This window comes from Equus asinus, chromosome 12 (genome assembly GCF_041296235.1).
Source record: "Equus asinus isolate D_3611 breed Donkey chromosome 12, EquAss-T2T_v2, whole genome shotgun sequence".
Taxonomy (NCBI): domain Eukaryota; kingdom Metazoa; phylum Chordata; class Mammalia; order Perissodactyla; family Equidae; genus Equus; species Equus asinus.
The window spans coordinates 22,816,875-23,029,599 of record NC_091801.1 but is presented as its reverse complement, the minus strand read 5'-3'; the positions used below and the strand labels follow the sequence as shown (position 1 = coordinate 23,029,599).

Below are 212,725 nucleotides of genomic sequence, written 5' to 3'. Positions count from 1 at the left end.
TTTCTTTGAGGCATCACACAGAGACCCCCTCTAGTTTTTGCAGTTTAAGATTAAGTGCATTTCCAAGTAGATACATCAGAATTAAATCATGCAGACCCAACTGTCAAGTTTAAGGTAGTACAAAGCCCTGAGACAACAGTATCTCCACTAATTTCCATTCTTATTGAATTATTTTCTTTGACCTCATCACCAGCATTGAATTGTTCAGTCTAAGAGCATGTTCTTGTAGGTCTGGCTACTGGCAGAGTTTTCTTACTTTGACATCCTGCATAAATGATTTTGATGTCACATCTTTTGTCAGGCCACCAGCTGATTATCATGAGCTGACTTTAAAAGAAGACACATAATTTGAAATATGATTATTTCTCTTAGCAATGTGACTTCCCACAGGCAGTGTGTGTCTGCAGATGGGGGGGGGGTCCCTTTGAAGACACATGTCATTGATTAATGAATCCATTCAAGTTGCCTCACTTAGGTCACTACAGCAAAGAAAAGTGCTACTAAAGCATTTAACCCCCCGCCCTCCTGCAAGCAGTAAAGGTGAGGAGCAAGGGCCTGGCTGTTGCTGAGAGGATAGGTATCCAATCACTGAGGAAGACCTTTACGGATGGCTAAATATGCAAGTACTGAAAATAAGAGAATACTAGGAATGCAGGATGAAATGCCAAAGATCATTTTATTTCTTTGTCTATTCTCCTTAGAAATGGAGTCCCCAACTATCCATTCAAAGGAAATTAGATAAAAATAAACAGATATCATAGGATATGATATCTTTACTTGTGCCATGTTTCCCAAAACCAGTTTTATGTTTTCAGATATCTTTTATTCTTCCAGTCACCTGCATGACATGGGCATTCATGTATGACGAGTTGGTGCTCAATGTCAAATAAAAAATATTTTAGTTGATAATGGGCAGTAAAATATGATTTCACACTTTAAGCATTTGGGAGGGTTAATTTGTTAGCAAAAAAATTCAAAGGAAAGAGGTGATTAAGCTGGCCATATTCACCCTCAACAGATATTACTAATCTTAACCATTTATTACATCTCTCTCAATGGATCTAGTGTTTTAATTTTTTTTCTACTGGTAGAGAATAATACAGAAGTAATTTTTGTATTCCACTCTTGAAATAAAATTGAAATTAAAAATATTTCTCAACCAATTGCATTACAGTATAAATACAACCTATTCATTTTGTATAGACATTTCAAACAACAAAATAATAACATTGAAATAATTCTACCAATGCAGTGAGTGAAACACTTTTCTTATATACCATGACATAGGGAAGTGAGATGAAGAATTAAAATGAATTAGAAAGTCCATTTTATTACTTGGGTTTATAAAATAGTTGTGGGATCCAAGTATTTAAAATGCTATTGGAGTCAGTTCTTGCCAATACTTTGCAACAGTAATAACAATTCTGGCTTTTCAATTGGAGATATTTAGAATCTTACTGTAGTGACCTGATTTCAAATACCATATCGTAATTACTAAGTTAAGAGCTAGTTTTCACTCTATTCCATGATTTTATTAAATGAATGTAAAAGGATGGTTCAACAATGACAATTTATACTTTGAACTTCTTTATGTGTATGCAATATACATACAAAAACCAAATTCAGTAAGTGACATGAATGTTACTACATGAGCATTGGATTGTATTGTCCTTTGTCAGTCATTTCCTCTGTTCAATAAATACTGAAGGACACAAATACTTTTTTATTTTTCAAGAGTTTGCTTTTTCTTCTGGACTTTGGTAATTAATTTTGATATTTTTCCTCACATGCTGCTTCACCTATTTTAGTGAGATTTTTGAACATTGGCAAGATAGAAGGCAATAAGACAAATATTTTGCAAACTCTTCTACTGGAAGCTAATATCCTTAAGGACAGGCGAAAAGGGTTCATCTCAATTTTAAAGAACTGTTTTTTAAATGAGATAAAGAAAGTATCCTCCTTTGTCCTTAGATGGAAAAGAAAGCACAAGTGTTTTTCTACCTGTGAATGAAATTTGGTAACCTGTGTGTCGTTTCTTCAGCATTTTTGTTCATATTGGCTTAAAATTCAGTGCACGAATATTGTTACATTCTTCAAGCTAAAGTTTCTAGTTAGCTTTGATTTAAAAAACAAAAAAATTCATGCATTAATACTCTACTAAATTAATGACGATCATCTTTGGAATGAGAGGGCAAGATCATTTTTCAGCTGTTATTTCTATACTGTGGGTGATATTAAAGCAAAGCTATGGGTAACAATTACTATTTCAAAGTGATGTTTAAGTGGTAGAAGTTTCTCAAACCAGGGAGCCAGAAAAGTCTTCTGAACTCAAAGAGGAATGCAACCTTGACATCCTACACCCACGACAAAGATCCTGTCATTCTTGCTCTTCCACTCTGCCAACCTGCATGTTTTTACAAAACTGTGATGGGAATCCTCTCAAGGACTTCGTCACTCACATAGATCTACAACAGGCAAAGACGCTCTGGATTCCAGCCCCATCTCACGGACGGCAAAGAGGCCAGGAGCCAGATGGTCCTAGCACCCACCTATCTACCTGATCCCGAGAAAAAAATTTTTACCTGGAGAAATTTTACTTTTTTCTTTTCAAGCCCTAATACTTGGCATTTAAAAAATTTACATGTGGCATTTTTATAACTCAATATAAAATGATTCCATGTCCTTTTTCAGTGTGAAAAGTTCCTCTTAGAAAGAAATAACGATTTTGATAGCTCCATCATTCACACAGCCGGGAAAGAAATTAAGACACCAGCTCTCAAGGAAGATAAACAAGCAAGCAGACTCACTGGGCAGGGGCCAGTACAGTTCACAGACATTGGCATGATTACATCTTTCTCCTTTGTATTAGGAAAGTCAAACTTCTCTTTTCATATGAGTGTCTTTTACTAAAAAGAATCAGAAGAAGGAATATGAGCTCACCAGGAAAGTTCTCATTAAACAGCCTGAAGTAAACCATTTACACAGCTTGCCATTAAAATCAACAAAAAAGTAGTGGTATGCGATGACAAAATCATCTAGCCACCCTAGAAAAATATAACTGTATAGAAAAATTACAAATGAAAGCAATCCATTTACAGTTTCTACAAATATTCTCATTGTACACTGATGTAGGCCTATTCTAAGTGGAAAAAACTCTTTGGCTGGCAAGGTAGAAGCTATCCTGTATTCACCTGAAATACAGGCATCAGATCGGTGTTGTCATGGGACGAAATATAGCAGGGTACTTTCTAAATGAATTGCAGTGAGGCAAATCTTCCCTTTTGTGTCTTCTAACCCTACGAAGAGGTTTAGAATTTTTCAGGCTGCAAATCAAGGGAATTAAAGGCCTTGGTGTTCAAACTTCTATCCCCGCACCCAAGGAGACAGACCCAGAAAGGCAGCCTCTCTCCAGTGTGTTCCAAGCCTGCAGACATACTAAATTGCAGGTAGGCTGCGTCTCTGATGGGGCGTCAGCTCTGGGTGCCACACATCCACGATGAAGATCAGCCGGAAAGACGCGGCGTCCTGCCAGACCTCATGCTCAAAGGAGTCATCAAAGATGAGCACCTTGCCTTCTTCCCACGTCCTGGAACAGAAAGACACAGATTCTGTGATTCAGATGCCCGACATCGATTCACGTCCATGTCCAGGAAGGCACTTTCATGACCACCTTTGCAATATGACCAGATAACTGGAACACCAAGTCAGGATTTATGCTTTTCCTGGGTGATGAAGAAAGAATTACAAGATTCTCACCACGAACATCAATTTTCAACACTCAGCACTGACAGTGTACAAAGGGCAGGGGATTGGTGATCAGGGCACACTTATTCTTGGTACAAACCTAGGCAAGGCTTGTTTAGTCAGGCACGCATTTGAACGTGTGCCCCAGCGGCTCATGCCCAGGGTCACGTGCCAGTCAATGACTCCGTGGTATTCTCCCTGGTGCTTCAGAGACTGGTTTAGACCTACAGACAGCGACTTGCTCTCGGGCGTCTCTATGCCCCATAGGATATGTGGCATGGTGTTGCAGCACCTCCACGTGATTCTCTTTTCAACTCATTCCATTTGTTAAAGTTCCATTTTATGGAAGAACGTTCCATAAAGAAAGTCCCTTTATGGAAGGGTAAATTGTTTATACTTCTAAGGTCATCTGCTATGCAAGAGGGTCATCCATGGAATATTTTAAATCAATGGTGCACAATATCCTTTAGGGCTAATAGCACTACTTCATAAGATATTTGTATAGGAGCTGAGATCTAAATATAGTGTTAGTCTAAACACAGCAGTTCAGAGAGAAATATGCAGGGGCAATTACACAATGCTTTTCAAATCCAAAGAAAGTTTATTAACTATGCTAATGGTCTCTTTCTTTTTTTCAAATAGGTATTAATTGCCAATATACCAAATGCTAAGCTATGTTTTTAAAATGAAATTTTTACTAGGAAATTTTCTTTAGATATTAAAATTCCACTCAAACATTTGAAATTTTATATCCTGGATTAGCAAATAATTAAAATTATAGGATGGAAAATGCTAGCTTGATTTCAAGTTACTGTATTTTCATAAGGAAATTTTCCTTAGGAAAATGATTTATGTCTTTTTAGCAGTGTGGTTAACAATATTAAATTAAGTAATATGACATACTGCAGGGTTTCTCAACCTTGGCACTACTGACATTTTGGGCAAGACAATTCTTTGTTGTAGGGGACTGTCCTGTGCTCTGTAAGATGTTTAGCAGCATCTCTGGCCTCCACCCACAAGATGCTAGAAGCATCTGCCACCAGTTATGACAACCGAAAATATCTCCAGTCATTGTTAATGTCTGGGAGGGGTGGGAAAAACTTGTCCCAGATATACAGAATGAATCTAACAATAACGTTTCCAAATTATTTAACGTAACTGATAAAGGAAATGAAAACTTGCAAGTTAAGAGCTACTTGAAGTTGGGAACCAAACATCAATTCTGCTGCGCCCCCCAACCTTGTGTGCTTTCTCACACACTTAGCCTAATGCCTTGCATTCAGTAAGTGTGTGTTGCTTGGCTGTTTGACACAATTCCCTGAAGGTTCAAAGAGTTCTAGTCAAGTGTAACACAGGACAGAAATATATACACTCAGGAGCAAATGACAGAATATGTATTCATTACCATGCAAAACCACACTTGAAAAGAAAGGCAAAGCCAAGAAAAGAAAGAAAAAATGACATACGGTCCATAGCTTATACAGATAGGTGGTTATTTTCCAGATCATAGTGTTATGTGTGGGACTAAGCAATGTGAATGGGTATCACTGACAAGCCTACAATATAGGCAGAAGATAACGGGTGGGGCGAAGTGCACTCAAAGGGGAAAAGCAGGATAGCCATGTTCACAGCATGATTCACAACAGCCAAAAGTTGGAAGCAACCCAGTGTCCACTGATAGATGACTGAATAAACAAAATGTTATATATACATACAATGGAGTATTACTCAGTCTTAAAGAAGAAGGAAATTCTGACACATGCTACAACATGGATAAACCTTTAGGACATTATGTTAAGTGAAATAAGCCAAGTCACGAAAGGACAAGGATTATATGATTTCACGTATATGGGGTATACATATAGTAGTCAAATTCATAGAGATAGAAAGTAGAATGATGGGGAGTTGTTCAGTGGGTACAGATTTTCAGTTTTACAAGATGAAAAGCGTTCTGTGGATGGAATGTGGTGATGATAGCACAATATGAATATACTTAATGCCACTAAATTGTATGCACATTTAAAAATAGTTAGGATGGTAAATTTATGTTATGTGTACCTTACCACAACTAAATATGAAAACGAGAGAGGCAAAGGGGAGCATGTGGTGGAAGAGAAAGGGTGAGAGAAGGCCACAGCGAGACAGAAAAGTCACGGTCTCTCAAGAGAAGCAGATTTAACCCTCTTGGCTCTGCCACTGACTACGTAACTGAGAATGAGTTTCTTAGCATATTTCAACTTTTGTATCTACATCTGCATAGCTGATGTGAGGATTAGCATATGGTCGGCACATAGTAGATATTCAATTAATGGCAGAGAATTTAAACCCAGGAGGAAAGAAAATGCCAAAAAAATAGGAAAAATGTCAAAGAGGACATAAGGTTGGGAAGTGGTATAATGTTACCAAAAATTGCCTTGGCATCACTCCCTATGAATTTGTCTTCATTTGAGAAAATTACAAACTTCCCAGGGAGTGAGATATCAAAAATCTTTAAGAGAATCTGAAATATTTTGTGCTGCATTGACAAGTGATTCTCAATGTTTTTTGAGTGGCAGGGAACCTGGGACCTATTTAAAATACAAGAAGTAATTCAAATAACTAAACAGAACATTCTAGATTGCACAAAATGACATTTTTCACTAGATTTTGGTAGGCATCAGAAAGCCAAAGATTTAGGAAGTGCTTTATGGGAGGAAAATCTTGAGCCTTCCATTCATTAACTTAAATTTACTGTAAACTGGAAAACGCTTTGAGTGCTGGAACACACTGGCTCATTCATGGACACCAGTGCCCGGAAGACCGAAACTTGTTACCGCTGCTTTGTAGCTTTTTAGATATTTTAAGTCAAATATGGTCCATTGATTAAACAATTTTTTTAACAAACAACCTAGGAGGTATTCCAAAGGGTTCACTTTCTTTAGGGCAATAAAAATCACGGAGAAGTATGTCCTCTTAGACTTATGTCTGCCCTTCCATACTCTTTCATACGTTTTCCCAGAAAACAGCAAAGACACTCAGTTACTTAATATAGATTCTCAAATGTAGATTCCTTCTGAATATTTAAAAAATGCTGTCTTTCAATCACTTATCAGAGCTAGAATGACTAAAAATGCAGCCCTCATTAACTACAAAGGGGAAAAGGGAAGGACAATAAAACCCTATCCAAGAGATGTGCAGAATGAAGTGACGTGGGGTTAAACTAGAGATATATGGCCTGCCTGGGAAACGACAAGGGTTTTACACAACAAAAAGAGACAGAGCATAAAGATGTCAAAGGTCTTTAGCTCTCTTCCGAAGGAAAAACAAAGACTCATCGTAATGCAAGGAAATAGCTTTCAGGCCACTTGCTTTGGGAACAGAGCTCCACCAAATATGATTAAGTTATGCTCAAGTATTGACATGGGAATAGCTCTCTGGAGAAAAGATTTTCAAGGCAACCTTTAAAAGAAGCTTCCTGAAGGTTCTCACACAGTCTTTCTCTGTGGGTTTAGAAAAGCAGGATTGGAGGTCCATCCCTGGATAGCCACCTCCACTGAATTTTAGAATTTTCTACCATAATGAGAAGAACACCTCTCTCTGGTTTGCCAACAGATACAAGAATATCTGGTCACAAGATAAAGCAATACTATATAATTCCTCAAATTATTATAACTGTAATTAGCGATAATGATATAATGGTGGCAGCACATACCTAGTAGCTATAATTTTGTCATAGAATTACCGTCAATACTAAGAATGCTAAGTAATGATATTAGGTGCTTATAGTTTTCCACCTCAAAACTTTACAGATCATATCTCAGTGATCTTTGCTAAAACGTTCTGAGGTAGGCAAATGACACGGTTCTAACTTTCCAGGAAAGGAACCCCGTGGAAGCAAGTTCAGATGTCTGCACTGACAGTGTGATTCTGTGGAAGAAGCAGAAAGTCACGAGACTTGCTTCATCACAGCCCAAACTTTTGGCTCAAGATCACTCTTCTAGCGGCTGTTCTTGGCGCCTGTAGCTGCCATGCTGAGGTGGCCTGTAGGGCATTAAACAGCCTGAGTTGAATGCAGACGAGGGTCAAAGAGTTTGGAAGACGGCTACTTAACACAGTTCTTACTAATTCTGATCTATTGAGATCCCTCAGTTCTAACTGCCTTAGAAATCCTGGCAAGTACGTGAATTGCAATGTAAAACTGCGTTATTACCACTTCCTCTGCTCTCTCTCCTCCTAACACACACAGACAGAAATATAAACACACACACACATTCTCTCCCTCTCTCACACTGTATATCCATCAATCTGGAAAAAGCATTTTTCTTGAAGCTAGGATACCTGTGTTCTCATTCTTCCCATTTTACTGATGAGGAAATCAAGGCTTAGTGAGGTTATGCAAGCTGTCTAAAGTTACACAGCCAGTATTCAAGTTATAAAGCTGGGATTTGAACCCAGGTCACGTGACTTCAGTGCTCCTAATTTGCTTTTATGAAGAGACATAACGTTAAAATCTAAAGTAAAAACTGGGGATGCATTTTCCCATAGAAACATTATTATAAATAGTCACTGGTTCTAGAGGCCTATTAAGAAGGATCACGAGTTAAGAAGCTTTTGGGGGCTGGTCCAGGAACTCCACATCATTTATTACTGCCATAGGAAGAAAATGGATCCTACCTTTCCAAATTCACAAGAATCAGTTCAACAAACAAACGTTTGGACACAGTCGCTTTTCCATGTGGGAAGTGCCATTCCCTGTAGCAATGTAGATATGTATCTGTGTTTACGAACAGCCATGAGCACACCATGCTAACCAGAACAGGGGTTAAGAAACTTTACTGATGTTTTTAATTCACCAAATTGCTTAAGTGAAAGACGAAACAGGATAAAATGTTACTACTCAATAACGAACCTTCAAAAACACATTCCATCCAGTTAAAAATGCCATTTTTGTCCTACAGACACAGATGGGCAGGCTTGAATGGTGACTCGTGAATAAGGTCACATTACAATTTGGATGGAAGATGGGTAGATTTTGTGAAACAGAAGATCTATGATTTCAGGGAAACTAGCAAAAAATGATGGAAGAAGGGATGAAAACATTTGGTTCTAAGTGATTTGGTAATTCACAGCTTTCACGATGTGATTAGAAAATTTTAAAATTTACCTTATCTTCTTGGGCACTTTAAGGAAAGAAAAATATTCGCTATGAACAATTCATGGTGGATTTAAAAAACTAAGTCTCTCTCTGACTGTTAATATTTTATCACGCCTTCCGCACAATCTTCCTAATTGGAAACTTAAGAGATTAATGAAAAAAAAAAGTTAAAATACTTGAGGTATGTGGGAAAAGGCCATTATTTCTAGAGCAACATAGAGAGGAATTAAATGACACTGCCAGGTCATCTCTTCAGCCTGATGCTGACATTAAAGCCAATGCACACTTTCCTGGCTACGTGCTGGTCTTGTCCAACAGTTCAGGCTGGCAATTCGCAGGCAATAATGCTGGGTCTCCAGGAGAGCACATGGTCACCCTTCTTTCCCTGAGCCCGGTTCCAGGATATCTCAGAGGACGTCTTAGAGAATGGAAGAAAGAATTCCTCTCTGGGATCATCCAAAGCTCACACAAGTCGGCCACTCCATGTAACAACTAATTCCTACTTGCCAGTGGCATGTTTATCCACTGACTCAAGTGCTCTCAGCTCTGGATCAAGATTGTTAAGGAGCTCATCTTACAGACCACATAGCATGGCCTGTCAGGGGTGACACAAACGGCCCAGGGATGGACACTCCCCAGTTGCTTTCTCTACTTGATACCCTGTTGTCTGGAAATGAAAGCTAGCCTTTAAAGTGATCACCTTATAAGTACTGTATAGCAAATCCTAATTTTGGTAACAACAACAAAACTCCAAAAGCCCAAAACCCTATACATAGCAGGGCTATGGGATTGAGACTAGGAGCACAGACTTTCAAGCCAGACTGCCTGGGACCAAAGCTTGGTTCCAATATTTCAGTGGATTGAATGGTGGCCCCCCCCAAAAATATGTCCACTTTGAACCTGTGGGTGTAACTTTATTTGGAAAAAGGGTCTTCACAGTTGTAATTAATCTAAAGATCTTGAGATGAGATCATCCTGGATTAGGTTGGGCCCTAAATCCAGTGATAAGTACCCTTATAAAAGAGAAGGGAGAAGACACAGGGAAAAGGGGATGTGATGACAGAGGCAGAGATTGAGTGATGCATCTAGCAGCCAAGAAAGCCAAGGAATGCCGGCAGCCACCAGAAGCCAGGAGAGAGCCAGGGACGGATTTTCCCTCAGAGCGCTAGAAGAAACCCATGCTCCTGATGCCTGATTCAGACTTCTGGCCTCCAAAGCTACAAGAGAATACATTTCTGGTGTTTCAAGTCATCCCGTTTGTAGTAATTTGGCAGCCCTAGGAAACATACAAACATCCAACACTTACTAAGCTGAGTGACCTTGGGGAAGTTACTTAGCATCTTTATACCTCAGTCTCCTCGGCTATAAAATAAAGATTTTAATAATCCCATACCACTGGTGTGAGGGTTAATGAGTTAATGTATGTAGAGTGCTGACAACTGTGCTTTGCACATAGTAAGCACAATATATATTATCACTGTGTTCTTCTTCACCATCATCATCACCATCATCACCATCATCATCATCATCATCATCATGAACATACATATATAGGCACTGAGAAGCATCTGGGCAACATCCGAGTACTGAGATCAAAAATAATACTTACTTTTTCATTGCATTTCTCTGTGTTTTACAAATTATGTATAAGGAACATGCATCAGTTTTGTAATCGGAAAGCATATATTAATTTCAAATGCCCATTTTCTTTATAGTGATGGAAGGCTGCATATCCGCAAGCTCATCTTCAGATAAAAAGAGCTGTGCTATGTTTGCAGTGATGGAATATTTAACAATATGCACGCTAGTGGGAATCGCACAGCGCTGGAGAAACAGCAACGTGATTGTTATTACCTGAGAACTACAACGCACAAATTGCTACAAGTAACCTACTCTTTTGGAAGTTGAGCAGCTCTGGAAAATTGCTTCCTGTTGCCTAGCACAGGAAGCCGGATTTCTTGGTGTATGTGCCTCTCTTTCCACACTAACAGTACTTCCACAATAACAGCATGAAACTTCCAGACTTCATATTACAGCCTTTCTGTCCTTAGAGTTTATGAACAGACTGCTATTCAGATATCTAGCTATTTTCACTATAAGCATTACATAGTACTTTGACCCATTTCTTTTATGAAAAACACTAGTTTTGTAATGAAGTGCTTAGCCTGACACAATCAGCCTTGAGTTAAGGATTACTAAGGATAAGAATGTGACGCAACATAAAGCAGGTGCAATAGGAGGGCCATGGAGAAGGATGCTGACCAGCAATCACGATGAGGCGGAAAGGCACTGACGCTTACCTGCTCTTCAGGGATGAGGGAACTTGAAGCAGTTCATCCTCTACAAAATTGCCTCCCTGCCTCAACAACAGGTAGGTGAGTGGCAAGTACTTTTTAATAATCCCTGCGCAAAATACACCATCTGAAAATTACTGTCATCAGCAGGTATTGACTGTCAGGTGACGTAGGTTGCATCCAGCACAGTGGAAACTGAGGGGCTGCCAAGTTAATGTTCTTATCCAAGATCACTCTCCAAGTGAGCTGCAAAACTGAGGCTTAAACCCTTCCCTACTTCAGCAGGTGAAGACGTTAACCTCATCATGTTTTAAACTTGAGGGCAGAGGCTGGCAGTCACCATTTCCATTGTCAAGCACGGGCACCAGCTGTTTGCTGGGAGCCCAGGGTGGGGATGCACCTCTGGATGTGCTACTGGGGCAGGTCTCCCTGCAACACTTCTGCCTTGTGAGCCCTCCCTGGCTTCTGGTTTAAGCTCTGGCACCATCCACCTGCTCTCCTTCTTGACTGCCTCACCCATTCTGTCACCCTGCGCTTCTCATCGCCTCAGGCCTCTGATGACTGGGATCAGTTCCATAGGTTTTCCTCTCCCTGCCTGTCCCTAAGTGAATTTTTATCTAGAGATTCTTTCCAAGTATCTACAAGCAGAACAGATAAGAGATTTAAAAAAATAAATAAATAGAGAGTGGGAGGGAGAGAGGGAAGGGAGACAGAGACAGAGAGAAGAAACAAGTTTAAAACCCTAAGGTTACAGCACTCAGGAATGAGGCTTGTGCTCTTCTCCATCTTTGCTGCCCCATGCTTCTTACTTGATCTTCCAGGAATTGGCCTTGTCCATCTTTGCCTTCCCCAGCATGCCCCTACCTCCTCTGTGAGTCCCCTGGGTCCCCCGCCATGTTCCTGCTCATCTTCCCCTTAACAGAGAGACCCTGCAGACCAAAACTGAGTTCCCAAAGGCTTGGCAAGATCCATTCCATTTTGGAAGAAAGCTCTCCCTGTGCAGCCGTCTCTGATTCCTCCCCATGGTCCTCCCAACTCTGCCCTCTGCTGCCTCATCTCCTTCTTGGTTCTCCTTTCTCTTCTGCCTCCTAAATGTAGATGTGTCCATGGATTCTCAAGCTTCTTCTAGAACCTCCTGCTAAGTCTGCCTCTCACACCTTTATGTCTAGACTTGACTTCTCTCCTGAGCTCCACATATTTCTAGCCAAAACCAGTATTTCCACTACTGAGTTCCAATAGCACCTAAAATAAAATATACACAAACACTGAACTCATTGTCCATTCCCCTGAACTTGCCTCATGCTTCCCTAGTTCTCAATATTTGCTAAAGCATCAACACCCTCCTACTGACCAAAATGGAAACCGCCCAGTCATCTTGGACTTCCCCTCCCTCATACCACCCACACTTAAGACGCACTTCGGTCAGTCTTCATAATCTCTCTTGCCTCTGCTCTTCACTCTCCCTTTCTTTCCAGCATCCCAATTCTAGCTCTCCATGGGTGGGCCACTGTGACAATCTATTAACTCTTCTTCCCATCTGCCCTCATAGGATTTACCCATGGCTTCCAGAACAACTTTCTAAAAAAAGTCTGATCCCATTAGTTTGGTATGATTTAGCTTCTTATCCACTCTTTTACTTTCCAACCTTATTCTATATGCACTGTTAAAGTATTTAAACAAGGAGGCCATTAGACTGAGGTGGCTCCAATACCTTGGGAGCCTACATAAACAAACCAAAATCTGAGCCAGAATCAATGCACTCAAATCTGAGAAACGGAAACTTAAGAATAATGAATCACAAAGAGCCGACCAGGCTTTCCCAAATAAGGCAACCACTGATGCTATAACCAGTCAAATAATTTTTTTGCTTTGCTTCAGCATCTTCTCTATAAAAACCTTGCCCCTAGCTCCTGTTGTGCTCCTAATTGTCTTTGGTTTGACGCTGCCTGATTCGAACTGGTGTGGCTCACAAAAACTCTTGAAAATTTTAATGTGCATAAGTTTACCTTTTAACAGTATCCTACAGTCTTGGTTGCTGAAATCATTCAATAGTCCTCATATGTGGCCTGTAATTTTGGCCACATTTGTGCCTTTGCAGATGCTGTTTCTTCAGCCTAGAATGCCCTTCTCTCCCAGCTTTCAATGTCCAAATCCTTCCTATCTTTAAAAATCACTACTGTCAAGATTCCTAAACCTCAGTGGCAAATGAGCTCCCTGCTTATTGCCCCACTGTAGCCTTTTTTCTCTGTCTCTCTCTTATGATTCATGACATTCGAGCTTGTGTTCTCTCTCTGATTGGGCGTGTCCAGTAGGGGAAGGCTCCTGCTGGTTCATCTCTGACTCTCCCACAGCACTCTGTGCTGCTGCTCCACACCCAGGGCAGGCAGGTGTTTGCAACAACCACATGAACAACTGCACGGTCCTCTGAACACTCCCTTCCATCAGACCTCTACTAAGGACCATGAGAAATATATGAGAACACAACAACTTGGGTTCTGCTCTCTAGGAGCTTACAGCTCAGTCAAATTAAGCTCACATATACTAATTAATAAAAAGCAATGGAAGATAAAGAACAGGATTACTGAGAATATATACTGTACACACTCTGAGAAGTCAGAAGAGAGGTTCCTTTTTATGAAACTAAACTGGATCATAGTAATAGGTTTATTCTGGTTGGGTGAAAAGAAGGGCACTCCAGGTGAAGGGAATAATAGGATTAGGACAGGAAAAGGCAGGGGGAGAAGGGGCCCTAACATTCACCACGTCCCGACTCATGCTAGGACTGGGCTAAGAGCCTGGTATGCATTATTTCATCTAATCCGTACAACAATCCTGCAAAGTAGATAGTATCACTGCCAATTCTTTAAGTAAGGAGGCTGAGGCCTAAGGGATTAGTAACTGGCCAAGGTTACACAGGATTACCCGGCAGAGCTGGGATTTGAAAAAGGCAGCCAGCTTCCACTGCACCATGCTCTCTTCTAGAGCAAAACATGTAAATCTCAGCAGGTGTTTCCTTCAGGAGGGGGATTCTTGGTATTGATGAATAATTCAAGTTGTAAAGCAATAAGCACAATGTGTAATACTTGCATGGCTCAGTGTAAGCTAGCTGACTCTGCATGCAAGTCTGTCCATCTAGAAGGAGAAGCAAGAAGGCCCACCGCTAGCTGAGATTGCTCAGGGGAAATGGCCAAGGAGGGCGGCCCAAGAACTGGGGAGGATCTCCTGACTAACAGAAAGCAGGAAGAAGGGACACAGGTGAAAGAGTCTGGATCAATATCACCCACCCCAGGCTACTTCAGTTACAAAGGAAGAGAGAAAATCTAACTGAACATAGTTTGTTGTAACAAGCATCCATCCTCAGAGGTGAGGAATAAGAGGGCAAACAATGGAAGCAAACATACTTGGTCTCATTGGCGCATCGGATCTTGCAGCCTTCCTTGGGAATCACCAAGCCCAGGTGCATTCGGAGCCTGCAGTTGGTGGGCCCCGTGTGTGGCCACACGTGAGTTCCTGGGTGCATGACAGAATATTTGATCTGCGCAGAAAATACAACACACCGTTCATCCATTTATCAAGGTGTGGGGGAATTGCTTCATTAAAGTGACAGTACAAAATTACTGTCAATCTGGATTAGAGGCTTTGTAAGACTCAGAATTTATATTCTTGCCTTATTTCTTTGTGAAGGAACTAAAAATAAGGACTCCCATTTTTCACAAAGTGATAAACACTGAACATTTTCCACCCTCAATTCTGACATCAACCACACGAAATTATGTTTCATTAAAAAGGGAGTTCAAAAAGAGGTATTTGTTGGGCCAAAGGGAATAACTGTTTCTTTGTAAACATCAGCATTCCCTTATTCCTAATAACTAAGTGTGCCCATCCCAGCACTGAAACACTCTTGGTACCTGTCCTCTTCTGCATCCTGTTGTCTCAGGGAATTTATCTAGTAAAGAACACGTTATAGGAGCTCCTTTACAGGCATTTTCATTTTTTCTTCCTAGAACAATAAATGATAAACCATGTTAGAAACAAATCACAGTAAAGCTTTAACTCCTCCTGTTTTGACCACATGTGATCTCTATTGTCATCCTCTCTGCAGGAATGAGAAGGCTGAGTAAACACAAGATAAAGTGTCTTGCTCCAATAGACAGTGACTGGCAGAGCAAGGACCAGAATTCTCCACTCAGTGCTGGACTATTTGACTAAGGATGTCTAACGGACAAGGCACATGTTGAATACTCATTTTCACCCCTGTGGCAGGCAGAATAAAGGCCTGCTCCCAAGGACATCTATATCATAAGCCCAGGAACCTATGAATATGTTATGTGACATGGCAAGAGGAAATAAAGCTTGTAGATGACATTGAGATTTCTAATCAGCTGACCTTAAAGTAAGGAGATTATCCCGGATTAACTAGCTGGGCCCAACGTAATCACAGGGTCTTTAAATGTGGAAGAGGGAGGGGAACAGTCAGCATCAGAGTGATACAGAATGAGACAGACTTGACTGGCCACTGCTGGCTTTGAAGATGGAAAGGGGCTGGGAAAAGCTAAGGAATGTGGACAGATTCTAGAAGCTGGAGCCTCCAGGAGGAATGCAGCTTGATGACACTCTGATTTTAGCCCAGTGAGAACCACTGTAGACTTCTGACCTCCAGAACTGTAAACGTGATAAATCTGTGTCATTTTAAGCCACTAAGTTTGCAGTAATTTGTTACAGCAGCCACAGTAAACTAACACACGCATAAAGGAGGGAAAATAGCTTATATTTCTAACCAAAAAATGCATTTGTAAGACTATATTAAAGAGTTACCTAAACGGTCTTTTTAATTGGAATTTAGTGTATTTTTCAATGTACAGATTACTCTTTATATGTTGATAAAGAACAGGATTTAAATGAAGAGACAACGTCTCAGAGAGATGTCGTTTTCTGAGTGACTGAGTCAGGAACACAGATTTTAGGACACAGTCTTAGCATCTTAGACCATGCAAATTTCTTCACCATCTACAAAATCACTGTTTCTTAGGGAAGATGTGCTAAGGACTATACACAGCATCATCTGCTCTCATGAAGGAGTAAAACAACGCATGTTTTAAAAGACAGAAACATTTTGGGGCCGGCTCCGTGGCCAAATGGTTAAGTTCACATGCTCCGCTTCAGTGGCCCAGGGTTTCGCTGGTTTGGATCCTGGGCGTGGACACGGCACTACTCATCAAGCCATGCTGAGGTGGTGTCCCACATAGCACAACCAGAGGCACTCACAACTAGAATATACAACTATGTACTGGGGGGCTTTGGGTGGGGGAGGAGGTGGAGGAGGAGGAGAAAAAGATTGGCAACAGATGTTAGATCAGGTGCCAACCTTAAAAAAAAAAAAACAAAAGACAGAAACATTTTAATTCCCTATTCCAGATTCCTACAAGGGACTGCTACAACTAAAGCTGAGTTTAATTTTACTTAACTGATGTTAGTTCTGTCCTAAGATAATCATATACTGAGAATAAAATGAGAGTTACAAAGAATGTAATTTAAAGGTATTCTCCTCAGTCAAACGGACCTCAATATTTTAAAAACAACTTTTATATCTACGTTAGCTTTTCCTAAGTAATCTTTTTGCCTCTTGAGTAAAATGTTAGTGGCTGTTTTTAGCTATTAATGGAATATCCTAAATGAGTTGAATTATAAATGTCAATTTGACCAAACAGATTCCTGTATAGGCCATCATAAAGCATTTTTAAGACCTAGCTTATGCAGGATCTGGGGATGGCCTGGCAGGAGCCCCCACTTCCGGGTTCTGTGCTGTGCAGGCAGCAGTTAAGCGAAGCCTGGTGGCCTGAGGAGCAACCAAGCTCCTATGGACACAGTGGTAAGAGCTGAGCACATGCCCCATGGAGAAGAGGTGTGTCTTACCTAAATGATAGGTAATGAATGGGTAACCGAATGGATTGTGACACTAGGACTGCTACATGAACAAGACTGATTTAGAGAGCACCTCTAGCTATTCAGACACATAAATCCCTTCTAGGCTGCAGATACAGATTGTCTGTAAGGGAAAAAGCTGTGTAGTAGATGCTTGACATTTGCAAATTGCCATTGGTAGTTTTAAGTATTCATGTGATCGTGAGGGTTTAAGAATCCAATGAGAGTTCCATGGTGCTCAACACTGGCCAGCAACCACTCAACATGCTTAGAGTGACTCATCTGATGCTCACAACACCTGGTGAGGGAGGTGCTATTAGTGTTCTATTTTCTAGAAGAGAAACTGAGGCACAGAGAGGTCACACAGGAAGTGGCAGAGTAGGATTTCCAGCCCAACTAAACACAGAGTCTGCGTTCTTAACCATGATCTAAGACCGCCTCTCCATTAGTGTCATTATTACATAATGGATGATTATTATGTAATAAAAATAAACAAAAATATTGTTGGCAAAAAGCTGATGGAGTCATTTGAAATCATGTGATCTCTCTTCTGATGGATGTATCCTTGAAAATATTACTTCTGTCTCTTACGTGTAAACCATTCTGAAAGCATACTGAGATAAACGGCACTGCTTATCTGTCCTTTAACGTAAAACGGCTGCTTATCATCCTCTCAATTTATTTTGTGTAGCTGAAGAAGTGCAGCACACGCTGTTCAGTCTTCAAAATGGATTTACTTTTGTTTAACTATGGTTAACCCAGGTTAACTCAAGTTTTCAAGAAGAGACATAAAGAGCCTTAAAGATAAAATTCGATGCTTCTGATTTTAAGGATAGATTGATATATTAATTCATTGAACACACACATATTGGAACACTGTCTATGTGCTTGGCCTGGGGTCAGCTCAAGGAATATCAGCTTGAATATGAACCACTTTCTATTCTTGATGAGCTCCAACACTAGTTATTATTGTCTTGTCATTCTGGTGTCTCATCTCCACAACTCTCACCCTTGGTGACATCATTTTGGCATGCAACATCATTTCCATTTTCCAGGAGCAAATGAGGCTCAGGGAATCTCCTTTCTAAGGTATTGATAAGCACATGGTGGACTTTTCAGTTATGCCTATACAGTAGGGTTACTCTTCGTAACACGCTGTTTAACAGAAAAGACCAGCAAATCAAAATACTATTTACATATATTTATCCAAATATACACGTGAGTATACACACACATACACACATATATTTACATAAGTGTGCAAACACTCATACACAAATAACTGTTCAAATGTAGTTTAAAAAATAATGAATAGATTTTGATAACGTAGGTTTTCCAAGCAGTTTTCTTTAAGCCAGGGAATCCTGGCTCTGCGAAATATCACCAGAAGTTTTGTGCCCACTTCCCAGCAGGCTACAGAGAACAATCTAGAAGTCAGGAGCTCACCTTGCTGCCACAGGGTAAACTGGCTCCAGTCACCCTTCTCCCTCAAGTTTTCATCTTCAGGCAGGAAGAGACCTTTGGTTTCATCCATCACGGCAAGGCCTTCATCTCGGATTAACTTCCAGTTTCTTTCTAAGGACTAGAGGGAAAATTCTGGTTTTACTGGACTGAAAATATGCCTCGTAGAACACGTTATAATGACTCTCAGCTTTCTGTTTGTTTGTCTGATTAATAAAGTAATGAAATTTTTATTTTCATTGAGATTGCTTATTTCAATTTCCTCTGGGACCTCTTGTCAAGGGTGTAAAAAAAACACAACCTAGTATTATTTTTCAGAACCAAATACCTCTGCAGCATAAAAATTTCAATAATTTTTAGAAATCTCAGAGAATAATTCCCTCTATAATTTGTGTTTAGGTTTGCCTAACGGTTTGTTTTTTTAAGACCACAACCTAACAAGAATATTGATCTTGTTGATCATATTACACCAGTACACTACAATACACTCCATGTGACAGGCCAGCATCCAAAATGGAATACAAATCCCAGACTTAATAATTTCTCCTTTCAATAGAGGTCCTCGTAAAGGTGCCATTCAACATGGTAAATATTAATTAAATTTCAAAGACACAGGAAAAATGTCCACTGGAGCATCCGATGTATTATAAAACTAAGAAAAACAAAGCAAATAAATGCCCTAATGTTTAGAATTCAGTCAAACAAAAATATTTCCTTGACTTCTCATTTCTGAGGGTGCTTCAGGCCCTGTCAGAAAGTAGGCATATGATCAGGAGAGCGGTGGAGTGGCCGGGCTGGTCCCGGTAGATCAAGTGGACGAGGGAGCGAGTGGAAGCTCTCCCTGCCTGGTAACCCCCACTATCACACTGTGATGTTGATTACGGGCGGGGATGGCACCCAGTGGGAGCAGAGGGGCAAAGCAGACCAGGGCGAGCATCCCAAGTGGGATGGAAACTGAGAGGAACTATTATCAGGAGAAAAGATCAAAAACTGCTCTCCTACTGTATGAAAGAGACTAAGGTGCACTGAAAAACCAGGATTTTGAAATGTTAATAATTTCCAACATTTCTGTGTTAAATGAGCAGTGGATGGAAGAGTTGAGCACATGGGTACACGGATAGGATAGGGAGGAACACAATAGCTGATTGCAACAAGACTCAGGGCTCAAGAACACGGAAGTAGAATTAACAAGTTACAAACAGAGAAAGAGTTTGACAGAAAAAATGAGAACGACAATTAACATTCTCTGAAAATGGATGGCGTTGCCTTGTAAAACATGGTTCTCTATTTTATGAATTTGTCAAGTGAAGCCTGGATGACCAATTATTGCATGGAGCAGAGCACGAGACAATGTGTAAAGTGTTTTTACCAACCCACGCTTTATGAATTTGACTCAAGGTGGGAAAAGTGATAAGGAGCCAGGAAGACTCCACAGGCACAGAGACCCTCAGAGACTTGTGTGAAAACGCAGTGCCAACTGCAGCCAGATCCAGGGAACACTTTATATTGTGTGACAACATTAGGTTTATTAAAATATCCTAGGATAAGAGATAGATTTGAAGATTAGATACTGATTTTAAAATTACTTCTTTTTTCTGCTTATTTCTTTGAATCTATTGGTCCATTTCTTTTTTAAATTTCAGCTTTATTGACATATAACTGACATATAAAATTAAAAGATATTTGAAGTGTATATTGTAGTGATTTGATACATATATACATTATGAAAGGACTCTCCTCATCTGTTTAACATATTAATCACCTCACATATTTATCTTTTTTTTTTTTTGGGTGGGAACATTTAAGTTCTACTCTTTTAGCAAATTTCAATTACATAATACAGAGTTATCAACTATAGTCATCAAGTTATCCATTAGACCCTCAGACTTTAATCTTGTAGCTCCAAGTTTGTACCCTTTACCAACTTCTCGCTAATTCCCTCACCGCCCTCTTCCCACCCCCCTAGTTCCTGGCAACCACTTTTCTACTCTGTTCCTGAGTTTGATTTTCTCTCTCTTTCTCTTTTTTTAATGTAGACTCACATGTAAGTGATAACACACAGTGTTTGTCTTTCTGTGTCTGGCTCATTTCACTTAGCATAATGCCCTCAAGGTCCATCCATGTTGTCACAAATGGCAGGATTTCCTTTCTCGTGGCTGAATAATATTCCAGTGTGTGTCTGTGTATCTCATATCTTCTTTATCCATTCAGCCATTGATGGACACTTAGGTTGTTTCCCTTTCTTAGTTACTGTGAATAATGGTGCAATGAATATGAAAGTACAGATATCTCTTCAATATTTTATTTTGGATCTTGTCATTTTTTTTGGTTATGTACTCAGAAGTGGGATTGCTGGACCATATGGCAGTTCTATTTTTAGTTTTTTGAGGAACCTCCGTATTGTTTTCCATTGTGGCTGTACCAATTTACAGATCTTATACTTCTATTTCTGTGAAACCCACCCAGTGATTTACGTCAAAATCTGCAGCTGCTCCTGTCATCACCCTGTTTTATGCTGGTGCTGGTCATCTGTCCACAAACAGCCTCAACATTATTTCATGCCAAGTAGGTAATTTGTAAATGGTAAGTCAAAGATTGAATTTCACTAAACAGATACTTGAAAGCCCTCACACTGGCAGGTTTCCAAAGTGAGAGAATACCATGGTTTTCTCAAGAATGCCAAGAAAAAATGCACCCCAAATATTCACATCTTCTCAAATGCACCTAAATTGCCAACACTCCCCATGGCTATTGTAAGCTGTTTGAGTTGTTGATAAATCTGTTAGATTCTTGTTAAACTGTCACACAGACAAAGGGAGAATTATCTCCCTAACACATGAAATTACTTTTCAAATGAGGTTCCTAGCACCTTATATGGCAGGCTCTTCTCCTCTTCCCTCCTGGTGTTTTACAAGCTTCTTTCATTTCTTTTGAAAGCTGATTTTAGGGGCATCTTTGGAAAGAGCTGATCTTTTGTTACTAAAATAGGACACAAAGCCCTAGGGAAAATGTTAAAGCGATTGTATCACTAAACAAAATTTAAAAAATTTTACTTAAGAGCAGGCTGTCATCTATTTTAAATGTGAAACGCAGTCATTCCCTCCCCCTCTCCTCCCCTCTCGACAGTGGCCTCCAGGGAAGTGTAGTTGAGGTTCTTTTTCATGAGCAGTAATGAATTTTTTAAAACTTTTTTGTGTTCGCTTGTTAAACATGGCACACAGGCATTGGATGCCGGACTCGTGCTCAAAGGAGCAAACTGGTACAGAAGGTTTTCTCTCCCCAGTCATAACCTGAAATGCTCGTGCTACAGCGCCAAAACCCACTCAATACTAAGCAAGCACTGTGCAGGTCCTTAGTTTATTTTCATTATGAAACATCCACTCATCATTTTCTCTTTTGAGTTCAATACTGTGTCATAGAATTTTACAATTGGAAGGATCTGTACGGTTAATCTAACGGAAACTTTTTCACTTTAGGGATGACAGAATGACTTTGGAGTGGTTAATGAGCTTAACCTCTCAGTCTGGTGGTGAGCAGAGCTAGAGCCAGAAACTGCCTCTGCCACGCCGCCTTGATTATTCCTAAGGCATCTGTGAGAGGAGTGAGGGTCAGGCTGTGGTGGGCTCTGGGGGTCCTGCCCCCGTCTGGACCACAAGAGTGGTTGTGGGCTCCCATAGTCTCCTGTGCTGTGATCGATGGGGCACCTGCTGGGCATGGGGACTTGCAGAGCACTGGGCGCCCCACTGGGCACCGTGCACACCTATGAGTTCACATTCAGTGACAACTGGGGAAGCTGGGCTAACCAAAAGATCATGCTGGTTAAACCCAGTGACATAATGAAAAACACAAAGATGACAACAATCATGATCGCCTACATGTTCATGTAAACATTTTTTCCACCAAAGTAATGAATGCGCTTGGGGAGTTTTTCAACTTTGGAAAGACACTGCAAGGTAGGGTCACTTTTATGGGCATTAGGGAGAAATCTGGGATTGTGATTTTTTTAAACACAAACCAAGGAACTTCATTATATAAAATTCACATGGCTATGATGTGGATCAAGGTTGCCCCAGAGACCCAGAGAGAGAAGTCCAAGGTATCCTGGCCTACATGCTGATCTATATGACCTGATGCATATCAAAGTTATACGGCCACACAATAACCAGACCCCACCTGCACTGATACCATTTTAATGACTTTTTACATCATCATTCCTTTGTCTAGTAAAAATAAGTCACGTACCCAGGCCTTATAAATTTATCCCTAACCCTCAACACACTGCAGCTCTTACTGCCCATGGGTCCTGTCCCCATGCTGCAGCTCTTACTGCCCATGGGTTCTGTCCCCATGCTGCAGCTCTTACTGCCCATGGGTCCTGTCCCCATGCCTGTAGCTCTTACTGCCCATGGGTCCTGACCTCATGCTGCAGCTCTTCACTGCCCATGGGTCCTGTCCCCATGCGTGCAGCTCTTACTGACCATGGGTCCTGTCCCCATGCCTGCAGCTCTTACTGCCCATGGGTTCTGTCCCCATGCCTGCAGCTCTTCACTGCCCATGGGTCCTGTCCCCATGCCTACAGCTCTTACCGCCCATGGGTCCTGTCCCCATGCTGGCAGCTCTTCACTGCCCATGGGTTGTGTCCCCATGCCTGCAGCTCTTTACTGCCCATGGGTCCTGTCCCCATGCCTGCAGCTCTTACTGCCCATGGGTCCTGTCCCCATGCTGCAGCTCTTCACTGCCCATGGGTCCTGTCCCCATGCGTGCAGCTCTTACTGCCCATGGGTTCTGTCCCCATGCTGGCAGCTCTTCACTGCCCATGGGTCCTGTCCCCATGCCTGCAGCTCTTTACTGCCCATGGGTCCTGTCCCCATACTATTCTCTGAATAAAGGAGCACTACCACCAGACCTTGAGAGTCCAAGAAATCTTTCTTTCAACTCCTTGGCTCGCCGAGCCCACATCAGTTACAGGGGATTAAAGACCAAACCTAATTACATATGTGTGTGTGCATGTGTGAGAGAGAAAAGAGAGATGAATTTTCTCTACAGTAATATTACTCAGTTGTCTGAGATGGCAAAGAATTCCATTTATTAGGAAATTCCAATAGGCACTTGAAGGCTCACACAGAACAGGCCATGCCTACATTTTTAAAGGTCTCATCTGAAATATTACTTCCTTGACCCTAAATTCATCCATTTCATAAGACTGAAAAGAGAAACTTCTGCTTGTCCAGAAAACAGCTTCAAATTCACATTTCTTCTTCTGACTACACAGACTTTAGAAAACAGAGATTTGATTATTATTTTTTTTAAAGATTTTGTTTTTCCTTTTTCTCCCAAAACCCCCCGGCACATAGTTGTGTATTTCTAGTTGTGGGTCCTTCTAGTTGTGGCATGTGGCATGCTGCCTCAGCATGGCTTGATGAGCAGTGCCATGTCCGCCCCCAGGATTCGAACCAGTGAAACCCTGGGCTGCCGAAGCAGAGCTCTCGAACTTAACCACTGGGCCACGGGGCCAGCCCAAGATTTGATTATTTTTAGCGTGCCACATGGCTTCAGAAACCCATCAGCAGCACCTGCCTTTTGAGTTAAACCTCGGCTATATTTGGCACTCCAGTCATCTATAAGCAGACTTCCCAGGTTCAAGCTTCATGAATCCCACAGTCCACTCGAGCTCTCTTTAACCCAAATCCTCATCCAGTTCAGGGCACTCTCTTCACTTCCCAGGGGGTCTCATCATCCCACTTGGATGGCGCACTTTTCTCTTCAACCTCAAATACCACTAAGTACTATTGTTAAAGTCTTCTCAAACCGATTAGTTGCAGAAAGTCTTTAGAGAGGCAAAGTCAAATTAATTCTTATTTAATGATTTCCTGTATTATTTTCATTCAATTAAAAAATACACATTTTTTTACTCCTGCCTTTATTTTTTTATATTTATTTATTTTTTAATTTGTTGTTGTTGTTTTTGAGGAAGATTAGCCCTGAGCTAACATCCATGCCCATCTTCCTCCACTTTATATGTGGGACGCCTGCCACAGCATGGCGTGCCAAGTGGTGCCATGTCCACACCCAGGATCCGAACCGACGAACCCTGGGCCACTGAAGCGCAACGTGTGCACTTAACCGCTGCACCACCAGGCCAGCCCAAAAATACATTTTTTAAAGTTAAGTATTACTACAGGTTTTATAATGGAAGCAGCAATCTCTTACTCATCCACCCTGCTCCGGAGTTCAACTCCCAGCTAATGCCTTTAAATAGTTCTTCCGACATTTACCTGCTTACATATAAATAATATGCTAATATTGCTATTTCTTGATTTATTAATTCTAGACATTATCACTCATCTTTCTATTAGGGAAGACAACAAGTTAACAATTTGATGTCTTCTTTCTGCTCTTCTCCAACTTGCAATACAGTTAATTTCACAAATCTTTCATACCTCTGGGTGAATTCACATTCAGGTTTTAGAATATTATGACAGTGAGGTATTTTCACACTTGAGTTGTATTGTAATGATTACACTTCATTTCATACGCAGCATTTTTCTATTCTGCCGCCTTTTCCTTGCCTTAATTTTCTAATGCACTTATCACTGTCTCTTCTCGATAGCACTGACAGAGTGCTATAAAATCTCTTGATACTATTCCACCCTTGGCCAAAAACATCATATAAGCTATTTCTTTCTTTCTCTCTTTCACTGAAGATGACCCTTCAGTAGCCATCTGTCTTGCCTTCACCTGGACCAGCTGTCTGGGCTTGTGGGACACCCGTCACCAGGGAACTTCCCTTGGCCTCTGCTGGGGTTCGGGCTCCTTAATTATTGGCTTCTAGTTGTTCCTGAGAAAGGACACACCACAGGTAAAATTGAAGTTTTGAAAATATCTGAAGCTATTCTTACACTTGATTGAAGGCTTGGCTATCTACAGAATTTTAGGTAGTAAATAATTTCTCCTTAGAACGTTGAAAGCATTGCTCCATTGCATTATAACTTTAAGTGTTTTATATATATATATATAACTTTAAGTGTTTCCAACAACAACAACAAATCTGATGGCTTTTGGATTCCTTTTCTTTTCTTTGTTCCCTCTAGAAGGTTTATAAAAGTCAGTATAGTGTAGTGGTTAGGGGTATAAAATCTGGAGCCAGACTGCTTGGTTTGGAAATCTGACTGTGCCACTTAGTTGTGTTATAGGAAGCAAGTTACTTAACCACTCTGTGCCTCAAGTTCCTCATTTATAAAGAGGATAAAATACTGCCACTTCCCTCAAGAGTCTCTAAGAAAATTAAATGTGCTAAAAAGACCTGTGATACATATAAATACAGCTATGATGATAATGAAGATTTTAAGATCTTCTCTTTATTTCTGGTTTCCTGAAATTTTATGGAAATGTGCCTTAGTGTACATGCTGGATACTTAGTGGTCTCTTTAGTGTGGAAACTCACATTTTTCAATTCTGGGCTATCTAGCATTATTTCTTTAATAATTTCCTCTCCATTTTGCCCCTATTCTTTCTGGAACTTCTTTTGTTTGTATGTTGGACATGTTAAATTGAGCCTCCAATTTTCCTAACTTTTCTATTTTCCATCCTTGTCTTCTGTTTTTCCCTCTGGGAGATTTCCTTGACTTAGCTTCCAATACTGTTACTAAATTCTTTTTTGCAAGTCACACTGTTTTCATCTCTGAGAGCCTGTTTGAGCCTTTGATTGTTCCTCTGTGTAGTATCCTATTCTTTTTTCAGGGATGCACTACCTTCTCTTACTGCCCTGAGGATCTTAGAGATATTACTTCAAGTTGGCATTTGCTCCCTGCATTTTCCATTTCCCCTGAGCTACAGCACTCTTGGTTTGTTGTGTTCTGTGTCTTCTTTCATGTTGAAGCGTCTCTCCAGGGTTTGGTGATCCCTGACTGTTAGTCCAATAAAACTGAGATAGAGATGGGAAGTTCCATGTGAAAGGGCGAGGCCTATGATGGACGGGCCTCACTGGTGGGTGCAGCGTCAAGTCAGTTTTTTCACTGGGCACCATAAAGCATCAGTATGGGCGGGCCTATTCTTGGAGGCCGTGAGGCTCCTTGAGTTGCTGTGATACCAGGTGCCTGAAATTCCTTCTCTTTGGAAGCCCCTCTGCAGTCACGTGCTTCGGTTTCAGATTTCATCGCTCTGCCGTCAGATATTTGTCTTTTCCATTTTCAAAAAAACATGCTGACGCTGTTCATCTGTTATTGTCTCCCTCCACCTTCCTCTTTCTTTTTTTGGTAGGTTTATACCATTTTTGTCTTTTCATTGTCACTTAAGTGAGGTTTCACATGGGAGGTGTTAAATGTATGTGTTCAATTTTACTTGATCCTTCCTCACTCATATTTTCTATACATCTCTAACAGTTGATTATTTTTAACTATTTACCTTCTTTTCTCTTAGACTAGAATGACCATGTAATGTGTAATCCAACCTTCTAGGGAAGTCTAGAAACAAAATCCTATTAGCCCGCAAAGCTCTTTATTAGCCCCTCAAATGTGTCTTCAAAAGATCACCAAACTCAAGGTAATGTCTCATGTGATGGAGTTAGATAGCAGAGAGAGAAGAAAGAAAAAATTCTCAGCATCATACATTTTAAATCAAACTCTGCTAATCCATACATTGATTTATTGTTAACAATGTCTTTTCACCTCTTGGCCTATACTCTTGCCTTGCATCACTTGGTTGGTATACCCCCGATTCCATGACGTGCTCAGATGATGATGAAATTGATTATGATGCTTGAAGCTTGACATAAAATCACTTTAGTTTTGTCCTAATGAAACAAAATTCATCTAACTGAGCTTTAAATATTTTCCTCTATGTAGGAAAACAGGACTATCCAGAGGAATATGTTTACTGAGGCAGTTAGTAAACCTTGCAGATCGCTAAGTAAAGGGAGTTTCTTCATGATGGTTATTTGCTTGCCAGGGCTGCCATCACACAATACCACAGACCAGGTGACTTAACAACAGAAATTTATTGTCTCACAGTTCCAGAGGTTGGAAGTCTGAGATCAAAGTGTTGGCAGGTTTGGTTTCTTTTGAGCCTTCTCTCCTTGGCTTGCAAGATGGCCACCTTCTCTTTATGCTCTCACATGGTCCTTCCTCTGTGTGTGCACAAACCCTTCTGTGTGTCCCAATTTCCTTTTCTCATAAGGACACCAGTCATATTGGATTAGGGCCCATCCTTATTGCCTCACTTAACTTTACCCCTTTAAAAGTCTATCTCCAAATACAGTCACATTCTGAGTTACTGGTGGGAAGGGGTTAGGGCTTCAACGTAGGAATTTTGGGGAGACACAATCAACCCGTAACACTAATGCAGATTCAAGTTAGAACTAGCTTCAGCTAACAAAGCAAATAGCAGATGGAAGGACATCAGGAATAAATTCATATCAACAGGGGAATCAATAAATTTATAGGAGCAAAATAAAACAGCCATGGAAAAAGGCAAGAAGAGCTACGCTTGTAACATGTGGAAAAAACATAATAGAAGGACTCCTAGAGCTCAGATGAACACAAACAAGATGAGGTAAGGAACTGTGTTTGATTAGCTATTAAAAAAAAGGGCACTGAGAAAACACAGGCTTTGGCAGTTAAGGATTCCCAGAGATGTGTATGTACCTTGAAAGGTTCTGAGTCTAAATTCAGACAAGGCATGAGGTCAAAGACTGTTCTAGGTAAAGTTTATGCACTGAATTGGAGTTAGAATGAATTGATAACAATGGTGCATTAGCACAATGTATACTAAATTTTATTTAATTGGCTATGAATATGCTTGCTATAGTTAATTATTTTAGGAATTACGTAGCTGATTTTTTTTAAGGAAGACTGGCCCTGAGTTAACATCTGTGCCCATCTTCCTCTAATTTATAAGTGGGACACGTGCCACAGCATGGCTTGACAAGTGGTATGTAGGTCCACACCTGAGATCCGAACTGGTGAACCCCAGGCCGCTGAAGTGGAACGAAAGTCTGAACTTAACTGCTGCGCCACCAGCCCGGCCCCACATATCTGATTTTTTCAGAGATAAAATCAGCTTAAATCTTAGCCAAAGCATGCCTATACTTTACACCATGATGCTAAGACATGAGTAGCAGTATACTCTGCCCAAGAAAGAATCCCCGAGGGGTGGGATCCCCCTGAATGCTGAGCTGGAGTTATGAAATCAAAGCAAACACCACAGTGAGTGTAATGCTTTCACAGCAAACTCTCTTTGCAATAATTTTAATAAAATCTCTGAGGAAATTAGTAGCATTAAAGGAGCAATCTCTTGCTGGTCCTAATGCAATTTAATCAGATCTCCTGTTTTCCAAGTTTGAATACAAAGAAAGGAAAACATGAGGCTGGCCCAGTGGCGCAGCGGTTAAGTGCACATGTTCCGCTTTGGTGGCCTGGGGTTTGCTGATTTGGATCCAGGTGCAGACGTGGCACCACTTATCAAGCCATGCTGTGGCAGGTGTGCCACATATAAAGTAGAGGAAGATGGGCACGGATGTTAGCTCAGGGCCAGTCTTCCTCAGCAAAAAGAGGAGGATTGGCAGCAGATGTTAGCTCAAGGCTAATCTTCGTCAAAAAAAAAGGAAAACACTTGACATTTCTTATCGTGGAAACACACAAAGACCAACGAAATGGAAGATCAAAGCGTGTTTATTCAGAGCTTGCTGTAGCAAGGGAGTCAGCCACCATCATTTGTATTTTGGCAGAGAAGTGGGCAAGCTTTACAGAGAAAAAAGGGAAGACTTCAGGTGTGCCCTGAGGGAGCTGTCGGCATGGAGAAGCTGTAGGTGGGCTGACTAGAAGTGGGTGTCCTATGTGATCGGTTAGGGGAACATAATGTCTTTCTCTGGTTGGCCCTAAGTATGAAGTGGGGACAAGGAAGCTGTTAGTTATTCATCAAGTCCTGGCCATTTTGGGCTAATTGTTACAAAAGTTATTGGTTAGCTTCCTAGATTGTCACTAGAGACAGCAATCTTCCTGCTATCCTGCAAATCTGACTGACAGTAGGCTGGCTTCCTGGGCCGATTATTGTATGGGTTGGTTTCCCGGGCAGTTTGCTCAGGTTGTAGGTCAAGGTTCTATCTTTATACATGCCCTGGCCATTGTCCAACTGTACATTCAGCCTCTCATTATCCTCACTGAAGGAAAAGGGTAACATTAGGCACTGAGCACTGGGCAAGAGAAGAGTCTTGGGGAACTGAATTTTGCTATTTCTAGAGAGCAGGAGAAAAAGGATGTCTTCTCCTCAGAGAAAGGAGAAAAGATATTCCAGGTTGTCAGGAGAAACATCCAGCCTGAGGGCTTCAAGGACTCTGAGGGCAAAGGAGACCCACATGCCTCATACCCTGGCTCAGAGGGCCAAGGACACTGGCCGACATCCTTAGTCAGAGGAAGGTAAAAGGGGAGACAAGGTACTATCGTCCCTTCCTGGCTCTGCCTACGGGGAATCGCGCACTGAGCTGCGTCCTGAGGGAGCTCCAGCTGCGAGCAAAAGTCCCAGAGTGCCGAATCTCAAGGGGCAGAAAGTCTGATGAGGAGGCTTCTGTGTATATATAATATAAATCACTTGATAAACAAATAACTCATCTGCAATATGTATGTGCATATTTATATTTAAGACATCAATCTGTGCGTATGTAAGACATAGATCATGACCTACAGGATTCAAAATTTTGGAACCACACACAGAGCAGCAACCTACAGGTACAGTTTGTAATTAGTCTGAAACAGCAAACACTGTACTGGGAGTCCCCAAAGGGAGTCACAGATAAAGCCAAGTTTTAGGCTTTTTCTTTTTACATTGACAAATACTGAAAACACACCGATTTCACTTTGAGATAGAAAATAATTTTTTCGTTTGAAATAATTCAAAGACTATCAAATATTTTATTCTCTTGCTATGTTGCCATCATTGGCATCATATGCAGTCCTTTAACCTCAGCAGAGTATTGACTCGTACTAAAGGCTCACATTTAAACACACACAGGAACACCCACAATTGTGGGATTTGGTTGTGTTGCATCCTGCTTTGTTTTTGAGCCTTATTAAAACCTTGTAGGAGAGGAGGAACTGAGGTAATTATTTGTCATTTAAAAATAAAGAAACGGAGGCTCAGATGGAGGAAATGATTTGCCCAAGGTGTCAGAGCTGAGGGCAGAATTAGCCTGCTTCTAATTGTAGGGCCCCTTTTAAAAAGCTTGCCTTTAAATCACATAATCCTCAAATTGTCTGAGTTCTCTGAACTCCCATTGTCATTTTGTTGCCATTTTTAGTGAAAGTATCATTGGAATCCAAAAAGTTTAAAGTTTGGTCTAGAAAAATAGGATTAAACTATTATGTTAATCTTAAGGAATTGCTTTCAGCACTTCTTTATACTATGATACTTTTCCATGTAATTGCTAATCCTCTTAATTTGCAGCTTAATTCCACTATAATCTGACATTTTTGCTTCTTTCTCAATCCCTTTCATTTCAAAAGTAGTTCAGTGAAAACATTCAAATATTTAATCGCACAGATAGAAATGCTGAACCGCTAAAGTATTACTATATAAGTCTTTTGTCCAGGTGACATTATTCATACACAATGGATTTCTTAATTAATAAAAGCCACAGTCTGAAGGAAAATGACAGAGAGAGTATCATTCTAATCAATCATTCTTATGCACTGTGTCACAACATTGGCAAAATATTACTGGGCACTCCTCCAACTGTAATAAAACTACAACACGAAGAAAGGAAGACTTATCTGTGATGCTATTTGTTATATCAGAGCAGCTGCTCTGAAACACTCGGAAAAATGCTGCAATAGTTCCCCCCTTTCCCAGTGATGAATGCAAGTTAGGCAGCAGGAAAAACAAATCCAAAAGGGATATTTTAAACTATAATTCTCAGTTGCTATTGGCTGTTGTGTTTTCAGTGTGACTACAGTAATTTCTGTGCATGCATGTTTACATCTAAATTAGCCATGGAATACTGTGGATGAAAAAGGGAAAAGCAAAATTTTTAGGTATGGTAGCTTTTCTCTGGCTAGAAGAGATCTTTCCTATTTATAACCTAGCAAAGCCTTTAATCCATTTTTGTTTCAATTTCTATGTTAAATACCCCCAAGGCACCCTACGGCTTTGATATTTGTGATTTGGGCAGCAACCTACTCAATTTTAATGAAAACACACCCAACAGAGAAAACTCTACTGGAATATTTTTCTCTAATTGTTTTCATTGAGTTACATAACCTCTTAACAACCCTGGTACACAGAGTTGCAAAATTGCAAACTCCACAAGGAGGAGGAACAATGAGAATTCAACAAAAGAGAAAAACACAGATGATGCATTTTACTGAACACTGTCCCATGCCTTCAAGAAAATTGCACTCTACATGTCACTGGAACACACAATGAGAATAATTTAAATGAAAATGTGCTATCTATTAATTGTCATATAAGGGCCAGAATCTGCGTAATTATCCTAAAAGGATTTTGGCCAAACACAGCAGCTACCAGATCTAGAAGGTTTCCACCTTAAGATGTTAATGCCTGGGTGATGATCCATAATCCATAATATTCCAATCAGCAATTTGAAAATGGAAGAAAATTTTGTGCAAGTGTCAACTGAATGGGCATGGGCCCTGGTTTCCTCACAAAGCAGGCTCTCTCCGCACAGTCATTATAGGCAAGTGGTCACCTTGAAATTATTATTTTTTTAAGTCATAACCGGATATGATATTAACATTTCTGCAAATAAAGGCAGTTAGCAAAGTAAAGCTAACTTTACAATCACAAAGCACTAAGTTTTAAACACAAGATGTTATGAACTCTGAGAATCCATGCTGCTGGGGACCCTGAGATTAACGCTCAGGCCTTGCTCTTCTCAAATAAAGTAGAACTTAAAACAGGCAGGGCTGAAATCAAAAGGTCCAGGGAAATACAATTTGAAATAAAGACTTGATTGGCAAAAAAGAAGGACATGAGACACAGGAGCAGACATCAGTAGCTTTGTGGGCATAGTGGGGTACAGACGGAGGTATGTACTGTGAGGACAAGAAGACCTCATATCAAATCTCTGCCATGTCACCATTAAATACTGGACCTTGGGCAAACTTCTTAACTTCTCTAATCCTTACTTTACTCACCTATAAGTGGGCACAATGATACCCATCTTACAGAGCTGTTGTAAAGATTAGAAGTATTATATACAAAAGTGCTCAGCACACTGATGAAGCTGGTGGCCAGACAGCCATTAATGATTAGGTAGCTAGTCACTAAAGTTGTTTTTCCAGGCAGTTATTAATTGCAGCCTTTAGTTATTTGCCTGCTCAAAGTTAGCTGTGATGCCTATCCTTAAAAGTCATGTAGAGGGGCTGGCCCCGTGGCCGAGTGGTTAAGTTGGCGTGCTCCGCTGCAGGTGGCCCAGTGTTTCGTTGGTTCGAATCCTGGGCGCGGACATGGCACTGCTCAAAAAACCACGCTGAGGCAGCGTCCCACCTGCCACAACTAGAAGGACCCACAACGAAGAATATACAACTATGTACCGGGGGGCTTTGGGGAGAAAAAGGAAAAAAATAAAATCTAAAAAAAAAAAAAAAAAAAAGTCATGTAGATAAGCAATATATTACCAGACTCCACTGGGTTCCTTACAGATAACATCTCTGATGCTTGGGTCACCATGGTAATGGGAGCTCCAGTTGTTTTTCAGGAACTGAGAGTCAACTGCTTGTCTAGTTCCAATCAGTTGAAACCACCGACCCATCAACTAGGCTTGCGTGAGTGTCCAATAGGTGACCCTTTGATATCAGGGGGGCCAAAAACTCTACCCTCAGATCATGCTAACACTACCATTTTGTGAACATGAGTCCTATGAAGAGCCATGAAGCTTCACTACATTTGCGCAGGTCATCGATTATCCCACTTTTCCTTACCTCCAATCATGTATCCCCACCCTTTAGACCACCCTGCCTCTTTATGACATAAATATCCCTAATCCCCATTTTCAGGGAGATTTGCTCTCCTGCCTGCTTGCTTGGCTGCATTGGGAATAAACCCTTTCTCTGCTGCAAAACTCACTGTCTAGGTGACTGACACATCATGTGGCGGGTCAAACGGGCCTGGTTTGGTAGCACTGATTGCAAATAGGAGCCATTTAATACATGATAGCTGTTATATTATTATTTCAGTAACATATAATAATTCAAAATCGGATTTCTAAGTTTTTTTTTTAGAAACTAGAAAATATTTTCCTATGAAAAAAGATAAATTTATAAATTATGATAATAACAGTAACTAGTATTTACTGAGCCTTTCCTACTTATTAAATCTTCTACACAACTATGGAACAAATACTATCTACATAGGCAATTTGCAGATAAAGAAATCAAAACACAAAGAAGTGTTGCTCGATGTCGCATCGCTGGTGAGGAATAGACCAAAAAGTCAAAACCAGGCAATGCGGCTACGGAGCTAATGCTCTAAACTGCTTCACTGCCTTGCCCCACTGGTGAGCAAATTAGATCTTCTTCGTCAATCCCCAGAAACTTGCTTATTTTTAACATACTTAAAGGACAATATACAGTCACAGTTTCCCATTTTTAACAGATTTATTGAAATGTCACTCACACACCATAAAATTTACTCAATTCAGCGGTTTTTAATGTATTCACAGAGTTGTGCAACCATCAACACTACCTAGTTTTACATCATTTTTATCATGCCAAAAAGTAACACCCTACGCATTAGCAGTCTCTTCCCCCAACCTCATCTCCTTAGTCCTTGGCAATCACCAATCTACTTTCTCTCTCTATGGGTTTGCCTAACGTGGACAGTTTGTATAAATGGAATCATGTAATTCATGGTCTTTTGCGACTGGTTTCTTTCACTTGGCATAATGTTTTCAAGGTTTTACCATGTCGTACCATGTATCAGTACTTCTTTGTTCTTCCATTTGGTAGATATACCACATTTTGTTCATTCATTCATTTATCATGTAGATGGCCATTTGTGTTGTTTCCTCTTTTTGTTATTATGAAAAATGCTACTATGAATATTCACATACACAGTTTTGTACGAACATATGCTTTCATTTCTCCTGGGTATATACCTAGGAGCAGAATTGCTGGGCCATATAATTACTCTATGTTTAACTTTTTAAGGAATTGCCAAACTATTTTCCAAAATGGCTGCACCATTTCACATTTTCACCAGCAATGTCTGGGGGTTCCAATCTCTCCACACACTTGCCAATACTTATTAATGTTCATCTTTTTTGTTATAGTCATTCTAATGAGTGTTAAGTGGTATCACATTATGGTTTTGATTTGCATTTCCCTAGTGATGAATGATTTTGAGCATCTTTTCATATGCTTCCTGGCCATTCACATATCTTCTTTGAATAAACATCTATTCAAACCCTTTCCCCATTTTTTAACTGAGTTATTTGTCTCTGTATTACTGAGTTATCAGAGTTCTTTTTATATTCTGGATATAAGTCCCTTGTCAGATATATGACTTATAAATATTACCTCTCATTCTGTGGATTTTATTTTTACTTTATTGATTGTGTCCTCTGAAGAACAAAAGTGTAAGTTTTGATGAAATCCAATTTATCTATTTTGTCTTTTGTCACTTGTGCTTTTGGTGTCATATCTGAAGAAACCATTGTCTAACTCAATGTTATGATGACTTACTCCCATATTTTTCTTCTAAGAGTTTTAGAGCTTTCTCTCTTACAGTTAGGCCTACTTCCATTTTGAGTTCGTTTTTGTTTACAATACGAGGTAACTTCATTCTTTTGCATATAAATATCCTGTTGTTCCAGCCTCAATTCTTTCCTCATTGCATTGTTTTGGCACCTTTGTTAAAAATCAACTAATCATAAATGTAAGGGTTTATTTCTGGACTCTCAATTCTATCCCACTGACCATGCAGACATATCCTTATGGCAGCATCACACTGCCTTGATAACTGTTGATTTGCAGTTAAGTCTTGAAATTGGAAACTGTGAGTTCTCCAACTTTGTTCTTTCTCAAAATTGTTTTGGCTAGTCTGGGTCCCTTGTATTTTTTTATGAATTTCAGGATCAGTTTGTCAATTTTTGCGGGAAAAAAAAAGCATGTGGAATTTTGATAGAGACTGTGTTGAAACTTTGTCAATTTGGGGAGTACTGTCATCTTAACAATATTAAGTTTTCTGATTCATAAACATGGGATGTGCTTCCACTTATTTAGATGTTTTTAAATTTCCTCCAATAAGGCTTTATAGTTTTCAATGTACAAGTCTTGCACTACTTTGCAAAATTTATTCCTAAGTATCTGTTATGGGTCAAATTATGTCCCCCCCAAATTCATATATTAAAGTCCTGACATCCAGTACTTCAGAATGTGACCTTGTTTGGAGATAGGGTCTTCACAAAGGTAATCAAGTAACAATGAAGACATTAAAGTGGGCTCTAATCCAATATGACTAGTGTCCTCATAAAAAGGGAAAATCTGGAGATGGACATATACACAGGGAGAATGCCATGGGAAGACGATGGGCAGAGATCTGTAAGCTATGGCACTCCAAAGACTGCCAGAAAACCCCCAAAGCTAGGAGACAGGGATGGGACAGATTCTCTGACAGCCCTCAGAAGGAACCAACCCAGCTGAAACCTTGATCTTGGACTTCTGGCCTCTAGAACTCTGAGACAATAACTTTCTAATGTTTAAGCCAATCAGTCTGTGGTACTTTGCTGTGGCAATTTCAGCAAACTAAGACAGCATCTTATTCTTTTTTGATGCTATTGCAAATGAAATTGTTTTCTTAATTTCATTTTGTGGAGAATGCTCCATGTGTACTTGAGAAGATGCTTTTGTTCAGTGGAGTGCTCTATAGATGTTTGTGAGTTCTAGTTGGTTTACAGTGTTGTTCAATTCTTTTACTTCCTTGCTGATAAACTGTCTAGTTGTTGTATCTATTCTAAAAAGATAAGTCTTAAAATCTCCAACTATTACTACTGAATTGTTTATTTCTCCCTTCAAGTTTATCTGTTTTTCCTTCATGTATTTTAGTGTTCTGTTTTTAGGTGCATACATGTTTATAATTGTATGTCTTCCTGATGAATTAACCTTTTTATCATTACAAAATGTCCTTCTTTGTCTGCAGTAGCACTTTTTGTCTTAAAGTCTATTTCATCTGATACTCATCTAGTCATTTCAGTTCTCTTTTGGCTATTGTTTGCATCAGATATCTTTTCCCATCTTTTTACTTTCAACTTATTTGTGTCTTTGGCTAAAGTGTGTCTCTTGTAGGTAGAATACAGTTGAATCACTTTTTTTAACCATTCTGTCAATCTCTACCTTTTGATTGGAATATTCAATCCATTTACATTTAATATAATTACTGATAATGTCTGCTATGTTGCTATTTGTTCTTTATATGTCCTATCTTTTTTTATTCCTCTATTCCTCCATTACTGCCTTCTTTTACATCAAATGTTCACTAGGTATCATTTTAATTTCCTTGTTGTTTATTTTACTGTACTTTTTTGAGTTACTTTCTTATTAGCTCCCCTGGGTATTAGAATTAGCAACTTAAATTAAAACAATCTAGTTCAGTTAAATATTAACCTAACTTCAATAGTATAGAGAAATTATGCTCTAATATAGCTCTGTTCCCTCTTCCTCCTTTGTGCTTATTATAGTCATACAAATTATATCTTTATATATTATGAGACCATCAACACATTTTATAATTATTACTTTATGCAGTTGTTTTAAAAATCAGGTATAAGAAAAGAAGAACAAAAAAAATACCTCTGTTCTCTCTTATGTTTACCCACGCAGTTATCTTTAGTAGTACTCTTTATTTCTTCATGTAGATTTGTGTTACTGTCTAATGTCCTTTCATTTCAGCCTCAAGAACTGTCTTTAGTATTTACTGTAGAGCAGGTCTGCTACTAGCATTAAATTCTCTCAGTTTTTATTTATCTAAGAATATCCTAATTTCTCCTTTATTTTCAAAGGAGAGTTTTGCCAGATACAGAATTTGTGGTTGACAGTCTTTTCCTTTCACTATTTGAATGCCATCCCACTGCTTCTGGCCTTCATCATTTCTGATGAGAAGTTAGCTGCTGGACATATTGAACATTCCTTTTCTGCCATGAGTCACCTTCCTCTTTGTGCTTTCATGAATCTCACTTTGTCTTTAGCTCTTGAGAGTTTGACTATGATGTGTCTAGGTATGTTTCTTGAGTTCCTGTTAGGAGTTCAGTGAGTTCTTGGATGTGTAGATTAATGTTATTCATCTAATTTAGGAGGTTTCAGCCATTATTTTTTCAAATAATCTTTCTGCCATCTCGCTTCCTCCTCTCCTTCTAAGGATCCCATTATGCATGTGTTGGTACTCTTGATGGTGCATCACAGGTTGTTTCCTTCATTCTGTTTTCTTTTTGTTCCTCAGCTTGGATGATCTCAAATGACCTATCTTCCAACTTGCTGATTATTTCTTTATTAGTACAAATCTGTTGTAGAGCTTCTCTAGTGAGTTTTTTTTTTCACTTAGAGTTGTACTTCCTGACTCCAGATTTTTCATTTGGTTCTTTTCTATAATTTCTGTCTCTTTGCTATTATTCTCCATTTGGTGATACATCGTCATCCTAATTCCCTTTAATTCTTTGGACATAGTTTCCTTTACTTATTTGAAAATATTTATAATAGCTGATTTAAAGTCTCTGTCCAGTAAGTTCAGCATCTGGGCCCCTCATGAAGTTTCTATTGACTGTATTTTTTCCTATTATGTATATATTTTCCAGTTTCTTTGTGTGTCATGTAATTTTTGTTGAAACTGGATTTTAGATTATATAATGTGGCAACTCTAGAAATCAGATTCACCCCTCCCCCAGCATCTGTAGTTGGTGATTTTTGTTTTTGTTGCTATTTGCTTGTTTGGTGATTCTTTGGATTAACTCAGTGAAGTCCCTATTACTCTATTGTAATATATGATTACTAAAGCCTCTTTTTGGTTAACTTAATGGTCAGCTAATGAATGGTCAGAGATTTGCTTAATTGCTTTGAACCAGTAACTCTTTCTCTCTTGTTGAGGGGCCGTGTGAGTTTGGGGGCTTGCCTGCAATGCTCAGGCAGGTTATAAGTCTGCATTAGCTTTCACGTTTTGCTTGCGCAGAGCCTCAAGGTCAATCAAAGGTGAAAGACTGTGGCCCTCTCAGGTATTTCCGGGCATGCACACCATCCTGCCTACCTGTACATGCATTGGCCTTCTACATCCCCAGGAATATGTCATGGCTTTTCAAAGCCCCTCACGGGCATCCCGTTCACTAGATCATCTTTTTTAAGCCTTTTTTTGGGACAGGTTCTTGCTTGCCCCAATTGGTACTGCTACCTTAGGCAGCTATGATATTAAAAAGAAACTGCCACTGATTGTTTTGACTAACAGCCTGGGATAAAGCTTTACTTATGAGTTAGGTCAAATAAAAACAATGTCCTGAGAATGGGGTTTTCCAAGCAGGACAAGATAAATAAATAGTGACAATGCTTTTGGTATGGAACTTTTTGAAGTGCTCCAAACCTGATCTGCCCCCACTAATGCCTGCAAGGCTGTGGTCTTCACAGCTACTGCTGTGAGATAACCAGTTTTCAAGGCTACCCTGGAGCTGGGGAGGAATGGATGGAAGTAAGTCACATTACTATCCCCCAAATCCTGCTGTTCTTACTGAGGTCTAGCCAGTTTTCTTGAACAAATGCTCCTCAGATTGTTGTAAGTTTTTGGTTAATGTACAGAGTTCTGAAAAAGTTGATTTTGACATTTTTTTCTCTGTGTTTTCAGTATTTTTATGGAGGGAGAGATTTATAAAGATATTTTCTCTGCCATTCTGAAGTCCTACTGATGAGGATCAAGGCTGCCCCAGGGAGAAAAGCCCAAGGCGTCCTGCCCTACATACTGATTTATATCATCCTCCAGGAAGCATAGGATGTCCTGTCCTGATCTGATCTGATTCTTAGCCAATGTTGTAGGACCACCTAATAACCATAACCAGACCCCACCTGCACTGCTACCATTTTAATAACTCTGTTACATGATCTTTCCATTGTCTTGTAAAGAAATAACTCACATACCTATGCCTTATAAATTTTTCCCTGCCCTCAACCCACTCCAGCTCTTCACTGCCCATGGGTCCTGTCCCCATGATATTCTCTGAATAAAGGGGCACTACCACCAGACCTTGAGAGTCCAAGAAATCTTTCTTTCTACTCCTCGGCTTGCCCAGCCTGCATCACTACCCTTATATTATATAAGCAATTAAATGGTTGAAGTTTCAACAGGAACTCTGAACATTCTAAACATCCTTCCCTATTACGCAACAGCAATTTCTAGAAAAGAATGACCTTATCCCTTGCTCCTGAAATAGCAGGGAGAGGGGATCTTTCTCTTCTCTAGGCCTCCTTGTCCCAGTGCAGTGGCAGTAAGAGAGAATTTTCCCCACATTCAGGGAAGGCCAAGAAGGATGCTAATTGTGCCAACTGCTTATATGTAAGAAATGCTAAATAGTAAGATTTTTATATCCCTGAGTCTTCTGACGCATCTATGAAACAACTAGAGAAAAGAAAGTTTATAGGAACTCATACAACAAACCTAATTTCTGAGCACCTATCATGTATTAGATACTGTGCTAGTCCTGGAAAAAGATGGGCATGGGCCCTGCTGGCTTAGAGCATATGATCTCATGGGGCTACAGAGAACTGAAGAGCCATTAAATACTGTGTGTTAAGTGCTTAAAAAGGATGTACAAGGTAATTTGGGTACCAGCAAGGACGAAATCCCTACCTTATCCTCCAAAAAGAAGTGACAATTATCTAACCTCTAAAGGATAAATAGGGATTGGCTGTGAAGGGGATAGGAAAGGTGGAAAAAGGGAAGGGGTAAAGGAGAGGACACTATCATATGAAAAGGTCTAGTGGGAGGAGGAATTGTAGGTGAACTGAAGACAGTAAAGGACAATGGCAAGTCATAAGGACAGAATAATAAACCTGGTATTTTGGGTTAAAAATCATTGACAAGTCTATAAAGTTGGAAAGGAGTATTAACCATGAGATTACAGCGTAAATCAATTTTCACATTGAATATGAATGTCTCTATGCAGCTGGAGACAGAACAGAAACAGTGAAAATTATATTTTGGGAGCACAGCTTTGGTAGAAACTTTAATTGCAGTTGAACCAGAGTGGAAAATTAGAAAATGAATGATAAGAAAGGGACAACTGAAAGCAGAAAACAACATTTGGGTGTGAGTGCACGTCCAGTCAGGAGGGAACTGAACACAGTAGGTCGCCTCCAAACATTCACTGTGCCTCTTCCCCCTTCCTAAGAGACCCCTGATTATGTTTGGGTGTTCACCCTTTTCTAGATAATCCATTCAATTTAGAGGAATCTGACCCTTTTCTGGCTCCAGGTGTTAATCTGGTGTTTTGAGGAAAATCTCATAGCCTCTTGCCAGTAATTCATCCTGAGTGGAAATGTGACTTAAACTGGCTCAGTCAGCCTGAAGGGAGATTTCTGGTCCCTGCTTGATGGAGAGGCACCGGCTTTCTCCTGCTGGACTCAGGAGGAGTCTCAGACTCCCCTGTAACTGTGACTGCCTATGAGACATGACTATGACCAATAGGACAGGGGTCTGCTAGGAGGTTTCTAGAAGGCCATTTAGGGCTGATGTGGTGGCTCAACGATGTTGTGAAGCCCCGAAACACTTTCCAACCCTCCATTCCAGTTGCTGCTGGCAGCCACTGTGCAGTAAGCCAGCACAAGGACAAAGGTGAGCAAGGAGGAAGTGCAGAGCCAAGAACGTCTTCCCCCTGATTCTGTTAGCCCTGAAGCCTGCCCTCCTATAGCTTCCTCTACATGAGTCGATGATCACATTCCTTCTTGCTTAAGCCAGGCTCCAGTTGTATTTCTGTCACTTGAACTTGAAAGCATCCTAAAAGTAGGGATGCTAAAAGTAGAAAAATAAATTCACAAAGAGATCAAGAAAAAAAGATTAGGTGGTAGAGGAAAATCAGAAGAGCTCAGCATGATACCATCTGAGAAGGATGGAATTTTACAAAGGAAAGAATCACTGACGGTACAAAATTTATCAGTGTAGATTTATCAAGCAAGATGTTTTTCCTGTACTGCTTCTGCTTTGGAATAGAGCCTCTTTAAATCAATCTGCATTCATTGTCACCACACTAAGGTTTTCTGATCTATGAAATATTCAAAGGCTAACTGATGACTTTACAAGTGGATTATGGTGATTAGAAAGGGTGCTTTTGCAATGAAATATAGAATAAACATGGTCAAGTAAGACTTATTTAATGTAAATACATTGAAACTTTTCTTTTCCCCCAGTAGGCCAAATTAATCAGTGAGGTCTTATAAGTCTTATAGACACGTTTTATCCAAGACGTTCTTTAATAAAAAAATTACGAAAAATGTAAAACATATACCTAAAGGTAGAGAGAAGAGTATTAAGAAACCTCCATATATCCATTGCCTAGATTCCAAAATGACCAATTTTGTTACTCTTGCTTTTCCCTTCTTGCCTAATGCGTGAAGGTAGCTATATTGCCTGGTGGTAAAAAGAGCCCACTGGATCTGCACTGTGTGACCTTCCTCCATCTGATGGGAGTGGACAGAGGGGGAGGTATTTGCTAGACTAGTATTGCCGCCTGCAATGTAGAGCAGCACAGTGGCTAAACCTGAAGTCCTTTCCCAAGGTGGAAAAGTTAGGGTACAAATGAAGAAAAGGAGGAACAGTAGCTGAGGGTAAGGGAATGAATAAATAAAGCAATGAGGGAAATCCAATATTACAGCAACACCTCAAAAGAGGCTCAGGGCAGGAGACGATATTGTCTAACTCAATAATACCAGCTGTCTGAAAGGGTGAAGCCATATGTTGCTAAGATCACTCCCGCTTTTGGAACCTGACAAGATCTAATGGAGGCCTGCCAACCTCACTGGCCTCACCCTGGGAGACATTTCATATGATAAGATGATAGACGGGACTAATTATTAATGACTGAATGTGACTCCAGTAATGTGGCAGGGTCTATTAACTGCTACGATCCTTTTGTTTTAAGGGATCTGTGGTCAAAAACCAGGGGGTGGCCTGTGGTAACATAAGAAATATATTTGGTCTTTGTCAGTGGTTCCAGCACAAACTCCCTAAAATCCATGAAATTTCCTGAATAACAGGAGTGCCTTTTGTCATTCATAAGGAGCCCTTTTTGAGCACACCTGAATTTATGCTAATGAGGTGACAGGATGGGGCCCCTGGATAACACCAGGATGGGGCTGGTCACCAGAAAGACCAAGTGACCAGAGGGTTGGAACTTTTAGCCCCACCCACCGACCACTTGGAAACGGAAGTGAGTGCTACAGGTTAACCTCTATAAAAACTGTTGACAAGAAGATTTAATGAGCTTCTGGGTTGGTGAATGTGCCCACATGCCAGGAGGGTGGTGCACCCGAGTTCCATGAGGACAGAAGCTCCAGTGCTGGGGATCCTTCCGGAACTCGCCCTATGTGCCTCTTCATGTGACTGCTCATCTGTATCCTTTGCAATATCCTTGATAATAAACTGGTAAATGAAAGTAAATGTTCTGAGTTCTATGAGCTGCTCTAGCAAATTAATCGAACCCGAGGAAAGGGTCGTGGGAAGCTCTGATTCTGTAGTCAGCCAGTCAGAAGCACAGGTGACAATCTGGACCTGCTACTGGCATCTGAAGTTGGGGGCAGTCTTTGGGGCTGAGCCCTTAACCTATGGCATCTGAAGCTATCTCCAAGCAGTGTCAGAATTGAGTTAAATTTGTAGGACACTCAGTCAGTGTCCACTGAGAATTGCTTGGTGGTGTTAGAAAACACACATGGGAGATATAAAATCAGTTGTTTGAAAACCAGAATGTATTTCCTTACATGAGAATGTATATAAGCAGTTAGATTCTCAGGCCAGACATGTGAAGTCCAGCTAACCCAGACTGATGACATCTTTTACATTTTGAGTAGAAAAGAATCTCACTGAAACTTAATCTACCTCCCGTTTTGTTCACGTGTCTAAAAAGAAGGAGCTCACCAAAGCAATAGTGAATGTCTGACCAGCCTGTACCAAAATCATGAAGGAGACATTCTTATGGTTTGGATTTAATCTACTAATCTTAAAGCTTCCAAGTTTTTGTTTCTTTTTTAAGCCATTAAGTTGTTAGAATCACATAATTTCCTTATCCTACATATCTGACCCAACGTTTTCTAAAACTATATCAAATTCTTTTATAGGCTCAGGACTGGTGGTTCTCAAAGTGTGGTCCAGGGACACCTGGGGTTCCCTAGAGGGGGTCTGCATAATCAATACTATTCTCTTAATAATACAAGAATGTTACTTGCTCCTTTCATGCTCATTTTCTCACAGGCACACAGTGGAGTTTTCCAGAGGCTACATGACAAGTGATATCCCTGCTGTAATGGGTGTATGTGAAAAGTAGCAGTGAGAATGCCATCATTTATTAAGCCAGATATCAAAGAGTTTTGTAAAAATAGAAAACAATTACCATCTTCTCACTTCATTTTTTTGTTATGAAAATATAATTATTTTTAAAAAGTTATTTATATTAACATATAATGGAATTATTTTACTTTTAAAGAATTCATAAATAAATATTATATTTTCTTCAGTTTTAATTTCTAAGAGTTACATTGATAGACATAACCCCCCCACACACACACACACACAAACTCTTCGGGGTGTCAGTAAGTTTACATAAGGGCATAATGGGGTCCTGAAGCCAACATGTTTGAGAACTGCTCTTCAAGACAAATTCCTTTCTTCACCATCTCAACAACTTTGGCCAGTGAGAAAAAAAGACTCTTTTTGCAATATTTTTTGCAAATTTCACTGGAAATAAAATCTATGTCTTCCCTGGCATTCCTTTCCATGAGAAGCATTCTCTGGTTTTGAGAAGGAAACAGATAACGATTAGGGGACAATGAAGTCTAGGTTGACACTCACCTTCACTAACTCGGTGTAGCCTGTCTCCTTTGGGGTCCACCACGGCTGGGCCTTCAGTCCGTTCACGTTGTACAGGGAGCGCTGCCAAACAGACGCAAAATGTCCCCTCTTGTGCCCAAGCTCGTACCACTTATACGCCTGAAAGAATTCAGAAAGATTGAACTCCCAATGAAACTTTTATTAATTTTAATATTAAAGTCACTAAAAATAAGGTATTACTTTGTGACATTTAAATAAAGACCTTGCTAGACAGGTGATCAAATCTGTTACACTGTGAAAATACTGTTGACTGGGTATCTGATTATGATCTATTATTATAAATAAATGTATGTATTTTATTTTCACTCTTAGGCTGTAAGGTCTCTGAATACAAGATTCACGCTGTGCTCATTTCGGTCTCCCCCCGAGTGTCCAGCACAGAGTCTAGGACTTATTTGTTGAATGGATAAATAATTTAAGACACTAATGTAGACTATATTTATATTTTAGGTTTCATTTCTTAAGTTCTATTTTTATGTTTCCTTTAAAAGGAAAGGATTCTGATTCTAATAATTTCTTCAAAGATAGTTGCATTTACTGAAGTGGAGTGGTAAAATGGAGAGCAACATCATTTCACATGTACATTCTTGCCATGCCCACATTTAAGAAGGCTACCTCAAAGTGCCAGAGTGTAAACCCTCCATTAAATTAAGTAGACAGAAAGGAAATATTATTCTGAGCTGGCAATAAATATAGTGATAAACAATATTAGATTTTTTAAAAGGGAACTTTTGTTCCCTTTTGTTTTTCTCCTGCCATAAGGGATAACATTTGTGGCTTTAGGCTGGCTGTAACATGATACAACTTGCCTCCAAGAAGACTAGCCTTTTCAGAGACAGCTGGCTGCAGAGTCTGCTGCTCCATATGTCTCCTTCAAATGATGCCCTAACCATATGCTCTCCTAGTGGCCTGTCCCACATGCTTCGTGCCCCATGCACGCTCCACTGTCTTTAGAATGGGAGCCGAGTCTAGCGGTGGACTTCACAGTATGCGCCTATTATTATAACTCTGATCTAATGATTACTTAGTGATTTTGAACACACATTTTGATCAATTAAACACAGGCAGTTAATATCAAGCGGATTAAGAAGATATCCAAGAAGAAAATCTTCATAAAACTCTAGATATAACTGAAATGTAAAAAATAACTTTCAAAAGTCTTTTAAAATTCCTATGTCAAAATTTCCTTCATTAGAAAATCGAGGGTGACAGCAGCACCACCTCATACTCTCAGCAACACTTCCGGTTTACCGCTCACTTTTACATGTGTAATCTCATTTCATTTTTCCAAGAACCCCAAATATCTCCACTCAGAAAACGCTGAAACTGAGGTTTAAAAAGGCTAAATATGTTGAACTGTAACTCAGGCTCCAGGCAACTTGGTCTACTCTCCTTTCATCTTTGTAGCATTAAAAAAAAATTTACCAAAAGTGATCTTCTTATTTATCCTTCTCAATATCTCAAATTAAGAACACATATGCTAATTACTGTTATATGGTTTTCTTGAAATATTTGTAAGTAGTAGCCATAAAGTAGTTTCTTTAAAAACCAGAAACTTCAAATGGCTAATAATTGTCTGATTTTAAAGACATAGCATTCTACCTTTGAAATTAATTTGACTTTTAGGTATTTTTGTCCAATTTACATTTAGGATTTTATCTCCTATACTTTTCAGTATTAAAGTGAACAACAATATTAATTACAACAGATGATTTTTTGAAACTCTTGCAGTCCATTAATTTTTGAATCATCAGCAATTCATTTTAAGGACTAGGCATATTGTTAGAATAGTGAGGAAAAAAATTATTACTATAAGAAAATCAAAACAGCAAACCTCATAGCTCTAGTTCAGGACTTAGAAGTCTTAGATTTTAGTCCTGGCCTTAACGCTCACCACGCTGGATGCCTGGGCAAGTGACTTCGCTTATAATGGTGTGTTCAAATAATCTATAAGATTTTTTCTGACACTCAAAGTTAGTATTAGTCTATCAAACAGGACCCTTGATTTTATACTCCTCTGCCATTTGACTTTTAGGGAAACAAAACTGTGACAATGATATATCAGGAATTTTAAAAAAATCATCTTCAATGATATCTTCAATTATATAGAGGACGCAACGAATTCAGCCAGATTGCCTTTTTTTATTTTACATCTAAACTACCTGACAATAAAAATTGCTAGAAAAATCAATGATCAAGTTAGAATCATCCAAAAATTTCCTCTTTACTCTTACCTTTGTATATTTCTAATCAGGAATACTAAAATAGACAGAAAGGACACCTGGGGCACCTTCTTAAATATATTTTATATCAATGTCTACTATATTTCACATTATTGCCAGGATAGTTCACACACACTTACATTCATTACACAGAAATAGTGTGCCAAAAGATTCCAACTCAGAAAGCCAGGCCCCAGCCTGGGAACACGCCCACCACACACGGCCCCAGCTGGAGTCTGTTCCGGCTGGAATGCAGCACACAGTGGTGCATGGGAGACGCGCTTGTGAGAAGGGTTGGCTGCAAATGATCTGCGGAGGATCGTGAATGCCACTGCTTGGAAATGGCCTTTATTTTATTCTGCACTGAGGGGTTTTTGAGCATAGGATGGCCTGGAAGAAAGTAAGACTAAAGCAAGAAGCAACAATAAGGTTCTTACAGCCATTGCTGAAGTGGAAGGTAACAAATGACAACACTGACCAAGCAAGAGGGAAGATGAGATGGATGCCAAAGACAGGAGGAAGCTGACGTCCCAGAATGTGGCCTGACTAGACTGGAGTGAGGAGTGGGGCCTGCTGAAGGACAGGCAAGAGCCAAAGCTGATTCAAGTCCTCATCTTGGAAAGTTGGCAACACCATCAAATGAGAGACAGAAGCCAGGAAGAAAAATGGTTTAGAGGAAGACAAATGAGTTGTCTCTGTGACATCATGTGGTGACACTAAGCAGGCAGTAGACATATGAATCTGATCTTTGAGTAGGAGACGTAAGCTAGAATGTGGATTTGCGAGTTACAGAATTACTGGGACCAGCTCAGGCTGAATTCCTGCAGGACTACGCTGGTTTGTCTTCCTTTCTCTTCCTGTCCATACAAAACAAACCTGTTGGAAAAATCTTCCTCAAAAACAATTTTCCCATCAGCTTCAGTGCCTGGAGCAGAGCTTCATGCATAAGAACATGAAGGATGCTTGCTTCCCAATATGCAAACTGAGAGCATGAGAGTCATCAAATCACACATTGAACACCTAACATTGGGAATATACTAACATGGGGTTTCGACAAGCTTGTTTTTGTACTCCTATAACGATGAATCCTCGTGAAATTTTAAAATTCAAGAACTGCACTGTTCTTTGTATATTAAAGGTAATTAAGCTGATAGAACAGTCCCATAGGTTCAAATCCCAAGTTCTTAACAAATGTTTAATAGTGCATTCTTTGCCCTTGAAGTAAGGGCTGTTTTCATCTAAGATGTGAGAATAAATCAGACTGCTTTTATCTCTCTTCGCCCCAGACCCTGAGATGTTCAAAGATAAATTAATTAGTGACAATTACATTTATAGCAATCAGATATGAACATTTATCCAGTGTTAGATACTGTAGCAAAATCTTTCTTATCCCTCTCATTCAAAAGAGATACCGACATTTACATCTAAAAGAATGAAGGAACACAAAAGAGATCCTGATCAGCACTTTTTTCTCCCTTCTTTCTCTTCACCTCTCATATTTCATTCTATTTCAGTTGACTCACTGGTAGATTAGAGGGGGAAAGGTAGGGACATAGAGAAACATATAAAGAAAACAGTGTCGATCATCCAAATCTCTATTACTCCAAATTGGCTTATGTCTCTAGCCGGCAATTACCCCGTCACAAAACCCCTTGCTCCGATGAATCCTCAATTGTCCAAATGGTCCCATGTTCTTATTAATTTTAGAAACCTGAAGCTGTGTTATCCTTAGAGGTCACTTTATTACGTTTACGGAAGGCAGTGCTTACAAAGATTCAATGTCTCACTTCATCCTTTTATCCCTGACTCCAAGGAGAGCCCAGCACAGAGCCCTGAGATGTGTAGGACAGGAAAGGCAGGCTTTGCTGCCCAGCAACGTCATGTAAATCATGGTGGATTAGGAGCGTTGGGGAATTTACGGTATATGATGTCATGATTAATGATCTAATGTTACGTTTAAAGAAGCTGACATTGTACTCAGAAAAAAGTAATAATCACAAAGAAAACATGTATCTTATTTTAGCTACTACATTTTCTGTGCCAGTACCTGTCATTACTATAGCTACACGTGTTTACCTTAAACTTGGTATTAAATATTTCAGAAGGTAATTTATGCAATTAGCCATTGGATTCAGTGTGCTTAGGAACCAGGTGAATAAAGACTTCATTCTAAATATAACTACTTTTTAAATTCCAAAATAAAATAAAAATAACTCTAGGCAAACTGTTAAAAAAAATATTTAAACAATTTCAGAGATGTCTTTTCATTTCATAATTTTAAAAATATTTTTCCAAGGCAATGTTTCTCTCTCTCTCTGTACAGAGACATGCGTACATACATCCACACACACAGACACATACATACATATATGTACACAGACTAATTTAGAGGCAGTTTCTATGAATATTCAGGTACTTTCTTGAAAGAAGCCATAAAAGTCAAATCCTAAAAATTCTTTATAGGATTAAGTAGGAGTTGTTGGATTGTTTCAAAAAACAATTTAAGCAGCTAAACAGTTTCAGTTCCCACCTTCAAAAGTTTATGCTCAAAGAAATTTTTCAAATGTAAATTTCTCCTAGAATTAAATCCCCCCCATTTTATCCTCTGTTAAAGAGCACAAAAGTCCACAAACTCATTACCTCTTTGTTCCCAACCCTCTGCATGGCATCCCCCAGGTGGAAATAAAATCGCCCATCATCAGTGCCAGGATCCCCAGATTCTATTCCTTCCTGTAGAAAAGACAGTGTTAGCATTTATGAAAGAATTAAATAGCAGATTTAGTTCATGGGTTTACTTAATCTTTATATACCATACGAAAATCCAAGAACCAGAAAAATTAATCTCAATATTAAAGTTCGACAATTAGGTTACTGGTCAACATTTACAATGCAAAACCAAAAGGAGGTGAAGAAGCTAAATTTAACAATATATTCATCATTAATTAACATTAATTAACAGCCCATAAATTTGGTAGGATGCTTTGTGAATTGTCTCTGCGGGAGCAATCATATTTCAATATCCCAAAGAATTTCTTTGTCTGCGTCTCTATCATATTCCTTTTGCTCTCCAAATCTGACCATATGTCATCAAGAGGCGTTTTTATCCCTGAACCACAATGTTCAGTTGCTCACAGATGTTTGAAGTGATAGAGACCCAACTGCAAGAAATATTTTTTCCCACTCAAAACAAGTGTCCCCAACATTTTAATAAAATCTTTTACAAAATGTACAATAGGATTAAAGCCAAACGGAATCTTTCAAAATGTAACTGGTATTTAAAAAATCCTACTCTAAAACACTTAGCTGATTTCTACCCCATCTTCCACATAAAGACTGAAATGGAGATTTATGTAAAAAAAAAAATAGAGAAAATATGAAAGAGAATGAGTTTAGAAAAGTAAAAGGTCAAAGGTAAAAAATATTTAAACGTCAAGGAATTCTTTCTAAAAATCTGCATCCTTGAGGCCTCTTCATAAGAAGCCCATTACCGTTTACTGGGAAGCAATATTATTTGCATAATGTTGGGAAGTATGAAAGGTGAGGAACAGGAGAAGCATGGCTCAAGGAGGACAGGTTCCATCAGGCCTCCTTAGGGATACTCTTTGGCCCTCATAATGTCAAAGGAATCTAAGGCGAATACTTTAAATCAGAGGAACCCACATGCCCTCAGCGTCCTGGCGGGGAATGTAAAGGACAACAGAGGCCCACTGACAGCCAAGACAGAAGGGGGTGCACGCCCACCTCACGGGGACACCCCTGCTGGTCTTCTGTGCTGGGATGTGGGCCAGATATGACCTTTTGTGTGAAACAGGAAATCTGCATGATGATCTAAAATGTTCATATCCTCAACTAAGGCAAGCAATTAAAATTGCTTTTAATAGAATTATCTTGGCTAAATAAAACATGCAAGCTATTTGTAATCAGTGGGTTGCTATTTGGGATCTCTGATTTAAGTCATGTGAAAGAAAGAGATCATAAAAGCATAATATACTGCTACTTAAAAAAAATGTTCACAGGTATTCAATCAGCTACCCATCTAATAAGGTAGCTGCTAGCTAATGTTACTATTTAAATTAAAATCAACTGAAATGAAAAATTCAGCTCCTCACTCACACTAGCCACATTTCAGGTACTCAATAGCCACAGGTGGCTAGTGGCTACCACACTGGAGAGTACAAATAAAGAACATTTCCACTGTTGCAGAAGGTTCTGTCGGACAGCCCTGACCAAGACCAAAAGTGATGCTGGTGAACTGACAATGATTCAACTAGATACGTGAGAAAAAAAGGGCAGCATGGTTTAATCTGAATATTTTGAGCTATCAGGCTTTTGGGGGTTTCACTTATTCAGTCTGCAATTTTCACCTCACTTTGTAGAGGGTGCCATGAGCCCTGTTCAAACGAGTCTCAGCATATAATTAAATTGTAGAAGGAACATTTAATGCATTGCCATATTTTAAAATACCATATCAATAATTTTTCTCTACTTCTGACATTTAAATAAAGGCCAGTAACAACTGCGGTTTTAGGAATTTCTTCATACAGTCTTTTCCAAATAGTATCTGCTCACAAAGTCGGTATTTCTATATCTGACACTGTCAATTATGGTTACGGTCCACACTGCTGAGAATGTCATGGTCACAGGGTGTACATTTTGGTGATGAAAAGATTCAGCAGTTCATGCCAATCAATCTACAGTGTACCATCAAGGGTGTCCAACTGACTCAAAGGAATGGGAAGAAGGAAAAAGGAAGAGCAGGGACAGTTACCTTTAAATAGGGAATGCTCTCAGCGATCCTGTTCTGTGCCTTCAGGATAAAGCCGTAATGTACTTTAGCAAAGCCATCATTAGGGGTCACATTCAGAACCTAAACTCAAAGGAAACAAAAAGCTATTGTGATGGACTACAAATTTCATAAATGACTGTCACAGCAAATGTTAATTAGCCCCGCTGTCCTTGGACTGGATTACGATGTCACAGCTTACAACACTATGGTGTTTTATTTCATTGCAATAGATTAGGCTTAAAATAATGGCCCCATTTTCCCTCAACTCGAAATGTTCTCACATCTACACATTAGCTCCTCAAGAATGAAGAACTAAATGTAAAGGCAATGATTGCTAAAGCATTGCTTGAACACTGCAAATCAGCTAAATATCTGTCAATTGATAGGACTTCACCATTTTTTTAGTGATCAGGAAAAAACTGCTTTATATTTGCTACACTTGAAGTCAACTCTGAATGCTTATAATACATTTCTTTATATACGTACTTTATACGTTGCCTTAATTAAGAGAAAATTTAGGGCCAGCTCTGATGGCCATGCAGTGAAGGTTTGGTGTACTGTGCTTTGGTGGCCCGGGTTCAGTTCCCGGGCATGAAAGCACACCACTCATCTGTCAATAGCCATGTTGTGGTGGTGGCTCACATAGAAGGACTTACAACCAGAATATACAACTGTGCACTGGGGCTTTGGGGAGAAGACAAAAGAGAGAGGAAGGCTGGCAACAGATGTGAGCTCAGAGCAAATCTTTCCCAGCCAAAAAAACCTTAGATTTGCATTTGTAATACATCATGAGCCATTCATTCAACATAAATTTCCCAAATGCCCAGACCATTTTAAGGACTGAGGATAAAGTGGTGAGCAAGTCCAATAATCTGTGATAAAACCCAGGTAAATATTTAATATAAACCAATCATTGTTTACTATCATATGGATTTATTTTGATTAAAGATAAATTATGCAAAAAGCCTATAAACTAAATACAGCACTGAGAAATCCAAACAACAACATTCAACTTGTGAAGCTGCTTAAACTCGTTTATGGAACAAAAGTGAAAGATGAAGGTTAGCATTGGGTGCATGTAGAGAAAAGATGAATATCCTGTAACTGCTCTTCATCCCTGAGCCTGAGTAGGGAGCGAGTCAGAGCCACCATGGGTTCCTTACACAGAAGGAGTAAGTGCGCCAGGAGGGGGCCCCCATGCCCTCTGTGAGCTCACAGCACACAGTGCCAGTACTTGAGTGTTTTCCGTCTTGTAGTTGATCTTGCACCTCATCCATTAGCGAATCCAGCCAACACCACCTTCGAAATACATTCAGAATCGTACTCCTTGTGACTTCCCTCACCGCTGCCACCCTGGTCCCTGTCTGGTCTCTCCCCCAGCTTCTTATAGGAGCCTTCTGACTACTGACCCTCTGCCTTCCAGCCCCTCTCTCCTGTAGCCCATTCCCCAGCTGGGGTCCTAAATGGACTCACTAAATCCTATGTCAGACTTCAACCGTCCTCTGTCCAAAACCCAAATGGGTTCCATTTCACTAAAAGACTAAGTTCTAGGAACAGCCTCCATGGCCCCCCTTCAGTTGGGCCTCTCTACTTCTCTGGCCTCCTCTACTACTGGCCTCGTACCAGCCACTGTGAGGTACCCTGGACTCCCTGCTGCTGGTAGCAAGCCAAAGGCACCCCCGCCTCAGGACCTTTGCATGTGCAGTACTCCTTTGTCTCACTCTTCTCTCAGACATCCAAATGGCTCACTCTCTTCCTTGATGAAGCCCTTGCTCAAAGGCTACTATCTCAGCGAAGCCGAAGCCCAACCACCCCCATCACTAGTCTTTATCCTGACTCCTTTTTCTTCATAGTACACATCACCATCTGACTTAATAATTTTTTATTTCTCCCAGTAAGATGAAAGCTCTACAGAGATTTTGTCCATTGCACTCACTGCTGATCGCCAGTACTTAGAACAGTGTTGGGTATGTGGCAGGTGGTCGAGAAATCTGCACTAACTGAACAGATGGGTGCATGCCGGGTTTTCCTCCCTAACTAGATCTCTGAAAGCACAGACTCTGTTGCTTCTGCACCTTCCACGGCACCTGTTCCTGAGCTAGATGCTGAGCAAGAGCTCACTAAACACCTCTGGAATTGAACTGAATTGAGGCTGGTCATGTTTCTGGCAGCATAACTATGAAGGGATTATTAAAACTAGTGCAGCTCCACAGATGCCATTTTTGCCTACTGTAGACACACAGCCATCATCTCAAGTAATTAGAAAATGTATTCACTTATGATATTTTAGAACACACAGAACTCTTCTAGGCTCTGGACATATAAATGAGATACACTGTCTATTCTCAGGAAGCTTTCACTCAAGGGAGGAAGAGAGACTCCCAAGCAGGCAACGGTAATACAATGTGGCAAGTGTAACCACAGAGACAGACATGAGGCATGTACGGGGTAGGGGGAGGGGCACTTGCTTAATCTGGGGTGGGTGTGGCAGGGGCAAGGTCTGAAAGGTGTTTAGGGATGAATAGGAGTTCACCAGGGACAGGGAAGGTGGGGAATAGGCATTCAAGGCACAAGAGAACATGAGTAAAAAAGAATACTGGGCCAGGAGCAGTAAAAGGGAATGAGATTGGATACGAGGGCAGGAGACAAATCACAAACGGTCCTGTTTAGTATCACGTGCAAGATAATCCTCCGGGGAATGGAAATAAATTACAAATGCTTCTCCTCGTATCTGTCTTTGAAATATAATGTTTAGTATGTGACAGGCTCCAGGGCCCTCCTCTCATCTGCCTGGTGGACAGTCACACATCTCACTCACACCCATGCTAGGCGAGGGGAGGGTGGGCGATCAGGCACCCAGAGCAACCAACAGTGCTGCCCTCCCTGCTTGATTCTTATGATCACCTTCTGTGCTGGCTACAGCTCACGTGGATGCAGAAGAGGAGTGCGTGCGTTACCTAGTTGTAATCAACAAACCCTCAGAAAATGACAACTGGCTTCATAGGATTTCTAAGAAACCGAGACTGAGATCAATACTAATAATATTACACAGATTCTTTCTCTCTTTGTTTACACCCACACCCACCCACCCACACACAGAGCAGAAAACAAAAAACTGGTACAGCTCACATTTTTAGTTCAGCACAAGCTCTTTGCATGACATATTACCATGGTAAAAAAATCATATCATATAATCATAAATAGTATTGCACATTGATATTACTAAAACATTAATTTTTCAGTGAGAATTAACAGTTTTGGGGCAATTAAAAGAAATTTAAAAAGTATTTGAAATCTTTCATTTCATCCTAAAACTTATTTGGGGGTGTGTACCTTTTATAATGTACTTCACATATTAGTACATACACATATATACATAATACGTAAATATTTAAACATACTTATTGCAGATATTTGCTTGGACATGTTTTACTGGAAGGGTTTGCAAGCAGACATGTTTGAAGAACTCTCCTGTGGACAATGGGAACCACTGAAGATTTCGAGCCGAGCGTGGGATGGTCAGATTTGTGTTTGGTGTTGATGAAGGTTGGAAGAGAGAAGGCCTGGGCGGGATAAAGCTGTCCTAATCCAGAATAGAGATGATGAGTGCCTGGGTTACAAAGGGAGGGGACTTGAAAGATATTCAGAAGGTAAAATGAAGAGAAATCAGTGATTTGGTACCAGATTGTAAACTCCATGAGGGCACACTCAGTGTTTGTTTCATTAACTACCATTTCCCAAGGTAGCGTGTGTGGGTGTCAATAAACACGTGCTGACTAAGTGAATGGATATAGGTGAGGAGTGAGGGGTGGGAAGAATCAGGAACGATGCTCAACTTTGGACCGTGGGTGGCCTGGGCAACTGGTGGTGTTGCTAACGTGGAGGGAACACAGGAGAGCCCTCCAAAGCTACAGATGTGAGTAATCTACATCAAACCACTTTAAAGTCAGTCTTTGTTGAAACTAAAAGCAGCAAAAACCCAGAAAGGGAACTATCAATGATTTTTATAAAATAAAAATCAACATGAAGAAAAATATAAAATAACAATATCAGTTTTCTGAAAATGATCTTTGATTGAGACGTAAACATAACCAGGATAAACTCTGGTTACAGAAAGAGAACCCATTAGATACAGCTTATTAACTTAGCGGTGAGAAGGAGGGAGTAAAAGGCAAACCACACATTTTCAATCTATCAATGCTTCTTTACAAAGAAGCCCACTCAGCTGTATAATATGGCTATATTTCATACTTTCTGTGTTCTGTTATGCTTATTCAGATGAGATTATGATTTCAAATGTATAAATAACAGGACGTAAATTTTATTTTTCAAGATGAAGTAAAATGTTTCACACAGCCAAGATTTAGTATCAGGTTAAAAGGATGAATATATTCTTTTTATTTATTTATTTATTTATTTAGAGGAAGATTAGCCCTGAGCTAACTGCTGCCAATCCTCCTCTTTTTTTTTGCTGAGGAAGGCTGGCCCTGAACTAACATCCAGGCCCATCTTCCTCTACTTTATATGTGCGATGCCTACCACAGCATGGCATGCCAAGTGGTGCCATGTCCGCACCCAGGATCTGAACCAGTGAACCTGGGGCCGCCAGAAGCGGAACGTGCACACTCAACCGCTGAGTCACTGGGCTGGCCCCAGGATGAACATATTCAAGGAAGGTTTTGAAAAGGTGAAGAAGGGCAAAGTCAGAGTGGGTGAGAGGAACTAGCATGCTTTCAGATCCTGCCCTAACCTCAAATGAGCTTGGGACCCAGTCAACACTTGATCATTTTTTTTTGGAAGGAAGGAATTCTATAATTCCATCTTTGTGGTTTCTGACAGTGACAGAATAATGAGCATGTCTGATATAGTTTGACAATTCATACATTCATATGATCCTGAATCACTAAGATACACGATGTTTCCCTTAACCAAACTTTGCAAGCCAGGGCACTCAGTGTAATGTTTTAGCCATTAGCAAATACAGTGCCCCACATGGACTTCTTTTATGACCTGGAACAGGTACTTTAGTACATGGCACACATTTCCAATATTGTAAGTTCAATCCACTCTGTGTAGATATTAGAGATGCCATAAACAGCACAGGTCTGATTTCTGCTCTCTCAGAAAATATAAAAACTATGACAAGGATGAAAAGACAACTGCTCCAAAATTGAATGATTTTCAATCAAGTATCAAAAACAATAAAAGGAGGAAAGCACCACTTTGTGAGTGGACCAGTCCCTAGTCTGAGTAGGAAATCACTACACTTGACAGCATTTTTAAAACAGAAGGAATCATGCTGGATATTAGTGAGTAGTAGTATTTTGATGTAAAGTGTACCAGCTTGAAACCAGTGACCAAAAGGCCTAGATTAAAGAATAACAAGGAAATGTGTTCATCTTTCTTTTATAGAGGCATTAACTTTCTCCAGCTTCAAAGTTCATTTGGTATCCTGTTTATTTTATTCTGTACCAAATGAATTCCCTCAGGGCACAAAGGAGTCACAGTTTTCTAGATTTTATAGTTACTTGCGACTTAGAGGTCATTTATTAAAACATCCATTATAAGGTAGAAATCCTTTTGAAGGCATCCTTGCTAGAGGATTGAAGAGTTAATGCCCTCTGAAAGGTGAGTAATTTACTCCATATGCCCCAAAGATTATGTCCTGTAGTCTTTCTCTAGATCAGACTTTTACCTAAAAAAGGAAAAGATTGTGTTTTTACGTTCACGGAAAACGTGAGTTCCTCTTTCTATCGTAAACAACACTTTTAGAAAGGCTGTTTGTGGACTGATAAAGAGTGAGCTTTAAAAATATCACAATTATAGGTTGAAGGTTTTGATGCACCATGTGTTGACTAAAATTTAAAATCTTCTGATCAAGGGGAAAAAAAGTGATGAAAACAAAATTTAGAAGATACCCACTATAATAATACTTACATTCTATTTGAGTTAACTTAAAGAGAGTGAGAGATTGGGTGTATTAAACGCAATTTATAACTAACATTAGAACTTGATGTTTAAAATAATTTGATGTAGGGGCCAGCCCAGTGGTGCAGTGGTTAAGTTCGCACATTCCGCTTCAGCAGCTTGGGTTTGCTGGTTCGGATCCCAGGTGTGGACGTGGCACTCCTTGGCAAGCCATGCTGTGGCAGGCGTCCCACATATAAAGTAGAGGAAGATGGGCACAGATGTTAACTCAGGGCCAGTCTTCCTCAGCAAAAAGAGGATTGGTGGCAGATGTTAGCTCAGGGCTAAATCTTCCTCAAAAAAAAAAATAATTTGACGTAGCTCATAGAAGACTGTTGCTTGCTTACCTCTTCATAAACCTTCTTGGCATTGTCATTATCTCCGATCAAGAGGTATCCCACTCCAAGGTCATTCTTTAAGGAAGTATCATCCGGGAATAGTTGAGCTAGTTTCTGCAGGGTAAGCAGGGAACCTCGCATGTGACCTGATTTGGTGGTAAGAAAAAAAAACTTCAATGAAAATAACAACAGATTATGTACATCTTTATATCGAGACTATACATCATGAGAGACTATTCAAACAGAGCCTGAAGACCAGCTGAAATCTGACTCTCTATTCTGATAGCTAAGTACCGATTAGGATTTATTTCTGCAGTTACAACAGCATCAGTAACTCCTGTAAGTAGATACTGAATATAATACTGGTTATAAACATTTTAAAGACATTCTCATTTTCCAAATTCATCAACATTTACCTTCTTATGTCAAATTCCCTCTTAAGAAAGTTTTAGCTACAAATTCCTTGTAAAAAAATATTTTGCTGAGATATTTTTGGTTTATTATAATTAACTTTAAAATTATGACTAGAGAACAGACAAATAAAAAGTCTAATAGACTTCAGGGTGTAGCACCCCGTATGAAACTTGACGGGGCACTGAGGTACACTGCTGACACCGTTTCCAATTAAGTGTCCTCGTCTCTAGGTAATGACCTAATCATGGAGCAAAGGAGACATCATCCAGTGTTATGGGACCCTCTGGTGGACAACAGGATACTATGCACAACATGAATCTTGAAAACGTCAGCTTCAATTCATTTTTAAGGCTGTCTGATGGAAATTTACAATTTCTGGAGCCAATTGTCATTAGTCCTTGTCAGAGCTGGAAACACAAATTGAATAAGGGAAAACGTGCAACCTAAGACTAGTATACATGACAAAATTAATTACCTAAAGGGCTCAGTTGCCCACAAACTGAATATTAGCCAAGAGTGTGGCAGGACCATCAGTAAGCTAAAGCACTTGGACGCTCCACTAACGGATAAACTATTTGCCATAAAACATCACTGACTTACCCCTGGCCTGCTCTCTGTTACTGGTCAATCTAGGATGGGTTTGCTCAGGCATTCATTCTCTCACTAACAGATCAGGCTACTTTTCTCAACCCTCTTTCCCCCATCTGCTCACCTTAGGTCCACACTTTTCTTCTGCTTCTAAACTTCCCTTGTTAACCACTACAGAGGCCCAGGTGAAAATCCTGCCTGATGTCATGCCCTCCCTGTCCCTTCCACTCTGCACGATGGAGCCCTGCTCTGCTGGGGGAACTTCATCACCTGGCCCCTTCGCTGACACCTTCTGCACACAATTCCCTCTGCACGGAGCCTCCTCTTGCAAACTTGCCTCATTCTCATTCCGAGGAAAAGACTATATTCAAATATTAAAAGACTGTTGTGGAAGAGGGTTAGATTAATCCATGGGCAGTCTTTTCCCGAGGGCTGGGAATAGGGTGAGACAAGTGAGACACGTGGTGCAAAGTTTAGGAGGGTCCAAAATTCAGCAATCAGGACCAAAATTAATATAAAAAACCCATGACGGACAAAATATCAAATTTTAAAGACAGAATCAGTAAACAGTGTTTCCCAGAGCCATAGTGGAGCCTGAGGCAAGAAGACAACTGGTAACACGGATTTTGTGCCCACTTGAGGCCCAGCCTGGCCTTTTCCACCCTGCATGTGGGCTGCATGTTTTGCTTCCCTTAGATGGGCCCTGATGAATACCAGTCTGACAGGCCATTTCTTCCAGTTTCTAATCATCACTTGGGTTCTACTCCTATCACAGATTTTGATCATTTACCAAAGTGACACAACTACCTTTAATTCCATCCCTCAGAAAACTGAGACAAGGGTCATTTGGCCTTGAATATTTCTTATATGAGCTTCTCCTAGCGACACCGATAATTTGTTCACATAATATGTTATCCAGCCAACTGGGCACCCATCTTGAGCAGTTTCACGTGGCTTAGATTCTTCCCTCCTGGTTTACTGATGACGTGTTAGGTGGGAGAGAAATACAGGCCTGGTTATAATGAAGTTAGGTTACAGCCAGTCTCACTTGCCTTTGGCACTGGGAACCTGGGTCAGTCAGAGAGGATGCTTTATGCTGCTCTTTTCAAAGCATTTGCAAATTTACTTAGCGATTAAAAATTGTTTTTCTATCATTTTCCTTGGTATAGAATCAAACCTTACAGGTAAGATTTTCAGTACCTGAAACTCCTAATATTCCTCTATAAAACTGTTCCACTGATAATTTTAACGTCCAGGAATCAGTTCCTTGTAGTTAAGAGAGAAATGAATTTGGCACGACAGGACGAGTTTTTGATTCTAGACCTATTAATTTATTAGCTATGATTCCTTAGGCAAATTATCCAAGCTCTCCACATCCTATTTGCCTCATCTTTAAAATGGGAGGTAGTGGGGGAAGGCAGTAAAACTCTACATCTTTGTAATTATTAAGGTTATGATTGCTATTTTAGTGTAAAACACACTTGGGAAAGTTACCTGAAATTAATTACAAACTCAGGTTTCCTTCCATGTAACTAAACTCTCCTAAGAGTATACACAGCCTTCAGCCTCTTTAAGATGAAAAGATAGTATTTGCTGTTGAATTAACTCTTATTCCATTTTACCTAGAAACTGCTGTCTTTCTGACCTCCGCTTCAGACTCAGCTTCATCAGGTCTGCGGGGACGTCAGGCAGGGCGGCCACCTCCTGGTAGGTCTCAATGGCCCTGCGCAACACCTCATTGCTCCTCCTCTTCTCAGCCAAGTCATCTTCACACTGGAGGAAGCCCCACACTGGATAAATGTCCCATGACAAGCTCCATTTGTAATCAACCAACATATTCATGAAGAGTTAACTTTTGGCCATGCTTTAAAAGTAATTCAAGACAGATTCAAATTTTCTCTTTATTAAGAGATAAAAAAATAAACAAAGGAAGCAACACAAATGCTATTTTGATAATATGAACACAAGTTAGCTACTCAACTATAGATGAGAAAGACTGTCATAAAGCAATACTAATATATGCTAAGGCTAATGGAAATTTATATCATGTTATACAAAACATTATACAGACAGGACTCCAGTCCATAGTTCCTGTTCTTTCATTAGTTTATTCCTGTGTTCATTCATTCATTCAACAACTATTTTCTGGGAGTCAGGCACTGTTCTACACATGTGGCAGACAAATTAAACAAAACAGACAAATCCGCTTTCCCATTTTGCTTCATTTTTGGAAGGAGAGAAAGTCTGGTGATCATAAGTGCTATGGATAACAACAAAGCAAGCTTAGTGATGCTGGGAGTGGGGAGGTGGAGAGGGTGCCAGTTTAATCAGGATGATTGGGGAGGGCCCAAGAGAAGTGAGGGAGTGAGGCATGAGGATATCTGGGGGAAGAATGTTCCAAGGAGAGAGAATAGCAAGAATAAGGGCCCTGGAGGATAGTGAGGAATAGAGAAAAGACTGATACAGGAGGGGAGCAAGGAGGAGACTGATGGGGGGGTGTCAGCGAATGAAGAACCTAGTAAGTTATTGCCAATTCTGCCACGCTAATTCCACACGAGATGGCAAGAACCCTGGTTTTTCATTTTATTTTTTTTGAGGAAGATTAGCCCTGAGCTAACATCTGCCACCAATCCTCCTCTTTTTGCTGAGGAAGACTGGCTCTGAGTTAACATCCATGCCCATCTTCCTCTACTTTATATGTGGGATGCCTACCACAGCATGGCGTGCCAAGCAGTGCCACGTCCGCACCTGGGATCTGAACTGGCGAACCCTGGACCGCCAAAGCGGAATGTGAGAACTTAACCACTGCGCCACCGGGCCGGCCCCCAACAACTAGGGTTTTTAACATGATCTGCTATCTGTCAAAAGGATCACACTGGCAGTGGTATGGAGAACAGCCTGAGGGCCTGAGGGGAGACGCAGAGAGCCCAGTTAGGATGTTCCAGCAGGAATCCGCACACGCGGTGATGATGGTTTGGACTAGGGTAGTAGTAATGGAGGTGTTAAGAAGTGGTTGGATTCTAGCTATATTTTGAAGGTCGGAGCCAACAGATTTGCAGATGGTCTGAATGTAGGGTATGAGAAAAAGGGAGAGAGAGAAGTCAAGGATGAATTGAAGGTTTTTGGCTTAACAATTACCAGGTGGAACTGTCATTCCCTGAGAATGGGAAGTAAGGGCAGAGGCAGATTTGCAGGCATATGGAATCAGGACTTCAGTTCTGGCCATATTAAACCCCAATGCCTATTAGGTACCCAAGTGGAGATACCGGCCAGGAAGGTGCATATATGAATCTGAGGTTCAGAGAGACTGAGATTTAGAGATATACATTGGGGAGTTGTCAAGGATAGAGATGGTATTTAAAGCTAGGAAGCTAGAAGCAGTTGTGAGTGTAGACAGAGAAAAGAAGAGGGTCCAAGAACAGAATTCAAAGGAACTTCAATGTTTCAAGGCCATTAGAGGTCAGAAAGGGGAGAACCAGCAAAAAGGGACAGAGAAGGAGGGAGGAGAGAAGAAAAATCACAAAAAAGTGGTGTTCTGGAGGCCAAGTGACAAAAGGTAGCAAGAGGGAGTAATCAACCATGTTAGAGGTGGCCGTCAGGTTAGGCAAGATGAGAACTGAGAGCACATCCCACTGGATTGGGCAACGTGGCCCCTCTGATGTTCCTGGCAAGATCATTTCTTTGGACTACAGGGGGCCTATAATGGAATGGAGCAGGTTCAAAAGAAAACAGGAGGGAAGGAGGTGCAGACAACTCTGTCAAGGAGCTTCACCGTAGAGGGAAGCAGAGAAATGGGCCAGTACGTGGAGAGGAATGTGGAGACAAGGGAGAGAGTTTTTAACAATGGGAAACCTAAAGCATGTCTCTAAGCTGATGCAAAAGACTCAGCAGAGAGGGGAAATCTGATGATGCAGAAGAGGACAAAAAATTAGAAGGATGTCCTTCAGCAGGTGAGAGGGGATGGGAAAGGGGACCAGAACCGCTCATGTGAGCCAACGGGAGGGAAGGTGCAGCATATGGCAGCAGGTGCAGGGAGATTATCAGAGCAGTCGAGGGATCACGTGGAAGCTCTTTGAATACTTCTCTTTACTTAGTGAAATAAGCAAGACTCTTAGCTGGAGAATGAGAATGGGGAGTGAAATACCAGAGACAGGAAGAGAGAGGAGAATGCGTGAAATGGTCATCAAAATCTCATCAGATTTAGTAGACTACAATTTGGAGATTACCATTGGAGGAAAAATAATGCCACTTAGATGCTAAAAGTAGTATATAAGATTTTTTTCTCAGAATATCCTATTTAACATGTTTACCTTTTTCAAATAAAGTGTGTGTTGCAGTCAATATATAGATGCCTGCAGAACCAAAATAAAGCATAACTCTACAATTTGAGGACAGGGTAAGAAAATGATCCATCCCTCCCACACCCCAAAAACTACTAAGAATCAGTCCAAATTGATAAAATATCTATGGGGAGCTTTCAGAAAATAACACCTCCAAGAAATAACTCGATAATACCTACTGAATAGGTAAGTTTCTCAGGATGATGAGGGCTAGAATCAAAGCAGTGGTGATAGAGAGAAGTGGACAGATTTATGAGAAAGGAAAACTGAAAAAATCTCTAGATTTGCAAAGGCTAATTCACCCTTGCTTGACAGAAAAAAGCTTCAGAACACACAACTATCTGTTCAAATCTGTAAATGTTCTCCAGAACAGATTTATCTACCAGAAGAGGAAGTCCAAGTCAATGACCCATACTGGTCATCCTGTCCCTGTCGCCTTCTCTATATTCACATGCTGGCTTTTCTGGTTAGGCATCAGTGTCTTGTGAGTTTGGCTATGGTGAGTTAATTCCCCAGAACATGATCATTCATAGATGACTTCAAAGAATGATGGAGTCCTGGAGTGGAGAGAGGCCTTTTGAACCATCTAGTTCAGCCTCTTCATTTGGTAGCCTCTTCAGGCTAAGAATTAGACCCTGGAACTGGAGGGTCTCTTCAAGGTTACCGCAAGGACAAATGCCCACCATGGTAATCCTTCTTTATAGAGCTAGGAATAAATATCTAACTAAATTCAACCTGAAAAGAGAGAAGGATGATACAATCTACACGCCTTGTGCCCTCCTCTCTTTCCAGCCCAAGGTCTTCCATTTTAATGAAGTATAAACATTTTATAACTTCTAGAATTGGAAAAACATTGGTATTAAAATGGCACATAATTCTTTAAAATCTCTTGAATGAAACTGATAGGGTTTGCTTTGAAAATCAAAACTGTACACATTGATTTTTATCAGCTTAGCATCTGTAGATAAAATGATTGCAGCTGAAAGTGGACATTTGCTACAGGATGTTAACATCGCACAGCCTTTTGTTGACTCAAACTAATTCACTCATCCAACCTTCCTAGGAGATATGTCATTTTCTGCCTCAGAGGCATTAATGGTTTATGTAGTTGTGTGAATTGAGTTTATAATTCAAGATTTTGTGTCTGACATTGGGGGAACTTTGTCAAAATTGATTTTCACAATGATCCAAAGAATAAGATAGTGTCGGTGCTACTTTAGAAATGATAGATACTGTAGTTTATATTTAACTAGATGTTGCTAAATTGTTTCAATTTGTGGGATATTCCAAAGTAATTATTTAATCTGCTAACCAAGAATGAAAAAGCCATCACTTATTCCTCCCTATAAAATCCATCTTCTGGTGAATTTTTATTTTTAAAACTCTTATGAATTTAAAATTTCCTTTAAATGACTCTATTAAAATTTAATTTAGCATGCCTAAAGTTTGCTTTATGCCACATTAATATCAATAATACCTTGAAGCATAACAGTTTAGAGATAAAAAAATATTGCCTGAGGCCTAAATCTCAAATTCCTACTGTTAAACCAGGACAGAACTACAGCAATCACCATGTGCCAAAAGTACTGCATTTCCTTAGACTTTGGTACCCAAATTAACATCACATATAAAGAAAAATTCTAAGGCACAAAACATTTTGCCATAATTAAGTTAGTATTTGCATCAGTCACTATTCTCTCCAGTTACTATGTTTTCCTTAATCAAATGACTGTCAATACTAGTGACAAAGTACATCACTTATGGGAACAGGCATGGTCTTTTGGTAACAAGTACATTCTCCCTTGCTTACTAACAATACAATTTAGCAATTTTGGAGGATTACTGACCAAATTAATTTACAAAAATGATACAGTGGTTGTCTGCTAAACCTGTTCTGTATGATGGATAAGAGGAACTTATTTGCATTAATTTTTCACAAACTTAATTTATTAAAATTTAATTAATAACAATTTATTAAGTTTTTAATGGGGAGATAGGAAGAATTTGAACATCTGGATCTTGAATGGTGGCCAACTTTAGTTCAGAGCAAAACATACCTGTTTTATCTAAAGATGTGTTAGTTCCTGTGTGTCATACACAAGTGATGGCATTGACTCCCTCCCAAGGGGTGTTGTCAGTTTCTTCTTGGTCTAGGAAATTTTTGTAGCTCTGAATCTATTGTTCCCAGCAAGGCTGACCATCTCTCCCCCAAGGTGGGGCTGTAGGAGCTTGACTGCTGACAACTTTGTCAGCCCTGGCTTTTTGCCTGAGCTCCAGACTCCATAAATCCAATGGTCTACTTGACACGTTCACCTGAGTGTCTACTAGGTATCACAAACTTAAAAGGACTAGAAGCTTCCTGATTCTGCACCTCCCCAAACCTGTTCCTCTGCCAGTCTTCCTGGTCAGTAACTAGACTCATCCTCTCCTCAGCAGGCCTCACTAAAACCCAGGAGTCCCCTGGAGTCCTCTCTTTCTCTAACCCTTCCATCTCATCCATCAGCGAGTCCTTTAAGCTCCGCCCTCTGCCCACTTCCTCACCTCCACAGCCATGACCAGCGTCTGAGCCACTGCATCTCGAGTACACTTGCAACAGCCTCCTTTGTTCTTGTTTCTACTTTTGCCCCCTAATCAATTCTCCAGCCAGCAACCAAAGCAATCTTTATAAAAAACAAACAGACAGTCACGCCCATGCCTAACCCTCCACCGGCTTCCCACAGCCTGGAGAATATAACCTGTGAGGCCATGGCCTCACTTGTCCCACTTCACCCTCCCTTGCATGCCCTTCTTTCTGTCCCTGAGCTTATCATGCCACGATTGTCTCCCGGCATCACGGCCTTTGCCTCTGTTGTTACCTCTGCCTGGACAGCTCCTTCCACAACCTTGTCACCCCTAGAGAGGCCTCTCCTGATCACCTTATCTAAAACATTGTCTGCTGTGCGCTCTCCATCACGTTACCTGCAGCCAAAAATCTTACTGCGATGCTCTTTATTCCATCACCTTCTTTCTTTATGGCAAACACTATTACATAAGATGATCTCATATAGTTAACACTTTATAATATTCTTTAAATATATATTTATTTATAAAGATATATATTTATATTACATTTATATTATTATTACATTTGTTTATATTATAAATATACATTTATTTATAAAGACGCTCAGGGCTTTACTCAAATGTTACCATGTTGGTGAGGCCTCTCCCTGCCACCCCATCCAACATCTCACTCCCTCACCCGTCCTGTGGCTGCACTCTGCTTTGCCTTTGTTCTCCTGAGCACTCATCACTACAAGCGTGTATATTTTACTTCTTTGTCTCACGTGTTGTCTTCGCCACTACAATGAAAATTCCACATTTTGTAAATGGCTGCATCTGCAGCGCCTAGAACAGAGCCTGGCATACAGTGGCTTTCCATCAAACAATTTTTGAGGAAGTAACTTTACAATACCTTCCACTGTAATATAAGATCCACAAGGACAGAGACCTCTAGAGTGCTCATCAGGATAATCCCGGGGCCTAAAACACTATGTGGCACATGGGGGGTTTACGCAGCCATCAATGAATGTGGAAAAGCTTCATGAAATGAGGAGCCGGAAGATGGAGGAAGGCAGATAAGAAAGGAGATGGTGGGAGTGGGAGACGGGGAGAAGGTAGCTGGTAAGAAATAAGTCAGTCGAATGAAACTATAGAGAAAACAAAGTACATTCCACTTTATATTTTTAAAAAGTCTTTCCAAAGCATACTTGCAACCTCTAGTTATAAAGCTGAGGTTCTTAAAGCACTGAGAAGCCTAAAGTGAAAACTACGTAACGGGTCTAACTGGACTGAGACGTGAGGGTGATGGGAAACCAATGAGAAAAGCATCATTTCTTATTTTCTTTTTGAAACTAGAGAGAAGGTATATGGAGGGGGAGCAGAAAAATGTTACTGAGTTCACCAGTACACAATAGCAATAATTAATTTTCTTATTTAAAACAGTATTTCTTGCTTGAGTTTATGCATATGCATGAAAAATTGATTCTGTTTATAAGTTAGAAAGGAAAAAGAAAACGCAAATTGTGGGAGGTGAAAAATCCAATTACACAGAACACAAGGACATCACAAACAGTTTCCTAAGTAGAAGGAGTTTAGAATACCTGTGCCTTCCCGTATCTTGCCCGTGGACTCTGCGGGTATTTGCGAACTAGTTCTTCAAATGCATTCACTGCTTCCTCAATTTTTCCCTGTTAGGAAGAGGCATTCACATAAATACAACAAATTCGAATATATAACGTTATTTAACATGGTTGTTTAATATTCACCAAGTAATTTTGTCAAAATTTCCTGGACTCCATTCTGAATTTAAAGACAGTTTTAACTAAGATTTTTAAAAAATTAACTGTATTATGCCAAATATAAAACTAGAAATGAACATAAATATACTTTAGTTTTTAAAAGACAGAACCTGACAAATGGTATAGTATGAGACTTTGTTATAGAAACTGTATTTTCCCTCTATATGTACAGTTCCTTCACGCATTCTTAAAGAAAATATTCAGGTTTTAAGTTGGGGAAAAATACTGCTGGCAGCCAGAATGTCTTGGGGTCTGCAGTGAGAAGTCTGAAGTTAAAACAGTAGGGAATAAACACGCAGGATGAGAGGGCCACCTGGCCACGGTACCCGTCACCCTCTGAACCTCAGAGTTGATTTGACTAATCTAGTTGATGGGAGCCTCACTGCCTCTGTGTCATGTGACTCCTCGCAAAGCTCACATGGGCTCTTGAGAAGATGGGCCGAGTACCTTTGATAGGTCTTTGACCTCCACTGCATGAAAAGAAATGGAGGACACACAACAGGTAAGCTTGGTGAGGGTCTTGGCATGTGGGTGAGGAAACCTCTCCTCACCTCACTCCATCCAACGCCATTCCACAGGGTGAAACAAATGCCTCCTGATTTCTATGGATGGCGGCAGGTCAAGGATATTGGGAAGAATGGGATAGAGACAGATTTTCTGAGTTGAACTTTCCCAGACACTTCAGCTCCCCATAAACTGGTAAATCCCTTCCTTCTACATGTAAATGCAAGCTCGCTGTGGTTTATATGTTTTGACCTTCACTGAGTGAGTTTTCATACAACAAAGTTTACCTCACAAATGTGGCCGTGCAAAGCAAACAGTACAGCAGTACCCAACTGTTATTTACACCTACTTCTGAAAGACTTGACTAAACAGAGAGGAGTCAGGCAGTATCCATATGAAAGTTCCTTGTAATCATTCCTATAGGTGCCCTCTCACATGCTCATAAGTGGTGCTGAGGGGCTGGTGGAAGATATATGCAGCATGCAGTGGTTACGAGTGCAGGCTCTGGAGCCATGGACTGGTCAGAGTCTGGGCTCCGCCACTTGGGAGGTGTAGGACTTCTGGAAAGTTACTTAGGACTCTGCCTTAGGTGTCTTATCTATAAAATGCGGATAATGAGGGTACTTGATTACCTTATGGGGTTGCTGTGAAGGTTAAATCTGGTAATATACATACAGTGCTTGTAGACACAGAAAGCACAGAAAGCATCGAACAATGTTAGCTATTATTGTTATTATTATTACTGCGGCGTGTGCATGGGATGTGTGTGCCAGCACAAGATAAGGGCACCCGTCCCAGATAAGTCTCTTATCCGACAGACAGGCAGTTTAATGCAAAAAGAACGGGCACTTGAATCGTGCCAGGAACACATTCTCTAAGTTATATTTATTGTCAGAAATAACTATATTGCTATTTAAAACATGCTGTCCCTCTCATAATGTTAAGATTTTAAAGACTTTATTGTTTTAGAACAGTTTTAGGTTCACAGAAAAATTGAGAGGAAAGTATAGTGATTTCCCATACTCCTACTCCCACAGACGCACAGCCTCTCCTATAATCAACATCCTGCACCCTGGTGGTACATTTGTTATAACTGATGAACCTCCACTGACACATCGTTATCACCCAAAGTCTGTAGTTTATCTGAGAGTTCACTCTTGGTGGTGTACATTCCATGGGTTTTGACAGATGTGTACTGACTGCACCACTGACTGTTATAATATCATACAGAGTAGTTTCACTGCCCTAAAAATCCTCTGTACTATGCCTAGTCATCTCTCCCCGAACCCTACACTCCTTGGCAACCACTGATCTTTTCACTGTCTCCATAGTTTTGCTTTTTCCAGAATGTCATACAGTTGGAATCATATAGTAAGTAGCCTTTTCAGATTGGCTTCTTTTCAGGTAATATGCACTTAAGGTTCCTCCATGTCTTTTCATGGCTTGAGAGCTCATTTCTTTATGGTCCTGAATAACATTTCATTGTCTAGATGAATTAGTTTATTATCCACTCACCTACTGAAGGACACCTTGGTTGCTTCCAAGTTTTGGCAATTATGAATAAAGCTACTATAAACATTCATGCGCAGGTTTTTGTGTGCACATGAATTTTTAACTCCTTTGGGTAAATACCACGGAGCAGGATTTCTGGATTGTATTGTAAGTGTATGTTTAGTTTTATAAGAAACCACCAAACTATCTTCCAAAGTGGCTGGACTATTTTGCCTTCCCACCACCAATGTGTGAGTTCCTGTTGCTCTATATCCTTGTCAGCATTTGGTGTTATCAGTGATCCAGATTTTGGCCATTCAAACAGGTATACAGTGGCACCTCATTGTTGTTTTAATCGCATTTCCCTGATAACAAATGATGTGAGCATCTTTTCATATGCTTATGTGCCAACTGTATATCTTCTTTGGTGAGGTTGCTGTTAAGGTCTTTGACTCATTTTTTAATCAAGTTGCTTGCTTTCTTATTGTTGAATTTTAAGAGTTCTTTGTATACTTTGGATAACAGTTTGTTTTTAAAACCACTATTATATTTCTCCTGCTAAGGATTTTAAGGGATGAAGATTTCATGTTAAATATTCTTCTGTGTGACTTTCTTCTAACTACTCTGTTTTAGTTTCCTGTGGCTGCCGTAACAACTCAACACAAACTTGGTGGCTTAAAGCCAGTGAAATGAATTCTTTCACTGTTCTGGAGATCAGAAGTCCACAGTCAGTTGCACTGGGCTGAAACCAAGGTGTCGGCAGGGCTGCCTTTCCTCTGCAGGCTTTAGGGGAGGATCTCTTCCTTGGCTCTTCCAGCTTCTGATGGCTATTAGCATTCCTTGGCTTGTGGCTGCATCACTCTAATCTCTGCCTCCAACTTCACCTCACCTTCCCCCCTGTGTGTATGTTTCTTCTCTTCTGTCTGTATAAAATCTCCATCTGCCTCTTTCTCACAAGGACACATTTGGGGCCTATGATGGTTAATTTTTGTGTCAAACTCAACTGGGTTACGGGATGCCCAGATGGTTGTTAAAACATTATTTCTAGGTATGTCCCTGAGGATGTCTCCAGAAGAGAGTAGCATTTGAATCAGGAGACCAAATAAACAAGATCATCCTCAACATTGTGAGGGGGCATCATCCAATCCAGAGAGGCCCTGAATAGGACAAAAAGGAGGAGGAAAGGAAAACATGCTCTCTTTGCTTGAGTTGAAACATCCATCTTCTCCTGCCCCCAGACATCAGCACTCCTGGTTCTCAGACTTCCAGACTCAGACAGAGACTTACACCATTGGCCCCAATTCTCAGGTCTGCAGACTCAAACTGAATGACACCACCAGCTTTTCCGGTTCCCCAGCTTGCAGATAGCAGAATGTGGGACTTTTTGGCTTCTATAACCATGTGAGTGAATTACTATAATAAATGTCTTCTAAATATCCTATTTGTTCTGTTTCTCTGGAAAACCTGACTATTACAGGGCCTACCAGGATAATCCAGGAAACTATGTCCTGCATAAGATCCTTCTCTTAATCACATCTGCAAAAGCTCTTTTCCCAAATAAGGTAAAGTTAACAGGTCCCGGGATTAGAACATGGATATCTTCTGGGGAAGCCATTTTCTAGCCTACCAGAGTCTGCCTTCTGCCCCCAATGATTCACATCTGTCTCACATGCAAAATACATTCACCCATTCTAACATTCCCCAAAGTCTGGACACATTACATCATCAGCTCAAGTTTAAAATCTCATCTAAATCTCATCAGCTCCAAAGTGGCAAATCTCATCACCTAATTCAATTCCTCTAAATCACCAGTGGATTAGACTCTGGTTATAATCCATTCTGGGGTAAAATTCCTCTCCCTCTATGGACTTGTAAAACTAGAAAACAAGTTATCTGCTTCTAAAACACAATGGTGAAATAAGCATAGGATAACATTCATAGACATCTCTATTCCAAAAGGGAGAAAATGGAAGGAAGAAAGGAGTCACTGATTCCAAGCAATTTCAAAATGAACGCAGGCAAATTCCATTAGGTTTTAAGGTCTGTGCCCCGAGGCTCTGCCCTCTGGGTCACAGGCTCTGGCTATTGTGTCCTTGTCTCTGGATTCTGGGTCCAAGGCTCTGTGCTTGGAACTGTCTTTCTGTCAAAAGGATAGTGCGGGTTTTCAGTTGATTAGTTTTATCCGCCTGTGTTCTGCCTGTAGAATTTTGGGAGTCTGTCAGCCTTCTTTCAGTTTGTCCTCTGTCTCTTTCAGTCCAAGGTGGCAGTAATTCTGCTGGTGTAATATTCTCAAAAACTTTGTGGGCCTCTCGTGTGTATCACAGGGATTCACACCATTAGACGAGAGTCATGTCCACAGACCCTTCCAGGATAATCTCATCTCTATTCCTGGCTTCTGATGAGATGGTTGAATGGAACCAAGAGTCACATAATCTTTTCAGGAAAAGGATGTCCAGCCCGGTCCTTGGCCTCTTTCCAAAGCACACTTCCCTAACAGTGAATTTCCTAATTTTAGCATCTTTTGCAAACCCAAATAATCATGTTCTGGTCTTTTTTTTCCCTTTACCATTCCTTCCTTATCTCTTTCCCCTCATATTTTACTATAAGCAGCAAAAAGAAACCAGGACACACTTTCATCAAATTGCTTGGAAATCTCCCTGCTGAATATCCAAGTTCATCACTTACAAGTTTTTTTTCCACACGACTGTAAGATACAATTCAGGTAAGTTTTCTGATACTTGCAACAAGGACTGCCTTTCCTCCAGTCTTTAGTAACATGTTCTTCCTTCTGGGCCCTTGCCAGAAGTGCCTTTAATGTCTATATCTCTATCAACATTCCATTCATAATGACATACGCATTCTCTAAGATGACAGAAGCTTTCTCTACTGTGCTGCTCACTCCCCCTGAGTCCTCACCAGAAGCAGACTTAATGTCCATGTTTCTACCAACAGTCTGCTTAAGGCAATCCAGGCTTTTGCTACCATGCACCTCAAAATTCTTCCAGCCTCTACTCCTTACCCAATTCCAAAGTCTTTTCTGAATTTTTCCATATTTGCTAGAGCAGCACCCCACTGCCCAGTACCAAAATCTGCGTTAGTTTCCTATGACTGCTGTAACAAATTACCACAAACTCGGTGGCTTAAACCAACAGAAATCTAGTCTTTCACAGCTCTGGAGAACAAAGTCCGAAATCAGTTTCACCGGGCTGAAATCAAGACGTCAGCAGAGCTGTGCTACCTCCAGTGGCTCTAGGGGCGAATCCTGTTTCTTGCCTCCTGACAGCATTTTTTGACTTGTGGATGCATCACTTCAATCTCCAATTCTATACACACACATTGCCTTCTCCTCTCGCGTGTGCTTTCTCCTATTTTGTCTGTATCAAATTTCCCTTTGTCTCACTCTTCCAAGGAAACACGTTTTTCCATTTAGGGCCCAACTGGATAACCGAGGACAGTCTCACCGTCTCAAGATCTTTAACTTAATCATATCTGCAAAGACCCTTTCTCCAAATACCATAACATTTACAGGCATTAGGACATGGATATTTGGGGGGGGGGGTGGGGGGAGGGACCATTTTCAGCCTACCACATGCCTTATGCAACTTAAATTGTAAATGTTGAGGCTATTTTTGTGAAAATTATGCTAAATGCACCATTACCAGATTTAAAACACAGGAATAGCAGAGTTCATAACAAAATGCCTAAAGTATTTTGTTCCTGCTTGAGACTCCCTACTTAGTTGGCCATCAAGGCTATCAACATCAGGAATATTTTGGCTCCGTCTTAGGCATCCTTTGGATCCCCTTAAGACAGAGGCTGTGTGTCCTTCCTAAGGGACTGTCAGCCCTGTTCTCCCCTCAGCTGTCTGGCAAAGTGAATGTGTTTGCCTTTAGTCTGGAAGAATTTCCCCTTCCCAGGTTATTACTAGAGAATATAGTCCCTAACACCATTGTGCAATTCTTATTAAAAAACCTCAACTGCAAGATACAACGCTGGTGAAGAATTGCCTGAAAATCACCTGTTCTTCCACGTAGCTTATATTTTATTCTAGGACCAAGACAGTTCACTGGACAGACATGGACTTGGGCCCACTGCTTTGGCATGAGGCCAGTGGCTGCACTGAAGGACATTAGGACACAGCCCTGCAGAGGTATTGCAGAATCTGTTGGTGTGACATGAGGGAGGAGGTTCCGCAGTCCATCAGAGTACCCTTTATGAAGACCTACAGTGGGACGTTTCTCTCTGGACTTGGTGCAGAACAGCTATTCTGATGGACACTATTCATCCTACAGTGACACGCTGCTCCCCTGGTGCTGCCTACAGGTTACTTCATGCCTAGCTCCGTTCAGAGTCTGCGTGGTGTGAACCTTCCTGTGCCGACATTACTCTGGCTTTATTAAATTTTCCTTCCTCTCTTTTTTTCACTTATAATAAAATAATAATAAATGATTCCAACAAATAAATGAACATTTCAGTATAAAATTTCAAATCCTTTTTCTGAGGGTAAGAAGGAGTTTTAAATGATAAACATTATTTTTTAAAAATAATGATTGAAATGTGATCTGATCTATATATTTTTGAAGGAAAAATAAAGCAGCCTCAGACTTTCACATAGCATAGTACTTGAAGCTAGGATGTGAACCGAGTCTGCACCTCCTCTGCCAAAGGTGTGCCTCAGCATGGGCCTCAGCTACTCCAGTGCATCCGCTGCATCACTTGAAAATGCCAGCTATAAAAAAACCCTAAAAGACTTAATTATGCTGACGATTCCAGGAATAATTCACATCCCTGTTGTTTCAGAAGCAAGAATTGCCTTTGTGGCCACTTCTTCCTCCATTATTTACCCTGTTATAGATTCAGGGTGCTCCTTGAGGAAAGCATCATAATTTCTCCAAATAAGCAAGAATCAGAGAATACCCCATGGATTGTTCCAGTACTTTTATGTCCCACTAACTTATGTGCCCCTTGATAACTGAGCCCTTCTTTACTATTCATTATAAAATTACATAAAAATTCTATTGTAAAGCTGTTCATTTGTTCTTTATCCCAAAAGTCGCCTGTGAAATAGGCATCCCATACTTTCATATATGGCATTTAGTACTGAGAAAGTAGAGAAGGCCAAACAGGTGATAGAAAAAGAAATCTTGGCTTCGTCTCTATTAAGAAATGCAAATTTCCTACATTAGTAGATGGCTTCATTTTATAGAGCTAAACAAGGCAGACTCAGAAATCATTCCATATGGTTAATTTAGTGAACAACGACTTTGCTGCAATATTCTTTGGGGTTATTACATTTTTATTGGCTGGTAAAGAGCATAAGCCAACTTCGGCTTGGGAACCTGGTCTAATGATAGTTACAGAAGCCTTCATGCTCGCTGGGACATTTCCAATAAATGTGTGGGAAGCACACTCCTGTCCCACTTCAGTTCCTAACGTGGGTGTTCTTACTGTTTTTGCTGATTTACTTACAGTCCCCTCGTCCCTTTCTTTGCAGCCAATGTCTACTGAAAAAAAGCGTCTTACAGGAAAACTAATGAGCACTACACCAAGTATAAATTCAAGGACAGAGTAGAGAAGAAGAAATTTCCAGGAAAAACAAATAGACGACTGAGTGACGATGTCATTAAATACAGTATCATAAGTATTTGGCCTGAAAATTAGAGGGATATGACTGAATTAAGAGAACAAATAACTTCAATTTAGTGTCAATTCACTGTTTTCAAAAACTGTAATATCTAGAAACAAATGACAATATTACTAATGACAAAGCAAAACATAAAACAGTTACTCTGAAAAATGGAGGTGCATGAGGTTAACCCAAGTGAGAAGAATGTTAAACCTAACATCATTTCACCTAACATTAAATATTCTAAGAGTATTGGACTAACTTGTGTTTTCTTTTTGCATCGAGGTGCTATAAAATTAAAACCTCCATTTGCATGGTACTTAACAGTGTTGATGTTTTTTTTAAAAGTCTCATTTGATCTCTAGAAAAACCAAGAAGGAAGCAGGAAGAGTACTTATTAGCCTAATTTTTTCTTTTTTCTTTTTTGTTTTTGAGGAAGATCAGCCCTGAGCTAACTGCTGCCAATCCTCCTCTTTTTGCTGAGGAAGCCTGGCCCTGAGCTAACATCCGTGCCCATCTTCCTCTACTTTACATGTGGGACACCTACCACAGCATGGCTTGCCAAGCGGTGCCATGTCCGCACCCGGGATCCGAACCAGCGAACCCCGGGCGGCCGAAGCAGAACGTGTGTATTTAACCGCCGCACCACTGGGACGGCCCTATTTCTCTCATTTTTTAAATAAGAATACTGAGGCTCAGACTGGCCAAGTGATTTGTCCAAAGCCACACGACTAGAATGTGATGGAAGTGGGCTGACTCCCAAGTCAGCTGGCCTGAAGGTAACTTCTGTTTCCATTTGGCCATTACAGCTGCAATTCTTTTCATTTGATTCATTTCTCGTGGAATGCTGATGTGCCTGGGGAAAAATCCACTCCATTCAAAGGTTGTTTCTCTCACATTTTTTTTTTCAACAAATCAAGAGTAACGCCTGAGTTTAATTAACAACTAAACCATTGCACATTTTCTGCGCAAAACAAAAATATCAACCTACCCTTTTACGGAGTTTTTCTGCAGCATCAAGTTCAGCTTTAATAGTCTTATCAAATTTATTTAATAGTTTAGGCTTCTTTTTCTTAACTGAAAGAAAAAAGAGGTTTTTATTTTTTTATTGAGAAACAGCTATTAAGAATAGTCATTTATGAGTAGTGAGAAACCTAGCGTTGGTCCCAAACCTGTAACTACAGGAGCCAGCACACTCCCAGCTCACCTTCCGACCTCCTTACCCACATCCACTATGACACAGTCAGTAACTGCCAAGCCACAGGGAGACAGTGCAGCCCTCACTTATCCCCAAAAGTGTTCTTGGGAAACTGGATGGATGCTGGTATCCTGAAACTCTCAGAGATACTGGCCCAGTTTCTGGAGTGAAAATGGTAGGTACGATTCTAAACTCTTACGATCAACTTCTCGGCTAAGTCCAAAAGACTGCTTAAAATAGTTTTTGCATATATCTACAATGTTTCTAATCAGATGAAGATAAAAATGGGAAGCTACTCTCAAAAAAGTCAAGTAAACAGAATTTCTTAGCATAGCACTCAAGCCTCTTCCTTTGAATCCTGGACCTGCCATTCCAGCTGTATTCCATACTTTAGCCAAACTGGATTTCCCCATGTTCCCCAATAAGCTTTGTGCCATTTCTGATGCTACTTTCTCCAAACAAAATGGCCTATTCCTTATCTTTGTCAGTTGAAAATATGCCCATCCTTCAACAACTAGCTCAAAACCACACTCCTTATAAAGTCTCCCCACATATCACTCACTCAAGTGCTCCGTTTTCCCTCTTCCTCTTCCCTCCCAACCCCCCACCTGAACTGAAGTCCACAGCACCCTGCATATTTCTCTTTTATGGTTTAGTCCTTCTTCCATATGACTTTTACCATAATCTTTTGTGCACTTATTTTAGTCCCTTTCCAAACCATAAGCTCCTGCAGAGTGGCAGCATGTCTTAGACGCCAACTGACTTGATTCATGCTTACTTAGCATGAAGTCACAGGCAGCAGGTGAGAGGGCGGGTCCTGCTGGTAGACACCCAGCGAAGCCCGTGGAGTGGATGGATATCAAGTGCTCCCTGGAAGCCCAGAGTAAATAACCCCATCTGAGGACTCAGGAGAGCGACAAGGGCAGGCCCCGGAAGGCTAAGTCAGATGTTCCTGATAGAGAAGAGGACTGGTGGTGGACAGGGGGAGGAGTAGGGGGGACAAGAGAAATGAGCACAGTCAGGAGAGAACTTTCTCAATGTTCTGACATTAAACCTACACATTCAGTTACTTTTGCTCTATCCTGTCATGAGCGAAGGAAGAGGGTCTCTCCTTCCCAAGGTTACCCCCCTCCACACGCACACCTGCCCTTTGCCTTCTGCCTCTCCTCTGAACGTCTCCTCATTCTCTCTCTGGCTTTTAGCCCCTATTGGCATTTAATACAGCTGACATCTCTGTGTCTTAAAGCTGATCAACCAACCAACTAAGACCAATCAACTAAGACCAACCTCAGCCTGCCCTCCTCCACTTGCCATCCTCTCTTCCCCTCCCCTCAGCCTGGCTCTCTCTCGACCCACAGAGCCCTGCCTCCCTCACCCCACATATGGGCTAAAGCAAGTGTTCTGGAAGGAAGGGGAGCTCAGTGGTTAAGAGTCACGGCAAGGTCTAAGTCCCAGCTCTGTCATGTCCAGGATCTGTGACCAAAGCTGGTACTAAACTTTTCTGACTCCCACTTCCCTAATCTGTTAAACGAATGTACTGTTTTTGAGAACTAAATTGATATCGTATGTGGGCAAACAGCACAGTGCCTGGCATATACTAACTGGTCTGTACCTGAGAGCTAATAATGCCTACGGCCTCCTCTGCAGGGCCTTTTCTTCCCATCCTCCCTGCCCCCTTTGCAGCAGCTGACACAGCTCACTCCTCCCTGAAATGCTCCTCTCCTTGACTTCCGCATGGCCATCTTTCCTGGTTTTCCTCCTTATTCTCTGGCCTCTCCATTTCCTCCCCATCTCCTTTGTGGCTCCTGTCCTCTGCTGATCCCTGGGATGTTGTGCTCCTTAGTGCCAGTCTTCAGCCCTCTAAAGAGCTTTAACTGTTAATTTTCCAACTGAGCTACAAATTAACTAGTTAATTTTCTATGTGTTACAAAAATCATAAATCTAAAGTGCCTACAATTTATGTCACAGATACCTCAAGCTCAGTAGATAAGATACGGAATTCACTATTGCTCACAGATCTATTCTTTCTCATATTTACCCTATTTTAGAAGATGGAGCCATACTCATCTGGTTGTGCAAATCACAAACTTCGTTGGAAAAGGCCAGTAAAACAGGGCAAAGAAAGAACATGTGGAATTATGCAAATGAAGACCGAGCAGAATCGCTACTATTTTTTTAGCGCTCACTCTGTGCCAGTCTCCTTCTAGTCTCTCAACCTCCTGGATACAGGGAATTTAACCTCACAGATGTGGTGATGAGGTTCCAAAAAGGTCAGTCTCTTGACAAGTCCCCTCTCTTGTCCACACAGGAGGAAGGGGGCACTTATTTCCCACTCATACGGTTTCCAAAAGGAGTGAGGTTTCCTAGAAACCCTTAGCCTCTTGCCTCTCCCCACAGGGGAGGTGGTGTGACTTCTCTGATTACTGAGTTAGGGGAAGGGACAAGGTGCTGTAGCTCACTTGCACTCCTTTTCTTCCTCCGAGGAGCATGCATCCTGCGCTGAGCTGATCACTCATCCTACAGGGAGGGGTTGCACTTGGGAGACCCAGGGCTGTTCCCCGCCACCTAGCGTGGGTGGGAATATCTAATTCTGGAGTTCAGAATTAAGACACCTATTCTTCCTGCTCATCCAAGCCTCACCCTTCAATTCAGCTCTATCAGTAAGCACGTGGGTCCTTTAATCACCTTTCCTTTATTTCATTCCTTGTGCCTCTTTGTTAATTGCTATGCTCCTTTATTTGTTTATTCCACCTTCCTCTTCTCCCCTCTCCAAACCCTCAGGCCCTCTTTGCTTGAAAGAAATAAATGTCTAAAGCAGAGAGTGAAAAAAATTGTAATGGGCATTTTCAACTGTGTGTCATCACGTGTTAGCAGACATGCTGAGGATACGGAAAATGAATTGACATTTGACTGAGTTGTTGATTTACAGTGGTGGGAGCTAGTGTCTTGTCATCTCAGCACTGACTTATGCCTCTCAATTGCTCATTTTGATTTTGGGGAAGTGTCTGTCAGCAGATTGCCAGTGGGACCAGGCAAGCCTGCAGTGTCCTGAGTAGAGGGTTTTACTGCTGGCATCATCAGTTTCCGCAAACATGTCTCCCATGTTATACAGTTAAAGTTAACATGAGATTTATTTAGAAGAAAAAGAAACTATTGGCAGTTCAAGATGTCCACAATAGTCAACAGTAAAATAATGTTGGTTAAACAGCCATACTGTATGTGTCTTAGTGTCAAAATATTTCAATATCATCATGAAAAAGAGACAAAATATTTAAAATCTCATAGCATCCATTACCAAGAAATTACTTGGTTCCATCTTTCACATATCTTCTATTTAATAGCTCCCAACTATTGCTGCTCTCTTTGAAATTCAAGTTTTGGTCTATCATGCCTATTTTTATTTTTAAGTGTAGAAAAAATGTAAAGCAATTTTCCCAATTGTTAGAAAAACAGATCTCTTCCTTCCTGTTCTGGGAGGCACATTGCCTAGCTGCAGAAACAGTGGGCTAATGACTGGACCAGGTTGAATGCTCTCAGGCTCCTTTGGGCCTCAGTTTTTTCAACTACACATGAGTGACATAGGCTGGTTCTCTTAAGGTCTCTTTGAACTCGAGAATCCTGTGCTTCTAATTTTCAGTTGACTTAAATCATGTTAATAATCTTTCAAGGCAAACCTAGAAGGTACTGGAATGAATTCTGAATTTTGTTGAATATGGATTTTTAATAATGGTTTAGGAGGAAGCTGCCTATGCTATATTAAACTTTGTATATATTTTGTAATCACTGCCATTACAAGTATTTTACCCTTTGCCAAAACCACAAAGAAGGAAGAAAAGCGACCAGGTATATTTCAAACCCTTAGTTCTCTTGCTATGCCACGGTTGAAACATTAAGAGCAAATAAAATGGGAAAAAAGGAAAATAAAAGAATAATTAATGGCATAAGCACTAATGATGCACACTTAGATTATATAAAAATAAATGTTGACTCTCTTTCATTTCCACTTAGTCCATCGAAGATGTGTTTATATTGTGCCTTATGGGGAAAAGTTGGACACCAATACAAATAGACACAAAATTTTTGCATCACTCTATGCTCTAGACCCATTCCATTGACAAGTGACAAAAACGGCAGTGTCTGCCACAAGGTAGGAAGGAAAGCACCAATCTCCTAATCAGTCTCCCCACTTCCCGTCTGTCCCCATGCTCTAGACTGTCCTGAGGCTCTTTCTGAAACACCATCTGTCCATGTCTCCCACTGCTTAAAATACACCCATGGATCCCCCCGGCATACAAAATAAAAACTAAATTCCTTAGAATGCCATCCTATCAATCTTGCTCCTAGTTATCTACCCAACAGAAATGAAAACAGACAACCACACAAAGATTTGTATGTGCATATTCACTATAGCACTGATCACAACAGCCAAAAAGTAGAAAAAACCCTAACGCCCATCACCTGGTGAATGGACCCACAATTTGTGGTACAGCAATACAATGGAGCACTACTCAGCCATAGTACGAAGAATGCAACAACACAGATACCTCTCAAATGCATTATGTTAAGTGAAAGAGGCCAAATTCAAAAGGCTACTGACTGGATGGTTCCCTTTATGTGGCATTTTGGAAAAAGAAAAACTGTAGGGAAAGGAAACAGATAAGTGGTTCCAGAGGATGGGGAAGGGAAAGGGGTTGACTACAAAGGGTACAGGAGAATTTTGGGGTTACAAAGTTCTATATATTTATTGTGGTGAATAAACTGTATCTAGATGTCTTTGCATACGTCAAAAGTAACAACTGCACACTACAAAAGGTGAATTTCATCATATGTAAATTATGCTTCAATATCTGAATTAACAAAGTCATAAGGAAGAGAGAAACCACATGATTCTCAGTGAAGACTCTTATTATAGGTATAACAGATGAAAAGCATTTGGGTGTAAAAATGTCATACTTTTAAAGGAAAATTAAATCCGGTTTTGAGCTCCCTTCCCCACTACTGGGAGGTAATTCAAACTCAATCATGCTTAAGAGGCTCCTCCCTGCACAAAAAAAGAAAAAGGAAAAAAAAAACAAGCCTTTCTAAATCTAACTAGGCCCTCGATGACATGTATGTATTTTCCTTATTTAATATCCCAGCTGCCTTTTCTGCTCCTGACTGCCCCTCTGCCTTACCATTCATTCCAAGCACATTATTCTTTCAACTACTCTTACACTACATCAAATCATTGCTGTTCTGCAGTGTGTGACTCCGTACACGGAGGAGAGAGCCTCAGGACTTTGGATTGAGACCAACTTTGTTCACTGGCTCATTCATTCATTCAACTATTTGCTAAAATGGGACTGTGTTCCAAGGATTGTGCTAGGTGCTAGGAATTCAACAGAACCTTCCTCGAGGAGGCTACAGTCTTACTGCCCAGAAAGATGTAAATGGGTAATTAACCCTTAGGGGAATGATATAAGTGTGGACCAGGAATGGTGCTAATCTAATTGAGAGGGGAGGGAAAGTGACAGCTGAAGTACACCCAGGTAGAGACAGAGGGAAGAGTATTTACTTTGTAATTCAATTACAATTGGGAACTTATACTGTCACCTTAGTTATTTTTCTTGGAAGTGAAAGGCTAAAAATCTCCTCCTGTTGGATGCTACAGTTTGGTGCCATCTATGTGAATGTTCTTATTATAGGAATTTTGGAAAGCTGAAGGTGGAGACATTGCTCAGGGATCCCAGGTACTGAGTTGCGTTCTCTCCACATCTGAGGTCATGGCCTTAGTGATGCTGAGCCTGCTTCATGAGCCAGGAGAGGCCCGGAGTGCATGTTCAGGGAGTATAAGTCTTGTTGAGAGACAACATACACCCCGACTATGACAGGGCAGTGGCATAGCAAGAATTGGGCTTTTGAAAACATAACACAAAGTAGACAGCTGGGGCTCCCGCCCCCACCAGACAAGAGATCCTAGATGCCCACGAAACCAGACTGACGGTCATGGCATCTGCTCTTGCCCTGGGCTGTCATTTTGCTTTAGACACAATTTTGTCTGCCTAATTAAGGACATTAATTTAACTTTATTCTGAGAGCGAGGAGCAAGAGAGAACGAGAATTTCTCCCACTAACTCAAAAGCCACCTGAAATGCCTTATTTATTCAAGAAAATAATGTACATCTTCAGCTCTTTCACAGTTGAGTTTCCTTGAATCAGCTTTACTGCCTTTCACAAACGGGCCCCTAGTCTCTATTTTCATCTCCTGTTACCTACCTGTAGAGCATTTTATATCTCCTTTATACAGCCTCTCGATGGCATGAACTTTACACCTTTGTGACTTTCCTCATGGTGTTTCTTTCCTAGAAAACTCTTCCCTCTATTTCTATCAAAGAATACTCTGTATTTCAACTTTTTAAGACCTAATTTTAATGCCATTTCCTCTTTCAAGTCATGTAAGACATCTTCATGCAAAAAAAAAAACCTTTCTCTTCTGTGCTCATATAACATTTTGTTTCTGGAAATAGAAAAGTTGTCAGGCTGTATTTAAGTTGGTTGTATATATAGTGTGCGCTCACTCACCCTCTATCTCTTCCTACTCCCCCTCCACCTCCTGGATTGTTAATTTTTGTGAGGAAAGAACTTTGTCTTACTCATAATTTATTTACAGCATCTAGCACATGGCCTGTCCTATAGATATTCCTCAACAAATGTTTCTGAATGTATGGATGCATGCAAGCATGAATGAATCAAGACATTCTAGAAGGGGAAAGGGCAATGTCAATTTATAACTTGGGCCTATCAGCTGTTTCAACAGAAAATTATAAGCAACCAAGACAGAGAACAAACTGAGAGTAGCTCACTTTATAAAGAAGGTCTAATCCAAAAAACGTCAATGGATGACAATGGAGGAGACAGAGGAGGAAAATAAGAAACAAGGTATGTATGCGACAATTTCCACTGAAGATCTTATAGAGAAGACCGATAGTTATTTCATATGTCTTATTCCACTTAAGTTTTTGTAGTGTATTTAGCAATTTAGAACACAAATGGCAGAACACTACACACAATTAACCAGTAAGTTTTTGGGCTGCAAAGTTCAGGTAATTTTAGTAGAACATCACTAAGCAGCTCACTTTTATGTTCTGAGTCATTGCTTAATACCCTATCAAATTATTTGCTGATAATAACAGTTGACATTTATCAGTCACTTACTCTGCGACACATGTGTGACTCACCCAGTTTGCACAAATTGTAAACAGTAGGAGCCAAGACTGGAGCTTGGGGTTGTCCTGACTCCAATGTCTATGCTTTTGACCATTTTGCATTATCTCTGGCATCTGGCCCAGAAGTTAAGAAACTAGGATGTTCCTAAGGGCTTTGAGAGTGACGACAGAGTGGAATTAAGTGTAAGTATTGTGTTGAATAAAAGAAGTAGTTGAACTTTGCACTACTTGTCTCAAAGGATAAAGGTAGTTAAATAACCACAGTAATTTTCCTTCATTTTATATCTCAAAGACCCAGTGTTTACACATTACACAGAGACACTTGGCCTAGTAGGAAGATCCCAGGATACGGCGTCTGGAGGCCAGGCTGTGAGCCTTGGTTCTGCCCTTCTTGGGCAACTTGCTTAATCTCACTTCCCTGAAATAGGGATAATATCTGACCCCCATCTATCAACCATAAAGGAACATAAAACATCATATCAATGTTAATCATGACTTCCATCTGTAATACCTAATTTTCACTTACTTTAAAACTTCTGCTTTAATTAAATGAGAGATGTGTATGACATCCCCTATTAGTAAATGTTTGGGGAATTATTCTTATTATTTTTTAAAGATACCTCATTTGCTCTACTGTCAAACATTTCCCTGGCAGAGATCTGGGGCAATTAATAACTTTGCCACATGCTACCTGCATCCAGCTCATCCTTCCTGAGTCAACAGAGGCCTAGGGGGCAGAGCAGCCACAGTCTACTCCCCTGCTCCTCAAACCTTTCAAGCAGGACCCTGCTTTTGCTTCTAGGTATCCAAAGGCGGAATTCGATGAAAAATAATCTAAAAAGCAAAACAATTAAAGGGAAGGAAAAGTAAGACTGAAATAAGATGTTGAAGAAAAACGTGCTTTATATCTGAGACACAGCCTAAAGCTCAAATAGTCATGTAATTGCTTTATTGCAATATTATTCACGTTAATTAACAGTTAACCCAAGACAGAGACCCCACTACATATTTTAATTTTCCTGTATTAGAATTGGAAGTTAATTTTACTTTTTAAAAAAAATCAATGATAATTTCAATATAAGGAAAAAAAACCCTAAATTTCTCTGGCAGTGAGGTAAATCTCTAAATTAAGGGAAATGATTAAAAAGAAGGAAACAATAGAGCAAAACATTCAAGACTTCAAGAATCCAGTACTAGGCTTTTTGATGACATTCTATCTGCTGGGTACCAGGAAAGCAAGCCAGCACCTACCAGTGCTCCTCCAAAGCACCAGGAGAAGATGTGGGGAGGAGCTCTCCGGTTCTTTTCTCTTTCATTTAAAAGTGGGAATCATGCAAGGTATTCTACTGCTATGCTTCACATGGGGGTCTGAAATAAATCTGCTATCATATCAAGAGAGAGCCATGTTACTCGCTGTTGAGAAACCCAATCAACTACTGTTGATATTGAAGTGCTACTGGCAGGAGTCTTTGTATTATCACTGTGAGAAAGGAAAATTAATGGGTTTGATGCAAAAAGATCCCTTTCTGAGGCTAATTCCCCTACTACTATCTACCTTGTAGGTACACAGTACTGGGAGAAGAGGTCAATCTGGGCAACTCTGGGGAGATTCTCCTACCTGCCGGCCTTTACTGCAGACTGGCGGGAAGAGGGGTGGTAAGCTCTCTCCTTGCCTCCTACAGCTAAGGAATAATGGACTTTGTTCTCCTCATAATTAAATATCAACTACATACCAGCAGGAGTTCAATATTCAAAGCTTAAACCGAAGAGTTAACATAAATATTTTTCAGCTGAGAGACACTAATAATACAACACAGTAAACATTATATAAAGGGCAATTGTTTTCATCTGCCCCTTCTATTGAAATAATGTGGGATTCAGCTGGGAGCATTCAACGGAGCCAGTAAGTATTCCAGTTTATTAAATGTAGTCCGCTGTGTCCCCATAGGGTTGTTTTAATAAATTATACATCACTCCCCTTCTAGAGTAATAATCCTTTAACAGATGTGACCCCATATGTTAAATTAGAAATTTCAGAGACGCTAAGCGATGTGTTTTCTATACATAACAGAAACCCCTTCACTGCCAGGGCAATCCACAGGCTTACCAACAGCTGCTCCAGACATTATGAATTTCACCTCCATGTGTACTCTTCCATGAGACAATAACCACCTTCCTCAAGTTTTATTTTAGATACAATTCTAACAGTCTTGGTCTTCTGGTTCCCTAGGCCTTATTACAAGTAACAAATTAAAGAGAGTGAGGGTTGCTTGAATCAGACATATACTCAGCAACAAGAAGTCAAAGCTGACAGACTGAAGTAAAAAGATAGAAAAATCACTAGAAATGAACCCAGCTCAAAGAGCACTGCAATATGGGCGAAACTGTGAAGAGGGAAACAATGCTCTGCACTTCAACAGCCCAAAAGGGACCACTGCACAAGAAGTGATATTCATTAAAATGGGCATTACAGCCTCCAGTCACCACGGAAAGTTAAATTATGTATAGCACACAATTTAAAAAGGCGGAGATGAATAAAAAGTTTTTAAGAAAAGTATCTACCAAATTTTGTTAATTTTGTTTAAATGGTGCTTAAGGGTATTTAAAGTCATCTTTAAATGTGTTTCCATAAAATACTGATTCCCCAGTAATGTCAAAGAAAACAATAATTTCCAAGCCTGGCTGTACATCAGTATCACCAGGGGAACCTGAAACAAAACACATCCCCAAGCACCATCAAGAATGTGTCACAGGGATTGGGGGTGCGGGGGAGAGTATGGGGGCAGGGAGACAAGAACCTATACTAAAAAAAATAGGTACAGGTAATTCTGCTCTGCAGCATCTCAGATATATCTAAAGATTAGTATATATTATATGAGTAAATAATTTAGTATTTGTAAGCTTAGCTTCTAATGCTACCTTATTTTTTTAGTTGATTGTTCAGATGTCAACAGGGGTCTGTATGTTTGATTGGTGTTCACTGGCATTGATATTGGCTGGTTTTGATTATTACATCTTTCAAGACAGAAGTTATATCTGATTGATACTTTTTTAGACATCATCTGAGATTTCACCAAACACAAGTGGATATCTTTAAATATAACTTGATCATTGCAACGAGACAAATCCCAAGAGTGCCTTTAGAGTTTCTCCCTGTGTGATGAAAATGAAAATTTCATATTACAGAATTTATTAATCTTGGTTTGTAGGATAAGATGTCCACAAACTTTCAATAAGCCCACTCAACTGTAAAGATCTGGATATCCGGGAGATGAAAAATAGTTGAGTTTACTTGGGCAATAGCAGAATGATAGTGACAGACCTGATATTTTTGTTTGTGTATTTTTGTTTTGTTTTGTTTTTGTGAGGAAGATTGGCCCTGAGCTAATATCTGTTGCCAATTTCCGTCCTTTTTCTTGAGGAAGATTGTCGCTGAGCTAATATCTATGCCAGTCTTCCTCTATTTTATGTGGGATGCCATCACAGTGCGGCTTGATGATCAGTGCTAGGTCCCTGCCTGGGATCCGAACCTGCAAACCTCAGGAACTGAAGTGGAGTGCACAAACTTAACCACTATGCCACCAGGCCAGCCCCCAGATCTGATGTTTTAACAAATAGAAAATACATGTTTAAATGACGAGATTTTCATTACAGACAAACGTAAGTATGGATCAGTAACAGAGAAATAAACCTATAATTCAATAATTGAAAAATAAATCCATTACCTTTCTGAAATAAATGTAGTGGAATTAACAATAGAAAAGGGGATGCTTTCTTCTAATACTAAGGTTGACAGCATACTTTAAAAACAAAGTCAAACTGCTAAATATTTCCATATGATATACAAAACAATGGTTTGCAAGACACTGTACATCAAATAATGAAGGGCAGTGACCCCTGAGAGACAGGAATCAAATTTTTAAAACCAATGATAAAAAGAAAACTCTAAATGTAGACACAGAGAATAGACATGTTACATACAAGGAAATAAAAATAAGGATGATAGATTTCTAGTTAGAAAAAAACAGAAGGGAGAACAGAATGGAGCAATAGCTATAAAGTACTGACAGAAAAAAACGTCAACTGAGAATTCCATACCCAGCAAAAATATCTCTCAAAACAAAAGAGAAATAAAGGCTTTTTCAGACATACAAAAGCTGAAGGAATTCACCACCAACTGGCCTGCACTACAAGATACACTAAATGATATTGTTCAGGCAAAAGGAAATGATAACAGTTGGGAATATCGATCTACCCCAAAAAATGAAAGGACTGGAAATGGTAACTACATAGGTTAACATATGTTTTCTTTCTTACTACTTAAAACTCTTTAAAAGATAATGGTTTTAAATAAAACAATTACTTAAACAGAAATAACAATGTAACATAGGCTTTAAAGCATATGTAAAAGTAAGATGCATGACAACAGCACAGAGTTGGAGGGCAGAAGGGGAAGCATATTATTATAAGGTTGTAATAAATATGACACAAATACAGCAGACGTGAAGTAGTACTGCATCACTTGACGGAAGACTGTAATAAATTAAGGATGTATGCTATCAACTCTAAAGCAATCTCTAAAGTAACACAGCAAAGAATTATAGCTAATAGCCCAACAAAGGAGATAAAATGGAATCATAAAAATTATCCAGTTACTCCAAAAGAAGTCAGAGAAAGAGAAAAAATGGAACAAAGCAGGGATCTGACAATAGAAAACATACAGCAAGATGAGAGGATTAAACCTAATCATATCAATAATCACATTAAATATAAATATCCCAATTAAAAGGCAAAGAATTTCACCTTGGATGAAAAAGCAAGACCCAACTATATGCTGACTACAAAAAATGCACTTCAAATAGAAAGACACAAATAAGTTAAAAGCGAATGGGAGGAAGATGGCATGCCATTCTAGTAATATAAAAAATATCAGAACAAAGCTGGAGTGCCTATATTATTGTCAGAGTAGATTTCAGTCCAAAAAATATCATCAGTGGTAAAAAAAAAAAAAAAAAAAGGTCATTTCATACAACAAAGGTATCAATTCATTAAGAGAAAGGTGCAAAGGTAATTCACTGGGGAAAAAAATCTTTTCAGCAAATTCTGCCGGAATAATTGGATATCCATATTTTTAAAATGAATTGCCATCTATACCTTTACCATATACAAAAATTAACTCAAAATGGAACAGAAACCCAAATATAAAAGCTAAGACCATAATACTTCTAGAAAAATCCTAAGAGAAAATCTTTGTGACATTGGGTTAGACAAAGATCTCTTAGGCATGACTCCAAAAGTACCATCCATAAAATAACAAATTCATAAATTAGACTTCATTAAAATTAAAAATATCTTCAAAAGCTACTCTTAAGGAAATGAAAAGATAAGCCAGAGTCTGGAAGAAAATATTTCCAAGTCATATATCTGATAAAAGTGTTATAAAAATAATATATATAGAACTCTCAAAACTCAAAGAATAAAAAAAAAATCCAATAAAAAAAATGGGCAAAAGATTTGAACACTTCACCAAAGAAGAGATAAGAATGATAACTAAGTTCATGAAAAGAGCTTCAACAGCATTTCTCACTAGGGAAAGGCAAATTAAAACCAAAATGAGCTACCACTACACACTTATTAGAATGGCTAAAATTAAAGATTTACCATACTAAGTATTGGTAAAAATGTGGAAGAATTGAAATTTTTCTACACTGCTGGTGAGAATGTAATATCAAGTTGTAAATCCATTTTGGAAAACAGTTCCAGAATTTCTTAAGTTAAACATACAACTACCATATGATCTAACCACCCCACTTCCAGGTACTTCCTCAAGGGAAATGAAAGCGTGTGTCCACACAATGACTTCAACATAAATCTTACCAGTAGATTTATTTCTAATAGCAGAAAACTGGAAACAACCCAAACTATTACAACAGTAAAATGGATACTATTCATTCATCAATAAAAAGGAATGAACTATATTACATACTACGACATGGATAAATGCCAAAATAATTGGTGAGTGAAAGAAGCCAGACAAAGAAATGGTAGATGTTGCATGATTCCACTTACACTTCTAGGAAATGTACACTAAGGGACAGGGAGGGACCTTAGTGGATGGCTATGGGAGGGGAATGTAGGACAGCGTACAGGAGAGATTACAGACGGGCACAAGGAAACTTCTGGTGTAATTGGATATGGTCATAATCTTGATTGTGGTGGGAGTTTCATGACTGTACACATGTCAAAAATTATCAAACTGTAGGCTTTAGGTGAAGTTTATTGTATGTTAATTGTATCTCAATAAAGCTGTTATAATAAACATAAAAACATAACCACAATACTAGAATCACATTTAAAAAGAACTTAATAATTCCTGAATATCATAATTGATACTTTCACTGGAAAGTCAGTGTTTATATTTCCATCACTGCCTTATTTATATTTTTAGAGTTTGTTATTCTGAAATGAGATTCAAACAAGGTTCAAAGATTACAATTGGTTTTGTCTCAAATTAGTCAGAACTTCTCACAGAATCTTGAGAGATACTAATTGTCCAATAAGAAATACTGAAAAGAAGAGTGCCAAGAATATTTTATAATGTCCGTAGCTACTGCCCAATAATTCTATTAAAAAAAAATCCAACTGTTAAATAAACCATGACTAATTACAAAAAAAAAAAAAAAATCCAACCTAGAATCTGACAATCTGCTCTGATCTGTTACTCTAAACTTCTCCACTACATTAATTTGATTATTATGGATTCCCCAGAGGAATGTGTATATCAGTTTTCAAACCATTTTGACCAACATGTATAGAATACCCCCTAAGGTATTATGCTGGTTAATGTAGGGGACACAAAGATGAACAGGATATAATCCTGCTATAGGTTGAATGTTTGTGTCCCCTCAAAACACGTGTTGAAATCCTAACCCCCACGATAACGCTATTAGGAGCTGGGGTCTCTCGGAGGTCATTAGGTCATGAGGGCTCGGCCCATGAATTGGATTAGTGCTTTATAAAGAGACCCCACAGAGCTCCCTAGTCCGTTCCATCAAGGGAGGACACAGCACGAAGGCGTTATCCATGAACCAGACACCTCACCAGATACCAAATCTGCCGGCCCTTCGACCCTGGACTCCCCAGCCTCCAGAACTGTGAGAAATAAACTTCTGTCAAGTCACCTAGTTTATGGTATATTTGTCATAGCAGCTCGAAGGAACTAAGACAAATCTCTATCCTCAAATAATTTAGACATTAGAAAGTGGGAAAAAAGTAAATGATGAGAATAGAAGGTTGAAAATTATCAGGCAAAATAATTATAAAATACTTTGGGAACACAACGAAGCGAGGCAGTACTTCTAATTGGAACAAGAAGGTAAGAATCAAGGAAGAACCTGGTGTTTGAGCTGAGTCTTGAAGCACAGAGCTAAGGTGGGATGAGGCAGAGGTCAGGGAAAAGTCTCCCACAGAAAGAGGAAGATAACGGAGGTGGAAGGTGCAAGCGGCAAGTTCAGGGGTCTGTGAAGAGTGAGGCGGAAGCGCACAGGGTCCTGGGGCAGGAACCGTGAGGCGCAAGGCTACACAGGCGGCTTAGAGACAGATTATGGAGTTTCTCAAACAATATTCTCAGGAATTTAGACTTTGTTCCACAAGCAGTGTGGTGTTACTGATGGTCATAGTGAACGACTGTAAAGAACCCGTGTTTTAGGAAGTTTCTCTTGTGAGCACGTATAAATGGAAAAGCAAAGAGGGAAGCAGGAAGTGATCGCCAGAGTCAGAGCCCAAGCCGTCCTGGGGCTGAGGGAACAGCAGTGCAGGGAGAGAGTTACATTCTCGGCTAAATTAAACTGTTAAATTAGGGGGAAAAAGATGTGAACATACAACTATCAGAAATAATCAAATTTGAAAATATTAAAACAATTGTAATTTCTCACCAGTAAAACTTACATTCAGACAAATCTATTTTCACTTGAATAAAAATGCATATATGAATTTCGTTATGTTTATAGATTATCATGTTTTTTACCATAATGAACTACTGAGCATACTGTCACTTAGAAGGTGGTGACATTCTGAAACAGCACAGATTATCGTCAGCCCAAAAGATATGATATGTTGTGATTCTTTTTATGAATAGCACACAGTTTATTTTTATGTAACGCCACACCACATGTTTTGGTTTTTAACAGATGGCAAACTCTTTTTACCAGGGTTTTAAACCTGCACACTGGGAATGAAAACTATTTATACAGTAAACACTTTAGCTGATCCTATCTTTGGACAAGTTTAATTAAAGAATGAGATACCAACAGCACAATCAAGTGGACTCACGGGAGGAAGCAAGAACTTGCTTCCTTGCTGAATACATTATTTTACCCCAGCAAATTAAAGCTTACATGGAAATTAATGGCACTATTGAGCTTTATAACAAATCCCTTAAACATTTAGCTTTTTTTGTTAGCTGTTTTCAAACTCAGTGTTAATAAAGCTTTAACACCAAAGGTAGAAGGGAAGCATAACTTACTCTTTAATGAGATGCCACTACAAGCATTGCTCAAATAGCTCTCCAATATTCTCACACCTTATTCAGCTCGTTGATGTTCATTTCCCACATATAAACACTTTCTAGAAGAACACCCCTGCAGAATCAGTATTCTTCTCTTGCACTTAAGACATTAAACATATTGGGATGTTGGGAGGATAAAGTATACCAAATTCATCAAGAGCCTCTTAAAAAAGGAGTATATACAAATAAACAATATCAAACAGCATCCGGATTTGGGGATTATTTACATTTTACATAAAATAACAATAGGAGGGAAAGTAAGGACAATAGTTGCTCCTATCTGTATAGCATGACACCAGTGACAAAGGCAAATGACCACCCGACCTACCCAAAAACTGCAGGAGGGCAGGCAGAATCATCTCCATATTTTACACATGGAAAAAGAAAAGCTCCAAGAAGCTAAGAGACCTATTCAAGATCAAATAGCAAATAAGAAGTTCAAGATCAAATGGCAATTAAGAATTGGTAGAACAGAGACTGAAACTCCTGGTAAAGGACCCCTTTCACCACACTACAACAACTTTCTAGTTTTGACCAAGTGACTTCACACTAGTAAGAGGGATTTAAATGCCTGTGAGGAAAATGTTCATGGATAGAAAGAAAAACAAAAAGATGGCTACCTAAGGTTGATGCAGGCTGAACAATAGTCATATCTCCAAATTTCCTGTCATGTTATGGACCTCAACCTCCAAACACCACATTCACCCACGTACGTTAATCTAAAAACAAAACAGATGAAACCAAAAACTTAGTTGAAGATGAATTGACCAAGAGTGGAAACACCAAGTGGATATTTCCATCACTCCAGTGCCAATGCACTAAGTATGTTTGATACTAATAATCTAAAAGGCAACTTTAAAATATTCTTCACTTTTTCCTTCTTTCTAACAAGCATCTTCATTCATGTTTTATAACCACAGGGAAATACTCTACAAAGTGCATTGTTGAACTATTACCATAGTTCTCAGGGGTACGCAATTCATGGCGCAACAACACGAGCCCTGCTGGGTCTTACACTGCTTGACTCTCGTGACTGTCTGCAAGCGCCACGGAAAAACATACTTGAAGAAATGCACATGGGGTTCAAGGCAGCAGTTATAAAGCAAGATGCAGGATGAATCAAAGTGACAAGGCACAGAAAATAAAAAGCTCACTGGTTCACTGCTTCAAAAAGCTCACAAGTTCACTGGTTTTATGTTGAAGCTATAATTTGCAATTAATCCTACTTCTACCCCATGACTAGCTGAATGACATTAGTAATAACATCACTAATATCGTGCTATAAATGCACAAAGAAGTCAACGATCCTTGAGGGAAAGGAGCCAAATTTCAATGAAGCGTAAACATCAGGGTTATTACCTGAAACACACCTTTTATCAAGCCCTGGCTTTTATGTAAAGGATATCAATTAAAGGCATCATGCTGAATAAACAGATTTCATCCACCTTTATTTCAAGTTGAGTTTTGAGTGTGTTTCACCCAACTTGAGCAGAGCTGGTATTATAATCATGGTAGCTAACTAGCCCTGAAGGCTCCAGATAAATAACATACATATAGTCCTAGAAGCAGGCTTTAATACACCTATTCAACAGGAAACAGGAAAGAACCAAACAGGAGAAGGTGCCATCAATGGTACCGAAGAATCAAAGGAGAGAAAGTGTAAAAATCACTGGATATCAGAAAAAAATGAATTATGACAATCTTTTCCCAAAACGTGTTCAGGAGTTTCAAGACAAGACTCTAATTAGTTTAAACTGTTTTATAGAGGGCATCCCCCGTGATATCCTAGCAGTACTGCTCTTGGAGTAAAGATGAGCCGGCCGTACACAAAAACACCTACGAGCTGTTTTCCGCGTCAATCCATCATCCCTGTCACTAAAAATGATGAAGTATCTGAATTCACAGGTCTAGGCAAAGAGAACTGAAGGATACAACCCGTGCTCACTACCGGAGGACCAGCCCAAATGTCACCCCCCCATGAAGACTTCAGCTGCTCTCCATCTTCCCCAGCAGGCAGTGAACTCTCCTCTGTGCTCCCACAGCATTTTGCTCCTAACCTCCACCTCCTTATAGCGTGGTCTTTTATTTGCTTTGTTTTCAAGGCACTCCACAAAGCATGGCAAACAGAGGAAGGTGAAATGTTTGTTAAATTAGTAAATCATCCTCTTAGCTAGAAGCTGCTGTCTCTTTACTCAGTTCCCATGTTCATTCTTTAAGAACGGTTACTACATGGAGTGGTGGCTGGGGTCCCAGGACCTGGCGAAAGAGACTATGCCTTCACCCAACACAAATGAATCCCCTGGAAAAGAAAATGTGTTAGAATTGATGCAATTCCTTCTCTTACTCCCTTCACCCACACGTGCTGACTTCTTAAAAAATTAACCCAAAGGGAAAAATCACAGTGTTTTCTGACTCTACCCTAACCAAGTGGACAAACGTACTTAAGATTTGAAACGAGTTTAGAATTTGCAATATAAATTGCTGCATATTTGCCTTAAGTGATTAATATCTCTAGTAATGAATAATTTGGAGGCTGTATGAAATAGATGCCTTTAACCACTTCAGTGATGTTTTCTTATTGTTTTAATGATAAGAGTTTTAAAAAAGTTCTCCCTGGCAATCCAAGAATGGATCTAAGGTGCCCATGCCCGTCAGACCCATGCTGAGCATTCTGTGGGCAAGGCACAGCCACCTCGTTGGAGAGGGCAAAAGGTGAACCAACAGAGTGGAATGCATTTGCTTCTCATTATTAGGTTTATATTTTTTCCCAAACTTCTTCATCCCGTGTAGGAACGTATCTTCAATAAATGATATGTCCCAGCTCCCCAGATGTTTTGTAACCCACACATGATGAGGGTTAAACTAGTTGTCTGTAATGGTTAAGTAGCAAAAGTCCCCAAGACAGTTTCTGCCCCTGGCTGCCGCAGGAGGGTGGATAAAGAGGACCACAGTGGCGAGAGGGCCTGAACACTGGTCAGCCCGGAAACGGGTCTCTCCTAGTCAAACGCTGGAGAGACAGTCACTGTCCCTCCCAGGCAGCATATCTGCCACATTGGAAAAGGCTCGTCTTGCTTCTAACATTTGCTGGCATCAATGCAACAGTAACTAACAGTAACAGAAAAAGCTAGAGCTATGAAAATGTCATTGAGAAAAATCACGTTCTTTAATACCTGAAGTTTGAGCGTGTGTGTAGATGGCAATTGAGAATTTGTTAACATTATTCTCTTTGTCCTGACTCAAATTTGGGAGGTTTAGCAAAGGAATGGACCCACATGAGGTGAGAGGAGTGTCTACAGATGAGCCAGAACATGGGCCGTGAAAGAGAAAAAGGCTCCACAGCCAGCCAGACTCAGACCCGGACAGCCCTCAAACCCAGCTCGTATCCCCCCAAGCCCATGATGAGGAGGTAGTCAGTGTTCCCCAGATCCACAACGCAGCAGGGTCTGCCTACCACTTGTGGCTCACATACGTCTCTTTCAGAGAGCTGTTTAACAAACATACAATTGTTCTTCCCATAGTATAGGTTCAGCTTGTCTCACATAATCCTTTTGTTGTCTTTATATTTTATTAAATTAGATTTTATTTTTTCCTTTTTCTCCCCAAAGCCCCCTGGTACATAGTTGTATATTCTTAGTTGTGGGTCCTTCTAGTTGTGGCATGTGGAACACCGCCTCAGCATGGTTTGATGAGTGGTACCACGTCCGCGCCCAGGATTCGAACCAACGAGACACTGGGCCGCCTGCAGTGGAGCGTGCGAACTTAACCACTCGGTCACGGGGCCAGGCCCTGTATTTTATTAAATTAAAGAATCCCTTTAATGGGATTCAAATAATATCAAAGAATGATATCTGAACCAAGTGGATCCAACGAAAAATTTTTAGTAAAGATGATCCTGGTACACAGGCTAGATTGACCAGGTAAGCAGGACACCTACCTAGCACTTCGCAACCATGACTGCACTTTAGAATTACTGTGTCCCAGAGCTAGGACATGAGAACGGTCTGGGGTGGGACCCAAGGCATTTTCTGAAATACCCCACAGCGATTCTAATATGTAGGCAGGGCTAAGAAGAATCTAGTTGTGTTTGGGTGCCTCGCTGGTTTTAGTAGCAGTTAATTATCCACATATTGGCTTCACATATTCTAGATGGATGGAGGGCGAAGGGGAAAGTGCAAGGCTAAATAAAAGCGTTCAGGCAGCTGATAAAAGACGCATGTTGCTGATATCCCTGCACCAACCTCGTGCCCAGCTGTAATCAGCCTGGACCAGCTCCACGGCAGTGGCGATGATGGGGCTCTGCAGTATGCCAGTGCTTCCAGAAAATTCCAGTGCTACTCCTCTATGTGGAAATCCTGCTTCTGTCAGCAAATGTCCTCCTGCTCCCAGCTGTACTTGGGGTCTGTTCCTGAGCCTCTGTGATAATGGCTTCTCCTCATTTCTGAGATATATTTGCTTGCTGCCTACTGCCTGACCTCCTGGGCACCACCTGCTGCTTGTCCCTAATTTTCTGTCCCATCCTTGAGCTCCAGCCACTCCCACCCTACTCTATGTCACTGCTGACCAGGCTCAGAAATAGCAACAGACTGTAGGATCTGAGCAGATGAAGAGGCAGAAGAAAGCACATTCTAGCAAAGGAGAAAAACATGACTGACAGTCCATGGCGTTAGAGATAAGGCTTCCCGGGCAGAATGTAATAAAATCACCCAAACTGAAACATAGAGAGGATCTGATTTATTTTCACCATTACTAATACTTTCTATTGTCAACACATATTTGATTTTTAAGTGAAAAACATATAAACTTATGGCAAGAATTATTGCTGTAAATGGCAGTACCACCCACCATTAATCAGAAAAATGAAAAATGCTGTGGGGAAGAGCTCTGAATCAGACTGAGGTAATTTTCAGTAATGCATTTTTCAAACTAATGCACTCTCCAATTTGAAGTCTTGTTTAAACAAATGAATATATTCAACCACCGACAGCTCTGTCTTTTTATGTCACATTTTTTGAAAGCTTAACTTTAAGTTCGCTTGGGCATATGTGGCTAATACGTTAATTTTTAATTTGCTTCAGTATACAAACAGACTGTGTTAATACACAGTAAAGTAGATTATTCTGATTTGAAGACAGGGTCACACTTCTCATTAATTAAAAGAAAATTTAGATCCTAATGATAATTTGAAAACACACTAATATCTGAAGTTTTTTCCTAAAGAAATCTATTTTGCTTTCCTGCTAATGTCACAATCATTACAGAAATTCATTTTGTAAAATGTTGCGTGCTCAATGGGAAGCATTAGAATGGGATTTTAATGATAACGAAGAATTTGCTATTACCGTCCTGTGGTGTGTTTGACTGAAGAGGCGCTCTGCTGGAAACAGGTGTCCTGAATTATCACTGCTCCCACAGTATGGCCCAAACCATGCAATGAAAAATAAAAACACAGCGAATGCGTATTTCCACACAGCTAAAAACCTCTACTATACTTGCTGAGACTGGTAATAAATGCTGAGCTTATTTAAATCACTAAAATTGCTGTAATTAAACTTCTCTCTAAATCAGACTTGTATAAGAGTCAGAAATCTCCTATAATTAACTTATCTGTAGAAGTAATCAGACAATAACTGCTGGTATATTTTAGGAACCACTAAACCTACTTTAGCTGTTGGATGTAATGACTATAATAAATCTTTACCAGCAGTTATCTCATAACCTCTCTTCACAGCTGCAAGGGTGGGAGGGTAATTGTTTTTTCAAAGCTTTTTCCTGAGTTGGTGTAAGTGTGCTATTTCTACAATATGGGAAAAATACTAAAGCATAGTGGTGTGGCCTGAACAGAACTGGCAGCCTTTGCTCCATCTATGTGGGCTGTTGGTACTACTAACAGGGAATATACAGTGTGTTAGGGACTGCTAAAGCCAGTGAACCAAAGCACCTCCAATGGGTAGCCAAAGGACAGAAGACCCACCCACATGGACCATGCAGTCATTAAGTTCAAGGCAGTGATGACGCGGGTGAACTCACGTGCATCAACAGAAAGGACCCTCAGAGACCAAATGATTGAGGCTTGATGACAGCTGTCTTCACAGTCACGTCCTACAATTCTTATCTCAATAAGGTGAATGAATGAATTCTTTGAAGGAACGATCACACTGTACAGTGCCCAAGCTCCCCACCTAAAACCATCTGAATCAGGGCTGTCTGAGGTTTCTGTACATATTTTATTATTTTATAATAGAAAAATACATGAAAGCCAAGAGATATTGTTGACCTGTTCAAAGTACTGTAACAGGCAAGAGAACACCCTTCTCTCACATACACATTCATAAACTCGTTTATTCCAACCATTATGTATCTGTAAGGCATTGCACATGAAGTTAATAGATAAAGAACCAATTAGAAACTATTTTTGGAATATAAAAACCAACCAGGAGTTAATATCAGTAATATAAATGAAACCACTGAAAATCAACATAAAAAAAGAGACGAATAGTATCATAGTAAGAGAATCCAGAATGGCTTACAAATTTGAGATCCTCAGCTTCTCTTATATTCAGTGTTAATATTTCTATTTCTATTAAATCAATGAAGTATCACTGAAACAATAAAACAACTGTTTGAAGGCACTGAAAAATGACCAAAGACAGGCAGAAACTTATAAACAGAAGAGTTTATTCCTGAAAGACTGTTTCTGCATTGGGTAAGAATGTTGAGTTTGTGGTTTCCTTGTGTGGGGGCGCTCCCCAGCCAGCCCCAGCCAGGCAGTGGAAACCTCTGTCCTTCCCCACTGAGAGGGAAAGATGACAGCATTCAGAGCAGCAGGGCAGAGGGAAATTTAAAGGGGGAATTTTGGAAACAGGAGAGCCATAGAAGGGCTGAGATCCAAAATCTGAGAATAAACTCTACTCAAATCCCTAGTTGCCTGATAACTTTCCATCGTCATGGGTAGCCCCAGGGAGCCTGTGAAAAAGCAGGCAGAAACTCGAGGCGGATGGATTAGTTATATATGACTGCATAACAAACTATCCCCAAAGGTAGCAGCTTACAACAACCATAAACATTTATTATCTTATACAAGTTCCTTGCCACAGAGACTTGTCGAAAGGGCTGCTTGTGTATTCTCACGACATGACAGCTGGTTTCCCCAGAGTGAATGATCCAGAGGACAGCAAGGTAGAAGCTGCAACATCTTTTATGATTGAGGGTTGGAAGTCACATTCTGTCACTTCCGCAATGCCCTATTGGTCACACAGGTCAGCCCTACTCAGCAGAGAGAGTACCACACAGAGGCATGAATGCTAGGAGGCAAGAATCACTTAGGGCCTTCTGGAGGCTAACTGCTACAGAAATCTACCTTTGAAAGACAGGACTACTTCTGGTGAAATTTGCAAGTTTGTTGTGTTTTACCTGAATACGTTTCTCAATACACACACAGTTTGGGTAGCTGAAAACAGAAGTTCTATTGCCTCAAGGTATAAGACAGCAGAACTTGGGGCTGGCAAAGCAACTGGAAATGTAGATAGTGAGTCCTAGATACAAGGAGAAATCCCAGAAGCAAGCTACAAAATCTAAGTGTGAATTCTGCCCAAATCTTCGGTGGACCACTAAACTATGCAGGCACAGGGCATGTCCACCCCCACCCTCCAGAGGGCTTAAAAAAAAAACAGCACCTGGAAGCCAAAAAACCAGAGCAGACAGTACCGCTTCACACCACAGGGGAGACAGAGATTTTTCAATTTGAGTCCAGGCAAGTTAACTGTCTACTAGACACCAGCAAGTCTCAAAAATGAAACAAAATGAAACAAATTCCAGAGTTGCTACAACATAGTATATATACAATCCAGCTTTTGACCAAAAATTACTAGGCATGTAAATAACAGGAATCTCTTGACTCACACTCAGGAAAAAAAGTAGTCAAATGGAACTGCCTCGAGTGTGCCAAGCTATTGGGTTTATTAGAAAAACACTTCAAATAAGTGATTACAAATGAGTACAAACAATTAAAGAAAAACATGGTATTAAGGAGTGAACAGATATGGAATCCCAACAGCGAATTGCAAACTAAGAAAAAAGAAGCAACTCGAAATCTAGAGCTGAAAAGAACTGTAGCTGGAATGAAAACTTTACTAGATGGGTTCAACAGCAGATATGAAATGGCAGAAGAAGGAATCGCTGAACTTGAAGATAGAGCCATAGACATTATGCAATCCAAAAGAAAAAAATGAACAAAGCTTTTCAAAGACCTGTGGTACAGTATCACAAAAGCCAACAGAAGTGGTGGGGAAAGGAAGAAGAAAAAACACTTTAAGAAAATATGGCTGAAAAATACTTAATTCACAAGATTTTTTGGTAAAGATTAAATGAGAGCCTATATGGAAATAATTTGAAATGCAGTACATTGTAGACACAAAGTTCATTCATACTTTGATATTTCTGTTTATAAACTCTTCCTGCCCACCATTTGCATCTCATATTATCACCATCAGATGAAGACACAAGTGAGAGAATGGGATTAACCACATTTTTTCATACTACAACTATCTATTCAGCTCCTACTGTGAAAGGTTAAGTACCACTGGAGGAATGTGATGGTTAATTCTATGTGTCAACTTAGCCAGGTCATGATACCTAGATATTTGATACAACATGTCCGGATGTTGCTGCAAAATTATGTTTTTAGATGAGATTAACATTTAAATTAGTTGACTTTGAGTAAAGCAGATTATCTTACATAATGTGGGTGGGCCTCATCCAAACAGTTGAAGGCCAAAAAAAGACCCCCGCTCCCTTCACAAGGAAGAGCGAATTCTGTCTCTAAACTACCTTTGGCCTTGAGCTGCAACCTCAACTCTTCCCTGGGTCTCCAGCTTGCCTGCCTACCCTGCAGATTTTGGACCTGTTAGCCTCTGCAATCACTTGAGCCAATTCCTTAAAATAAATCTCTGTGTCTGTCTCCCTCTGTGTCTCTCTTTCTATACACACACACATTCCCTATTGGTTCTGTTTCTCTGGAGAATCTTGGCTAATATAAGGGGTGGGGTCATGGTTCCCACCCTTTAGAAGCTTTTTGTCTAAAAATTAAGGGAGAAACTTAAAATACGTGCTAAAAATCTGTAAGCACAGGGTGTCCAGGGAGCACAGAGGAGAGGCACATCTTCTGTTCTGGGGTAGGAGATGGAGTACAGTGAGGGAAGGCTTCCTAGCAGAGACAACCTCTAAGCTCATTTCTCAGGAACAGGAGTTTGCCAGGTGAACGTGAAGTCGGGAGGCAGGGAAGAACATTTAGAACAGAGGAAAGCCATCGGCAGGAGCCAGATCCTGAGATGCTTTATGTGTGTAGCAAGGGATTTGATGTTTATCCTCAGGGCACTGGAGAACAACTTTGTTCAAATATGTTACACACGGTTATAAGAATCACAGGAAAAGCTTCACAGGAGATATTTTTAAAAAATAATAAGAAAACTTCTTAATGAGGCTTGATTACTGCCCGTGTTGGTTCTCGCTCTATTTTCCTCATGATCACAGAAAACCCCATGGGAGGTACTAGTTGCACCAAGCTCATTTACTGCTATTATAGCCACTTCAGCCTTTTCCTTAAGTTGAATTACAAATGTGATGTCTGCTAGTGTAAATGTGACTTGTTTTCTAGTGCCATCTGGTGTCTCATTAGGGCACTGATTATTTTTAAAAGCATACCAACAGTAACAAGGAAATCTTTAAATGCCTTCTTACAAACATTCACAAAATATACTGTTGGAGCATATCCTTAATTATAATGAATAATATAGTGGGATATTAAATACCAGTCTAAATCAAAGAAAAATTTCAGGAAAAGTTTCTGATCCAAATGCAGTTTCATCTAACACACACACACACACACAAACACGCAAAAATACATTTCCTTTTTGCACACATGGAGATTCTGTTGCTCCTTAAATTTCTTTAAAGGCTCACAAATCCTCAACTAATAACTGACATTTGATATATATTAAATCAGTAACACATTGCATACTTTTATTATCGAGGAATTTGTCAAAGCACACCTTTTTAAGGAGGTTAGTGTCACTTTTGACTCCTCTCTCTCATACCCCACATCCTATCCATTAGCAGATCCTACTGACTTCACTTGCGAAGCTGTGCAGAATCTAACCACCACTCGCCACCTCTACCCCACATTCTAACCTCGGCCACCCTCACTGCTTGCCAGGACCCCTTCACCTGTCTTCTACATGGTCTCCCTGCTTCCAGTCTTAGCCCCTAGAGCCAGAATGAGCCTTTAAAATCTAAGGCAGATCATATTAGTCTTCTGCTCAGAATCTCCCACTGGCTTCCCGTCTCACTCCAGATAACATACAAAGCCCTCACTTTGTAAGGTGGGGTGACCTTCAAGGCCCTATGTGACTTGGACCTTGCCACCCCTCTGATCTCACCCTCCTATCACTGTCCCTTCACACACTCCTCCCCAGCCACACTGGCCTCCTCGCTCATGAATCCTTGCACACGCTCCACACACCTCACTATAGGGACTATGAATAGGCTCTGCCACCCAGGAACTCTCTTCTCCCAGGTGGCTGCGCAGCTCACTCCCTCTCATCCTCCAATGTCACTGTCCCAGAGGCCTATCTGCAGGGCAGCGCCCCTCCCCACTGTCGATCTCTGTCCTCTCTTCCCGTTTCATATTCCTTTTCACACCTATCACTGCCTATTATATTCTAATTACAGTCTCCACACACACACACACTCACACACACAAATATAAATACCATGAGAACTGGGGCTTTGTTTATATGGACTGTTTTGGTCCCAGTGCCTAGAACAGGGCCTGGCACACAGTAGGTGCCCAATATGCATTGAATAAATGAATGAATAAAAATAACGCTTTGAACTCCACATCTCATAAGCCACTTTTGCACTGCATTATTTTGTAGTTCACGCTAACATTTTATGGTTGTGGAATACGGAATATGTGGGAAAAGATGACATCCAGTGGGGAAAAACGGATATAGCAATTTTATTTAAAACAGATATAAATAATCAGATTGAATTTAAGACTCTGGCATCTCTAAATGAGGGCCTATCTTGATATAAGCCCTATTGCAAACCCATGAACTCTATCAAAATAAACTAAATCTGAGTCTCTAAAAGAAAGGGATCATGTAATTATTAGTTCTAAGTAAAAACAGAAATTATTATTAGAACTAATAATTATACTATCCCTTTCTTGAGGCTGGCCCCGTAGCTGAGTGTTTAAGTTTGCACACTCCACTGTGGCGATGCAGGATTCACTGGCTCAGATTCTGGGCGCGGACCTACACACTACTCATCAGGCCATACTGTGGCAGCATCCCACATAGAAGAACTAGAATGACTTACCAGTAGGATATACAACTATGCACTAGGGCTTTGGGGAGAAAAAGAAAGACAATTGACAACAGATGTTAGCTTGGACCCAATCTTCCTCACCAAAAAAAAAAAAAAAAAAAACCCAACAAAATCTTCCCACTTTCATCATCAGTATTTCCTCATCAATATACTTGAGGGGACATAATACAAGTAGAAAATTAGGCAATCTAATAATTCATCCTGAGACAAATTTGTAATTACCATTAAAAAAAAAATCTCCATTTCTATTATTATGAAATTAAAATCTGACTTTTAAAACACATTGAATTTTTTCACACATATTCCAAAAATGGAATATTTCCTCCTCCCTCTCCTCTATCAGTTAACGGCATCCTATAAATCTATCTGAGTAAAAAATAAACGTAATTCCAGAAGCTGACAATTTGTTTGAACGGGGTTTTCAATGAATCTGTAGTAATATCGATGCATTTCTCCTTTTAATTCTAAGCCCATTGCTGCATTTTACACTCAATGAGATACTTTAGTCGCAAACATCTTTGGTTGGTACGGACTATTACACGATGGAGAGGGATGAATCGTCAAGCGAAGCTGCTGCACTGGTTCTCTCCACTGTTTCTGGGAGGAAATCGCCAAGAGAGCCCAGCCCCACATCACTGGAAAATTCCCTTTAGGATCAGAACTGCTGGAGCAGAAAGCTGTGCAGTGTATCTGTCGGGCAGGGCGAAGGAAGGCACGATCCCCTAAGGAGGAAATGAAGCCCCTGGAGAGCGAGCAGCACGTGCCTCACAATAACGCTGTGTCCTTCTGTCTGGGACAAGGTTTGCATGTGTTCACCATCTGCAATAAACAACACCCACAATCCACCTTCCCCTTCTCTACCTTAGTAAGAATGCTCTAAGATGGACCTCCCAGACGCACACCAGTCAATGTGTGAACAAGAAAGGCTCTGATTTGCAGACATTTGCACGGGCTGGGTATGGCATCCCACTGCATGAAGAAAAATATCCAGACTCTCTGCCGTGGTCTGGTCCCTGAATTTCTCCCTGCCTGCACTGCACACACTCTCAGCTTATTCAGGATGCTCCACCTTCTCAGATCCTTCATTTCCACCTCAGGACCTTTGCACAGACTGTTCCTCTGCTCAGAGTGCCCTTAGCCAAGCACTCACAGCTGCCTTGATCTCATCATTAGTCTCCTCGGAGACCTTCTCCCCTTATCCCTCCACCACTCTCTCCTGCTGTGTTTCCTCTAGAGAACTGTCACTTTTTCAGTTTCTGTGTGTACTGCTGGGCTTTCTAGTGAGACACGAGGACCCTGGATGCAGGAACTTTCCTGTCTTACTCTCACCTGCATCCACTTGCCTAGAACAGTGTTGGGCATGAGCAGGCATGCAAATATTTAAGTGGATGAATAAGTGAACGAATAAATGAATTTTATGGTGAATGATGAGAAGTTGATAGTTTTTTAATAAACATATCCTGGTGACCTATCAAACTTTCTAGCATAGAACAGAAGCCATTTTCTGAAAATATGATGGTAGAGTATATCCTGGTAACAAAAGGAATGAATTGCTAACTGCTGCTTCCTCTCAATAGTTGGTATTCCCTTTTTCCTTAGAACTAGAACCCTGAATTTCAGTTTGAACAAAAGTCTGTCAGTTAAATTGTAGTTCTTCTAAGAAGCCTACTCCTTCTCCCTCCTTCCTTCCTGTTTTCTGGATGTGGCTACAATGACTGGTGCTTCAACAGCCCTTTTGGAACATGAGGTGATGGACTAAAGATGGCAGAAGGGCAGGAGGAGAGGAGCTGGGGCCCTATTGAGCCACTAAACTGGTCCTAGGTTATTGACCTGGGTAAGAAACTCCTATCTTGTTTAAGCCACTAAAATTTGAGGTTTAAAAAAAATTATACGTAACTGAATTTAATTGTAATGGAAACATGGGGATTTGTAAGAAAGGTCTGAATTTGATATATAACTCACCTCTTGAAGACATGGTGAGGAGGAAGGTAAAAATATGGGGCTGTTAAGAAAACCAGAATTTTCTTAAAAGTGTTTATTCCCCTCACCAATGTAGGACAGGAAAACAAGAATAAAAGACAAAGAGGATTTGTATTATCTCCCTTCTGTTACACTCTAGGTTGGTACCTGGGATCACAGAGTGAGAATTGGATAAAACTGGGCCCAAAGAGCAGCCTCATTTACTTCAGTGGCCTTTGCCTTGAAGCCATGTCATGAAACGTTCATTGGTCCAAGGCAAACTGAGTGATGTGGATCATGTTAGTGAGTTTTTCGTAAAACCAAATTTCTTTAATTTAAAAAACCATCCTTTATTCTTAAATTATGTGTGTCTTACTTTTTGGGCTGAAAACAGCTTTGCTCTTACAACTGATTACAATAGTACACATGGATCTTTTAAAAGTCTTGTTTTAGCAAAATCTAAAGATTGGCACACCTATGTTAGATCTCCAAATCAACCAATTTAATTGCCAATCAAAAGCAATGTGAAATCCAGATATTTGGATAATAACAGTAGGAGACTGAGGTTTGGATAATAATAAGAATAGCAAAACGCATTTATTCTTTAAAGATATTTTCATTTGATCCTTCTGCTCTGAAGTATAACCTGTGAGGCATACGAATCATTATGCTCATTTCTGGATGAAGAAACTGAAGGTTAAAGCATTTTTAAATAAAGTTTTTCTCCTCCTTGTTAGTACTGTGTTCCAAACAGTGTGTGTGTGTGACGATTCTGTGTGTCCACTGAGCTGAGACATTAATTCCCAGAGGCGACCGCCTAACCACTCTGGTTTCTTTAGGGATGACAATAGGAGAGTCTTCTCACTCCACTGTCACCAAAATTTTTGCTCTCTCATAGATTTCCCATGGTTTTTGGGTTCCCCAAGATTCCCATCCTAGGACTTCGATCTGGATCTGCTTCTTATTCCTACAGTTTGGGTCTTATGGAGCCTTCTATGTGTGTTCATATTCATCCTGAGGAATTAAAAAATAATAGAGTCATTTAACAAAATTCAGTGAGTGCCTACTTTGTGCCAAGCACAGGAAATGCAGCAGTGAGCCAAACAAACAAAAATGCGTCCTCATGGAAACTTGATTCCAGTAAGAGGTTCAGACAACAAACATAAAGAATTAAACTATCAAATATAATAACATGGTGAAAGGTGCTACGGAGAAAACAAAGCAAGGAAGCAGGGTGTGGAGCGCACGGGGGCTGCCATCTGAAACAAGATGGGAAGCTCGCTAGGAGGGTAACAGTTGGGCAAAGACTAAAGGAGCAAGCCATGTGGATGTCTGGGGGAGAACATTCAGCCTGGAGGGAATGGCCAGTGCAAAGGCCCTGAGTCCTATGCTTGGCAGGGCAGCCAGTGTAGCTGCAGTTGAGTGAGTCAAGGAGGGAGTCATAAGAAATGAGGTTGGGAAGGAAAGCCGCAGAAGACGGGGAAGGGACGACAGATTGTGTGAGGCCTTGTAAACCACTGCAAAGGACTTTGCTTTACTCCATGGAAGATATGAAGATGCTACAGGCATCTGAGCACCATGATATGACTTAGGTTTTAAAAGGGTCACTCTGGCTACTGTATTGAGAAAGATTATAGACACAAAGGTGGAAGCAGGAAGACTAGTGAGGAGGTAAATGGAGTAACGCAGGAAAGAGATGGTGGTGGCTGGGACCTGACGGGTAGTGGGTGAAGGTGGCAGGAAGCAGCTGAATTCTGGATATATTCTAAAGAGAGAGGACTGACAGGATTTGCTGATGGAACCACAGGCATGCAGGAAAGAGAAGATTCGTAGGAGTGGGTTTTGAAGGGAGAGAGTCGGGAGTTCAGTTTTCCATCTGTTGAATTTGAAGGGATAATCAGGCATCCAATTGAGGTCATCATGGGGACAGCTGGCCATACAAGTCTGGAGTTCAGGGAAGAGACCCAGGCTGCAGGGAAATGTGCTAATCTCTGGCCTGGAGAGAGATTTAAAGCCATGAAATTAGTCAAGATCATCAAGGGAGTGTGTGTAGAGAGAGAAAGGCTCTGAGGACTGACTTATGGGGCCCTCCACTGTTGGACGGTCAGGGAGATGAGGAGCAAAGAGGCTGAGAAAAAACACACAGTAAAGAGTAGGAGAAAAACCAAGAGACGGTGGTATCCAGGAGGCCAAGTGGAGGAAGAGTTTTCAAGAAGAGGAACTGAATCGTTCCCTCAAAAGCTGCTGCCATCCTCCTCTCTGCCCTGTGTTTTCTCCTTGGTCCTCATCATTCTCTAACAGAGCACATCATGAATGCGTTGGAAGAGCGGGGATAAGGCAGCATGGAGAACCTCAGGGAGTCTGATGACGAAGCTAAATCCCAGTCATCTATACATAGAAGCCAACCGGTAGTTTCCAATAGTGAGGGGAAACGTGCAGAATTAACAAGTTACTCAGAAATGCATAGGTAAATACTAGAAGAAACGGCTAAAAGAAAGTTGGGAACAGGACTCATGGACGGGGAGAAGTAGGGTAGAAGACTACTGTTTTTCTTTATAAGTAACACCTTTTAAAATTATATCTCTATATTACTTTGACAAAAAATTGAAAACAACTAGTTAGAAAAAAAATGCATTAGCTAGATGTCTAGTTCCCAGCCTAAGGGCCAGGAAATTACAGCCAGAGGCCAGCAGCTCCAGATGCTCCTGAAGTAGGATTTCCATCCTGAGTAAGATCATGTACATTCTCCGTCCTGTATCTTTTCAATGTAGACACTGCTTTCATCACTACAAGTTAGAGGCATTCCTGAAACTGTAATAACGTTTAATCACTGAAGATTTTATCACTCAACTGATACCAAAAGTATAACCACTATTCTGTGATCATCCATATGATTTTTTAACTTTAAAAATAGTTCCTCACTCTAAGTTTAGGAACCTTTGTGACAGTTGAATTAAAATTCTCCTGGGTTATTAAATGGATTAGAATGCTATTGTAATAAACTCCTGGAAGGTAGAGATGATCCTTCCTATATGGATGTAACTTTGGTTGCATGTCTCTCTTTCCAGCCGAGTTCCTTGAAAAAAGATCCCACATTCTAGTTATCTTTGGATCTCTAGACCTAGCACAGTTGTTGACATAGGTGACAATAAAGAACATTTAAAATTTCCTAAGTGCTTTCCCATGCTCAGCACTGCTTTAAGCACTTTACATATATTTTCACTTAATTACTATTCTGGAATCCACAGTCTGATGGTTTCTGAAGTTGGTACTAATATTATTATTATTCATATTATTATTAAGAGGAAACTGAGGCACAGAGGTTCAGTAATTCTCAAGGACACACATAGAATGAATGGAAAACTAGGATGAGGAGCCAGGCACTCTCTCTCCAGAGCCTTAGATCTTAATGGGTATGTATAACATTAATAAATGTTGGTTGATAAAGTCCTTGAAATAATAAATCCAGTGGCAACTTATTTTACCTAGTGATACAAAATAAAACCATCATGTTATAAAATAAAACCATTCATGGATGGTATGATGGCTTTTTCATATGTATATTTAAAAGGCTATCTATTTGACAATCTCACCTTTTTCTTTTTGTTCTGGATCATCTGTTTTTCTATTTGTTTCTGAAAAGTAAAGACAAAACAGAATAAGTACTGTGAAAGTCACCATTCAATATCTCAAAATATAGGACCATATTTAGATGAATTCAAATAAATATAATTTAAGAAAAATATTTCTGGGAAAACAATTCAATTTTCCCAAGTCCTGAATTCTTTACACATGACATTTGTTGTAAAATATTAAGATTTAGACTCATTTGAGTTACTTATTAAAGTCACCGAGCAGTAACTAGCTATCAGGCACCACATTAAGTGTTACTCATCTATGAGAGAGTTGCCGTGGGTCATCTCCTCAGCTCTAAGTGACTCTGTGGGCACAAAGGCAAACTAGGGAAGGAGAAGCCCTCATCAAAGCTTGTTCAATATTTTTACTGTCCTCTAAAAACATAAGACTACTCTACAATAGGCACTGTGTGCTTTAAAGGAATGGATGTCACACTACTGAGAACTAGTGTCAACCCTCTAAAGACTTCACACATACACAGGTGACCTATGGTAGAGAGGGGAAGTCCTGCACTGAGCCCAGGTGTGCTATAGCTCACTTACTAAGGAGCTAAGATCGGCTCGAGCTCACCCGTGTCAGCCTCTAAGTTAATCACAGTTAGTGTCTCTCCCACCTGGGGCCGTGGAATGCAGTGAAACCCATCAAGAACCTGGACCAGCCGAAGAATATCCACCCCACATGCAAACAACAGCCTATGACCTGACCATGTGTTTATAACCTCACTTCTGCATTTATAACCTCATAGTTGGCCTATTGTTTAATACAGATTAGAATCTAGTTAATTTTCAAGGTAGACCAGTCGATTACGGTCCCCGTAGGTACTTATCTAGTCTTTGGGTATTTCTAGGAACATGTGCGTACGCATATGTGTTGAAGTGGGGATGCGGCAGAGTTTGGGAGATTGATAAAAACCAGACTCTGTCCTTTCCCCCCGCAGACGTGAGAGGGTGTGGGTGCAGTCCAGGGTGGGATCAGGGATGCAATCATGGATCACTTGATTTTTTTGGTCCCTGGTTTCCCACATTCATTCATTAAAAACATTTCACTTTTTGCAGGTGAGAAGCAAATCAGCGACAGGCTTCTGATGCAAGGAAGGAATTTTTATAGGTCAAGCACTTTTTCATTTGAGACCGCGGGTGAGAGGAAGGGAATTAACTTTGACAGCTACAGTGTGCCAGGCTTAGTGCTAAGCGCATCACACGAGTTTCCTGTCCCTCACACCCTATGGGGGAGGTCTTATCTCCCTCTTTGTACAAAGGAGGAAGCTGAGGCTGAGAAAACAGAGTCCCCAGGTTATCAACGTCAGTAGTTGACATCATTCCAGAGCATATGATCTTCCCACTGTGCCATTCTCTTCCTTTCTTGAAAGAGAAACAAAGAATAGAGAAGCGCAGATCTTGACTTTTGCAAAGAGTAGGTTTTATACAATTGACTGCCACACACTTTCAGGCCAGTGCGGCAGGAAGATTTATAGGAGATATGTTAAAATAAAAATAAAAATAAAGACTTTTAGATCTCTGTTGCATGTTTTAGAATTTCTGATCTTATTAACTATAATCTCCTTGTCATAAAGTTAGGCAGTGCATCATTCAATAGAATGCACTTTCACAGGCATCAAGGACACAGGATTGAAGAAAAGCATCAGAAATCTCAAGGAGCTCTCTTTCAAGCAGTATCAGTAATGCCTGAAGGAAGGCTGTGAACTTCGTCCAGTTAACCCTTTACCTGGCACATGGTTAGTGTAATTTGTTTAGGGCTCTCCACAAATATCCCCACCCCCGGGGGTGATATATGGAAGCAGGAGTGGTTTGAACAGATCACATTGTAAAAAGGTGTGGGAGAGCCCCGGCCAGGCATGCTCCCAGGAACGAGGGCCACCATCTTCCTTCCTCCTCCAATGCAGTACCCAGAATGGAGCAGGAGCCTGACCTAAGAAGGCCTAGCCCAACCATTCCCAGGCCTGGGCAAGAGCTCTCTCTAGTGTCCCCTTCTGTCCCTCACCCACACATGCTGAGATCTGAGACTCACGCTTGGGTATGGGAAAATACACAGCAGGCATTATAGCCTCTCTGATTTTCAGGGCTTAAATTTAGCTTAGGTAAAGGAGTTTTCTCTCTCTCTTTTTTTTTTTTGCTTGAGGAAGATCAGCCCTGAGGTAACATTTATGCCAATATTCCTTTACTCTGTATGTGGGATGCCTCCACAGCATAGCTGACGAGTGGAGTATGTCTGCTCCCGGGATCCGAACCCACAAACCCAGGCTGCAGAAGCAGAGCATGTGGATTTTAACCACTTGGCCATAGGGCCAGCCCCAGGAGTTTTCCAAGAGATCCAGTTCACCTCACTAGCATTCTGCACAACTAAGAATGAAGTGTTACTTTGCTCTACTTTACTCTCTGTACATACACTTCCCTGGGAGACCTTACATGGACCTCGATGTGCCATAATGGGAAAACGCCTTACTGAGCACTTACTCTGTGCCAGGCATCGTGCTAAGCACTTAACACAGATTACCCCATTTGACTCTGTCGACCCTAGGAGGTAGTTTTAATTTTACGAATAAGGAAACAAAGGCTTAGAAAGGCTAAGGAATCTTGTCAAGGGTTATAGAATACATAGAACTCATTTAGAAGGCCATACTCTATAACAATACTACTTTAATCTTACTCTGTAAATTCCAATATGGGCACTTCATATACTAAAGGGAGCTATATGCTCAGCCCAACCTTGAAAATTACAAAAGTACAAGGTCACTTGTCACTCCTATTTAGTGTTTAAAAACATATCCAAAAAGAAAAGGATGATACACATTCTCTGTGATAACATTTCTTTTTTTCCCTTTCAACATTATTTTATCAGAATGAGGAAAACCTTACTAAAAAGAACAGGATCTTAATCTTTTAAAAACTGTCATACAACCATTAAAAAAAAAATCACTTTTATGGATTCAAATATCCTGAGCCCCATGATGTTCCAGCTACCGTGCTAATCCACCTACCGGGAAGTGCTTGTTGGACCCACTGCACGTCCAAAGTTCATTTCCACCCAGGCCCAACTGTCCTTCCAAGTTCCTCATCTCACCAGCACCTGTTCACTCCCCCAAATCCAGACCCGGCCTCTGCTTTCTCCCCGATGGCCCATATCGCCCAGTCTTGGAGTCACATCTTGCCCATCTTTCTCTCTACCAGCACTTCCTGAAGTCGGACCCTCTCACCAGCACCTGGACTATTACCAGTCAGTTTCCTAACTGCTCTCCTGCCTGCTCTTTGACCTCCATCCATTGTTTCCACCTTCCACCTGGTGGCCACATGCTCACTCTACAATCCCATGAATGACCTCAGGCAGGCTGGAGTTTCAGCCTCTCGGACCCTCAGTTTCCTTGTCTGCAGGCAGGCATAACACCCATCTGCTGGGAAAACGCAACTTCCTAACACACACGGAGCACTGAGCAGAGTAAGTGCAGTCAGTGAAAGTGAGTTGACTTACCCTTAAAGTCTGTTCTTACTGTTTCTTCTGGGCACGTTGGAGGAGAACACAATACTCTCTAGAACCCCAAAAGCTTCTTCCCTACCTGTCTGGTTCTCCTTTTCTGCCCAGAGAGTGAAGATTGGAAGAAAGAGAACTTTCTGTGCCTTTTTCTGCCCTTCCATCCACTCAGACTCTTGAGTCATCTCAACCAGGATGAAATTAAAATCCTCACAGTATGATGGTCCCGAGGATTAGAAGGGTAGAGGGGGATGGGGGAGGCGTCACCAGGGAATTATCAGAACTTCTAGGTGTTGGACAAAAACCTACAAAGGATGGATGCAGGGGCTATTCATTTTAATCCTGCCCCCAGAAATGCAGCATACTACTAAATGAGAAACAAAATAAACATTACCTGTTAAAAACAGGTTAAGACGGGGTTGAAGGTGCTCCTTTGTGATTTTAGTCACCAAAATGCTACAATATTCTAAAATACTAGTAAGTATAAAGTAAACTGTTTTTTTGCGTAACAAAATATATATACACTTCAAAATAATGACAATATAGAGAAGAATTCTGCATTTTATTGCACTCAAGTAACATTAAACAGAAGACATTTAACATTATTTCTAGAAAATCCATTGATGTTGCCCAGTTTGGCATGTATTTGTAAAGACAAGGCTCATTAAATCAGATATTTGGAATTAAAAAGTACTTGAAGTTGACCACAGCATCCTGAATCCTCAATTTCTAGAGTTCTAGAGATGATTATATACAAAAATCCAGCAAAATCTACTTTACTCATTTATCAGTTCTATGTCACTCCTAAGTTTCCCTAAAAAAATATGGCTTTATAAAAAGTAGTGTTCTGTAATTCACAATATTAAGAGGTGTATTAGAATCTGAGTAGCAACTCTGTATCACCCATATCACAGCTTTAGAAAATTATTGCTTTTCTTACTAACTTCTTATTTTGGTTTCGCTACACATTGAGTCAGCATGCATAATTCACTACATTGTATCTATGATCTATGATGATAAAAATATAAAATCTCTTTGTTTTTAACCCTAAAAGCAGGAAAGACATCACTTTATCTTGAAACAACGTTAACATAATCAAGAGCTACCCCTGATGCATAAATGAAACCACTTCTTATGGCTTTTTTACAGCTCATGGTCCTTTCAAAATATCGTAGCTACCTTCTTTTCTAACAAATGAATATTTCCATCACAGCAACTATTTCTGAGCCACAAATAAGCCACATTAAAAATAGAAGAAACTCTTCAGTGTCGAAAGAAAACGGCTCATGTGTTGTGAAACAGCAGCAGGCATCTTGCTCTGTGAGCGCATCACACATCCTCAATCAACTCGGCCAGAAGCGTTACCGCCTTCACTCAGTAAGAGCTCTGTGCAGCCTTTAGCATAGTGAGGGCATGACTTAATCAGCCAAAGGCAGAACAATCTTTAAGTTATGCACCAGCAATTGATATAGATTTTCTAAAATTGAACCAAATGCCGAGTGGACTACAGCTATCATTTGATCGATCTGAGGCACCAAAAAGCATGTTTGTGTGATATAGCAGGCCATTCCTCTTCCCTGTGTCCTAACACAGGGGAGTTTAGTTTTTCCCCCTATTAACCATGATCATTTAAAACTTTCATTAAACATTAAATTTTTCTAATTAACAAGCTAAAAGCTACAGGAATCTCAAATTTTGAGTTTTACCCTGAATACTCGAAACTCATGTAGAACTGTTTTCTAAGGATCTCAGTGCAGATATATACAACTCAACTCTTCACAGCTATTGACGATCTCTGTTAGTGTTTCTAAGAGCGCCAATGCAAAGCACTCCTAACGGCTTTTAAATCACATTTAACGCAGGTTGCACAAGTCAGTTCAATACACTTAGTGCTAATTACTAATAATATATATTAAAACCCTGCCAAGACAAGTGCTGCTACATCATCAATATAATCATTGTCTGAAAAACACACATAAATGCAAGAGTAAAAGCTGTGTCACAAAAAGAAAAGGAAAAGAAACCCAATGGATCCACTAACGCTATCGAAAAAGGACATGCAGGAATGTAACATTACAGGTAATTTTTGTTTCTAAAAAAAGGAAAATACACTAAAATGCCAGTGGACTATGATTCATTCAAAACATCTTTAGTGTTCATTCCCAAAGATCTTGATCTGCTCAGTAATTGCTTCACAAGATCTATCACAGCCATCTTTTGGAGCGTATGGTTAGGCTGGTCCTCCTGTGGTAGTAGGGGCAGTCTTTTTGATGCTTTAAGTATCTGCAAAAATAAGGGGAAATCTAAATTAAAGGACCAACTAGACATAGTCTGTGAAATTGCTTCATTATCATTCGCCTTTAAAAAACCCACCAACATAAGTAAATGCTTTTCTGTGTGTTGTCATTTTTAAGGGCAACTTGATAACAGAGTGACTAACTACCTAGAGAAGTTCCGGGGGATTACTTGCAAGGCTGCTGATGAAAATGTGAGGTTCTTTAGAGCATCTGAGAATTATACTGAATTTAAGAATTTCAATCTTTTGAGAAATATAAAGCATTAAATGTCTTTCTCCCATCAATGTTTTCACTGTACTGAAAAGAAACGCAAGAGAAAAAAAATCCAGTACGGTATTTGAAAAACAAATATAGGAAGGATTTTCAAGGAGCAACTTGGATACTGTACGTTGCAATTAAAATATACTACTTTAATAATTTTTTGTCAATTTTTAATGTTATTGACAAGATAAATGGTTGGTCAAAAAAGTATACAGTATTTTAAAAGAAGTAAAATTCATTTCAGTCCAACTATTTACAAATACTTTCTCATTCCAAAGTTAGTATCTGATTTATTTCACTATCACAGCATTGGATCTATGTTAGTTAGAGTAGAAAAGAAGCTACTGCACACAAAGGCCCAGCCAAATTTTGATATAATTTCTAAAGCTGGATTGCGACCCTTCCTTCCTTTCATTTCTTTCTTTCTATCTATCTACATCAGTGTGTGTGCATGTGTGTGTGTAACCAGAAATTTTTATATAAGCAGAATTATTTGGTGCTAACGTGAAGTAACTAGAAACTATATGTACACTTTTATATATCCAACAGAAATGAGTTTATGTCCACTAAAAGATATGTGCAAGAATATTCACAGCAGCTTTCTTCATAATAGCCAAAAACTAGAAACATTCACTACAGTCATCAACATAGAATGGAATTTTTTAAATGGAGTATATCTATAGTAAACAGCAATGAATAAGACCAATTACTATACATAACAAGGCGGATGAAACTCACAGACATGATGTTGAGCAACAGAAACCACTCACAAGAAAAGTATATATTTGTGTGTATGTTTTTTATGGTTCTATTTAACCGAATTCAAAAGCAAGCCAACCAATCTATGATGATACAGGTCAGAAGAGTGGTTACTTTTGGTGGGGTCTTACTGAGAGGGGAAGCGGGAGTGATTTCTGGGGTGCTAGAACTCTGAGCAGTGGGTACAAGCTCATCCAACTGTACGTGCAACATGTCAGCACTTCCCTCTGCGTAAATGTCACCTCAACAGAAAAAGTTGTTTAAAATGAGATTGATTTTAGGTTCTCTTAGAATTTAACAATTACTAGACTATAAGAGGAACAAGCATTTCTGTAACCTGTGCAGTCAAAAATACCTTGAGACTATGGGAAGTTGTTCAAACTAAAATGATGAGGAATGATAAAAACGCAAATGAACTAAAAGCTCAGTTAACAGTTTTGAACGACTCACATATATGCTCCTAAATATCTAAAGAAGTCTCCACTCAGTAGTGGTTCACCAAGTTGCAAACCCAACATCTCCAAAATCAGGCCAGTCATCTCTGCTACTCTGCATTTCCTCCTTCCTTCTGTATCTCATTGAGGTTCCATCATTCATTTATTCAAGTCAGAAACAGGAATCATCCTCGACCCTCCCCCTCCATCAGCCCCTTCTCCCATCTAACTATTTCCAACTCCAGTTTCCATAAACTTGATCCCCTCCTCCAATCCTTCTACCGGTTTCCGGCTTAGATGAATACATCTACCCCTTACTAGTCTCTACCTCCGTGCAGGACTGCTCTTTTCAAATCTGGATTTGATTAGGACTCCTCTACTGGGAATTTTTCAGTGGCTTCCTGTCACTTTTAGGCCCAGATTCAAAGTTTTAAACATCATATATGGGACACTCCAGGGAGCGACGCCTGCCCCCTTTTCCACCCTGTCTTCTTACACCTTTATATGGCATGCTGTCTTGGTCTTTGCTCTGTTCCCTGGCTCCCCAGCTCCCGTCACTTCCGTCAGCACCTCAAACCTCAGCTCTAGCACAAGAACAGGTGGGAGACCTCACCTCACTCTCCGCACCCTCGTGCCCCAAAGCTGGCTTAGTTTTCCCTCCTTCTGTGGGTGGCCCTGCACACCACTCTGAGAAGTTAAGGACATCATGCTGGTTGTTTTAGTCAGCTGTACGCTCACAGAACTGTGACCTGCTGTGAGACTGGGGCTAGAGTACTGACTGCGGACCTTCACTGCCCAGGGTAGAGCCTGTACCTCAGCATCTATTTCTTGAATAAATGAATGATCAAATCAGTAACAACAATATGCAAATTAGGCACTTATTAACATAAGCTCAGACCTCTAGTGCTACCAGCCTAAACCTGGTTATGGGCCTTACTGATCATGTCAGAAGATGCTGGGTGACAGGGGAGGCATGAGTGAAAGTTCTGGATAGATGCAACGGGGTGAAATCATCACCACTGCTAAAATATTCAACAGTGGGATGAGTTACAAACGTTATCTCCATTTTCAGAGAGACAAGAGCAGCAGAATCACCCAGAAAGACTGATGCTCACAGATTTCCATTTTGAATAACATGATTATCATTACAAAACATAAAATTGACTTTTTTTTTAGCATAGTATGACAGAAAAATTGTTCATGGAACCAGTTAGCTAAATGGCCTTAAAGTACTATTTGGCAGGGAATTTTACTCTGATGAAGGATTGCATCATAAATCATTTAATTTGTGCCATAGATATTTACACTGTCATAGCGCTAGAAATATGCAGTATGATTTCAAGTGAAAATACGAGTTTGGGGAGAAAGATGAAAACCCACTAAAGGAGCAGAAATTCCGAAATCAATTTTTTAAAAAAACCTAGCATTCAAAATGACTGACTTCTAACATCAGAATGATCAAGTTTTAGGATTGATCTTTTACATCCCTGCCAAGAGCCCACCACCAGAGCATTTATAAATTTACAAATATAAACAAAACATGGCAAAATTTAAACTATTGGACAACTTATTTTTCTACAATGAGTCATAATTAACCTTCAACATTCGGAGTCTTAACTAAGTATTAACGTATATTAAGAGAAAGACACCAAAGAGTGCAATACCCTTGTTTCATCACCTAAAAACAGCTCCCCAAACTCCTCAGCTCTGAGGCTTCATTTATTTAATGTCCTCTAGAGCAGAGCAGCTGAGGGTATGAACTCGGGAGCAAGGACGCAAGGATCGATCCCGGTTCCAGCAATTGTCAGCTCTGTGACCTCGGGCAGGTTACTTTGCCTTGCTGTGTCTCAGTGTCCTCATCTTTACAGAATGTCTACCACTTGGGCCATTGGAAATAAAATGAGTTAATTCATGTCATATGCCTAGAAGAGCACCTACATGACGCTTAATCAAGGTTAGCATTCACCATCCCTGCGCACGGGTGGCTACAACAGTAAATGAAGACAGTTCCTGCCCATGGGGTTATCACACTGATAAATACATTATTATGAATGTTAATAAGCAATATAAAGAGTGTATAACCCAGTCTGAGAATGATCGCAGAAGGCAAAGTATTTATCAATTAGATTCTGAGAGCCAGGAAAATGCGAACTAATATCCAGTATTTTGCAGAGGTCCTCAATTTGAGTATTCCACTGAATAACAGAATTTGAAAGACAGAAAGGTAGTAAGAAGACAGGCCCTAAAATTAGTGTGTCTGCAGTTTCTGGAATCACATACATAATTAAACACTATTATAAAAGCAATCAGCTTAATGTACAAAAAGATCATGAATATAGATTTATGAGCATTATTCTTTTATAAGATTGAAAAATTTTTAAAAAGTAATATAGCAGGCTGGCCTGATGGAGTAAGTGTTAAGTTCGCATGCTCCACTTCAGCGGCCCAGGGTTCGCTGGTTCAGAACATGGGTGCGGACCTATGCACCGCTTACAACAAGCCATGCTGTGGCAGGAATCCCACATATACAATAGAGGAAGATGGGCATGGATATTAGCTCAGGGCCAGTCTTCCTTAGCAAAAAGAGGAGGATTAGCGGTGGATGTTAGCTCAGGGCTAATCATTCTCAAAAAAAAATAAAAGTAAGATGAAGCAAGACTAAGAAGATAATAGTAAATAAGCAAATGAAGTACCATCCTTAAAAATAACCATTGCTAACTCTTGGCCTTTACATTCTCTTTTGGCAAGGTCAAACTACAACTGTGCAGTGGATCAATCAAATTTTTATGATACCAAATTACAGTTTATAACTTCTTGAGCAGGTCTTTCATAATTTAGCTTTTCTTGACCCACTTCAAAGATCAGGGTAATTAATTACTAAACAATAACAGCCATAGCCACCATTTACTGGGAGGTTTTTATGTGTCAGGAAGGATGTATATTAATCAAATCTTCATTTTTATGTGCTTCGGTTGTTAAATACTTCATGTTAAAAAAGCACCTTATTCCAGCACCATTACCAACTGGCATTTTATATTTATGTTCCAAAGAAATTCCTGGGCTTAGTTTATAAAAATGGAAATAAAAGCACAGACCTTTTTGGTCAGAAAATAATATTACCTTTCATACCCTCACTAAAATTAGGTCAATATCTAAAAATATGAACTATAACTAGAAAAAAGTCAATATCATTGAAATGCGTTATTTTTAGGAATACTTATAAACCAATTTTCTTTAAAGGAATGGGTAGTAATCAAAATGCTAATTTAGCCACCTACTCTGCCTCCTCAAGATAGAAGCAAGGCACTCTGTGAAGCACTGCCCAACAATAAAGAGGATACTACAAAAGTAGGACAGAGACATCAATTTTCCTTGCCCTGTGCATCTTTCCTAAACACAAAATATACATTCATGCCCAGCGATCAGCACGTAAAAGATCAATTTTTCCATGGATTTCTTTTCTCATTCATACACTAATACCCATAATTCAGTTTTCTTAAGTATCTGTACATATTATCATAAATATACATGGCATTACAACTATCAAAACCTAAAACATCCCAACCATAAAATAAGCAAAGATGACTGAGGCATAACTAAAAATATTCTTTGATTAAGACGTTATTTTTTTTCCTTAAAATTCAGTATTCAATGAATTATTTCTACCAAAATCAGTAATAGTAATGCACACCACTGCTACAAAATTCATGTTAAGCATAATGTGAAAAATATGAGTAAAAATTGAACCAATAAGTGACCCCAAAAGAAAAAAATATGGAAATAAAACACAGAAACAAGAAAAAATACACCTGGGAAAGAGGTATTGGAAAATTCTCTCTGAACAAAACGTTTTTCCCCCACTATGAAAACAGGAGGTTTTTATGGTAATTTCTGATTGCAGGTATAGTTAATGTTATCTCTTTAGATGCATTTGAAAGCACAGGCTTTGGTTGCAACGCTGTTCTCATTCTTTAAATCACTGATGATGAGAGAGGACGTGTTGGGGAAGGTAGGGAAAAGCAGAGAAATGGGTTGAACACAGTGGGCTGAAAGGAAAAACTGGGGGATACTGACAAGTCCCAGGCAGCCAGGATTGCCAGGGGGCACTAAGGATGCTCTCAAGGAAGACAGGAAATGGGGAGGAAGAGGGGGAATGTCACAAATGTAGGCACTATTAAACTTTCATCTTAAGGCAATTCTGATTCCATATTCTCCATCAAATAGCCTGTCGGTCAAAAAAAGGAGGAAAAAATCCCCTAATTTCTACTACTACTACCATCTATAATGGCAAAAATCATATGGTACTTTGATAATTAATACTCCTCAAATTCTGCTCAACAAATATGTACCAGACTGAATCTGATGCGTATTTTCTATTACTTTGGCTCATCTGATCAAAACAAGAGAAATTTTCTCTTTAAGTTTAGGTATAATTAATCCTTCTCGAGACTTTTATTCTTCACACATCTACTTTATACAGTGAGTATGAATATCGACAGCATATTTTAAATTAAATGAAAAAGGAAAAAGCAATACGTCTAACAAACTCTCCTACCTGGTGGTATCTCCTGTTGTTCTTCTGCAGGGGGCACAGGTACTTCTAAAAGAGACAATAAAGTTACAATCCATTACATACTGCTGACCAGTGTTTGAGATACAGATTGCTGGCATTTAAGTTATGCTGATTATTTTTATACACTTTTTTGCGATTCAACGCAATTATCATAAAAGGATTAGGTTTTTACACCATCACAACAAAGAATTAGCTATAACTTCCTAACATGTTGCAAATTTCTCAAGCGTTCTGCACTTCAGGCTTTACAACGTGATCTGCCTAACAGACTCACCTCACAACTCACCACCCAGCAAAGGAGCTGGGAGCAAAGCCAGAATTTCAAACTTTTGCATCACACTTGATAACAAAGCCGAAGAAAGACATTTAGAGCATCTTGTTTCTTCTTTAAAAAGTTTTTACTTCACAACCCTAGTTTTAATGTGAATGAAACAATATAAAGAAATGAAATTTAAATAGAATCTTAAAAATAAATCACTATCTTTAATAAAGTTGCTTTTGAAAAATAATCTTCAGGGGCCAGCCCTGGTGGCCTAGTGGTTAAGTTGGGCATGCTCCACTTCAGCAGCTTGGGTTCAGTTCCCAGGCATGGACCTACATCACTGTCTATTAGTGGCCCTGCCACTATTAATGGTTATTTTCTATGTGGCAGCAGCTTACATACAAAACAGAGGAAGACTGGCAACAGATGTTAGCTCAGGGCAAATCTTCCTCAGCTAAAAAAAAAAGAGGAAGATTGGCAACAGATGTTAGTTCAGGGTGAATCTTCCTCAGCTAAAAAAATAAATAAATAATAATAATATTCAAGATAACATATTCTAACACTAGCCAAAAATGTGGATATGAATTCTTAACATCTTGTCTTTTTCCCTGGCTCCTTCAACACTTACAATCAAAGACACTGTAGAGCTCAGCAGCCAACGGTGTAACGAAATATTAATCTGATCTGCTTTACAAAATTACATCACGTATTACTATCTTCATATCTAACAACCCATTTGACATTACCTTCATCTAGAGATAAGACTACATCAGCTTTCCTTTTGCTCCTTAAGATTTGTAACAGGCCTTGGTCAAAAGAAAGAATTTTTGACAGCATTTTCTAAAACTCAAAATATTTATGCAGCTGTTTAATCATTTTTCTTCTTGCCTTAATTTGCCTCTAATTATAAGAATGATATATGTTCAAAACAGAAGATTTGGAAATATTTACATAACAGTAAAAAGGAAAGAGAAAAATCTCACACACATTCCCACTAATGACTAGCATTCTGGCCTATTTCCTTCTTTCAGTGGCAGTACTGGCCAGCTGCGTTGCGACGGCCTTGTTAATGGTTTGCCTGTTTATTTGGTTCTTCATCATTTCAGACATATTAGCATTTTACCAAATTTACCAATATTTTTCTCAGAATTTCCTTTACTTTTGTCATTTTAGGTACATTTGAAAAAACTGTGTACATCATAAAGTATTAAGCTCTTGTTATTTCCATCGCTGGTGTGACACTAAGAAAGCCTTTATTATTATCGCAAGATAAACTCAATTTTCATCTGATTTTATTCTGAAACAACGTACACTCAAAAAAATTATCTGAAATTTATTTTGGCAATGATGTAACAAGAGGATTTTTAAAAAGGAAATAGCTAATTAATTATATCAGCACAACCCGAAAGGGCTGCCTGTTGATATAGCCGACTTTTTCTTACTCCAGGACTTTTTAAACCCACTTCGGTCTGGCTTTCACCCCCATCAATTTACTCAGATAGCTTTCTGCCAAGATCACCACCCATCTCCACAGTGGCAAATGCACCTGATACTTTGTCCTGAAATTCCAGTGGCAGTGGCATGGAACATATTCCCTCTTTCCTTGTGCTCTTTCACATTCCTCCCCACTGGTTTTCCTCATGCCTCACCGGTTGTTCACGTTCCACCAAACCTCACAACGCTGGAATCCTTGGAGCTCAGTCCTGCCTACTCTCTGCACTCACCTCCAAAACGATCTTACCTGTTTCCATGGAGTTCATACCATATTCATGGTGATGGCTTCCAAATGCTTATATCCATCTCAGATCTTGCCCATCTAGTTCAGACTGGCATATCCACCTCCCTACTTGATACCTCCACCTTGCTGTATCACAAAATTCCCAAATGTAAAATACCTAATATTGAGCTTTGGGTTTATTTCCCTAAACCAATTTCTTCTAGCATTCTAGTTTTCTTCTCCGCAAATGGCCCCATCATCCACCAGTTACTCAAACCAAACCAAAGGCCCCCTTTATTCTTCTTTACATCACAACCATTAGAAAGTTTCATCAGCTGTAATTCTAAAACGTATGTCAAGTTCAAAACTTTCCCCTCCACTTCCACTGCCATGATCTTACTCCAGGCCACCATGATCATTTCCCTGGATACACAGTAATTTTCCAACAGAGTGGTCCCTGCTTCCATTCTTGCTCCATCCAATCCATTCTCTAACTAGAAGTGAAAGTAATTCTTCAAAACATAAGTCAGATTATGCCATCTCTCATTTAAATATTTCCATAGATTCTCACTGTACTTAGAATATAATCCAAATTCCGTACCAGGTCCTTCAAAGCCCCGACTGAACTATCTCCTGTCTCTTTATTGCTTAAGCCAATTCAAGTTCAGTTTTCTGTTACCTGCAATAGAAAGGAACCTTACTGGCACAGATGGGGAAGAACAGAAGGGTTTAAACACAGGATTGATATAATTAGATCTGAACTTCTGAATAGATTATCCTAACGGCATTGTGAAAGATGGATTTGAAGAGGACAAGTATGGAGTTAAGAAGACTTGATGGAAGGCCACTGCCATTGTCCAGGAAGATGATGGGGGGCTGAACTAGATCACCAGAGCTACAGAGCAAAGACTGGATTTGAGAAATATTCAGGAGGCCTAGTCAACAGGACTTGGGATTAGCTACAGAGGGAGAGGAGGACTCAGTGACGACTCTCACATTTCCGGTTTGGGAATCCGAGTAAGTACTGATGCACCCAGCCAAGATAAGGGAAGGGGGTAAAGAGAAGGCTAGTGGGCATGGGAAGATGACGAGTTCCCTCTCGCTGTCCACTCAGGTGCTGTAGAAGCACAGAAACCGCAGGTTGGGCTGACGGTGCATAGTCCGGACCCCCACAATCCACCAGAAGGAATTCCCTGAGCAGTCTCTGCCACGCCCTCTACTGGCTTATGAAAATGCCTGAAAACTCTTAGGAAAAAACTGTATTTCTAATATAAGAAAGGCAGGGCCAAGTTGCATATTCTGGTGTTTACTTCTTTTATAATAATATATGTGGGGTGGGTTGGATGAAGTTCTTCCTAGGGATTTTGGGTTTCCATTTTCTGATTCCAACTGAATGAAAAAACAGACTCAGCTGTATTCTTCAGAGAACTGAGCAAGAGGAGGTAGGAGAAAATGCGAACTCAGTCCAGCCCACTACATGAAGATGAACCTGCTTGTACACAGTGGTCCCAGAGCACCTGTGTAGGCGTCTCTCCCAGCAGCTAAGTGGACAACGAGGGCAATTCTAGTGGCCCTCATTCCCTCCATGCCCGTCTATGTGCTCCCATTAGTCAACAGTACTATTATCTATTCTGCCTAGCCACGCTCAAGAGCAGTAACATTTAATCTGGAAACTGATAATTAGTGGCTCATAAATGAATTCTGAAAGTAATTCTATGAGCAAAATTCCCCATTACATGTTCCTTGTGGCAACCCACTGCTGTAAAGCACGGGGACCCCAGAGTCAACTGCAGGCCCCAAGCCTGGGTTGAATACCAGCTTAGTCATTGCCAGCTGGTAACCTGGGGCCAGCCCCTTGACTTCACTCCAGTTTCAGTTCTTCATTTGTAAAATAAACACAATGATATTTGCCCTACCTCCTCTTCAGTGTCTTCTGTGAGGAACACCTGAAATCACATATGAGTAAGAACTTTGCAAAGTGTTAACTAGACTAATCTAAGTTGTGTTAAAGTACCACTGTGTAACATATGCCACAATTTTTATTTTTCAGAAACCATCCCTTCACTTTCCAGAAAAGTTTTTTCCAGCTGAATAAACAACATAAATGACCAAATATTTAACCCATCTCTGCCCAAGGCTGACCTCTTCTCACAAGATCATCTCCTCCTACTTAGAGTAGCCCTCCTCACTTTAACCAGTTATTTTCTATCACACTTTTCTGTTTGTATCTCCGTCACTGCACTTTTCATAATCTGTAATTACTTTATCATGTTTGGCCACTAGAATGCCAGCCCTGAAAGCAGGAATTCCATCTTCCTCTTTCACTCTCGTCCTCCCAGCCCCTGGGCACTGCACAGATAGCAAAGAGTAAGTGCCCAACTGTTGAATAAATGAACATAATTTTAAAATGAAAATTAAAACTATTTCTATAAAGTTAACTTACCTTCTAAAATTACGTTTGAATCTTCTACAGCATTATCTAAAAAAAAGGCAAACACATCTTACGTTAGCTCACCTCCACTAGATCTTTAAATTTACTTATATCAACTCAGAGACCTATACTGGGCTCTTTTTAGACTAAGGATTCTTATCAAGTATTTATACTTGTATTTATACTCAAGTATTTATACTAGAATACCAACTTTAATTTCTAAATTATATTCAGAGAATACATTAATAAGTGGATACTAACCCTGCTGACATAACCTTACACCATAAATAGGAAATAAATACACCAATAGTACTTCCTTGGTGACTTGAAAATGTCTTGTATTTCTTACTACAACTATGTTTGTTCTACACATTACACGAGTTTTAACAAGCACAGGGTGGCTGACTTGCAGGAAACGTGTGCTTAGAGAAAAAGCTTACCTGAATTTTCTATCCCTTCATGTTCCAATGGCTCGCGTACTATAAAACACACACACAAAATAATCCTTTAACACTGCACAACTCTCATGATAACACAACACTGGCTGTAGAAGTTAGGAGCAGAGACAATGTCTAATTTATCCTTGAACTTCTGGGGCTTAGTTGCTGGGAAACGCAGGCTACAGAGCAGGGAGGGGATGAGTTTGGTCTGGAGTGAAACAGGCCTGGGTTCAAATTCCACATCAGCCACTTTGTAGCCACTGGAGATGGGCAGCTACATATACTTCCTTCTTGTAAAACGGGGAAAATTAAAGTTCCTCCCCAACCACTTGTTACCAGGATCCAATAATTTGTTTATTCCCAGGTGGCATGAATTTCCTTTTCTCACTTCCTTCATGTCTGCAGTGGACATTCTGAGTTACCCAAGGCTCCACTCTGCTTACCACTCTGGGTCCAGGTTTTCACCAGGCAGATTCTCGCCTTTGTTTAGGGAACAATTCCCAGATCTTTCACCTGGGGGCAAACACCCCTGCTGCCAGGCCCTCAGAATGAGGACTCAGTTGGCAGACCCTTAATTCTGTACCCAAGCCACAGCCCATCACCCATTTCTCCTCTTATCTGCTGGCACAGGGCTTACTGCTGCTCTGCTCCGCTGCGGGGAGGGCTCTTGTCTCTGCCGCAGTCCCCCTGCCCAGTCGGGTCCCAGCTTTCTTAGTCAACTTGATCCCTGCTTTTCCATCTTCCAAAATGCTTCAAATTTTCTGATACACTAGGAGCAAACTTTCTCCTGTGCTTTCTAATTTATAACCAGCACAGTTATAAATTTATTCTTTTTATTCACCTTTAATAAAGAAAAATTTTGGAGCACCTTCTGTCTTTCAGATATTATTCTCTGTGCTGCTGGAGAGCAAGGAACACTTTTTAATGTACTGTTCTCTCTCCTTTGGTGGTTCTCGGAAGACGAAGGAGCAAGGAATATTTGCTGACTGTCACCCTGAACTGTGTCAGCATTTACATTTGCTCAAGTCTCTACCAACCACGCAAAGAAGCCCCTTCTTGGGCCTGCTTCCCCTTGCCCTCTCTTTCCCCCATTTCACAATCTAATTTCTTCAAAGAGTCATTTACATTTGCTGTCTCATCGCACTTCCTCTGCTCAACCTTCTCCAATGTGTCCTCCGGCCCCGACCACATCAGGCTGAGAAGCTCCACTGAGCCCAATGAGCACCTCATTGAATCTAACGCACACTTTCAGCCCCCACCCTAATAACTAATAAATCTCTTAGTAGTTCCTTCCTTTTCAAACACTATTGCCCTGGGACTTAAATGTGAACTTACTGTCTTTTTATTGTTCCATTTCTCCTTCCCAATCTTCTTTCATCAAAGGCCAGCCATAAGACCTCCCCCCCATCCCACTCTATCCTCTCTCCTTAAGTGACCTCAGCCTTTGGCTTCAACTACCACGTACATACTGATGATTCGCAAACTCACAACCACGAATTAGACTTCTCTTCTGAGATCTAAACTCTATCCGTCAGCTTATTTGGTATTTCCCCTTGGATGTCTCAACATGCACTATCAACATGCACAGACTGGACCCATGACCTGTTTCTGCTTTTCTGTCTCGCCTGTCTTAGGAAGAAAGTGCTACCATCCACCAGGTGTATAAGCCAGATCAGTGGACATGGTTCTTGACATCTTGCTCTCTCTTCACAGCTACACCCACACATCAAGCCCTATCAATTTTACCTTCTAAATATTTCTTGGCTTTGTCCACTGCCCTGCACCTTCACTGCCACCACCCTGGTTTAAATCATCTCCGTCCGACTTCTGTCCATTGAAAGCAGTTCTTGCCAAGGTTACCAGTGAGGCCTCTGTTGTACCAGATCGAATGTACGTTTTCAGTGTTCATCCTGCATGGGTCCTGAGCAGCATGGACACTGCTGAACGTCCCTTTCTTGAAACTCATCTCCTTTGACTCCTCATATGGCAGAGATGTGCTTCAGGGCACAATCAGATGTGGGTAACTAGTCTCCCCAGTTTCTCTCCAGTTTATTTCCTACAGGTTAGACCCATTGTTCTTTACAAAATGCAGATCTGAAACTGTGCCTTGAATAGTGCCCTAGGGTGAAGATGAACACCTCTGACCTAGCCTACAGGCAAGCCCTGGACCTGGACCATGTCATAATCTTAGCTCATGTCTGTCTTCTTACTCTCAGCCCTCCAGACACATCTGCCAACCTCAGAGGCTTCATACCACTTTCCAGCCACTTTCCTCCTCCCTCATCAATTGCTCTCATCTTCAGCTCAAGCTTCAGAGCAGCCTTCCCTGGTCCACCAACTAGGTAATATCTCTTTACCATATACTTGTGACACACTGTACTCATTCTCACCAGCACTTAGCACAAGTGTAATTGAATATTATATTAAATTGACGTTACTTGTATAATTTCGACCTCCCTCCTAAAACAGATGGCCCAGGGGAATATGGACCACATGTGCATTCTTCACTAGACCTGTTCCAGTGTCCTATGTTTGAGACACCAGATACTTAATACATATGAAGTGTACGAATAAATGGCTCAATTAGACATAAAATTGTACCATCATTTCCCAGATTTTCCAATGTAGGCTTGATACTTTCTAGGATGTTTTTTATGTAGAAAGCCAGTTCCCTCTATAGCTTTAGTAAGCCTTATGTTTTCCAGGTGCTAGAGCTTGGGGAGTTTCATACAGTATATTCTGTTTTCCCAACCAAAAATGGCTGTTTCTACCTTAATTACAGCTATAATTACATGACAGTCCCTTGGTTTCCCTACTTTGGTTCTTGAATTTCCACAAAAGCATCTTTTTAGCACACAGTGAATAAATCCCCTGTTCTATGAGATCTATTTTATTTGAAAAAGTCTATGTTTTGTAGCAGAGTAATTCAAAGTATCTCACCAAACCTTAATGACCCCTTAGGTCGTATTTATTACTCTTTGTTAACATTTTAAATTATATTTATATGACATTCTGCCTATGAAAATACATTTATTTTTACAACATCTTTTTTAACCTGGTATCTAATTTTATACTTCTTTCAAGTTTAATTTTAAAGTTCTCTAGACGGAGTCTGCAAATTGCATTCCAAACATGTTCTCACCAGCATATTTAGAAAAACACTATAATGACGGGCAGAGATTAGAAAACTATCTCAAATCCTACTTCTTCGTGCAACTTTTAATTCCAAAATTCCCATTTTCTCCTTCAAAATAAAAACTGAAAAGCAAATCTAAATGAAATCAAGTTCTTTAACTTCTTATAAAAAATATTAGTCCCTAAAGATACAATCCAGGATTCAGGATTCTTCCAATGGTGTCATTCATATCCCATTAGAAATAGCCACTGTGGATGTGATCTTGGTAGCGTCTCTCATATCTTGAATACACACGCTTAATAAATTAGCATATTAGGTCTATGCATAGCCATTTCTAATTTTCTTCAATGAGTTTCACCAACTATTATGAGACTACAAATTTCTTAAAAGTAGGGACACTTTATTATCCATATTTGAATACCAATCCCTAAAACCAAAGCACATAGAAAGTCCTCAATATTTGGCTCAGTCTCTACATATTTCTTCATCCTTCTTGCTTCATACACAAAGTTATACTCCACTGACTTCTTTCCTTCTACAGAGTCATCTTTGAAGATTTGGAATAAAAAGGGTACACTATTGGCTCTATCATTTCTTAGTCATATGAACTTACGCAAATTATTTACATTCTATGAGCCTTATTTCTCTCATCTGGGAAGCAGGGGAAATATGACCTACTTAATGGAGTTTAGTAAAACAGCAGAGAAGTGCTTGGGCAACAAAAGGAACTATAATTGCCTAAATTTGAATCTGCTGCTACTCACGCCACAAATTCGCCAGAACTATTTTTTCCATGCTGCCTTTAAACCTGGAATGATTTTTTCTGTACCTTCTCCATGCTGGCCAATCAGTCATCTTTATTCAAGAGTGGGATCAATTTCTAGAAGCAGCTGGAGCAGTTAAACTCTGACTAAAGTAGTTTTTCAAGCACAAGACATAAAGAGAACTATGACTATAAAGTAATAAGATAAGTTTCCTTGAATAATTTTTAACTGCTTCCTAAGCCAACTTGAAAAGAGTTTAAGAAATTATTTAGGCAATGGCAGAACCACTGGAACAGGTAAACAATCTCCCCAAGTAAATTCTTTGAAAACTACCATTCACTTGGATGTTTTAAGTTATGGCATTTGTTGCTTAAAACACCATTCTCTAAACTTTACAATCAAACTATGAGTAGATTTTAAAACAAACAGATGGCTTAAAGTTAAGAAGCATTTTCAAACCTTGTTCATCATCCTCTTGGTATGTTACATCATCTGCAAAAGAGAGAATAAAACCAAAATAAGTATTAAATGAGTCATTCTGTCTAATTGCTTAGCTAAAAAACATAACAATCCGAAATACAGAATTTGATTCTTTTAAATATTAATGTCTGCACAGTCAGTGATAAATGCCTTTGACCAAAGAGGAAAGGGCAGGTAAATTATTTTCATAAAAATTCCTCAATCTGGCATAAAGCAAGATATGCAAAAGTAGCATTAGGAATTAACACCCTGTTTTGTTGTGGAGCCCATGGTAGATGAAAGCCTGATATTTGATTAACAATCTAATTTTGTTACAAAGCAAAGTCTTATATTAGGTGTTAAAATTACTTCTTTGACTCCATCGAAAGAAAAATCACCGTGTTAGCCCAGCTTTGAAACCGTAAAGTCTTAAGTAAAGTTTAAAATCTAATGAAAACGTTCACTAATACCTGCTTCATGGAACATTCTTTCAACCTCATCTACTACTGGTTCAATGGCATCTACAAAGAAAAAATATACACCACTGCCAAACATGAAAAAAACAAACACATTACTAGACACCATTCTAAAAAAGTTATAAATTAATTCTAACCTTCAGAACCATGTAAGATAGATATTATCCTTATCACTTAATATAATTTAAGCTTAATAAAATTTCATAATTTGCTAAGTCACAAAGACAGGCGGGAGCAGAACTAGGATTTGCACTCGGACTGACGCGACCCCATCTACCACCTTATTCATTTCCAGATATTCTTTCCTGTATCCTATCTACAAAGACCGAAGTCCCAAAGGGTGGTTTGAAAAACAAATCTTTTTCCTCACTTATTCATGTAATATTAAACTATATTCAGAAATTTCTATAAACATCTGGCCAACTACAAATGATTCTGAGTATTATAAAGAGTACTCTGTCTTGAATCAGATTGAATCATTAACGCTGGGTTAAAACGGCCTTGGCCACTGCCTCAAAGAGGAACACATATCACAAACCTGGATTTTCCTGTTCATACACTATCTCTTCCATATCCTGATTATAGGCCTGTGAAGCTATAAATTAGAAAATAATTAGGAAATTACAAATACATCTCAAATTAGGATTGCACTTGATTTTAAGACAGGAAAAGAACAATTTTTAGTAATGACTGAAATGTAAAATCAAATCATAGTGATGCTCAAACTTTCATTCATTCACTCATGGAACAAGCAGGCACTAACTGTGCTAAATGCCAAATACAATGATGAATAAGACAGTCTTCACCATCAGTGGGTGTATAATTGAACCACAAAATCATGGAGCTATATTCTCATTTAGCTTATGTGAATTCAACTATATTCAGCACAACAAAAATGAGACAGACAGAGCAGTGTAGGGGAGCCCTCCTCCCATCCACTCAGCAAGCACCTGCCACAGAGGGAGCCTAATTGAAGACACACACATCCCAGACACTCACTTAGACTCAATACCTCAGTACTCCCAGAATGCAATGTAATTCTAGTGTTTACAGACACATATTCTTGAAATGATATAGGTCCTAAAAGCCAGCCAACAATATCACATGGTCCTCCAGCAGAGAAAGAAGGGTCTATTCTAAGACTGGAAGAAAAACTGGCCAACACTCAGGCTTATTGAAAGATGACATGTTCATCTCCAGTGTGGCCATACGTTCTGGGGACACTTGACACGTGACAATACACAATTTGGACCTTTCACTGATTTTGCAATTTTAGACAACAAAAACGCAATTCTACTGTATCTTTTGACCTAGCAATTCCTGTACTGAGAATTCGTCCTTAGGAAGTAGACTTCAAAGGCACAGAAGCTATATTCACAAAGACAGACATATATACATGATATAATATATTAGATATAACCTAATTATTAGATATATTATATATGTTATAGATTATATATTATCTATATATTATCTATGATATTAGATATACTATATATTATATTAGATATATATTATACTGTATATAGTAATATATATTATACTATATATTAAATATATATTATATTAGATATATGTATTTTATACATATGATATATCCTATACAATATATTACTATTAATAATTATAGTATTATCTCTCTCATGATGCTCTTTTATAGGAAAAGACTCAATCTAATTAAAAAATAGTATTAAAATCTTACCAGTCTCTTCTACATAGTTACTATCTTCAGTTTCTGAAAAAAATAACATTAAATCGGTATTACTACTTTCATAAAACAGTATATATATATATATATATATACACACACACACACATACATACACACACCATATATGTATATTCTGAATTTATGCTTATCATTGATTTTATTTTGAAAGCAAATAACTATTAAAATAAAACATGAAAATATCAATTAAATGTCTGCTAAACACTTTATCTTTTACTAGAACTACATTTAGAAATCTCTCAGCGTTCTCTTACTTGATTCACTCAACAACCCCACAAGGTTGACACACACCATAACCTGGGCTAAAGGGAGAGGATGATTTAGACAGAGTAAAACAGTGACGAAGGCTGGACCCAGGAAAGGGGCTCATTTCTGGTTTACTTCCCATTCCAGTATGGTGTTCTCTCTTCTAGAGCAAGAGCACCTTGACTGTACATGGGAACACAAAGGAAGAACAGGGAGACTTTCTAAGTGTGGGGAGCTGGGAGGTGAACGTGTTGACAAGCTTAACCACATGCCCCTGATGGCAAAGTGCTGCCATTGAATGATCCTCTCCACTAGTGCGACCTTTGGTAATTTTATCTAACAGCTATTTGAAGCGTAAATATTTTTAATTTCTGAAGACTTTTAATAAGTAATTTTTAGGTTCAAACTGAATCTATGTCCCAATTAAAGATTAGGTCAGAAAATAAGGTTTCTTCAGTTCATGAACTTCTTAGAAATGTTTCTTCCTACCCTCAATCTGTAACTCCCAACCTCAAAAATATCTAATTCCTTATGTTTTGATTGAGTTTCTTAACTGAAATCTGTTGTATAAACAGCATCTAAGGTATCAAAATTCTGAGCAAGTATCAACCTTTCTGAGCCATCTTGGTGAAGACAGGAGGCAGCAGGAGGTACCAGGGAAATGTGGAAATCATTTTGTCAGCATTTCTACTCAGAAACTAGAAACATGTTCCCCACAGAAACTAAAGATAACTAACAGACAGCTAGATAACACAGATAACTAAAGGCCTAAAATTCTAAAGCTAGTCTATAAATGCCTATTTTAAAAGCACAATGCAGCTGAAATCATATACATATTCAAAACCATTTTGAGTTTACGTTTTTCACAGAAAATTATGCATCATATACAAATTTGTAGGTTAGTATGGAAATCAAACTATCACTTACAACATTATTTCTAAGAAAAAGTGCATTTCCTGCTCTCAACAACAGGCATGAATATAAACTTCTGGAAATACATTCATTCATAAATTAGGAGCTGCTTGCTTCTAAAGTAGTTTCCCAATATATTAAATACTGTGGGAAGTAGATATACCCCTTTTTCATAACTTTTATGCTTTAAAATAGTCCTTGCAGCCATTTGCCAACCACATTGTGTGCAGGCTCCCTCTCCACTCAATCCTTAGCTTGGACGAGTCCTGTGGCGCTCACCCTGATGCCCACGGCTATGAGCACAGATGTTCAAGTCTTAACAGCAGAGTAGGATGTGAGGTAAGGCACAGAAAAAATAAATAGCCCAGCCGCACTTTTGCTCAATCCTGGCTGCAATTGAATTTAATCACCCAAAGAGCTTTTACCATTTTCCGTTTAGGGGGCCCCACACCCCAAACATTCAGATTCACTTTGACTAGGGTGGGTCACAGGTATTCTTTTAAAAGCTCTCTAGGTGACCTTAACTGCATCCAAGATTGAAAACTATTTGTAGGGAAATCAGTCCATCTTTGTGGATCTTGTTCACAAGAGGTTCTGCCTCTGAATCCATGACCCTATGGCTCTAGACGTCCCACCTTGACTAGTGCTGTGGACCTTGTCTACTGCTTATTTCTCACCATTCTGTCTACCGCTCTGAATTCCATTTAGGCTTAGCTAATCCTTGAACCCTGCCAGGCACTTCTGGTCTCGATCCTTTGTGGCTTGTGGTGCTGTGTTATCGCATGGGATCTAAGGCAGCTCAACCACAGACTCTGATGATTATATGGTGGGACATAATGTGTAATGTGGTTAATTTTGTGTTGGTGCCCCCAACCTTTTCCCCCCAGCTTAAAGATTTGTTTTTCTTTTATCACTCTTTAGAAATGAAACATCCATGTTAAATAAACAATGTTTCATTAGTAGTCATCTTAAGTATAAAATTATATCATTTATATATTTTAAATAAAATGACATAAACCAATCAGAGAACAAAACCTGTGGCTTAAAATCTTTTAAGAACTCTTAAGGTCTTAAAGGACTACTTTAAGTAAAGAGGGGAGAGAATGTATACCATAAGAACAAAGCATGTGTACTTAATTTAACAGGGCTTTGAATAATCATAGTAGTCTCACATTAAAGCATAGAGGAGCACAAAATATATGAATAAAACGTTTTCATCATCACAGAAATTACTTCTTTATATGCCAATGGTGAACAGCTGTAACTCTAACTTGCCTATTGCAAATGATCCAAGGTAAACTATTCAACTGATATTTAAATAACCGGCTATTTAAAATAACAAATTTAAATAAACCAGATATTTAAATTTGATTTACAAAATTGATACAGACTGATGTCAGCGAACCATGGTCCATAGCTCAGATGAAGCCTGCCTCCCGATTTTGTAAATCAAGGTCTACTGGAACACAGCCATACTTACCTACAGGTATTGTCTAGGGCTGTCTTTGTGCTACAACAGCAAAGGTAGGTAGTTGCAACAGAGGCTATATTGTTGGCAGAGCCTAAAATACTGACCCTCTGGACAATAACAGAAAAAGTTTGCCAGTGCCTAGTATAGAAGTTAAGAATTGGGTTCTACCCACAATCTTAGTTACAGATTTCTACATCTGTAGTTACAGATCTCATATTAGAACAAGAGCCTGTGATAGATTATCAAGTAGCATATTTCATCAGGTGTTTGAATTTCCAGTAACACTTGGCACTCTAGGAAGGAGAGTACAGTAAAAGTAATGTGCTGAAGTATTTCACTCCCTTTCTATAAGAAACTTATATATTCTGAGAGTTTCCCTAAAAGTGCTCTGAATCAAAATTGGGATATCTATTTATTTTAGGAAAAAAATTCATTGTAATTAAGTTTTTAGCTTTAATGTAAAAAAACTTTAGATAAACGTTAAGTATTGGTTTTAAAGGTGTTTAAGAAAAAATCCAATTATCATAATTACAAATAGCCTATTGTATTTTATTCTGAAATCAAATTACCTTCATGAAACGTCCCAGTTTCCAGGGGCTCAAATCTATCCTCTGCATTACCCCCCATAAGGAAATCATCATCTTCTGGTTGCAGTTCTCTTGCTGGTTCAACCTCTTCTGGTTGCAGTTCTCTTGCTGGTTCATCCTCTTCTGGTTGCAGGTCTTCTCCTTGCACAGAGATAATAAACAAAGTGACACAGGTCTATACCAAGGGCCCACAGGCAGCAGCCAGCACAGATACATAAGCTCCTCTAAAGGGCTGCCACACACCCGCTCCTGCTGTAGGCATGCCCGGCCTTCCCTCTGGGCCACTGCACACGCTGCTGCCTACTCTGAAGCTCTGTTCCCACTCTGGCCAAGTGTTAGTCCACTTGAGCAGGGGAACAGGTCTTCTGACACTAGAACATGAGCTCCCCAAGACAGGGACCTCGTTTATTTTGTTCACTATGTATGCCCAGCATCTAGGGCCATGCCAAGCCATAGGAAGTGCTCAATAAATATTTAACAAATGAATAGATGAATTCATAAGTATTAATACATCTGCCTCTTCAATTATCACTAGGTCAGAGAAAAGATCAGCCTGTGATCTTTCATTGAGAATGGACATAAACTTCCATGTAACAATCTTAAATAACTCTACACACAAATGCTCCATTGCAAGGAACAGCCAACCACCTATCTAAACCATATGCTAGGTCACCTGCATTATACTTGGCATCTAAAGGGTCCTATCTTTAGCTCTTAAGTTATGCAAAGATGCCCATTTTCTCTTCTAAGACTAACTTTTATGATATACTGAACTGTTCTGTTTCTTTTGTGTAGATATTGGACATGCTACATTATTCTACTGCAATATGGTTTAGCCTATCATCGTGGTATAAAAAATTCTCTCTGTAGTAACTTGACATGGCTCCAAGCAGAGTATGTCCTGGACGTAGCACTCTAACCATGGAACGCAAGTGAACTTGACTTAGCTGTGTGGTGCAGCACAGTGGTCAGGAGTGTGGAGTCTGGAATAAATGGCTCCAGATTTAGGTTCTTCCATACCAGCTGCGTGATCCTGGGCAAGTTGCTTAACTACTCTGTGCCTAAGATCTCTCTTCCATAAAAAAGAAATAATAAGAGTACCTACTCACAGCATTGTTGTGAGGATTAAAGCACTCAGAAAAATGCCTGGCCCATAGCAAGTATTTAGGTGCTACTGTTCCTGTTATTACTGTTTTTGCTGTCATGATCATCACAGTAATAACAATATTATTATTTCTACTGCTACTGCTCCCTCACAACTGCAGAAAGGTTTTCTTAGTTACTTTACTCTTACTGTGGCATAGTGATGCTCTCAGGTGTTACCGAATTATGTAGGCCCATTTGTGCTGATAGTACAAACATGCATCGCTTAACAATGGGGATACGTGCTGAGAAATGCATCATTAGGCAGTTTCATCGTTGTGCAAACATCATAGAGTGCACTTACACAAACCTAGACGGTACAGTCTACTCACTACACACCCAGGCTGTATGGTACTGACCTCACGGGACCACCGCCATCCACGCGCTCCATTGTTGACTGAGACATCATTAGGTGGGTGCACGACAGTATTTGTTTGCTGTTATGGCCTCCTATATTGTTTCTCATTTCAGGGTTTCTGCTACTCAGCAAACCAATCACCAATTTTCATTCCTGTCACTAATTTTAAGACTCTTTTTCTTCTTATCATATTCCTTTTTCCTTACTCTCATTTTAACCGGTGCAATTTTATGGTTTTTACAGGAGCAGGATTTAGCTCTCTCAGCCATCAGCATTCAAGGGAAAGTCTGCTTTCAGAAGGGAAACCAAACCAACATCATACCCTATCTGTGAGTCTCCACTGCTCGGTCAGTGACGGGCTGGTATGAAGAAAACAGTTTCCTGAGGGCTTACTACACTCAAGGCTGTGCCAAGCCCCCTGCAGCTTCTCCAGAGGTAGGTGAAGTCTAGACTTCCACACACGCCATGCACTTTGCTTAAAACACTCCACTAACAACTCTTGCCTGGAAGCACTCCACCACCCTTCAGCTTTCAAATCAAGAGGTCATTTCCTCCAGGAAACCTCTGCGAACCCCAAAGTCTACGCAAGCCCCACAGAGCATCCTGTGTTTCACTCTTACAGCACTTCCCTCATCATACTGAAATCACTTGTTTATTTAGACTGCATCATCCGTGTGTTAGGTTAAAGTTAAAAAAGATATAGGAAGGGAAGGCCTGCGCTTGCTCATATGGGCAGATGTACACTCAGGGGAAGGAGCCCTCCCAGCTAAGAAGCTGGTAATGAAAGGACAGAGGCTCTCAGACTCCCAGCAGACAACGGCAAAAACCTACAACTCAGCCAAAGCTGATCGCTCGAGTGGAGCACAGCCGGAGCTGCCAGGATGCTCTGCACTTGACCCCAAACACCGTGGACTGGAGAAGTCAGTCTAGGAGGCCTGCTACCGCCCAACGTAAATGACAGGGAATTCTGCCTTTTGTTTTTCAGAAGCATAATCTTTCCTTTAGAACTACCTTCAGCTCACATGAAACCATTAGGAGTATAAGGAGACCATGTGCTCCCCGTCCAGCAAAATCCCCTTGTGAGTTACACTTTGGGGTGATACTCTCTGCTTTCATCAAGGGATGTTTCAAGAAGCAGTCTCCTAAAATCTTAAACCACTGGCTTCTAGGGTATCATTTAATATTCTCTGTACAGAACTTTGTATAAGAAGTTTTTCAGATGTAAGAGCTGGGAAGATGCTTTGTGTTCTCTAAGAAGATAGCACGTTTATTTCCTCTCTGGTAATAGGATTCATATAATTAAGTTTCTCCTTTTTGCTTGGTGACCGCTCAAGCATGCAGGAAAACTTGAGGGGCAGCGACACTACCCAGACAGCCCCTGACAGCCTGCCTTGCTATGTGCTCTATCTTCCTCCGCCCTGCTCTTGTCATCTGTTCTTGACATATCATGGGTCTCAATTTGTTTATTCTCATGTATTCCTGCCATTTCCTATTAGATGCATGCAATAAATTCCTTAATAGTAGGAACAAGTCTACTGCCATTTCAGAAGTACTTATCCTCTAATAACTTAAAAAAAACCCCATTCAATTATTATTTAAATTTTAAAACAATGTCCAAGTCATTTTATGTAACTAATTATTATTTCAGTAATGCATCTAAAAGCAGAAGATTTTAATTCATACCAGGTTCTGTGTATACCGTTTCATGGAGTACGGAATGAATTTGTTCTTGTATTTCATCTTCAATATTCTGAGGTCCTAAAATAAATTATGAAACATAACTAAGTAGAAAAGATCCAGACATTAATGCAGAAGATGAAATACGGCATCATGCATATACATTCAAATGAATACATGTAGCTAAGGAACTATTCTATCCTTTTTGTTTTCAGTTTATCACTTTTTTTCCTATGTTAGCAAATATGGTAGATATTTGAAATTGGTTTTATTTTGACAGCAGTTATAAATGTTGAAAAACTTCTCCATAAGATTTTAAAAGAAGAAAACTAACTCAAGTTTAACTCAAGGTTTTTTCTAAAAGTCCTCACTCAAAGTAAAATTACTTCACTTTCTAATTAACAAAATTCACACTGATGATAGAATAAAAAAAAATGGAAGAGCAAAACTTTCACTAATAGAAGTACTGAGAAACAAGGATAAAAATGTGGAAGATGAACTAAATAGACATTACCGTATGTGGTCAGCTGCTGCCTTCCCTGACAGAGAGGAGAAAGGGTCCCTCCGCTAGCGTGAGGGCTGGGATGGTCGGGGTTGGCTGACCACTCCCAGAAGTTGTCAAGGAAGCCTGAGTAGACCTGACATTACAACTGACAATCCTTTCTGTTTTGGAGAACCCTCTGGCAGTCAGATCCATAGACTTAAATAGATGTTAATTACAAAACTGAACGACATTAGTTAGCAATGACATTCCGACAACACTGTGGTGCTTGACAGATTATCAGGTTTACTGCAACATAACCCAAAAAACGAGAAGCTATAATTACATTGATACTATCATAAATTTTCTAAGAAACATCATCTATGTTCAGTTAATAGGAGTAGCGCTAGATTTAGTATCATGAATGCTGTCACATGAAATAATGCCAACGACATCAGTTACACTGATGAGCTAATCTTCAATGACACAAGTAGAATAAGTTAATTTGAACTTCAGGTAGGAAAAAAGCTTAAGAATCTATAATGCAAGTCACACTACAAAACCATTTCTGAAGCACAAAAAGTATTCTACTTTTATTTCACAAACCATTTCTATACATTCTCATATAATTACGCAAGAGCCCGCAATCTCTATTCTTCACTCATCATCTCTTACAATGCCCATGGCAGAGTCTGAAGTGGATTCCCAGTTTTACACCTGCTGACAGCATCACCCACAGAGAATATAATGTGAGTAACATAACAAGTGGACAGTGGGGCTCTGCTCCTTCGCTTAACCCTCCAATGGCCTCCTTTCCCTGAAAAATGAAAATCTAAGCTCCTCAGAACAGAACACAAGCCCTCCACAATCCAGCCCTCACATGCCTCTCTAGAACATCTGCTACCAGCACTGGCTTTGAACTTGGTGAGTGCACCATGCAGTTTCATCTTTCCAAGAAACTGTGATGCTCCACCTCTCCTGGAGGGAGGGCTGGGAGAGGCAGAAGCCAGAATGGGATGAGTTAAAGACTGAGTGGGAAATAAGACAAAAAAGCAACTGTAGATTTTTCTTTCAAAAAGCCTGGCTAGTGCAGCAAGGAGAGGGACCAGAGCACAGATAGACAGAACTGTAGGGACCAAGAGGGGGATTATTTTATTGTGTTGTAATGAAAGGCCTGTACCTATGTTTACAGAATAGGTGGGTAGTCAGAGAAGAGAGAGAAGCTAGAGACCTAGATAAGGGAAAGGTTGAGAAGGCATCATTTAAACTAAAAACAATATGGCCAAAAAGTTGAAAAGGATATGAGATGATAGTAAACTGATGGCTTCAGGAAGACAAGTTATCAGTAATATGCAAAGAGCATTAACAAAAAATAAAAAAAGGAAGAGTGGAAGCAAATGGTACAGCATTTCAGAGTAGCTACCAGTTTTGAAAAACAAGATTTTTAAATTATGAATTTATTTAGTACAAAGTAAAGTTTGAGGTGCTAAATCCAAATAGATATTTAAGTTATTAAAACTTAAAAAAAATCTATCAGTCTTGCTCCAGAGCTATGGTATGATTACGGCAATTCTACAGGAATGAGAGGGAGACAGTAAATTCTCCTGGGATTATGATTTGAACAAATTAAAAAAAATCAGAGCAACATATTGGTCTTAAAAGGAAGGAAGGTAAATCAAATATTACTCACCAGTACACAGTGATAAAATCAGCCAAGTACCATTTGGACCCAGTGCTTAAGTTGCCGGTAAATATGTAGTGTCATACCTAACCCTTCCAGTAGGTGGCAAAATGAAACCAAATTTTGAGAACTACTGAGTAAATGAAAAATGTGCAGAAATTACACAGTACTTTGTAATAAATATGACAGCATAAAAAGGAAAGTCAAATTTCATTTACCAATTTATTAAGAGATTTCAGGAGTTTCCGTGCTACGGGTCACAGGTCCTTGGGTGATAAGGAGATACTTGAATTGATCTATGAATTCATGCAAAGCAGGCTTCACAGACTATCTCATGGAAGTCTGGGAAGGCTTTTGAGGTAGAAAGGAGACTCTCATGTTAAAAAGACTGGGAACTCAGCAGACCTACTCTATTAAATAATGTGACAGACGATGACAAAACTAGTGTACAATACACTCCAAATGTACAATACTCTCAAGGTAATATGGTGCAGTAATCCTCGAATTGGAATCAAGAAACACAGCACTTAGTTCATGATTTTCCTAACTGTGTGATCCCAGGCAAGGAGCAACCATCTTCACCTTCGATTCTTGATCTCAAAAATAAAAATTATGCTGTGCAAATTTTTACAAGAAAAAATTAAGTTCACTATAAAATTTCAGAAGAGAAAAAGAAAAGGTATTTCATCATTCTGTAAACATTATGAAACAAATTATGGGTAAAACATGATTCTGCAAACTGCAGTGGGATACCTGGCAGGCTGAGGCACTTCTGGTCAGAATCAGAGAACGCTTACCTGGCCCCTCGAGGATCTGATCCTCCAGCCACGGGTATGGCTCAGCCTCTTCCGGTGGGACTGTTGGCTTTGAAGCAGATCTTTCTTTAAGGCCTGCATTTTTATTCACAAAGTTAACTTAAGTTGTTTTTTTTTTTTTTTGACATGTCAAACGAGGAAAAATAATATTCTCAAACACTTCATCAATACTGCAAGTAATTTACAGTTTCCAAGACTATATACTACAGGAAAATGTTGATACGCTTAAAAAGTGAAGGAGGAAAATAGTTTGCTCTTTAACTTCACAAGGGCCTCTAACATCTCTTGATCTAAATTAACCTTCCACTTAAATAATAAAAAATCATTGTCTACATGTTCACAAATCTCTAAAATAGAAAGTTCATGTCTGAACTTGCCAAAAGAAGTTCAATATGAGTTCAAGCTCCTTGTGTTCATAAGTGACTAATTAACCCCTAAGTCTTCAACTCTGAATTCAGCAAAAACACAACTAAGATGCATTTGAACTTTCTACGGTTATTTGTGTGCCCTCTATATTTTGATTTTTATACACTCTTCTTGAAAATTATAGTTAAAAATGAGAAGAAACAATACCTAACATTATTTACAATCATCTAAAGCTAATACAAGCAATCAATTATTCATATTATTCATATAAGAGCTCAAAGGTATGAAAAAAAGTTGGGTTTTTTTAATGTCTTAAGGAAAATAAGACATCAGGGTAAATTAACATGAAAGCTGACTTTATAGTCAATGCTGGTCTAAAATCTATTATACTAAGTTAGTTCTTTGACATTTTATATGTAGAATATTAAAATACATCCTCAATTAAATACAACCAATAAGAAAGCTCAACTGGCTAAGTTAAAAGAGTGTGACGATTCCATTTACCAAATCCTGGGTTCTTCACTACCCCACTGAGAAAGTGGTACCAAGAGTTGTTACTAAAGGGAGTGTTTTGTGCACGCCAACAGCCTAGAGTGAAAAGGTCAAGATGGAGTGGAAAGGCATTTTCCTAATCTTAAGTACCTTTATACAACTCTTAATGTACATATACTATTGTCTGGAAAATTCTTACTTCAATGTCTTTTACTCTTCTTCTTTGATTGTTTATATTTTTCCTCATCATTCTCTTTTCTATCTTCATTTTTCTCTCACTGACAAAAACCTAAGCCCACTTTCCTGAAAAGACACTGAGAAAGAGATACACAGGACTCCACCTCATCATTCATAAATCCTCTAGTTACTTATTTCTGACACTACTTACCAAAAAAACCTAGCACTAGTAAAACAAACACCAACACATGCAGTTTTGTTCTACTCCTAACTATAAAGTAGATTCCAAAGAGATCATAGACCAACACCCAGAGAGCCTAAGGTAGTTCAAGTTCAGGGGGTGGAGGGGCAGAGACAAAGGCCTATAAAAATACATGACATTTCATATTCTAATTTCAGGCCTGAAAACTCCCATGCCCTTTTTCACTTAAATAATCCATTCTTACATCTCTCAACTGTTAAGGGAACTACTCCCTGCCAAGGTTTTGCTAAATGAACAGGCTAAACCTTGAGAATCTGCAGAATCAAGGAACTTCTCTTTGCACTCTCAGCACCTCAGGAAACACCTGGCACACAGCAGGCGCTCAATGAACACGTGCTGAGGGTCTGAACACACCCACAGAGTGACCACTCTGCTCCTTTAAACAGCTGCAGAGATTCTCCACCGGGCCAAACCTTCTCAGCTGCACTAGAATGGCTCGGGGCTGTGAAGGCCGGAGGGGCTCTCGTCAATTTCCCCACTACTGTTTACCAAAGCGATTCCGATCTGTGCTCCAGCATCTACCATTGCAACACCACGGGCCTAGTTTGCCTGGGACAGTCCCAGTTTATGTCTCTTGCCCTGGTATAATTATTTCACTCTCAAAAGCATCTGAGTCTGGATGAAAAATTACACGGTCATTCTTCACTAATCCCATATGTAGCAGGTTTTCAAACTGTGCTCTATGGGTTCAATAAGCAGTAAAATATTTTCCTGCCAAACATTAAAGATTTAAACTGCCTGAAAATCCCATTCTTACTGGATTTGGAGAAAAGTTTCATCTGAAAATAACTTTTGTTGCAAAGTGTTGGAAATGACTAGTATACCATTATGCAGACATACAGTGCCCCTGGTAGTCAGCTTTCTCAAAATCAACTGGAAGTTATTTGTCTCTAAAATTGAAATTGTAAAACGTGAAAACAACAGGAGACAGAGAAAGCATATAACATGAGAAAATACTGAGTGGTTTTCTTTTCTGTCCAAAGCGGCAGCTGAATTGTAAATGTCTGGATGCCTGGTCACAGCTATTTTCCAGAGGTGAAGTCAGCGCAAAAACAAATGATACTGTAAACTGCGAAGAAGCTAAGGACCATATTAACACATCTCCTTCTCTAGACCCCTATAAACTTTCTAAAATTTAAAAAACACATTCTAGACTAATTCTTATTGCTTTGATAACCCACATGGAAGAATTAACCCTACAAGCTTTTATTCTGTTTCCAAAGAAAAGTTTGCCACCCACATCCATTTTAGTCCATGAATAAGTGCTCCTCGGAGAATAGTGGTAAATCCATGTTTCGTCTAAGATTTTAGGCAAAAAAGTAAACAAAAATCAAACAAGGCAAATACATACATATAAGGTCAATAAACAATCAAAAGAAAGGTTTTCAAATTAGATTTATTATCAGGTACAAATGGCAAGGAAGGAGCACTGAAATAAATATTCAAAATTATGTTATGAAATGAATCTATCAGGTTTGATCTTCCTGGGCTGGATATAACAAACACCAACTCACACAGGCTTCAGCAAGAAGAAAATTTATTATCTAACTTCACAAGAAGTACAGAGGCAGGGGGGCTTGCTCTCAGCAATGGCTTCATCCTCAGGCTGCCAATCAGGCCCTGCCCCCGCAGCAAGCGAGGTCCCTTCCAGACAAGACGAGGTCCAGAAGCGAAAGGTGCTCTGCTTCTTTCTGAGGCGTGAGGAAATCTTTCCTAGAAGCTCCCAACAGTCTTCTCTTTCGGTTTTAACAGTCAAAACCAGAACCCACTTCCATTCCTAAGCCAGCAAGAGGAACAGGATGACCACAATTGCCTGACAGTAATTATCTAGGGTTGAATAAATACTGCGAGTCAACCACAACGGCCCCTATGTGATTTGGAAAATAAATTAATTCTCTTAAAATGTACCTTGTTTGTAGATCTTTGGGCACATCAGATAAATTAGGAAATTTAGAAAAATCAAAACATGTTTGTTTCAACACATACACAATTTTTCCTCTAATTTTAAGTACAAATGGAAGAAGTTACAAAAAGTAAATGGAATGAGCACTTTAAATAACCATTCGTAGCAAATTTGATTATCTGGCACAATTGCCTTAAGCCAGTATTAGCTTACTTCATTCACCACCACCCAATGATATGGGAAAGAATAAATGTATTTTCTACCCATAAATATGTAATAGTTTAAAACTTACTAAATTGCATATTGCAGTTATTCATTCAACAAGTAGTTAGCACCTACTAATGCAAGGCACTGTTCTACAGAAAACCAACACACAAAACCCCTACCTCCCATAGAGAGGGAACAATCAAAAAAATAATAAACATGAAATGTTTAGAGTATATCACATGGGGGAAGATGGTATGGGGAAGACATGGGACAGGGAGTGTCAGGCAGTTCATTAGGAAAAGGAGGCAGAGCTGTTTACAATAGATTGACGGGGAAAGGACTCACTGATAAGATCTGAACAGATTCCTGAAGGAAATCAAGGACATGGCCATGTGCGTTACACTGGGGAAGAGTGCTCCAGGTAAGGCTCTGGACCAGCAAGTTCAAAATTCCTCAGTGGACAGGGTGCTGGCAGCAAGGAAGAGCCAGGTGGCCAAGTCAGCTGGAGAGTGAGCGAGGGTGTGGGCATCAGAAAGGTCCTGGGTGACCAGATCACCGAGGTCTTTCCTCTGAGTGAAAATGACACTTTTCACAAGAATTATATACAACCCACTTCCTCAACAAAATCTGGGAAAGTGAGAATTATAAATAGTATTTTGCTTCATAGGATTTCATATACTTAGCCCAAAAAAAGCTAAGACATTTAAAAAAATTAGTTTATCAATCTTTGGTTTACTAATTCAGTGGTGTACAGACTGATGAAAATTTTGATTTTCCCAATCCAGGCTAGTCCAGCTACTGTTATTCACAAAGGGGAAGTGCTCAGGACTGCTTCTCCTTCAAATACAGACATCCCTGACTTAGGATGGTTCAACTTACGATTTTTTTGACCTTACAATAAGGAGAAAGCAATGCACAGTCAGAAGAAACTGTACTTGGAATTTCGAATGTTGCTATTTTCTCGAGCTAGCGATATGTGGTACCATCTTCCCTCATGATGCTGGACAGTGGCAAGCCACAGCTCCCAGTCAGCCCCGCGATCATGAAGGTGAACAACTGATGCAGGCACAACCATTCTCCACCCAGGCAACTATTCTGTTCTTCACTTTCAGTACAGCAGAGTAGTCAGTAGATTACATGGGAAAGTCAACACTTTATTATAAAATAGGCTTTGTGGTAGAAGATTTTGCCCAACTGTAGGCTAATATAAGTGTTCTGAGCAAGTTTAAGGTAGACCAGGCTAAGCGATGATGTTGGTAGGTTAGGAGCATTAAATGCATTTTCAACTTACAATATTTTCAACCTACAATGAATTTATTAGGATGGAACCTCATTGTAAGTCAAAGAAGATTTATAGTCTAACAATATAAATCAATATTCCCCAAGAACCACCCTAACAGGTACACGAAACTAGAGAAATATTCTGGCAAATCAAACCAGAAAGGCATGCACACCAACTGACCATACTAATCCTCATTGTTGTTCCTAGCTTGTATAATCAATGAACACAGATCTCAGCAGGTATCCCAACAGCGGTCCTAGAACTTATCAAAATTCTGACACTGCCAGGGACTAAAAGAGCTGCCCCATGATATACAATGAGAGCCATCCCAGACTCAAAGCATCTTCACACAACCCAAATGATGAACAGACAGATTCAGGAAAAGGATGACATAAATCGCCAAAGAATTAACCACTGCCAAAAAGGCTCCTAAGAGCCTGAGTTTCAGGACCAAAGAAGGGATCCACAAAGACTAGAATGGAGTGAACTCACTTTAACATCTTGCAACACAAGATGGCATGTAGGAGCTCGGGCATGTGAACCAAAGGGCTGCCTTTGAATTCCATCTCGAGCACATTACCACTGCCACAACTTTGGTTTTCACAAGTACGGAAGGGGCTAGAATAGTGCTTCCTTAGAATGGTTTTAAGAATGAAATGAGATCATTTAAACCCAGCAAATACACATTTTTTCTCACCAATTTAGTTTTTCCTTTATTTCTTCTAAAGAAACAGATATGACCCCCACTCCCTGCATACACACACAGCAACATGAACACAGCTACAGGCAACTTCCAAGATGGTTAAAACAATTATTGAAGAAACTTCTGGGTTTTTCTTTAAAAAATTTTTTTCTCTATTACTATTCAACAGTATATACAGATCTGACATATTTTTACATAATCTGTGTTTTATATGTTCCCCATTCAATAAACACAGCTTGAATGCCTATTGCTGTCAGTTACTATGATAAGTAGCGGACATAAATCAGCCTGACAGCAAAGTCTGGGGACAAAGTAAAGTCAGAAGCATGGTAACTGGAAGACATGCAGTCCACGCACCTGCGAGGATCAGAGACAGTGTGAGTGCGGATGTGATGACTCAGCCGGAACCTGCAGGAGACAGAGGTGGCCCACCACATGGAGTGGGAGCACATTCTAGGCAGAGGGGAATACTAGGCAGTACCAGCAATAGCTCCTGTTTCATTATTTCCTCCCTCAACTCCTTGTTTAATTCACAGCATGTCCCTGGAGGGACTGCAGCCACCTTGATCACTTGTACCCTCTGTGCCTCGCAGCCCCTGGTATGCTGCAGACACTGTGAATATTTGCTGAATGAATCAGTAAATGGGAAATAAAGATGACACAGCATGTGGGTGTTTATATAATTACTAAAATTACACACAAGCTTTAAGTATATGTCTTCCTCTAATCTCTTGGGATACAAGAGAACTAATGTTTCAGGCAAGAAAGAAGTAAATGACAGACCTCGATGATGTATGGACACTAAGAAAGAGTGATATATACATATATGAAGTGAAATCAAATGAGGTAGGAAATGAGAACAAAGAAAAGGAAAGTAGATGACTTCTGCTCTGTAGGGCTTACAAAATCGAAGCTTTTGTACAAATTGATTTCTATGTAAAAATGACATCCAAACCAGTAATAACCATCTAGTTCATGTGGTTTTATCCTTAGGCAAATGGAGGCGGAAAGACACGAGACTGAACATTGTTACTGACGATTTTTTCAGATTACCCCGAATGAGATTTTCACAAGAATAACTCCTACGGGTCTGCTATGTAATACTCACCCTTCAGTTTCCTAAGAACAAAAACTTTCTCTTTAGGTAGAACTAGGGGAAAATGGAAATATTCCGCTTGACAACAAAATAAACCTAACTGACCTGATAACTAAATGGCAATATTTATCATATGGCAATACTCTCTTATACTCCTTCATTGGTCTAAAATTATCGCTGACAAAGGTTGGGATGGGTTCTCTCTGTTCCCCAGAGCTCTAACTCTGAAATACCCATTCAGGCCCATTCCTTTCAACTCTTCATCTTGGGGCAGAGGCAGAAGCAGGAAGGGGGTGAAGAGAAGGGGAAAACGAACTCCACATGCTGCCAGCACTAGTGCAGATGAAACACAGGGTATAAATACTCAGTGTGTAGCCCGCCCTGCACCTATTCTCCCTTGTTCTGGTAAAAGCACACTAATTTTCTGGTGAGGAGCTGGTTTTCCTTCATCCCACACTTCTAAAGGTGGGCACTCACATGACCCAGGTCTTGCCAATCACAGCTTTGCTCCCCCCCATCCCACTCTATAAGGATTAGCGTTAAATATGAGCACCTGAGACTCAACCTGGGCAGGTTGCCTGAGAAGGAAACTAACATTCCCAGAGAGTCCAGAGACGGAAAGAGAGGTTCAGACCATTGTTTGAGCACCTAGATCCAGTATAACCAAAGGAAAAAAAAATCACAGCTGCTCTGGGCTTTACAATTATGTGAGCCAATCAATAATGCCTTTTTGTCCACGTAAGCTAACTTGAATGGATTCTCATATTTAACCAACAGAATTCTAGAGAATACTAAGAAATAAAACTAAATATGTTCCTAATATTTATTTCTGAGGAAGAATGACGAATGCCTTTGGCTAAAGAAACATAGTTACACTGAGACTTGCAGAACTGGCTATGAGGGATTAAATAGGTTTTTTATGGACTGAAGTAGACAATTTCTAAAGATCATAAAATTGTGTCTGCAGAAAAACATGTTCTGAGTACAAACCAAATATAAATAACTTTTTGACAATTAGGCTGGTTATGAAATTTCTCAATTGTAGCATGTACTTAGGACTATAGGGTACTACTTCAAAACTTTTTCCTAGCCTTTACATTTCATATCTTGTGTTTTCATGTTGCAGCAGTATCCTTTAAAGAACTATGCATTCTTACGGCTTTACAGTTACATAACACTTGTAACTACTTCTATTTGCCCTCTCAATTATCTCAGTAGAAGAAATCAGTACCCAGTGTACCCATTTCACATAGATACATTAGTTACAAAAGATAAAGGACTTAAGTATTTGTCTTACAACTCTCAACAAAATTAGAGAAGGAATTACAGCTGAGTGCTTCCAAATTCTTAACAAATGACTGAAACACTTTGGTATGATTATTACCTTTATCCCACCAAAGGAAAGGGAAACATGAAGCCAGGTACCTGAGGGATACTGTAAATATTCAATAAAATGACCTTTCCAACCTTGTTACAAAAAGAAGTTAATCTCGTCTATTTGCTGTTTTCTTGTTTGACCTGAGGGGTAACTCAAGGGTCACAAGGATTTATAAATTTGTTTTAGAGAAGACAGAGAATGCCTTCAAGGAGCACCAGATAACCAGCCCCCAGTTGTCACTGCCGCCCAGAAGTCAGATTGCCCAGGAGCTTATCAAGAGTGAAAGAAACATGGAAACTCCTCCTGCCACATGGTTAGCTCTATAAAATCCCCTGCTTTCTTCTCTTCTTAAGGATTTGAGCGAACCTATGCTCCCATCTTCTCGTTTTGGCCAATTCAAATAAACCTTTCTCCATCTCCAAGCGTTGATGTCTCAGTGATCAGCTTACTGCACATGGGGCACATGTACTTGAGATTAAGAGGTCTGGTATCAGTGAGTGCCAACAATGTGCCAGCTGCTTGTGCACATGCCATCCCAGCTGGTTCTCAAAACCACCATGAGGGAATAGTGTTATCTTCAATTTACAAATGAGGAAAACCAGTATTTCTGAGATTCATTTTATAGTGAAATAATCTGAGTAATCAATATGGAAAATTGTTATTGGGCATTAGTGGGCAGTAACATAATGGGCATTAACAGGAGTAGGAATAGTGATGGACACAAGAGAAAAGAATCAAAGTCAGGAGAAGCAGCCTAAGTCACCACATCATTTCACGGAAAATGACGTTACAGTTAAACATTTAAACTCAAAAATCATACTGTTTACTACCGCTCTTTGTTTTTTAATGGACATATATATAAGGAGTCCTTATTATCCATGTAATCATTATGAGAACCTCTGAAGTTACAAGGGTGTATGGGTAAGCAGATCATAACACTACAAAATATCTTCTAAGAACCAATCACTTACAGAATTAATCCTCTTGGATTAACTCAAGCATTCAAGCTGACTGATTTACGTTAATTTCTTTACCAGTCTCTCCCTCATTGTGAAATGTTGAGAGGACCATCTATATACAATGCATACCACCCATAAGGTAAAAATTAAAATCTTGTAAAGAAAAAAAAAAGAATTCAAAAAGTTGATTACAAGTGATGTTAGAAATAACTAAAATTCACACACAAAACCATTAACAAATGAAACCCAGGAGTTACATATGACAACAAATCAAGAAAAAAATCAATGATGGCAAAATGCTTCAAAAGAAAGTAATTTGATTAAAGGATAAAAAAAGAGTCTTGGAAAAATTGATAGGCTCTCAAATATTTTTGCAAAACTGACCATATTTATGATGACTGTGCTAATCACATGTGAAATGCTATCATACAGTCTAAGGAAAATTATGTCAATAATGCCATCTTTTAGAATTCTAAATATCATCTCATAGTGCAATTTAAATAAACAGTGATATAACAAAATAAACTTACATTCTTAAGTATTTAATTCTCACTTTTCAGGACTTCTTCTGACTCCCAACAACTTTGTATTAGGAAATTTTTGTTCCTGTTTTCACCTTACTTATTTAAGAAGGGTGACCTTTCTGGTTTTAATTATCCTTAGCTAACAATATGAAGCAGAATACAGAAATAACTGCATACTGAATAAAAAGTGAGTAAAGCTGAGAATGCAAGTATAATTTTAATTCATTAATAATGACCAAAAGCTTGTCTTGCACTAAGTTTTTTAGCAGAATAATAAGTGCCAGCGTAGTTGGGTAAAGTGTGACCTCAACTTCAATAAAATTCAGTTGAAGTCTTTATTTACTGAAGAAAAGGGAAGGAAAAGAAAAAGGAAGAAAGGAAATAAATCAACTCCTAGTTCATCAGAGCACAGATATTTTTAAATATTTCAGCAGAGATGTTTCAATTCTTGAGATGCCATTCAAAGGAAAACTTCCACGTGCTTTACTAAATAGCAACAGATGTTTATATGCTTATGCTAATTACTTTATTCTAAATTTTTTTTCCACTCCTTTTCTTAGAATTTAGCACCCAAGCTTTGTGCACAGAAGTCAGCCTGGGAAAACTAACCCATCCCCAGCTATAGGAATGGTCATAGTTGGTCACCAGGCCTGACAAGGCCAGCTGGAATCCTCCCAGGGACTTTTCTCCTGGAGACAGCCTAGAAAACTGCCTCATGGCACCAAGAATGCTAAACCAGAAGGATGTGTCTGGGACCTGCAGAGGACTGCCTTCTTCATTAAGTGGTAACACTCCAAACAGAATAAAGTCAACTAGAAATCAGCGGTCAAGATCTGAGAAGAGAGCAGGAGGAACAGAACTCTGATTACAGGGATCTACTCACTTGAGGCAAGTGCCCCTGTGTCCACCACCCAAATGAGCCACAAAATTCCTTTTTGGTTTATTGTGTTCCTGTAATCTATAAAAAAACCAAAATCCTGACAGATCAACATATGAAACCCCAAGTTACCATATGTTACATTTCCTTTGGGCCTCAGTTTTTAAACAATAAAATAACAAGACTGGATCAGAGAGAGAAATTATAGATATTCTCTAGGATTCCCCCTTGCTGTATAATTCTATTACGTCAGTTGGAATTTTTGTTAACTAAATGTCTAAGTGTTTGATTTTAAGCAGTAAAAGGTGCTAGCATTTAAGAAAAAAGGTAGACAATACTTTTAGAAACATTTGCAGTTAATACTTACTCATTTCTGACTTGAAATATCATTAGGCCCAAATCTCTGTTTTTAAGCTCTTCATAGAAAAAGTTGAAAAGTTATTTAAAAAAATAAAATAAAATCTTCGTGGCAGCACTTTTGTTTCTTTTACAACATATCAGGGTGCTCTTCTCAAATTCAGTAACTGAATTTCACTAGTAGTGACAATTAGAAATTTAGGACTTCATGCACAGAATAGTACAAATCATTTGTAGAAAGGTATTCTCATTGAAATTTCATTTTATTAAATGTTTTCTGATGGAGAAATTCAGATCTCTAGTTAGATCTCAAATTTGCAACTCCTTAGAAATGGTAAACAATTATGATACAATCAAATATGAAAAATATATGCCATTCCACCAAAATATGTGAAAAACGTGATATAAAATGAAAGTATATCCCAATTCAAAATAATTAAGGCCTTTCTAGAACTATTATTCTGAGTCTATAAAGACATCATAAATAAAAGCATTCTAAAATTGTTCTCTGAAATAAAATTCTCTTTTATTCATGGCTGTATCCAGAGTTCTCAGAACAGTGTATCTGACACACCGTAGACACTAAGTATTTATTGGGTGACAGGAGAAGGGGAAGGAGGACTCTCGGTAGGAAAGGGAGAGGTAGTTGACAAGGGGTAAGGAGTGAGGAGGCATGGAGGAATGAAGGAGGTAAAAGAGATAGTAAAAGACTGGGGAAGAGTCGGGGTCGGCCTGGTGGCATAGTGATTAAGTTAACGTGCTCTGATTTGGCAGCTCAGGGTTTGCAGGTTCAGATCCCAGGCACAGACCTACACACCACTCATCAAGCCATGCTGTGGCGGTGCCACATATACAAAATAGAGGAAGACTGGCACAGATGTTAGCTCAGTGATAATCTTCCTCAAGCAAAAAGAGGAAGATTGGCAACAGATGTTAGCTCAGGGCCAATCTTCCTCACCAAAAGGAAAAACAAAAAAAGATGACTGGGGAGGAGATTCAAAAGGCGAGAGATGGGAGAAGGGAAAGTTGAATCAGGAAGAGCCTGAGGAAGGAGAGACTGGGGAGGGAGGAATGCAGGAGATGTCACAAGAGCCTGAGGAGGTGCCCTCAGAAAAGCTGGGGGCAGGGGCAGGGAAGAGGGAAGGAGAAAGGAAGTGGAGAAGGAAAGGGTAGGTGAAGAAGAAAGGGGACCAGGGAAGCAGGAAGCAGAAGGAAGAAAACCGAGGGCAGTAGAGAAAGTAGATCACTTCCTACCTACCTGAGTATTTATCAAACCTGAAAGTTATAAGTCACTCTGCATATAAATACTATGTAAAATCTCTATATTCTTACTTAGCTCCCACAAAAGTATTCAATATATTAATAAATTCACTACAATTCATATTATACATATACATTTATCTGGATACATGATCAATAAATTAATAAAAATAGAAGTTATTACATCACATTTTTATTACATTTTTTTTTAATTTAGAAGCAGGAAACAGAAATTTCTAAGAATTGACTTGCTAAGCACCAACAAATACATACATTCAATGGCTAATCAACACATCTTCCCCAATCGAGCAATACTGAATTTTCTAAGCCCTTCAGCAGCGAATCACGATGAAGAACATTACCATTTCCCGGGATGATGACTTTGGAGGTTCAGTTCTTTCTTTTCTGGTTATTTCCCTTTGCTAAGTGTGCGTGTTTGTGAGAACTGCTTTCCTTTCTGTCATCTTTGGATGCCGTTTTACTGGAAAAATCCTTTATATGTGTTGACTTTTTCCTACTTTCCTTGGTTTTGGCACCTTTATTTAGTCCCATTTTCTCCTTTTCTCTGTCCTTTTTACCCTTCGGAGACTCTTTCCTGGACAGATCTGAATCAGCAATTTTCTTATCCTTCCGGTCATCCTCTTTTTCCTTCTTGCCCTTTTTTCTCTCTTCATGCTTACTTTCCTTCCTTGACTCCAGTTTCTCTTTTTCCTTCTTGAGTTCTTCTTTAGTGAGCTCTTTAACTTTCAAGTTTTCCAATCAAAGGAAAAAACATTTATTGAAAGCATCTCTTAATTCACAGAACAGCAACTTAACGCAAAAGGATTGCTTTTTTTTTTAATCTCCCCACACACATGAAATGCTCATTCAAAAAGTCACTTTAATCCACTAGTTTTAAATTGGCTCAAATCAGACGCAAACCTCTATAAAGTACCAGCTATAAAAGAAATGCTAGAAACTTGCATCATATTTTTCCAGCTTGAAATATGGTACGATTTGTCTTAAAACAAGGTTAACATGCAATATTATTAAAATGCATCCATCCATAAAGGAAGTATTTTACACAGTGTTAACAACTCACATTTCACAACTATAACAACATAATTAAAGGAACACTGGCAACGTAAGAACAATTTTCCATAATTTGCAAGTATTTGTACAAAGATAATTAAAACTTGTTTAGCTCTAACAAAAAATTACGTCTTTAAAATATTTGTGCTTACCATCCCTGAAAGCAAGTATAATGCACCAAAAAAATTAAACACCATTTAATTGACTTAGTTTTTCTTAACTTAAAAACAATTTCCATGAGTACGCAGTTTTAAATTCATTATCTATAGTGTCTAAAATGATAAGTACATTTTTTTCTGCTTATATTCAACACTATGAAATCAGTATTCCTTTAAGCATGTTTTCTGTTAATTTATGTAGGGCCACTCAAGCCAACATATATGTTGTCCATGCTCAGAGGGGAGAGAGTAATTAATGCAATATACAGGTAATTTCAAATCTCACGTGACACGCTGTTTTAGACTTGTTTTACATAAAGTTTAATAGAGCTGCTAGCAAAATGTTTGAATTTCACCTTCTTACCCTCTCATTAGGAAATCATAAGAGAAGCAAGATGTTTACTGTATAATGTAGTATTTAAGCAGAAACAAAGAAAATGAAAGATTTCTTTAATAAAATGTCAAAGATGTTTTTGCCCATCAAAATCATGTAAAACTCACATAGCACAAAACGTTATTCAATACTTCCCGAAAATCTTATTAAAACCTTATAAAAATACAGAATAGCATTCACACAGAATGAACCAATGGAGTCCTCATTCTATTTCAGTGCTATTCACAGAGCAGCACACAATGACAGAACAAGAGCAGAATGCTTGTGCAATGTTTCTCAAATACGAAAACTCTCATTCAATAGTTTAATTTCCCTCTCTAGATCAAGAAGTAAAATTATACTTTATTGGCCATTTATTTCATAATTTTTTATGGAAAAATAAAATGGTGAAAATTCTATTTTCTTCCCAGGAATTATTCAGGTGGGATACAAAGTTAAAATATTAAAATTTCCTAATCTTAAAGTTAAAATACAAATCACAAAACAGTGCAGAAAACATAATGAAAGTCTCACCTGTTAATGTTTTCCAAAAACAAACTAGCAACAATAGGCCAAGCATTTCAACACAAAAGACTATTACAAGTTTATATAGAAAAACATGCACTTTCCCTATGCCCCACTCCCTAAATCTCTACACGTGAACAAGAAAAACCACTGGGATATAAACTAAGGCTGTAATAATAAGCTGTCAGCCTACACAGAATGGTTCACAGATACAGTACTTTTTAAAGAATTAAAATATCAAACGGCAAATTCTACACCAACATAACACAGTGTTCCAGATTATAAGTCTAAGTTTTCATTTTACTGAAAACTCCGACTTTGATCACCCAAGCTATTATCGTGCTCTAAGACAGAGCGTCATCAGAGCTTTCAGAGAAATGAAATCATGAATGAATTCATCTTTTTTTCCAATAGTAACTGAAAGATTCAAGCTAAGAAAGATTTTAGGTTGGAAGGTAGGATGTGTATATGTAAATTTAGATATAACAATATCATGATACTGTTATAATATATAGTCTTAATTTAAAGACTCTTCCAAAGTTTTGATAACGAAAAAGAAATTACTTAAAATTATAGGCCTGAGGCAGAAAATTCTTTAATAAAGTTTTGATAAAACGACTTATGACCAAAGGTGCACCAAAACCAGAAAGCAACAATGTTTAGCATTAGTAGCTGCATTTACATCACATATCTAGAAAATGGCATGCATTTTCAAGCATTCAACTTGATTCACTCAAGGCTAATTTAAAAAACATAAAATACCTTTAGCCTTAGCTTTTCTCTTGGCTACCCCACCAGGTCCTTCTGCTGGTATTTACAAGATGAAAACAGATTATAAAAAGAAAATATTAATGGAATTAAAAATTAAGTATCTATAAAATAGTTAAAATCGATGCATCTATGAAACAAATTAAGTTCCTTAAATTCACCATTTAAAAAAATACACTCCTTCAACATACAAATATCTATCATTTGTATGTCATTTTAGAACCTTACTTTCCTTAACTATAACAGAAAAACACATTGTAATCAGCCTATGACTAAGTCAACTTCACAATCTGCCTTAGACCTGAAAGACTCGTAGGCTTTAGAAATGCCTAATCACCACCGGAAACGGCGTCCATCTCAGTGGCACCTGGATAGGCACTGGGCTTCTGCTCGGACACAGATGATCGTCACAAACTACAGGGTGGAAAGGACCTGGAGACTTCACTTCCCCACTCAATCACCACGGCCATCCAAAAAAGGACAGCATATTTTGACAAAAGTTTAATCTTTACTCTTTGAACAATCATTGCTTTTTTCCCCCCATAGTTTCAAACTTTCTTTATAAAAGAAATTACACAAGAGGCCAGCCTAGTGGCACAGCAGTTAAGTTCGCATGTTCCACTTTGGCGGCTCAGGGTTCGCCGGCTCGGATCCTGGGTGCAGACCTAGGCACTGCTTGTCAAGCCATGCTGTGATAGGCATCCCACATATAAATTAGAGGAAGATGGGCATGGATGTTAGCTCAGGGCCAGTCTTCCTCAGCAAAAAGAGGAAGATTGGCAGATGTTAACTCAGGCCTAATCTTCCTCAAAAAAAAAAAAGATTACACAAGCAGATAAGAATTACACTATTACATAAGTGTCTTTACTTTTTTACTCTTCATCTAGAAAACTTTGCAAGGGCTTTCTATTTTCTCTCTTGGCAAATGAAAAATTGTGATGATGGGTTTATTTTTAACCTTCTAACAAACTTCAATACCATCCACCTATCAGTACCCTCCCATTCGAATGTGGCTGTGCTTAGCATCCCAGTCAACTGATGTTCCCAAATCTATCGCCTGGTCACACAAATGCTATTTTATACTCATTTATCAGCAAACTTTCCAAAATGGCATTCCAAGTTGCCAATTCACCCCCTAGGCATATTAGGGTGGGAGGTACGGTGATTACTGCTCATTTCTTGTAGGGACAGCACCATGTACAATCTGTCACTCAACAACTAAGGTCTACTGTGTTGTCTCAAGAAAGCCCCCAAACCCTTTTATGCTATTCCTGCTGGAAACTGTAGAACTCACTCTATATGTTTCTCAACACCGTAACCACACCCCCACATTCAGTATGAGATGTTTTCACGCCTATTCTCTTATATTGTTCAAATCATCCTCCATTCCTAAATTCCTTTCCCTTTCTCTACTCATAGTAATTTGTTTCCATCAAATGAGATAGTCCATTTGAGAATGGCAATTTATTTTGATTGAAATATCACCATCATTATTCTGAGAAAAAAGGTGTAAGTCTGTCTTACTACTGACTATATAAAAAAAGAAATGTGAATTAACTGTTCCACATGGCTATCTATATCTGTCCAATTACTTGATACACATATATACCATAATCAGTGTGTGTGTATGACACTTTTCAGAGACAAAACCTGATTCTTTCCTAAACTCTATTAAAAACAGCATGCCGATACTGTAATACTGAAAGCTATCTTGGACCACTCCCCACTAAAGTTTATTTCAGAATAAAATATCAAACTTATTCTTGTAATACCAACTCTTAGACACATGGGTATTATCCAAAGAGCACAAGAAATCAGACATAATAAAGCATTAAAATGCACTTTTAGTGATGCTAATGTCCCCTCTTGATTCCTGCATGTTCTCCAAATGCAGACCCAGATTTTCCAATTCAAAGCAGAGGGGAGGGAATGGGACTACCAACCCCTGACTCCCACTGTTATGACATATATAGTCAAAACCTTCTAAAAGTCAAAAGAGCAGTTTTGGGAAAGAAGGCATGAACAACAGTTCAGGATGAGGACACTACTGAATTACATTAGTTACTAAACGTCTTGTAAGGTTCTTCAGATTACAGTTTTACAAGCATAGAAGAGGCGGTCACATTACAATGAGAAAACACAGGTGAAGAGAAAGGTGAGCAAAAACCCAGGGTGCTCATGAGGGTCTCTCTTACCTCCTTAGAAGAAACTGATCATATGTGGAATTTCCCAAGATTCTGATAGGGGAGAAAAGGAATAAGGGTTTGAAGGACTTTATCTGTGTCTGTATGTTTTGAAGGCTAGAGGAAGCACTGGCTTGTCTACAGGAAAAAAAAACTGAGTTAGCGAGAGAGGGGAGAAATGATGTGGCCAGAAGGAGCAGGTGCAGACACAAGGGAATAGGCTAGCTTTGGAAACCAGAAGATGAAACATCTGCAAAAATGACCAATGAGAGAGGAAATGACTCAAGAAAATTCTCAGCGTAAAGAAATGTTGTAAAGTGTAGGAGATGAAGATAATGGAACCCAAGCCAGAGGTAACTATCTTGGTAAAGCAGAAAGCAAAAACACCTCTACAGAAAAACAAAATGACCCTGAAAGATGGAAGAGTGTAGAAAAGGTTTTGAATACGTACTAAAGAGAATAACAACTCTGTCACAGAGAAGAGAGCACCTCACAGAGGTTTGAGTCAGGTAAATTGAGAATAGGTCTTTTCCCAACAACGTGAAGCCCAGCGGTGGTCCAGGTTTGGCGACAGCATGCAGAGGAAATAAACAAGTGTGGGCACAAGAGAGAAGTGGCCTCAGAGAAAACCACAAGGCAAGTATGTAAGACTTTGCTTTCACATAATTCCGAATTCTACTCGGAATTAAATTCTTATCATTTGTAACTACGGTGGACTCTTCCTACAGTGTGAAAAATCAACAAGTGTGCCTTACTTTTCTCCTCCTCTCTGTTACCATAGCCAATGCTCAAGGGGTAAAAAGGGAACAATTCCATCAAATAATAAAATTCTTGACAATAGAATAACTCCTTACAAATAATTTCCAAGTAGTATGGAGAAAATTATATCATTAGAGCCTGAAAAGGAAGCATCTTGGTATTCTATAATCCACTTGGATAAAAGTTGTTTTTATTGATAGAATATATTCCAACTGAAGGGAGTTATCAAAGAAGCATCAGGATGTGGTTAGAGTCCAAGAGAATGGCAAAAATCACTCATCGCTGTGTCATTTACCTCCTTTTTGCCCTGTACATTTATTCTAATGGTTTTTAAGGTGATCAGTGTTAACAGTTCTGTGGACTATTTGGGAATTTTTATACAGAAATTTGAAAAAGATGGTCTTATATTCTTCCCTTAGAGCATGAGGGAGTTGCCTAAAGGAAATTAACGTTATTTTGGAAACTGCCTCAGGGCCACTATTCCATACACATTTTCAAAATGAAACGTTCTGTATGAAATTAAAGTGTTGAATCATTAGGCCAACTGTATGACCTGTGGTTCCGCCACATGCAACAAACTTAACGTCAGGATACTGGGTCCATTACAGAAATCCCAGCAGCTACTGAAGACTTTCAGAGTTGGCCACAGAATTGGTAGCCTGGGTATCACTCATACTGAGGTCATTTCAGTCACGCCCATAGTCTGGTGAGACCAATGAGTCACTTTCAGTCTCAGCTTCTCATCTTCTTCCTTTCCATACTGAAACATCATAATTTATTTCGACATTAATAGACTCCAGAGAGCAAAAAGAGGCCCCGAATGCCTAAGTAAAGGTTCTCTGAGCTAGGCAGTCTGTTGCTCTAGAATGGATGTCTAGTCTTGGTAAAATGTTTGTCAGGACACTACACCAATTCTTCTATTTTTAAATAAATGATATAACAATATTATCAGAGACATTTTTGAAAAAAGGAAGCTACAAACCTTCAACGCTCTATGATAAGTGGGGAAAGGAAAATTAGAACATAAGAGAATTGAAAGGCCACAAGGTTAGAAGAGGCTACATCCAGAGACTGAGGGTTTGGATGAAGAAAAAATGCAGACTCAAATACAACTGAGACATTGGAAAGGTCACCTGAAGACCTCCGATAGCACAGGTCAGTTTCTTGCATAAACTTCAAAATGTCATTTCTCTTGAAAAAAATATGCCCAACAATTTTTTCACTTATTAAAGCTGGTTTTCAAAAAAAAAAAAAAAGAAAACCTTCAGTGTTTTATTTTGCAATGGGTAACTCCTGAGGTTCTCATTCATAAGAACTGACCCCACAAAATACTTAATAAATATTACATGTTAGGCTCAGCTTTGAGGTGGGATTCGAATGAAGCCTAAGACCTGGTTCCTAACTTCCAGGAGTTCAGAAGCTAGTCAATATCCACTCCTATGTATTACATGGTTTTCTCAACAAATAAGAGAGGCAGAGAATTCAGCATATTGTTCCATCAATCAACTTGTGATAATAAAGTCTGAGTCACTAGATTTCATAAAAGCGCTCCAAATACGCATTGTGATCAAAGAAAATTCCACAGCCCAAATTGCAGAAAACTTGTTTTACAGATGAGAATCTTATCTAGAAAGAGTCACTGAATATCAGTCCCCAAAAGGTGTAACTGCCAAGGGATCAAATTAACTATCTATGCCTATAGCTGCTTTTTGATAATTTTCCAAAGTTATAAACATTAGGATAGACAAGGAAACATTTTGTTCATTCTAACTGACTGTAAATAAAAACAAACCAGAATTTCAACAGAAAAAAAGTTCTTTCATGTCTGGATACAGCTCTGTAAGACGGAGGTAATTTCTAGAATAAAGACTCCAGTACAAGATGAAAACAGCAGGATCATCCGGCATTCCATTACCTCCGAGGCATCTGCATGATTCCCACAGGCAGCAAGCTGGCAGCTGGGCCTCAGCACCTAGAAGACGCTTCTTCAACTCACTTACATCCACCACTCATGTCCCAGGGAAAACAAGAGCTGAAAGAAGCCAGAGTGCAGGAAAGAAATCCCCAGTGCCACTGCTTTGTTTTTGCACCAAACTCCAGAGAATGCAGTGCCTTCTTAACCGGACAAACGGCAGTGCGTCCGTCTGAGGCAGCAAGGGCAGCTCTGAAGAGACAGCACCACATCTGAGTACACAGCGTATTCCGCAAAGTTCCTTTGGTTGTTCAAAATTAGAAAAGCAGAGTAAATATAGCACAACTTAAAATTCTGTAACTATAAATAAATACTCAAATGTACAGAATACAATTGTGCCTTTGTAAGTAACTTGCTAAGTTTAAAAGATGTAAGCTAGGAAAAAATATATATCATGAAACAGAAAATTACACAACAAATCCTTAGAAAAATAAGAATTATATATAACAAATAAAATTTAGGTGAAGTAATTTTGATCAGCTTCAAAATACTCTACACCAGTTTTGCAAACAACTTTATTTTCTTTCACCAAAAAAAGCCTTAGGCACAAGTTGAAGGAAGTCACAGAAGTCAGGGGTTCACCAGCTACTGGATTTTACCTGCATCAGAGGCTTTTCAAAAGGGCTGATTACTAAATAAATGTCTATTTATTATCTTACAACCTAAATACTAAACAAATAGGGAGTACTAAATAAACAGCTAATCATTCTCTCACATCCTGAAAGCATAATTAATTTCTGTACATAAAACGTGCATTAGTATCATGACCAAAAAAACAGAGCCTGATGAGAAGTTAATGATTCCATTTTTAACACCCAGATTTAATTATTTAGTTCTCATAAACTGATCAAACATCTAGAGTTAGTAGCATTAAAACAGAAGACTACATTACAAAGTGCGTCTCAGACATTTGGCGAAGTGAACTTCACTGAGAGTGAGACCTAACACTGCTTGTGAAGTTAAACCTCATGAACTTCCCAGTACCCGTATTCACAGAGGAAGAATCAAAAACTGCAGACGGAGGTTGCATAAACTTTCAGGAAGAACATTATTAAATCATATCCATTTGTTCCAGAATATTAACATTTCAAAATCGAAGCTTTTGACTGTCAGAAACATTAACAGAATGAAGCATTTTTCCTGAATAATTAGCGAAAGACAAACTGGACTTTAACAGCCATTTAATCTTTAGGAGACCAGCGTCCACTGTGCAAGAGGCACATCTATTTCCAAAAGTAGCTTTAGAATAATGCTTTTTCCCCCTAAGATTAGAAAATGGACGGTTCTCCCTAAGACACGTAAACAGCGAGGAGAGGGGGCAGCTGACGTGCTCCCTGCGTTCCGATTTGACACTTCTACTTTCAGGCTATCATGTGCCTAGCCCACAAGAGTGATTTCTAACGACGAAACCAAATTTGTCATATTCTTCTCTGAAAAAAATGGGTGAATAATTCACTTACTGAAAGCAATTTGATTAAACGTGAAAAAAATAAAGAATGAATATTTGAAAAGTATAGAAATTATTACAGTTAAGCAAAATGTTAAAAAATGCAAACGTTTCCGAATTTTAAGCTCAATGAAGAACCAAAGCTAAGTTTCATAGAAACTCAAAGAGATTTAAAAACATGAAACGCCCCGCCCTAAGAGGTAACAGAAACCAGAGGGCTTAGGTCTTATCAATTTCAAGCTGTAAGAGCTTCATGAGGGAGGAAATGGATGAAATCTCATTTTAAGAAATGCATGTTACAGATGACAATACAATTGCTTTTGCTGTTACTGAAGCAAACATTTTAAATGAATTGATTCAAAGGTGTTTTTAAGGTTTTCTAATGGAAAGAACTTATTCTCCTAAAAAGAATTACCACTTTAATAAATTTAACTTATAAATCTAAAAATCATATTATACCTAAGCCAAAGTTGATAGCCAATTAATAAAGTAATACAGGAAAAAAATGGAAAAAGACTATTATTTAGGATGAATAATTTTAATCTGTACAACATTACTTAAGATACATATTCACATTTTCCCTCTTGTGTAATACACCTACTTTAAAAAAAATACAAATTATTCTCTGGATGTGTATTTGAAAATTAAATTAAAAATAAATTTTGCTTTCATAGACAGAAATATTCAGACATACTACTATCTGAATACAGTAATTTAACTATCCTAAGGCAAAAACAAGGAGTTATTTTCAAATTATTTTAAAAGCACCATTAATACAGAATTTTCTATTGAAATTTGTATTAAACTATCTGACAAATCAGTTAACTTAAATTACAAAAGAAAAAATCAGCTTTTTTAAGAGCCATCATTTCACACATCAGTCATGTTAAAGATCAACAGAGAAGCATTTGTGAATCATGCTAGAAATATTTTTATAATAAAGTCCATTATAATCATTTTAATCAATAGTGTGTTAGAAAGACAAGCATCAAGGGTTAATCACAAAACAATTTGCTATTAAGTTTCTAAATTTAGTTCAGTGAATACATAAATTGAAACAAAACAATACAGAAACAAATTATACCACCAAGGAGATCATTCTCAATGCACCTTGTGCCGCTACTACAAGAACCAAGAACACTACTTTCTTCACTAGACGTGGGAGAGCTGAGCAAGCAACAAGCTAGGAGCTGTACTGGGGGGAAGATCACGTGGTTGCCTTGTATTATACATCACAGCTGCCCCACTGCATGTTTAAGCCCTGGGTGAGCAAAGGAAAGTAAGAAAAAGGAGACTGCTTCGGGTTTTCTTAAGCCAATGACTTCAGTCCCTGAATCAAAGTTACTGGTTATGTAAATCCAAAATGACACAAGTCTTTCCCTGAACCCCTTCATTCTGTGACGTACCATCAACACCATCTGTGGTTTCGCTTTCTTCTTCTTCTTCTTCTAGCATTTCAAAAGGAGTCATTATATCATAGAGAAATGAGAGGAAACCATAAAACCAATCTGAACTTTCCTCTGCTAAAATATTAAGGACTTCCTCAAGGGAATCAATATTTTCATTACTGCCATCTTTGGTCAGGCCTACATAAGAATAAAGGAAGAGAGAAAGAGAAAATAAGGAGAGCAGTTAGGCAGAAAAAGCAGCTGAGGAAGAGTGATCTCAAAAAGGGTGTGCATCATGCTCACAGAAGTTTACAGAAAAGATATTTTGAGAAATAAAGAAATCAACTAAGATGCACACCTTACAATCAACTCTCAATCATATGTGCTCAAGGAAAGGCACAGTTTGACCAAGCCTTACCATTCCTACCAGCCTCTAACCAGGTTTGCCTTTCTCTCATTAGAGAATCCAAAGCTGAAAAACACAAATTGTATCAGCCAAAATCGACTGACGACTGGCAATGGGAAGAGTGAACGAAAGCAGTACGAGGGTAAAAAGACAGATATTTCTGACAACCTCCAGGTTTGCCCATTTACCAACCAGATATTATCGAGAGTTGATTATACAAACATTTACATATATCAATACACATTCACTGAAAATAGACAGGTTCATTTCCTCAAACTTTTCCCCATAGGACCTGGAGTTAATGTAAGAAACTCTGGAATTAATATAAATAGCAGGATTACTGTTCATAGCCTCCATAGATGGGTAGAAATGTACTCAAATTACGTAATTCAGATAACTCAAAATTTAACATTATAAAATACGTTAGCTCTATAATGCTCTGGCTACTGACTCATGGTCCTATAACTCTGGCCAATAAGAGTCAGCTATTAATAATAATTAATTCTGCCTACCAATATGAAATGTGATCAGGCCTTAGCGAGTCATCTGCAATAGGAACACTTCAAAGCTCTCTCCCCACCAGCCCATGAAAGTCATTTCTATGGCAAAGACCCTGACTCTCGTTTTCAGTCCTGTTCCCAAAACAGGCCCCCGGGACGAAAAGAAAGCAAAGCGCATATTGTTTTTATCATTTGTTTTTTTCCTGTGAAAAAACAGGCAGGAAAGTTCTCCTGGCTTCTCTAGGCATTCAAGTTCGCTAATACTGCCCCAATCTACGCAGCAAGACCCATAACTCCACCCTTGAGAATAACGGGTGGAAGGTTCTGGCTGTAAGAAATGCAAACATTCGTGACTTTAGAGCTTTTCAGATTATAACCACTAAGGCAGTATTTCAGGCTTTGGCAACACAGAATGTCTCCACGCAGCACAACTACCAGCAGTCAAGACTGGCAGGTACAGGACAATAAGACAACTAGTATAAATATCAAATATTACAGTGAATTTTCCCCACTTTAGTCCATAGAAGAACTGCATCATGCCATTCTTCACATATTAGGGGGTAAAAAAACACAAAGTGTAGTTGGTATTTAAGTTATGTTTGACAAACCCAGAATGCTTTTTCCCTGAATTTAACACTTGACAAGTGCTGTGAACACAGGAGAACTGCACTCCCCCGACCCAAGGCTCTGTGGGAATAACACTGTTTCTTCTTCCTGCCTTAAAACACTATAGCTGTACATTGAGAATAAATATTTTTATTTTTCTCCATTTTCCAATATGAGTACTCCCAAGCATCGAATATAAAATATAAAACTTTACCGCCCTTCAGTATGACAGCTGATGTGTATGACAAATATGCAAAAGTATTTGAATGAAAGTATTTACCCAACCATGAAATCTTCCTATGGTTCTTAAGAGAAAACACTAGTCCAAAGAGGAAAAGAAAATATTTTGGATATACAATTCCTTCTCCACCTCTAAGAGTGGGCCAACCCACAGAGCAGGTGTGAATGCCTTACACCGGGCAAGGTCCAGTCCTCTCCCTTCCACTCACTCATGCACCGTCTGGTCTGCAAATATTTGTCAAAGCTCTAGGAACTGTTGACTGGCTTTCCTTTTGTTCCCCAGCCATATCTGGTATGGTGCCAGCTAGGTGCTAGTCATAGGACAAAAGGATAACCGTGTAGTTCTGAGGTGGCGTTACTCTAAGATGATGCTACTCTTGGCATTTAGTCCTCACATCATTTTCCTGTTGATTTTATTTGGGAAACAAGTTTTCAAAGAATATATTTTCAAACAACGTAGTTTTCAATAATCAAAACCAAAATCAAAGATACTTTAGATAATTTGGCCACAAAAGTAGGAAGCTACATAAACTAGAACAGACTTAGAATATTTGCAAAGTGTATCGTAAGGGCCATGGCCAGAAATAATGAAATAATAAAATTAATGATGGCTATCGATCTTGATTTACTCACACATATTTCATTCTCTCTTTACATTTCACAAGAAAACTCATACCTTAAAATGTAAAAGAAATGTAAACATGAAGGTATACATTTCCTCAAATTGGTAAGATTTGGATATATGCAGATTTAAGAAACCAGAAAGACGTACTAATGAAATAAATGCCAAATCTGCAAAAATTCAACATAACTTACAACACCTACCATGCCAAGCTCTCCTCGATGTCTGACTTTCTACTCTCATCCTTCCCTTTGGACTCCCTCTGCCTTAATCCAAAACCCTTCCCCTTGAGCTGCCTCTCCAATGAGAATGAACCCAGAAAAGCGTGGCTTCTTTTTTGGTATACACTCGCTGAATCTGCTCCACCCATAACCTCTCCCTGAACATACAGAGCCCACTAATGTCTCTGATCTACAAAACTTCACCAGCTTCTTAGAACCACCTGCCAGTAACAGAGCCACAATGAAGCTACAATAACCTCACAAACTAGAAAAGAACTTCAGCCATAAAATTCAATTCCAGTCAAGGTTAGATTTCATGCAGAGAATTCAAACACTACAGAAATGAAATGAGGTGAGAGGACATAAGTGAGCCTGACAATTTATTTTCAGTTTGTTTCATGCTTCCTAAAGCAACAAGTCAGCTGTGAGTCAGTACATATATATGGTAAAATACTTTCTCTTAGCCTTTGTGCATTTAGCAATCAAATTACCAAAATGAACTCTCAGATTCAGCAAATTTGGTTCGACTTCCAAGTATACAATTTTTGTAAAAGGAACAAATTAAGATTTGCCCATACCATTTGTGCGTTTTCCTGCAAATGGCAATGGCCCTTCTAAATTACAATTAATTAAACTCTTAATGTTGCTTAAAAACCTTAAGGGGAATAAATTTTTAAAATCTAAAATACCATACTAAAAATCAAGTTATTAATATAAGTTTGCTATAGAAATCTGTGTATTCTACAGAAGAAATAACATGTTCTAATTTTTAATAGTTGGCATTTCCTAGCTGACAGACCAGATAGCAGATTTTAAGCCCCTCTCCCCCAAAAAATCAACAAAATATAGTAGATGAGGAGCAATATTATTTCTAAAAATAAGGCAACTTGGCCCACATGAAGTTATCTTTAATACAAAAAGCTTCACTAGGCAGAATCCAACATTTAAAGTAAAGTAATATAATGGAGTAATAAATCACTTAAGGGCAAGCAAATTAGCATCATTCTGATATAATTTCTATATAATTTCCTTTCTTTCACATGCCTAGGATTATAGACTTCTGAGGATTTACTACATTTATAGAAACTCAAATTTAGATATGGAATGACAGAATTACATACAAAATTCTATTAAGGCTAAGATGGGGAAAGAAGTGTCATGGATAGCAAGCTTCCACTGCTAAGTAGCAAACATAATTCCCACTGAGTAGTAATGAGAAAACATACACTAACATGAAAATTAAGAAGCTTTATTACATATAATCACAACTAAAACCTTTTTTTTCATATTTAGAACTTACTGCTATTAATCTACTGAAAAGTTTCATTGGTTACAGATGCGGCATCGTCTCATTTTTTCACAACCGTAAAATATACACAAAATTGTGTGACTAGGAAGAATTTCTTTGTGCTATTATTCTACAAAACTTGGTGTATAATACCACATCATATTCAATTATTTTTCTAAAGAATTTAATATAAAAAGTTTTAATACATATTATGCTATATACTAAAGCAAAAGAAGTATCATTTTAACAAGCAGAAATAAATAACTCACCAAACCAGAGTATACAAAATTTGCATATTAAAATTATCACTATTCTTTCTAGTAAGACAGCATTTTAAAACAAATGAAGGAATATCACATCTTTATTTATTAGAAGAACCATTTCAATGATAAGGACAATTCTGATAATAGAAAGAGAAGGGTCCAAGATTTCCAAAATGAAGAAACAGGCCAAAGACTACTAATTCATATTTTAATGGTACCTTTCAAATATGCATAGGACATTTTTATGTAAGCCTTTAGAAATTTACATTTTCAAATGGAAGTGAATTATTTCAAATGATGCTAAAGAATGGCTGTAATTACCATTTCTGAAAACAGACTAGGACATTAGCTATATGTTCAAATATTAAGTTCAGAATATGAAGTGCTTTGAGTCTGAAGACACATATGAAATATACTGATTAAAAATATCTGTGCAAGAGCTATATACTTATCCATTTATAAAAGTAAACTGAAATGTCAGTATCTATGGAAAAATAACTACACCATTTAACATCTCAACAAGAATGAAATATATGTTTCACATGGGAAAATACCTTCCATAAAATGTATATGATCGGCATATTATTAAAGCAAAAATATTCTTGTCTCCAGCATTTTCCCACCACTAACAAAAAATAAAATGTGTACTTGCCTAATAAAACTTTGGCATCATCCACATCAAAATCTCCATCACCATCGGCATCGTAGATTCCTAGTTTTCCTACAAGAGAGGAGCAAAGATGGATATGGGAACAAAAGGGAAACAAATTTAATAAGGTATTACCACTTATTGCACTCCTGAACATCAGCCATAAATGTTACCAATCAACGCAAATTCTTTCCTCCTTTAATCCTGAGAAACAGTGCTAAATGAATATCTTACCTAAAAACGAGAGCAATTCACTTACAGTCAGGAAACATCCACCTAACAAATCTAAGAAATATAACTGAGATAACATTTTCTTTAAAGGTTTAAATTTAATCATTTCAGAATAATTTTTTTATTGTACTGCTAAAAATACTTTAGATGAAATTTTCAACATATATAAGAAACAACATTGATCCAATTCTAACAGTTATGTGAAATGTAATGTTTCTAAACTATGAAAGTTCTTCACACCATCAATATTCAAAACAAAAAGAACACCTACCAAGCCTCAAATAAAGACTAAATAGAAATCATTAACATTGAGTATAACACTAAAATAAGAGGACAATTAATTTTATATTTTACACTAATGATTTACAACAGAAGTATCATGAATCAACCTTAAAAAAAAACTGTTCTGGAAATAAAGTATATAAAACTGGCTTCTTGAAATTACAAAGGAAAATTTGCAGTTGTCTACTTAAAAACTTTAGCACTGGCCATCTACTACTCAGAAAAAATATAAGGCTTAAAACAGATGAGCTGAGAAGACACTATCACCACAGCCTTTCCTCTTCAAGAACAGTAAATACATATTTTAAGGCTTTAATAAAGCTTTATCATCTAGGAGTGCTGTTACGTTTAGCATTCAAATATGAGTCAAATATATTCGATTCCCTAAAAAAATCCTAAAATCAACATGATTTATAATTCATCATTGGACTATGGTTGTGAAGAGACACAATAATGTACAGCAATATTTTAAACAAGATTCACAAATAAAGTAGTATAAAAAACCATGTGGCATCACTGTCACCACTTCTTTAATAAAATGTAAATTAAAACATTGCATAAAAGCAGGCGACTTTTGGAGTAGAGTAGCTATGAGTATTCTTCACCCTCCCAGAGCCCTGGTTCTACGTAGGAAGATAGTTAACTTGCTGTCTAAAAGTCTAGCCTAGAAAGCACACACACATTACAAATGATAGTAATAATAACAATGGAGAAGGAAGTTATTTCTATTGCCAAGAAAATATCAAATGAAAAGCATTGACCTGCAGGTCAAAGGTATACATAGCACAGAGCTCAAAGAACATTAAAAAGATAGAAAATACCATACTTTCTGACAGACTTGAAAGGGGAAATCGGTCCTACCACTTACATTCTCTAATGCAGACGCTAAGTAAACTAGGAGGAGGAGGAGGAGGCTTCAGAGACTACCAAGAGTATACTTAAGGCGCATCTCCAACAGCCTACCTTGAAGCACCTCTGAGAAGTTATAACGGAAGTCCTTTGCTTTGGCTGCATGCATGTAAAAACATGAAAATTGTTACTTGTGCTTAAAGGTACAAACACTTTAAATCTCTTCTTTTGTTTCACAGACTTTCTCTAGCAACGTCTCACTGTAAGTCAACAAAAGCACAGATCTACTCAAAGGTTTGGTAAGCGTGTTTTGTTATTCTTTGCCTCTTTCTCCTCAGAAAGAGGCTATAACCTAACAAGTAAAGAAGTACAGGAGGGTCGATGGAAGGAGGGGGTTTTCTGTGCAACACTGTACCCAGAGAGAATGTGCATTGTTCATAGTGACAGGGCCACCTCTCTCACTGCATTACTAAAGGGGAAGGCCATTGACTCACAATAGCCAAAAAGTCGAAACAACCCAAATGTCTACCGCTGATAAACGGATAAGCAAAATGTGGCATACCCATACAGTGGAATATTATTCAGTCTTAAAATGGAATAAGTACTGAACCTTGAAAACATTATGCTAAGAGCAAAAAGGGAGACACAAAAGGCCGCATACTGTATGATTCCAATTATATGAAATATCCCAAATAGGCAAATCCATAGATACAGAAAGTGTACTAGCGTTGGCCAGGAGAGGGGGACTGGGTGCTCTGGTGGGCAGGATGATGGAAATGTTCTGGAATCAGATAACGATGATGATAGCATAAAATGATGAATATATTAAAAACCAGTGAACTGTGCATTTTCAAGTATTTACAACATTGAATTTCATGTTATGCGAATTCTACCTCAAAATTTAAAAAAAGACTTGGTGAAGTGAAAAAGAAAAAGGAGTATGACTCCAAAAATGGTAAAGAATCACTAATGTAAAAAAAAAAATCACAAAAAATTGCAATGATTATGGGGAGAGAAAAGGAAAAAGGAGGACAACTATCTGAGAATAACATAGCAACTTCCTGAGAACAGCATACAGACCACACCTATACACACACACACCCTTATACTAAACACCTAGAAACACACTGACATCCACACCCGCCATCCCAGCATTTACACACACAGTCACAGCACCTAGACACACACACTAACATCCACACACCCATATCCCAGCACTTACACACACACACCCCTACACACACTGATTCCAACAAAGACAAACAGGAGTGCGCTTTGAAATGCTCTTAAGGCAGGGTTTGCGATTTGTGTGTTTATGATCCATTAATGTGCCCTTAAATAAATTCACTGGCTTGTGACCAATATTTTTAAAATTCATAACGTAACAAAATGGAATAGAATTATAGAGTATTGTGCGTAGTGAGAATAACTACTGTCTGATAAAACTTTTCTGTGTGATATACAAACAACATGAAGCCTATTTTCTTTTTACTACAGATCATGTTCAAAGAAGTTGAAAAGTCACTATTCCAAGGTAGAGAACCAGTGAAAGGCTACAGAAATTAACGGTACCAAAAAGATGATGATAAACCTTTAAGATTACTAAAGGATTTCATTTATGCTTTTACAAATTCACATAAGAAATGATATCAAAATTCTTACCTAAAACTTCCTCATAATCAACAAGATCAAACCAGACAACGGCTACTGATGTCCAAACTCCCAGCAAGGCAATGACCATAAACCACGTGAAAAATGAACTTCCAGAAAGTCCTCCTTTCTTCCCATTCTTGTGTCCTCCATGCTTTGTCTCTGTTTAAAAATAAAACAGATATATAATCTCATTATATAAGAAGGAATCGCTTTATTGAACACCTCTCTTCGCTGAATTACTGCTCCAGCAATTTGACAGTATTTACAAATGGTAAATCCTTTCAAAAACAGTTTTCACTTAAATTCTCAAAACATGTTACACAAAATAATGATTCTGAAAAAGGAAAAGCTTCTGCTTAAGACAACACCACAGTAAAATCTTAACTTCAAAGTAATAAAAGAAAGAAACTACTGATGGGCTAACAACAAATATTCATAGAATATATATATTTCTTCCTTGTTAGTTCTCTATGCTACCTACCTAAATATAACCTCCTTCAAAGTTCAGAGTATATCAACAACTTAAGGAAATCATATAGAAATGCAGCCAAATCCTTTTCTCTGTCCCATTTAGTTTCTGTGGAATCTTAAAAACTTTGTTAACTGCCACTGAAAATATCTCCCCCAAAAATCACTCCATATTCTTAGCCAGAGAGAGACAGAAGGAAGGAAACTATTTATAGGAAAGAGAGGTCAGGGAAGAAGAGAAACAAAACAGTCCACTAACTCAGTCCTCCTCCTTTACAAGATCCACTGGGACCTATGGAAACAGGAAAAGGCTCAGCCACAATTGGTCTCAATGCAGGAAACAGCTTTGTAAACTGCTGTCCACCAAAAGTATCATTTATCACATTGGATATGTTTAATACACTGCACAGTCTTCTGGAAATATTCTTCCTACAGCCCAAAATAAACAAGAATAATGAGAGTCAAGTGATATTAACAGAAAATGGTCAACACTGTCCTTAAAAGGAAGGACCATAATATTCAAATTTCTCTTAAAAAGGAATATAATAAAAATTATATGAATATTAATAAATTAAAAAGATACGTCATATCCCAAAACACCCTTTGAGAAAAGGAAAAGATTATCAACAGGTAAAAAGTAGGACACTGTCTTCTACTGTTGACATGTGTCATCTCTTTCAAGTTGCTTCCGCATGCACAGCTGCACGTGAGTCTCACAATGGTCTTGCCAGTGTTTCTCCAGAGGGCGTTTCTAGATGTTTATACAGGACAATTCTTCATCCTGTGCACTGTTCCTCACACTGCAGGGCAGCTGGCATCCCTGGTTTCCTCTGGTCTCAAAGGTAAGTAGCTCAAAGTGATTACAACAAACAAAAACACCCCCAAACATTTCCAAGTGTCCCCTATAGGGGCAGTGCCTGGTTGAGAACCGGTGGGGGGAAGGGCAGGAATAATCATCTCTGTTTTATAGAGAAAAGATTAAATGATTCACCCAAAGTCACCAGCACAAGTTGAGTGGAGGTAGGAATAAATCCTGACTTCTGTGGTCCCGAGTTGCTGGACCCATATGAGTGGGCCAAACTACATGATTTCAAAAAACCTCACTAGCTTTAACCTAGAACCTGCTTTCTGACTACTAAATCCATTTCTAATTACAGAATACTGGTAGCAGTTTTCCAGTGGCTCAAGTCAAGAACACACTCCCAATTCTTCTAAAAGAAAAAATGAAATGAAATTCTTCTTGTTAAAAAGATATACACATTTTTTAAACTAACCACTAGATCAACTTTTCAAAAGGAGTCATAAAAACTAAATCGATCTGAGAGAGAGTGTGTGTATACACACATTCAAACATACACATCTTTATCTATATTTAAGTATATAAAACTATGATGACTAAATAAGACAAATTTCATTCTTAAAGAAAAAGTCAATTTCCTTTTCTAATGTTCTTTAAATTGTAACAGATCCATCAAAAAGGGCCAGATTTATAAAAAATCATATGGTGAATTCACAGAAGTATACTTACCAAATAACACATGGCCATCTAATTTGCTTCTAACATGATCTATTAAGAGTCTCCTAAAAGCTGGCTATATAAAAACCAAATTTATACATTAAAAGAAATCCTTGCTGGGCACAGCGTCGCATATTAAATCCACTTAAAACAGGCTTCACTGTTTCATTATCTGAACATAGCCATGGGAGGGGGAGCCTAGGTAAAAATTTCTGCAATGTTGGCATGGGAAACGGATGATTTCTGATGTTCCTATGTATCTTAAGCATAGAAATAAGAAGAACAATATAAAATAAAGCACTGCTAAAATTTTTAAAAAGAAAAAAAAAAAGTGGGGGCCAGCCCAGTGGCCTAGTGGTTTAGTTCAGCACACTGCACTTCAGCAGCCTGGCTTTGCAGGTTCAGATTCCAGGCACCAACCTACACCACTCATCAAGCCATGCTGTGGTGGTGACCCACATATAAAGTGGAAGGAGGTTGGCACAAATGTCAGCCTCAGGGCAAACCTTCCTTAAGGAAAAAGAGGAAGACTGCCAATACATGTCAGCTCAGGGCTAATCTTTCTCACCAAAAAAAAAATGAAAAGGAAAAAGCGCGTAGCTTCAGTGGGGGCAGGAGAGCACCCCATATTCGTAGCCATGTTGTGTGTTACTTTATTAAGCTTCTATAAACATGAAGACATTTTTTAATACTGTATTTAAAAACCCCTGTTTCTATATAACATATAGATATATGCATAATACCCATACAGATAGAATACTAATTATACTAAGAACAATGCCTTTGGGAACATCCATTTACTTCCAAATATGGAACTATAACAGTTAATGACTAAGAATGTTCCTCTCTTGGCTACTTATTGCCTCTAAGAATCAAAATTAATTTTTCTATTTAAAATGAGTCAAGGAAAACTGGGATTTTATCTCCTCTTGGACATTTTGTAATTGACACTAGTCTCTTGTATTGTTCCGTATTAACTAGCAAATGGTAAGGTTAAATCAACAGTTCATCCTTTTATCCACTCCACATATTTATTCAGCATACAGGTGCCAGACATGATACAATTTTTACTCAATAATTTAGTTTTCAAAATGTGTACCTGGATAAAAGTACACCCAAGACAATGCTATTTCAAATAAGCTTATAATAAAATAGCTAATAAACAAAATGATAATTTGAATTCAAAGTTCAATTCTTTCTCCAGTTCTATGTCTTTCTTAAAACAGAAATGGAGATGGAAAATTTTTGAAATTCTCAAAAGGAAAGCATCATTTATCCAAGTTAATTCAGTAACACTCATCTAAGTTTCTTACACCACCAAATATAAGTAAACAGTGGAACAAGTTTTTTTTTAAAAATTATATAAATGCATGCATCAAAACAGAGAGAAGGGATTGGAAGGGCATGGAGAGAGAAACCCAAGCACAGTAAAGAATACACCTTTACCTAGAATCTATTTACATTGACTTTAGACATGATTCTAACAACTTCCATCAAATTTCCTAACTCACTGCACAAAACTACAGAATAGACTTTAAAGAACATCTAACCCAAGAGAGTTAAAGCTGATGAGGGAAGGCCTATAAGAGGCATGAATACCAGCAGCAAGAGTGGACACAGACCTTGAAAAGAACAGTGGCAGGAGGCCATTTATGATTGATGCCTGGAGGCAAATCCTGAATAGTCCTTAAAATAATCTTTAGTACAAAGAAATGATATTCATATTGATTCTGTCACTAAAATATTATCTTAAACTGTTTAAAAATGCATAAAATGTATAATGTCTCAGAGATTTTCATTCAAAATAACTTTTCTTAGATTTATCATTTTAAAAGGTAAATGTCCAAAAAGAGTAAACATTACTTAGCTAGAATATGAAATTAGCAGCAATATTTTATCTATCCCTTTATAATGTCAAATGAATGAGGTGTCACCCCAGTGTTATTTATCTTATTACTGTTAATATTTACTAATTCCATAAAGGAACAAAACAGTAAATTATAGAAAAGAGCCTTTCCTAAGACATCTCTTTTAGAGGAACTTTTTAATAGACACCAAATCATACACTCTTGATATGTCACTTTCTAAATATGGTGTGCCTAGTCCCAAAGGGCAGATCAGTTAAACTAAAAAAGCATAGTAAGATAAACCCTTCAGGAGGGTTTAAAACTCCCTAGGCAAACCTGAAACCAGTACTTTGTTCCAAAGGTATTCTGGAAGAACACTTCGTAGTCAGCCCTATTTTCTAAGGTCAGAGTAAATCTAGGAGTCTTCACTTCATTTTCTGGCTCCATATTTGACCTGTAGTCCCAGAGATTAGCCAAAAAGATTTTTTTTAATGCGGGTTCAGAATATGGCAAGAACTATGTGATTCACTGTTTTCCATGATGACCATCAAAAGCAGTGACCTCCAAATCATAAACTGGTCTTACATACTACCAAACGCAGAAGATTACCGTGATGAGCAACGGGACGTGTGACCCTCCAAAATAAAGACGGGTCTAGGAGCAACAGGGGATTTTATTTATTTCGTTGAGGAAAGGGAAAATAGAAGATGCACCCCAGCACCTGAACAGTAGTCAATTACTTAACTGGTCTACAACTAACTGAATTACAAATCAACCATTTACGAGTTTTGGTTAGCACTGCTGGTGATTTCATAGTTATACAAAAACGCTACACACAAAGTTTGTAAAAACCGTCAAGCCATTCATCAAACTGATTATTTTTCCATGTTACAAAATGTCACCCTTTGGGAGCCAAGAACTGTTCAAAGTAGGTGAGAAGTAACAGCTGACTTTGCCTCACTGTGTAGATTATGTAATCCATGGAGAAGGGGAGAAATGCGTTCCAAGAGAACTAAAAGTCAGATAGAGATCTCAGATTCTTCTTCATGGCTTCATGAGGCACTTTATCGGAATAGTCAAGCGACCTATCCTAACCGTTTATTCAAAACTGTTCAAAGGAGAAATGTCATATTCTCCATGTTAATAATAGAACCCTTCCAGTGGTCACCTAGGCAGCTAAGGGTTGGAAGCAGTCTTAATACATCAAATCTTTTTCTTTAATTTTCAATATAATAAGCCAACGTAGCTTGCTTTCAATCAAATGGAGGATAATCAACTTACAAAGTAAAACAAAAGCAAACATACACAAAAATCTATATCAACACGTCATTAAAGAGCACTCGAAGGCCAATGTTTCAATTTGAAGAAGCAAAATAAAATCCTAGTGCCTTTTCTTTGCGTTCATTTCTGCTTCTCCAAAATTAGGTCAGTTTCCACATATGCTAAGTCTTTGCTTGAGCCAACTAAATGTGCTCATTAATACAAGATGGGACTTACGCATGCCTTCAATTTCCCATAATTTTACATGAGATCTAAAGACACACAATTCTTCAAATTCACTGTAATTAACTTAGAAGACTATGGAAGACCGCTTCCACATTTTTCTGAAGTTTGTAAAATGTGGTCTCTGGTAGCACAACATACTAAAAGAGATTCTGAGTCAAGACACCAAAACATATTCAGACTAAAGACAGATTATTCCTTGAAAGGTTAAACTACTGTGAAAAACTAAACTACTCTGAAAACCAGGAGTTCAAAATAGAATAGAATGCAGAAGAGGCAGTCAAAGTACGTAGTCAAAAATACTTGAACAGCGCACAACTGAAAATAAAGCTAAAAACTGCCAGCTAGATCCCAAACCACTTTTAACTCAAACAGTAAAAATACACCTTTACCTTCAGCCATTGTGATTTCTTCAATCCATAAATAATATATGCTGAAGGGAAAAAATCACCGTGCGATGAGCGGGTCTGGGGCAGGCCGCATGCCCGTCCCTCCGAGGGCTCTGGAGGGGCTGCCACGGGCAAGGCCTCCGGACCTGAAATCGGACCTGCCTGCACACTCAGCTCACCAGCTATTTTTAGAGGCCTCTTCCTCATGGCCAAATACTGCTAACCACTCAGGCTGACATGCACTCCTAACAATTCGACAGCCTTGCTCCCACTTATGGGATTCCTTTCTCAGTTGGTCCTATCTCCCAAATCCAAACTCCAAAAAAAATCAAGCATGCAGGAAAAAATGAAATGGAACAAATTGTACTGCCAGTTTTGTTTTCTTGGAATCAGTCTTTAATGGTTTTAGACTACGTACCAAATCATTCAAAACTGAAACAAGTCTTGCTACAAAATGTGGCCCCACGCCCAGAAACAGCTTGATTTGGCCCTTCAGAATCTAACCACATGCCTACGTGAAAAGACCGTGACTTAGTTTGTTTGCATGAAACAGAAGCCTAAATGGTAAGAAATTAATTAAAGCTCTAGAATTCTGATTCACAGGCAGTACCATCCCAAGACTAATTCCTCCAACAGCAAAAGTAAAGGGACAATAAAAAAATGTTCCACTAGAGAAGAAGGAGAAAGAGCTGGGAAGGAAGGCATAGAGGGGATGGGACGGGAGAGAAAGTAAAGGAGGGAAGGAACAGACGGAAGGGTGGAAGGAGGGGATAGGGAAAGAAGGGGCTCTCCAGCACTAAGAGTGGTGATCTAGGAAATATTATCTCAGAGAGGGACCTAAAGAGAGACTACACAGGGACCAAGCCAGTGGCATAGTGGTTAAGTTCACATGCTCTGCTTCAGCGGCCCAGGGTTCACCAGTTCAGATCCCAGGAGTGGACCTATGCACTGCTTACCAAGCCATGCTGTGGCAGGCATCCCACATATGAAAAATAGAGGAAGATGGGTACAGATGTTAGTTCAGGGCCAATCTTCCTCAGCAAAAAAAAAAAAGAGGAGGATTGGTGGTAGATGCTAGCTCAGAGCTCATCTTCCTCAAAAAAAAAAAAAGAGAGAGACTATACAACTGCATTCTGATTTTTCTCTACCTTCCTCCAACCCCATCTCCAAATATTCTCTTCTGGGAAATAAAACCAGCCCAGCAATTCTAGTACCATTTATTCCCTGATTTTTAGATTAGTGGTTCACAGAATTCATCAGAGCTCTGATTAGTATACTAAATTAATTTAGCACAAGTAGTATCCAGGGCAATGCAGCAGCCTTTAAAGTTGTTTGTAAATCTTTAACTTTTTCAGTCAAATTGAAAGCTTCACACACAATCAAACACTTGACGTTGTGAAGAGGGGTCAGCAACCTATGGCACCAACATTCGATGGTCCAGAGCTGGGAGAGAGAACAAGGCATCAGGGCCAATGAAGCAAAACTGAGGAGTGACCTAGGTGTCCTCTGACCAAGAGCCATGTCCTCCCTTCCTCTCCTCAAGGATCTGTCCCACTCGAGTTAGCGCTGGCTAAAATGTTACAAGATAAGGAATCATTTGTTGACAGCGGTTTAAGATGACCCACCATCACACAAATTTCTTAGACAAATATTTCAGAAGCTTTCTTTTGTTTTGTTGTCTTCAGCATGAGAGGGAGAGTGACAAGAGACCCTTCCTGGGACCACCGGGAACCCAGCCACCACACTCACATGGCAGGTAGCCCGTTTCAGACCTCAGAGACCAGGCTTCAATACCTGGCTTCTTTATTGACTTTGATTTGGGGAAGGTCATCCAACTTCTGGGCCTCAATTTCCTTTCCTATAAAATGCACCTTGGCACAAACTGGCCATGGAAATATTTGCTGAAGTCATCCACATGACATGTTTACTGAATCAAAGAGGACAAGTGCACAAGGCTCCTGACCTCTAGTCCCAGCACTTCTCAGGACCCTAGCCTGCCACCCGGACTGCCGGAGGGCCGGGGTTTCTTGCCTCCCTTCACCGGCCTGGACAAGGCCTGCTGCATTCTCAGTTACAGGTCTGGGGCCAAGTGCTGAACTGAGACAAGAGTCACAGCTCTTAAATCTGGGTCTACTTCACCCCGAGGCTTCTTCAACACAGCTGCGGTTATTCCTGCTCGACAAATCCTGATTAGCCGTATTCAAACATCCTACGTTAATGGTCCTTTGTCTTTCACAACAATTTTACAGGCATTTAGACTAAATGTCTTCCTTTCTCAGTTTCACAACAATGGCAGACCTTTTATTCTAGATAGGGTGATTAGGACAAATCTCTCTGAAATAACATTTAATCTATGAAATTTCTTAAGGAAAAAGAAACTCTGAATTCCAAGTAACTATCTCTTATAATAACAACTCATTTTTATGATGGAAAATGTTTATGAAAAGTTTAAAAATAAATTTAATTTGCATATAGCAAATCATGTTTTTAAAATCCTAGCAAAGACAACTATAGTTAACTACTCCTGGTAATAGTTGCTGGAACTCACAGCAAACTCCTGGCTCTAAGCAAAGACCAGATGTCTAACGTGCTCTGAGACTATTATTATCAGGCTGAGGCCGCTAGAGACCACAAGAGCCATGACCTTATATTCTTGACCTATGTTCAGGGCTCTGCCTGCCTCCCACATCTACTAGGTAAAAATCCTCAGACCTCTTATGGGTCAACACTGACTACTTTCCTCCCCTCTGCCAATCAGCCGTCATTTACAGCAGTGGTTGCCACACTTGTGAGCACATCAGTCACCTGGAGGGCCCACCCCAGAGTTTCTGATTCTGCAGGTCTGGAGGGCCTCGAGAATCCGCATCTCTAGGAAGTTCCCAGGTGATCGGACGCTGCTGCTCTAGGGACCACACCTAAAGAGACTCGCTGCACTGCTGCACCCAGCATCCCTAATTCTCAGGCTCTGGCACAGGTGGAAAGGAACTCTTGTTTTACCAATTTCCAGACCACCCTTTCCTTATCACCTAAAAAGAAAACAAAAAAACCCTGTTGCTCTGAGGTCCATGCCATCCAACTATACTACCCTCCACCCCGCTCAGCAGTGTCACCAACCACCTCCAGTGCCCTCTCCCCTCAGCGAAGTCTTCTACACCTCGATTCCAGCCAGGACCACGTGATTTCAACGTCTTCCTGTGTGGCCAACGTGACAGGTTCTCTTCGCTTCCCTTCTTCATCCTCAGCGACCTTGTTCCCCTCTGTTCTATATCCAACACTCATTCTTACATTCTTACCACGGATCTAATCCACCTTCTAACCACATCTCCATTCTTAGTGAATATCTCTGTAGCTCTCCCGGTACAACCATCCTAACAGATTCTGTAAGCGTGCTAAGAAAGCTCTGCTTGTTTGGGTCTAAGAAAAGCTGCAGGATATCATGAGATACCAAAAATACATTTCTTTAAAACAAAAACAAAAATCTTTTCCTCTACATAGAGTCTCCAAAGCAAACATGAGCAAGTTTTACCATTCTAAACCTAATCTTAAACAGCTTAGAATTACAAAAGTAACAAACGGCAACTCCGCAGACGTGGAGGAAAATCTACCTAAATAGACCACCTCTGGCCACGGAACACCACCTCCATACGTGAAGGTTTAGGTTCTACTGAGTATGTGATGCACAGAATGAAAACAGCCAATCTGATCACAACCATCCTATCTTTGCAGCTTGTTTACTCAAAAATTTCTTCTTGGATCCTACAGTTGTCTTGCTTCTACTTTCTTCTTTTCCCCTCTTCACCTGCTGCCTTCACATCTTTCCACATCCATCGTCAGAGTCTGTAGTTCACCATTTAAATCACTCGCTGATTCACCAGACTCCCTTCTCCTCTCCCCTGCACTGCATCAGTCCGCCGTAATTGCCTCCCTGGACGAACACAATTACTCACGTTCTCCATGACGGCAGGGGCAGCCAGGCACACCAAGGGAAAAGCAGGCACAGGACACAGTGGCGCCAACCACAACCAGCCCTCAGGACTGCCTGTCAATCCCACCACACATCTCTGGAAAACTCACTTTCCCAATCCCCAAAAGGACTTTCAAACTTCTCTGCCGCTGAAGTATCCTATCTTCTCATATTCAAAAATGCCATTGCCTCTTATACCACAGAGAGAACCGAACCATCAGGAGGACACCGTGTTGACTGTGCGCTGCCAACCATCACAAACCTAGATTCACCTGCACTCGTCCTCTGCTTTCCTCCTAATTCCTCAGCTCTCTCACACTCTATCTTTTCACTCTCCTGTACCACCAGCCTCTCTGCCTTTACTGCATCTTCCCTCAACCCCATAGCTAGCTCCTGCTCTCTTTCTCCTTCTTATTACAGATATAATTCCCAACAGAGCTGTTAGTTCACTGCTTTCATTTTCTAACTGCCCATTCACTCCTGACAACCTGTACGCTGCAATCTAGCTTCTGCAGTGCAGTAGCTCCAATGTCACACCAATGCCTTCCATATCATAAAATTCAACAAAAAATTTTCAGTCCTCATCTTATTTGCCCTCTCAGAATTCTCTCTCCTTTTTAAACATTCTCTTCCCTTGACCTTCATTACTTCAGAATCATCTGGTATTTCTTCTACCTTTCTGAACTTTCTAATTCTCAATCTCCTTTGCCAGCTCATTCTCCTCTAGTTGACCTTTTTCTTTTTTTTTTTTTTGGTGAGGAAGATTTGCCCTGAGCTAACATCTGTTGCCAATCCTCCTCTTTTTGCTTGAGGAAGACTGTCGCTTAGCTAACATCTGTGCCAATCTTCCCCCATTTTGTACGTGGGTTGCTGCCACCGCATGGCTTGATGAGTGCTGTGTAAGTCCACACCCGGGATCCAAACTCATGAACCCTGGGCTGCCAAAGCAGAGCATGCGAACTTAACCACTATGGCACCACACTGGCCTTAGTTGACTTTTAAAGGTAGAAATTCCAGAGGCCAGCTCTGTGGCCTAGTGCTTAAGTTCAGCATGCTCTGCTTCGGCACCCTGGGTTCGGTTCCTGGGTGCAGACCTACACCACTCATCAGTAGTCATGCTGTGGCGGCGAGCCACATACAAAATAGAGGAAGATTGGCACAGATGTTAGCTGAGGGTGAATCTTCCTCAGCAAAAGAAGAAATTCCAAAAGCCCTGGTCCTATGCCAGCTCCCTAGCTGACTTCAACTACCTTCCATATAGCTTAAATTTTTATCTCCTTCGAGCTCCAAACCCACACATCAGTCCACTCAATATCCCATTTGAATGACTTACAAAAACCCCAAACTCAGCATGTACACAAGTGAACCCATGATCTTTCCCCTCTCCTCTCCAGTGTTCTAAATCTCAGAAGCACTTCCATCAAGCCAGTTGCTTAAACCAAAAACTTGGAATTCATCCTTGACTTCATATTCTTCCTCTTTTCCCAAACACCCATCTCTCAAATCAGAATTTCTCCATCAGGCTGTTGCAAATAGGTTACAACTATGCCCAGATATGAATTCCCCTCAGCACCTGGGTCATCCTTGTCTATTTACCCCAGTCTCATATTTTTAAAAAGCATTTATGTGTGCCATGACATGAAAAAGTGAGAAACTGTCTCAAATCACCCATATTTCTGCCTCTCTACTGTGGCCATCCATATCCAAGTTACCATCATCTCCTAGGCTATTGCACAACCTTAACATAACCTTTACTGCTCCATAGAGCAGTCAGAATAATTGTTTTAAATCTGAACATATCATTACCCTGTTAATCCTTCTCAATGGCTTCACTTGAGTCTTAGGATAAAATAAAAATCTTCAATGTGGCCTGTAAGACTCTACTTGACAAGGCCCCAGCCTACCACTCTGGTCTTAGTCTTGTGTCATTTCCCCTAGCTGTGTATATTCCAGATACAGAAATACTCACCAGGCTCTTTCCTGTCTCAAGAACTCTTCAGAGGCCATTCCCTCCTCCTGAAATGTCAACACTGTTGTACCATCATGGATCTCCCCCCAGCCTGGATATCTCCTGCTCTGTCTGCTTAAATACCACCTCTTCCAGGAAGCCTTCCCCTACTACTGTGAGAGCATTTTCTAATATGCGCTTCTCCTTCGTGGCATTATTTCATTAGTAATTAGACAATTATGCAATAATTCATTTCCCAGTCTTTTTCTACCTTCAGAATGCAAGTTTCACGAAGCCAGGGACTGAGCCTCCCTTGTTCATTACATATTTGCCTTGCACCTAGTAGGAACCTAACAAACGTTTGTTAAATAAGTGAGAAAATTCCTTCTCAAATTCTTGCTATTATACAAGTAATCAAACCTCGTCCTGCTAACACTTCAGAAGCAAGGCAGCAAAGTTTAACCGAACTGCCAGGTCCCTTCAAGTTTCCTCACCTCCATGAATTCAATTATCCTAAAATTAATTCACAAAAGGAAAAGACCTACAAATAGTTGAGAGAGATAACAAGAAAGAAGCCCAGTGGTTCCCAAACACTGGTTATGAACCCAAATCCGTCCATGATAAAGTTTTCACTGCTCTGTGTCAGAGGAATTCCTCACTCATCAATCTTGGGTGACTGAGACGCAGGCTGAACACGAGAAGGCCAAGCAGGAAGGGTGTCGCAGCTCACTTAGCTGACCCAACAGCCAGACCCCTAATGCTGCTCTCTTGACTGGCCCTGTGCAGAAAAGCCTGGAAGGGCCTGCTATGAGTTTTAGAATTTAGGAAAACAAAATTGAGAAAGGCATTTTCATTTCATCAGTATAAGTAAGATAAAGTGAAATATTAGCAACACCTATCTATATCAGCCTCCAGCTATTTTTTGGAACCTTTATTATCCTTTGGAACCCCAAAGTGAGGAAGCACTAGCCTTGTATAAGCCTATGTTTGTACTCCTACTAAGGAACAACTGAATCAAAACATGGTCCATCACCCCCCACCTGAGGAACCTGTGATGTACCCAAACTCCAATGGTAAAGAAGCTAAAAACACAATAGACATGGTAGCTAACTCCCAAAGCTAGTTCATCTTGCCAGGCCTAACGAGTTAGGTCTTTAAACTTAGTTCTCCCCACAGAACATTCACTAAAGAGAGAAGACTCAATCTCAGAGGGAAAACCACGCCCCTGCCAGTCCAACATCCGTCAGTCCATGTGGGTAACAGTTAGTACACTGTTCAAAACGAGACAAGTCTCCTGAAGTGGGAGTGGCAAAAGGTATGAAGAAAAGTGAGTTACGGTGCCCATTCAGAAACTCTGAGGTGGTGAAAAGCTGTTAAAGCAAAGAGTTCTTTCTTCAAAACTAAGAACAATAACAAAAAAGCCTATCCCAAGGCCTTCTGACCTTAACCCATTTAGACAGCAGAAGATCCAGAGCCACCTTCCCCACAAGTTCCCACTTTCTGGGGCAAAAGAATGCAGCAATTACAAAAAAGTGTCCTAAAGATGCAAATGGGGAAAAAGAGGACCGTATATATAAACACATGAGCACAAAATGCACAGGAGACACAGGTTTAAGTTACAAAACATAGACATCTCAGAGTCAAGTTATTAGAAAATAATAAGCCAAGAAAAACAGTTGATACATTTATGTATTACGATACATTTTGAGGTCAGCCAACAATCCTTTACTAAATAAATTAATAATAATGAAGCTGAACAAGAGTAATAAGTAAAAAGCAAGAATGGCAGCAATTGAAAATTGCATAGTAAAGAATTAACTTCACCCAGAGAGAGGTCTGTCTGGCTTTGCTAGTGCCTACCTGGAGGAAATCTCTAGGTCCCTGAAATGCCCTCCCTGATAGGAGTGACTGTTTGCCTGGGGGCTTTGGCCACCAGACAGTCTCACAATGTGATTTACGATGAGGCTTTGTGACAGGTGGTATCAGTTCCAATCTCTGAAGAAACTGAAGACTAAAGGTCAGCCATGCTTGTAGTACAAGATTGAGGCCCAAGAAAAACTCTGGATGCCAAAGGCTTGGATGAGCTCCCTAGTTGGCAATACTCCCGTACATATTGTCACACACTGAGGCCAAGAAGGTAACAGGTCCCTGAAGACAATGGAAGCTTTGCATCAGGGACCTTCCCCCTTTGCCCTATGTGTCCCTTCCACTGGCTAGTTCTAACTTCTATCCTTTCACTGTAATACAACTGCAGTGGTAAGTACTGCACCTTCCTGAGTTCTGTGAGTGGTTGTGGGGACACCTAAGTTAGTGGCCAGCTGATCTGAAGTGACAGTAGCCCAAGGGGCCCCCCAAACTTGTTGCTGGTGTCTGATGTGGGCATTCTTGTGGGGACAGTTCCCTCAGACTGTACAGTTTGCCCAACTCCTTGAAGAAATCATGACCAGCAGTGTCCTTCTCCCAAATTACATGAACTGCAACCATTCTTAACTATACAGCTTTAATAGAAATTTCACAACTTTGCCAAAAGCTAAATAACCACATTTCTGTAGAATAATGAATCTGAGTTTTCAACAAAGTTAGTAAGATACGAATACTCATTTATAAATTCCAAAAATCCCCTGCCTAAAGCCAAATGAGAGAGAAGTACTGCAAGAGAATGTCTTATGAAGACTAGGGGTTCCTGCAGGAAAGGGAGACTGACTTCTCATGCCCCAGGGAATGTTTACTCAAGCAATGCACCCCATGGCCCACCCTATACCAAGCTGCACAGGAGAACGGGAGAGGGATGACCGCAGAGAAAAGGTGACAGCTACCAAGCGGCCTGCACTCCTGGAAGGATGTCAGCTTCCCATGGACCGAAGTAGGCAGCAAAGGAGTACCGGGGTTTGTACCATCCTACCAGCATCTCACTCAAAGACGGTTGATGCCAGGCAAGGGACGCCTAGGAGCAAGAGCGGGTGGGGGATCCTGCCAGAAGTGGACACCCCGGAGGGCTGCAAGAAGTTGTATGCCATGGGGAGGTCCTCACCAGGCTTTCCAGAGAACTCAGAGGGAGCATTTGGGCAGCTGCAGCTTGTGGACAAGCATGGCCAGCTGATCTTATCAACCAGCAGAGGAGACCCTGACTAGGACCTGTGAGGTGACAGAGGCCTTTCCCACTTGGCCTCTCCCTACCCAGCACTAGTGACAAACTAGAACCTGGGAGAGGCAAGGAGGGCACTGCCCCAAAGCAGACCATGCACAGAGCACAATTACCCCTCCCCCACTTCGGGCCCTCCTGCCTTGCTGCTAACGGGAGACTAGAAATTCTGCACTGAAAACGAGAGAGGCCTTTAGAAATGGAGACTGACTGGGCTGTTAAGGAATCTGTCCTGGAGACGGTCAAGAGCCTCTGCCACCCAGAGATTAATCTAGTCTAACTGAGCACAATGAGTGGACGAGAATGAACCTTCATATCAATACCCTGTCGAAGAAAGACAAATAAAAACGACGACAAAATGTGGTATCATGTTAGGCTGACCCAAAAAGGTTGCCAGTATTTGATCATTTTGGCCCACAAAAATGGCTATTTCATATGATTCAAACAAACAACATATGAGTATTTTCCCAATATTTTATTATGAAAATTTCTAAACATACAACAAAGCTGAAAGAATTTTACAGAGAATACACATATACTTATCACTTAGATTCTACCATTAACATTTTATTACACTGCTTATGGCATGTCTATTTATCCCTCTATATACATCCATTAATCCATTTTATATGTATAATCCATTTCAAAATAAATCGTAGACATTAGTTCACTTCCCCAAGTACTTCAGCTTTTGTATCATAAACTACAGTTCAATATCATTTTTATGTAAAATTTACATAAAATGAAATGCTCTAATTTTAAGTACACATTCCCTGAGATTTCACAAAAATATACACTGTGCAACCCAAATCCCTATCAAGACATAAAACATTAACACGATCCCTAAACTCTCTCATGACCCTTCCCACTCACATTCCACATAACCCCAATCCCAGAGGTAGCCCCATTATATCGTTCTGCTTTTTTTCACTGTAGGTTAGTTTTGCCTGTTCTGCCATGAGTCTTATCTGTACTAATGGTTCACTCTTTTCTGGTGCTGGGTAGTATTCCATGGTCTAAATATACCAGAGTATGTCAGAGGGTATCCATTGTCCTATTGGCAGAAACCTGGACTGTTTCCCATTTTAGACTATTACAAATAAAGCTGCCAAAAATATGCTTGCACAAGACTACTGCTAGCATATTAGAAATATATGCCTGCATTTCTCCTGGGTAAAGACCTAAGAGTGGAACTGCTGAATCACAGGGCACATGTACATTTAGGATTACAAGAAACCGCCAGACCTCTTCCCAAAGTGGTTCTACCATTTTATATACCTACCAAGAAGGGAGGACAGTTCTTTTCTTCTATGATCTTGTCAACATTTGGTGTTGTCAGTCTTTTTAATTTTAGCCATTCTGGCGAGTATGCAGTTATATCTCACTGTGCTTTAATTTGCATTCCCCTGAGGACCAATGTTTGAGTGCTTTTTCCATGTGCTCATTGACTGTTTATCTTTTTTGTGAACTGTCTGTTCAAAACTTTTGCACATCTGCCTATTTTTGTATTGCTTTTTTAAACTGAATTGCAGGAGTTTTTTATATTTCTTGGACATCTGTCCTTTAACAGATATGTGTGTTACAAAATCTTCTCCCAGGCTATGACCTTCTTATTCATTTTCTTAAAGCATCTTTTGATGGATAAAAGTTTAATTTGGATGATGTCTAATGCACTAATTTTATATATTTTTAAATATATCACCAGATTGGAAAATCTTACGTAAACCTTACGAGATTTTCCAGTCTTCACATTCTGAAATGTGACATCTATTCCAGCACTTACACACAATCACTGGCTCTGTGACACAGTCATTGACACAAGCCCCACTACTGACTCAAACAGTGTGCCAGTGAGAAGAGAGGTCATGAAACCAAAGGCCAGTACAGCAACTAAATGTCTATCAGTGTATTAGTGGTAGGTATCACAGAGAGTAAAAGGAAGAGAAATTTTGATAATTTTAAGGAATATTTTCATTAGCTACAATGAGTTCAAAAATTTCTAAGCCAGTTATTTTCCCCTCAAATTCTACTGAATGGAATAAATCTAATTCCTCTGCCACCCAAAAGTCTTGCCAACACTTGAGCTCTTTGACTTCTTTCAAAAACTAGTTTACTTGTGTCTTAACTGGTATGTCTCCCCCCAACTTTTCATACTCACAAATTTAAATTACCAGACTATTATAATAGGAAGAAATTAAAAAGTTTCTCTTTAGTGTGATTGTCACCCAAACTACCTCATAGAATCTTTAGAAAATCACAACAAGTAACATATTTTAGAGGGAAGGCATTTGGTTTACTTGTGAGACTTTGTGGGAGAAAATCTAATTTAATTTTAAAAATCTTTATGTTAGAGAGACATTAAGAATTTAAAGGTGGGTTGGAAGGTCTCTTTAAAGGACATTACTGGAATAAATCAGGAAAATTTGAATACTGACTTTATACTAGGTAACAGTACTACAGCAGTGTTAAATTTCCTGAGTGTAGTAATTACATTGTGATGTTGGAGCATATCCTTGTTTTCAGGAAAAATACGCTGAAGAATTCATGGGTAAATTATCACGATTTAACTCTCAAGTGCTTCAGCAGCAAAATAAACAAGTAAGTTGGCCACCCCATGGCCAACTGGTTAAGTTCAGGCGCTCCCTTCGGATCCTGGGCCCAGACATGGAATGGCTCATCAGGCCACTCTGAGGCGGCGTCCCACATGCCACAACAAGAAGGACCCACAACTAAAATATGCAACTATGTACTGGAGGGACTTGGGGAAAAAAAGCAGACAAAAAAAAAGGGGCAGGTGGCCCCGTGGCCGAGTGGTTAAGTTCAGGCACTCCACTTCAGCAGCCCAGGTTTCACTGGTTGGGATCCTGGGTGCAGACCTGGCACCACTCATCAGGCTATGCTGAGGTGGAGTGTCACATAGCACAACCAGAAGTATCTACAACTACAATATACAACTATGTACTGGGGGGGCTTTGGGGAGAAGAAGGAAAAAAAAAGGTTGGCAACAGATGTTAGCTCAGGTGCCAACCTTAAAAATAAACAAATAAGTAAAATTGCGTGTGTGTGTCCAGAGAGTCAGAGAATACAAAGGCATCAAAATATTAACAACTGGTGAATCTAAATGAACCTTTCTTTTAACTGTCTCGAAGGTTTAAGTTTTTTCAAATTAAAAACTGAGAAAATACAGATTTCCAGGCCCATTCTGGTCCTAAAGAATCAGATACTCCAGAGGGTAAGGGCCAAGAATCAGAAATGTTAAAAGCCCCCAGGTGAATTCATGTTAGGATTCTGGATAAATAAATTTTTTTTTAAAAAGAAGCAGCTTCCAGTTTTAAGGATGCTTTTAAAGACTATGTCTCAGTGCTAAATTTAGATAACACCGTATCAGTCTTAACACTCTCCATTGTGGTTATGCAGAAGAATGTTCCTGTCCTTAGGAGATACACGGGAAAGCAGTTGAGCGAGTTACACCGTCATGACGACGACAGCTTACTGTCAAAGAGTTCCAAAAGAGAGAGAGAGACAAAAGAAGGAAGGAAGACAGATACAAAGACAGCGAATGTGCCTAATTTCTAATAACTAGTTTGTAAATCCAGGGGAATAGTAATACAAGTCTTTCAACGTACGAGTCTTTCTGCTGTTACACAGGTTTAAGAGCTTCCCAAAAAAGGTGGAAAAACATAAAAACAAAATTAAACTGGTTTTAAAAAAGAAGTCAACGGTCAAGTCCTAGACCCAGTAGTAATGAAAAGAACACCAGTTCAGCCTCTGGTTTCAAATTTATTAAAAACCAAAGAGAAAACTGTCTCCACCTGACGTCTCCGACGTGCAAGTTCTGCTCAGCTATCTCCATCTGCTTGCTGGACATTTTCTATTGGAAGCTCTGAGTTTTGCCTCAAATTCACCTGGGAGAATAAACTTAACTCCTCTGCCACCTGGAAGCCGTTCAAATGCTCTGGGATGGTGACGTCCCCTAGGAAGACCCACCAGGCCAGGCCAGTCATCCCCAGGGTGTTCATCCCACCTCACATTATGTTAACTTACCCTCACCCAAGGGCCTCATCCGAAAGCTCATCCTCTTCTGAGCAGTCACCGTCATTGTCCCCCTAACAGCAGCCCCCACGATGAAACCACAATTCCAGATGCAGCCCGACCAGAGTGGGATTTCCACCTCCCTCATTCTGGTGGCTAATAACACCAATGCTGAAGGGGAGTCTCCTCAGCCACACCACGCAGGCAGCTCCCTCTGAGAGTGCAAGCGATTTTAAAAAACCAAACCCAAACAAAATACTAGGCCTTCTTAAAAAATATATCTACTACTTCAAGCCTCTCCCAGCTTATCCTCAACAGTGAGTTCATTTTGCAAAAATGTGCTAACTCTGTTCAAGTCCACCTTCCCAGCCAGGCCAGTCTTTGCATAGTGTCTCTTTCCCTCTGTCCCAGCTTCCCTCACAGCTTTGGGCCACACAATTTCACAACAGCGACTGGGCGGGGCTCTCCTGAGGCTGACTTCAGCCATTAAATCAGCACTCGGTGGGTAGAGTTCTACAGTCAGCTGTGATTCAAACTATATCATATGACCAACGTTGGACCATCTTAGGCACAGGGGGATTTTCAGAGATGGTGTTCATACCTTGGTGAAGTCAGGAAAAATTACAAGCTTGTATCCTGACCACTTAGTCCAGAAAGCTTATCAAAATGCACAACTGTTAGTTTCTGGTTTTGTTTTTTCAAATAATCTGCACTTAGCAAACCTGCACTGTCTCCTAGTGTTCATGGGTTTCTTCTCTAAATACTTAAAAATAATATTTAATTCTAGAATCTGTCTAGGATTGTGATGAGATGACGGTTTACAGCTGTCCTGAATTTACCTTTCTTTCCTTTAATAAAGTGTCTTCTAATTTTCATGATTCCCCAAAGGTTAACTCCCAAGAAAACTTTAGTTGGGGCTGTAGTTTTGAGAGTCTCGAAAAGCCACATTCATCCTCATTTCGGTCTTCCTCTCCCTACAATTGAGCATGCACACCTCCTTCATTCCACAAATATTTACTGCTCTGCAGCCCACAGGACAGCGCCTTTTCCAAGGCGGGTGCTAGAGTTTACTGCTGTACCCCGCCCCCCCCACCCTGTCCCCACTGAGCATGGGGCTGGACACAGTAAGTCCCCGTGAACCTCACTGGATAATTTACGTGGTATTCTCACAAAAATCTAAACTCTACAAATTATTTTTGTCCCATCTAAGTGGTAAAGCAAATCTAACACACACGAAGTATTTTAAAAACAAACCCAAACCACACAGCAGGGGAGGACAGGCTGGTCCTGGGTTAGGGTCGGGAACGGCCAGGCCAGGCACAGCTAGAACCCTGTCAGCTTCACCGACTCAGCTGCCCGGCCCTACACCCCAAGCCTATCTGTTCCTCCCAATTCTCCCCAGTTCAAAACTAAAGTGATGGTCCATGTCACCACATGTTCAGAGATGTCCCCAACCCTACTCTCATTGACCCATTTTGCTCTAAACTCCCTCCAAGACCCCTCCCCCAGCTCCGGCTTCACCAAACGCACTCCCTCTAAGCCTGGGCTGAGGTCCCCAGGCCCCCGAGGTCCTGCGCCCACACGCTGCCCTACAGTAAACACTGTTCAAATGCTGGTCTCTTGGCTATGTTCTGGAATAACCTAGTCTGCTGCTGAAGGTTCCTAGGAGTATGACCCCCAAAAGATCTGAGCCGGTAAAAAGGCTGCTGTCTCAAGCTTTATGCAAGTCACAGAGCAGCTCACATTCAGGCAGTAAGCACAGGTATGTGTCACAGGCGCTGCCCTTCTGACAGGACAGGCCTTTCCTGTAGCAGTGGTTAAATATGTTTAATACTATTCTGGATAAAAGTATTGCCCTAAATAGAATATAATTCAGATCAGCAAAACAAGGTGCTTTCAGCTCTATAAGCTAATAGATTTTAAAACACAAAGTAATAATCACAGGATGGTAAATTTTAAATGGTCTCCAGAGTTTTTTCCATGCACCTGAATATTCATTTGTTCAACAAAAACCTTTTAATCCCTACCCTCTGCTACAGTGGTGAACAAGAGAGGCCACTAGTCCCACAGAAGAGAAAAAACAAAAATAAAATAAAAATTCACTTGGGTAACACTATATTACAGTTGAAGGGGTATATGGGACAATATGGATGAAAACAATCATTTGGGAAGAATCATCATTCTTGAATTTTAAAGATATAGCATTCTAAGTTCCAAACCGTTCTTTATAAACGTTAGGAGTGTTCCATTCATAGTTTTATATTTTTTAATCAAAATTGACAAACCATAGTCTTAAGGAAGAAATATACTCCCTATTCTTACAAAGGAATGTTAAAAGCCAAAACCAAAAAAAAGGGAGAAAACTTTCGCAGTATTTCAGTATTCACATAAATTATTTTATCCTACCCTTGAGTCATATTTAAAAATAAAATGAGGGGAAAACCAAAATCTTGCAAAGCAAGCAGAGCTTTTCTAAATTTACAAAATGCAGAACAAATACAATGGCTGCTTCTGCCCAAGCTTCTTCCCAATGAGAATGAACTAACGACAAATGAAAGAGCATGGGGAACGCCTCTCCCGGCTGCAGAACAGCCTCCTGCAGGCACAGCCCCAAAAGCTTACTGGGCTGCAACTACCAGCATGGTGCCTAAGCAGTACCTCTAAAGGATCTACTTACACAATTCTCCACATCAATGAAGTATACACATTCCTAATAATTTTCCTGTTTCTGTCTTTAGCTCCAACATTTACAAACATCAGTAGGACCTTCTGATCTGTGTTCTTGCTCATAACATAAACCTAAAAAAATCCACCATAAAACACCTAATTTTTGAGCACTTATTACAGTCAAGGTTGTGCAGAAGACACAAAAACCCAGCCCCTACCCTCAACACCCTTTTGGCCTACTACAGGGAAGGAAGACCTTTACCCGTATTTGTTCATTTCGACATTTCCTGAGTACTGCCTACGTCCAGATAATCATTTAAGCACAACAGATAAAGAGAAAACAAAACATGGTGTTTACCATATCAAACACAGGGAACTCTCCCAACCCCAGTTTAGTCTTATATTTTACTGTCTAATATCATGACTGGGTCACACTTCCACCTGCTGAAGGAACTAGTAAAGGAATGAGGATGCTAGAGTAGTGATATGCAGAGGGTGCTACAGAAGCTTCTGCTTGACTGGGAGGGGCGTAGTGACAAAACGCTATCTAGGGGGAATTGTTGAAGGGAGCGTAGGGAAGAACTGATGAAGGAGCTAAATCTTGAAGGATATACAGAAGTCACACAGGGAAAGAGAGAGTGGAGAGCCATCCTAGAAGAAGAAAAAGCATGTGCAAATACAGAGACTACAGAGAGTGACTGAATATGGCTTACTAATATAAATATAAAGAGGGTGAGGCACAGAATGGCTAGAGAGAGTAAGAGAGGCAAGATCATGAAGGGCCTCCTAGGTCACGCTAAGCGAAAACTCAAGGTCTGTGAGAAACTGGTGTCCACTAAGAGTTCCCTTAGAGAGGCCCAGGCTCCTATTCCAGCCTTTGCTTTTCTCTTCGGTAGGTGGAGGCCCAGAGGTCCATGATAGCTGTGTCTGCCAAGATTTTAAATTCTAACTGTGGTACTGGCTCGTCTCCACTCACCCACCACCCTACTGGCATCCTTCTCAGTCTCAACAAAGAAAAGGAGCTTTACTGAACTACATATTAAAGATATACCTCACAAGCTCAGTTGCTGAGTACCTTCATGTCCAAATTAGAGCAATCTCTCCAGGATTCTCGACTGTACTGGCTTTTGCAGTCATCCTAAGTCCTAACTGCTGTTTCTCCCCTAGGGGGGGTAATCAGCTTCCTGTCTGTTGGCTCCCAGTTTCATGCAACTCAGAGGCCAACCCCCACCCATCACGCAAGAGATGAGCAAACTCTTAAAGGACGTCCTCTAGTTTCTCTACAAAATGAGAGGAAATCATCTGTCAAAACTGAATGGGAAGTAGTAAGGTACTGAGCTCAAGGAGTTGAAGATTTAAACATCAGGTGTGGAAAATACGGGTAAACAACTAAGAACATATGAAAAAGACTGCAAGGCATCGTTGAGGGTCCAGCTGAGTGGGGAAGCTCTTGAATATACATAATTTATTCCAAATCAGTTTTACTGAAGCTAGTGAACAGCGCTCTACCTCCATCTTCATCTATCTTTATTCAGTCATCTTAAATGTCTCAGTGATCACAAGAGAATTCCAAAACCTGGCTTGGGGGCTTATTAACACAAACTCTGCACTACCTCTAGAAGAAAAATATAAAACAAATACAAGTTGCTTATGAGCCTTGTACCTTCACATACATCAATTTCACCTTAAAAGTGTCCCACCTCCAGCCAGCCCTGATGGCCTAGGGGTTAAAGTTCAGCACCCTCTGCTTCGGCAGCCCAGGTTTGGCTCCCGGGCACAGAACCACACCACTCATCTGTCAATAGCCATGCTGTGGCGGCCACTCACATAGAATAAGAAGACTAAATGGACTTACAACCAGAATACACAACTATGTACTTAGGCTTTGGGAAGGAGAAAGGAAAAAAGAGAGAGAGAGAGGAAGATTGGCAACAGACGTTAGCTCAGGGTGAATCTTTCCCAGCAAAAAAAGAAACCATGAACAAAACGAAAAGACAACCCACCAACTGGGAGAAAATATTTGGAAATCATATATCCAAAAAGGGGTTCATTTCCAAAATATATAAAGAACTCATATAACTCAACAACAAAAAACAACCCATTCAAAAAAATGGGCAGAGGATATGAACAGACATTTCTACACAGAAGACATATGATGGCCAACAGACACATGAAAAGATGTTCAACATCGCTAATCATTAGGGAAATGCAAATTAAAACTACATGAGGTATCACCTTACACAGGTCAGAATGGCTATAATTACCAAGACAAATAATAACAAATGTTGGAGAGGATGAGGAGAAAAGGGAACCCTCATTCACTGCTGGCACAAGTGCCAACTGGTGCAGCCACTATGAAAAACAGTACGGAGATTTCTCAAAAAATTAAAAATAGAAATACCATGTGATCCAGCTATCCCACTCCTGGGTATTTATCCAAAGAACTTGAAATCAACAATTCAAAGAGATTTATGCACTCCTATGCTCATAGCAGCATTATTCACAACAGCCAAGATGTGGAAGCAATCCAAGTGCCCAGTGACTGATGAATGTGGTACATATATACAATGGAATACTACTCAGCCATAAAAAAGACAAAATCATCCCATTTGCAACAACAGGGATAGACTTCAAGGGTATGATGTTAAGTGAAGTAAGCCAGACAGAGAAAGGCAAATACCACATGATTTCACTCATATGTGTAAAAGAAACAAACACATGGATAAAGAGAACAGACTAGCGGTTACCAGAGGGGAAGGGGGTTTAGGGATGGGCAAAGTGGATCGGGGGCACATATGTACAGTGACAGATAAAAGTTAGACTATGGGTGGTGAGCATGAGGCAGTCTATACAGAAACTGATAAATAATAATGTATGCCTGAAATTATACAGTTATAAACCTTGATGACCTCAATAAAATAACTGGAAAAAAACAGAGAAGTATGTTAGACAGATTTTTTTTTTTTTAAAGGTGTTGTACCTCTATAATCTTACAGAGAGAAAGTGTAACAGAAACACTGGGCTGTGTTTGGCACATAATTCTACTCATACCATCACATTAGCCACAGAGCCCATCAGTAACTCTCTTAGATCTGTGTCAGGCACTCTAGTTCTCCAGGTGTATTTACTGGTTACAACTAAATAGACCAAGTAGCTAAAACCCATAAAATAATCAAATAAATCTGAAAGTTCTGGAAAATAAGCATTATGTTTTGTTCATGGAGAGTAAGTTTAATTCTGAACAAAGTAATGTACCCAGTGCTAGTCATTAGCATTTAGGAAGGAAGGTGGGTCAATCCAACCAAACTACCAGTAAAACAGCTTACTTCTCAGATATTAGAATATCAGTTTACTTTATAAAGACTTTCCACTTTAATAAACTCAGAAAACATTTTTTGTGTCTAAAAAATAGCTATAATCTAAAGCGTAGTACTCAGTGATTTTTAAAAATAATTTTATTTTATTACAAGGTAATAGCAGGTATACAATAGCTATATTCTGTCCACCAGAGGTCCAGCCAAAACCATAAACAACTTTTGCCAGTAAATTTGAAAATTCAAAGACAGAAACCTTTTCAATAAATGTAATGTGCCTAAGAAGAAACAAAAATCTCACTTAGCCAATCTGACTCAAGAAGAAACAGAGGCCTTAAACGGTCATATAAACATGTAAAAAGTGAAGCTGTTTGACCTCTGTCTACCCTACACTGCCCCATGGGGGTAAATGACTAAACGACAAAAAGGTTCAAATGAGTTCTACCAAATAACTAATCCTATAAGGCTATTCCAAAGAACAGAAAGAAAGGAAACACTGCTAAATTCATTTGTGTGGTTAGAATAATCTTGATGACAAAACCAGCAAAGAAAATTAAGGGTCAATTTTACTTATGGATATATTAACAAACCTAATTAAGTCATACTGAAAAATACACATCATCACAGGTTGGATTTTTCCCAGAAATGTAAGAGTGACTAATTAGAACATCTATTATTATAATTTACCAATTAAAATATGGAAAGTGAAAAATTATATATATATATATATATATATCATCTCAATAGACACAGAAGAAAGTCAGTACATCATAATTCCTAGTAAAGGGAGGAAAGGAAGAAGGGGGATGGAAGAGAAGGGGAGGAAGATTTAACAATCAAAATATCAATAAATATAATTTACCATATTAACAATATAAAAGAGAAGTCACATGATCATTTCAATTAGAGAAAAAAATATTTGACAGAATTCTCAATCTAGAAATACAAAGGAATTCCCCTAATCTGATAAAAAGCATCTACAAAACACCTAGAATTAATATTATACTTAATGGTGAAATGCCAAACACTTGGCCACTACCATCAGGAAGAAAGCCAGAATGTCTACTCTCATCACTTCTGTTCGACACTGTATTGGAGGTCCTAGATAGTGCAGCAAGGGAAGAAAAGAAATAAAAGATACACAGACTGGAAAAGAAACAAAACTGTCTCTATTTGCAGGTGGCATGATATTCACATAGAAAATCCCAAGGAATCTTTCTAACAAACTGAATTTCCCAAGTTATGTGATAGAAGGTACAAATATCAGCTCTATGTCTAGATACTAGCAAGAAATAATAGGAAAATTAAATTTTTTAAAATACCATATATAATAGCGTCAAAAAGCATAAAATATTCAGAAAAATGTTTAACAAAAAAAGTGTAAGAAAAAACCAAAAACTACAAAACAAGGCAGAAAGAAACTAAAGACCTAAATAAATGAAGTGCTACACCCCTGCTATGGATTGGAAGACTCAATATCAGTAAGATATCAATTCACCCAAACTTGATCTATATATTCAATGAATTCTAATCATAAACCCTAGCAAGCTTTATTCTGTAGAAACTAACAAGCTGATTCTAAAATGTATGTGGGTATGCAAAGGGCCTCTATCCAGAGCTATGGTAAAAGGAACAACAAAGTTAGAAGAATTACACTACCTGATTTGCACACTTACTATATAGCTAGAGTAATCAAGACTGTGCGGTAAAAGCATAAGAAGAGAGAAGAGCAACAACAACAAAAAAACAGAAGAGGCCACAAATAGACCTACAATTATATCGCCTTTTGCTTTTTGACTAAGGCACCAAAAGCAATCCAATGATGAAAGCAAAGTCTTTCCAACAAATGGCACCAGAACAACTGGATATGCACATGAAAAAACATAACACTTATCCAAAATTGATTTGAGATGGATCAGAGACCTAAACATAAAAACTAAAACTACACAACTCCTAGAAGAAAACACAAGAGGACTGCTTTGTGACTTGGGGATCGTAAAAGTTTCTTAGACAAGATACAGAAAGCAAAAACCATAAAAAAAAATTAAGTAAACATCAACATTAAAAATATTCAAAGGATACTATTAAGAAAATGAAGAAGTAAACTACAGACCCTAAGAAACATTTGCAATACATACATCTGAAAAGAACTTCTATCCAGAATATACAAGAATTACAGTTCCATAACAGACAAAAAGGCAATTAAAAATGGGCAAAAGAACTAAACAGAAACTTCACAAAGGAAGATACTGCATATGGCCAATAAGCACAAGAAAAAGTGCATGATATCATTAGTCATCAGCGAAGTGTAAATTTTTCTATTTTAATTATTTTATTAATGTCACACCGATTTGTAACATTGTGTAAATTTCAGGTATATATTATTATATTTCAGCCTCTGTATAGACTGCATCATGAACACCACCAAGTCTAGTTTTTATCCATCACCATACCTATGTGCCCCTTTACCCCTTTCACCCTCCCCCCATCCCCTTCCCCTCTGGTTAATCATCAATCTGTTCTCTTCATCTATATGTATATGTTTGTTTATCTACGGAAGTGTAATTTTAAAATACAATGAGAAGCTACCAAACACCCACCAGAGTGGCTAAAGTTGAGAAGACTGACAACACCAAATGCTGGTACAGATACAGAACAACTAGAATTCCCACACACTGTTGGTGGGTGTGTGAAATATATACTCACAACCACTCTAGAAAACAGTTTGGCAAGTTTTTTAATAAAACTGAACACACACCTACCCCATAACCCAGTAATTCGTCTCCTAGGTATTTGCCCAAGAGAAATTAAGACATATGCCCACCCCCCCAAAAAAAACTTCTAAAATATTACAATATTTATAGAATTTTCTTCATAATAATCCAAAACTAGGAATAGCGTAAGTGACCATCAATAAAAGAATAGAAAAACACATCGTGCTTTAGTCATTCAATGGACCACTTGGCAATACAAAGGAACAAGGTACTCATACATGCAACATGGATGAACTTCGAAAACAAGCTGTATCAAAGAAGCCTTCCAGAAAAAATACTTACAAAATCAATTTCTAGAACAAGTAATACCAATCCACAGTAAGAATATTTAGTACAATAGTTGCCTCTGATGGCAGAGGTAGTGGCAAGGAAGGGGACTGAGGGAATTTTCTGGAGTAATGGAAATGTTCTCTACCTTAATTGCTTGTTGAGTTACACAGATGTATACATTTATAAAGACTCCTCAAATCATACACTAAAATTTGTGCAATTTACTGTATGAAAATATTAACCGGGGGTGGGGGCGAACATAAACAAATGTTGAGCTCTAATGACAGGCACATGTAAGTGTTGAGGAATGAGGTATACTGATGTCTACAACTTACTTTGAAATGCACAAAAGAGTAAGACTAATTAATGCATGTGATATGAAGCAAGTTTATTAAATGTTAACCACTGTAAAATCTAAGTGGTGGGGTTCTTATACAATTCTTTTAACTTGGGTGTCTATTTTTAAATTGTCATAACAAAATGTTAATTTAAAAAATATAAAGTACCTACACTCAAACTAATAAAAGATGGACATGACTTATGTGTAAATTTATAAAAATTTACACAAAATTTTATAATTTTATAAAAATTAGTTATAAGATTTAAATAAATAGGAAATTCTGCTACATTCATATATAGGAAGACTAAATACTAAAAATGTGTATTTGTCCAAATTGTTCTATAAATTCAATACAATCCCAGTCAAAATCCTGAAATATTTTTCATGAAACTTTCCTGATAAGCAGCTTCTAAAATGTAAAGACACGGGTAAGGAAAGCTCCAAAAACAGTGAGGACAATGGTGAGGACAGGGCAGAGGGACTTGCCCTAATAGACATGTGACAGAGAGCAACTCAGTGAGTATTGTTCCTACACACCAGGAAGAAAGAGAGCCACACGTATTTACACACAATAGGTAATACCGCAGATTAGTTAGCGTAGAAAGAAGACAACTCAACTAATAGTACAGGAAATTTTCATTATCCGTTTTTTTAAAATATTGAATTAGATCCCTACTCACAATATATACAATAAAAGCTCCACCCGGTGGTTTAGACATCTAAATGTGAAAAGGCAAAATTTAAGATATTTTAGAAGAAAAGAGAGAATGTTTTATGATCTTTATGTTAGGAAGGATGTCTTAAATAAAGCACAAAAGCACAAACCATTAAGTGGAAAATAGAAAAATTCTACGGTTAATATATTACAATTCTATTCAACAAAATATACTACAGAAAACAATGACGTGAATATACACAAACTGGGAGAAATCCTTTACCACACAAACAATCAAAAGGTTCAAGATATAGAAATTCTACGAATCAAAACTAAAAATACAAAACAAAAAACACGAGAAAAATATTTGGCAAAACACACGAACAAGCAAATAACAGAAAATGAAACAACAAGCAATTCTCACTAGTAATCTCACTGGAGATCAGGAAAATGCAAATTCAAACCACAAAGCACTACTTCACACCCACGAAACTTGCAAATATTAAACCTTACCAAGTGTTGGCAATGTGGTCGCAGCAGAGAGGAGCTGCACTCATTGTGGGTGGGAGTGTGAACTGATACCACCACTTTGGGGTAAAAAAAAATGGCACTCCAGTAAAGTTTAAGATGCGTATTTGCTCTGACCCAACAATTTCAATCCTAAATTATGCTCTGGAAAAACTCTTAGACATGTACACAAGGGGATATAGATAGGTACAAGAGTGTTCAGGGCAGCAGCGTCTGAAGAAAAAATAAAGTGGTCTTCAACAGCAAGAGGCTAAACAAAAAGGGGCACATTCACATGGCAAAGAACTATATAAATGAAAATAAAGGGCCAGAATTTGGTGGAATCACAAACAAATGGTGTCAAACTAGTATGCCAAGTATGAGCCTAGTCACAAAACTTTTAACATGTGCTATACAAGAATACATATATTTCTATATAGAGGGATATAGATATACTTCCTAAGCAGTTTTCATATATGTTGCTTTTAAGATTACATATATGTTTACATGAATGAATATGAAATACATAATATGCAACATAATACTATCATATTATCTGTGTATATATATTATGTATTACAAAGAAACACATGAGCATGATTATTACAAAATGTGTAAGAGGGGGTGTGAAGGGATAACACAGGAGAGGAGAAACCAAGAATCTGGAAACATTTTATTTTTTCACCTGTATGATGGACACACGGGCATTCACTGCATTACGCTTTATATAGTTATAGTCTTCAATACGCAATAATTCAAATGGAGTTTTAAAGAACACCACATATTGTATTCTAGAAGTTAGAGAGATGGCTCAGTGTCAAAAAGCATGAAATAATTTATAAAACTCAGCAAATGACAAGCATCCTATTCAAAATGATGCGATTCAAAGAATGGAAAAGTTAAAAAGTCAGATACTCTTTCAACAAACATTCGCAATACAGATTTTTATTTTCATGTAAGAAAAGAAAATTAACTGCTCCTAAATAAAATTTACATGTGAACCTAAGACCAAAAAGGCTTTCCAACATACCATTTCAGGAAAACTGAGATTAAAACCAGAGTGTGAAAGATGGGGGGTGCAGGGGAGTGACTGTGTGTATTAGTGGTATAATAAACAAGAAACAGAAGTTAGAGACAGACACATCAACACAACAGCAGTGAGTCTGCACTATGGAATGGCAGAAAAGGTCAAACTTCTATAAAATATGAGAAAAGGTAGTTACACAATATTAGTTATGGAATAAAATTATTTTATCAAACAATATTCTCTCACTTTAAAAATTAAGACTGATGCTTGCTGGCTTCCATTCAGAATGAGTCACTGGGTTACGTCGGCAGGCACACATGTGGAAGAGAAGTGACGGCATTTCTCAAAGTAAAGCAACAGTGGTTTCTACTCTGCTCTAAGTAAGCGGACACCCCTTCACCACCACTCCCGGCCCCATTTAATTCACTACCCTCTCCACGTTAGGGCACAGAGGACACCTATGGCAGATGATGACAGTTATACTACAGCCAGAACGACCGAGCAAGCCACCTGAATCTCACAGGGGGCCAAGAAACAGCCCGGATCCTTCAAAAGATCTTATGTGACTATTCTTTAAAAGATTTATTCACCAAATGAACTCAAAATTTCCTCTATTAGGTTATCTGTAGTAAATTTGTCCTTAGGTGTCAGCAATCTGATCAGAACCAAATTACATTCAGGGACTAGCCATTAAAAGATAACCACATCAGCCAAAGGTAACCAAGATACATCCCTGAAAAACAAATATCCAATGCAGACCAAACTCATGAAGCGCTTTCATTTCAGGAAAATAAAGTCAGAAAAATTTTTAAAAATTAATGACAACTAACAAGAAAATACCATCCTGGTTCCCAGCACCACCAGAAGAAAGGTAAAAGGTGAAAGCACTGGACTCCAGAACATACCCCTACCGGGGCACTTAGGGAAGCAGAGAAGGAAGAAATGAATGCCCTAATCGAGAGTCCTCTACTAGAAATGGCCAGAACTGCAGACTGAACCGGACACGCGTCCACCCAGATAGACTTATGCTCGTGCACGCAGCACCGAGCAGACACGAGGCAGGAGACACTGAAACATATAAGTGAGCCGAGCATCCCCATGTCTCCTGAGAGATGGCTGAGGCTTGCCCCAGAGATTTGGGTAAGCTGTAAACGGGTTCTATGTACACAGAGGTTTTAAGGGAAGTTAATTAAAAAAAAGTTTTTTTATCTTGGTAGAGAACTAAGCCAAACCACTGAGAGGTGGCAGAAGCAGCCAAGACAAAACTAAGTTGTACATTTTCATGATATTAAACCAGTATCCTGGAAGACCATCAAAAAACTAAAATGTATCTGAGAAAACAATGTTACCAGACCTCAGAGGGATGAGAGGGTCAATCAGCAAGTCAAGGTTGATGGGTAAAGGGATACTTACACCTCCCAGGTAGACAGAAATGTGTCAAGCCAGAGTAGAAACATAACCTCCAGAACATCCATTTTCCTTAAAACACAGATGCTACAGAATATTAAAAAAAAAAAGTGATTGTTTTCACAATGTATCATCAAAAACTTTCAAGCATGCAATGGCCCGCTTAGCTCTACGCCTTTATATTCTCCAAAGTCTTGTACTTACCCTTACCTTTAGACGTAATTTAATGAAAACCTCTGAGAAACACGAAGGCATATAAAATTGGTTTTAGGGCTATCACAACTCTGAAAGAAAAGCAGAGCATAATTGTTCCCATTTGAAGAGCCTAGCATTAGGGGTTTTGAATTACTTGCCACATGATTCTTAAATGGATATGAATCCGAGTCATCAGTCTCTCCCAAACTACACTGCCTTTCTAGAGAAAAAAGATTTGTCCTATTGGAACCAGAGAGCTCAGGGGTTAAATTTCCAAGACGAACTAAAAATAGGTAGGAGAGCCCACAAGAGCTTTCAACTCTGTTACTCCAAGTTACTCTGCTGGTAATTAGCTGAAAATGAAAACCTCTCATTTTCTAATAATCTCTCCGACGCACATGACATTAAAGCAAAACTAAAATATAGGTCTTTTCTTTTACTTCCTATGCTCGACACAGGTTAATAAGCTTGGCCTTTTCAAAATGTGTTCAAGAATTCCCTCAGAACATCTTTCAGTACTTGGTTTTATATGATCTGGCCAGGCTGCACAAAATGCTGTTCAACTGAAGACAGAACAGCACACAGTTCTTATAGTGGAAGAATGAAGGCCTTCCTGCCTTTTCACCCCACAATGATAAGGGAGGATTAAGCAACTGGCCCTAACTGATAGTCCCTGGCGAAAGAAAGAAAATTTCACTAAGGCCTCTTCATTCAGGGGAGAGAGAATGCAATCAGCAGCGTACTGTACCCCTTGGCTACCTAGGAGTCCAAGAGACAGTGAAAAGTAGCAAGCAAGAAAGAAAAATCCTAAATGATTAATACCCATCAAATGAACTTGCGAATGCGTAAATTTTACAAATAGTACACGAATGCATTTAAATCTAAATAAGACAAGGCTACAAAAATAAAGCTGCTAGGGACAAACTCTTACTAAACTTCAAAATCTGCTGTTAGAGACTTTGAGAGAATTAAACAGCAGTGGCTAAGAGTTTTTAAGCAGTCGCCCATAATAGTTTTGAGTAGGTACAGCAATAACCAAATAAAACAATTGGTGTTATATAATCTGAAGCTTCAAATGGAAGGAAGAAAAAGTGTTCTACAGTGACACCTACTGGTAAAGAGGAACGTAGTAGCAGGACACTATTACACAAAATAGTCAGATGTTTACACCCCTGGAGCATGCTAGAAGCTACAGGGAAAGACTGAATGATACTCGCAAAGGGAAAAGCGAAACAAACAAAAACATTACACATACCAGTGGCTGTGTACTACAAAATAAGCCCAAAGGACATCACAATCCTTCTTAACCAAAGATTCTCAAATCAATAAATCTGAAAGAGGTTTCCCCTGGTCCAAATTGGCCACGCAGGTCAAATTTTTAAACGCAAGTTAAAAGTAAGCTGTCCAATGTACTTATGATTCTATTTTACAGAACAAAACCAAAAAAGGTAAAATTGAGCTCTGTAGGAAACTAGACATTTTATCATTTTTCAATTTTAATTGAAGAGTTATATGAAGAGCAGTCACATAGATTTGAAAATCAAAGTTTTACATAAATCCCCAAAGTTCCAGTTTGCAAACATCACTTTTCAACATCATGACCACCAAGGCAAACAGAAGGCCAGATAATCACCTTTTCCCTGAAATGCAAGCTTCAAAGGACAGGGTCCATTTTCTGCCATACTTTTATACAAAAGTTTAAGAAATAATAAGGTTAATGTGACCAATGTCATCATCAAGGATGATGGAGAATTTAATTGGTGATATGACGAAAGCACACTTTTCCTCAATAACTAGTTGTAGTATGCCACAGAGAGATCCAGAAGGAAACTTAAGAGGCAATCTACTTCAACTCCAAGATTCCATTAAAATCTTACAAATTAGAGAACCCAAAATTCAAGTATTGTGGTATAATGAATAACAGAAAACATGGGTTCTAGTCTTGGATCTTCCATTAACTAGTTGGTTTTCCAAGAACTACACAATCTTTAATGAACTAGACAATCTTTCTGGGCAATAATTCCCTCATCGACAAGATTAAAGGGAACTGAATGGGCCTCCCAGTAAGGCCACTGCTAAAATGTCTTCAGTTTCTATGATTTCCCCAGCGATGGGAATGGTTTGGACATCAATGTCTATACCTCAATGACACTGCAACAAAAGAGAATTTGGTTTTATCTTCTAGCTCTATCCTGCTATAAGAAAACCACATAAACAGAATCGCACATTCACCCTGCAGTCTAGCTTGTTTGTGACTGAAAGAATCCTTTTTCCATCTCCAGTGCCTCGCACCTGGCACACAGTCAGAACTCAATATTTGCTGAGAAAAATGGCTGCGGAAAAAGATTGCTCATTACGTAACATGCAAGACTGCAATACCAACTCTTTAAATTGTTTTTTTGTAAAACAGATACTTTTCTCTTTTACAAACTATGTCTGTTTCATGATAATTACAGAATCAGTGTATAAAATGCTTAAAAGGCTGTAGATCTTCAAATATGGACAGAGCTTGCTCTAAAATGCCTGAATATGAAAGTCAGAAAACGTTAATTTAGGTCATAACATTTCCTGAATTTATTTCCTACCTGTTAAAACTAGTTCAGTTACTGAACCAGTAGGGTGGGAACACAACACACATTCCCCAATACTAATTTTTACCAATAACAGGCCATATAAAGTGACTTCCTCAGACATAATTAGTCCTCTCTACTCACGAGCCCAAAGGATAAAATGGAACAAAGTTGTGCTTTATTTGTAAATAGTGCAGAAAACTTTAAAAAACAATTAATATTAAAGTCTTGTTCAGCAGCTTTCTCTGCTTGGAACTTCAGTGGCACAATGCGCTCTTGACATTTAGAAGCTTTAAAAAGTGTAGCTAGAGCCGCCTCTGACAGTTCATCCATGCGTCAGTCAGCCTGTTCAAGTAACTGACTGGCATTTAAGGACAAGGGACAAAAGAACACAAACAAACTTTTACTTATGTCAAAGGTGAAATGATACGCTTGCTTTGAATTTCACACTGTATGTATATTTTTCCATTTGCAATACAAATATTAGTTCTTCGAACGTAAATTTGTGCAGTGACTTCAATTGCACTACTTTTACCATTTAAATTTATTCATTCATTCACTGATCAAATATATATTGAGCACTTAGTAAGGGCCGGGACCATTAATGAACACGAGGAGGGAGTAAGACAGGAAAACAACACAAACGAAAATAATTTCAGGCAGTGATAAAGGCTGTAAAAAAACAGTCCTCTGAAGTACGACTACAGTTATCTGATTTATTTTCCTGATATACATGAATATACTACATGTAGACCTCAGGAAACAAAAAGAGTCTAAATCATTTCAAAAAGGAAAGTTCACAGTTCACATTCAATACACATGTGTCTTGCAGTCTCAATATCTTAAATATGAGTCAAAGGAAGTATAAAAGAAACCGAGAACCGCTGAAATGGGAGATGAAACAGATTTAAAACATCTGTTCTCCGTCTTTGCTGGGTAAGCACATGGAGGAGAAAGGTGAATAGCCAATAGATTTTTTTAAAAAGAAAAAACACAGGGAAAAAAACAGACAAGCTCGCCCAGTATTCTAATCTGTGATACTTTAAAGGTAACTACAACGCCCTTTAAGAAAGCTACATATAGTCAAAAAGACTTAAAACCATTTCCAAGAATATTCAAGTCACTCCCCCTACAGCCCCCCGCACACATTCCCCCCCCCCCCGAGTATTATCCTTTGAGTTGCTCCTCAAAGCTGCCGGTTTGGCAGGAACTTATTTTCTCTGACTTTGGCTCATTTCCAAATTCACCAAAACATGCAAAGCAAAGGTAAATTGTTTCTCTTACTCTATCTTCAAATCCACGGAAAGCCGGGAAAGAGCAGATCAATAACCTCCATCTAGGCTGCGCCCTGCAGGGGAGGGATCAGCCGGGAAGCGGCTCCCCGGGGCGACCCACCCAAGCCCGCGGACCCGCGCCACCCGGCCCCTCCAGCCCGCCCGCCAGGCCCACCGAGCGCGGCCTCAGGCCCCGCGCCAAAAAGAGAGGCAACGCGGAGGATGGGAGACGCGCGGCGGGAGCGGGAGAGATGCAGCCCCAGCGCCCGCCGCCCGGGCCGCACCCCTACGGCCGGTCCCGGCCCCCCAGACCCCCGCCCTGGAGCGCCTCTGACCTCTCCGTGCCCCGGGGCTGCTGCTGCCGCCGCTGGTGCCAGCGCTCGGACTGCCGGAGCCGCTGCTGCTGCTGTTGCCGCCGCCGCCCTTGGCATTCTTGCGTGGGGCCATTGCGCTCACCGCTGGAGCAGGCGAGGGGTGTGGGGCCCCGCCGGGCGCGGGGACACTGGGGGCGCGGGGACACCGACGGCGGGGAGCGCTGCGGCGGGTGCGGGCCGCGGCTCCTGCTGCAGCGCCTGTGCCTCGGTACCGCCCGCCGCGCCTCCGAGGACTTTCACCCGCGTGCCGGCTGCGCGCGCCCGGCCCCCGCGTGCGCCGAACCTGCGACTCCCCCCCGAGGCGAGAGCGCGCGGCTGGCCGGCCCCCTGGGCCACGCCCCTTCCCTGCTGAGCCCCGCCTCCTCCCCGCCCGGAAGGCTGAGTGACGGGGATTGTAGCCAATCACAAAGGCTTCTAGGAGGGGGCCGAACCCTGCCGCGCTTCCCTGCCCCCTGCAGCTTTGGAGGTGTTCTGGCGCGACGCAGTCGCCTGTGAGCGCGAGCAGCTTTCGACTTTCCAGTCTGTCCTGATCCTTTGGAACGTGGCAAACGTGGAAGCCGAGATGGCTCTCGCGAGCATTGGCAGACCCCGCACGATCGGAATGGGGCGGGCCGCGGGGGCGGGGCCGGTGGACACGTGGGCGGTGTCCGGGCGGAGCGTGCCGCCTCCTGGCCTTTCCCTGGAAATTGTGCTCACGTCCCAGTTCTGTGCACGTACAGACGCAGAGCAATGCAGTTCCGCTTCTTGCGAAAGAGATGTGGTTCTTGTCAATATTAATATTAAGACATTTCTGAAATGGTGATATTAGGAGTAGTTCAGTGCTTAAGCCGTACGTAGTTGATCGTTTTGGTTTTAAAGCAAAAGTTCATTTCTTTTGTGTCATTAATATTTTCAGAGAACCTTAGTTTAAGAGATGCGAATATGAATGTAAAACAAAAGTTCATCTCCTGCCCTGGATGGCACCCTCTATCTACAATCTCCCTCTGCCGGGCTAACACCTACAATCATCTTTCCTTAATGTCCACAACCATGGGTCTGTCTTGTGCAGTCGCTCAGTGCCTGGGCCTGAGCTACCTCTTAATTCCCCCACGTGGTCTTTAAATATCTGGGACCATGGGCGAACCAGACAGGAACTTGAGGTCAGGGAAGTCATCATCATGTTGGTGTCACCAATTGCTAGCACAATGCCTGGTGTGTAACAAACAAGCAAGAAATGTGTGGTGATTTGATATATTTCTGACAACTTCTTAAGACCTTCCCCCAATTCTTAACCATGTTTTGGAGCCCCTCCTGGGAGTGTCCCAAGAAGGATCAGGAACCAGAGACTGGTTGCAGTGTGGTATCTGGCTTTATTCCTCTTCTCCAGCCCTGCTACCCCTAATTGGCAGGTCCCCAGGCCCACCTGCCTCTTCTGCTGTGAATGTCCGGATGCCGCTGGGCACTACCTAGTGATACACAGAAGTCCAGAGGGTCGTGTTGCATAATGGGGAGAAGGCCTCTCTCTTAGTTCTCAAGTTAGAGCAGAGGCAGAGGAGCACGCAGAGTTTTTACTGAAGCAGCTCTTTGTTTTTATCTTACAGTATCTCCTGCCTCCACACATCCTTTCTCCCACCCAGGCGTCTTTACGTTATTACAGTGAGAGCGAGAAGGGGAGCTGGGCTAGGAGACAAATCTAAGCGATAGTACTTAATATAAAATAATAATGAGAATTAAGCTGAGAAAAACAATGCTCAAGATATTTGAGCTCTTAAATTCTCACAAAACTCTGTAATTGTGAGGTAAGAGAGACCCAGAGAGGTTAAACAAAGTAACTGAGGTCACAGAGCTAGTAAGTGTGAGAGCAGGCATATGAACTCAGTCCATCTGGGTCCAGAGTCTGTGGTGCAAATTTTCCTTCCAGGACAAGGATTAGTTTTGAGCAGAGAATGTCTCACCTGGTTTCCTATTCTCTTAGGAGATGTTTCCCTGAAGCCTGCTTGGTCCTACCTGCAAAGATAGATCTGAAACCTGATGGTGGGTGCTTAGCAAAGTCCACCTCTGAGGAAATCAAGTTTTTCTGGTGCCTGAATCCAAAATGTTGAAGTGAACCTTCGCTCCTGCATTCCAGAAACCAAATCTGGTGCCATTGACAAGGTACATTGCTGTAATCTTAGGCAGTACCAGGCCAAATGGAGGCTTTGTAAATATAGATTACAGGAAGTTAAAGGTTACCTGGCTTCCTCCTTGTACCATAGGAAACAGCTACAATGACATTTATACACAGTATTATACAATAAAATGTACAATATCAGATACTGTCAGTTATATATAGTTTAGTTTCAGGGACTAAATTCGCCAAGCTAAGTATTGGTATGGTGCCTTTTACATCTGTTTGTACTTCCCACTGTATGAGCGTTAAAAACCACAAAGCTTGCCTGGGAACCATCAATTTCTTCGCATAGGTCTTTTTCTCAGCTTTGAGGTGAGAAAGGTGAGGGAGTCAAAGTCTCTTTGAAATTGAATAAAAGGTCAAAAATTTCTTGTTAGCCTATCCTCATTTTTGTGATTTCTGAGTAAACTATGAATGAACCCTGGGTGAAGCAATATTACAAGGGCCATAAAGACAAGACTTAACTAGGACAGTGTATTAAAATACTAATTGAATAGAGCTTTTGAACTAGGCCAAATGCGCCTTTCAGATATTTCCATAAACTTTCCATTGGCTTCACTGGGACTTGCAAGTGAGAACTGAGGACAAGATTTGTCCTAGTTTTTATTTTTCTTTTCTTGTGTTGACCCTTCACAATCTCCAGCCAAATGCTTTCCAAATTAGATATTTCTGAACTTAGTTATACCTGTGAGAAAACGGTTTTAAAGTTGCGTTTTAATCTGCTTCCTAGAAAGTGGCTCTCATCTATATGCAGTCCTCCTAATGTGAAATTTTATTATTGCAAACTAAAAATGAGTATTTTCCTCATCTTTATTTACCATGGTAAATTCTGCCATAGTGGAAAAAATGAATTTCAGCTGCTCATGATTCAATTGTACTTTTCATTTTACATTAGTGGAATTGGTTGCAATGAAGGTTATATTGTTAAGTACAAGAGCACTTTTAAACCATTCTGTACTCAGAGTGTTCTCAAAGCAATTATTCCCATATGAGTTATATCTCACCAAGTAACTGAACTGTCATTTTCATCAAACAGCTTGACTTTGTATCACCATAGAACAAATAAGCCTGGCTAGTATCTACATTACAAATATATAGAATGAATTTATACGAGCAGAAGTAGTATTAAATCTAGTCAAAAACAGATTAGAATTAGAACTATTGTGTTGTAATATGGAAAAATAATCTGAAAACATATTAGCTAAGAAAACTATCATTTCTTTTTTCATTTCACTTCTTCACATTTTCTATCAGGATTGGTACTTCTCAGTGCCAAATTCCCTTCCTAATAAATAGCATTTAGTGATGGCTATTGGTAGACTGAAGTTTCCTAGTATCGGGAACTCATACAATTGAGTCTTCCTAAGTCCAACTTAATGCTAGCAAGAAGCTTAAGCATGAAGAAAAAGTCAAATAATTAGAGAATAACTGCTTATAAGCATGGCAATTGCATGATATGCAAAAGGAGATATTAATGTGATTTAGGAGTCTTTAGAAAGTAATAGAGAAATCAAGAAAAGAGAAAAATGTAAAATCTCAAGGATTCGATTTGCGAGATAATTTTACTTAAACTCTATTTGCCTCAAGGATCTAATGAGTGTGTATCTATAACTAAAGTAATTATTTCTGTCTTTCATGAGAACCATTCTCCTTAGTTGGAAACTGGTCCCTGATCCAAAGAAAAGTGTCCTGAAACCAGTTTCTAGGATCCTCCAATTTCGTCAATCCTAAATACATAGAGCAGATGTACTTGCCTTACAACAAATGTGTTATTACAATATGCAAAATTGAATCAGTCAACTCAAATCCTTGCAAGTTATGGGAAATTATGCATACCTTACATAAAATTGGTATTAACTCAGCCCATTTTATACTGTCATCATTTTGATTTGAATCTATTCTGCAGTTTCATGAGCATATGAGAAACATTACTGAACCCATACAAAAAAATAAATCCTAAGAGTCTTGCCAAAGAACTTGCTAGCATGGAAAATAGGGAGGGTCTCTTTGTATCATTGCACCAAGATTTTATTAACCTAAAGACCACTGCTAATATATTTGAAATTCTACAGTATTTCTTTACTTAAGAAGTACAGTATTTATTACTTTTAAAAATTGTTTAGCATTATATTGTGGCTATTAACTAATAGTCCTGAATATTTCGTAATTCTTCATGGAACTGCTACAATGCTGACTTCGTCACCTGAGAAACTCATTTCTCTGTCGGCAGATCCCTTTGAGTTAGAGACAGATACCGGTACCCTAGATGTTCACTGAAGCTCCTCCTCCCAGCACGAGAAAGCATCTT

The 212,725-nt window shown here is 39.5% G+C and overlaps 1 protein-coding gene across 24 annotated transcripts; it reads right to left on the bottom strand.

The window, feature by feature from the left end:
- Positions 1 to 657: 657 nt before the first annotated feature.
- Positions 658 to 209,064, bottom strand: ASPH (aspartate beta-hydroxylase). Of its 24 annotated transcripts, none has more exons than XM_070481186.1 (27): positions 190,907 to 191,193; positions 172,095 to 172,244; positions 170,547 to 170,591; positions 169,074 to 169,142; positions 156,521 to 156,565; positions 141,771 to 141,863; positions 138,818 to 138,892; positions 135,616 to 135,774; positions 132,391 to 132,423; positions 131,227 to 131,283; positions 130,683 to 130,733; positions 130,213 to 130,245; positions 125,854 to 125,892; positions 125,426 to 125,461; positions 120,986 to 121,030; positions 109,151 to 109,192; positions 76,236 to 76,321; positions 67,426 to 67,512; positions 60,566 to 60,716; positions 57,951 to 58,087; positions 51,619 to 51,717; positions 49,491 to 49,580; positions 44,590 to 44,727; positions 18,541 to 18,676; positions 15,081 to 15,172; positions 14,574 to 14,707; positions 658 to 3,586 (listed from the first exon to the last, which is right to left on the bottom strand). In XM_070481186.1, exons 1-27 carry the CDS (start codon positions 191,040 to 191,042, stop codon positions 3,436 to 3,438), a joined length of 2,409 nt encoding a protein of 802 aa, XP_070337287.1. In that variant the 5' UTR covers positions 191,043 to 191,193; the 3' UTR covers positions 658 to 3,435. The 24 variants fall into 24 exon arrangements, with proteins under 24 accessions (XP_070337287.1, XP_070337295.1, XP_070337296.1 ...); XM_070481194.1 differs by lacking the exon at positions 190,907 to 191,193 and adding an exon at positions 177,812 to 177,954; XM_070481195.1 differs by lacking the exon at positions 190,907 to 191,193 and adding an exon at positions 177,812 to 177,954 and having other exon boundaries at positions 156,521 to 156,562.
- Positions 209,065 to 212,725: the final 3,661 nt, after the last annotated feature.

Bases quoted from the DNA above. Each gene is read 5' to 3' on its own strand.
- ASPH (XM_070481186.1), bottom strand. From the start codon at position 191,042: ATGAGGGAGGTGGAAATCCCACTCTGGTCGGGCTGCATCTGGAATTGT. The intron at 121,031-125,425 runs GTAAGTTAACTT...TGTCTCTTTTAG, and splicing joins TTCAAACGTAATTTTAGAAG to AAGTACCTGTGCCCCCTGCA. The intron at 49,581-51,618 runs GTAACTGTCCCT...TCTTTTCTACAG, and splicing joins AGAGCATTCCCTATTTAAAG to GAAGGAATAGAATCTGGGGA.